The 235,535-nt window shown below is 40.4% G+C and overlaps 5 protein-coding genes across 7 annotated transcripts; 3 read left to right on the forward strand and 2 right to left on the reverse strand.

Annotated features, from left to right (window-relative positions):
* Positions 1–1,012: 1,012 nt before the first annotated feature.
* LOC142385464 (prepronociceptin-like) lies at positions 1,013–16,682 on the reverse strand. 2 transcript variants are annotated; one of them, XM_075472037.1, is made up of 3 exons: positions 16,594–16,682; positions 4,008–4,138; positions 1,013–2,596 (listed from the first exon to the last, which is right to left on the reverse strand). In XM_075472037.1, exons 2-3 carry the CDS (start codon positions 4,125–4,127, stop codon positions 1,982–1,984), a joined length of 735 nt encoding a protein of 244 aa, XP_075328152.1. In that variant the 5' UTR covers positions 4,128–4,138; positions 16,594–16,682; the 3' UTR covers positions 1,013–1,981. The 2 variants fall into 2 exon arrangements, with proteins under 2 accessions (XP_075328152.1, XP_075328141.1); XM_075472026.1 differs by having other exon boundaries at positions 4,008–4,141.
* Positions 16,683–46,773: 30,091 nt separating this feature from the next.
* On the forward strand, positions 46,774–89,798 carry LOC142380118 (kinesin-like protein KIF13B). Of its 2 annotated transcripts, none has more exons than XM_075465670.1 (39): positions 46,774–46,885; positions 47,125–47,458; positions 52,474–52,567; positions 61,470–61,482; positions 61,864–61,921; positions 62,052–62,144; positions 62,746–62,926; positions 63,966–64,053; positions 64,621–64,755; positions 69,358–69,470; positions 69,694–69,805; positions 69,926–70,138; positions 70,220–70,330; positions 70,431–70,565; positions 71,943–72,073; positions 72,287–72,373; positions 72,477–72,667; positions 72,754–73,033; positions 73,753–73,915; positions 74,021–74,176; positions 74,257–74,406; positions 74,699–74,824; positions 75,176–75,349; positions 75,490–75,647; positions 75,984–76,116; positions 76,239–76,391; positions 76,508–76,607; positions 76,742–76,868; positions 76,992–77,047; positions 77,126–77,250; positions 78,594–78,869; positions 78,955–79,107; positions 79,232–79,309; positions 79,398–79,448; positions 79,615–79,768; positions 80,513–80,643; positions 80,746–80,805; positions 82,818–83,400; positions 83,510–89,798. In XM_075465670.1, the coding sequence occupies exons 2-39, from the start codon at positions 47,389–47,391 to the stop codon at positions 83,713–83,715; spliced, it is 5,418 nt and encodes a 1,805-aa protein (XP_075321785.1). In that variant the 5' UTR covers positions 46,774–46,885; positions 47,125–47,388; the 3' UTR covers positions 83,716–89,798. The 2 variants fall into 2 exon arrangements, with proteins under 2 accessions (XP_075321785.1, XP_075321794.1); XM_075465679.1 differs by having other exon boundaries at positions 80,546–80,643.
* A 1,836-nt stretch (positions 89,799–91,634) lies between these two features.
* On the reverse strand, positions 91,635–100,085 carry LOC142380130 (ceroid-lipofuscinosis neuronal protein 6 homolog). The gene is made up of 7 exons (XM_075465692.1): positions 99,941–100,085; positions 97,954–98,074; positions 97,749–97,847; positions 95,666–95,854; positions 94,250–94,305; positions 92,480–92,602; positions 91,635–92,242 (listed from the first exon to the last, which is right to left on the reverse strand). The coding sequence occupies exons 1-7, from the start codon at positions 100,006–100,008 to the stop codon at positions 91,972–91,974; spliced, it is 927 nt and encodes a 308-aa protein (XP_075321807.1). The 5' UTR covers positions 100,009–100,085; the 3' UTR covers positions 91,635–91,971.
* Positions 100,086–104,582: 4,497 nt separating this feature from the next.
* On the forward strand, positions 104,583–130,166 carry LOC142380135 (neuronal acetylcholine receptor subunit alpha-7-like). The gene is made up of 10 exons (XM_075465704.1): positions 104,583–104,789; positions 111,383–111,522; positions 111,887–111,931; positions 116,432–116,541; positions 119,414–119,493; positions 121,338–121,505; positions 121,590–121,784; positions 126,753–126,839; positions 127,846–127,955; positions 128,814–130,166. The coding sequence occupies exons 1-10, from the start codon at positions 104,735–104,737 to the stop codon at positions 129,354–129,356; spliced, it is 1,533 nt and encodes a 510-aa protein (XP_075321819.1). The 5' UTR covers positions 104,583–104,734; the 3' UTR covers positions 129,357–130,166.
* Positions 130,167–133,293: 3,127 nt separating this feature from the next.
* Positions 133,294–234,982, forward strand: trip4 (thyroid hormone receptor interactor 4). The gene is made up of 13 exons (XM_075465717.1): positions 133,294–133,461; positions 137,890–138,077; positions 138,169–138,299; positions 139,471–139,689; positions 139,779–139,857; positions 139,952–140,057; positions 140,641–140,856; positions 140,953–141,082; positions 141,317–141,510; positions 141,602–141,726; positions 142,579–142,670; positions 176,027–176,129; positions 233,232–234,982. The coding sequence occupies exons 1-13, from the start codon at positions 133,382–133,384 to the stop codon at positions 233,294–233,296; spliced, it is 1,728 nt and encodes a 575-aa protein (XP_075321832.1). The 5' UTR covers positions 133,294–133,381; the 3' UTR covers positions 233,297–234,982.
* Positions 234,983–235,535: the final 553 nt, after the last annotated feature.

Genomic DNA, 235,535 nt, shown 5'->3' on the forward strand with positions numbered 1-235,535 from the left:
TGGAAAGATTTTGTGAATACAGGCACACCATCCTGTTTTAATGAATATTTTCAAAATTAAGAAAATCTTAAAATCTTGTCTGAAATGCTTCCCTGTGCTTGTCAAATGAAGGAGGAACTCCCACGGGTCCTGATTAGGCTGCCAGTCTATGTGACAGGGATAATAGAGGCTCACATACCAAGCAACTGCACTTGAAGATGTATTTTGTTTTTCTTCTGTGAGCCGGCCGATTGCAACTGATGGGGACAGGCTTTTTTCTATAATTATTTAAAAAAGGAGGAAAAATCTTTGTATGTTCTTTTATCAAAGTGGGTCAAATGTCCGTGTCAGTTTCCAAATAATTTACTTGAAGAAGTGCCAGTCAGGAAGAGTAACTTTGGTATGATCCTTATGAAATTGTACCTGTAACCAAGTGATTACTTAGTATTTGTTAGGAAGGGGGAGTCAGTTGCATCACATTTACTCTAATGAAACCGGATGGGGTGGTTGTCACAAAGTACAATAATATATTCCCCCCTTGTTAATAATATTTATTGTCCTTTCGGAAACACTGGTGTTACTGATATATGTAAAACAAACGTGTCTTTTTCTGTGTAAAGTATTAACAGGAGCTTATAGCTTTGTCTTCTAATTATTTGGCTTACTATTGCTTTTTTTTTCATTCACTTAACTGAGCATAACTGAACATTTTGTAATAGATGTCTTCATCCATTGAAAAAAAACACCTTCAATGGATGTTTGTAAGAAGCCAGTACTGCATATATATATTATCATGTACACCTGGAGACTTGATGGTTTATTGTAGAAAATCCAATGAGCACCTATTAATAGATGACCGGTATTTATAAGTACCTCATGACTTAGTGCAAAAGCCAGCCAAAATAATTTTACAAATAGATTAAGAAGCATAGTACTCCCATAAAATATAATTTAATGAAGTAACACAGCCATTATGACTGGCACTGTAAAGGACACCATGACTATTAAGAACAAAATACTAAAAGACACAGAATCAGTTGCTGCATGACAAGCCATGAAGGAAATAGTAAACTATATTTATTGACATGTTTAAATTCAGCTATTTACAAGTTCTCATGCTGTGCAACCAAAACACTTCACATCAGAACAGTTCAAAGACAGCTTGTTCACACAGGATTGTGACATCGAAACACAAGAGCCAGTCAAAGATTATGCTCACATGTACATGACATGACTAGTGTCATAAGTATGAATGACTGCTGCGTGCTGTCTAATCTTATAGTTAATCATTAATTTAAACTGCCTGAGTCACCCTGTCTCAGATATATTTTGGAACACATATAAACCAATACATTTTAACTGTGTTTTAATGCATCTTCCTTTATTTAACACAAATCACATACAGTATTACTGCTGACATTCTTCTAACCAGGATATAAAAAAAACACCAAAAAAAACAAAACACTGGTATTATCTTTTAATGAAGACTGGTGTTTGCACTTGGCCACTAGGTGGAGGAATAATAAAGATATATAAATGAAGACTTCCTTCAAAGCCCATGAGAGGTTTTGGTAGATTGTCATGACCTTCAATTATGGGCTTCATTTTCAGTAGAATCAAACTGGTATGTATCCCATTAGGGTCATGGAATGAGAAGCAGCGGGATCCAGAGCTGGATAGGGGCCATCAGAGATAGCAGTAAACACAGTTTCAGCTGGAGCAAATTTTCCAGAACTCTCCATAGAGCATCAAGCTGGATAGACATGTTTACAACAATGTCTGATGAATTGACTTAAATAAAAGGGATGAAAAATAGAAAAGGAAATCTTACATTGTGGGACAACAATGACTCCAATAGGAGTCTTAATTTTTGGGCTAAATTTTTGGTAAGTTACTTACAATAGATTCAATAGGTCAACTTTGATTTTACCACTTACAAAACAAGATCTGTGAAAACCCATCAGGTGATTCTTTTATGGCAGGCGCTCCGAGGTGTACTCTGCTAAACTTCATTCTGTTGGGAGAGGTCTGACATGCTGTTGAACTCGGTGGCCCGAGTGGTCATCCCAAGATACTGCTTCAGGAATTCACTGAAACGTTTTTGGTTGTTCCACTTGCGTGCTGACTTCCTAATACCGATGAAGCCGCCATACCTCTTCTGGTAGGACCTTCCTGGAGACATCAGTTTTCTGTAGCCGTGCCTTCCTTTGACAAAGCCGCCAAACCTCTTTGAGATGCTCAGCCCTGCATCACCCAGTCCTTTTGTTGCCACACCAGCATCCTCCCCTTCCCGCCCTGCCTCATCTTCGTCATACTCATTCTCAAGGGACAGGGCATTATGGGAATCATAGGCAGTGCTCAGCTGACTGGTCTTGCCACCCAAATCCCTCTCGTTCATGTCGAGTGCCCGGGCCACATGGTCGAACCTTTGCAGAGCAGGTAGTAACAGACCTTCATCCATCTGTTCCTCTTCCTCTGGAAAAATTGCTTCTGCCTCTTCTTGAGATCTCTTCCTTGTGGTGCCTTCTATGGAGGAAATGGGTGACGATAGAGCTTTACGGCATATGTCCCAGGAGAAGGAAGGGGACACTTTGCCTTCACATTCAATGAGACACACCTGGCAGAAACAAAGGCAAGAAATCATCCTCAATTTATTTTTGTAGACAGTTCAAGGATATCAAACCTATGTTCCAGAAAGAAATACTGGAATTTACCATAAATCAAGAAAATTAAAATTCTTCACACGAATTCTTGAGCACACCCATTGATAAATGGAAGGACCCCTATGTAGGAATAGAATCCCCCACTTGCCATTTTAATACTTCTCCATCATGTAGAGAATTACAATGGACAACATTGTAAATAGCTACATAAATAGCTAATGATTTGTGTGAGGAGGTATCCTATTAAAATAGCATTTTGAGCTTGAATATTTCAAATAAGGATTGTTTTCTTCTTTAAAAAAAAGACAAAAAGAAATTGGGAATCTGAACTAGGAATCAATTAGAATCAGAGAAGAAGAATCAAAAAGCTCCAGACTAACTTACTCCAGTGGTGGCAAATTTAGAAGCACCACTTTTCATAAATGCCAGACTTATCTTCAGTACATTGTGTATCAACCTAACTACAACAGACTTATGCTTGGTCAGGGAGTCCTTGTGCCACTGTGCGGCTACTTTCATGGCATCATTTTTCAACCTGCAAGGTATTTCCTTGCTGTTGGCCTAATTGTCAGGAAACATCTCTGAGCAACATGAAAAAATGTTTTCTGGAGTTAAAATGTTGTATTTTCATTTACTAACCATGATGTTTTCCTAACCTAACCAAGTACTTGCTAACACCACTGACCACACGGTGAGTTCCATGTCTTTTCAAACGAAAGTTTAATGCCGTTTTATGATTGTTTGCTTGAGTGGTCATTGACTCAATGCAAAGGTGGGGGGGCTGCAGCAGTGGATACCTAAATGCTCCGTTCAGCACCAAATGTCCAAATTGTGATCAGAACATCTATAATTCACCCCAGACTACCTAAAAACAGGGCTTAATGTGCAAAATGGCGAACTAACACTTTAAATGTCTTTCTAGTGTGCTGCCTGTAAAATGTCTGAGACCGAGAGAAACAACCACTGGTAAAAGACATCTGTCCCCAGACATCAATTATCCACAACAAATTAAAACTCAGATGCCAAGAGGGTAATTTGTTGAGTCAGTCAGGGAACCTTTGAGGCAGGGTGAGTACAAGAAGGTGGTGTTTCCAGTTATTTCATCATCAGACGAATCCCAGCAGAGAAAATGTTTTTGCATGACTAGATTTGTGCGTGCGCTGTGTAGTTATGTCTACATGAAATGTCTGCCAACCACAGTAATATTTCAGAGCACGGTCTGAAGTGATGAATAGCCTCCAGATTATTTTTTGTTTTCCTTGTTTGTCACTACTGAAGCCCACCTTTCAGACCTTGAATGGAGGCTTCGATCTGACAGTCCGCGATGAATATGTGTGTGTGCGTGAGCGTGTGTGTGTGGCTCACCGCAGTATTCAAACTGAGGGGTTTGGGCAGGACTTTGCTGCAGGACAGGCAGTCTGCCTGGCAGTCACTGTGTCCAGGATCACACAGACAGAGGAGCAGCAGAGCTATCAAGGTCTTCATGGTCCTGCCGTCTGCTGTACAAGAAAGCAAATACACACCTTCAGTCCTACAAAGTGGTACATGATGCCTTTTACACAAACTCTCCTAAACGCCTATTTGGTCTTACATTTTAGTGTTTGACTTGGCTTGTCTAACATTGTGAGTGTTGCTGCAAGAACAACTATTTGGCATTTATATGATTTCAGAAGCCTTCACATCTTTACATCTGTATTGTTTTTTTCTTGATACTAATTCTATTGATGGTCCGAATTTTTTGTGGTCCAACTGAAATTTGCTTTAACAGTATTATGTCACCATAAAATAAGGTTCTTCTGAACTACTGGAAGAAGCAACCTCTCTTTTTTGTGTCTGCATTGCAGGAAATGCAGATGATCATTGGGGTTTTTTTTGCCTTTCAACTTCTACAATGTAAGTGTACTGTAACTGGTCGAACTAATGGGCGCTTCACTGGACTCCATCATTGCAACTTGAAAACATTGGCAAGGTATTTTAAAATAACAGTTCTTTACGTTTCCTTTTAAAGAGTAGAATCAAATACTGAGGATTGGATGGATGGTAAAGCTCTGACAGTGAAGCCTAGGTTTTACTGAGCTGATATGCAGTGACAAAATTACAATGTCAATTTACTCATCAACCATCCTCCAGCTGCTTATTACAGCACTTTCTGTTGGCAGTGTTTATGCAACCAGATAAAAACTCTGCAATACAATAGGTAGGTACAATATGTTGTCTGCTAGAGAGCTTCCCAGTCGACATGACGCTCAACAAGCCTCTAAAACAGTTTGGTCTGAACACACCATTAATATACAGATAAGATTTATAAGTAAGAAGGTCATACTGGAAGAACGCAGAGAAAATTTAAAGAGATTGAAAAAAGACACAAATGAGGGAAAAGAACAAGAAGTGAGTAAAGGATACATAAACTGACAGTGAGCATAGCAACTGCAAATAGTGATAATAAGTAATAAGGAGGAAATTACAATGTTTGACCTTATTCTTGTAGGAGACGTTCAGTCTGGTGAGTCTGATGTCAGAAACACAACTAGAGTTTTCATCTCATTAAACAAACTCGTTAACTCGCTTAATTGATGCCTCAATTTATGCCTCTGGCAACAAACTGAGTCATTGTTTCTTGCTGACAAAAACACACACACAAACTCTCATGCAATCACTATACACAACACACACACTCAACATTCAAACGGCAAAAAAAACTAACAAACATTGAGATAAATGCACGTATTTTCACATGTATCCATAGGACATTGAAACAAGTACGACAACCTCTCCTTTAGCCGAAGTTTGTTATTATCTGTTAAACTTACGTGGAAGAAAGTAAAATTAATTTTGTCTTCAGTCAAACACTAATATGTCTTCTGACATGAAATTCATTAAGACTAATTAAAAACTGATAAAAAAATGTAATTGCACTATGGTTCATTCTTAATCCTTAACTACCCATAAAGAAGTAACTCTCCAAAATTAATCTGTGTTCTTGTGCGAAAACAATAAAAGTGTGTCCTAATTTGCTTTTGTCTGATAAGAAATTGGGCTTTGACAGTGAAGGACAAAAGAGCAACATAGCCAGACAGGAATATATGGGCGGGACAAAACTGGCAGATGGCACAGGATTCAGACAAACAGCTTGGATGTATTCAGCTGACTAGAACGCATCTCTTCCTCCATTGTCAACTCTGACTTCGGCTTCAGAAGTCAAGGGATAATGCATGAAAAACCTTCACATCTCCATATCTCTCGTTTCCGTTGAGGTGTGGCCAGAGGATGCAAATACAGGTTTGCCATCCATTTGTTTGCCAATGGGTGATGAAAAGTGAACGAACACATGTTCCCCCTCCAGTCTCCAAACATGAAGCCTTTCGCTCCCATTAAAGCCGATAATCACTCCTTTGATTACAGTTTCATGTATTCATGCATTGTGTTTATGTGCACAAAAATGTGGAGTGCGACCAAAATTTTCAGTCACCAAAAAGTACAGTTTTGACATCAGTGTGTCATAAACACACAGTCTGTTTAGGTGTAAGTTACCAATAATGTCTGTTGACATTTCTAGTACCTCCTGAACTCCAGACTCCAGAATGGTTTTGGCCTTTCACAGTAGAACAAATCACCTCAAAACCTCCCCAGAAATTTCATGTGGAACATGCAAAGAGCCCAAAGCATCCAAACTTCCCGCTCCCAATCTAATCAGGCCTCGGTGGGATACACTGCAGCAAGTCAGTTCAATGAAGGACCCATCCTGTAACCCTCAGGATTCAAAGGATCTGCTGTCAACAGCCCAATGCCAGATACAACAGGACACCCCCAGAGGTCCTGTGTTTACACCTCCTGATTGACTGATTATTGCTGATTAGAGCTGGCAATTTCCATCTGCCTGTTTTTCGAAAAAACAATGATAAATAAATAAATGAAAAAGGGCAAAGTCTGGCTCAATCACATTTTGAGGTGGTTTAAGACCAAAGAGATATGTACAGTCATAATTTCCTTAGAACGCTTTATTCGGAGATAATAACAAACATTAAATATGTTGTTTGTGTTTGAAAAGTATTCGGGTAGGTAACCATAAGTTTAGGTTTTCAAAGTGGAAAGCAGAAAACATCATGACTGCTAAAGTTGCTGAAGCTGTTAAAAAAAGCACACCTTGTCAACCATGGAATAAGTCCTGTTAAGCTTGAGGAAATGCTTAACCACTCTGCTAAGACTAATGGTCTCTTTGTCCAACAAGACAACAACAGCCCAGCACTCAGAAATTCTCAAACCAACTCACACTGTGTTATTAAGATTTTCGTCCCTTTTTTCCCCCCATTATTGTAATTTTCTCATTAAAAAAGGGGAAATATAAAATAAATGACTCCCAGGCCGAAGCAGGACTTAAAGCTGGATTATTCACGCGTGGCTGAACAGAGGAGCTGTGTGCATCTGTTCTGGAAAGTGTTTTTATTTTGAGTAGCTGGTCTGTAGGTTACAGCTCAGCCACGATACTCTCAAATTCACGTCAGTTCACAAAAACGGCCCCTCTGCTGAAATTTTACTTGTGTTTTCTCTATATTGCCCAACAAACTGTGGTTGTACCCTTGCAAGAGAAGAAAAATAAAATCCCTGACTGCTTGACTGAATAATGCAAGGCTGCGTTTTTCCCTGCTGTAGCCACCAAAAATAATTGTGGCATTAAACTATCTGACTATACTGGGTCTTACACTGCAGACAGAAAAGTTTTACAGGTGTGCTCCAACATGTATTTAAGCCTTATAAAACACTTACTGAAGAAAAGTTCAGATATCTTACATATTGGGATGATCTATTACTCTTTGGAAGATATGGCACAGACAGTAAATTCATAACCAACTGTCTTAATTTCTCCATATACCTCCATCATGTGGTCTCTAACGTATACCTATTTTACACACTTGGTTTTGACAGTCATTGTTTTATTTCTGTTACACAGTTCAATTCTTTTGAAATGTGTGAGGACACATTGGATTTATGTGAGAACAAGCATCTTAAATTGTCTAGACCAGATTATGTTAAATTATGCAGCTCTCTGCAGCACTTGTGCCTGTCACAAATTTCTCCTCAGGGTCAAAGACATAAATTTTGAAAATTATGATTGATATTATGATTAAGGTCATCTATGTTTTCGTACTAGATGTGCATGTTTGCTGTTATTGTTATTACACCAATCTAAGTCCATAGTTATTGAAAGATTACCTTAAATTCATCATTTTAAAACGGCCCTATTTAGTGTTGATTTAAACTTGTTAAACAATGGCTCCCAGCTTCTTAAGCAGAGAGGACAGGCGTTTTAAAGCTAAATAATGAACTACTGAATAATTAAAGCATATTCTTGATGTTAGCATTGTTAGTAGATGAGTCACTTTGACAGGTAATTAAATGTTATTTAGTCTTCTTTCAGCAGCCATCTGTTAGAAAAGTCACTTTGAGTGACAACTCTTTCCAGGCCCACTCAAAATACATTGTTTTCTTTGTTGTGATATTGATGTCTACCTGGCAAATTAGCGGAGTGGTTATTGATTTGACACATTTCACGACAGCAGGATCCATGCTACCAGTCAAAAGGATTAGAAGTACATAACCTGCATTTGAAACCTCCCTATATACATATGCTACATACTTACAGTACATATTTTATATGTCATCACTCCTCTTTTTCCTCAAAGACAAAAATAGCTTATTATAGTTTCTCACTTTCACTCTTTTTAAGTCACATAAAAAAGGACAAAAATCCAAGAATCCATCCGGAAAGATCCTCAAGGTCAGAAATTTCCCAATATTTTTGGGAAATAAAAAAAGGAAATAGAAAAACAACCATTAAATCTTATTTATGAACTATAAGAAGCTGTTTTACACCTTTCTACATGAGAGAGAGAGAGAGAGAGACAGAGAAAGAATTAATAAAGAAATGAAAAATCAGACCACACAGTAAGAATATACTGCTGATGCAGTTTCTGGTCACTCCAGCTGCACAGAAGCCTACAGATGTTTCTGCTGAGTCAGGTCACTTGACTTTATTTATGAGACCCTGTGGGTGTTCTCATAAAATGTTACCTCTCAATCAGACTTTGGAGAGGCAGTTGAAGCCATTAGAGACAGACATACTAACCCAAGTCGATTTTCCTTCTCAATGCATCTAATCACCTCAGGTTGATTGATGGTTGAGAGGTTGCTAACACATATTTACAGCAGGGTCTCAGACTCATTTCTTATTGATTTTTGTTTATGTTTTGAGATCATGGTTTACTGTAATGTCTTACCTTTCATTTCCACTTGAACCAATTTGAACATTATTTTCCATTTCCACTACCATTTCCTGTTTGACTCCCTGGTTATTGAAGTTATAACTATGTAGCTAAACACACAGTGTTAAAATATTAACAGGTGTTTATATATATATATATATATATATAGTTTTTGGTGTCTATTAACTTTTCTACAAACTTTTGTGATCTTGATGAGACAAAAGATTGATGTATAATGTCAGAATGTTGTGAGGCATCCCAATAAGCTGCTGATGGCTGCTTACAACAATAGACAAAATGATCAGCTGTCATTATGCTCATGTTTGACCATAATCTTTTAGGTTACAAACATCATGGCTTTCCTCTGCTGTTGGTTTAATTTCTATTACACAATAATATTGTTGCACTTGGCACGGAACAGAAAATCTGAAAATCTATTAGCTGTTGTTTTACATCCATTCATTTCTTGAAAAGTTGCTCATAGAACCTATGGACCATTATTTTAAGAGGTTAAATGTATTATTCCAAGGGGGTTACCACCAATATTGGTCTTTACTTTTATTATGTTGCTTATGTGGAGTGCTTAATTCTTCCTTAATCTAGACATACATAAATGATCAAATGACCCGATTTGTAATGATTGAACAAATACTGATTGATGCTTTGAGATTTTTTTTTTTTTCTTGTGGCCTGAACTGTAGAACATAGACTAAAATAATCATGACTTCAGTCTTGCTTTTCAAAAGTCTTGCTTTAATTAGACTAACAGCGATGTTGATTTTTTTCTGACACCATGTGAATGGTCAGTCTACAGTGTGTGGGGTTTTGAATTTACCTGTGTCGTTTTTACACCCAAGTAACAAAAAATAGGACAAATACATGTTCTGTCATCGTCAGATAGATCTTTTACATAGATTTCACATATGGTCTAGAATGGTCTGATATGGACAACTTGTCTTTTTTTTTTGCATCTTCTTGGGATTTCTGGTGGTTTTTTCTTTGACGACAGATTTTTGAAGTATTGTTCTGCACTGGTTTGGATGCTGTGCTGCTGAGATGATTTTTGCTGGTAACGCTCGCTCTTTTTCACATAACGGCAACAGAAAAGTTGTTTGCATGGGAGAGCAGCTGATTGAGCTTTCCAAAGCCTAGTAACCCCCAGAATAAGACCCCAAATGCAGAGGAGCTGAATACAAGACATCCAGGAGGTAGAGCACGCACAAAACTGAGACTTTAAACCATTTCTTCCTTTGATAGTAATGGGAAATATGAGATCACTAGCAGATAAAATGGATGAGCTTGGAACTCTTACAAGGATACAGCAGGAATATCAGGAAGACAGTATTATCTTATAAGACCTCCCTACTTTAAGACTATATGGGCAGAGAGAGTGGTATGAGTGAAAGAGGAGAGATTACAGGGCTTGTTAACAATGGATGATGTAATCTTACATACGTCACTGAGATGGAGGGTCTCTGCACTGAACTGTTGGCTGTGTGTTGACTGTCAAATTAAGTTGTTGTCAAGCTAAGAAAATAAAAAAATTCAATTAATTTGTGGTGATCTTTGAAGAGTTCTACTACACCTCAGCCTGCAGGAGGAAGTCTAGAATCCTTCCTATGGTAGTCGGTTTCTGTAAGATTTTGTCTGCTGTTATAGCTATGTATAGCTATGAAAAGCAACAGCGATCAGGTTTGCATTTTGCCTTTACCGTTTGCAAGGTTGACTCAACACACCTTGTCCAGCTCTTATTATAGCTACATCCTTGTGTGAAGACAAAGTGATGACATGGGAATAGAAAATCTTTTCTAAAAGACACCAGTCCCTACTACCAGTTTGGGACTTTTGCTCAATCAAAAACATTTGTCAGGATGCAGTTCTCTTATGTTATAGAAACATGAGGGAAAAGAGGAGCACCGGAGGCAGCAAACAGACATAGAGAAAGATCTGTGAAATCCTTGCAGCACAAATGGGTGGAAAGGGACCCCACTGCGTAAGGAACATTGTATCCTTGGATTAACTCCACATGTTCACAGCCAAATCAGTGAGGCTGTTAGGACTGTTTGCAACAGCACAATATGAGGTGCATCCCGTGATCCAGCACTCCATGTCCTCATTCCATTTTCCCCATATAGCATTGGAGTCAAAATGGTTTGCAAGGGTCAAGGAAGTATGTCCATAAAGATAATGAGGTGTACCATGTTGTAGAGGGAATCAACAAATTCAGCAATACTGAAGATAGATTAAAAAGGATTTTTGGGGCCATAGACTGGGGAGGTGGAGTTGCTACTAAGTGTAATACTTGGTGTATTTGCCATTTATTTTCTTGGTGTTTTGTTGAGCTATAGGTTAATGTTGGAAGTGATACAACATTTTGTGTCTTTTTTCTTGGATTTTCATTGTTTTTACACAGACTGGACCTTTATTTCTTACTTCTTGTGTAGTACACATAGTTCTTCATCAATTTGCCTCAAACAGACCAACCGTATTTAGATGACAATTATCTCAATTTTTAAATTTTAAGTTCATAAAGCAGAAGACATGATATTCTTTTCTCTTCTCAATATACTTATTTTTCTGAGATCTTATCTCTCTCTCTCTCATTCCATCGTGTCACATGTGTACATTTTAATGCACAGCAATATTCCAATATCAAACCGATTAAGACTTCAGTCTAAATAAGACACTGCCATGTAAATGCCATTTTCTGACCGCCTCGATAAGGTAGTTTTTCTGAGTAGGTAATAATCAAATGAAGCTTTGTGGAGCATGCTGATCTTGGCAGCATTTTGTAGCTATGTGTACATTTTTGTGGCACTATTACATCCTACCAGAGTTTCAGCAGCTGCTACTTTGCAATATAGTAGGTATTATCAGCTTTTTCTTTCTCACTAACTTTCTTTTTCTTTCTTGGTAAGAGTTTACTTTTGCAAATCAAAGCGTCTTTATTTCTCTCAAGGTGAAGTAAAAAGTGCGCCCAAGGCTAAACACAAACATTAGGTTGATTATTCCCACGCTAAAGTTAGTTCCTGACCTCATGAAGGTTTCCTGGCAGAATGAAATAAGAGCACACATTTATTAGTAATGAGTTTCAAAAGTACATGCCTGAAGGCAAAAACAGAGTACTATTAATTGAGCTGTTTCAGAAATACAGTTGTCTGATATTCTGACTGTTGCTACAGCCACATGTAAAAGTTGTATTATCAGCACAGCTCATCAGTCTTGGGGACAACGCATTACAAAGTAATGTCTTAGAATTGTTAGATTTACCTTTGACATAATTAATGCTTTTGTTGTAGTTTTGCATGCAATTGGTTAGCTTTTCAAAAGAGCAGTCTTTTCCAGTAAAACGTGACTAAGTGTCCCTGCTCATTTTATTAGCATTAAACAAAACAAATCTCGGGTGCATTCCCATTATTCGTCTTTTGCTCTTTGGCAGTAGCTGCTCACGAGCGCAGGTCTTTTTACTGGCAGGGGGTCACATAGATTCCAATGGTTGTGTCAGCAGATTTTATTACAAGACGTCACAGTGGACAGGTTTATTCAGACTTTTCTTAATTTTGTCCTCCATAACAAAACTGTGCGTTGACTTTCCTTTAAGAACTCTTTCTGTGGTGCAAACATGTTCAATGAATTATGGAGCCACTTCACGTAGTATTAAGGAAGTCATGATCTATCTGTGTGAGACCAGGCTGTACGCAGTGCACATTCAAAGGTCGTTTGGAACAGCCGCTGCTTTTCCACAACGGAAGATTAATTCACATAGTGTACGAATCAATGTATAGAAAATCACTTTATGTTTTAAAGAATATCAGGCTTAGAATGAAAAATGCTTTTTTTCCCTTTATTTTTAATAGAAACCAAAATACACAACACCAATATATAATATCTGTCTTTCTGCATCTGTTTAAAACGTTTAACAATGAAAATAATTAGCAACTGATTAAAGCAATCTGCCTCAGGAGGAATGGGATGGTTTCAAATACACTGCTAATTTTGGGCTGATATATTAAATTGACTAAATAATTTTTTTAATCTTATGTGCTTAAGGAAACATTTAATTAAACTTTTGATAGTTTGCCCTATGATTATATTGTTTATCATTCCTAATTGGGTGCATTTAATAAATGAATGAAATATTCACTTTTTCAATAAATATGCAAACAATAATAACTCTTTTCCAAATAAAGTCTTAAGAAATCTCATTAGAGAAACAAACACAGTCGAAATTATTGATAAACTTAGATTTCCAGGACCTAGAACCGTCTAGAACCGTGGGAGTCATTTTTTTTATGCTAGTTAACTTATTCTGTCGATATTATGAAACTATATTGATGATGCACAGAATAATACTGTGAAAGTGCAAAAAGGTGAAAAAAAATCAATTGTACTTATTAAAAACTTGTTTGTACACATTTAGTGAAGGGCAGTACACATTTTACCCCAGTCTGCTGAAAAATGAGTAATTGGTGAGGTTTGAAAAGAATCTCAAAAATATAGCTAAGGTGGCCAAATCTCACGTTCATAGAAGGAGAATTTGGAGAGGAGCTTTAGGATTTTTGCAAGATTTCACGGACTTAATAGAGCCGAAAATTTATGTAAAAACTTCTAAAGAAAATCCGTGACTTGAGGGTTATGTGACTTGGCATGAAATTATCCATCTTTTCAGTCCAAAAAAGCCTTTAGTGTTTTTCTGGATTCCCCTTAACATAAAGAAGCACTCCTCATTTTCATTTCAGCTGAAATGCATTGTATCTAACATTTAGGGTGATTCAGAGTTTCATCACATTAGAGTGATTAATTAATATTCAAATTGATTATATCCATATATCCATTCATTTACATTGAGTCACCATTCCTTGGGATTTTTTTGTGTGCACTGTAGTTCTTATTATGAGCTGTAAATATAATAATTAAGGGTAGGGAAGGGCACAAATGCTGACACATTTGGAAGGCAGATCTTAAGAAATTTAAAAAAATAAATAAAGAGAGAACTTCAATAAAATCTAATGATGAACAAGGGCCTTGTTAAAACAGAGTCAGGTTATCAAAAGATCAGAAACAAACAAAAATCCTGAAAAAACAATAGGGCTGGTGAAGTGGTGAGGAAAACAAACTGACGGATACCAGGAGGATGGAGAGACAAGGCAGTATTCACACAGAGCACACAAGAACCTATAATGAAAGAATTAAAAGGTTGGGATAAAAAGGCAGAAAAACTAGACAGAACTCAAACTTGATCTGTCCTAACATGAAAGGGGAAAGCTAGGTGGTATTCAAGTGATTGCAATTTTAGGTTTATACTTCTAAATCTCACTACAGCTTACATAGTTAACCTTTAAATTTGGCTGTGGTTAAGTGACTAAGCCCTCGTGGCTTTACTTGTCAAAGTCATCGTTGGTCACCCAGCAAAACAACATTCATCTTCAACATATAATAAGTATATGAACTACAACAAGCAATGCTCACTTTGATAGTGATTAGTATAACAGCTTTTTAAAGGTTTTCTGCAAAGTTCTGTAATATAATGCCAGCACGTTACTTTATTAACATCTGTCCACATCACAGTGTTTTTCTTTCTTTAGTGTTTGATGCATACATGACATCCTGATATCACAAAGCCCCCAAGACATGACAAATCCCATCCTAACTTCTTGATCTAAGTCCTGCTAGAGCTGTATCTATACATACCTTAACACCTGGCAAGGTAGTGAGAGCGTAAAAGAAAACTACTTTTTTCCAAAAAATAAGAATAATAATTAATACTAAACTTCCTTGGTTCCTCAACAACAACTTTGTTGCCAGGATCAGCAGTTGTCAAAAAACACCTGGAGACACATATAGCTACTTCATATATTAGTTGGATAAATTCTGATTTGTCAAATTGTCATTTTTAACTATTTATTAAAAAACTAAACTAAACAAAAAATGTATTTCAGTCACACAGCTTTGCCTCATTAGCCCAGTTCTAAAATGGTTCGGACACATAAAGAGCACATTGTTGCTGATGTGCCCCATCAGATGTAATCAATAAAATCGATTTGTGGGACTCCTTTTAACCTTTTTGCTCCCTCATGAACCTGGCATTCTTTTTCCAGTGAATGGGCAGGTGCCGAAAGTCGACAACAAAAAGTACCAGAAATGTATTCAAATGCTTTTCCAGTAAAATTCTAGATTTTAGCATCACTACATCTAAAAATAGCTCAACTTTTAGATTCCAACATCAGTGGTTTAAATGGAAACTGCGGGTATCTACTGTATGAAAGTAATACTGCTTATAAGATTCACAAGCTGTTTCATAGTAACATAAGATAATTTTTAGTAATGAACAACTTGGCAGGGAATTGTCATAGAAAACACAGGAATCTTCTTCTGAAAGTCTAAATATAATCCACTGATGAAATGAGTTGTGCAAAATCTTACCCAAATAGCCTTTTATTACTCTGTCTTGAGCGGCAGTGTTAGTGCAAAGAAGATATTTCAGTGAAAACTCCCCGTTCATTCATAGAACCCACTAGAGTGCAGCAGTAAATCAGACGTTAACAACTATGACTAATCAGGACCAGCAATTTATGACCTTTTCCTTCCTCTTTCTGAAATACCACTGCCTCCTCACCTCTGTTGTGTACATTATTTCTGCCTTTTAACCCACTCAGACTGACATGACTTAAGCGTAGACATCATAGTGATGCACTGATTCAATCAAACTCAGACTCTGCAGCATGAGGGATTGTTTCAACTTAATTTTCAACTTAATCTCTGTCATTAAGCCACCTGTTTGTCGCTGCACTTACCACCAGGGTAGGTTAAACCCTTTAAACTCTCAGCCTTTTCTTGAAACTTACACCTAAAGAACATACCTAAATTCTGTCAGTGACAACACCACAACTATAAGAACAACAGAACAGAGCAGCACCAGCCTCTATGGATAGCTGACAGCTCAGAGATTTCTGAAATTATGTATGTTCTTAATTCTTATTACCAAGCCAGATAAAAAATTGGAAAACCCTCTCATCAAATGAAATAGTCATTAGAGAAAAATTAGAGTTAACTGTCTGATAACAATGTTTTAAGGATACTGATGTTACCGAAATTGTTTCCAGCTGCAGGTCTATCAGAAAACGAAGCCCGACAAATGCTACCTCAGGTTTAGTCATGGTAACACAAGGCAGTTTCGATCAATATGCTGTGCTTGTAATCTTAGATACGATGCTGTAAGTTTTTTAAATGAAAGATTAAGTCAATATTTCTTTGATCAGTGTCCAAAATATCTCAAGTTTCAGAAGGTCACAGCATTTCAATGTTACAACAGGTGTGGACAAATAACAAATGAAGGAGAAAAAGACTGATTTGGAATAATCAAGTATGACTCTCAACAAGGCTCATAAAAGCAAAAAAAGAACATCTTTTGTTTTCCTTTCTCCCTCCGTGTCCCATTGTTTCTGTTAAATTTAGAAACACCACAACACCACCTCTGTTAAAGCCGGCTAAAGGGATGCAAAATGATCTATTCTACACTAAAAGAAGCATTGCTTCCTAAAATAATCTAAACCAATGTAGCAACAAATCTGTGATTAGTGAAAATAATCTATAAAAATGCAAAAGTAAAAGGTTTTGTATCAGAGGTCAAAGGTCATGCTGTTTCTTTTCCTCTTCCACAATCTCCCCCCTTCTCACCAGGATCCTCTTACCTGTGTCGGGTGTGAGATTGTGTGTGCCTATGTGGGGTCCGTGCAGATTTGTCAGAGTATGTTTCCTTCCTTCTGTCTCAGCGTGGTTTCTCTGGCTACGTGGAGGTTGGAGGCAGCTGCTCTTATAGAGACCCACCCCTTCACTTCTACCTCCTCCTCTGATTCTCTCTCCCTCTCTTTCAAAAGTCCTTCTTTCATTGCAGAGATGGGGAGAGGAATGAAAAACATAGAGAGAGTGAGGAAGTAAAAGATGGGGGGCAAGGGGTGAAGGAGATGGGAGGGACACAGCAAGAAGAGAAAGATGGGATGAAGAGAAAAATGAATGGAGAGAGGGGATAAGGAAGATGGAAAAATTAAGAGATGAAAAAGAAAGAACGAGGGAGGGCACTAAAGAAAAGAGAGGACTGAAGAGAAAGGTCAGATAAAGGATTTCACATTAGATGTTATATTATCTAAAAATATTTGAGATTTTTTTAGTTTTTCTGGTTGAATCACATGGTCAAAACAGCGTTACTAATTCTCAAACTATTCTCAATCTCAAAAAGGAAAGCTAAGATGACCTGTTTACCACTATTAAGATGATGTCCCATTTCACAGAAAAGTCCTTCCTGTTGTTATTTCCTCATAATACTTGTATAATTTGCATTCTATATACAATTTGCCATCCATCCATCCATCATCTTCCGCTGGTCCGGGGATCGGGTCGCGGGGGCAGCAGCTTGAGCAAAGAGACCCAGACGTCCCTGTCCCCGGCCACTTCCTCCAGCTCTTCTGGGGGGACCCCGAGGCGTTCCCAGGCCAGCCGAGAGACATAGTCTCTCCAACGTGTCCTGGGTCTTCCCAGTGGGACGGGCCCGGAACACCTCACCGGGGAGGCGTCCAGGAGGCATTCTCACCAGATGCCCGAGCCACCTCATCTGACTCCTCTCGATGCGGAGGAGCAGCGGTTCTACTCCGAGCCCCTCCCGGATGACCGAGCTTCTCACCCTATCTCTAAGGGAGAGCCCAGACACCCTGCGGAGGAAACTCATTTTGGCCGCTTGTATTCGGGATCTCGTTTTTTCGGTCACTACCCACAGCTCGTGACCATAGGTGAGGGTAGGAACATAGATTGACCGGTGAATCGAGAGCTTCGCCTTCTGGCTCAGCTCCTTCTTCCCCACGACGGGCCGGTGCAGAGCCCGCATCACTGCAGACGCCGCACCGATCCGCCTGTCAATCTCCTGTTCCATTCGTCCCTCACTCGTGAACAAGACCCCGAGATACTTGAACTCCTCCACTTGGGGAAGGATCTCGTTCCCGACCCGGAGAGAGCATTCCACCCTTTTCCGGCCGAAGACCATGGTCTCAGATTTGGAGGTGCTGATGGTCATCCCAGCCGCTTCACACTCGGCTGCGAACCGCTCCAGTGAGAGCTGAAGGTCATGGTCTGACGACGCCAACAGAACCAAATCGTCCGCAAAAAGCAGAGACCCGATTCTGAGGTCGCCAAACGGACCCCCTCAACGCTCTGGCTGTGCCTAGAAATTCTGTCCATAAAAATTATGAACAGAATCGGTGACAGAGGGCAGCCCTGACGGAGTCCAACCCTCACAGGAAACATGTCCGACTTACTGCCGGCAATGCGGACCAAACTCTGACACCGGTCATACAGAGACCGAACAGCCCATATCAAGGAGTCCGGCACTCCATACTCCCGGAGCACCCCCCACAAGAGTCCCAAAGGGACACGGTCGAACGCCTTCTCCAAGTCCACAAAACACATGTAGACCGGTTGGGCGAACTCCCATGCTCCCTCCAGGATCCTGCGGAGGGTATAGAGCTGGTCCACTGTTCCACGGCCAGGACGAAAACCACACTGCACCTCCTGAATCCGAGATTCGACTATCCTCCTCTCCATAACCCCCGAATAGACCTTACCAGGGAGGCTGAGGAGTGTGATCCCCCTATAGTTGGAACACACCCTCCGGTCCCCCGTTTTAAAGAGGGGGACCACCACCCCAATCTGCCAGTCCAGAGGCACTGCCCCCGATGTCCACGCGATGCTGCAGAGGCGTGTCAACCAAGACAGCCCCACAACATCCAGAGCCTTGAGGAACTCAGGACGGACCTCATCCGCCCCTGGGGCCTTGCCACCGAGGAGTTTTTTGACCACCTCGGCAACCTCAGCCCCAGAAATGGGAGGCCCCAAGTCCGAGCCCCCCAGCTCTGCTTCCTCATCGGAAGGCGTGTCGGTAGGATTGAGGAGGCCCTCGAAGTATTCCCCCCACCGACTCACGACGTCCCTAGTTGAAGTCAGCAGAGCCCCGCCCTCACCATACACGGTGTTGACGGTGCACCGCTTCCCCCCTCCCTGAGCCTCCAGATGGTGGACCAGAAACTCCTCGAGGCCGTCCAGAAGTCGTTCTCCATGGCCTCCCCAAACTCCTCCCAAGCCCGAGTTTTTGCCTCAGCAACCGCCGAGGCCGCGTTCCGCTTGGCCTGTCGGTACCCATCAGCTGCTTCCAGAGTCCCACTGGCCAAAAAGGCCCGATAGGACTCCTTCTTCAGCTTGACGACCTCCCTCACCACTGGTGTCCACCAGCGGGTTCGGGGATTGCCGCCACGACAGGCACCGACCACCTTACGGCCACAGCTCCGGTCGGCCGCCTCAACAATGGAGGCACGGAACATGGCCCATTCGGGCTCAATGTCCCCCACCTCCCCCGGGAAATGGTTGAAGCTCTGCCGGAGGTGGGAGTTGAAACTCCTCCTTACAGGGGATTCCACCAGCCATCTATAATCACAAATCAAAACAATTTTTAATGAATACTTAAAGGTAGGGCAGGAGATCCTGGATTTTGAGTCCAGCGAAGCTGCATTTTGAAAATACACCGGTAAAAAGTCCCAACCCTTTTCTTCACTTTCCCCCCGAAGGCACGCCTCTAGAGTACATGAACGCGCACGAGCACGAAGGTGCACGAGCGCTGTTCTGACAGCAAGCATCGATCGTTGCCGTATTTAGTATTTAGTATTTAGTATTTAGTTTATGCTAACTATACGTTTAATAATGCTAGGTGCTAGCCAAGCTGGCTCTAGTTTAGCTTCCTGCCAAGCTTCTGGACGCGTAATTCGTTCACGGAGCAGGGTACGCGCACGGGGGGGAGGAGCAGATTGCAGTTTGATAGACGGTCTGTTTTTCCTAGATTGTACGTTCTAGAGGCCACTAAAACTTTTCATATTTGTGTCAAAACTTTCAATTAATTGGTTGCAATGGGGGTGTGAAGAGTATTTCAAGCAATATGTAAAAAAATGTTCCAGAAAAAGATCCCCTACCCCGCCTTTAATTAACACAGACCTAAAGTTCGTATCATGGCAGTGATTAAACCACAAAAGTCATTGTCTGCCTTTAAACTTTAAAAATGAAAACAATTAGTTTGCATTAAAATGGTTTAGATTTATAACTCTAAATCGTTGCCTGATTGAGTGGGAGAATATCTATGAATATGCAAAGTGACTGCCTTGATCTCCACCACTTGCTGGCAGCACAGCAAAACTACTCAAGTAGCCAGGCACCCGACCTCACCTGTGTGCAGCAGCAGCCTATGTCTCTTTGCTGCTTCTGAGCTGAAAAGCCCATGAGTATTGCACTCAATGCATGTAAGTTAGCAGCTGTCATGTCCTCCTAATATAAGCTAGCAAACACCAGCTGATTGTAAATTGTAAAGCGAAATGTTCATATCATCTCTATGGCAGGATTCACACGGACACAATGCTTTAATACGCAACAGTGGGCGGATCCAATGCTTTAAATTGGAGCCACAATCTGTCGCAGGATCAGACACATGATTTGTAAGGTGATTTGATTTGCTGGCAAAAAGTTGAACAATTACATTTTTCACCGCAAGCTAGTGAATTCAAATTGCCAATGATATCAAATCAGCATCAGTCTCCATTCAAAGAGAATAAGAATACCGATACCGATGCCAGACACACATCCATGTGAATTTGGCCGTACTGTTACATTTCTAGTATCGAAAGGCACAGAAATTATAATACATTATACTTCCATCTGTCTGTAACCGTTTGTAATTTAGGGTCCTGTTCTTGAGAAGAGCTCTCTAGTTCAAACTTATGGTTAAATTACCTAAATATTAGACCTGGCACTTGCACTGCATAGCAGAGTCCAATGAGACAGGGCAGGTAGTTTCATCTGCTGGTGTGCCGAGATGAGGGCAAGGTCAGATTAGCATATTTATATTTATAGTCATATCCAAGCCAATTGAAGGCCATGGAAGGTTTTTCTCATTGCTAAATATTGAAAATCTACAAGTTTGAGGAACACAGATGAGTTTTAATGGTGCTGGTGGACTTGAATCTGATGAAACCGACACTGAAATGGACCTAGAAATGGATTTGGCGTCCCAAAGTGTAGTTGAAGAAAAGGTATTATGTTAGTGACCGATTACAGCAACAAGATAAAACTTATCTGAACTTATATTTACATTGCTTTTAATCTTCAGTCCAAAGAACCTTTTATGTGTTTTTTTTATTTTATGCAGATTGTAGAATAGTTTGTGACAAGATTATCATTTCATTGTTTACTAATGTGTATGAAGCGTCAAAGCTTTGTACGTTTCCCCAATACAAAAACATTGTCATTTCTTCATAAGTAGCCTACACAAACAATCATAATTCCCCATATTACTATTCTCTGAGAATGGGTACTGTACTGTTTCCACCTTATAAATACATGTCACATTCAATGTTTTGAGAAGTCCTCCAGCTTCTCCTCCAACATGTGGGAGTGACAGTCAGATATCCTCCAACCTCTCATCAGGCAGTGGCAGGACTGTATTACTGTCACTATCCTTCAAAAACAAAAATCAGTGCTGGGAACAAAAGAATCACGACAAGCATTTATTCAAGAGTTTTTTATTATGTCTCTGTCTGGCCTTCATTATCAGGAGGATGTGTGTCTATCTCTGATCACTACGTTTATTCTGGACATGTGTCTGCCTGTCCATGCAGGATGAGATGTGATGAAACACACAAGTGACTGTTACAATCACGAAACGAATTGGGAGTGTGATTATGTGTTCCCTGTCTGGTTTGTGTCCATACAAACACCCTCACTGTTGGCATCAGAAATCATAAACTTCAACTAACATCAGCTAGCACAACTGTGAACTGTGAGCCAGCCTGTGGACCTTTGCGACACATTCTCCACTCTTTTAAATAAAGGCTACTAGAGCCTACATATACATAGATAACATGTTTTTATTATATGAGAATATATATATATATATATTTGACATATTCTATATATTTTTCAAGCCAAAATATTTTACCTAAGTTCTGCTTTACAAAAATGAATTTGAGATATTGTTCATTGCCTCATACACAACTATGAAGTTGTATTTTCATTTGACTTTCACTGATCAGTTTTCTATTTTCTGTTAATTAAAGTTCTGTTTCTGTGATGAAACTGTTTTTCTTTCAGGGAAGAAAGCTTTGTGCGTTATTTTGTTCAGTGATTCAGTTTCTGCAAAGCATTTTAAGGTGCCATGGACAGAACCTTCAGAAAGTCAAGCCATAAACTGAGTAAAAGAAAAATGCGCCGCTTTGTTTATGAGAATACAAATTTGACTCTAGATACATTCTCTTTGTTCTGCTGCAATGATTCTACAATCCCAATGCTTTTATAGTGAAATTAGGCTGTTAGAAATAACAGCATTGGGATTTTAGGTGAACAGCTGCAAAATTTACCAGAACATGTATCTGACAAATCAATTAAGTCCACTGGACATACTGAAAGAAAGAACCTTTAAAGATCAAATTAAACAAATCCTGATGGTATTTGTGGTCTATAAGCCCTTTCACACAGTGGTTATGCCTTAATGTCCCAAAATCAAGACAAGGCAAGTTTATTTGTAGAGCACAATTCGTACACAAAGCAATTCAAAATGCAAAATCAAACAGAACAGACACCAGCAGCTACTAAACACACAGACTAAGGGCTTGAACATGGTTCTGCAGCCACTCAAACGCACGTCCACTATTTATTATAGTTTCGGCCACTTAGGGGCAGTCTCAGAAATATGTGCTGCAGTTTCAACAATGCAATAAACAATAAAATAACAAGCCAAATGTTTAACATGCACTCAAATGACACGCGTAAAAGTGCAGAGAGTGGCCTGCTAATTAAATGTATAGCCATGCAATCATTTTAGAAATTGAGGTTGAAATTGAAAACTTCAGCCTCCAGTTTAGCAGAAATCCCATATTGGAGTTGTGTTGGTGTGCCACTGTCGGTCTTTTAGGTTTGTTTGGCTGAGAGGTAAGATCTGCTTGAGTGAAACTAAATTCATATTGTCCAGTGCAACCTTTTTTTCTTTGCTTTTCATCCATGCTTCTTCGTTTTTTTTAATCAATTTTCATACTCTGTCCTCTTTGTGAAACTGTTTTTTCATGGCTCCTTCTTGGCTTAAGCTAACTTTCAATTCAGTCAGCATTCAACTTACGTTTGGATGTCTGCAAGCAAACGCATTATTCTTGGCTGAATACCCAAATACTTCACTCTGCGTGGAGTTAAATAGTCTGTACTTGTACTTTTAAATTTAGCTAGGTTCTACAAAGCACAATTAACTGTGTTTCTCACTCACCCCTTTACAACACATTCAGACAGTACTGACTTTGTACAAGCTGTCCATACACTCACACCAATAGGTACATCAGGGGCAATGTGAGCTACTCTGTTTTTATACATAGTATATTTTGACATGTTAATGAGCTAAGGATTGTCTTCTGAATGATCATCATATGTTTCCATTTCCTTTTCCTTTCATCATGCCATGGCTACTGAAGATTTTTTTTTTTTTTTTTTTTTGCATGTGTTGTCCTTAATCTGGAGGTCAATAAAAGCAAGAGTGTATATGTATTTAACATTCTCAAATAGCCAGGAGATGCCAAGCAGGGTTCCTCAAATGTCATTTAATCACATGATGGCATTCGGTTGATGCCTCCATTTGAAAAAGAACTGGATTTCTAAACCACGACAATCCAGAAAGGTTTTTACTCAAGTAGTCACTCCTCATGAGAATTCATGTCAATGTGGTGAGTAAGGTTTACTATTTCTAGAGCATTTCCTGCCTCAGGTTGCATCCATCATGTTTGGTTTTCTTAAGTCAACAGAGGCTCTTTGAGATGGGATTTAAAAACTGCCAAATTCAGTCCCTGCACACATACACATTCACCAATGCACAAGGTTTGCTTTTCTGATATATTGTTCTTAAAAAAGAACATTTTCTTACTCACAAAAGTGGGGAGCAAAAAAATCAATGTAGCATAAAGAATGCCCACAGATAGAAGCAGTTAGCCTTTGTGAGAGAAAATTTAAAAAAAAAAAAACAGTCTTATCACCAATGAACATGGTATATCTTATTTTTTCATCAAAATCAAGTTTTGCAATATCATATTTAGTTGCTGTAAGGTCATTTGAGAACTAGAAGAAAATCCAAGAAGAAACTGCTCCCTACTAAGATATAGTCCTGTTCTAAAAAACAATGACTAAGGTTGGTTTTTAGTATGGATAAAACTAATGTCATGTAATGTATTCCTTTGACTTGGATGGTATGCAAACATGCATCTTTGAACGGTGCTGTCACTTGGCTATGATGAACAATCTGACATATGAGTAGTACCTCTGTTCCCATCTAACTCTCGGGGAGAGAAAGCAATTAAGAGTGTTTAAGAAATAAGGCAAATCAATCTTCTGGGTTGTTGAGAATGGGTAATTGAAAAAAAAGATAAGAAAGAAAATGAAATGGAAAAACGGAAATTTAATTCTTGGGTTTTACATCAAGATATAATAATAAATCATCTGGTCCTTACTGGGTCATAATAAAGACAAGCTCAGAAACAACACGACATATTACAAAATGTCATAATTTATTAAACCTAAAATCTATTAAATAAATACAATTTATTTGTGTTAGAAAGTCCATCCTTACTGCTTCCAGAAGAATTAAGAGGTTAAGAGGCAGCCAGTTTCTCTTTACCAACGTATTCTAAAGTTAAATGTGAGACAAGCCAAAGCTTGGCTGAAACAGGCTCATGCAACAGGACAGTGATCCCAGCAGAATGTCTGAAAAAGAAAAAAAATCAAGGTGTTGCAATGGACCAGTCAAAGTCCAGACCTCAACCTGACTTATATGCTGTGGAGGAACCTTAAAAGAGCTGCACAACCAAATGTGGACCAAAGTTCCTCCACAATGATGTGAGAGATTGATGATGCTATACAGAAACCATGACTACCAATTTGTTGCTGTCAGTCATGGTTCTACAAGCTGTTGAATCATGAACTTTGTTTTTCACACACTGCTTCTGCATTTGGCTTAGTTTTAGTTAAATAAACAAATGACATAGTATAAAATGTCATGTGCTGTTGGTTATCTGAGGTTGTATTTACCTATTTCTTTGCCCTGGTAAGGACCAGATCATTTTTCTTATGGGAATAATGATGATAGATTAATCGTCAATTAAGGATCATATTAATCTGAAATTCTTTTTGCATTACAGCAGCTCCGTTTAAAAAAGGGCATAGTTTCTTTTTAACATGACTGTAATTGTTCAGGTTGCGGGTCACTGCTCAAGTCTCTGATCTGTGAAATGTAGTCTAAGTTGTTGCTTCCACCAAACCAACAAGCATTTGTTCAGTAATTGGTTGAGGTCAACGGACTATTATTGTGTTTGTCTCCTGTACCCCATGGTTTATAAGTAGATAGCCATCAAAAGAAAGACAGCAGCCAAGACCAAGTTGTCACAGGTTCGCTGCTCTCTCAACTTTTCTGCCCACTATCACATATTCATTAAATTCATACCAGACATTGGTAAAACATCAGAATAATTTAAACTTGAAATTTTCATTCCATTCATTTCTAAAAGAAAATTGAATTGTTTGTGGAGAGCAGCCTTATAAATCGTGATTACCTAAAGTTAACCGTGGATTAGTGGCATGATTGTAGTTGTTAGTACCTTTTTCACAAGATTTTTCCTAGATTGTCTTAAAAAGAAGATATAATTAACACTGACAGGCAGTGATGGCAGCTCGTTCACCAGAATAAGGCCAGAAATAATTAAATTATTTGATGTGATTCAACTCATCCAAGCTTGGCTCAAACTGACTCATATGGAATCAGCTCACACACAAATAAGATTAACAAGAGGGCAGCTAGTATGCAATAAGGAGAGCAGATACAGAGTCATCAGATGCATATCTCCTTCAGTTCAAAGTTACACGCTCTTCCATCTTCAGACTAAACTAAACAGGGGAAAATAAACCTCAGAAGCAGCCACACAGTAATGATGGTCTAAAATACTGACTTATTTGCCTTGCCTCATTGACTTCCCAACCCTGATTACGCTCTCTGCTGTTTTGTCGGCAATCTGAAAAGAGACACAAAATGCAAAATGAGCAATTAGGCTACACTGTGAAGGCGACTGCATCTGAGATCAACATCACTAATTGAACCAAACAGCACTGGACACCTAACAAGACATGGGTTTGTTTGAAAGTAGTTGGAAGAATTCTGCACACATTTGAAAGAATAAAGTGTGTGGACAACACCATGTGGCAGGAACTGAGAAACAATGAGGTTCTTTGCTGTATCTGATCTCAGTGTCTGATCCGCAAGGCAGATTTTCCTTCATCAAGTAAATCAGTGTCATTTATTAAATACTCGTTAAGGCTTTTCCTGTGGGAAATGGCCAATGGTTGAATAGTAAATTAGACAGAACCACATCAGATGTCAGTTTTAGCCTGATTCAAACCAACAAGAAGAAAGAGAAAACATACTTTATAGCACAAGATTGTAGCTTAGATTTGAGACATCAAGTCCTACTTGTTATGATCTAAATTATTCTACTTATAGAATTATTGTTATTCTGCATATTGGCTGAATCTAAAACGTCCCAGTTGCCAACATTTCAGTTCAGGCAGCATTGGTCATTTGTTAAATGATCACTTTAACCTTTAGACCACCCCTGTCTTCCAAACTACATTCATGCATGACTATTCCAACATTATTTATATTTTTTTTAAAATGATCAATTACCATTGATAATCTTGCTACAGTACAGTGTTCTGCAGTTAAACCTTGGTTTGTAGCATTCAAGTTGATATTATTTGGACACATACTGGACACCGAACATCCTAATAGGGGCAGCCAACCAAAACAAGGGGAATATTCAAGTAACACAACAAAAAGACATAGATGAAATAATGAATGTGAGAATAATCCTGAAACAACGGTCCCATACTGTTACACACATTGACACACGTTTCCCTGGCTTGCTATCCTCGATGCTAGTGGGAAAAGTTGTGGTCGCTAACCAGAAATTAAACTTAAAAGAAAGTTCTCTCTCTTTTAATTCTGAGGTTTTACATGTCAGGACTTAATCAAAATCATCCAGTCCTTAAATGAACAGAAACACATGACATATTATTCTGTGTGCCATTATTTATTCAACATAAACCATGCCTAAGCACACCCTTTCTGCAACTGAGAGAACTTTTCAGCCAGATGCTGCTAATTAAACACACTTAATTATTTGATCGTTGGCATGCAAGGTGCGTGCTAACGATGCCAAGGAGGGATAGACATTATTGATCTGAAAGAAGCTGTTGCAGCAGCTGCTGCCAATCAATCTGGAAGGATTATGAGGATTATACGGTCATTTCCATTTTGCAATGACAAAAACTATTCATAAATGGAACTTATTTAAGCCAGTTGCCAATTTACAAGAAGTTGACATCCCATCAAAGTCACCCCAATGCTGAACCACATAATTATGAATATTGTGAAAACAAAACAAACAAACAAAAAAAACCCTGAAGAACTACATCTCAGACAACAGGCCTCAGATAGCATGTCAAATGTTTAAATTATTGACAGTATAATCAGAAAAACACCTAAGGATGGCTTGTTTTTGAAGAGTTGCAGGAAAAAAAACCTCTTTTCTCAAAAACGAACATTGCAACACAGTTCAAGTTTATAAAGTTACATCTGAACAAACCACAAGACTTCTGGAACAATGTGTCTGGACAAATTAAATTAAATTGGAGATGTTTGGCTATAATGCACAACCCCATATTTGGAGAAAACCAAACACAGCACATTAACACAAACACATCATATGCACTGTCAAGCACGTCGATGGAGGGGTAATGATTTGGGCTTGTTTTGCAGTGACAGGACCTGGGCATCATACAGTCTTTGAGCCGATCATGAAAGCTTCTGAACATCAAAATATTCCAGAGTCAAAAGTGAGGCCATCTGCCTGACAGCTAAAGCTCGGCTAAAACTACGTCTGGAACAGGAACATATTTCCAAGCACAGCAGCAAATTTACAATAGAATGTCAAAAAAAGAAGAATCAAAGTGTTTCAATGGCTCAGCCAAAGTTTAGACCTCAACCCAGCTAAGATGGTGTGGCAGGATCCTAAAAGATCTGGAAATAAACAATGTTAGAGAGTTAATATACTGAAGCAGCATTGGAATAAAGAATGGGCCAAAATTCCTCTAGCCATGTGAGAGACTGATAACGTCATACAGAAAACAAAGAACAACAAAGAAAACTAAGCTTCTGGCTTAGAAAGTGATATATATATATAGATATATATCTATATATATATATATCGCTTAGAAAGTTATATATATATATATAGATATATATATATATCTATATATATATATACACATAATGTATATTTTTTTATGCTTTTTAAAATGACTATATTACTCTTTTATTTAACTGTGTTTCGGGAATTCTGGAGCATTTTACATATTCTATCATATTTGAACATATCTGATATTTGGTCAATTTTTGAAATATCAACCATTTTATGTTTTTAATATTGATTTCTTTTTTTCTTTTTTCTGTCTTTTGTCTCTTTTCATTCTCTTTTCCATGTCCTCCCGTCTAGTGAAAGGGAGGTCGGTGAGAGGTTGCAGATTTGTTGAAGAGAGATAACGGGCCTTATCTTCTCCCAGCCAGACGCTGAAAGACCCGATCCAATCAAGACCTGGTTAAAACAATTCATTGACTTTTAAACCTAAGCCCAATAAGAAATAGGTGGGGTAAGGACCCGAGATGGTGGATTTGTTTGGAATCTTTGTTAAAATCCACATCTTGAAAAAGCCGTTCACATTTTAAAAAGATCTCAACTCTTGAGAGCCCTTTCTTTGTGTTGGCATGTTTCCTTGAAACTGAATTTCTCTCTGACTTCACTCTCACGAGGCAGCTCCCTGGCACTTAACTTAATACCCTAATTCATACATTAGATATCAAAGCACATATAAGAATGGGTTGCTTGGGTTACTGTTTGTTAAACTTAGAAAAAAAGTGTTGTCTTAATTGCAGCAACGGTATATTTTCTGTAAAAATACACCGTTGCTCTACTTATCACACTTCTCCTTTGACACAGCCTGCTCAGGTGACTGCCGTATCTTGAGTGATGAAATGTCAAGTGACATGTTAAAATTCATGTGAACACACACAGAGCCTCATGTGGAAATTAAAAATTTGTCAAGCCAGAATACACAAAAAAAAGCCTGGCTATTTCAAACCTGCTTCTTTTTTGTTGTGCTTTTGGTTTTGTTGTTCTCTGCATAGTTATTGAGTATTTCACCCTTATTATTCTAAATGCTTGGAGAGTTGAACATTCTTCCATCCTCAAAAATCTTGAACTTTTCTTTTCCATATAATGCTTTTGTTTAGTTGCTTGTCCCTGTGAAAGTGTCTGTGCACAAAATGTCACAGATGTGATTCATGCATTAAAGCGTCAGACCTAGTCATTTTCCTTCCATCCAGCATCTTAAAAGGTGACTGTGACAGCCCTTTTCCTCTCTGCTGCTGACTGCTGCCATTCTCTCCCACCTAATCGAGACCAGTCTGTAAAGACTTAGACACACAGCCACTACTTTTGTCATGTCAGATCAAGTATTTGTTTACGGGAAAGACTAAAGTTTTGCTGTAAATTGTTTTTAGCATACTTTTAAATTTTAGCTTAGAAAAAATCCATCTTGTAGAGTTTTAAATGTCATTCTCTATCTTGATAAATATGCAAGGATGAAAAGTCTAGTGTGCATTTATATAGCAAAAAAATGATGTCATAACAGACCCTCCAAGCAAATATTTGGCTTTAATTACTCATGTGCTTCTTTATATCAAGATGTCTACCAGATGCACAAAATGAATACACCTCTGTAGCTCTCTGTTCACATACAGTCAATGTATATTCAACAATGAAGATTTACCTTTCAAATTTCTCCAGCTGAGTTGTAGTCAGTCTGTATACTATATCATCAACTACTATGGGCTAAATTCAAGATAACAGATCATTGAAGGGTAGCTTTGACAGCTGGGATAGTCTTTACTTTGTGATAACACCACTGCTTCTGTGGAGACTGGAGATCATTCAGAGAATTGCAAAACTTTATCATTATTATTCTTATTATTTATCTTAATTTACTTTATTTAGTTATTTTTCCGTTTTGTCCTCTCTATAACAGAGAACAAAAAAAAATATAAAGCAAAATTATACTTTATGGAAAGAGAAAAGGAAATCTAATGGAACTACAAATCAAAAGATCCACAAAGGTCTTATATATGTTCTACACAAGTAACTAAACTTGTATAATATTTAGACAAAATATCGTTATAGTTTGCAAATTGTCAAATAATGTCTGTCTGCTTTTGGGTCAACTGAACACACAATTCTGTTTCATAGAGAAATGTGAAATAGTCACAAAAACTTGTGATTAAATCTATTGATTTGTGTCCACTCCACAGGCACAATTTGAACTGTTTCTCTCTTGCTAGCAGACACAAATATAGTTACACAGAGAAAGGTATGTCACTGCAATTTGTGAAACTATCACAAAACTATTGTTACAATGTATTTGACTGGCAACACTGTCTGCATTTGTAAAACCGCAGTTGAAAGTGGCTGTCAGGTAATGCTTTTGAGTAACTTTACTTTGAAATTTTTTTTTATAATTCAGTCGTTGTTTCATTACGCCCTGGACATGTCGGCAGTCTATCCAAGGCCCAACACAGACACAAGTGAGAAAAACGACCATTAAAGCTCACAATAACTCCTGGGGTCGATTTAGAATCATCAGTTAACTGAATATGAAAGTTTTTGGACTGTGGGAACCCACGCATGCACGAGGAGAACATGCAAACTCCATAGTTTTGAACCAGGAACCTTCTTGCTGTGAGGTGACTGTGCAAACCACTTACTCAGATACAAGTTTGACAGGTAGATACAACCAATTGTACAACCAACTCTAAAGGGATCTCTGTTTTCACAAACTATTGAGTGGACAAAGGCTACCAAAAATTGTATTGGTGCACTTGTTGGTTTTAAAAATAACATTAATTCTGTATGCAAGTAAGTTGAGTAGCCTGACAAATGACCAACATCTTTGCATGCATTCTCAGATCCTGATTAAATCACCTGTTCAGTTGGTGACAACAGAGAAACATCACACGGCAGAATGTGTTGAACCTCATCTCAAGGCTATAGCATTTTTCACATTTCAGTTGAGCCTTATCTCAGAGAAAAAGCCATATCTGTGAACACATTTCACAGTTTTTCTTTGGTAATTCACTTACAAAGGAGGATGAGACCTGCATCAGTATGTGCTTTTACACCCATTAAACCGGCAGCGGTGCTTAATCCACAACTTCAGCTGAGTGAGTCGGTTAGAGCGGCACGTTCTGCAATACCAGCTGTACCTTACACAAATAGCCTGTTTCGTCTGTATGATTTCCTCCCTTGCTGGTTCAGAAGAGCATCAGTGGTGGGTCAACTTGGACTCCTGATTTGACTCTGTGTACATGACACAGATGGGCAACAAAGATGCATCAGTCCTGGCTTAAAAAGTCAAATGTCGAAACCCCTTTGATTGATGCTTATTGTGATGGCAGTAGCGACCACTGCTAGTTTTTATTGCAATAGTCTCAATCACCAGCTTCATTTAGCTTAGGAAATTGAGGATGGAACCAATTAGACTTCAATTCTACCTTCCACCACACTGACTGATTTATCAGCCTCTAAAAGCCACACTGGGATGGCCACATCAGCTTGAATTCATGACAAAATGATTGAGTAAATATATTTTTCAATCACTGTCTTGTCATGGCTCATTGCATCTAGTGGATTTAATGATGACAGAAAGCTGAAATTGCACCGTAAATCTGAGGCAATGCCCGTAATTCTTATCAAGAAGTAATGTGCTGGCCAATGGTCACAGTGTTTGTAATGTAGCTAATGGTTGTTTAGTAGAATGTGGATTAAGAAAACAAGCCGAACAAAAGAAGGAGAAGGCTTATGCAAAAATAGAGATGGAACTAAACACAATCATCAGTTCAAAGATAAACTGACAGGAGAATACAACTAAGATTTCTATCTAAAATATTGAAATGTGTTCTCTCTCCAAAGCAGATAACCCAGAGAGTTCCTCTTCTGGATGGAGTAGTAGCATAGCTGAAAGTCTTCATTAACAGGCTGAGGTGGAGGCACAGCAGTAACAGTTTTTTCAATCAGGGTGAAAGACTGTCACGGTCATGTTTATGCCTGGCTGTGGTGTTTTGGTGGTTTGGGTTGTAGGTTGGGTTTAGCAGGCAGTAGAGCTTTCCTGGGAGGAGTCGGGCCGGCTCCTGTTTCCACACCTGCGTCCCATCTAATCTCATCATGAACCCTTCTTAGGGACTTGCAGTCTTCGCTAGATTGTCTACTTCTTCTGTGTGGTAATCAGGTCACCGCCAAGATAATTCTGAGATGTGTTTCAGAAGATACTTACCTCTGTCTCCTTGTGTTCCTCAGCTTCTTCTTTTCAGGCTTATAGCCATGCGAAGCCGTAATGTTTCATGATGATCAAACCTGGCCTCTCCTCCCTGACTCTGCCAGCGGGATTCTTCAAATACTATGCAGGGGCACAAGTTGCAGAACAAAGCGGTAAATTTAGAAAAATAAGATATTATTTCCCTTGCGATTCACAGCAGTCATGTTCTAAAGATCATGAGAACACACCCACATATATATCCACATGTAGATGACAAATCCAGTGTTACATAAAAGACTTATAATTTCCTATAATTTTCATTTTAAACATTAATGCAAGATTTGAGGCAGTTTTCCTCCATTATCAGTTCAAACAAGTCAGCTGGTGAGCTCAAGTTAAAAATAAAGCTAGTTAACTGAAAATCTCTCAGCATTATTGGAACATTGGTAATTTGTTTCAATACCCGTTCAGATTTACTGACCCTTGTACAAAACAAACTCACAAAACTGAACCTAACTACAGGATTCAATGTGATGGATTGAACTTTTTGCTGAGAGCTTCATTATCTTTCTTCTGTGAGCTGATAATAGTTGTTTTGTTTAATCTGTCCAACGGTTTCCTCACCAAAAGCATTGACAAGTGTTTCAGCAAACTCGTTTTCTGTGTTTAACTTTCAGAGATGGAGTACTTTTGGTTCATCTCCATGGAGCCAACTGTAATTCAGAACGCCTCTCACAATGCCACCAGCCACTGATGTAGCTGCCTTGATCTTGGGGTTCAGCTTGTTCTTTGTTTTCAAAGTTTTGATTCTTTTTCCACCATTCAGTCCATGACTCGATCAACCTGGGGTCAGTTTTCCTCTTGAGGCCAGATCCTGGTAAATTGGCTACAGTTCCATGAACCTTAAACTTCCGAATAGTATCAGAAACACAAGACTACTCAGAAATGGTTTTGCAGCCTTCATCTTAGCCATGCTTTGCAATTATTTTCTCTAGCTATTTACTTTTTTCTCTCTTGTCCATGTTTTGTAAGCACACAATGACACAAAGAAAAAGCACAAATAGTGCTTCATTTCTTTATGCTGTATCACAGATCATCAGGTTAAAAGGGAATTGCTTCCACACAATAATAAGGCCCTTTTAAGAATGAGACATGCGACTGACCTCACCCTTTGCAGGAAAAAAAAAATGACCTGATTACAATATCCATGCTCTAACGTAAATTATTAGTCAAATTTTATAATTCTGTAACTTGGTTATTTCTAGTGGGGTTGTGTAAAGTACTTATAAGCACTTATAAGCACTTATAAGCACAGTGGTCAATGTCTCACCTGCAATAGACAGCTGTTGGCACGCTCTCTGCTTGGAGAATCAGTAAAGATACGCTAACAGCAACACACAAGGGGGCCACAAAAGAGCTCATTTGTGCTTTGTGAAACGGATCAAAATTTAAACGTTCTTCACGAAGACAGTTGTTCACGAAGAACATCTGTGTGCTTTTGTGCCATTGCATGCATGGGGGCTACCCTACACATCACTACAGATCAGCTTCGTCTGTCAGGTGTTGTGTCAGAGTTGTTGGATTCCTCACTGCTGGGCATCACTTTTTCAAAGATTTTAAACGATTTAAAAGTATTTGTGCTTCTCCAGGCTTGTTTTTCTTTTTCTTTTTTTTTTTTTTTTTACTAATTTGAACTGTCTCATGTTTATTACTTTAGACTAGCAAACTTTGTAGTCACAGCTGAACGCAGATGTCTTCGGTTGGGGAAATTAGTACCAAAAACAACAGGCAGATGCAAAAGTAATGTGTAAAGTTAACTATACAAGTAGTGTTTAGATTAATTTGCTTTAATTTTTTTAGGTTTGAGTCTTTTTAGATGTAAAAAGATTTGCTCTTCTGTTACCCCACCCTGAGTAGCTATTTGCTCGACTTCCCAGTCAGAATTCTTCCCTGGTTCTCTAAACTGAGAGCGCTCTGACCGCTGTCATACATACCTAACACAACTCTAGTTAAAAAGATATACATATTCATGTGTTTTTTCAAGCAATACCATTTTCCCACACAGCAGTACATCAGATCAATGGCGGATAGTCTATTTACATATATGGCTTCATGCTCACTAAAATACATTCACATGCTCGAAACCCAGATTCAAATTGTAAATGTTTTTTGTTTTTTTATTGCTGCTCAGATTACAGGGCAGAGTCCCAATACTGTACATGGAGTCTCTGGTAGCATCATTCAGACATTAAAAGCACTCTGCAGCCCCGGTTAAGTCAAGACAGCCTTGTGATTTTACATCTTAATTTGACTGTGGTGGAAGAAGTACTCCCATACTCCTACACTAATACATTTGTATCATATTATGCATGTAATGGTGTAGATATAATGAAAAAAATCTCAATGTAATAGATGGAGGAGGACCACATTATTTTTAATACTAATAATTGTTAAATAATTGTCTTTCAGTTGACTGGTTCACAGTTTCACTATGAGATTAATGAAGTAAGGTAAAGTGTACATTCAGATTAATGGTTGAAGGAATTATGGTAGGGCTGCACGCTGGTGTGGTGGTTAGCACCGTCACCTCAAAGCAAGAAGGTTCCAGGTTCAACTCCTGTGTGGAGTTTGTATGTTCTCCCTGTGTATGTGTGGGTTCTCTCCAGGTACTCCGGCTTCCTCCCACTGTCCCCATTCTCAGGGATAATGACCCTGGCCATCTCTAGCTTATTCAGTTTAACAAATTTTTGCTCCTTACTTTACTTCAACCATCAGCTACCACTGCATCAGATGTGCATTTACAGCTATACCATGCCACAAAGCACCAGAGTGCAGCAAACATCAAACAGATAATGATGTAAAAAGTAAAGGGATTTTACTATTATGTGCATTTTTGGGGTTATTTTACTGGAACCTTTGACAAACGAGAAGATTAAGCTGAACCCTCATTTAAAGAAGCATCATCCTAGTCTATGCTTTCTAAACAGACTATGTGCTCTTTTTCAGATGTTGCAAAAATAAGGGTCAGTGATATCATTCCTGAAAAGGAAGAAAAGAATCATTTAAGAAGCAGAGGCTGCTCACATCAGAACAGGAGGAAAGCCATACGTGGAGGAGGATGGTAGAAGTGAGACTGACGGAAAGGGGCAGTAATAGAGGTCAGAACTATTGGCTAAGAAATCTGGATGCTGGCTGCAGGCTAAAGCATCGGGGACTGAGAGATGCTTAACCCAGTGGTTTGTAGGTTTTTTACCTTCAGAGGGTCAGCCAAACTCAAAATGAGAAACGTGACTCAAGGACAGCTGGATCAGCAATACTGTAGAAATTTTTCAAACCAGGCTTTTAAAACAGTAAATGGTTCTTTGTCACGCATCCTCGCATAGACTTAAAAGCACACATATACATACACTCACTGGTCTGTTTTCGTTCCTCTTTGCTTTATCTGAAGTTGAAGTGATTGGTATTCAGTAGAGCAGAGAGCAGAAACACTTCATTATCTACCAGAGTTCCCTGGATGCTTCACTTGTGCCGCCTTGTCTCTGTCTAACACACACACATGCAAGGCATTCACTTTCTTACAATCATGCACAGAAGCAAGCACATACACTGCTAAAAACACAATTACAGCTGTCTGAATTTGTAGAGAGGCACAAAGCGCTTTATTTACGGATGAATTCTTTTAAATTGCACAAATAGTCTAAAATGTAGAACAGGGTCATATTGCTTGGTTGAAATAATATAGAGAGTAATTTGAATAAAAATCCTCAACTGAAATGTTCTTCCTTAAAATGTCACATTTCATCAGACTCTAAAGACAGAAATAATTGCTGCCTCAGCAGCTGATATTATGTGATATGTGCTGGTGGGATAGAAAAGACAGAAAATGTGAAAAGAAGAATTGTGAAATTGAAAAAGACTTGGGGAACATTTAAGTCTATGCATAGTGCATATATGGATCTACTTTAGGATAAAAACCAATGCATGTAAATGTAGAGATCTACTTAGATTCATTTATATCAAGCACTGACATTTAATGGAAGAGATGGTAGGAGAATCAAATGTGGATTATTAGGCGATATGGACTGTGGATTTAACCTCCAGTGTCCAAAATGAAAAGGATGATTTCTAATGTAACTAGTGATGAGGCAATGATGGAGTCTGTGGCCTCTGGAGTATAGAATTCAGGGGAACACAAATTGTGGATTTTTAGTGCAGTAAGTTGTTTGTTCTTCGACATATCCAACTGACTTTGAAAAGCAAATGACATTTGTCATGGCTTCATTATGTTGCTTTAAATTCCATTTTAAAAGGGAGTTCCCCACACATTTCCTGTCTTATTTTGAAAAGGTTTTTGTCCTTGTGCATTCAAGTCAGTTTAATTCCACAGCAGCTTAGAGCTATTTGATTACTCCACACCTGTGTTCACTTGCCATCTCTCCGTGTGTTGGTTTAAACTATTTTAGTTTTACTTCTTGGTTGCTGGATTTTCCGAGTTATATTGTGTCTAGCTTTCCAGACATTTTGTTTTTTTTTTCTGTAATCTGACTCATGTTTTTGATCATTTCCTGTTTGGGTGACATGGAGTTTTACATTGCTTTATACCTATGAAGATTGCGCTGTTTCACGAACGCCTTTGGACTGTATGTGAATTCAGCCTATTTGCTTACTTCCTGATGGATCTTTCCTCTGCCCACTGACTTCCTGTGATTGACCTCAGCTTGTTGAAAACTCTCTTTTTCCTTTTACCTGTATTCTGCATCTGACTCCAATCCGTCTCCACCCGGCTTTTAAGTTGTTAACAGGTAGTGTAATTCACGTCTGGGAATGAAACATGACAGTAACAGTTTTTTATCTGTTAGCTGAGAGTTTACATATTATCTACATTATTCTTGTAGTGGTGTATCCCTGCACTGCTGCCGACACGGTCTGATGTCATCAGCTCAGTCGTTGCCAGGTTACAAACGCATCACTCCAATGTACTCATGACGATCTCGGGAGATTCTAAACCATGTCTCCTTCTTTGCTAAACTTCCAGCTTTCCAATAGTTCGTCAACTTCTCCACCAGAGATGATAAAATGTTTGATTTATTCTATTGTAAATGCATTGAGAAGATTATGTTTTATGTATTTGGTAGACTCCGGCTTCCTCTGGTAAGGCAAGACCCCCTTACCTTACTCACAGGTAGGGTAAGGGGGTCTTGCCTTAGGACCCCTACTGGAGGTAGTATCTTTCATGCAGGATATTTGAACCCAGGTCACCTACATGAAAGGTGGCAATGTTACCACTACACTATCCAGTCTCTATCCAGATTAATGACTGGATGTGCCACAACTTTCTCCAGCTAAACAAAACTGCTGAATGCAAAACAGTTATCTGTGTACATTATCTTTTAGCACATTATCTTGGGTAAAGACTCAATATGCACAATTGAAAACAAAGATACTGAGGGGAAACTAACATGAGATGAATGTGGAAGCATGGAAAGTAGCAGTAGAGTATGAATCATTCCATGATAGAAATGTGAACTTGCGCCTTAGCCTCACCACCACAAGCCTATTCCCTAAGCTCCAGACCACTGTGTACCAGCAAACCCTGGGCTTAAAATAACCCTGTCAGTAGTTGATGTGTGAGACGAACCAAACAAGCTCCTGCAGCTCTCTATTGAACACCACAGACCCAGGAAGCACCAGGCTGGTGAGTCGATGCAGGAATAGTCGATGCTGCTGCTGCTGTTTTTCATCACTGTCTGCCCGACACTGTCTGTTGGTTGGCATCCACACTAAACACACATGCTTCTAAATATTCATACTGCAGAGGCAAAGAGACAATCATGGCTGATAGCTATTGTCAATCAAATCTATATTATATGCTAAAAGATAAATCTTACCGAAATCTTCTTTTAATCATTACAAAAAAAAATTAGCGTTGAACTTCAAACAAGTACAGTATAAACACAAGATAACAACAACATAGGTAATAATTTTAATAATTTATATAATAATAGTTCTAGTACCCTGCATCTCGCCCAATGACAGCTGGGATAGGCACTCAACAGGTCACTTCAATTAGTTCAATTACTGGATCTGGTTAATCGCCACATAACAGACATACGAAAAAGTTTTAAAAAAAAACGATGACCAATTTGGCAAGAGACTTTCCTGGCACAGCTGCTGCAGAACGAATTTCATCACCTTTCATCTCTCTTTCTAAGTATGATTTAAATCCTGAGAATAGATCTATTCAAAATGACAGGATGAAATTCAGTATGTTTGTCCAATTCTTTAAAAGAATATATTGAAACGAAGGTAAGTATGAATTGAAAAATACACCAAAATTGTCGCAAGATATTCAGGTGGCTTTTGATGATTTTTTTAGTAAGTTTTATAAGTTAAATGTTCCATACAAAACAGAAACCACCATATAATCTGAGCTGCTTAGGGAAAACCCTTGCGTCCATTTTCAACAACAAACAGTTTGCTATGTCCATGATCGCTTGTGCAGCTGTTGATTAGATTGGCCTGTCTAAGTAATAAGCTCATGCCCATAAAACTGCTAAAGCCATTAACCTAATAGAGCTTGCTGTAATGGAGGGCCATATTCTGGCAAAGACCTCCGCTCCCAAGGCTATAAAGAGCAATCTCCACCGTCTCCTGACCAGGGCTCGGCTTTTCGTCTCATACCTCCACCCACCGCTCATGCACATACAGCACTAACTGCAGCCCTAGCCCCCACCATGCCCTCCACTGGCAATAAGCAATAAAGACAATCATATTATGCAACCATTTGAGATCCCATTAGGATTTGGTTGGCTGGAGTTTTTTGGTTTGAGTTTGGGAGATGTGGGAGATTTGATGCATCGCTTCACTTCTTGTAAATGACAGGAAGACATCACGTGTCCCAGGTCGTGACTATTTCCTGAGATTGACTTATTTCAGGCCATGACCAGTCCAGATGTTAAACATCAATGAATGATCTCTCCCAGGTTGGTTAAGACAGGCAACGCTGGTGTATGTCAAACAAATTGAGAGTTACACCTTCTCTGACGTGATGTCCGAAGGCTGTTTTTTAAAATCCCCCAATGGTTCATGTAAACATCACTTTCTATACAGTGGAGACTTAATAGTTTAATTGATAATAGCAAAGAACTGAGATTGTTGGTTGAAAGCAGTGTGGTTTGTCAAAATGCTTACTTGTTTATCATTTTTAAAATGCCCTAAAGAAAAGGCACTTCCAATTAATTGTATACTTAATTGTCAGGAATAAACCTGAGATATCCTACAGACACCAATCATCGTCATGACCTTTGTGTCCTTATGTACTGCTGTTGAAATGCTCAGTGGTTAAGTAGGACATAACACTGGCACATCTTTCACTAAAAAAGGGAATATCTTTTGATTCATGATGAAATATTTGAAGGTGTTACATTGTGAGTGAATTTACACATGCATAATTTGGAAATTGAAACAAATAGGTAGTAAACATGGAGTGATTTCGGACTCGGCTTGAATCTCACACTGTCTTGTTTTCTTCTTCAGACTGAGTGAAGGCAGGTAAAGAGGAGAGACAACCTTGGGGTTAAAAGTACAAGTTGTTTCCAGAAGAAGACATAATTATCAAAAAAAAGTTCTGGAAAGCGTGTGTGTTTGTATGTGTAGCACACAGCCGGAGGGAGCATCACTCAATGACATCCCCATCCCACCTGGATATCCTCAGGTCTTTTGGGAGTTCAACCGAGCAGCACTCCCCAGCTGGCTCCTGTAACCTGTTGCGACTGTTGGCTGTGTGCTGCAGGCAGAGCAGGAAACAAGAAAAGCTGGTTAATGTCCATCTGTACGTGGACCATTTAATATATCACATTATCGCTCTTGGCACAGGGGGAAAACGAAAAATCTGCAGCATTTGTCAACACAAATAATACAATATTTTCTGTATTCTGTCAAGTTTGCTGAGACTTTAATGTGTTTGGATACAAATGGAAAAAGTGATAAAAATAACAAAGAAAGAAAAAAAACCTTTTGAGGTTTTTTTAACCAATTTACAAGTGTGGTATTACTCAATAAATCACAGAAAGCCCCAATATATTTATGCACACAACAAGAAATCATGAAGCTTTGACCAGAATCCCCAACACCAATCTTTCAGTTAATCATCACAAAAAGCAGGTATACACACACACACACACACACACACACACACACACACACACACAAACACACACACACACACACAAACACTTACACCATCTCCTGCACTGGTCTGATTAGTAGCCGGAACAATTACTGTAATCGTGTCATCTTAACAAAGGAACAGATAAGAAGTCAGACCTTCCCCTCCACCCTTATCACTCAATCACCACACCCACACAACAAAAACACACACTTACACACAAAGCCAAAGAAATACACAATAGAACTAAACCTCTTTTCTTAATCATGTTCATTATCATTTTCACTTTAACTCAGGACACATACATGCAACATGTTTATACATTTCTTTAAAGAGAAATAGAGAAATTGAAAGAATAACGGAGTTTGGTAACTAAATGTGAGAAGACTTAATAATGCAGCTCATGACTCACAGTATACATTCAGGGAATGGATGCGTATTTTATTTCTCTTAAAAGATAGAAAGAGGAATTATCCCAATCAGGTCACTACTTCCTAAGAGCTGAAATATCTCAATATCCTTTGGATTGCTGAAGGTTTGCAAAAACAATCATGGGGTGTGGTCGGTAGTTCTTTTCCACTATTATTGTTACAGTATGGCTGTACTTACTCCTTCCCCCATTAATCTTGTGATGTTTTCCTAATTACAGGGACTATTGGACGATACCCATAATTGACAAATTATTTTTTCATGTTAACAACTGTTTGTTAGACTGATGTGAAATCTAGCTGGGACATGCATATCCTTTTCAGCAAGAAACGTGTTGACTTTATCTTTCTAACCAGTGCACTCGTCACTTACAATTCTTTTTATTGATCATTTAAGTCAAGTGTTTGTGTTTAACATCTATTATAAAACTGTGTTCAGATGCTAACTCTGTAAGACAACGAAAAGAAAGTATATCATTTGGTGGCATTAGCATTCAGCTCAGAGCAAAGTGAGAGAATGTGACAAGCTTGGATCTTTTTAAAAAAAATCCTGGGCAATGTCAGCATGGAGTGAGGTGAAATGCTGCTCTAAATGTGAAGCTTCAAAATGCAACAGTTATGTTATGACCCATTATTGGGTTTCCTATTTCGTCCCACAAACAGTTTTGCTTTTTAAATTCAGGTAAAAACATTCTGGGGTCCAGCTAGCTCGTTTACTTTTACATATGGGCTTTGTTATGTTTGGGCTGATTGCCTGCAGATTCCCGCAGTCACGTGACTTTTCTTTTTTAACATTTTGTAGGCCACATTATGGAATATTATTCATATTTTGAATTAGAAAACTAGTTCTTAACTGTATAAGCTCTCACTGAAGATTACCACAGACAAACCACCTGCTAGCCACACAAAGAGTCGCAGATTTTACACACCTGACTTCAACCCTTATTAATTTATTTTTTTTTTTCTTCCAATCACAAAAAAGAGAACGGTGCCAGGAGGGTTCCCACACTAGCCTAGTTTATTTGTAAACTCCTTTTTAAATAATGACCAACTCAAAGATTATCTTTTGGCTTTCACTTAAAAGCTAATAGTTGAGGGTTGTGAAGTGCAAAAAGGTTTCCTGCCCAAATCAAATAATGGACATTATGGATTATAGATTGCTGCTGACTTTTCAGTGAACTCTCTTTCAGGCTTTACCTCTACTGTTGTTTAAATAATTTGCTTAAATGTAAACTTATCTCATCGTTTTTGATGAGGAATTTTTATCCACATCAGTAATTGTAAGAAAACAATTGTAATAGCCTGCAATATATTTTCTTGCTCCGTGTGCTTCAATCCTCATTGCTTCATACTTCTGACCTCTCATTTAAACAGGTGTATACTCTATGCATCTGTGTGAAGGAGATAAGAAGAGGTTAATTCCTCATTAGCCTAACTGGACCAAATTCATTGAAACTGAATAACATTAATAGACGGAGAGTTCTTAATATTCTCCCAAGTCTGTGCCCTTTGCGAAGGAAAACCCCTCAAGAGTCTTAATCACTCTTGGACCATCAGGCTTACTTCTGTGGTGGAAAACAAACGTTTGCTTTGATTAAACCAGCATCAAATAGAGTAAACTTAAAAGTGGGTTTTAACTTGACTTTGTCTTAAATACGGACACTTTACTTTCTTCTACCCCTGTACCCTGTCACCCTTGCCCACTTCTGTTTAAATCTGCTATTTCAAGCACTACTAGGCTACGTATGAGAGGAATGGTGTGTTTCAGTAATCATTTGAAATCCCCTTATTCACCTCTGCTCAGCACTTACGTATTTAAATACGTCATGTGAGTGGTCACTGCAGAGTGAAGGGGTGGGGTGGGTGAGCAGAAGACTGAAAAGGAAACGCGTGAGGCCTTAAACAGACATTTTAATTGAGAAAAGTAATGACGATGATGTAAAGTAAAATAGCAGATAGGATTCTGTAAATAGGTACTTGCACCATATTTTTCTCTCACAATCATTTATGGACTAGTTTTGTTCGGACATCAAAATTATAAAGGGTCACAAATTATTACAAATTATGAGCCTTTTGAGCAGGAGTGGGTTACCGTAGGACAGCTTTTTCACCTAAGATTAGGAATGAATACAAAAAAAAGTGAAAAAACAAATAAAATTTAAATTGTTACCAAGTGATGCAGAAAAAGAAAAAGTTTAGACACTTATTTAACATTTGCAACTTGCAGGTCTTTCCCTGTCTGCTAAGCTCTTTCCCCAACGCCCCTCTCATTGGTGGAGATGGCCATTCAAGTGCAAGCCAGTAACCACAGTAATTGTAGAAGTGGCATTGACTGATGTATAGAGACCCCTCCTGGCTCTGGTGGTTTTCACACAGGCACAGAGGATCCTTGAATTGCACATTGGAAGTACAAGGAGGAGCTGAAGGAACCTGATATTTCCACAAATTGCCCGTTTCATGTATCATTGTCAGGGCACAATCAGGCAAATGTGGCAAACATATTTTTATTCAAGTTACTTAATTATCTCTGTGTTCCTGGTCCTCTTGAGGTACATATTTGTGATCAAGAATGGTAAAAGAATATATTTAGTGATTAAAAACATTAAATCTATGAAAAATTATATTTTCACTGTATTCAGGGAGCTTGTGTCTTATTAGGAGCACTCAAACTAAAAAGGCTTGCCTATCTGGTTGTTTTTGTGCATTTACAAGATACTTGCTGAAATCCCCCCTGGTGCAGTCTGAAGACATTCCCAGGTTATTTATGTATTTGACTGCAGCATGGTTTAAACAGATTAAATATGGTGCTGAAGTTATAGCATTACACAACAAGATAGGGTGATATCCATATCAGCTGTCGCAGAATGTAGTAATCTTTGTAGTTGTCTTAATGCTTTGGGATCCTGGGAGTTTGGGTATCAGACACATGCTTCTCAGCTGTAGGACTGCTATCTACTGGACGGAGACCTGACATGTTGAACCCAGAATCTGCTGTAGCCACTTTTCCACTCTGGAAGTCACTGCCCTTCTGGCCCTCCTCTCCCTGACAACTTTTGCAACAAAAGTTCTTTTTTCCTAATGCGGTAAGGACCTTTGGACACTTTGGATTTCACGTATCACATCCTTTACCTGGTACTTCTCATGCTCCTTCTTCCTGATGTTACCGTCAGCAGTGTTGGTAAGGATTGCCACATTCATCACAACTGTTATGGCCTGCTCCTCGTCTGTTGAAGTCTCTCTGGAGCTTGAAATCCCACAAGATCTTAGTTTTGATGCTCTCAACTACTTTTGGAACTTGTCCCAGTTGGACTTTGGTGACTTTTGTTCATGTTGTCTACCAAGAGAGCTCATCTGTGTTGCCTGCTGACACTGTGTGTGACATTATCAGCAAGTTGTTTCAATGCTACAAAGACAACGCCCCATTGTGTTGTTCTATTCATCGTGATCTCTGAACATTTCAGCCATGTCTCTCTCACTCTCTCTCTCTCTCTCTGCTAACGTCCAGCTTTTCAAGCTTCCAAGTTTGTCAACCAACTTTTATTTTATTTTGTTTTTATTTTTATTGTTATCTAGTGCAACAACACACAATAATTTATACAGCAACTATATAATTTCCCTTCAGTAATTGATAAAGTATTATTGAATTGTCGTACTTGACACAGACGGCCCTGTCCTCTATCCCAGCCACTCCGTAATACCCTTCAGTGTACGTAGTACAGTGTAACAGTAAAGCATCTCACACCTTACTATATGCCATGTACAGCTTGAGCGGCGTCTTCGCACAGTTTGCACCTTTGGTCTCATCGGCTGGGGTCAGATCCTGTTTATTTGCTGCCACAATCAGAGCCTCTGTGCAAGGAGGGCCTTTTACAAAACCAGCTGTTCTCAAGGTAGAATCTATCTTGCACTTCAGTTTGGCGTCAGCTGGGATGCTTTGTTTTGCTACTGCACAGCATCCTCTAGTGGTCTGAGCTGCCCAACTAAACGCATACCATCACAGCCAGTAACTCTTGCTAAGGAGCTCTCAAACAAAAATAAAAAAGACCCCTTTTGAACGGACAAAATCCCGAAGCCCTTAATCTGGGACAGATTTACATGCAGTCTTTTTTAAGGAGCAGTGAAGACAGTTCCCTCTTAAACTTCTGTGCTTTTCCAATAAGGTAGACATATAAATTACGTGAAACAATTAGAGAGACAGTCTTGTGAATTAAAGGCCCTCTCAAGGGGGTTTAAATCCTGGGGTATTTAACTGTTTAGCCCTCACTCTCGCTGATTTACTCTAGCACTCTACTTGTTCTCATTTTGGACCCCTAACATAATGAGAAACTTCCTTACATTGTTGGTGGGAGGAAATTTACTTGAAATGGTTTCAACCTTTGAACCCCAAGTTCCACACCTGTTTGCCCAGTTGTGCTTTCAGTTTCCCGGTGTACATAGGATCACAATTGTGTCACAGTATTTCATAATTTGACAAAATTAGCCTATATTATAACAACTAAGCCATTTTGTAGGACATGGTATAAGCTTCACTCTAAGGCCACATACGATATCACTTTTTGTGAACGCACCAACCCAATCTGACATTTTGTGTGTAGTTCAGATTTTTTTCCAGCAGGTGTCAGAAACTGTTAATTGTTGAGGCCCACAACTACAGCATGGTCAAAATCGAACATGACGACCTTTTGTTTCACTGAATGATATGTTTGTACTTCCGGGATCTTTAATTTGTGGCATATTTTGCATGTATTAACTAAAGTAACACAAAACAGAAAGTAATCATTTAAACATGTTTTTGATCAAAAATAGTGCAAAAGAAGTATCGCAAATATTGTAAACAGAAGATGTTTGTTGGATATATATGCACAGTTCGAAGTATTCTCTAAATTTATCGCCTTGTTGTATGCTTAAATTTCCATAATGTTGCATACGTTTTGAGTGGGTGACAGGTGTGGACGGGAGCCTTTTATTACATTCAGACTGTGGTTGTCTTTGGCCAATCCATCCCTAAAAAGGATGTCGTCTGGTTAGCAGGTTTATATAATTCAGCTTTTCCAGATGTTGACTCATCAGTCTTTATTTTGAAAACTATGGGAAGTGTTAAGGATGTCCTTTTTTTTTTAATGTGGCGGTAGTCAACGGAAGTGTCGCGTGACTTTCTGGGGTCTCGACCACATTTGGTAACAAACTTCTCGTTCTCCAAAAAAGTGTGGCGTTACTTGTTATTCGCTTTACTTTTCCTGGACAGAATTTAAAATGACAAACTAATATTTTAATCTAAACGGTTTTCTTTTTTTTTGACCCGAAACTATTTCCATTCTCTAATCTGCCGCTAACGGTTCCCGGCTGGGCTCGTGGTCTGACGTTCCCGGCGGAAACAGGTTGTTGCTAAAATAGAGCCAAACTAAACTTTTAAACTTTTAAAGGTAAAACATGAAACGCGAAGGCATTCAACAGCGTATCAAACACAGTTGGATAAGTAATTTGATGAACACGGATTTGTCTGTAAATCAGCAGAGGTTAGACAACACGAGTGTCAGTGTTTGATTTCAGTTACTGAGATTACGAACATATAATATCCCAGTTTATGGAAAAGAAATGTTCCCGTGTGTTTTTGTTGAATTCGTAAAGACTGAATATTTTAAACTGAATACATTTTTTGACAGCCGTGTGTTAAATGGGCTATTAATTTGAAGGGGAAATATTCTGGGCGGAAGGCGGATGCTGCTAACAGCTTTGAGCTCGACAGAGAGGGAGGACGTTGAATTCCGTTGGGAAGCAGTAGATCATCGTCAGGTTGTTCCCTGTGGCTCTCTCGCTGTTGTTTTTGTAGGTTAACGGTGTCACCTCTAGGATGAATCCACTTGGGTATGTTGCTCGATGATTTGGGGCGGTCTGGGAATGTTATGCTGTGAAATGTTCAGAAATGGGCAAAAACCTGCTCCCTTCCTGCCGCTGCTCCACCTCAGTTTGTCTGGCAAATTAGCTGGCTAGCCCGTTTTTTGTTTTTTGTTTTTTTTGCCTTGTAGATAGCATATGTTTGCTCATTCACAAACCCCGGCTGCTGCGATGTCTGATCTAATTTACATTTCTAATTTCCCTTCCAGCTCCCTCGCCCCTTTGGATTTAAATAAGCCTGAAATGTGAAGAGGGGCAAAAAATAAGCATCGGCGACTGGCTTCCTACAGGATTCTGCCCAGGCTTTTTGTTTTTCCGTGGACATGCCTGGTCTATGGAGCAAAGCTACGAGGGGCTAGCTGGCCGACAGTCCGGCTAGCGCAACATTTCCAGGCTTTTAGATGATTGTTCAGCCGAGGAGCTGACTTATTTTGGACCAGCGCTGCTTTCCCTTCCTGGAGTAAGGAGTCAGCATGGGAGAGCGCAGCCTGGACGACGCCAATGTCAAGGTGGCTGTGCGTGTACGGCCCATGAACAGGAGAGGTGAGGGGGTTCCAGTCTGCTCAGATACTGCATGTGATGCTGTTTTACTTTCACTCAGAAACAAATCCTGTGCTCCCCGAGTCAAGGTTTTAAATCCACCTTAATGTTGATACGTGGTGGATCGGGATTGAATTTGGTGATGGCCTCGACTGCCTCAGTTTACAACCAAACTGCAACTCATAAAGACATTGTCTACAGGAGACTGGCCTGACTTAAGCACTCCTTGTTTAATTTCCTGGGAAAGGGATGGCAGTCAGACATCATTACCCATTAGTGAAATGAGATGCTGCCGATTTTAAAAGAAAGAAGAAGAAAAAAAAAAAAAAAAGCTGTAGCCTGGCTGGTCTGGATGGCACATGTTTACAGTGCTGCCACAGAGTTTCCCTCATGGCTCCCCGCCATCTAGCTAGATTTAAAGCCAAGCTGCTGTGTGAGCTGATTTATCTTCTTTGCTGGCTGATAGAGGTGATGGCAGCTTCTTGATTTCATATGTCACTTGCTGAAGGCATTGGCTGGCTTTGGCTCCTGTTACTTTAAAAATGATATTGGGGTGTCTGAAAAGAACTTTAGCCCAAAAGTAGGTTGGAGCATCAGTGCTCTCGGGGTCATTTGCTACAAATTAAGTTGCTCGCTTGTCCTTTCATGACAGAGGCTTTCTTTTGCTCCTGTTGTCACTTTCTCAAACACCACCATGCCGCTCGTGCTTCCACTCATCTTCCCAAGGCTGCTGCTTATTGTTATATTCGGCTACGTTTTTATACCCTTTTATGTGTCTGGAAAACAAATGTTCAAATGCTCATGTCTAATTTAAAAAAAGCTCGAATAACAAAGGCAGTGTCACACAAATCTTCATTCACGCTTCAGTGCCCCACTTCATTATATAGCAGATTTTCAGAGCAGCATAGCAAGGCAGAGATGACATTTCCTGGTTGACTGCCAAGTCGTGTTTGTGCCGTGGGATACCATGTGTCCCATGAAAGGAGGAGGAGGAGGAGGCAGCAGAGTGGTTGACCGACAACTGGCAGAATTAATCGCATGTGCGCGCCCACCCCACACTCCCCTTCTCTCCTTTCCCTGAGCTGGAGATCTCAGTCACAAGATCAAGGCAGTGGTTCACCACAATGTTCCCATAGGCAGGGATTTACCATTAGTACTAATGTAGAGAAACTCTGTTCTCAGAGAGACTGTTTAAGTCATGACGCTGCAAAATTGGACATTCATTTTATTCAAGTAAAAAAACTATGGTATTTGTGTTTGTTTACATTGTTGTTTTTGATGGAAAATGATTGAGTAGATGTCTAAAGGGAGCATATACAGCAAAATTCTTCAGATTAGGTACATTTTGATTGATATTTACTGTTTATCCAAAACCCTGCTACATCCTGTTTATGTATTTGGATTGTGGTCTTTCAGCCTTGACCTGATGGGCACAATTTGATGGCAAAGTAATTGTGATTTGTTTGTTTGTTTTTTTATTAGCATTTAAAAGATTAGAACAAGAAAAGATGAATGGAAAAGGTGATGTTTCAAAGAGGACTTGATGTCCAATAGTAGGACTGGAAACAACTTTGCGAACCACATCCTACCTGGAAAAGGTTAAAATGATGTGACTTGCCAGCTGTTTCCGGTCTGAGGTGGCAGACCATAAACTCACATCACCGACCGGCATTTTGCCAGATATGATGTAATAATCATGATATTTCATAAGATGAAAGAAATATCTCTCCTCATTTTCCTCTTGTGGATGTCCACCGCAGTTGTTGTTTTTTTTTCTTCCTCGATATTTGGTTCTGGTTAAGAAAACTACTTCTACTGAATTACATCGACAAGCAATGTAGCCTACCCTCCACCGTCTGGCAATACTACACAGCCCAGTTTATATGGTTCAAACCAGCCAAATCCCAAAAAAACGGCTGTTGGCAGGGAATTGGCGTGGAAATTTATGTCTCACTTAAAACAGACGGAACCAGTGGTGCCACGTTTTCACTACTGCCTCCCTGGTCATTTCTATGTGAATACTCCTTCTGTCCACTCAGTGCTTGAGTGGGATAGAAGCTTTCTATCATGTCACTACAGAAGGCATTCACATAAAAATATCTCTCTCTGCTCTTTGCTAGTCACAGTCAATCCGAGCTCCTCGCATCTTTTTGCTGTCCTCTTCAACCACAGCCCTTCTTCTGTTTTCTACCGGCAGACAGCTGCTTCAGGACACAGCGGCTGCTGTTGAGGGAGTGCTCTTTATTCATTCGCTTTTCCCCAGCAGTGCAGTGATTTAGGTCTGTACTGAGCAGGCATCTATAACCTCGAGGCCACTGTCCCCGTGTATCCCAGGTTGAGGAGGAGAGGTGGTGCTGCTGCCTGGCTGAACAAAGGCAGGAAGGGAGGGAGTCTGAATGAGTATTTGCTAACATTGCATAATGCTCCAAGTTCCCATGGCTGTGGCCTTCGAAGAACAGAGCAACCTCAGGCGTAGCAACGGCAGCACCACAGCCAGTGAGCTTCCTGGCTGATGTCAGGGCTGTTGTGTCAAACCTAAACGCGGTCGGAAGCTCGGGGAAGGTCCAGAGAAAAGGCCAGTGGAAAGTGGGAACTGGTTATGGAGCAACGAGAGGCCGATAACAATGGGTACATTTATCCTCCAAACGGCATCACACTTTCCCTTCTGCTCAGAAGAAAGTACAGTAGGGGCACATTGGTATTGTAGAAACGAACAGGGGAAGAGAAAACATCTTCTTTCTAAAGCCATCTATGTCTTCCTTTCTTTCTTTTTGTCATTCTTTGTTGGCTCACCTCAACTTTTTTTGCCTTCTACTACCCTTGGCAGCAGAAGAATTGGAGGGGGACTCCGATCCTCTAACCTTTGACCTCAAGTTTCCATGGCTTTACCCGTGGAAACTTCCTCCTCTTTAGACAGTTTCGTCTGAAAAACTCAATGTTTCTGGTTTTATAGTAACAGCTCGCCTCCATCACATGTGGCGCTGCTTCAGTTTGGAATCCCCTCTGTGTCTCAGGAGGGGAAGTGATAGTGGATCCTGACTGTGGCTTATAAGCTACACTTGTCAGCTGCAGCCACCTTTTAGAAAAGTAATAAGCATGGGCCAGCCAAATACAGTGGATATTTTTATGTGCCAGGAAAGGAAGAAGAGGATAATAATTGGTTATTAAAAGTCAAACAAAGGCCGCCAACGCCCTGCACAGCAGTTTGAAACACTCTTGGCTGGATTTGGTATCGTGGAGCAACAAGTAGTCTTCTGATGAAAAGTTGCATTATGAGGGGAGGTGTTATTGAAATAGCTGACTTCTATACACTGCAATCCACCCTGGATTGTGCATGGTTTGTTCACAAGCCTGCACCATTAGCACATGGTAAGCAGCTGTGAGCTTCGCCCTGAGTCGTGGATTATGCTGTACATGTGCATTACCGCTCTACAGTAGTAGCACCTCAGTCATAAAAACTGCACTTGTGTAATACAGACTTCTTGGAGTAGCAAGGAATTAAAACTACTGACACTTTCCTGTCCTAACACATTTGGTAGTGATCAACATCCTTGCATGCACTTGCAAGCTTACTGCAAGATGGCAAATGTGTTCATTCGCTCATCTTTTTTTTTTATTTAATTTTTTTTTATCATATCATAGTATCAGTCTGTGTCTAAACAGTTGATGAATATGCCTGGAAACAAACATATAGCACTCTGTATGTGTAATGAAAATGGTAATAGTAATACATGGTTTGCTTGTACAGGAAAATGTGATTTTATTTTATTTTATTTTTATTTTTTTAAAGGTTTCTGTTGGTCAGGTTGGATGCATGAACCAGATCCTGTGGTTGAAGAGCAGCATTTATTGTCTGTACGTGTCCTTGAGCAAAGGCTGATTACTGAAGGAGTGCAATTCTAGCAATTCTTTTGCACTGGAAAAATAGATGAGAGGATATCCTCCTCACCAAGGGGAGCACATGGGTGCAAAGAATCCTCTTCCCATCTTTATCTTATCATTCAGGTTAGATATCAAGAATTTGGCATTGAGTTTTGCCTGGGCTTACATACAAGCTTCCTGATGGTGCTGCTGGTCTTTCACCGTGTTACTGATTTATCTAATCCTAATTATTACTGTCTTGCAGCTCTTCTGGCTTTCATGACCGCTTTCAGTCTTGTGAATGAAAACGCTATTCTTCATCAGTCAAGTTCCAACTTTCTCTTTCTGCAGTTGACAGATCAGTTTTGTGGATGGAGCCTTTTTGTTGCCATTTTATTTATTTTTTTCTTTATTTCCACTTTAAGTTTGAACTCTAACATTCAAGTTAGAATTCAGAAGAACTTCAGAAAAAAACTGGAAGTTCGGTAAAAGTCTATATTTAGCCAGTGTTACATCACCTGTTGATCTTATAAAGAAAGAGAGAAGAGTAGGAAACTCCACGTATAGTCTGGTTGGGAAGAGGTCCAACACACGTGTCTATTTACATGTTTGTTTAATGAATGACATATGATGTGTAAACTGTAACTAAGAAGTGGCCACTACAATGACTTTATTGGTATTCAACACTAAAGTGGTGAGTATTTTATTCCTTTTGAGCCAAATACCTGAGTGGACAATGCATTAGGACCACTCCTTTTGCTGAGCTGGAATTGATGAGTTGGTGTTCTGAAGGCCAAGTGTTACATCATGAACAAACAGGGTCGTGTGTGTGTGAGCGAGAAAGAGAAAGAGCCTGGACTGCTCCTGTTTTATTGATTTGTCCAATGCTTACTCCAAGGTGAAAGGTCATTTTCAGATTGTGTGTCTCACAGTTTGCTCTCTCAGATATTTGAACTTGATGCTCAACGTGTCGTGAAGCTGTTTAACTCCTGCTCAAACCCTAATGCAGATGTGTCCACAAATCAAAGCGAAAGTTAAATATTTTGGGCGTTTACAAAAGATCCGGTTTGCCTGTAAATTCCTGTGATGATTTGTACGTGTTTCATCTGAGTTTTTTTTAGTATCGATAACCAGACTGTGTGTTGTTTGATCAACAGAAAAGGAATTAAACACAAAATGTGTGGTGGAAATGGTGAAGAACCAGACGATCCTCCATCCCGCTGGAGGAAACCTGGGAAAAGGAGACTCCAGGTAAGGATATCAGTTGCATGTCTAAGCTGTTTCAACTGCACTGATTTCTTTTCTTCGGTCACACCCAATTCAGCTAAAACGGTCCAATTCCTGGAGGACTAAAGCATAAAATCCTTGGAGGTGTTTAATGCTGCAGTTTAGGGTTTTCCTGTTGATTTATTACCTACTTCTTTGTCACAAATCATGAGGATAGACTTGTACATTCTGAAGAAATATCCATAAACATACATTCATACAATCTAATCACAATCACAAAAAAAATGCTGGATGTCATAACTCCAGAGCTAACGTGAGAGACTAACATTTGTTCTTCTGAGATGTATGAGAGAGAAATGTCTTACAGTTATAGTCCCACTCCCACATGCTGCCTGTGTGTGATTGTTGTTTATTTTTTGTTCAAGAATGGTTCTTTAGAAAACACCTCTGGCAGAAACTTGATCCATAATTTTGCAGCAAGCATTCAAAAGTTGACTAAAAGTGCTGTGTTCTCCATATATGTCCCACAGATGGACGTTGGTTGTCCCCCACATACCCTCTAGCTGGCTACTTTCCCTCCTTGATAGTCGTTGTTACTCCTCAGTGGGAGTATTCATTATATTTCCATAAAACAGTTTTCTGTAAAAGGACACAAAATATACCAGATATGTAATAATATACTCAGGCCAGTGTGAACACTGGGCATTGCAGAGGCTAATAGAAAACAACGGTGTGGGGTGTTGAAGGGGTCACAAGCACTGAGACAAACCTTGAATTTCATTCCCGTAGCCACAGACCTACAGCTGCTTATGAGCCTCTAGAGGCCCACTTTGTTTTCGTCAGATATTTTTAAGGCAGATTTACAGCTGTGCTCATTCCCTCATACTGAGGGAGATGCAGAGCCCTGAAATTACTCACATCTTAAAGTCTTGTCTCAGATTTGTTTGGAATGTTCCTTTTTGCTCCTGATAGTTTTTGGCTGGAAGTGATCTTAACCACCTGTTGGGCCTCCTCTAGACAGGTGGATTTCAGCTCGCGTCACTTGTCACTTGCTCCCCCCTCTCTATGCTCTCGCTCTGTCTCATTATTATCATCATCATCATCATCATCACCACCTGTTGTTTTTGAGTCGAGCTAAAAAAGAGGTATTAAAATGTATTAGACTTGGTTGCGAGGCAGGGTGGGAATGTGTGTGTGCATGTTGTTGACTGTGTCTGTGTAGAAATTAGACCTAACGCACTGTTGGAGAAATAATTCTGGAGGGGCAGTTCACCATCTGACCTGTATGGTTCACTGATATGATGGTTCAGAATCAGCTATGAGGCCATCCATGACTACTGAACGGTCATTTTGGAGGAAGAAAGATCCCCTTGTGACTGTTAGAGCAGACTGCAGTTTGCCTGATCAGAATCGGTTTAAAAAAAAAAAAAGAAAGAAAGAAAAGAAATGTTGGATTTAAGATGGAGCGAGGAACAGACAACAGCAACAGTTTGTGTGTTGGAGGTGTGTGGAAAAAAATTACAGCATTGAGACAGAGTGTCAGACCAAGACAATTGTGCATAAAAAGACAGACTCCACTCCACTCTGCTTTTTTCTTTCCTCATTCCATTGGCTCGTAACTTCCCACTCCTTGGCTTCCTCCTTTTTTTCTCAACTCTTCCATTTCCATGGCAACTCAGTGGGAGGTTAACTCCGGGTCGCTGCTGGTGACCGTGAAGCCCCTTCCTCGTGCGAGGAGGAGATGGAAGAGGGGGAAGAAGCCTCATTTTACTCGAGCATCTGTCGACCATAAACTTTCCTCGGTGACGTTTATGGAGGACTGAACAAGAGCGGTGCTGGAGTTTCCCTCTCGGTCTCTCGGTGACAAAGGAGCGAGGAAGCGACAGGAGGGTTGACCGACTGCTGCTCACAGTGTGCAGATGCCGTTTTAATTCTGTTTGTTTGGGTCCAGCTTATGTTGACACAGTGCGTTACATGGTTGTTGGAAGAGAGAGACACGAGTGAGTGCATAGAAGAAGTAAGAGGTAACGTTAGGGTCTAGCAGGTGCATGTTGTTTGTTTAAGCTAAGCTAAGTTACCAGGATTGCCTTTGTTTGAATACGGTAAGACACATATCTGTAGGAGTGTGTTTTTAAAAAAAGAACGGTTTCATTACTGAATCCAAACTGCAAAAACTGATCTTTAGCAATTCTAACACATTTTTTTTAAGGATTCCAAATTACAATTTTAATTTAATTTGGTTAATTAAAGCTGTCTCATACCAACTTGAATTATGCTTTCAGAGCACGTTGGGAGGTCGGGATATATTTAAAGTTTTGAATCCATTATGCTGTGCATATACCATACTTATTTTTTGCTGTTTGACTCCAATGTCTTCAGCTGATATTCATTTCTTAGATTGCCAACATCAGATAATTACATCCTCCCTCAGCTCTGTTATTCTTCTCTTGAGATTTCATTGCACATCATCAGTGATCGCTCCTTATTTATTCTATTACGTAATTTTCTAAAACATGGATATGAATTTGATTGAGCATTAAACCACCACAGTGAAACACTTAAACTGAGTTTTTGAAGCATAGTGTGGAACAAAAGGCTGGCCTGAATATTTGGCCGCACATTTCCCTGCTACACAAATGAGCTCCAGCAAGGATATCCTGTTTCAGAGGACAAGTGACATGTGGCCTTACCAATTACACAAAAGCTGTACATATGTTCTCTGTGGAGCTTTACACTTCACTGAAAGCTATGCCTTTATTGCATGACTCATTAAAATCATTTTAAGCCCATATGTTGCAGCTCAAAGGCGGTTGCTGTTCCCTGTAGAGATACAGATTTGGAAAACGGGAACACAGTGGACACGGTGAGCTTCTAAAACCGACTGTCTTTATCTGCACGAGTCAAACTAGCCCACAGTTGATTAGCAAAACCATTTGAGTGCAGTCATGTTTGCCTGCGTCCACTTCAGAGCTGAACAAAGAGTACACAATAAAAGGTTGTACTGTACCGGACCATGGAATGGAAAAAGGCAGTTATTTGGAATTGTTTACTCCAGCTGTGTGGAAGGGCTCCTTATGCAGGGTTGCCCAACAAAGCTGAAGCACATTCGAGTCAAGGAACCTTTGCATCAAGTTTCTCAAATCTGGTAGTTTAATAGATGATAAGAAATAACTGCCACAGGGATAACTTCCTGTCTTTGAGCGAAACAGCCTCTACAAGTGCTGCTCCCAGCCTGACTGCTGTGTTTCAGCTCAGTTCATCATCGGCCATGGAATGTGTGTGCTCTTGGAATGTCTATATTAATTCTCCGCTACACTATACTCCTGTTCCCTGCAGTCAGACACTGTTTTCACAAACAGCACTGGTGTTTTTGTGTCGACTTGTTGCTGAAGCTCAGGATTAGTTCTGCTTGGACACAAATAAAGGACTGTCCCCTACTTTTTGGTCTGTTGGAAACCATTTTCTGTGCTGTTAGATTTGGAAATTCACTGCCAAATATCTGCGTTTGATGTCGGATTTCTACATGTAGTTTAGAGGAGGAACTTCCATTTCAAAGAGTTCTCGCTCTCTGCTGTAAAACTCATTCTTTGTTTCAGTGCAACAGAGCTTTTAACTAAATCTGGCTGAATGCCCTACTACTTCTAATACCTTCGCACCCATCTGTTGTTTTAGTTTTGGACATTGTAGCGCAGTGTCAGTCTGGGAAAATGTGACATTGAGTATTTGTATAGTCACAGTTTACAGTGTAAACTAAAACTTGACACACAGGACAGCTGAAGCAGCTATTTTCTCGCTGCCCACAATTATTTAATTGTAGTTGACAATTAAATGTAACACAAATGATTTTTCTTTCTGTTTATTTTTCTGCCACTACTAAAGTGTGAGCCTACAAATGATTCATGTAACCCTTGTGCAGAACAGGCATTTATTAGAAACTAGTACTGGCAATTAAATACCAGTAGGCTTTCCTGTCAAGAACTGCACATGGTGAATATGCTCTGTTTGCAGCAGGATATGGGGATAACAGCTAGAAGATGTCATTAAACGGACATCAACTCTGTCTGTCAGTCCATAAAATGATGGAAACGATGTAAAAATATGCCATTTTTGTTCGTTTCACCCAGCTGTTTGCAGACAGGTGATTAGTAGTATATAAGAATTACCTATTTACAAAAAAAAGGAAAGGGAGTTTGAGTGGACAAATGTTGGTAGACAAGTCATCATTTATACACAATATCAACAGCAAATGACTGTTTCAAATTGGCTGCCCTTAATTTTGAAGCATGCCCATATTGTCGTCAAAACAGTATTTGGTATGATACTTGGACGTGGGGTGCTTCTTCTCTGTACCTCTATGTGAAAAGGGCCTGAAAATACAGGAAATTTGGCAAATTATTAAGTATTAATGCTGTGTGAGTAACATTGCTGTGTGTGTTGTTCAGTCTTTCACATTCTATGATGTAGCGGCCATTCATGGACTTCGATGTGAGTCTATTTCCTGTGGTCTGTATTATTGGCAGAATCTCCCAAATCACCTCCATCCCCCCCAAAACAAAACATAATTTGAAATGACCTTTAAAGATCAACATCTGGCCTTCTTGAGATAGAGAGACATACTGATGAGCTCTAACTTGGTTCTGTTTTTCCTTTTGCTGCCATTTGTGATACTGCAGCCATTTCTCTTACAAAGACAGAAGTAAAATCCCCTTTATTTAGCTGATCAGCTATACTTATAATACCTCATTGAAAACGTTGGGAAAGACCTGACTCTGTGGCCATTTTCTTTTCTTTTTTTCTTCCTTCTCCTTTTTCTAATAGTTGGCTGTGAAATGTGGGTTCTGCTTCTGGTTCAGTTTTTCCACCAGCAGGACCCACCAGGCAGACCAGACTTTAGTTGCTCACCATGCCCCACTCGGTGACTCATAGCAGTGGCGGGTGTTTGCTTCCTATTAGAATTAGAAATGATGATGGTGAAACTACCATAAATGTTCTTACCTCCAGAATGGGACCCACAGGGTCGGGGCATTCTGTACTGGTCTGTCTGATAAGCAGACAGCTAACCACCCCACAGCTGTATGCCCAGATGCATGACCTAAGGCCGTTTTGCCTTGGCCCAGTGAAGCTGGATGCTGACACACTCTGACAAAGATCCAACTCCTGTCACATGTCAGCGATACAAACACAAGCAGCTTGGTGTCCGAGATGATAGACAAAAGAGGCTTTGTCGCCTTGTATCTTGAATTGATGTGGTATGTTTTGTGTGTGCGCATCAGCATATGTCCTTAAACAGTCAGCTAATATAAAGCGTGATTCATTCACAGGCCACACTCCTTTATTTCCTCCATGGTCTGTCAACAGCTTGACCCAAGCTTAGTGTAGTCTGAGATGATTCCAGTTCTTCTACACCGAGTCAGACTCAGACAATTGATCCTACTGAGTTAACATCCACGTCGGAAATTTGATTGGTTGTTGCTGAGCTTTTTTTTTTTTTTTTTTTTTTAGCTGCATTGAGGAAATACGCAGTGAATCATCACTGAATAACTGTGTTTCAGAAATCTGCACTGCACTGGTAATACCAGTCTTGTCATGTAATTTGTGGCATTTGACTGATTGTAACACTTGTTGGCTGCTAGAAAACATTTACTGTAAATGTGGAATATGGGCTTTCCATGAGGGAGAGCCTCTGAGCACCTGCAGACTGATATGCACAGGCAGTCTATATAATCATTTACACAGTATAATGCCCTGCTGTCCTGTATCCTTGCAGTCTTTGTGGACTGTACTTAAGCATCAAGCTCATACATGTCCTGTTGTCATGTGTCATCAGTCTGTGCTTTGTTGCTCTAATGACCTTTGTACTTGAGCTTAAAATTCCAGTCTCAGGCCAGCCTCTCTTCTCCCTAAACCCCCTGGCTACCTTCAGCCTTTTTTCCATCCTCGGCTCCCTCTTTCTTCCTGCACGGCCATGGATGGTACGGTGCAAGAGAGGGGGGAAAAAGAATCCAAGAACAGTAGGAAAAGAGGAAGGGGGGAGGAATCAACCATGCATTAAGTTATTTTTTTAAATGACGGCGACAAGCTAAAGAGAGGAGGGACAAATTGGATTGTTTTAGGACAGAGGGAGGCGGGTTCACCACTCTCCTGACTGCCTCAGTCTCCCCTCTCATTGGTCGGGGGGGGGGGGGGCCCTACTTCGATAATGGGTGTTTGAGCGCAATACGTGGGTGACCCTTCTCTCCTATAGCCTCTGAAGCAACCATGACAGCTGTCATCATTATGTATGTCAAAACCTGCCATCCTAATCTTATCCCTTAAGCAGAGATACGACTGCAGGAGATACGAGGCATGCAGGATGCCTAGAGGCCCCTGAGAGGAGCTTTCGAACAAGAAACAAGAATATTTTGAAAATCATGGTGTCACAAACAATTGAGTGTCCCAAAGCTTTAAATATGCGGGTGATGGAATTTAGTTTGACAAATCTGCAACACATCTGGTAATTTTGTGCAGTCAGAGAATCGGCCCGTTTCAGTCTTTCTGAATGCCCCTAGTCAATGCTGAACTTTTTGACACTAAACACCCTCTCAAATAGTGATTGCTGTGAGAAAAGAGGGCAGTGGAAAGAAGGTGTTAATTATATCGTTATTTGTAAAGTAACTGGAATCAATTAAACTGCAGATTTGAGTAACTGTGTGTGTGTGTGTGTGTGTGCGTGTGTGTGTGTGTGTGTGTGTGTATCTGATCTAAGTGCAGCACATCAGCAATGGAACGTCAGTGAAATATGAAGTGTTACAGATTGTTGGCTGGTTTGTCTAAGAACTGCAGCTTTGGTGGCTTACAAAGAATGTGCATGGGTAAAAGGAAACAGGTGTGTGGGGGCTTTTGTTGTTGGTGTGTTCTCTCGTGCTGTTATCTTAACAAGACCCACTATGAGTTGTTAATGATTACACTGAAGGTATTTTGAGAATTAGTAACGGTCTGTCACAATAATCACCTCTATATTGTATTAAAGCTTAATTATTGTGACGGTTGATTAATATATTGAATGTTGTTTCGATAAGTCAAAATCCTCTGAAGAGGAAACATTTTGAATTAATGCTAAATGAGAAAGGAGAACGTATTAATGTGGATTAATTACTCTGTGACCGTTGTTCAATATTTAAGTGCATCTCTTGTTTGCTGAGACTGTTCTGTTTTTAATTTATTGTGAAATTTTCCAGAAACTTTATTTCTGAGAATTGTTATGTAGGCGCATAAAATGAAGGTAATCGCAATGATTTCTGCAACGAGGTGTTGCAGTTAACATGACAGTTGTAATAAACCTGTGGGCGAGGCCAGGTCAGGATGAGTAGAACAGAAGAAAGACAAATTAATTACCTCTTAGCCTGTGGAGTTTTTATAGAAATTGGCCCAAATCGCCACCCCTCCACCTCCATTCTTGACAGTTGGTATGAGGTGTTGGTGCTGCCCTGCTGTTCACATATTCTTCAACTCGCTGGCTTATATAATAGGAGCAGAAGTGGAATGCAGTCCTCATGATTACACCTGAGATCAGCACCACATATTGAAGTATTCATATATCAAAAGTCATATTGTCGTCCCAATAATCAACAATTATATCGCAAGTTTTCCTAAGATCTTGCATTCCTAATGGGCAACAACAGTTGCTTCTCTAAAATCTTCTCTGATATCGTTCCTCCTTGGCATTGTGTTAACACACACCTGAATGCTCCAGAGCAGCACACTGACAAAATATCTACTTTTATGGAGTTGCTCACATCTGCTGATGATCAGTTATTCAAATGCATTTGATTAGCTGCACCTTGAAGCTACTTGCTACTTGCCTCTTGGTTCCTGTGGAAGCCGTTCGGTCGGACTTAGTTTTTCCCACCCTGTTTCTGCATTTTGCCTCACGGCTGCTCATACATCAAGCTGACGGTAAGCCATTTGGCATCGTTATGCAGACGATACACAACTTTGTTGCTGAAATATGTCAATATTTGCTGTTCTCACATCAACAAATGTGTCTTCATGGTATTGCAGTTGTCAAAGTAGAGTAACGTGCAGCATACTTTGTAGCTGTAGGTTTATTATCTATAAATTAAGGTTAGTGGTTTCTAATCAGATGCTTGGAGCTCATTTTCTTATCCCTTTACAATGAAATTAGGCTGGTTTTGCTGCTTTGATGTTTCCTCATATGCAGAAAACCAGATGAAGTTGACCACCAGTGTGTACTTCTTAAAGGTTATGGCTATTGGCTGTATTCTATATACTATGATGTTTACATGTGTGAGCCTGCCAGCATATGTTGTCTTAGTTTTTCTGTAAAAGATCACAAAGATATTGGGGGCAGCCATCCCACCTCTTTGTAAATGTCATTGTGTGTTTTATTTAATTATTTTTGTCTTTTTAACTTTCATCGGAGGCATTGTCCCCGACATGTTTGCCAATTTTTTTGTTTGACCTCAGCCCAGTAACCTTTCCATGCCGTCATCTGATTCCATCACCCATTATCTCAACCTCGTGCCAACCTTAGCAACTCTCCACACACACTCTCCCAGAACAATTCACCAAGCTCTCAGAGATGAACACCGTGTGTGCTCTGACACCCACAGACACACCCTTACGAAATCCCCCGAGCTTGTTTTTGACACGTGACAAATGAGATTAAAACATGCCCACAAGGATTAAAGGTTTGTCGGTTGTGCCTTCAGGTGACTCATCAAAACAAGGACGGGCTTAAGGCAGGCGCGTTAATGTAGTTAATGCTCTGTCCATACATGTTTACATTTTCTTCTCTGACTCATTTAGGCTCAGAACATGTTATTATAAAAGCAAAATGCTATACTTATAACTTATTAATGTGCTCTAAATGTCATCTATCTTTTCCACATGCTTCTGTGGTCCTTGATCCTCCCAACATCATCAGGAATCAGTCCAAGGTAACAGCACACACACACACACACACGCACATACACACACACACACACACACACACACACACAGACACAGACATTTTCAGCACTGAACTAATTCCATGGTTGTGAATCATCTCTGTGTAATACAAAGACACCGCTGTATTTCTGCAACCCTGTTTCAGAACTGTGTGCAACCATACAGGCAACGACACAAAGTAATGATTTATAAAGCTGTGAATAGTCAAGAGTCTTTTTTGAAGTTGCTAATTTTAAACCTTTGAGTAGAACATGTACCTTTGAAACGTTTTCAGTGGGTTTTTTGGCCAGCTCACTGTTCTGCACGTCAGTATTTCCAATAGTCTCGTACTCTACTTATGCTCCTGCTGTTCTGTGTATTTTCTCCAGGTTTTTGCCTACGATTATTGCTTCTGGTCCATGGATGAGACTGATAAGGACTTTGCAGGTCAGTTCATGAAAAGAGATCTTATTCTAGAAAATACAACATCACTGTACGATCTGGTTGATTAAAGAATATAACTGCATGGGCAGTGCACAGTTGTATAAAATGATGTCTGTGTATGTCTTCCCTGCAGGTCAGGAGGTGGTGTTCCAGTGCCTTGGGGAAAGTCTTCTCCACAATGCCTTTCAGGGCTACAATGCCTGTATCTTTGCCTATGGACAAACTGGTAATTGACAGTTGAACACCTCACTGTTCTGTGGTCAATATAAACTGCAGCTGTTGGACAGAGTGTGTTAAGAAGTTTCATCTACTTTTTCTCTTTTAGAGTAATATCATTGTGGATTAGTTGTGGCAGGAGATGTGTCACTATTTTCCTCAGCACAAACAAAATATCAAATTGGGAATACTGGCTTCTGTTCCATCAGACAGACTGAATCCTGAAGGAAAGGACTTAAGTGTTTACAGAGTATAACAGGATTATATTTGATTTGCTTACAATATTGACTCAGACATTAACCCAAGTTACAGCTGAAGTCAGTTCAGTTTATTTATTTTACAGTCCTCTAAAGACAGTTTACAGAGAAAGTACAATTATTACATGAATGAATCCAGGGTCTGGAACAATGACTTGAACAGAATGAGTTTTTTCTCTTATGATCTTTTCAAACCTGTAAAAGGATAAAATTCTAAATTTACAAATGCTATACAAAAGAATAAATATTATGTTACGATTGTTATTTTGCATCAGCTGTAAGAAATAGCATTCTTATTTTTGAGTTAAGTTGAACTGTCCCCTTAATGTTTTGTGTGTGTGTTGATGTTTTCAGGTTCTGGAAAGTCGTACACCATGATGGGTTCCGGGGACCAGCCCGGGCTGATTCCTCGCCTGTGCAGTGCTTTGTTTGATCGAACTCAGATGGAACAGCGGGAGCAGGAGAGCTTCACTGTTGAGGTGTCCTACATGGAGATCTACAACGAGAAGGTCCGAGATCTGCTGGACCCCAAAGGGTATGTCCTCAACCTAACCTAATTTATCTATTTGAACTCTGTTGGAAAAGAAGGTTTCTGTTAAATCCCAAAGATGAAAAAACAACACTTTCACTCATGCATTTGTTCGTTTTCTGCTCCTCAGCCAAAAGGAAATCGATAGAATATTGATTTTACAGAATGTGCTGGTTCCTTAGTGCTGTTGATATCCTTTTCATCCAGCTTTTGTCTTCACAATGACTGTATCCTGTTAATGCCGATCCAGCCTCTTGCTGCTGATTTACAGTAAAATCCTTCAACCAAATGGATGGCCTTGAAGCAGCAGGAGGAAATGTTGAGTTATGCTAGCTTAATTTCCTAATGCAAATCTACTTGGTGAGCAATGAAGGCCCCAAACAAAACAAACAAAAAAAAAACTAGGACATTAACTTAATTATGTTCTGTAGGTTTGAGAATGTTCTGCTCATCTTCTTTTATAATGTTGTGAATACATGTTTTACAGAAAGCTCTTAATGTGTACTTATTAAAGTTAGCAGCTAACTTAGCTTAGCTCTAACATGGACTCAAGTCAGCCAGTAAATCAGAGAGGGTCGTGGTGGGTTGTGCTAGCCGTTGTGGTGTAGCAGTGGTCAGTAGAGAAAAAGATTAGCGGCCTGACTGTCAGCCACCGATTGAGGCCAGCTAATGTCCAGCAGGTCAGCAGTAAATCAGAACTGCAGGCCTCCGTCTGCTGCCCCAGACACCACAACCTTTGACTCTCACTCAGTGCATGACCTTTAACCTCTGTAAAAGCGGCCAAAGAGAAGAGCACCATCTGACAGCCATATGCGCTCCTGCTGTGGATCCGCTAATGATGGAGTTCTGTTCTAGAGTCAGTTAGAATCAGGGTCAGAGAGCCAAGTGATAATAAAGTCTGTGTGAGATGTCTTCATTGGTCACCAGAATGAGCCAGGCCTGTATTTTCACTCCTGCTAAAACACAGGATACAAAGCGATTTGCTAATAGTGACCATTTTGTTGTGTTCTAAAGATCTTTTTTTATTATTTTGATTTGTGTCCAGGGGTAGGCAAGCTCTGAGGGTGAGGGAGCATAAAGTTTTGGGTCCCTATGTGGATGGTTTGTCTCGACTAGCAGTGGCCAGCTACAAGGTAAGATGTTCATCTTTTTGACTTTACGGAATGTGCTGTCAGTTTCGTTTAGTTTACAACTACAACAACAAAGCAGTACGAGACAATGAAATATAAAAACACAATACATGGGAATACAATACAACAGCAGGTGTCTTACTCTTCTCGAGTTAAAAGCCAAGGAGGATTCAGCAGTGATTTGAATATGTTAAAATCTGAGTGGTGTGTGTATGGAGAGGCTATTCTATAAATCCAGGGCATCCTACATTCCAAAAGCAAGTTGATGTTGGGCCTGACAGTCAGTTCAGTGGGCAGCAGAATGAAGAAAGGAGCAGGACAGCTGACAAGGATGTGAATCTGAGTGAAAGAGAAGAGAAAAAAAAAAGGAATTTTTTTTTTGTTGTTGCTTCTAATGTAATTCCATTATAATGAACAATTACTTAACATATTGGCTAAAAGTACTGATCATTCCTCCCACCGGACCACCACAAGTACATTCTGTTTCTGTAGGAATCACCAACGTATATTCTTGATATGCTGTAGTATTAATATTATTAATTTCGTCCTATTTTGTTTTATTTTTGTCAGGATATCGAGTTGCTGATGTCGGAGGGGAATAAGTCTCGCACTGTCGCTGCTACCAACATGAATGAGGAGAGCAGTCGGTCACATGCTGTCTTCAATATCATCCTCACTCACACACTCAAAGATTTGAAGTCCGGGGTAAGATATTACCACACACACACAGCTGAACAAAGTAAGACTTCAACTCAGCACACGGGAATCCTTTTTGAAAGAAAAGCTTGAAAAGTAAGATTTGCAAATGTCTGTGTGAGATTGTTGGAAAGTAAACAAGAAGTGGAAGGAAATGGAGAGAACATTCAGTGAAAAAGTATGGCTGAAGACAGCAGGTGTTCCTGGTGGTGTTTATGGTTGTAGAAGAGATCTGATGTACGATTGCTTACACCAGGTTTTTGTCATTCAGGAGACTGTTAACCCAGTCATTATCTTCAGTAATGACTGGGTCAGTAGTCCCCACTTAGCGTTGGGGATTTGCTCAAAAATCATATGACGGATCTTTTGGGGTAGAAACATAGTGTGTGATCTGAATTCTTCCCACAGATTTAGTTGAGCTCATGTAATCTCATGATTTGTTGTGCACACGGCTGCTTTGATACTTTTCTTCCGCAAAGCTTCTATCACACAGAACAGAACAGACACCAGTCATGCTTTTTCTTACTTCATGTGGAGTTGTACAGGACACTTATTTGTATCATGACTCAATCAGTACAGTTCTTCCGGTAAGCAGATCATGCGGCATGCCCACCTCCAACTCTACACCATAAATCTGCTGCAGAATCCGTCTCTTTCTATGTGCATCCAGCTGATCAGGCACAGTAAGCAGGAGAAATTTCTATTGAAAAAGCCATCTGATATCATCTGACTGTGGAGAAATGATGATAAGATGGTAAAGTGATACCTTTGTCATATTTTTTTACTCTTTAAGAGTTTATTCTGTATATTCTAGGTGTCTATTTTTGCTTTCTATCTTTTTTTTGATCAGTCGGCCTCTCCCATCAGGGAGTGAGAGGATAGTTGCTGAATAGGATGATGTCAGCTCAGCTGTGTGACCACACACTCTAAGAAAAGATCTGGGTAACTAATTCCTTATCCTCTCTGCCCCACTTTACCTTCCCCACTCCTTGCTCTTATTTCTTGCTACCAATAGATCCTGTTAATAATTCACAGGCGTGACTGTGAGGTTGTCAGCTGATCCAGCCCGCTCCGTTTTCAGAGTTAGTCACTAAGTCGGTCAGTCAGTAAGCTCATCAGGCTCAACAATCAAACGAATAATGCCGAATTGTGTCATCAGTAAGTGAATCACGTTTATATCCTGTTTGTTATACTTGATAAGAAGAAGAATTCAAACATCAAATTGACAGCCTCTGTTGGTTTGTATTGTCAGATAAAACTCTTTTTTGACCCACTGGAATTCTTTCCAGGCACAATTTCTGTCCATTTCAGTGCAATTCGAGCAACTTTGTTTCCACTCTGTGTGCACGAATGGAGAAGCACAGATCAGGGATGTCGGTCTTCATGCCAGAAGACAAATGACTGCTGTGTTAAAACCACAGACTGTGTGGTAGTTTTTTCAGGCCAACAGAAACAGAGTTTACCACAGTTAATCACATGATTAGTCACATGATTATAAATTGCGTTTGATCTTTCTAAAGTCTTATTGTGAGATCGTGTCCAGCACCAGAGATGTAGTTGCTGTTGCTAAATACATCAGAGCTCATCTGTGCCCCCTATTGGTGCAGCCAGTGTTGGTAGCAGAGGACCAGTGATGGAGGGACACGTTAAACAAAGTAACCTTTGACAGGTAGTAAAATCACCGACAGCTGGATGAGTCACAGTGACACTCAGAAGCTCTTCACAGGAATCTTTCAGTAGCCTGCCCTGCTCTGACTTTTTATCTCAACGCTCCACTTGGGGCTCACTCAGTTTGCACTGGCCTTGTTTGCAGTCAGTCCTCCGTTGTTGGCTGCTCAATACTTTTAACACTATTCTTTGTAAAGCAGAGTATAAAAAGAACATTTCCGCATATTTTTTTATTTTTTCTCCAATGGTGGCATTCACTTGATTACGTACTGACCATATGTAGCTGTGTGTTGATGCCTCGGCAATTCTTCTGTACCCTTTGAAGCTGCTGCCAAGTAGGTTGCCACGCTGCATATCCTGCCTGCTGATCTGCTTACTGACTCAGATGTTAACAATTCTGATCAGAGTCCTTTATTTCGTAAGAAAAATGCCTCATTGGCTGGTGGAACTACAACTCAGCTGTTTGTTTAGAACTGAATAAGACTAACACGAGGCTGAGCCTCTGTAATTCTGCTATTACCACAGAACAGATGCTGCTAATGTATGTTTCAGTTCTGGCATTAAGGTAGGAAGCAGGTATTATTGAATAACAATAAATTAAGTCTCTTCAGAAGAGAAAAGCTACCCAAAATTTCCTTCTGGGTGAGTAAAGTAACTATCCATCTATATTTACATGTTGTCTTTGTTTAACTCCGATTGGATGAAAGTTGTTTGAGGATGGTCTGTATCACTCCTGCCTGCGGTCGGTCTTTCTTACAACTCTTCCCTGTGTGTTTTCAGGGGTCAAATTTTGGGCTCGCTCCACATGTGATTTGTTTATTTCTTTCTTCTTTGATAACGTGTGAGATGTAATGTTTCAGAAGTTTATGCAAATTTGCATTTTCAACGCGATCCCTTTTACAATACAAGGTCACCTTTGTCTACAAAACACAATGGAACCCCCCCCACCCACCCACCCCGCAAACATTCACAAATTCTCTGGTTACAGTGACGCATGCACAAAGTCTATTTTTTGTCACTCCACTGCAGAGTGTGATATGAAAATGACAACAGGATCTAACATTTCTGATTTATTTTTTTTTATTTTTTTTTCTTTTCTTTTCGATTGCTTTTTAATTTTTGTAGCACCATATCTTTAAGGCCATTTGTTTCCTGTAACAATGACGCTACCGAGAAAGAATGCAACCTGGTGAAAAATACCAAATATAGAGTGAGATTTTTAGAGGTGCTATTTTTTTATAAGAAGTAGGGATCCCACACTTAATTCGTAAAGATATGAGGGCTTAAACCTATTCGACTACAAGGGCAGTGTTATAACTGCTGGATGTGTGTAGAGTCTCAGACCCCTCATTGAAAAACAGTTTCAATTGAACATCTCAGTGGTAGATGGTCAATAAACCCGACATCTTACCCCGAGTGGGATTTTCAGCTCTTGGTGTGTGCATGATATTCTGCTGTGCTGGGTCGATCCTCTACAGAGAGAAAGAGAACTACACCTGCTGATGTTAAATACTTTGCAGCGGTGTTGATCAGGTGTTAGATTCACCCTTGTCAGCAGCATACTGATAGGGATGCTATATCCTCCTCAACAGGCCTCAGAAAGCCATAGAGGGAAGCTATCAGCAAGAGTGAGCCAAGGCATCTAGCTCAATCATGCTGGAGGTTTGAATAAGACATAAAATCTGTTTGCATTTTACACTCGATGGAAAATACATCCCAAACTTAGGTGTGGCTGCAAGGCCCCAGCTGGAGCTGCATCGTGGAAGCAGTTCTGTGGTTCTTTTTTTTTTTTTTTTCATTCCTAAGAAACAGGAATGTATGAAACAAAAACAACTGTCTCAACTCAGTGCTCTCTTCTCCGTTTATCTTAATGTCCCAACAAGTGTTCCCCAAGTTTGGCTTTTAGGACCCACTTGCTTCAATATGTACATTCACATCGTGGGCCAGAATATTACTGATGCATTTTTACATCTTTATACTGATGACACAGTTGTTTATGGTACAAACACCTTTGGGCTGGCTTTTGATCGTCTGCAGCCTGCATTTGATACTATTCAGTCACATTTATTTAATATTGAATTTGTACTTAACGCTAATAAAACAAAAGGTGTACTCAACTAAAAGAAAGTAACTCCCTTCTTTTAACTCTACGCAAGGCACTCCTGTCGATTTTGAGAAAATGAAAAGAAGAATCTAAAGATACTTTATTAATCCCAAAGAGAATCTATAATGCTTCTTATAAATACCTCCTTTAAGCCTAATATTAGACATATTTTCAAGAAACTGAAAGTAAATCAGGGATTTTTTCCTTAAAGAATAAATCCTGAGTTTGATTTAATGCCAGGAACCTGTCTGATGCTGCCACCCTCTCACCTCTTATTGATTATGGTGTCACTGTTGCAGGTGTTGGATGCTGTTTATCATGGAGCACCAAGGTCATAACGGGCTGTAAACCCCTGACTCACTGGCACATTTTGTACTCTCTGGTCAACTGGTCATCATAATCTATACGCTGACTTTGGCATTGGTATAACTTTATTTACAAATGCATCCATGTCAACAAATTGTCATGTTCGCTTCCAGTCCTTTGTTACCTTCGCTGGTCCTTCTGCCCCTTTGACTTGGAAAATGCTACAACAGGATCTGAGACTGTGCAGTTTGATCCCACCAAGTGAATTTCAACTTATTTTTAAGGATAGTGGAAAAGGATCCTTGGAAATGTGCTCCCATTTCCCTGCTTTCCCTTAGTTCTTGTACTTAAACATTTTATGTTTTGCACTGGCAATTATGTCTGTCTGTAATTATCTCTGCTCGCAACGGGTCTCTTTCAGGAATGAGACCCCCATGTCTCAATGAGATTATCTGTAAAAACAAAGGTTAAAAAATAAGCAAAATATTTAGCCTTTTTTTACCATTTTCCTCCGTCTTTGTTTTTGTCTTTAGACGAGCGGTGAGAAAGTGAGTCGGCTGAGTCTGGTGGACTTGGCTGGAAGTGAGCGAGCAGCAAAAACTGGAGCAGCAGGAGAGCGACTGAAGGAGGGGAGCAACATCAACAAGTAAGCAGATGAGTATCATCCTCTCAATCATGGGACTGTTTTAAAAAAAAAAAAATGTTTTAGCTTGAAACTAAATGTCAAGAAAAGCATATAAACACTGCGCTTGTTTGATTCGAATGAATTTTGTGCTGTGGTTCATTTGATATCAGTGTTGTTGACCTACATGAAAAACATAAACAGACTATGCTGAGTGTTTGGGTATTTGTGTGTGATTGTTTATTAGGTCCCTAACTACACTAGGTCTGGTGATCTCTGCGCTGGCTGAACAGGGAACTGCCAAGAACAAGAACAAGTTTGTCCCCTACAGAGACTCCGTTCTAACATGGCTGCTAAAGGTAAGTGTAAACATCTCCCACTTTTGTGACTGCTGAGTGCATCTTCTCTGTTTTCTGATGCAGTAAACGGTTATCTCATAGTCAGAGGCCCTACATCTACTTTTATCTCCCTGTCTCCAGGACTGCCTGGGGGGCAACAGCCGCACAGCCATGGTCGCGACTGTGAGTCCATCAGCTGACAACTACGAGGAGACCCTGTCCACGCTGCGCTATGCCGACCGAGCAAAGAACATAGTTAACCATGCTGTCGTCAACGAAGACCCCAACGCTCGCATCATCAGGGAGCTCCGGGAGGAAGTAGAGAAACTACGTGTGCAGCTGACCCAGGCGGAGGTGAAATATCATCACAGCTTTGGATGTCGCAATGTTTAAATGTCTGTTTTTTCCCTGCGCTTACCTGCTGCCTGTTTATAGTCTTTGAAAGCTCCTGAACTGAAAGACCGTCTGGAAGAGTCCGAAAAGTTAATCCAAGAGATGACCTACACCTGGGAGGAGAAGCTTCGCAAAACTGAGGAAATTGCACAAGTAAATATGTTGAGCTGCTTTTTCAAATCACTCGCTTTTTGATTTTTGATGGAATAAAACTCTAAAACTGCTGTTTTGTTTTTGTTTTGTGTGCTTATAGGAGCGTCAGAAGCAATTGGAGAGTTTGGGTATTTCTCTGCAGTCTTCAGGGATCAAAGTTGGAGATGACAAGAGTTTTCTTGTCAACCTTAATGCTGATCCTGCCCTTAATGAGCTGCTCGTGTACTACCTGAAGGTACAAACACATACATACACTTACCTCGTGCTTTAAGAGTGCCGGTCTCTATTGTACAGCTAATTTCATTATCAATCTTTGTTTCATCTTACATCTCTACAGAGCACTCTCCTTTAATAAATCTTTACACATTTCGATCATGAAGGGTCATGTTTTTAGCTTTCAGGGTTCCTACGCAATCTTAAAAAGTTAGAAAAGTATGGAATTTGTTTTTAGTATTTTTTTTCCAGGTCTGGATAGATGTACATATTCTGTATACTAAAAGAACAAAATAAGATTGTTTTTAAAATAAATTGATGAAACAATCAGGGTGCCTCTCCATAAAGAGGCACCCTTCGGACAAGATACTGACAAGCACCTGTGTGTCAGGATGATTTAGATGCAAAGTGAGGTGCTTTGTGAACACACCTGTAGTTAAAACGCACATCATAGATGCAGACAATTTCTCATTTCTACTGTACATACTGTGCTGTAAACCGTATATATAGTATATACTGATGTCTTTTATATAGTGTACTGTGCTTAAGCAACTTTTCAGTCACAACTCAGCAGCTGAACATTCTGGTTTTACTAGAACCCGCCGAACAGAAATGAATCAAAATTGTTGTCATTTTTGGTATTTTGTTTTGGCAAAAATATTCTTCATTAATTGGGTTCCAGCTAGCTCTTTTATTTTTTATTTAAAATTATTAGTATTTTGATTCTTTATGCTACTAAATTATTTCCCATTTTGTGATTTAATAGAAATCATTCAATTGAATTTTTTTATTCTTATTTACACCTTTATTTGAATTAAATATATGGTGGAAACAATATGGTTGTCTGTTATGTTAAGGGGAGGTAACAGAAGAATATGCTGCACAGGTTAGCTTATCCCCTCTTTGGACAGTGATTCGTTGTTGGTAATTGATTTGTTTGAGCTGCAGCATCAGCTATCCTCTGAGCAGAATAGTGGCATATATAGTCAGAATATAACATTCATGTTTCCCTCTACATTTCAAAACCATGTATCAAACCCCTGGATTGCTGTCCTTGGATCAAAAATGGAAACGAATGGGGGGAAAAAAATATATAAAAATGAAAGAAATGTTCTCATTTTAAGGCTTGAAGAGTATGGATTATTTTAATGGACAACAAGTAGGAACCCTGTATTTGCTGAATTAGTCGGCTGTCATCTGACTTACCGTGACGCTTAAGTGGAAAACCGTTAAGTTTGAAGTACAAAATGGCTTTGATGAAAAATTGATAACATTTAGAGCTTGTCGAGTTAAAGCTGAGGTCAGCTGTGGTGCTTTTATAAAAACTGGATGCATCCTACAAACTACATGGCTCTGCAGTACGTTCATCGATTGTATCCTCTCGAATTCCATCTCTCAGGAACACACCAAAGTGGGCTCCGTGGACTCCCAGGACATCCAGCTGTGTGGGATGGGTATCCAGGCGGAGCACTGTGTCATTGACATCACGGCAGAGGCGGGTGTCATCCTAACCCCCTACCCCAATGCTCGGTAAGGAACATCAACGTTACAAAGCCACAGATTGATCATGAATAAGCTAATTGCAGCGAGCTCTGTGGCCGGCAGGTGGGATCAGTCTTATCTGGATTCAAAGTTGGTTTCTTATTGCAGATATTGTTGTAATTGTACAAATCCTCCTTCTGCTCCAGACATTAAAGGATTAAAGCCACCCTTAGCGAACTACTTTGTTTTCTGGTGTTACAGGACCTGTGTTAATGGGTCTCCAGTAACCAGCGGTTTGCAACTTCACCATGGTGACCGAATCCTGTGGGGAAACAACCACTTCTTTAGGTAATCCTCTTTTCAGCCTGTGTTTGTAGTGCTCACTGTTATGAGATTTTGAAGCTACATTATATATTACAGAGTGAGTGACTCGTGTTTATCTCACTTCAAGGATCAATCTGCCAAAGCGACGGTCTCGGACAGCGGAGGATGAGGAGGGTGAGGGTGGTGTGATGAAGAACAGTGGCAGCAGTGAGCAGCTGGATGCAGACGGCGACACAGCCAGCGAGGTGTCCAGTGAGGTCAGCTTCTCCTATGAGTTTGCACAGACAGAGGTCATGATGAAGGCCCTGGGCAACAATGGTGAGAGGAGTGAAAAGTGATGTGATGTTGATTTAATGTGAGGCAGAGCATCAGTTTTGTGACTTACCTGCATCGTGTCCGGTCAGACCCGATGCAGGCGGTCCTCCAGTCTCTGGAGAGGCAGCATGAAGAGGAAAAGCGCTCTGCTCTGGAGCGACAGAGGCAGATGTACGAGCAAGAGCTCCAGCAGCTTCGCAAGAAGCTCAACCCGGACCGTCTGTCCACAGGCCAGTCAGGAGGACAGACGTCTGTCCAGCAAGGACCAGCACAACAGTCTCACTACCGCAGCCTGGAGAGACTCAGCATGGGAGGGATGAGCCATTCAACCAGCGCTCAGAGCAGACTGAGGCAGTGGAGTGAGGACAGGTACTCACCTGTGTCTATGTATGTATGTATGTATGTATGTATGTATGTATGTGTGAGTGTGTGTGCAGTACAGTCCCTCAGTTCTTTATATTTTTATTCCAAGGAGTAAGACTTTCCTGACTAAGGTCGGGGATGAACCACTCTTGTGTCCACACAGAACTGACGGCTTTGCAAATTACCATTTTGAAATTCTAGCTTTCGGCACTTTTATACTAGCAGCATCAAGCCAGTCACAAAGACACACCATATCTAGGAAACAATATCAAAGATGGTGTTTGACGAGCCAAAAGTAGTATTTTTGCTTCATCGAGCTGATTCCCAAAGAGCTATTAGAAGAAAACTTTATATATATCTCAGCATGGTGTGCAGCGTATCCTTACAGAAGAAGCTGGACAAAAGAAGTGTCAAGCGTAGAAAGAAAGACTATCTACAGCAGATGTAAGAAGAGTTTTGGAAAGTCCTTCAAGAAGCCTGGAAAATCATTTCTGAAGACAACTTAAAGGAAAACACAAGTAATCTTGTCTTAGAGGATCCAGGCTGTCTTAAACACTTGATAAATAAATTGCTGCACCTATTTCCTGGCAGCGTTTAAAGAAACGAGGGACAGTTTAAGACACGTACTGGTCGCATTGTGTACGCATGTTGTGCAAGCTTGATATTTTCGTCCTCCCTCCTTTTCTCCGTCTCCCCCTTGATATCCACCACCTCCTGTCCCGCAGGGAGGCGGTGTTGGTGAGGAGTCTTCGGAGGCTGAGGGAGCAGATAGTGAGAGCAAACCTCCTGGTGCAAGAAGCCTGTTTCATCTCTGATGAGCTGGAACGTCACACAGAGTACAGAGTGACCCTGCAGATCCCGGCAGACAACCTCAATGCAAACCGCAAGGTCTCACACACGAAAATGAGCGCCTCATATGTCAGTGTTGTCATCTGTCATTCTAGCAACCCTAAATCTAAATGCGCGTGTGTGTGTGTGTGTGTGTGTGTGTAGAGGGATGCAGTGCTCAGTGAACCAGCGATTCAGGTCCGACGACGGTGTCGAGGGAAGCAGATCTGGAGTTTGGAGAAGATGGAGAACCGTCTGGTGGACATGAGAGAACTTTACCAGGAGTGGCAGGACTATGACCTCCATCATCAGGACAACCCTGTAAGAACTGCTCAGCTCACAGAATCCACAAGGAGTACTTTGGACACCTACTTGTTATTAAAACTCGCCTCCCTCTCCAGGTTATGCGCTCATATTTTCGTCGAGCCGACCCGTTCTTTGATGAGCAAGAAAACCACAGTCTGATCGGCGTTGCCAACGTCTTCCTCTCCTGTCTGTTCTACGACGTTAAGCTGCAGTATGCCGTTCCCATCATCAACCAAAAGGGAGAGGTAGAGTCACAGTCGTTAACAGTTCTGCTCTTCGTTTTTCATTTTTTCATCCCTGGCCGAAGGTACACAAATTAAAAATAAGAATAAAGAAGATATTAGAGGAGCAACGGAGTCTCTAGACTTCAATATAATATTTAGATGAGAATTGTGTTTCTGCAATACCTGAATTATGATGTAAAATTGGAAAGAAAAAGTACAAATTGCTTTAAACTGGATAGAACTCCATAAGGTGAATAGACAGCCGTTGAGCAGACTTCCACCCAGATAAATTTTTTATCTTCCCTGTGGTCAGGTTGCCGGACGCCTGCATGTGGAGGTGGTGAGGGTCGCAGGGGGCCTGGAGGACAACATGGCAGGAGGGGATGAACTGGACAACAACCAGGACTCTGAAGTTGAGGATCGCAAACTGGTCTGCATGGTGAGTTGTGGTTTGAGATCATTCTCAGATGCTCTGTATATTACATTGTAGAGTACTCACTATGTCATTTTAACGCTCCTGAATTTATATGAAAATGACCTTTGACCTGAGGTGGTCTGTGGCGTAGTGGGTACAGCAGGCGCCCCATGCCCAAGAAGCTATAGTCCTCGCTGCAGCTGGACCCGGTTCGAGTCCCTCATCGGACGGCCCTTTGCTGCATGTTGTTCCCCCTCTCTCTCTGCCCCCTGCTTCCTGTCTCTCTACACTGTCCTATCTAATAAAGGCATAAAAAGCCCCAAAAAATAATAATAATAAAATAAAAATGACCTTTGACCTCCGTTTCCTCTGCAGATAAAGATCTTGCAAGCCACTGGTCTACCTCAGTACCTTTCCAACTTCGTCTTCTGCCAGTATTCTTTCTGGGACCAGTCTGAGCCCTTCATCGTGGCTCCTGAAGTTGACACCTCGTCTACATCGTCCAGCTCCAAAGACCCTCATTGCATGGTGGTGTTTGACAGCTGCAAGGTGAACACAGGGGAGGGGATCTGTTAGCTTTCATAGTCTGTGCGTGAATATTCGAGTACAATTATTTACCCAACCATAGACGGGGTATTCATCACTTTTAAAAGTAGCTGATGTGACACCCGTCTCTTTGGGTGCTGTAGGAGCTTGCAGTGTCCGTAAGCGAGGATTTCATCGAGTACCTCACAGAAGGAGCAGTCGCCATAGAAGTGTACGGACACAGACAGGCTGATGCAGGGAGAAACCCGGCCCTGTGGGACCTCAGCATTATCCAGGCAAAGACGCGCACGCTACGAGACAGGTAGACACACACACTCAGTCACCTCTGACAATGTTTAAATCCAGGCTGAAAACAGTTCTATTTAGCTGTGCATACGACACCTGAAAGTATTTTATCTGCACTCTTCACTTTTAAATGAATTATTTAATGATTTTTTTATTTTTTTATTTATTTTTTTTTCTAAATGTATTTATTTATTTTAATGATTTTTTTTGCCTTCTTGTGATTTTATGTAGCTGTAAAGCACTTTGAATTAACTTGTGTACGAATTGTGCTCTACAAATAAAATTGCCTTGCCTTTTACCCTTATTCTGCAAGATGTATCGTGAACAATATGAGACATGTTGTTTTTCGCAGGTGGAGTGAGGTCACACGTCGCTTGGAGCTTTGGATCCAAATCCTGGAGATAAATGAGAATGGAGACTTTGTCCCAGTGGAAGTGGTTCCGGCTAGAGATGTGCGGACTGGTGGGATCTTCCAGCTTCGGCAGGTAGGGACCAGCTTCTACATAACCACAGGGGACCTGTGTACCTGTGTACAGCTGGGAAGCAGCTCATTTAATATTCTGCACTGACTCATTCTGCATCACCTTCTCTCCCTCTACATCTCCAGGGTCAGTCGAGGCGAATCCAGATTGACGTGCGCTCAGTTCAGGACTCGGGCACTATGCCTCTCATCGCAGAGATCGTGCTTGCAGTATCAGTGGGTTGTGTGGAGATCAGGAACACGACTGCAAACCAGGAAGATGAGATGGACAGTTATCAGGTACAGAAGCTAAATGCATCTGATCCTGTTTTCTTATGTCATGAAGTTTTATCTTTATTAATATTGCAGCAGTAGAAACGGGTATTTACTGAGAGTTTTTTTTTTTTTTTGAGTAGGAGAGAGATCTGGAACGTTTGCGGCGGCAGTGGTTAGCTGCTCTCACCAAGAGACAGGAATACCTGGACCAACACCTGCAGAGCCTGGTTAGCAAAGCAGGTAACACAAATGCTTTAAACCATAAATCTCTGTCACTGTTAGGGAGAGGAGTGCTGTAGGGTCTGCAGAATGAGGCCAGCTATTTTTAGTTTGTTTCAAGTGTAGGAGGTGTTTACTGTGGGTGTTGTGTACAGAAAAGACAGAGGATGACATGGAGAGGGAGGCCCAGCTGCTGGAGTGGCGCTTGACTCTGACAGAGGAGCGAAACGCTGTCATGGTGCCCTCTGCTGGCAGCGGCATTCCTGGAGCGCCTGCAGAATGGTACAGCTCACATTTCATTGAACAGAATGTTTCATTTGAATTTTTTTGTCCAAACTTTAAAGCTGGGAGGTACAAAGATGCAAACATATACCAACTTTTTAAACAGTATGTGTCTATTCACAGGGTTCCCCTGCCGGGCATGGAGACGCACACTCCTGTCCTCTTCCTGGACCTCAAACGTAAGGAAACCTTCCTTTTGCTGAGTGATGTAAGCGCACATGTTCTTTTTCCTCTAATGTATTTTGTTGCTTCCTCAGCTGATGACCTTAGCTCTCAAGATCAGTTTGAGGTGCCTGAGGCTGGAGGTTGGGATGCCATCTTGAGTGAAGAAGACGAGGACGATTTCTTTGACCTGCAAATTGTCAAACACTACGATGGAGAGGTGAGAATAGGCCTGCCGGAGCTCCTTTTGAGACACCCCTGGAGCCCTGTGGGGGAAACCTTTCTCACCAAGTAGCTTTGTACAAAGGTTTTCATTCAGGGGCTAAGGGCCTCCCTCAGACAAAGCAAGGAATGAAGTTCTCCCTCCTTATCTAGCTCCTTTCCGAGATGCTTGTTTTATTCTCTTAAATACTCACTCAGTAAACCAAATATTTCACTTCACAATACACTTCAGAGTACACTAACAATTAAAAAGGCATTCATTAGTTGTTTTTTTTAATACTCATTTTGAGGTGCTGTTTATACATACCCGGGTATTTTGATAAACGAAGACCTTTCCCTTCGTTTGTGCCTTTCGTTTATACACAAACAGAGTTTTTTCCTCCGAAAACGAGGCATAAAAAAAACTCCGGCAAAAGTGGAGATTTTTTAAAAACTCCGTTTAGCGTTTGTGTATAAACTGGTTGAAAGAGACAAAAACGGAGTTTTGGGCAATATCTGCGGTAAAAGACCAACGTCCATTGTTTATCTGGCAAGCATGGAGGTACAAGTAATGGCAGCATTTCTGTTTTTAAGAGCTATAGTCGCTTGTGTGCTTTTGAAAATTAAAGTCGTACAGTGTATTGACCAACAAAGACGCGTTAGGGCTCGGAGGGCAGCAATTGCGGAGCTTCTTTTGGCAGACAGAGCCCGGCCATACCACCGCCAGCGACGGCGATTCTGGGTTAGACCCGGACGGACTGCTATGTGGTGGGAACATTTTGAAAATGGCCTTGTTGTCCCGGAGGAATGGAGGGAAAATTTCAGGATGTCACGATTCTCACTCCTTTCCCTAGCAGAAATGTTCTCTATTAGGCTTCTGATTGGCTTGTGTGGAATTCTCATTGTTCTAACACTGCCACCGTCAGGCTTGGCGTAATTTAACAGCTCTTGATAGCGTATTTATGCTGATCAATATAGACGTGGGTTTTTTTTTTAAACCGGGGCTGTGTGCACCTAGTTATTTTTGCAAACGAAGGTTTGAAAATATGCGTTTATCAAAATACCCGGGTATGTATAAACAGCACCTGAGTCACTTTAGATGGCTTTTTTCTTTTTTTTTTTCTCGTCTGCCTTTGAGGTCCTTTTGAGTGCTTTTTGGTCTCCTTTGATGTCTCTTTGGTGTCTTAGTGATTGTTTGTTTCTTGTTAGTTGTTCTGAGTCTTTTGTTTTTTCTTTTTGATTTTTGGTATATGTTTTAATTTTTTTTTTTATTGTGATAATCTTTGTTTTTGTGGCCCTTTTAGTGTGTTATTTGTTGTTTGTTTGACAGTCGTTGTGGTTATTTTGACTGTTGACGTGCAGGTGAAAGCAGAGGCTTCATGGGACTCCACAGTCCATGAGTGTCCCCAGCTCAGTCGCGGGGGAACGTGGCCAGAGCAGCGCGTCTACCTGACGATTCGGGTGGTGGTTCAGCTCAGCCACCCCGCTGACATGCAGCTGGTGCTGAGGAAGAGGATCTGTGTAAATGTTAACCCGGGCCGCCAGGGCTTTGCCCACAACTTTCTCAAAAGGATGTCGACCCGCAGCACCATACCCGGCTGTGGCGTCACCTTTGAGGTGGTCTCCAACATCCCTGAGGTACGCTGGACATCACCTGACATTTAGTCTCGCTTAGCATGCCGAACTGTTAAACCCATGTTTTTCTAATGCTATGTCACAACAGGACGCTCCAGGCTCAGAGGACAGAGAGATGCTGGCCCGGCTTGCTGCCAGCGCACACAACAGCCAGTCGGGTGACGACGAGGCCGCCATTGAGAAATACCTCCGCAGCGTAATGAGTCTGGAGAACATCCTGACTCTGGATAGACTCAGACAGGTAGATGAAGAAAGTTCATGACCTGTGGAGTATGTTAGATAGAACTCGGCTGCACTGATCAGCAATAACACGAAAGTTTTAGACTCGTTATCCGATTTTTAAAAAGTGCTGTGTGTGGGTTCAGGAAGTGGCAGTGAAGGAGCAGCTAGCAGGCAGAGGGAGGAGTAACAGACGGAGTTTAAGCTCTCCTTCTGTCCACAGGGTAAGACATAAACGCTTCTATGTCTTACCATGAGATGATATTGCAATACACTAAGATATTTATACTCGCTGCTTGTTCCATCTCTCAGCTGTCGGGAAGTAGACAGGACCTGTCCACAACTTGCCTGCTGGATGATAAGGTAACTCGTCACTTTGAAAAGACTCTTGCTTATCTCTGGATCTTCTTACAGAGTCACAGAGTGGCTTGAAATGAGTCAAACGTGTGAGGTGTTACATCAGCATGTAAAACCTGACGAGTCACTGCTACATACAAAGTGCCGTCATCTCTCTGTTTGTCTGCCTCAGGGTCGATGGGAGAGCCAGCAGGACATCTTCGTGCCCTCTCAGTTTCATCGCACCCTCCCGCGCCCGGCCTCCTCCCCATCCACCTACTCCACCTCGCCCTCTTCTTCCCCTTCTCCTTTTGCCACCACCCCCCCACAGCAGGAGCCAGAACAAGGTAAATCTTCCTCCACACCATCTTTGCTCCACCATCACACTCTCCTATTTATCCTTCTTTACTCCCCTTCTTTTTTCTTCTTTGGGTTCATCCATTACAGCAACTCTTCTTTCTTCTTACCTCCTCTGCCTTTGAATATCCTCTTTTGTAAGATGTTCCGAAACACAACTTTGGCCACATCATTTCATTTTTCATATTATTAAACTGTGCCTGGACTCTTCTACCACCTTTTACAGCAGATGTGTAAAACCTCTCCACCCTTTCTTTCTTTAAGTCGCATCCATCCATTCTGCTTTCTTTTACTCTGGAAGTGTGTGTCTCTTCATCTCGATGACCAAAGTTTTACAATGTCTTGTGTGATCATTGTGAAAATTCTGTCAGGTAGCTGATTCATAGTGATTTCTTGTTCTCGTCACTGGGACGTCCTTTAAATTCATTTTGTTTCAGAAGCAAACAAAATGAATAATCTTGTTTAATAATCATGGTTTTTAATTCAGATCATAATTGCTCATTCAGGCATCTCTGTGTTGGTGTGTTTAGCTTCTTCTGTCAGTGTGTCACTGGGTTGGGATTTTTGCCATTTTCTGGACTCGCTTTCAACTTCCTGTCCTAATCTTTCACACCTCCTCTACCTCCCGGACCTCCTCTTGTTTCCTCGCTTCCTTCCTCTCCTCTGCCTCCTCCTATTGTTTTTTTCCTCGCCTCGCCTTCCTCCCTCCCCCCCCTCCCCCTTCCTCCCCCCAGGTCGTTCAGGACTTGCTGCCTCTTATCTTTCAGTTAAGGCGCTGGTTCCTCAGATGCCCAAACTGCTCAAGTCTCTGTTTCCAGCGCGAGACGACAAGAAGGAGCTCAGGCCTTCGCCGCACAACCAGCAGGTCAGCAGACATGAACCCGTCACTGCAGTGTGTTGTTTGATTGAGGGGAATTTTCCATGAATTCAGACGCATATATGTGCTCTTATTCTTGTCACCTGGCAGCATGTGCCACGCATCGTGACATCATCGGGAGGGGACGACAACAAAGTCAAGCCTGAGACGGTGAGATTACACCTCACCTTCCTTCCCCGCAGACCTCTTTATTGTTTATGATTTAATCATTCATGTTCATTTGGTCGAGAATTGTTTACGTTGTCATTACGATTTCTTTTCTATCAATTCAAATGTCTTGAATTATTATTATTTGTAATTACTGAAATTCTACAAAGTGTGTGTGTGTGTGTGTGTGTGTGTGTGTGTGTGTGTGTGTGTGTGTGTGTGTGTGTGTGAACAACAGCAGAGAAAGTCTAGACGTAACTATTCAAACCCTCTCCTGAACATCTCCCCAAATGGCTTTTTACCTCCTGAATTGCTTCAGTTGCTTAGAAATGGGTGTTATGAAGTAGGCTTAAAATAACCAGAGTTGAACTAAGTGCTTTACTCAGTTAAGGGATAGTTCAGGAGTGGAGAAGCAGAGAGGCGAGGCATTTAAAAGAACAGCATTAAGCAGCATAAAAAAAATAGAATAAAAATTAAAACACACAGTTAAAAGCAATCAAAGAAGAGGGAGAAAAATATAAAACAATTGAGAGGATTTATAGCATTATGCTTTAAAATGATTTGAAGGAACTCAACCATAAGCACACCGAAAGAGAAATGTTTTTAACCTGGATTTAAAAGTGCTTACAGTCTAATTTGAACTCTGGGCTCCACTATCTGACCTGAGTCAGCAGAACTCAGAGCTCTGCTGGGTTTATACTCTACTAGCATGTCATTCATGTATTCTGGACCTAAACCATTCTGTGATTTGTAGACGAATAGCAGAGCTTTAAAATCTATTCTGTATCTGACCGGTAGCCGATGTAAAGACTTCAGAACTGGGGTGATGTGATCTGATCTCTTTGTTCTGGTTAAAACTCGGGCTGCAGCGTTCTGAATGAGCTGCAGCTGTTTGAGACTCTTTTGGGGGAGTCCAGTCAGAAGACCGTTACAGTAGTCAAGTCTGCTGGAGATGAAAGCATGAATCAGCATCACCTGATCTGTTTGGGACATGAAACCCTTAATTCTGGATATGTTCTTAAGTTGAGAGAGGAATTCTGCTGGTAGGGTAAGTACGTCACACAACTCCAAATCAAAAAACCCGGAACTATCCCTTTAAGGCACAACCATATCTAAACCAAGAAGAAAGAACTGAAGCAATGGCAATAAAAATAAATTCAAAGTTAAAACCCGAGGTGCAAATACAAATGGAACGGTTTTATATTGCGAGTGTCCAAAAAGAAATGAATAGAAAACTTAAAATGCTGAAGAATTAGACTGCGGTTAAAGACCATGGAGAACATTTACATCTTTAGATGTCTCGGGTGTTTCCGTGGACATGGGCACGTGTTGGAGTGGCCACGGCGAATGCGCAATCTTCCTCGCTGACTAATCTCAAATCAAAGAATTGTTAGAATGAAAGTTGTCTGAGAATCTAAGAAGTGAAAGAGTAAGGCCAGAGAAGCTCATAAATGTAAATGGAGGAGACCCCAGAATGTAATTCTCTTCTTTTTTTTTTGGTCCCATATCACTTATAGTTCAGCACAGAAAATGAATCTGTGAGGGAGAACAAATGACCCATCCAGGAAGCTTTTAATGTAAATCTGTACAAATCAGTATGGTTTACATTCTTCAACATGATCGGTTGAATTCTGGGCTCATTTTTTAAACAGCGGTTCCACTTTGCTTCCTGATCCGATTGCTTTCAGATTTTATAAAGTGTGGTTTAAAGGTTTATTATTTTTTTGAATAATCTCATTAACTAATTAAGTATTTCTACAGTCGGTCGTTACGGAGCAGCCGGTGACAAAACCGATGTTTATTGGTCTTAAAGGTAAAACTAAGCGAGCGAGTGTATGAATGAATACAAGAAACGCATAAGAAACCACAAACTTCTCCCCGTTAGCTCAGAATGTGTTTGTAAACTTTTTGGTATGTTGATTTTTATTGTTTGTTGTGTTGTTGTTTTTTTGCCTTGTCTCTGCATGCTCTCGTCTGTCCCTCTGCTCCTGTGGCAACCACCGGTCCCCTTGTAGGCTGCTATCCTACGGCCGCCGGCCAAAGACAGACGGACAGAGTTGCCAGAAGTCCCTCCTCTTCCTGTGCATGACCCGCATGACACCACCCCCCTCAGCCCCCTCAGCCAGTCGTCAAGCGGTTATTTCTCCGCTAGCGTTTCTACGGTTACCCTGTCTGACGTCCTCCAACCCTCCTCCTCGTCCTCCTCCCTCCTGGGTTCTGAGACTGCGCTCCCCACAAACCCTCAGCAGCAGGGCGCTGATAGGAGCGATGTTGTGACCTCTCCTCCTCAGTGTGGCGCGCAGACGGCGGTCCTGGCTCCACCTGCGTCGCATGGCTCGGCCAATCACAACAACGTCACCGCAGAGCGCCCCTTCTCTGACCAGAAGCTGGTTAACTCAGGAGGTTGTGAAGGCTTCGAGAGGCTGGAGATCTTGGTTGATGATGAAGAGCGTAGTCGTGACGACGTACTGCCCGATTGGCTAACAGAAGGGGCGTATGTCACAATAGGAAGCAATAAGGCGGGGACAGTGCGCTATGTGGGAGCGACACAGTTTGCTGGAGGAGTGTGGGTGGGAGTGGAGCTGGATACTCCTGTAGGTACGTATCCAGTTAGAAGGTAGGAGACACTTGACCAAGCAGCCTCAGTAATGATGCCAGTCACTGATGGAACCATGTTGTTACTTATTTATTCCCCCCCCCCCTGCAGGTAAGAACGACGGTTCAGTGGGAGGACATCGATATTTCCAATGTAAACCAGGTTACGGGGTGCTCGTCCGCCCGGATCGGCTGTCCAGCCGCGATCGGACCAGTCGGCAGACGGGAGAGTTTCCTCCTCCCGCCCACGTCCCCGTCCTGCGAGGAGAAGCCATCGTGGCGCGTCGGGGGGAGAACCGCAAGTCCTGGAGCAGCTGAGACAGGAAAGCAGGAGCTGGATGGGACAGATGAACTCCCCACAGTCCTCGACCTCCTCCTCCTCCTCCTCCTCCTCCTCCTCTTCCCAGCTATGCAACAGGCTCACACATCAGAACTGACCTACTGCCTGACAACTAACAGTTAGAAACTACACATCCTGCATTCATTCACAGAAAATGGATGAAAGCAGAGAACAGACAGTGGAGAGACTTTTCCAAGAGGTCGTGAGATTCCGCAGAGTTTATATAAGTCCAAGGAAGGACAGTTTATCATGTGGGAAGATGATGCTAAGCAACAAGCAGTCAGTGAGAAAGATGGTAAGAGTGAATGAAAGAAGATTTGGGAATATATTCGGACCTGTGGCTTTGGATTAGTCTCTCCTTCAGAGATGCTTTCTGAGTTGATACGCAGGGATGCAAATCCAAGCCTTCTTGAGGTCCCTGCTGAGCATTTGGTTTGCCTTCTGACAAATTCAAAGTGGGGAAAACTTTTTAAAACGTTTCTGTCTTCCTGTTCTTTGCAAGTGAGAAAAGAGAAGTGGATCCAAATCACAATAAAAACCTGGTGTCAGAGTGACTAAAGCTTGCCAACGTGACAGCAGAGTTTTCACTCGAGGTGGGTTTGCATCCCTGCATCATCTGAGACTCCATGTCCCAGAATTCACTGCGACTGCCACTCTCCTGAACTCACTTTGACTCGTGGTTTGAGACTCGTCTCTCCCTCCCGGACTCCTTTTCTTTTGAAGATAGATCCTCCCAGAATGTGCCTTCACCACGGCCTGGTTGGCGTTTATTTCTCTGTATGTTTGATTTCTGTTCGCTGTGTTTGTGTCGAAGAGAATGCCTTGTGCTAAGTGTGAGGTGATCTCAGGGGCTGCAGAGGGGAGAGGATAAGGTGGGGTGTGCGTGTCTGTCTGTGTGTTTGTACATGTACAGTTTTGCCCCGTGTGCACAAGTAAATTCATATTGATGTGGTCGTGCAGTGTAGTGCAGGAAGAGTCGTGTTGTGAAAAGTCGGGCAAAGCCACTAAATGCTCAAACTGAGAGGCTTTAAAAGTAGATTTTGCACTGGAGATGTTGGATAAGAGGCGTCTGGATGTGAACAGAACGGGACTTTGGGTAGAAGGTGGCGAGAAGGAGGGCTGCTCCCTCGAACCAGCTGAGGCCACGTTGATGGTTTCTTCCCCATCTGTGGCATCGTTTTTACGTCCTCGTGAGTAAACTCTGTGTAAACGACTGATGACAGTCGGCCACCAGGAGGCGCTCTCTCGGCTGCATGTCGACGGAAAGGCAGGAGTACGTGTCGAGGAAGAGTGAGATGAGTTTCTGCTGGATATGAAGCTTGAGGAGATGATTAATTTTATTCTATGCATTTGATCTTTTTAAAGAGAACTTAGTTTTTAGTCTGTTTCTAAATACTGACACGACTGGGAGAACAAGCTCCGAGTGCATTTTGGGAGAACGTGAAACTGAAAGGCAGTTCTGACTGACTAAACATTCCTGACACACCCGGGACAGCGTGGAAGACTTTGGGAGATTTTGAATGAGTTTTTCTTTTAATTAAACATTCCAGAGTGTCTGCAACACTTTTACTGACCTTAGTTGTGAACGTTTGTTCACGGAGACCTTTTCAGTTCACCACAGCACCTTTTAGTTACGATACGTTTTCAAGAAAAGTTCTATGGATGGCAATATGTGTGTAGGCAGTATTTTTACACGAGATAAAGGGCAGCTCCGGTGAATTTCAGTTTACTGCAGCAGGTTCCCTCCACAATCAGCCTGTGAAACCCTGATGATGTCATCAGGGAATGGCGTCATCATGGTTACTGCTGTACAAATTTACAAAAAGCCCATCGCGGGGGGGAGAGAATCCAACAAAAGCTGCCACCGAGTGGCATTATGGGAAATGCAGGATCCAACAGTTAAGGAGTTGGAGAGGAAGTACAGCTCTGTGTGAAAATCTTCAGCAACCCCCCCCACTTCTTTATGTGATGTCAGGATAAAGGGAAATCGGTGGAGTGGTTTATTGAAACATGTTCAAACATAAATGGGAAATGGAGTTTGTGCAGTTCTAATGAGCTTGAAAGTCAAGATTTGGTGTGAGCCCCTTTTTTTTTTTTTTTTTTTTTTTTCTCCAACACAGTCTGAACCCTCTCAGACGAGCTTTCTGTCCTTTCTTTAAGGAGTCTTCAGGAATAGTTCTCCAGGCTTCTTGAAGGACATCACAAAGCTCTTCTTTGGATGTCGGCTGCCTTTGGTTCCGTTCTGCACGAAGATGATCCCACTCTGCTTCAGTGATGTTGAGCTCCGGGCTCTGGGGAGGATTCATCCCTCCATAACACCTGCTGCCACCGAGTTTAGGTCTTGTGTCTTTTGGCGTACCTCAGCCTTTCCTCCCCGTTTCCCTTCCCTATGAATGGCAGCCATAAGGACAGCCACCTTTCCATGGAGACCATTTCTGATGAGGCTTCGGTGAACAGTAGATGGATCAGCTGAAGGTTCAGAAGCGTCTCTCAGGTCCTGTGTCAGGTCTTTGCTGGATTTTTTTTTTTCCACTTCTCCAGTTTCCTCAACCTTTTTTAAGGGCATCCTGCAAACTACTCTGAGATATGCCAAGATTTCAGCTAACAGCTTTTGGGGAATCTCCTGGCTGATGCACTATTTTATATCTGTCTAACAGTGTTATCTTTGGTGTTTTTCATAGATGTAACTAAAGAAATGGGAACAAACCATTTGTCTTTGTGACAGGCTGCTTGTCACAAAGTGCCACAAGATTCTGAATTTGAAATTGGTTCTTTGCTTTGTTGTCTTATGTGTGCAGACGACACTGGTTCATCCCTTTTTTAATTGGGTGCCTTTTTTTGTAATTGAACCGTTCCTCAACACCGTTGCACAGTACTGAAAAAGTTTGGATTTCTCTGCTTCTGCTGCTTTAAACTGGAATTGCCATACTAAAATACTAAATATCTGAGGAGTCGCCCGTTATGAGCGAGACTGAGGTGAGTGGAAAAGAGTCGAAGTCGAAGCCGTGCTGTCTCACCAAGTGAGCCAAAAGCACGGGCTGACTGGTTGAGTTAAAGGTGGAAGGTAAATCTTTCATCTTTTAGCACTGTGTGTGTCATTAGCAGCAGCCAGCTCAGCTCACACCCTGATGACAGCAGAACTGGGTAGGTTTGTTTTTGGTGTGGCTGAGACTGGGTTTGCTGTCTGTAACTGTTGCTATGGCGACATCCAGTTTATCCATGTATACTAAGGAATCTATACAGATTGATCATGTTGATATTATATGATGCTTTTAGTTTGAATAATCTGGGGCGCTCTGTGTGTCTGGATACCACCTGCCTTTCATTTATTTTATCATGCATCTTCTTAATTTGAGGGGTGTGAAGTTAGTATTTATAATGCTCGTACACATGCCTTTACTGCATGGAAATTTAAAGCCTTTTTATTTGAATGAATATTGCACAAATGATTTCATGAAAATTGCTGCTTTTATCATTGTAAATTTACTTGTAATGGATGGATTGATTTCTCTGTCTGCTCGCAGTCTCTTACTGTACGCTACATCGGATTTGAATGGTTTGTTTTTGAATCCCAGACGAGTTGGACAAAGCTGATGGTGGCGCATTTAGTTCAGTGGCCAATATATTTTAAAACTAATATTGTGGCACTTTGGGAGTGATTAAAAGGACTCAGTTTCTGGCTGAGAAATCACTCCGGTGTTGATTTCTGAAGAAAAATTAGTTTTTTTTTTTTTTGTTTTTTTTTTAAATATTGAAGTTGCAATGCAGGATGAGACGACAGTATATCACCATAGTCTTGTTTAATATCTGTGTATTTATTATCAGGCCTTAAAGCCCCAACACCTTGGAGTCCTCTGATTGGCTGCTGGCTGCCTGGTGACGTGTTTTTTAATGGCAGGTTGTAGTTTGAGCTGTTGTGGGAGTAGTTTGGTTGTTTTTGTAACTGTGGTTCATAACAGTTAGGTGTTGATGAAGGAAGGCGGTAAAGTTTTCTAGTGTGTGGTTGTGTGGTGTACATATATATATATGTGTGTGTGTGTGTGTGTGTGTGTGTGTGTGTGTGTGTGTGTGAGTGGACCTGACTCTGAATCAGATGGGAACTAATCACCAGCTGCCACTTCACCCACTTCCTCTGTGGCTGCGTGACTTTCCCATCCTGCTCAGAAACTGTTCCGGGGGGTCTGAGATCACTTCAGGCTTCTGGTTGTTCTTTTGTGTTGTTGTACCTCAGAAAACCACGTGACCGTGTATCTTCCACCCACTGCTTTCATATCAACACTTCAGCTCATTTGCACAGAGGCGGCGGCGACATGTTCTCTTTATCTCAGAAGAAAACACTGTTAGGATTTCTCACTCTCTGCTTTACCTACTTTAAGTAAAAGGAACAGCCTGGACTCGTTGTAACAGAGTATTTTACTTTATATGCCGCAGTTATGCTCAACACTTTGGTTATTGCGTGACCACATTGTGATGCCAACGCGGCGCCTTAATGCTCCGTTTAAGCTCCAGAATTGATGTCACGATAGCTAGCGAGCTGGGTGCTCAATCAGGCTCACCTCGAATTATTATTATTCTATTTTAATTTTAATCTTTTTTCTGTTCAACCCATCAAAACCCAAAGTTGGTCCATTTAGTGCAGATGTCACAGCATAATTATTTCTGGCTGGTTAAACCATCAGAGATACAGTTTATTCTTCTGATCTGGATCCAAGCGTATGCGGCTCCATGTTTTGTTTGTTTGTTTTTAAGCTGCTTTTTTTCCTTTTTTTTGTTGCTCTGAATGCTTTCCATATCTTTGTGTCGTCGGCGGCTTCTCCTGCAGCTCTGTGCTGAGTGTGGCTTCACTGGTCTGGAGCAACCCCCGCCTTAACGTGGCCTTCAACCTGGAGCCAGACCGGCTTTTGCTCTTCACTTTAAACATGTCGTTACTACAGTAAACCCTCAGCATGATGTTTTACACTGAAGGGTCAGTTTAAAAAAACTAAATAAAAGGAAAAACAACAACAACAAAAAACCAGACTCCCACTTTGGTTCAATTTCTAAAAGAGTTTTTGTGAGGAATTTGTTCTCAGGAGCTGTCGGGCTCATTACTGCCTGTTCCAACAGAAGGAATGCTAAAATGTCGCCCCCTGGTGGCATTGGCAAACCTCAGCACACAGGGAATTTTATATACAACCAGAAAATGATCAAACTTACAACCCACCACTGCCCTGCAGCAGCGTGCTTCCTAACAGCTACCCGGGAACAAATATGATCGTCGAATACTAGTCTGTGGATCAGTGTTTGGCCAGTTTTCCTGCCCTGGTAGCAAGTTTTCACCTTCTAACTACCTCGTCGTCCGCTTTGGCCATCTAGATTGTTCTGCCTGTCTTTTTTTTTTTTTCTTCTTCCCCTCCCAGTTCCTGTTTCTGTGGGTCGTCAAAAGCTGAAATGAACCACATAAAAAAAGCAATACGCGGCCATGGGGCGGTGCAACGGAATCTGTTTGCGGGTGCATGTTTTTCCAGAGTCTGCTCTCCAGGAAAATTCGGGCACAGCTTGAAAAAAGCCTGGTGCGTTTTTAAAGGCAGTCGGTATGAATTTTCTTCTTCTCCAAGGTACCAGCAGCCATATTTAATGACGGGAAGGTTAGTGAGAGCTGAGGGAGGAAAGGGTTCGGTGCTTGTTAAGTCAGGGAGGTTTATTTCTGCTGTTCCTCCTGCAAAAAAAAAAAAAAGCTCCTCCAGTCCTGTAACTTTTCACATGTAGCTGAGGAAAAAGATGCTCAAACTTTTGTTTAATGTGGCCTTGGCCTGGTCAGCAGTATTACTTATCTATGATAATTGTAACTAATCACCATCAGTCCCTGCTGCTGTTGATTCTGTGGAGCAGGTTTGTCTAGATGTGTCATCTGTATGTGTGAGAGTGCCACCGGAGTGGGTGCTCTCTGTATGTATGTGTATATATGCGCATATTAAGACTTATAAAAAGAAAAATCTGAGCACAAGTTTGGGTTTTGATTAATTTAATTGTTTTATGTAATTTTATGCTGCAATCCAAAGAATAAACATGTATTATAATATTCACTATTTATCAGTTTTTTAATCTGAACCACAGGATGTGGGAAGTTATATCGAGGGATGTGCTTCTCTGGGATTAAAGGACTTTTGGGCACAAGAGGCTTCAAGTGCACAATAAGATAAGATGGTTCATGATCAAGGTTAGTAATTCAGAAATGTGTCCCAAGTTATTCACATGATTCCCTGAATGTCGGGACAGAATCATTTCATGGGCCAGTGTCACCTTTACTAGAGGGGATAATAAAGGCTGTTTTTTTCAGTTGGCACCCAGATCCAGTGACCTTTTCCACTTTACCATCAAGGTTTAATCAGTGAAAAAGGTATATTCAGTTGTCAAAATGATGGATCTGTCTGCAGGTTTTTGTAGTTTCATCACTTGCCATCCCAAAACTGTGGGTCTTCAATCATAAATGCTTATTTCAGTGAAGAAGGTCGATGATAAAACTCACTGAATTATTTTAATGTCACAGGAGGAGCGATAAAACTGAAACACTAAGGATGCAAACTTTAGTTACAGCCCATCTTAAAGCCCGCCTTTGAGTTCAGACAGAACGTCTAAAGACACAAAGAATGCTCATTTAAACTTCCTCGGGTCCACACCGGTGCACCCGGCAGGTGAGCTGGAAGAAATCAGATGCAGAGAACAGAAACGCTCAAGACAAACGGAGACTCTGTCACTGATGCACAGGACTGGGAACCAAAACACTCAACACCAGGTGAAACAAAATGTCGATTCTTATCATTTCCAAAGTGCATCAGTGGAGGAGTCCTGACAGAGAGCTGTGTAGGTTTTAGAATACATACATCTGCAACATCTGTTCTATGAATTAATAACCTATGTTGTCCTGAGGCGTGGCTCTCTGGGTGGAGCAACGGTGTTCAACAGGTGGTTGCTGTCTGCATGCAGCAGAGACTGTTGAAGATGAATCGCTCTGTCCAATCCCAGTGGATCCAGGAACTCCAACAGAGTGAGTTTTATTAAAGTAAAACAATTAGCTGATTGGTAATAGTAATTTACATTTTAAAATCTCCCCTTTTTTTTTTTCAAGTTGAGTTGACACATGTAGAGAATCTACTTTTAGGTTGTCACTCAGGATATTTGGTGTCTGCTGCGAGGAAATATGAGAAACGAGTAGGCAGAATCTGTCACTTTTTCAAGGTGGAAATTGTGCTTGAACATCTTCTCTGAGCCAGATCCACATGTTGGACCCCACAAACCTTAACATGTGGCGGGCAGACTGAAACCAGAAGACGGGAGGCTGTTAAAGCTCCACGTTCATGCACATGGTTTCAGTCAAACATGAAAACAACTGATTGTGTACTCTTCGTCATGTTGTGTGCACTCACACAGATGCACAGCCAGTGTCTCATAACATTTATTTATGGTGCTTGATTTTAAAAAAAAAAAAACTGTTCTGTCAAGTTAAACTCTGAGGTTTGCTCTTACTTTTTGCTTTAGACGTTATGATTTTTATATTTGTGTCGCTTAAGTTGTGAAGATATTTCTTAAAGCTGTCGGGGATTACGTAATTTAGCTTCTTGTAAGCCAGTAAGAAGCAGCTGTGCCACATTTTATTAAAAAAAATTATATATATACCAGAGCATTTAGTCATTGTTTGAACAGATTCTTTGAGGTTGAAGTTTTTCGAGTTAATATGCTTTTCATTATATAAATGGAGACATTTCAAATATCTGTATTTCTATAACTTACTCCTTATTCAAAGTATCTCTAACTTCACATGCAACAGTGGGTTGGTACAACTGGTTTGTTTCTGGGTTAAACTGATTGGTGAAACATGTTTAATGGACCAAATGCTCAAAAAGAACAAGTCGCACAATTGCTCAGCAACATTTAAGAAGGTACTCATCAAATGTGCCTCTTCTCTCAAAGACAAGAAACTACAAATTACATGGCCTCAAACCTCATGTCCCAAGATAAAGACGGCTTTTCGAGTCTGACCCCACGTTTAAAGTCAGACGACTAAAGCAACACTCGACAAGCCTCAGTCCAGAAATATAGAGAAGTAAAATTCCCCTCTGAAGCCAGCAGATCTTTGTGTTTTACATTGAAGTTGATGCTCAAGTTTCAGCCGTTCCCTCCCGTCCCAGGTGTTTGCATCGGTCAGCTCATGAAAACAGTAACTTATGGCTTTAAAAACGCAGAGCACACACGGTTCAGTGGCTCTTCTTGATATGTAAGGTGTAGTAGGACCAGGGTTCTGGAACATAAAAGAGCCCGGGGTACTTGTTGCGTAGCGCCGGGTCGTTCCACAGATGGGCCACCCACAGAGCCACCAGCAGCACAGTGACACTGAAACTATAGAAAAGAAACAGCCCGTTGCCGTCTGGACGGAGGCCTTTACTGCGCTGAAAAGTCACCACAGCTGCCATGGCAACATAAGTGAGCAGGAAGAGTTCAGTGATTTGTCCTTCGGTGACCAAGTACCTTGAAGACAAGAACATACAGAATATGCTGTGAATTTTAAAGAAAATGGCATCAAAGTTGTACAATGCGAGTGTTGGGACATCAAAATGGCCGTGGTCGAAGAAGCGAGCGATCCAAGACGGTCGATGGTCTCTTTTACACAGAACTTGCTGGTGTGAACATGCAGTGTATGTTTTCTATTGTATGTAGTGCCAAGAGAAACATGCTTGAGAATTTCAAAGATGGCAGATGACTGACCAATAGTAGAGGGCGCTGGGTCCGAGCAACAGCCAACCACTGATGGGAATCTTCCTCTGTTCCTCGGCGTGGGAGAAGCAGCCAGAGAAGTAGATGAACAGGATGATGAAGAAGGGAATATACCTGGACAAAGCAAAACGGTCCGACTCGTATGTGTCAGTTCCTCAGAGCTCTTAAAGACGGCTCAAGGACGGACGCAGCGAGGCCCAGCAGGCCAACAGCTGACTCAAACCCACAAAGAATGAGAAACATTACTTTTTATCTCAGTGTGATGAAATGTTGTGACCAGAGAAGAAAGAACTAAGATGCATTTGTGAACTTTTTAGTTTAGTTTTTCTTTTATTCTGTTTTCTTATTATTTTGGAGTTCTTGCTTTATATTAGGATTTATTCTCTGTCTATTCTTGATTTTAAAGTTCCTCTCATGGTTTCTTTGTCGGTATTCTTGCTTTTGTGTGCTAGTTTGTTTTAATCTTGCCTCAGTTCTGTACTCCTGGTCTCAGTTTAGCTTCTGCTTTACTCTGTTTCACATCCTGACAGTAGTTGTCCTCAGCTCCACACTCAGCTGTTGTCGATCAGTCGCCCACTCATCAGCTCCGCACAGTATTTATGCTCCTGGGTTTGTCTGTCAGATCCTCGCTGTTATTACCTTCTTGGTTGTTCCCTGTCGTTTGTTTCATTGCTCGTCTGGTCTCCCTGTAATTCAGTTTTATGATTTCACAGCTCTGCTGCGTCTTTGGCTTAATTTTTGTTAATAAACCAGGTAAGTTTCCACCAGCCTCCGGTTTGCATTTGGGTCTTACGTGTCAGTATGTGTTTCTAAAACGAAACGTCTGCAAGAATTGCCTCTAAATTCACTGAAATTTCTGTTTTAAAGGATTGTATGGAACTGCAGGTGGAATTAACACTCACTGAAGCAAATGAGACTAATCTTGGATTACACATCTCATCCCATCTCCCTAAACATTTAAATTGTATCATTACAAAACACAATCTGGCAGTTACTAAAACGTAAGTTCAATTCAACTAATTTTTATTTATATAGCGCCAAATACAACAAATGTCATCTCAAGGCACTTAAATAATAAAGTCCAATTCAAGCCAATTGGAATTCAATTCATTGTAATCATAATTATTTATAAAATAATCCAATTCATTCATATAGAGCCAAATAAAAAACAGTACCCTTATATCTTATTAAACTATTTGTATTCCTGTGAACTCCATGAATGTTATGACCCTCAAAGTTGGGTCTCTCACGCTCCTTTCAACTCCATTATTTGATTGTTTTTTTTTTATTCAATGTTTCTCATCTTATGGTTTCCTGGAAAAAGATCAATATGATAGATCTCTCATTTATAAAGATATATCCCCTTAAAGTGAAGCCTTAGAAGTTGAAAGGTATGCAGGAAGCATCTCAGCCCTTGTTACGAGTACGAAAAGCAATTAAGAGTCTTAACAGAGGAAAAAAGTTGGAAAGACCAACAGGCTGGAAGAATAGTCTTTAAGTTCTGAGTGACATTGAGTTGATGAACCCCATCAGATCACATCGTGCAGGGATGATCTTTGTGGTCAGCGTTATTTAAAGCTGAGGTCTCATCTCCCACCCAAACAAGAACTAACTATGGATTTACATGCTAACCAATGTCGCTACGTATTTAGACTCATTAATGACTGTGGAAAGTGGAGTCAACATACATTTCAGCAATGGAGAAGGACTCATTTCTTGCCTCTCTGCGTGTACATTATGTATGTAATTATCAGCACATACCACATCAAATGTCCCAGCTGTTCATCATAGTAATACAGCAGCTCAAAGGAGTCGATCTGTGAAGAGAAGACCAAAAGACTGAATTACTGCCAAGAACTTTGCAGGTATGTTCTGTTGGCGCCGTGTTTTAGTCTGCCTGGAATATTCTGCAACAGCGCCGCCTACTGTTCCTGTACCATTACACTTACAAATCACATTTACTGGGAGAAGGGGAAAACCTTAAACGCCTGAAGAAACCACAACAAATGCACATATTTGCATACTGGATTGGATTCATTAGTATTAAAGGATGTAACGAATCACAGGATATGGCCCTTGGTTATCAGATTTGAAGGGGAAAACCTGTAAGAGTGACATGTTAAACAGCGCTGTCCACCACCATCAACAAAACATCAAATGAGGGATTATTGGATGTCTTCCTGGTCCCTGAGGCTCAGCCCCTCCTCTCTGGCCTGCAACAGATCTCAAAGCAGACCCCGCCACCACACAGATGTCTGAGAGATTAAGGTGATAGATTTCTGAAGGAGACCTCGGTGTGGTGCTGAACTTCCCAGTTTCTAACAAGGTTTCTCCATGTTCAGATGTATAACAAAGACTGAGCGCAGGGAGGGTGTCTGCAGAGTGAGGCGATGAAAGGATTATTTTAAAATCAATTTTAAACAAGTGTCGGAGACTGAGCCAAAATACAAATAGGTAGAAATAATTCTGTTGTGATTCTGACAACAAATGAAAACAGAATAATAAATCATACATAACGATGCTGTTATGAAAACCAAAAACAGTTTTGTGTGTCCCTAAAAAGATTTCTTGCTGTATAAGATCTCATCACCACGTGTAACTTTTGGCTTTTGTCATTTTTCCAGTGAACATACACTGACCTTTGATAATAGGTCATAACACGCCATTATTTGGATAAGAGTGTCTACTTAATGAATTTAATGTCTAAAAAAAGGCCTTATAAGCCCACTTTGATCATATATTTGATACAAACACGCCAGGGTTATGTTAATGCCAAGCAAGATGGGCTGTCTGGCTGAATAAAGCCTGAATCTGCTAATTATGTTCCAAGCTGTGCATTAACGAGCAGGTAATTACTGGTGGGATTTTTTCCTTTGTGACACCTTTATCTTGTCAACGATTAAAGACACGATAAACCTTCATCACTCTGACGGATCATCAGCTGACACCGACTCCCGCCTGCCAAAGCCTGTCTCTCCTTTTAAGAGATGTGCTCCAAGAAAAGCTCGTCTGAACTCCCTCAGAAGAGTCATGACATGTAATATGAGTTTTAGCATTTTGACAAGCGATAAACTATGTGCCCGATATGTGTCACAGATAAAATACCAACACTGAAAACTGACAGGCAAACATTCACAATCTCCTCAGTGCAGTCATGCAGGAGGTATGGACTCTTACCAGCGAAGCCGGTTTGAGGTCTTTGATGATGGGGTTTTCTCTGACAGACAGGTGGAGCTGGTAGCCACTCAGGATGAGCCGGTGGTTGATGGAGTCTCCAACGAGGTGGATGCTGGCGCCCATGACAAAAGTGATGATGCAGAGGTAGACAGCTGTGCGAGACAAAGCCCTGGGACTGCGCTCGATGAGCTGAGGGGAGCAACAACACGTGTGTTCTTCTTATGATCACATCTGTATGCTAAAAGAAACCGTCATTTCGGTCACATGTTGAGGACAACAGCTTCAGGTCTCTGAAGGCACAATTCCTGCCTTTATATCGAGTGGTTTCTGCTGCTACTGCCAGCTGACTGGTTCTTTTTTTTTATTTGAAACAACTGTCTGCTGTAAATGTAATGAAGGAAACATTACAAAGAGGGAGTGTTTTTTTATTTAAAAACAAAATCTCACACAGGTCCTCCATGCCATAAAAAGAAAAATAAAGTAACTTGCTTCATTTGAGACATTTTACACTGTTTTCTTCTCATTTCTCTTTGTTCTGCAGACACCAATGATTTTCGAGCTGGCGCGCATTAATCTAACCCATCCACACTGAAATACAAGTCAGTCACTAACTTATTACTATTCTTATAGTGTCATTTTACCATGAGGAAAATCAGCAACACAAATTTAATTCAAGCAATTCTGGTTTCTGCAACGGAGGAACATATAAAACCAAATCGACCATAACTCTCTAAAAGCTGATAATGAATTAACTCCATTAATCTTCTGTTCTACCATCCAGCAGAATTGTGATCATGTACCCATGAAAAGATTCAACAAAATCAGTAATTACTCTCCAGTTACATGCAGCGCTGAAAGAACAAGAGACAGAGCTGCTGAGCATCAAAGCGAAATTAGCTGCTTGCAGGAACAAAAAAGAAAGAATTAATCAAATATAACAGAAACTAGAGGCCAGTCAGCTAATTGATTGGTCTATTTACGCCACTGAGAGCCACAAGGGGCGAACATGCACGTTTTCTTTGCCTAAAGATGGTCAAATCTTATGGAGAAGAGAAGAGAAGATAAAGACAGGCAGGCCGGGATTGATGTGCCTTCATTGTGCATTATGTCATGTACGGAAGCACAGAGGCAGAACGAGAGCAGAGGTCGAAGTCAATCCGCCGCTGATGCGCCTGAGCTGGCAAGGGAGGCAGTAAAAGAGGCGAAAAGACTCGACTGTGCTTCCACGCATTAAAGGGATAGTTCGCCTCTTTTGACATGAAGCTGTATGACATCCCATATTAGCCATATCATTTATGAACATTTTCTTACCCCCCGCTGTGTCCTGTGAGCCGAGTTCCGGCCTCGTTTTGGCGTTGATGAAGGTAGTCCGGCTAGTTGGCTGGGGTCAGAAAAATAAAGCGTTTTGCTTCTCAAAACAATATGCGTTCAAAAGAGTAATACATTTACATCACAAAATCGTTCATCCAGAAAAAGTCAGACCTCACAATCGCTTGGCGCTATTTTCTCTCTACAGACCAAAGTGCAGACCGAGCAGCAAACACCGTAACAGGCGCGGCTGTCGGCAGGCGGCAATCACGCAGTGATACAAGGGAGAGAAAATAGCACCCAACCAGTTGTGAGGTCTGACTTTTTCCTGCACAACGATTTTGTGATGCAAATGTATCACTCTTTTTGAACGCATATTGTTTTGAGAAGCAAAATGCTTTATTTTTGTGGCCCCAGCCAACTAACCGGACTACCTTTATCAACGCCAAAACGAGGCTGGAACTCGGCTCACAGGACGCAGCAGGGGGTAAGAAAATGTTCATAAATAATATTGCTAATACGGGATGTCATACAGCTTCGTATCAAAAGAGGCGAACTATCCCTTTAAACCGGCATCGCAGAAAGCGCCACTCTAACCAAAGATGCTGACGTCAGCTGATTCCATGATGTGTGTAAGGACACACAAATACTTCTGTTTCTTATGTGTGAATTACGAGGAAGAACAGCGACTGCTTAACAAACGGTTTTGGGGTCTTTTTTTGCCTAAAAATGTGAAATGTAAAAGAGGCAGACATGTGAAGATGTGAAGATTTACCTTGAGCATTAGGAAAGGTGTGATGACATTGTAGGCCATATGGAAATAGTCTCCAGCGCTGGGCTTATTAAGGGGAAACCACTCCAGAGGAAGGATGATCTAATGCACACGATAAAGAAAACATTTCGTATTCATTGATGCATAAATTGGGAGAGCAACAGCTCAACCACGTCAGGTACAGCTTAAGTGAATCGCGCCTCCTTACCATGACAATAGGCCTTCCAAAGTCAAGAATCCAGTTCTGCACGGTCAGACAGAACCACAGGTCCAAGTGGAAGGGCTGCACTTTCCTCCGTGGCACATTCTCCTCAGAAACCCCAGGAGTGCTGTCAGTACACATTTGTAGCAACAGTAAGTCGTTGTAATAAACTGAGGCTCAACAGGCGTGTGGGGAATACGGCATTAAAATGAGCTTCACTGCAGCATTTACTAGTGCTGTAGATTCAGGTTAAAACACATTGTTGCTCTAAGTGCTCTCGACTAATAAACTGGGGTCAACAAGTTGAAAACTAACCAAAATGATGTTAGACTGATATATATGTACATCCCAAACTAAATAAATCTACAAAACACACTAAAACTGTCTTTCAGCTTTATGCAGGGCATCTTGTTTTGAGTAAAAATAAAACAATAACCATCAAAAGACACATCAGGGTTACCCCAACACTCATTACTGCACTAATGTACATGCAGGGGAATTGTTTGACAATCTGACTGCTGCCTCACTTTCAATGCAGTTAAAGTGATTAAAGAGGAAATCTAATAGATCTGAATCTGAGCTGAGGACAATCCCTTCAGTGCCTTTAGATGCATTAAAGAAGGTTATGTGCTGTCAGGTCTTGATTCTGCTTTTTGTGTGCTCATTCTTTCTTTCCTCAGCTCATCGGGTGCCACTTACGCACCACCTGCACAAAGGGATCAGGCACAGGTGTTCTGTCTAAAACGTGTGACGTCTAAAACGAGCAGGGCAGTGGGTCCTGAGATGTTAACCTGGCCATTATAGAGATAAATATGGCCAACGAACCAATTTCTAACAGGATTTCCTTGTTTCTGAAGACAAACCTGTATATGAGACACTCAAATATTCTGCTTTAATTACTGAGTGTGCGTGTGTGTGTGTGTGTGTGTGTGTGTGTGTGTGTGCATGAATAAGGCTACTGTGCTGCTGGAATAACTTCTGATGGCACTGTTTAACATCTGTTAAGGAACCACGCCAACAATAAAGTTATTTGCATGAAGTCGCAGCTGATAGAGCTCTTCAAAGACAAAGAGATGCCTGGAGTGAGAATCCAAACAAGTTAAAATGATAATTCAGGACTCCTGTGATTGTAAGTGGCTTAAAACTGAGAGAAAAGAAGTTCTTCCCCTAGTCATTTTGAAAAATCAGAGCTGACTGGCAGATAAAATTGATGAGTTTGGAGCCCTGACAAGGATGCAGCATATCATTTATTTCACTGAGACATGGCTCCAGGAACAACTCAGACCACACTGCAGATTAAATACTGCAGACAGACATGTTGAACAGTTGGCTCTGAGTTCTGGTTCATGTTGTCTACTAAGAGTTCACCTGAGTTACCCATCAACACTGAATAGCATCAGAAACTGGAAGATGGAGCTGAAGACTCAACACCCCCCACATCCATTCATCACTCTCTGTGATGATTTCAACCTCACCCATCTTGTTGCTACACTTTAAAACTTTCCGATGACTGACTGCTTTTTTATTTTCATTATTTAGTTTACTGCAGCCGTTCAATTTCCCTGCAGGAATGAATAAAGTATAGCCTAACTGAACTGAATGTAGGCATGTTGCAGTCTGTAACCATGGGAACAGACCTAGTAACCAACCACATCCCTGATTCCGAACCAAACTTCAATTATGAATGAGGGACGCAGCTACAAAGGAAGCGGGCTTTTCTAGGGGTAATTACAAAACCAGGCGGCAAACGGACCAAATACTGACAGAACAGCCTGGCAGGAAGGCAAGCTTGGGGTAACTATGACCAGTAGCGTGGTTTCTACCAAAACAAAAAATGGTTATAATTTGTCTTGAAACAAATAGGCGGGACATACTCATAAGCATTTATTGCCGCCTCATTTCTTTCTATTTGAAGTTTCTGAATCGACTGCATCTCCCTGAAAAATTAAAACAGCGACTCAAAGGATACAGTTTGATAAACACGAGTACAAACCTGTGTAAATCTTTGCCTCGGCGTTTTCGTACATTCTCCATTGTAAATTCTCCTTGTTTGTTTAACATGTATCTCACAAAGTTGTGTAGCGTTAACGGGACTCAACAAGACTAATAATCTAGTCACGAGCGCGTTCACTTCCTTGTTTTCCTTCGAAACCCCGCCCATCAAAGTAATCCACCAATCAAACGGCAGTATTTGATGACCAATGCAGTGAGCTCAATTAACCCCGGGTGGCTACTTGAAGGCAAACTCTTGCAAACTAAATTACATAAAGACAATGTTATATGATGGATGGATCAAATATGGTATATTGCGCTTATAAAGTTGAGAAGATTATCTACATTTCAGTTTAAATTCTAACTGCATAAAAAGTGTACTTTTGCATTTGTACATTTTAATAATTAAGTAATTAAATCATTTCCATCCAGTTGTGCGAACTGTGGTTCATATGGATAATTCTGAGAACAGGTTCATGAGTATGAGTAGCCTGTGCCAACACAATATATATTTTTGTTTGCCTAAGGCCTTTAGAACTTTTCCTTAACCCCATTACGTTTTTCGCAAGGTTAAGAGCTTGGGAAAAGATGTTGTTGTTTTTTTCTATTCAACTGAACCTTTGAATTTAAGTGTTTTTTGTTACTCTGGCAGGTCAGACTTCCCCCATTGTCAACAGAGCTGTGCTATGTGGTAAATACTTAACACCTTTATAAAGGTTTAAGTTACTCCATTGTAACAGATTCAACAGTAAAAGGAAGATGTCAATGAAATTGTGTATATAGTGTCCTCAGAAGGCCGCATCTGCCAGGCCTTTGACATTTATAATTTGATTGTTAAAATGAATGTGAAAGTGTTATTCTGGGATCTGCTACTGGCTGCATCCACTCTGAATAAATTAATATTTGTATGCTGGAACAAAAAGAGTGGCATTGTTGACAACTCTATTGTGTAGAAGTCTCAGTAAACTGCAAAACTTTGACTGTGACACCTATATTCAAAGGAAAAACCTTTTTAACAAAACATTTGGCAATTAAAGTGTTAAATCTACCTGATAAGATTTCCTAAGAATGCATGTTAGTTCCTAACAACGAGCCAAAGTACCCCATATGCCAGTGAAATCATACCATTTATTTAATTTGTTTTTCTTCTTTAAATTCAATCCTCTAATTAGAGGGTGGAATTAGTCCTTTGCGATGGTACCTCGTGTTGTGGGGAATGTTTTCAGTAATGTTCGCTGTGTGTATTTCAGTTTAAAGCAGACGTATGAAGGGATTTCTGGTCTCCAAGGTGTTCAAACGGGACCAAAAGCCTTTTGTTTTCATCTTCTGTTTCGGTTCATATGTGCAAAAGCAGCTTTTAATTAGGGCAGCATAATGTATTGTAAATGTATAATTATGCAATTTCAACGTGCACAATATGAATACTTATTAATATTCATTTTGACTTGAAATAGGACAAGCACATATGTGTTAATGAGGGCTGCATCCAGTTTAGAAAAAGTTTACTTTTAATCCAGTTGGTGTGCATTCATTAGTTAACATAATCATTATCCAAATACTGGACTCTAAATTAGCACATGTTCATGTCAGCCAGAGAACAACTTCTCATACCTAATCATCTCTGTTTTGGTTGGTGTGGCTCACACTTGAGCACATGTTTGGTGTCCAGTGAGGGGAGGAAGCAATATGGTAATATACTGATCATACAGGGGCTAAATGGCTGTGTGTCAGCAAGAAGAGCAAAATTAATGTGTGTAAGCTATCGGCTTTCTTGAAAGTTTCCGTAGATTTCCCAAGTCCCACTTTCAGTGAGTCGTAGGAAACAAGACTTTGCTGCTCACAACTCATGGAACACATGAATCTCATGCTGTTTCTGAAGTACAGAAGACAAAACTAGCACAATTAGCAAGAAGTTCTTGTATTTGTCGTGAAGTGCAGCACACAAACAGAACATTTAGAGCAGAAAGAACAAGAAACTCACTTAAGTAGATCAGTCTTTCTCAGTGTGGAAGTTACAATCTACGAGCCTCTTGACATGCCAGAGAAAACTCGGTATACTAAATTTTCCATAGATTCAGAGACCGGCTGTTGAACCAAAAACAGCTCCTTATAAGGACTTAAACTCTCAGGATATGGCCTCTCTTTGACCTCTGTATAGTGTTGCTTAGCACACACACCAGACTTGTAGTAGTGGTTAAGATTCAATGTATAGGCATGATCCAGTCACTAAAAGTTTAATTCATACATAAGCAAACCATTATGAATGAATTATAAACTTCAGTTTACAACTGGATTTGCTTTTCAACACATGCTGTGATTAATTTAACTTGTGAAATGCTGCAGTCTCACACCTGCCCTGAATGTATGCAAAGTCATTTATCACCATGTATGTTGCTCACAGTGGCGTGATGAACTGTGTTTACATTAAATCTGGGAGCATTTTAGCTGTCAGTGCTTATTCAGACTTTCTGTAAGTCCGATAAAACTATTGTTGCGTGTGATTATCCCGTGGCAACAATCCATCATGGTCACAAGATGATGAAATATGTATTGTTTTATATACAGATTGCATTCAGCTCAACTATTGTCCCATTAAGTCACCTTCTTTTTATCCGATTATGGTAGAATATAAAGTAGGCAAGGCAAGGCAATTTTCTCTATTAGCGCAATTCGTACACAAGGTAGTTCAAAGTGCTTTACAGCTACATAAAATCACAAGAAGGCAATAAAATCATTAAAAAAAAATAATAAATAAAATAATTTAAAAAAAAACATTAAAAATAATCATTAATTAATTAATTTAAAAGTGAAGAGTGCAGATAAAATACTTTCAGGTGTCATATCCACAGCTAAACAGAACTGTTTTCAGCCTGGATTTAAACATTGTCAGAGTTGAGGCCTGTCTCACATCTTCTGGAAGACTGTTCCAGATTTTAGGAGCATAAAACCGAAACGCAGCCTCACCTTGTTTAGTCCTGACTCTGGGCACCAGCAGGAGACCCCTCCCTGAGGTTCTCAGAGCCCGAGTTGGTTCATATGGCTCTAACATGTCAGAGATGTACTTTGGCGCTTGACCATGAAGAGACTTGTACACAAGCAGAGCTGTTTTAAAGTCTATTCTCTGAGCGACAGGAAGCCAGTGCAGAGACCTGAGCACTGGACTAATATGGTCGTATTTCCTGGTTCTAGTCAGGACTCGAGCAGCAGCGTTCTGGATGTACTGCAGCTGTCTTACAGCCCGTTTAGAGAGCCCAGTGAGCAGGCCGTTACAGTAGTCTAACCTGCTGGAGACAAACACATGGATCAGTCTCTCTAAGTCTGGTTTAGACACTATTCCTTTGATTCTGGCAATGTTTTTTAGATGGTAAAAAGCTGCTGATGTTACAGATTTAATGTGGCTGTTAAAGTTCAGGTCTGAGTCCAATATTACCCCGACATTTCTAACTTGATTATTAGGTTTTAGAGAGAGAGTCTCAAGGTGACTGATAACACTTTCTCTTTGTTTCTGTGGGCCACAGACAATGATTTCAGTTTTGTCTGAGTTTAGCTGGAGAAAATTGTTTTGCATCCACACACTGATCTGTTCGATGCAGCGACACAATGCATCTACTGATAAAAAGAAGTAGGTTTGATTGGCAGCAGTAAAAGAAAACTAAGTGAAGATTCAACATCTATGTTGGTATTTACCTTGAAATTGGTGCTTATCAGAGGCTAAAGCGATCATTTATTTAAAATGGTACCGGCTCAGTATGTCTGCTATGCAGTACCTATATGACAAACCCTTCATTTTGTTCATGTTGTGAAGATGGACAGAGAGATGTGTATGTGATATGAAACACACGCAACACAAGCGTCGAAGTTGAGAGTTGAACATCGATTTTTCCTTTATAGTCGTAGCCATTTGCCTTTAACAGAAAACCCAACAATGACAAAGATTCTTAAATAAACCGGAAAACAGAAAGTGTCACCACTGTAGTGGGAAAGGTTCTGTCTTGCAGCCTAAGATAATTCCCAGCTTTGTCTGATGCGTTGTTTACATCTAGGATATAGGATGAAGCCATTAATATATTTGCACATGTTAAAGAAAATGAGAGGGGGGGGACAAAAAAAAAAACAAATACATGTGCAGAATTAGGCACAAAAAGTGCAGAAAAACAATACTTTGCTCCTACGCTTAACTGCACAACTGAACTGTAATGACGCTCAGTAACCAGCAGATGTCCTCATATTTAACAAACAAGGGTTTGTTGTTGGTCAGACGGGACTGCACAACTTTTTCATCATCCATTGGAACCACATATATATTTTTTAAATAGACAAGCTGTTGTATGAGTACACCTTAAGTGTTTTTTTTTGTGTGTTTTTTTAAGTATACTGTATTGTATATGTATTGCAGCATTTGGTGTTTATGTCCTGCATTAGATGATATTTAGTGATGAAATTAATATTTTTCACGGTGTTCAAAGACGAAAATAAAAAAATGTCGCATGCTTTTTTTTTAGTTATGAAGCCAAAAATAATCCTTTAAATGTAACGCAATTGTTCTCAATAAAAACACAACGTCCATTAACCTTCATTAAAGGTTTGTAGTCAAAGTCCTGTGAGCGGACAGTTTGGATACAGCAACCCTCATCCATGTCCTGTCAAGCGTCTGCTGTTCATTAGGAGGAGGGGTTATTTAACTCCGCTGCCCCCGCCGGTACCTCCCCGCCATCCTGATCATCTCTCCTGCACCGCACCAGAGCTGGTGATTATCAGTGGGACCGCTCCTCTCGCACTTCTCACTCGGTTCAAAATGGACTTGCTGAATTCTCTGCTGTTTGTTGCAGTTGCCGCCTGCACAGTGGAAGGTAGGCAGTCTGGGCTTCAGTCGCTAATTAACTCTCAGAGGAAGACAGGCTGATGGGGAGGATTTTTATTAGGAGTCAAGGGATCACCCTCTGCTCAAGTTTATGCGTTTCATGTGTATGAAATCCTGCTGGATTGATTTGCAAGCTCTCCTAATTGGAAACATACCTGTTGTGCCGAACACGAATCATTGGTAGTGTCAGTCTTTAAGAATATTTTAATCACCCTGCTTTACTTGTTAATGTGGAATAAAAGAAACAATGAGTTATTTGAATGTCTTAACATGTTTTTCACGCCTTTTTTGATCCAATAGACTCTCCCCTGTTAATGCGTAGTATAGTAAAATCTATAAAACTCTATTTGCAAGGATGCCAAAGGCTAAATGTGAATGACTATACTTGCATTTGCTGTTGACGTAACCATGCAAACATAATATATATGTTGTTCTATATGTGGAAATGCAGTACTGTGCAAAAGTCTTGAGCCACCCTTCATTTCTTGACATATTGCTTGAAAAATGGGAAATAAAGACATAGGATTTTTTTAAAGGCTTCAATTGTTCTTAAATAACAACAAAAGAAAACACATTCCTCTGAAGATGCTCAGGTCTGAACAACTGGACTGAAATTAAGTCATAGGCAAAATATTTGAAACACCTTCAAAAAGCCTGGAAAACTATTGCTGAATGCCACTTTAAAAGATCTCAATAAAGTTTGTCTCCTTGAGAGCAAAATGTGAAGAAATGAGGGGTGGATTTAGACTTTTGCACACAAGCATGAGATCCAACTTGCAGTTGACAATAATTCCACAATCACGATTTCATGTTCTGTCATGTGAAGACATCAAATTGTGTCATACGTGAGCGATTCGTCTGTCAGCATTGAACTTCTTGCAACTTCTACCGATACTCTGTGAGGTTGATTTAAGTGGAGACTTGCAGACAAGTATACTAATGAGAAATCCAGACTGTAAGCACAGCATTTCCTTGGCGGCGCAGTATATTCTGGCTGACATAAAGATTGATGCAAACAGACTGAATCTCAGCTTGAAAACATTCTTCCTGCAAAGACCTTTGTCGCATGACTGAACAACAGTTTCTATGTAATATCCAGAGCAGGACTGTTGCCCTTGTGCCTTTCACACTATGTCGCAACATCTGTGGAGACCATATACTGTTTTTGTCTAAAAGGACACAGGTCAACCTATTTAAATTCCAAGAAATCTTCAGCTCCAATCTTGAAATGATGATTAGTTCTCGAGATGTTTGAGACGTTTTCATTGGTTTTACTAAAATCAGCTCTGAATTTGAATAGTTTGATCGAGGCAATTCGTTAATTTATTGGTAATCACTCACTGAGACTCTTCAGTCTGCACTTTACCGGCACTCGTTAATGCGCTTCCCTCAGAGTGAAGCGTAGAGGCAGGTGGAGAGAAATCTTGTGAGTGTGTGCACATACCTTCACATATAAATGTCTGAGCACATGTTGAGGGGTAATTAAAGCCCTTGTTCATCTCGCTGACTACTAACGCTGTTGAATTTGATCAAGGGGTTGAAAAATTTTGCTGCTTTCTTTTATGGCTCTGAGACATTTTCGGACAATAACGTACATTAATGTCATTATGCTGATCCTCATGGTGAAATTTGATTATGGCGGGATCAGGATGGAGGACATCCACAGAGGATTCGGTTACGGACAAAGACGGGCTTTCAGCTAATCTTTTCTCGTGAAAGAACTGAATGCAGTAGAGAACAGAGAGGCGAGGAGATGCCTGCAGACAGCATGGTCTCTGCCAAATCATCAGGATAATGTGCTTCTCATAGGTGGGTTTGCTTTGGGCATTAGTGAAGTGAATGAATGCTGCCAAAAACACTCCATAACTCAAGAGAGGAAGAAAGAGTGTTACAATGAGGATCAGGTCTGATTTGAGATTGATGTTATGGCTGCAATCTGGATATATGACATGAAATAGTTCATTTTGAATTAAGAGCTTATAGAGCAGACTGTGAACTGCAGGAGGATCAGCAGCATCAGAGACTCCCCCAGAAAGCAATAGGGGTACTGGTGGGTTCTGCCTGCAAGTCTAGTCTCTTTCCTGAGCTTAAATTTCTGTTTAATTTAGTAAAGGTTTTCTCAGACTGTCTCTCCAGTCCAGACACAAATAACTACTACTGCCTTTTGTGATCCCCAGTGTTTTCTCTCGTGTCACCGTTAGATTGTCATTGTCTCCTCTACTGTCGAGCTTAACATTCCTAAATGATATATGCTCCTGACAAATGGTAACTATTGTTTTATGGCACATACGTACAGGCCCAGCTGTATTTTATGTTTAGTGTGAAATGATCACAATCTGGTAACGATTGACATCATCAGGTGAAACCAGATAGAAGAATGAGAGTGGCCAAAGAAAAAGGCCAGTTTCTAAACATTTTGCAATTATAGTAGAATTTACCTCAACAAGAAATAAGTAGTTCATAAACAGGCTAGATTTAAAAAAAAAAAAAAAAACTCCGGTTCTATTTGGTGGAGTGTGGGAGTAAAAACGATCCCTGCAGCAGATCTGGACGACCTAATCGTTAACCTGTTTGGATCCATTCGTGGGTTCATACTAACCTACAACAAAAAGATGTAATAGTGTTTGGTTCAACTGAAATATTTGATAACATGTTTTGACATTTAAAAAAGTTTTTTTTTACATTTTATGGTTCCCAATGTTGAAAAAAATGCCATGAGACGCCACAGAACACAAAACTGAAATGAAGTTGGCCTCTGATTTGGCAGATAAGGGTAATGATGGAAACATAGCACATCTTGAATTTGACGGCAGTGTGTTTCAGAAAAGTGTTTCAGGTGCTTGATCTTTGGGAGAGGAATTGTCTCATAGTCTGATATGAGATTCTAGCTCCTCAACAGTAATAGGTCTTCTTTGCCATATTTTGCATTTCATGATGCTACAAATGTTTTCAACTGGTGAAAGATTTGATTCCAGGCAGGTCAGTCCAGCACCCGGACTCTTCGACTACAGAGCCATGCTGTTGTAATAGCTGCAGTATGTGGTTCAGCTTTGTCTTGCTGAAAAATGCAAGACCTGAAAAAGGCGTCCAGGTGGGATCATATGTTGCTCTAAAACCTGTATATACTTGTCAGCATTGATGGAGCCTCTCCAGATGTGCAAGTTACCAGTTCCACAGGCCTTTATGCACCCTCATACCATCAGATATGCAGACTTTTCAAATGAGTGCTAATGACGAGCTGGATGGTCCTTCTCCTTTTTGGTCCAGAGGACACAGTGTCCATTATTTCCAAAAAGAAGTTTTGATTCGTCTGGCCACAAAACAGTTTTCCATTTTGGCCTCTGTCAGTTTCAAATGAGCTTTGGCCCAGAAGAAGACAGCGCTAGTTTTGGATCATGATCACTTCTGGCTTCTTCTTTCCATTATAGAGCTTTTACCTGCATTTGTGGATGGCACGATGAACCGTGTTCACAGACTATGATTTCTGGAAGCGTTCCTGAGATTTCCAGGACAGAATCAGGTCCGTTTTTAATGCTGCCTGAGGATCACAGGCATCCAGTACTGATTTTCAGCTGTGTCCTTGCACACAGAGATTTCTCCTGATTTTCTGAATTTTTTTGATGATGTACTGTAGATGATGCAATATGAAAGTCTTCTCATTTTACAATGTTTGCATTTTTGCAAATAATTGCTCTCTGCTTTTATTTACATTTGACACTATGCCCAAAACATATTTGGAATTAAGCTGTAAACCACCTTAAAACAGGGGCCTGTACTGTGATCTTATGGTAATCTGATTTATTGACCTCAGCAATGGAGATCATTTATACTATTTATACAAATCGCTCACGTATGATTAGTGCCATTTATACTAATCTGTTTCTATATCGTTTCTATCGCAGACGCCGGAGCCCACGTAAGCATTCGCATACGATGCTGATTTTAGCAGTTGTAAACGGGGAGAAACGAGGATCCGCAGTGCTGAGCTCTAGCTAATCGGCTTTTATAATGAGAACCCAGCCACTGCAGCAACGCAAGCCGTACATGGAGCGCCGCTTTTGGGTTAGACCGGGAAGAAGCAGCGCATGGTGGGACAATTTCGTGGACCAAGTTGTTGTCGCCGAAGAATGGCGCGAGAACTTTCGAATGTCCAGAGCAGCCCTGATAAATCTGTTAATATGAAGCAGTTGCTCATGCTCCAGATGCAAGGGCGATCATGTGATGTGATGGCTGATTAGTCATGTGACTAGCGAATCAGCCGATCCCCGTTACAGTGTAAATGTAAATAGTTTGCAAGACGCCGACACGAAGAAATGGTGAAATGAATTAATGTAAACAGAGCCTAAGCTGTAATCCAATGCTTATTATTAATTGGTAAACCAGCCCATGTTTTCTGACCCTGCATATGTGCGTGTAAATCTATAAAAACTATAGCTGGAATCAAATTACCAATCACAATTGTATATTTCTAGTTGATTGAAAACAAGCACAGCTGCTGCAGTCAAAGCAGGAAAAAAAAACTGACTTAAAATAATAGAACTAAAAAAAAAAGAAGGCAGACTGTATGAATGCATCGATTAATAATAAATTATCCGATCAATATGACTGCCACATCATTAAAGCACAGGTAGATCTGGAGATTCTGTGTTTAATAATATTAATTTGCAGCATATATATCATTGCAGCATGATAATAATATAGTTGCTCTTTTCACTAACTGAAGAACAGCCATAAAATCTGTCACACCCATGGACTCACGTTTTTAGTTTCATGTTTTAGGTTATGTTTGTGTCACTCCATGTTTAGTTTTTGCCATTTTAGTTTCACTCACTTCACCTGTGTTTTTTCCCTCAGCTGCACTCACTCCCCAATCACTCTCACTCCCTATTTAGTTTCCTGCCTCCCCTTTCAGTTTTGCCGGATCTTTGTTGAAAGTCAAGTTAGTAACCCATGCCATGCTACCATGTTCCACGTCGTTCTTTCAAGCTAAGTATTTATCCATGCCGTGTTAAGTTCTTTGTTTTGTTTTTGTCCACAGCTACGTTTTTTCCGGCTCAGCCGCGTTTTATGTTGGTACTTTGTTTTTGTTTAATAAATTTACCTTGTTCTTTTGAAAAGTCCGCATCCGTGTCCTCCCTCCACACCCACAACCTGACAAAATCAGTTTAAAGTAGTCTGTGGACTTATTGTAAATGTCTAAATTATCTGTTATCCAGGCTCTAAAATGCTATTAGTTTTGTGAGTTTAATACACTGTATGTTCATACATGGAAAAAAAGCTATCTTAATTGATAAAGATTAGTCAAATTTGCTTCAAATCTTTGTCACCAGCGACAAGCATTCAGAATATAAGCATTCCCCTCTGATGAGATGTCTACCATGAAGTGTTGTTGGTCATTGACTCCGAGAGAGTCGGAAAGACACTTTTTCTGTAAATGTGCTGACGTCTGTTTCTTTTTCTGCTTCAGGGCAGCTTTTGGAAAAATAAATATATGTTTAAAAGAAAAATAGATAAGATAATCAGTAATATATGATTAAGTCAATTAACTAAATTTAGAATTGAATTAATACGGGTATTAGTACAAAATATGATTATTACATTTAGCAGAAATACGACCATATTTCACAGTCTATATTTTGTCATTGCAAGATTTTTTTTTCTTTTTATTGTAATGATATTTATTATTAGTATTTATCAATACAGTTATCCAGATATCCATTTTTTTTTTACCTGCTTAATCCAATTCAGAGTCGAAGGGGGGCTGGAGCCTATAATAGATGTCATTGGGCGAGATGCAGGGCACACCCCAAACACATTGCCAGTCCATCACAGAATACATTTAAGGAGTCTTTTGTATATTTCCACATTTGTGGCGGATTGTGGCAGTTTCTGTCCAAGAAACCTCATTCCTGCTGTGTAAATACCACACAGTTAAAAACTGAGAAGTTTCATTTCCGGTATTAAAGGGTTCCATCCTGCGACTGCCTCCTCTTTTCTCTTTGCTGTTGATGAAGTTTGAGCTATACTTTTGTTAATATCTGTTCATGTTTAGTTCATGCTCATGTAAGCTTGTGCATTTACTCTGTACTTTCACACAAAGAAACTTGGATGACACAAAGAGAAGATTTGCGTAATTTATTTCATGCTGCTCATGCAGCTGTTGAAGTCTGACCCTCACTGTTTTTATATACATGTTAGTATCCCGGTTTTGATCACATTTTTACTATGAAGTTCACATTAGCCATTAGAAATCCTGTCTGTCATATTCCTGTGTACATGTTGATTAAGTATCCAGATTTCTGACCATGTGTGTACACTTAAAGCCACTCATATCTTTACCTGCATGACCGTTCAGAAAAGGTCTTTTCATGCCCCAATACCCTGGTTTATTTTGGTGGTAACACCTTTCTAAAACCAGAATGAGACCTTATCCAAGCTTTTTAAAGCAGAATAAAATGATTTGAGGGACACAGAACCAGGACACTCCAATAATTCAGTCATAGACAGGATGTTTGTGCGCATCTAAACGCACTCAGAGATACTGAAAATTAAATGATATAATTGAATGTCTATCTTCTGTAGTCTCGCATCAAGGGCCAAACCAGCGAAGACTTTACAACGACCTGATGTCATCCTACAACCCACTGGAGAGACCAGTTTACAATGACTCTCAGAGTCTCACTGTTCACTTTGGGCTCAGCCTCATGCAGATCATGGACGTGGTGCGTAAATAATCAGTTACCTTGAACTCTGAGAAACTCTATCACTGGCTTCTCATGTAACAGCTGGATTTAGTTAGAATGGAAAAGGATATTGGCTTATTCCATTATGGAATTAAAGTGAATACCAGCGTATTTGATTTGATTTGAATTGTTCATCTTTGTGAACATAAATGCAGTTTGATCATTCATATGTGGTTTTTCTTTGTCTAACAGCCTAAGCTTTTATAACCAGTCAGTAGGAGAATAAACTGAAAGTATCTACAAGTAATTGCTTCTGCTTTTTCTATTACCACAGCCTTGAGAGAAGAGACTACTGTAACAAAATTAAACCTGAATAATTGTATTAATTTTTTTTTCCTTATAGGATGAGAAGAACCAGGTTTTAACAACCAACATCTGGCTACAGCTGGTAAGACAGTTTCTTCTATAATTTATGTAAAGTCTCAGAAAAGATAAGTTGCATAACTTAATGGTTTCAGTCACACACATACATTGTAAGAGTAAATCCACCGTTTTTCTTCATATTTTTGTCCTGTTTGTGGTCACAAATTGCTGAGTATCTGAGTAAAAACGGGGTGAGTGAAAGGCTGCACTCTGCTTAGTTTTGTGGGATTATTTGCTGGATGTTTCATATAATGCTAACAAATTATTTAATTCTTCTTCTTTAAGGGTTTTACAGATACTGGCATCCATTAAATTGCATTTCAACAAATAATTGTTTTTACAGTTCCATTTAAAGCAGTTATAACAGAGAAAACAGTGTGTCTGTTTGCACATCGGAATAAATTTAACAACAGAATGCCCATGCTTAATTGTGTAATTCACATCTAGTAGTGACACCAGCCTTTTGCCTTTTCATCTCCCTCATAAGCAACATACCCTTTTCTCCTCCATGCAGTGAGATGAAGTGTATGCACATGGATGCTTTATTACAGCTTGTTCATTTTGTGACACTTGCTCCCTGCTGCTGCGTCGTCAGCAAGCTCTACCAAGGCTGTTTGGCCTGTTTTAAATCACGCCGTGGAACCACAGCAGCAGTCTCACACACACACACACACACACATAAACGCACAGGCACCCACAAGGTCCACCATCTGTTTGCACTTGTCCAACACTCATTGGCTCGATGTGGAATCCGAGAAAATAAGTTTTAATGTCCCAAGGAAGCACTCTTTGTTGAAAGCCACAGTGAAATACTGAAGATCGTTCCGCAACATCACAAGATGAGTCTTTCTCCTGAGTGAAAATGTTTGCATGTAAATGTAAATGTAAATGTAGTTTATTTATACAGCCCTTTACAGACAATCCTTACGGTGTACCAAAGTGCTTTACAGCAGGTAATAAATAAAGAGAAGAATAAGTAAAAACTAATAAAATCAATAAAAGAACAGTGAAAGCAATACAATACAACTAAATCGAATAAAATAAGATAAAAGTGTCATCATCCTAAATAAGTAGGTTTTTAGCCTAGATCTGAAGAGGCACAGGTCAGAAATAAGACGCAGCTAGACGGGGAGCTTATTCCAGAGCCTGGGGGCAGCGACAGAAAAGGCTCGGTCACCCCAGGGTTTGTATTCTGACCTGGGCACTTCCAGCAAAAATTGATTTGTTGACCTCAGAGCTCTACCAGGATTGCGGACTGTTAAAAGCTCAGATAAATATGATGGGGCAAGGCTGTTAAGAGCTTTAAAAACAAACATTAAAAGTTTAAAATCAATTCTATAAAGGACAGGAAGCCAATGGAGGGAGTTAAGAACAGGAGTAATGTGCACACGTCTGTTGGTGTTGGTTAAAAGACGGGCAGCAGCGTTCTGCACCAGCTGAAGGCGACTGAGAGAAGACTGGGACACGCCAACATAAAGTGCATTGTAATAGTCTAACCTTGAACTTATTAGGGCATGGATGGCTTTTTCAAGGTCATGACGACTTAAAAACATTTTAACTTTGGCCAGGAGACGCACCTGGAAAAAACTAGTCCTGACAACATTGGTAATTTGTTTGTCCAACCTCAAATGACTGTCAAAGGTCACTCCAAGATTTCTGACGGTTGAACTAAGCTTTGAAGACAAGGTGCCAAAGCCGGCCGTCACAGTATCCCCAAACACAATACATTCAGTTTTGTCATCATTTAAATGAAGAAAATTTTGGGCCGACCACTGCTTGATATCAGCAATACAATTAAACAAAGAACTGTTCTGTTCTGCATGAACAGAAAATGAATGCTTGTTTGACTACAATGAGAAACTATTGTGTTGTGGTTCAGATTCGGTAATGCCTAAAAACGGATGGAAATATTAGAATTTGAGATCGAGTTTCTGTGAGCTCTTTATTCGGAAATTACCATGTGTCCTGCACAGGTGATTCTACCGCTCTCCCTGCTGCTGAGAGCCATTGTTTGAGCACGATGCTTAGACTTAATTAAAAGTGAATTACAGGGCTGATTCGAAAAATCCTCTTGAAAAGCCTCTTAATCGAGATATCATGTTTTAGCCATTTCAACCAGCTGTGCCATTTTTCTATATTGAGCTATAAATCAGCCAGAGTCCTCCACACATCTGCTGTTAATCTGTGTAGTTTTTCCAGAGACGACATATATATTCAACTTACATGAGTCGTTCTTAAAACAGAACTTGATCCCTTGTGAAGTAACCAAGTAACTGTGAAAGTGTCAATAACTGACTTTGTTAGAACAACTTTCATACCGGAGATTTTCACTCGCGCTCTGTGAATTAGTGGAAATCACTTGCAAAGTAGGAGTAACTCGAGAAACCAGACTATCCTCCTCTCTAAAATGTCCCCATTTGGCGCTTGTTACGACCCTGCTCAACCAGGGGAAGTAGCATTAAACCAGATGGTGTAGGCATACAGTAAAGTCATTTATTGTTTAGTGAGAAAAAATATTAAGTGCACAATAACGAAGGAAAAACTGCAACTGAAATCTAAAGCCTGCGGGTGTTAAACCAAAGAAATCAGCAAAACAGAATGGCTACTAACCAGTAAAAATTTATTTCTACTAAAACCAAATAGCAAATCAAAAACTAAGCAACCCACTTTAACATAAGTAGAAGAATTAACACCCCTGGTCCTATCATCATTATGGACTATTTCATGCAATATAGTCACGGCCATTTGAATAACACAGAGACAAACACCGCCCACTGGCAAGCTGCTCACAACAAATCACAGCTGCACCAAAAGTAAATAGCACAGAACAGAGCTGAGGTGCCACCGGGATTGATGGAGCAGCCCAAAGAACAGTCCATTCAGTGGTGCGAGATACAAAGGGGAAAGGAGTCAACACTATTCAACCATTCATGGACAGGGAATGGCACTTAAGCCAGCAAATCAGCACTCAGCAAACACACACAATCTGTATACCAGAACAGGCCTGGGACTGTACCATCCATGCAGGCAGATTTGAACAGTTGATGCAAAAAAAAAAGGAAAGAAGCAACTTCTAGTGATCATGAAAGCAACTGCATTTAAATTGTAAAAGTGGCGTCTGACATGGTGATGGTTGTGCTGTATTTAGCCCTAACCAGGATTGCTTTCTATTCCTGCGCTAGTAATGTGGATTACTAACCCTAACCAAGTAATGTTACCACCTAAAGATTATGTCTGTAACCGTGTGTAACCAGGGAAACCACCAAAATTGCGTTCCATGAAAGCGATGGTTGCAATGTGAACATAACGTATTTTATCAATAATCGTGATTGTTTTTTTTATAACCCTAGTGAAGGAATTATGTTGTTTAAACCCAACCAGGAAGTGTTAAGTCTTTTCTTGTTGTTGGTCTTGATCTCATCTCTCAGGGGTAGTACTTTACAGGTGGCCTTATAAGCTATGTTGAGGGGTGTGAACAAATTACCTATATGGCAGTGTCTGTTTTCCACAGACAGTCTGTCTCATGTTTTACTGTTGGAGCATAGCGACAGCAGCTGTGAAAAAAGTCATCTTATTCTTTTATTAGCTTTGATTTAAATCACTAAATCCTAGTGTGGAGGGAAAGACAGTCAAACAGTGTTTTTGACAAAATGCTGCTCTTCTTGTCATGTTTTTGTGCCTTCACATTTTATTTCCTTCTTTCCTTTATAACTAAGGCATGACTCCTTTTAATTTGCAATCACTTGCAGAGTTTTAGGCAACATGACTGTTTGTTGTAGCTGTCACCAGCTGCATCATGGCCTTTATGGATGGAAATGCCAAAGGATTCATCCTCCACTTTAGTCCAAACTGAAAATCTCACCATTGGCCAAATGGATCGCTGTCACATCGATCATTAGGTTTTTCTAAAAGAAAAGAAAAATTCAGCCCAATCTCCCAAGAAAACATTTGAGAAAAATGTTTTTCCACATTCAGCAGCCACAATATAGGAACAGAAATGGTGACATGGTAAAGTTTTTCATTGCCTGTTGTTCTGAAAAGCATTCAGGCAACACAATGTGAACTTTAAAGGCCTAATTGAGTGGTGTTTTTATCACCCCTCACCCTTATGACATTTTATGAATATCCTAAACCTAACCATGTATTTTCCAAGCCAAACCCAATCTTAACTGTGACTGACTTCACTAAGTTGAAAAAGGAAAAGTCCTTGAACTTTTTTCTCTTAAGCCATTATTCCAAATTTTAAAAAGCTCAGTATCCTACATGATGACAAATATAATTTCATCCTCACATGCTGCTCACACTCAGTTCAGTGATTAAACTAAATTCTTGTAGCTTGTGACTGCATGGATTTAACTGCAGCTGCTGTCAGAGACGTGCATTTTCCCCTGCTATAGTAATTGTCACTGCAACGTCACAAGGTGTCCTAAGTCCCTGGCTTATAAAAGTGGAGCCCAAAACAGGGAATGTTAAAGAAGTTTGTATGTGAAACATGACAAGTACATTATGATTTTATTACTCACAGAACTGGAATGATCATTACCTCCAATGGAACTCATCGGACTATCCGGGTGTGACCAACGTGAGATTTCCCGACAATCTAATTTGGAAGCCAGACATTCTGCTCTATAACAGGTAGGCGTTGAAAGGACAGATCTGCTGGTTGTTTCTCTGGAACTGGAATTAGACTCTGCATGATAATTTGGAGGGATTTCAGGGGGAGGATCTCTTTTTGGATTTTTGTGCTGCAGAGATGAATCGAAGCTGCTCCGTCGTTACTCACTGTGACACTTTAAACAGCACAGACTAGACTTTTGTGAAACAAAAAGAAAGCCTGTGTTTTTCCACCGCGTGTTTGCAGCCTGTGCAAGATTCATACCACTGTGATATTCAGTCTCAAGTGGCATGTACAAGAGATTCAAGAGAATTTCTAACATTCTCTCTGGTATGAACAAAATGTTAATAGAGATGAAAACTCGATTGACTTCAGCGCTCAGTGACTTGTGAATGAACTCAGATTTGAATGACTACTAAATTGAACAAGAATATAAATGAGGATGATAAAAGTTTCAACTTGAGAACCCTCCATTTTTAAGGGCCTCTTTGCATGACATTTTGTTTTTGGCCTCCAAATTCCTGTCTTCTTAAGGACCATTTTAGAAACATTTTCAACTTCTCCTTTCTGACTTAAACCTTTGAATTCTTTTAATGAATGCCCTCTTCAACAGTTAAATAGAATGGGTGGCAAGAGCAGGTGGCATTATTTAGTATAAACAAAGATTTGTCATTTTTGTGTTATTATGAATCTGACTTATGACGTGCACAACTCAATCAATAGATGCAAAATACAAGAAGCTCAGGACAAACAGAGAAAATGTTCCTGCACGAAGCTGATTGTAACAACCTTTTTGTAAAAGATGTGGTTGTACGTCATTACTCCACCACTGCAACATCCAAAAATATCTTCTATACACCTTGTAGTTGTAGCAAAATGATGGCACACACGGCAACAATACTTCCCCTTAAAGGTGCGATGTGTGGTAATATGTTGCAAAAATTCACCAAAAACTATCTCCAACAGTTTGATTGTTGCTCTTATAAAGATGATGGAAAGGTTTGTCACATGTTCCTGAATGAGCAAATGAGCACAACCCAGAGAGGAAAAGTCTGTGTCTAATGTTGGTGTTCCGAGGGTTTCTCCGGGGAGCTGCAGTACCAAGAGGCAAAGTAACAAGGAGGCTGGAATCAACGCAGCTGGAGACTATCGTCTTCAGTGGAGACTATTCTTTAATACTGTGCACAGGGTCATACAGCCTGCATGCCAAAGATGCAAGACAAAGAACAAAGAAGTTTCAAGGCTTTCTAGAGCCAAGCTGACATATATAGATATAAGATCAATACCACAGTGTGAGACCCCATATGTCTTTATGATATGGTACAAAGCTTAAATGTGTCCAGCTTCTCCGAGCACGCTATCTGTTGGTAACTGGTTACATTTTGCCTTATCTGGCTAAATGTTTTCCTGAACAATTTAACCTCATGTTTGAGGCAGTCCCCTTTATGAGTCATTTGTCCTTCTATTTGAATTTTTTTTATCTAACTGAATTTGATTAAATTATTGTTGATAAAGAACATCTTCAAATACAATATATTTAAGTCTTGGAATAGCTGTCAGTGCACATTGACTATATATAAGAATTGTAGAGCTGAAAGTTTGCATGAAGTGTGAAAATAAACATCAGCTGTGGGGAGAATAAATTCTCACATATACACATATAGTGAGTATATATATTTGGCTACAGTACAGACGTATTTACTCGTTTTTTCTGTTGTCTTTTCCGGCCTCCAGAGTCAGAGCGCGAGCTGTTAATTTCCTCAAAACAATTAAAATTCTACATAGATGTTTTTCCACATTCTGTGAAACTACTTTAGAATGAGCATTATTCCAAACAACATCCTATAAAATAAATCCAATAGAACTAAGAAAAATGCCTGAATAAGACAAATATAATGAGGTAGCTTCATGTCAGGCTCTGTTCAGGCTCCTGCTCTTGCTTCTTGAGGTCAGAACAGCATCAACCTGCGTGTTTGTGCAAGACTTATTTAGAATATGTTGCTGAGACTCAAACTGAAAATGATAGGTAACCCCCTCCAAACAGACGTAGTTTTCTTCCATCGGGCGTGTACCTGTTCTGTGACTAGATTGTTTCTGTTAAAGAAATGCAGACAGCGCGACTTTTCCTTCACTCCACAGGCCGCCTACATAGCACTGCTTCGCTTTATTTTTTTGGCATTAAATTTTATATAGCTACAGTTGAGAATGTTTTGCAGCTTTGCAACAAAGTTTCAGCTTTCAGTCATTTTCCACCTTTATGCTACCTATCTTGTTAGGTTAGCTGTTATTTAGACAAGGACATTACTTCAAGGTTAGCTGGGCTCTGCTCTTTAAATTTATGCTGCACAGTCTAGATCCTCTCTTTAGAGTAATACATCATTTAGACAAATGAATCAACTTCTATAGAAAAGATAGGAGAAATTTCTTTTATTATATGTCCCTAATGGAAAGTGCCACGGAGATCACCATTAATCAATCTTTAAAGGTTCTGAACAAACCACATTAAAGGCACTCCACTCTCCAATCCACTAATGAGAGAAAGGGTTTTGTATTTCATTTGTCACTGTCCTACTGAGAAAATCCCTGATTTCAGATTCTGAAAGAAATAGTTATTATTCTCAGCATGAGCTCCACCCTGCCCCGATCTCAGGGGAATTCATTTAGAAGGAGTGAAATGCAGGTGGCATGGGAGAATGAGGGTAACTGTTAAATAACCATCATCAGTGCTGCATCTGATGCGAGTTCCTGTGTGTCTTTTGCTGCAGTATTACTGCTTGGAGAAATATATGTATTTTCCGTCCACATCCGTTCCATTCCCTGTTTGTTTGCTTCACAAATGTCTCTGGTTAGATAGAACTCTGCAGTAAACACACATTTAATTGTTGTGTTCAGTGCAGATGAAAGGTTCGATGCAACGTTCCACACCAACATTTTGGTCGACCCTTCGGGCTCCTGTTCCTACTTACCTCCAGGTAAGAATTTGAATCCCATTTTTCTGTTACATTTGAAAAACTGTTATTGCTGCCTTAATCTCTTCACACTCAAATTGAAATAATTTCATGAAGTTTTATTGAAATGTCAAAAAACAAACACAGAGAGGCACTACAGCAGTGTCTTTTTCTTCCATCAATTTGGAAAGGAGGCTCCAACCGATTGTTGAACATCAGATTCAGGAGGCACACTATGGTTTTAACTCAGGTGACAGTGGACCAGATCTTCACCCTTGCAGAGTTACTGAGGGGTTCACGGGAATTTGACGATCCAGTCTATGTGTGTTTTGTGGATTTGGAGAAGGTTCATGACCATGTTCCCCAAGAGATTCTGTAGGGGGTGCTGCAGGAGTACAGGGAACCAGATCACTTTGGTGGGCTATTCTGCCCCAGTATAACCAAAGCAATAACTCTTGGTACAAAGTCGAACTTGTTTACAGTGTGTGCTGGACTCAGGGCTGCCCCTTGTCACTGATCCTGTGTGTGGTTTTCATGGACATGATCTGGGAGGGGAGGTTGCATCTGTGCGTTTTGAAGATGATGTAGTTCTCAGAGCACGTGCATAAGCAAAAATCTTCGAGTCCTCTCTCGTGTTGCATGGCCATGTACTGGACATATATCTGATGTAGGACTGCATACTGAAGTGACTTAAAATTGGATTTGAAAATCGTAAATTATATTATACACAGCCTTGGAACATTCAGATATGAGTCACATCTAAGAAAAAAAAACAGACTTGAGTCACATTAGCTTGGTAATATGAATTTAAGAGATGTAAACCAACAAGTGTATTTCCTTGAAAAGTCGATTTCTTTTTGTCTGTAAATCCTGTTTGTCTTACGATGGTCTCATCCCAGTTACATCAAATTAATATCAAATCTTCCCAACACCTATATCCATCACTAATACACTCGCATTGAAAATTCGTCCAGACTCTGCAGTCGTATAAAATACATGACAACTTCTGTAAAACCATCAACACACACAGATGCGTGCATGCACCAGGAATAAGAAAGCCTTTCTGTCACAGCTAGTGATTCCTGCTCCCTCTGGCAGCCTCCTCTTCCCCTTTTATCCCTTACCATGCAAAAGCTCTGGCCACCTTTCCCATAGCATATTAATCAATACCAACATAAATAGCACCATCACTGAAGTTCTACTGGATTGATTGCCTTTGCTTCAAGCAATTTGCCTCTCTACTTGTTCCAAATTAACTCTCATGAAATACCATATTGTCACAAAATAGCAGCGTATGAGCTGCATTAAATGTGTAAAATGTATGCAGATGTGACCTCGATGGACCAGTCATTTGAATTTCTTGACATTTGTTTTTATCACAGAGCTTCATTACTGTAAATAGGAGCCATTCTGTTTGTTTGCTCTCCATCTCCATTCATTTCCTCTTCATCTTCATCATTTTCACAGCAGTGGGTGAGAGGAGAGACCTTGTTTACTGCCTACATCTCATATCTTTCTTGAATATGGATGGAAATTAGTTTGGCGCTGCCTCTCCTGAAGAAATACCCCCCACTTTCATCCCATTGTCATATTGGATTTTTTGCTCTCAGTGGGATGGATGGAACACTGACTCTGTATTTCTTCAGAATAAAACCTCTCATACTTCCGCTTCAGTTGTTGGGCACAGGCATGTAATTTATCAATTTTCCTGTGCATCTGGATTAGCCAAATAGCTTCTATATCGGAGCATAAAACACCCGTCCAAGACCCAAGGAGATGATCAATGTTTTTCACTTGACCTGTCAGTGGTTTTAAAGTTGGGGGATATATTGTTGTCATTCATCTTTTAATGTTTCTCACTACAACAGGGATCTTTAAGAGCACCTGTCATATCGACGTGCGCTGGTTCCCTTTTGATGTCCAGAGATGTGACCTGAAGTTTGGCTCCTGGACATATGGAGGCTGGTCTCTGGACTTAAAGATGCTGGAGGCAGATATCACCGGCTACATCGCAAATGGAGAGTGGGATCTCGTCGGTAAAAGAGGACTGGTGTCCTGTGGATTGGACTGATCCAAATATGCATATATTTCACCAGAACAGATTGTGTTTTGTCTTGCAGAGGTTCCAGGAAGAAAAAACGAGCGCCTTTACGAATGCTGTGAGGAGCCCTACCCTGATATCACTTTCACTGTGGTGATGCGCAGAAGGACACTCTACTACGGTCTCAATCTGCTCATCCCGTGTGTCCTGATCTCCACTCTGGCTCTGCTGGTCTTCCTCCTGCCTGCTGACTCTGGGGAAAAGATCTCACTGGGTTTGGAAAACTGAAACACACACATTGACATACAGTAGAGTGCTTTATTGAAGAAGGTTTAAGATAATTTAGTCTAAATGCTTCATGTTTTGGGGAATAAGGCTGACACATTGAACATGTCATCCATCATCATTCCCTGATGCTTTTTTCCAGTTGGAATTTAATTGGCTCTCATTTACTTTTTTGTGTTTTGACCGTCGATGACTGAAAGTTTCAGCCCACAGAGAATGCGAGGGCATTTTTAAAAAAATTCAACCAAATGAAAATAAATTCAATACAACTCCAACACAAATCGCAAAGGTCCATCTACTGCAATTTGTTGGAAGAAATGTGATAATATGGGCCAAAATAGATATAGATGTATAGATTATGAACATTACACAATATAAGTACGATGTATAATGCCTAAGTATGATATTGTATGATTAGATTTTAAGAGTTTTTTCTGACAAACAAAAAAGAAAAGTACACATGAACAAAGTCGAGGGCCATTTGAACAATAACAGCATCCTTTTTTCTCATTTGAGAGATTGTAGGTGAAACATGGAAATATGTTACAACAGACTAGATGTGAAGCAACGTCCTTTGTAGTTGCTAGAAAAGTGTGTGAGAATGTGAACATTCTGGTGGAATTCAGGGGTAATATTTCTGTGCGCTCGCCTTTCTTTGAGCGTTTAGTAACCTGGGTTTGTGCACAGTTTGCAGAACAAATTTATTTTCCAACTATATTTATCCTACGTGTTTGTCAGGTGTGTTAGCTTTGCCATTAAGCTGATGTTAGCCATGAGCTCAATGTACAGGGCAAAACTGTTTTGGTATCAATAAGGTACCTGGATGTAAAACTGCAGTTACAGTCAAACACTGGGATGTCAGTGTAAAAGTCACTTCAAAATTAAATGGATTATGTTTTGTCCAGTAGAAGGATCATTGTGTCCACTCATCCATATACCACAGAACTTTTGAGCTGTCTAAACATTTGAAGTCAATTTGTTTCTACGGCACGATGTTTCAGAACATTCCTCCAAATATATTTTAACAGCCCCACAGAATGATCAGAGTTATAAAATGAGTCATTCTGAACCTTTTGGACCTGCGGTGCTACCATTTCTTTGGCAGGAAACATCTAGTTCAGTTTATCTAAACTCTTCGTATTATGCGGTCATGGCTTATTTCTGGTTGCTCACTTTGCTCATCGGTTAAAGTTGCAGATTTTCTTGAAACAAGAACGCAAGTTTTATGTTACAGTGATCATAAAAATAACACAAGCCTTGATGTCCTGCATGCTGCAAAATGTTATGATTCTGTATCAAAAGGTTCACGCCTTTCTAGAGGCCTCCTGCTGGGGTTGATATGACTGTGACATCTGTGTTGTGTGCTGTTAAAAATGACTGTTTAATCAAAGGAAGCCCTTAACCGCCCAAGTGATTCTGACACACAGCCAACCCTTTTATTATCCTCCAGTTTTTATCCGTCTAGTTTTAATATCCGATTCCACTTGTCTCCTGAGTAATCAGCCATTCTATGAAAAACACTGGTTTGTTATCAACCCCTTCCTCTGTGGCCTTGTGATCTGAGCAGACAATCAATGCTCACTGTCTCTCTAATTGTCAAAGGATAAGGAAAACGCTTTAATCTCATCTCAGTTGTCACAGTCGACTTCAACGTGTGATGCATGAATTATTGAGGCTTTATGAAAACACTATCTGCGGGCGGGTTTTGGTAGCGGGATGTGTGTGTGAACTGTTTGTGGGGACAGGAAGGTGTTGATTTATGCAGTTAGGGCTTTCCTCAAATGTGCTGCAGCTGGACTCTTTCATCAACTGTGCTGCAGAGCCAGATGTGTGAGCTTACGTGTGTGTGTTTGCACACGTGCGCTCTCTCAGACGCGTTGATCGTGCGTTGATGGATAGAGGAAATTCAAAGGAGAACTGCCCATGTGAAGTTAATGATATTCTGTTATGCAGATTATACTTGAAAGTTTTTATATAATGTAGGCCACAGCACAAATCAGGCATATGTAATGAGTTATGGTTTGTGCTTCACTCGTGTGCGTGTGCGTGCTGACACGTGTTCACGAATCTACTGCACATGAAGTCCATGCATCAACCTGCCCGCTCTCTGTCATTTTAATGATAGAACGGTAAAACACTCATTGAGAAATTAGTTTTTATGGCAGCATGTATTCTCACAGTTGGGTTAAAATTCAAAATGGGTCAGCTGGAACAACCTTTGTATTTTGCATAAATGTACTGAAAATGTTAAAACTGCTTATTTATGCGACTGCGTGCTCAATCTGGTCATGTAAAACTTAAAGAGATCTTCTTTTTTTTTGCCAAGTAGGTCTGTGTGAAGTGTCTTACGTGCAGTTAACAGCAGTCAGACCACTCTCAGTTTGGAGAATCAGGGAGGATCAAACAATTACTCAGAGCAGGGATAGCAGAAGAGTGAATTTTAAAACAACTCAAACCAATTTCACAGTGATTCCTGTGTGCCCAATATGTCGCTAATTTCTCTCTTGCATCAAACTGTCATTTACTTTGTCCCTATCTTCTCAACCAAAGAGGGTCCATGGCAGCTACCCAAAGTAGTCTGCCCCAGAACTATGAGTCATAGTTCGGTTGGTCTGATCTTAAAATACCCAACTGTAAGACGGCAACAAAAAAAAAACCAAAATCTTTTAAATCTTTACACAGCCATGCTAAATGCAATGAGCAGCAACACAATTCTTCAGTACAGAAAATAGTGATCACTGACTAAAAAAGAAGCTGATTGATGTCGTGTACGCATCAACCATGCGTAATTATTCTGTTCTCTGTAGATTTTACAGCAATTTAAAGAATCACTATAGAATTTGGCTATATTTTGCTCTTTGGTCTCTTCTACACTCGGGGGGATATAAAGCATTCTTCTGTCAGAGACCTGCACTTGCTCAGCTATACATGTGAATTTGTTGTAATGCTTCAGAGGCCGATACCTCCAGAAGCCACCAAATGTCAAGAGACCAGGTAGAGTAATGTTACTGAACCTAAAAAGAATAAGACTCCATATTTTTAATATGCGATATATGAGATGAAACTAAATATATCGCATGAAATGAAATGAAAGACTGAACAAAAAATGAAATGTTCTTTTTCATCTGTAATATAATTTTTCTTTTTTTCTGATTCCATTTTTTAATTTTCATGTGTGAAATCCAAACATGTGCAACATATTTAGCATTTTATATATATTACAGTGTCATGTACTGCAACAGAGAACCTTTTGAATGGCAGCATATTTCAAGACTTAAGTGTGAAGTTTGCTAAAACTGACCAAACAATTTCACATGAGAACTTATTTTCATGTTGAAACAGAACTGACAACTAACTGTGGCTTCATCTGTGAGGCAGAGATGATAATGATAAGTTAACAACTTGCATTTCAATCTGATGAATAACATAACACTTACAAACAATCTGCTGCTGTAATGTTGTGTATTTCCCATGAGTCATGATCCAGAATACTAAAGTAAATGTTTGGATTGTATACAAATATTTTAGTAGTTTTATCACAGGAAACAGCTTCAATCTCCTCTGATTTACAGCCGACACAGCAGAGGGAGAAATGATCATAATCGTATTCTTTTTCACGATTCTAGTTGACACATAATCTTAATGGACAGATTTTCAATCACAACATCTGATGCATTCAATTGTCTTCGATTTGCTGAAATTGTCTGACAAAAGAAACAGAAAAATATGTGAATGAGAGCGGCCAACTTGTTGCTTTTACAAAGAAATGCAAAAAGTTGCATCTTTAGAGCATGTCTGGAATGTACGGGTCGGTTTACGTCTAGTTGAGCGTATACATTCAGGGATAAATCCAGCTGCAACCACATCATCTGGGTGTGTTAGTCACCTTTTCAGAAGTTCAATGTCACAACTCTGTGAAAAGAGTAAGTCTCTTACTAAATCAAAAGCTGCTTCCTAAATTAACATTAACATGATCCAATGCAAAAGGGGACTGTTTTTTGAAGACCAGTGCACATGACTGTTCGAAATAAAGTTAATCAGTGTAGCTGTGAAATGTGGATTGTTGCTCCTTACTTAAAGTTACTCCAGCCTTCAATCTGGATCGATTTAGCCCACTTTGCTGCATAGTTGTTGTTTGGGGGACTTTTTTTCTTTTTAAGACTTAAGACTTTAAAAATAGTTACCTTAGTAATTCAGGCTAATATTTAGCTTAATAATTTGCTTGTTTTGGCTGCACGGTGGTGTGGTGGTTAGCACTGTCACCTCACAGCAAGATGGTTCCAGGTTCAATTCCCATCCTTTCTGTGTTGAGTTTGCATGTTCTCCCTGTGTATGCGCGGGTTCTCTCTGGGTACTCTGACTTCCTCCCACCCTCCAAAAACATGCACATTAGGTTAATTGGTGACTCTAAAGTGACCCTAGGAGTGAGTGTGTGTGGTTGTGTGTCTCTGAAGCGGGTATAGAAGATGGATGGATTTGCTTGTTTTGCTTTTTTTTTACAATGTAAATCACCAACATGTTACATTTTAGTATAACAAATTGACACCTGGATAAATTGGCTTTGATGTAGCAGCCTGGTATTCTAAAAGTTTATTTTCATGAGCCAAAAAGAGCTTTTAAAGAAAATGAGTGCGTATCACTCCAAAATGTCATGGTCACATGACAAAGAAAGTGCATGGTTGCCAAGTTACAGGAGATGGGTCGACTTACCCTGCTGTTTAGAACTTTCTTTGTCCTCTAAGAGGAATTTAAATGCTCTTCCACAGTCTAAAGATGTAACAACCAACTATAGCAGCTGTCATCACAATGTTCAGTGGTGTTTTTTGTGTGTGTTTTTAATTACACAGGTTATCACGTCTGCTTTGTGTGAAACGAGACACCCTATGAGACGTGATAACCTCTCACATGTGGGCATTTTTAATACTTTTTCACTAACTGAGATTTTGTTTCCTGCCAGGCATTACAGTCCTGCTCTCTCTTACCGTCTTCATGCTGCTAGTAGCAGAGATTATGCCTGCCACATCAGACTCAGTGCCTTTAATAGGTAAGCCTGGATTAAGTTAAAAGTAGTTGCTATGCTTGTCAAACACTATCAGAAGAAAATCACTGATGATAGTTCCTGCTGTCATTTCACTTTACTTGTTCTCTAATGTTACAGTGCAGCTAAGTTTAAGCAGCCATTTAGTATTAACCCTTTTTTATTCAGATATCTCAGTCATCCTGTCTTAATTACAGTAGTAGAATGACAACAACAACAAAAACGTCACATACACAGTCCTGGAATGTAGAAATCTTCAGAAATCAGTGCAATGAACCAATTATTATAATCATAATGTTTGATTAAAATGTCCAAAAAATTTACAACATTTGGCAAACTTGACAGCCTCTGAATATTTCTGTATTTGAGCAAAAATAAGTATGTTTTTATTACCTTAAAATAAGTCATTCATATCTGAAAAGGTGTTTAGGAGGGGTAGGGGGGTGATGTCAGAGAGGGAGGGGCGACCTGCTCCACTGTCTTAATGTCTTCTTACCACAAAGTCCTGCAGGAATCTCAACAGATGTATTACGGATGATTGCTTTGAAGTTTCATAGCAGCATTTCTGATACTCTCAGACAGCTATTTTCTCTTCAATTCTATGAAAAAGATAATTGAAACTATGCAGTAAAACCATTGATTTGTTTTTTCAGGTCATGTGAACACTGAAAATTAAACATAGATGAGCTCACTTGTTTTCATTGTTTGGGAATCAAATTTAGATCTAGTTTTTACTATATGAAAGCCTTTTGTTGTTGCTTAAGAACTGTGGACGTTCAATCAAAAATATTTTGAATTGACTAAATTGGTTCATTCGCATTTTTTTCTGAAGATTTTCTAGATTCTGTTCAGACACTACAGAGGTACTATCATCACTGTGATTTCTCTCTGTTCCGTTTGCCCTTTTTCTTGTAAAAAAAATCTTTGTGAAGTCATTTTACTTCTGTATGCTTCACTGTCTGACAAAACTTTGTGCGTTCATTCTGAATTGCTTCTCATTATCTTTACCCAGCTGAGTACTTTGCCACTACCATGGTCATTGTTGGCCTCTCAGTAATTGCTACTGTGCTGGTGCTGCAGTATCACCACCATGACCCTGATGGAGGCAAGATGCCAAAGTGGGTAAGTGTTGTTTCATATTTCACTTTTACTTTTGAGTAATTACATGGTATTATTCCTCTGGTAATCTGTCTTTTAGCCTCAAGCCAGAGCTGCGAAGGACATTGTGTTTGAATGTGGAAATATGCTTTGCTTCTGCATTTTGCTTCTAAACCTAGCCAGTATTTGCTGCACAATGAGGTCTCCTTATATGATAACACAATGAGAAAATTCAAGGTCATGTTTATTATTGTTTGTTCCTGAGAGGCAATTTGGTCTGCAGCACAGTCAACCCTATCAGGTGTGAAATGTGACATCGGAATCAATAAAAAGCATTAAAAAAACAGAGAGTAAATAAAATGCCATGAATTGCAAAAAAAATAGAGTTGAGTAGTGATCTGAGGTCTATACTAAAGGTTTCAACGAGTCACTGCACACAATCCAATAAACACCTGAGGACCAATTAGACACAGTATATCAAGCTTTTTATTCCAGTTGGCTGACAATTTGAGCAACTCTCTGAAGCAGAAAATCATGTAACCCAAGCAGATCAGACTTTCCTTCCATACTAATTTTTCAAAAGTTAAATGTTGGGGTAGATTCTCTGTAATCCAGGTCATGGTAGTCCTAAGAGCTCGAACAAAGGCGACTGGACTTCACTTATTGATTCTTGAAGATGTTTCACCTCTCATCCGAAAGCTTTCCTCAGTTCTAATCAGCTGAATCCAAGTTGTGAATGGTTGTAAAAAAAGAGGTGAGTCAAGGCTGTTCTAAGTTCTGGGTGGGAGATACCGGAGGCTTTAGGTACCAAGAAGAGGGGTCCGGTTGCCTTGGTTCTCTTAGGGTTAAATCTAACTTCTTCATTATTCTTTCACCCTAAAGACCCGTGTTATCCTGCTGAACTGGTGCGCCTGGTTCCTGCGCATGAAGCGCCCAGGTGAGGAGCGAGTGCGTTCTGCCTGTCACAACAAGACTCGACGGAGCAGCCTGACAACCATGGAGCTCAACGCTAGCACCTCAGCTTCCCAGTCCACCAACGGTAACATGCTCTACGTTGGAGTCCGGGGCCTGGAGAGCATTCACAGCTCCACTGCCGCCACATCTCCTGACTCCGGGGTCCTTTGTGGACGGCTGCTTGGACGAGTAGGTGAGGATGAGTTGCTGCTGCCTCCAAGTCAGAGCTCCTCAGCGATACACATGGAACTAGAGCTCGCCAAGATCCTCGATGAGGTGCAATACATTGCCAAACGCTTTCGTGACCAAGATGAGGATGAGAGCCTGTGCAACGAGTGGAAATTTGCTGCGTCCGTTATCGACAGGCTTTGTCTCATGGCTTTCTCGGTCTTCACTATCCTCTGCACTATCGGGATCCTCATGTCAGCACCCAATTTTGTAGAAGCCATTTCCAAAGACTTTTTCACTTGAAGTTACGATCAAGAAGTAAAGGGCAACGTGTCAGTGAAAATTAAAGGTTAAACCAACCTCTCTTCTCATAGAGAAACCATGTGTAAATTTCATCCTTTTGTACAGTTTGATTATGAAACTAAATCTAATGACGCATTGTTTCAGCAGTGTAACTTGCTAACCTGCAAAGAATACAACTGCGGTTTGTTGTGTAGTGTATTATTGTTAGCTACAATGTGTGTGTCCTCACAGAAAACTCACAAAATGTATCTAAACATGTAGCAGCTGCAGTATCCTGTATTGAAATGTATCATATGAATACTCGTATATGTAAAACAAATAAGGGATGTTGTAATATAACTTTCTATAAACACAAATTGTTGTTAAGTATTATGATAAGCATAACCAAACTTCTCAATTTAATAACATTCTGACTTGGTCTGACTTACTTTTATTATAACATTTTGTGATAATCAAAATAGTCCATGTTTATGTCAGTAAATTCAACCTGTTTCGTTTTGCTGTTGTGATGTTTAACAGATAAAATGTATCGTTTCTTTTTGAAAATGGGGCGCTACATTGAAATGTGCTTTGCGTTTTATTACAGCTGCTCAGAAGCTGCACCCACATTTTTCCATTTCAACCATAAATGACAACATCCAACCTTTTGTCCATTTCCATGGGCGATAAAATTGAAACAGACAACTTGCAGACAGAGAACAGGCTCTTTCACTGTAAGTCAGCACAAGCCACAAACTGCCCTGCAACTCCTATGGATAAATGTGAAGGAAATTACCTACAAGAGTGAAAAATGAGAATGTTATTCCTAAAAATGTATTTTATTTCTGCTTTATTCCTGTTATCCATTTGAAGCAACAAATGTAAAAATGATAGATGTGACATTTAAAGTTTGAAGTTCTTTAGACTAAACCTTATTTCATACTTACAAGGATATCTCTGATTGAACAAGGACAGCTTTGTCGGCACCAAAAACTTTAAAAATGTCAAGACACATCATGGCATTAACTGTTAAATCAGACGTGCAACAAATTTCAGAATGACGTCCAAGATATCGATACATAAATGAGCAAGTAAAAGAAAATATCAAGTCAGTACAAGAAGGAAACTTTGCTAAACAAAAGAAAGCAGAGGGGCGCAGGCCAAGGTCTGGTTGAGATTTTATATTTAGACGAAAAGCTCACAAAACACAATTTACTGCAATATTAAACAATTGTTCTGATGTTTTACATCTCAACAAATGAGACATTTTTCCTTTTAACTTCTGAGAAAATACAATTGACACGACTATTAGAGGCGGAAAGACTAAACTAATAAATATTTCACAAAAAAGATGAAAGAAAAGTTTGAAAATTTAAAACATTTTTAAACTGCATTCTGAAGGGTCTGGACTCAAAGTTTAAAGATATTCAGGAGATCTATATATTCAGAGTGATAATGGCATTTTTATATATATATATATATATATATATATATATAAATAAAAAAGAGAACGAAATCTTTCATTTATATGTTAAAGATCTGAGAACATTTTGTTATAACAGCCTGTGGGAAAAAAAGACAAACTCACAATGAAGGCAGCCCCGCGGAACTATTAAATGAAAAATATAAAACTTTAAAGCAGTGGAAACCAAATTTAATACCAATCTCCAGAAGCTTAAGTTTTCATTTTAATCTCTTGGGTCAAAACCTTTAAATAAAGCCTCCTTGAAATAGTGTCTCATCTACTGGGGGTTACAAGTTACAGACGCTTATGTGCAAACCCAGTTTCAAAAAGTTGAGACGTGTAAAATGTAAAGAAATATACATCTAAAAATAAACAATATCTTATTCGTAATAGAACATATAAATCATGAAGTGTTGAAAGTGAAAAAATTTACTATTTAATGAAAGTGGCAGCAACACATCTCAAAGAAATTGGAGCAGGGCCATTTTTACCATTGTGCAGCATCCCTGAAACAGTCTGTACATTTCTGGGAAGAGAGCAGACCAGTTGCTGGAGTGTTGGGAGGCGAATGTTGTCACATTGTTGCAGAGGTGGAAAGAGTACTGAAAAGTACTGTTACATTGCTTAAATTTTACTCAATTACAAGTAAAGGTACTAGTGTTACAAAAATTCTTAAGTAAACTTAAGCTAGTGCCAGCCGCTAGTACCGGGTTATTGTGCTTTAATTTGCTTTTTATTTTTGCTTCAAAACTAAAGCACCTAGGGGTCCTAGGGGTCTCAAAATGAACTGAAATTTAATGTGTGCGTACGCTCTATACGCACGTTCTATAAATGTTCTAAATATTCTATAAATATGTCAAAGACAGTGAAACTGCCTTGTTGATGTGAGTGGTCAGAGGAGAATGGGCAGACTGGTAGTTTTTTTAGGTTAGACGTTGAAGTCTTGTAAACTGAAATCACCGTGGAGCTCAAACAAAGTTTGCACTGCATCCCAGCCAGCATATGGGTTTCAAAGTGCAACTTGAAGGGTTAGGGGTTAGAGTTACCCTAAGCCTTAAATTACAGAGGCAATACAGATAAAACACATCACACAAAGTAAAAGAATGTTCACATTAAAATTGGCTAAATGCAAAGTCCAAGTAAAGCCACACAGCAACTTGAAACCCATATGGGCAAACACAGGTGGGGCCACGTGGAAACTGCGGACAAACCCACGTGGGACCCTTATCTGCAGCCCAAATTTAAACCTTATGGGCCCCACATGGACATGCTGATCTGGACGCTGTCTCCTCAGTCCACTCTCTATTCCGCTGTGTAGGTACGTTACCTCCAGAAACCTAGTGCCTGCAGCAGCCGTGCAGTTTGCCTTTCCTTACATTATGTCTTAGATTATTTGGCCCGGGCGCGATCTGACGGACAATAAGGATTTGCATTGGGAAAAAAATTAAATAAAATCTCACGGTTTTTATATTAATTCAAATTGTGGGCGTTCTCTGTAGCGACTTTTGATTTACTACTAGCTACTTTTGAAGTAGATTACATGGTGTAAATTGTACTCAAGTATGGGTAAAATACAAAGAAAAAAATACTCAGAAAAGTACAAGTACCCAAAAATCAATTTAATTACAGTAAAGTGAGTATTTGTAATTTGTTACTTCCACCCCTGCATTGTTGTCTGATATGGAATTCTAGCTGCTCTGTTGGTGAAAGATCCTGACTGCATTTGGTCAGTCCAGCACCCATGAAACTTCGACTACAAAGCCATGCTGTTGTAGTCGATGCAAACATGTGGTTTAGTATAAAACCTGTATACATCTTTCAGCTATGATGGGGCCTTTCCTGAAACAAGTTTCCATTTCCATAGGCACCAAAGCACCCCATGGGACTGTATATCCCAACAAACATAACCTTGTAGCACCCAATTTTAGACATCAAATGCATATTAAACATAAATTGTTGGAAGTGTAACAGAGATGTTACAGCTTCGTGTCAAAAAAGGCAGCTGTTTCCCCCATACAAAGAAAATAGCATCAAAACCCCAACAAAAGTAAACAAATCTTTTTTTTTAAAGGGATAAACAATTTAAAAGTACAGAACATCTGTACCACAGCTGCATCAACCTATAGCATCCAAAAATTGGCTGGCTTGTCATAGAATATTGCTGGAATAATCTGGGCGGAGTTGGAGTGAAATATCTGCATTTTAAAAAGGTCAGCTGAGGCCGCGTTTTATTCAAATGTATTACAAAAGTGCCCTCTAGTGACCGAACACAACATGCAAGCTACAGTGATGACAGAATCGGGTTCTTCATAAACAACTGAGTCTCTTTAAAGAGATCAGTATTTGTTCTATTCCTGACAAACAACGTCTGTTTATTTGTTTGTTTGTTGTTTTTGTGCCTGACCTCGCATCAAGTGGGGGGAACCTTTAAACCAGTTGTTTTTTTCAGGAAGCGATTCGGTGCTTCCGTGTGCGTCTTTCTTATCTCGCCGACTAGAAACACGTTCACGCTAAGTTTGAGCTTGACACGACTCACCGGTATTTTTCAGCTGGCAGCATAAAAGTGGTTGAGTTGGTAAAAATGTCGGTGGCCTTGTTGCAGTGGTGTGTTGACCAGTTACACCACAAGTTTGGCTTGGAGGCGTGTGAAGACATCGTCCAGTAAGTAATGCTAGATCTTCCTGTTTGGACTGTCTGTCACCAAGCGAGTTTACGAGATAAAACAGTGAGCTAGTTAGCATGGTACAGCTTTACTGTCAGGTACTGTCATTTAAATAAGTTGTGTGCGTGCGTGCGTGTGTGTGTGAGAAAATAGCGTAATGTAACGCTGTGTTAACTATACTCTCTTTTATTCTTTTTTTATTATTATTCATTATTATTATTATTATTATTATTATTATTACCTGTCAGCTAACGATTGCAGTGTCCCCATCCTGTAACTTGACATCATTAAAAATAAATCCAATAACCGGTTAGTAGTGTCGGCCTTTAAAGTCATAAAATGCATGTAATTTTTGCAACTGCCAGGTTTCGTTCATTCCATGTGCCACAGAAAAATTAAAGTCCGACTGCTCGGTCCTGACTTGCTCCTATGCCATTTCTCAACATCAAATTGTTTTCAGATATAAGTGAAAGTGTGAGCATACCCAATGTAGTTGGTAAAAATTTAAGTAAAAGCAGAACGTAATGATCTACAAATCAAATCAAATCAAATCAAATCAAATCAAATCAAATTTATTTGTATAGCACATTTCATGTACAAACAGTTCAAAGTGCTTTACATAAAATAAAAGCATTGCAGCAGGGAGTGCAAGAAGCATTAAAAATACATAAAATAATATAAAGAGAAACAAATAAAATCATTTAAATGAATTTAAAATCAGGCAACAGTCTAGATAAGTTAAAAGATATTTCATGCATAGACACATGAGAAAAGAAATGTTTTTAACCTGGATTTAAAAATGTCTACATTTGGTGAAAGTTTAATCTCCACTGGCAGTTTGTTCCACTTATTTGCAGCATAACAGCTAAATGCTGCTTCTCCATGTTTAGTCTGGACTCTGGACTGGACCAGCTGACCTGAGTCCTTGGATCTAAGAGCTCTGCTGGGTTTATATTCTCTGAACATATCACAGATGTATTTTGGGCCTAAACCATTCTGGGATTTGTAAACCATCAGCAGGCTTTTAAAATCTATTCTATGACTGACTGGAAGCCAGTGTAAAGATTTTAAAACTGGTGTGATGTGTTCAGATCTCTTAGTCCGGGTTAAAACTCTAGCAGCAGCGTTCTGGATGAGCTGCAGATGTTTAATGCTCTTTTTGGGAAGTCCAGTTAAAAGAGCGTTACAGTAATCGAGTCTACTGGAGATGAATGCATGGATGAGTTTCTCCTGGTCTTTTTGGGAGAGGAAACCTTTAATTCTGTTGATATTTCTGAGGTGGTAAAAAGCTGCCTTGGTGACAGCTTTGATGTGGCTGCTGAAAGTCAGATCTGAGTCTATCAACACTCCGAGGTTACGAACTTGGTCAGTGATTATAAGGTCCCGAGTCTCAAGATATGTACCAACGCTGACCCTCTTCTCTTTGCTCCCAAACAGAATGATCTCAGTTTTGTCTTCATTTAATTGTAGAAAATTCTCTCTCATCCAGGTGTTTACTTCCTCCAGACACTGACACAGAACGTCAGCTGGGCTGCAGTCGTCCGGTGACAGAGACACATAAAGTTGTGTATCGTCTGCATAACTGTGATAATTGATGTTAAAATTCTGCAATATCTGACCCAAAGGGAGCATATACAAGTTAAACAGAAGAGGTCCAAGAATTGACCCCTGGGGGACTCCACAAGTCATGGCCACTCGCTCAGATTCATAGCTGCCAATAGTAACAAAATAACTCCGGCCTTCTAAGTAGGACCTGAACCAGTTAAGGACCGCTCCAGAAAGTCCAACCCAGTTTTCCAGCCTGTGCAACAGGATTCTGTGATCTACAGTATCAAACGCAGCGCTGAGGTCCAACAGAACCAGGACTGAAACATTACCAGAATCAGTATTCAACCTAATGTCGTTTAACACTTTGACCAGAGCTGTTTCAGTGCTGTGATGACGTCTGAAGCCTGATTGAAACTTATCAAGACTTCCACTTTCATTCAGAAAGTCGTTGAGCTGGTTAAATACAACTTTCTCAATAATCTTGGATATAAAAGAGAGGTTAGAGACAGGTCTGTAGTTGTTCATCATAGAGGCATCTAGAGTTCTCTTCTTTAGGAGTGGCTTAATGGCAGCTGTCTTTAGTGACTTGGGAAAAATGCCTGATGCCAGTGAGCTGTTAACTATTCGTAGGAGATCACTTTCTACTGAGGTAAAAACAGTTTTTAAAAAGTCGGATGGTATTATGTCCAGAGAACAAGTTGTTGATTTAAGATGCCGAACTGTTTCCTCTAGGATTTTTAAATCAACATTATTAAATTGTGACATAACGTCAGAGTTATTTCTAGGTTTTAGACACAGATTAGTTTTCTTGTTTGTCTGTGTTGCGTGAATGTTTTGTCTAATTGTTTTGATTTTTTGGCTAAAAAAGTTGGCAAATTCGTTGCATTTCTCTGTGGAGAGGAGGTCTGGGTTTGACTGTTTAGGAGGATTTGTGAGTTTTTCAACCATAGCAAACAGAGTTCGAGAATTTACAAGTGTAAATAGTACAAAGCAAACCTATAAGACATGGAAGCTGATGTGATTTAAGTTCATTTTGAATATCCAGTAACAGAATCCAGAAAAGTTGGGACACGTGTCAATAGAAAAAAATAAAACAAAACATTTCCTCTAGTCTCATAACTTTGGCTCAATTATGGGGGGGGGGGGGTCATATCTAATCATCAGTTCCTGCAGTATCCACAGGTTTAAATGAATCGCCATCCGTGGGTTACAGAAAAGGATGCAGCCTCAAAGATATTCTAGTAAATGCTAATATATAAGAGGCATTGTTGAGATAAATGGATGCTGTGAGTACTGAGAATGTGCCCAGTACAGTAAAGGTGAATACTTACTTCAAATTCAGGTAGGGCAAAACTATTACATCAATGATGTCATCACATGTTTCATTATTGGTGTTGTTTACTAGAGCAAATGTCCTTGTGTATTTACTTTATGTTAGTAAAGTGTCACACAAACTGAATAAACACAAGAATTCCACAAAGAGGAATGACAGGAATTAATTCAGATATCTCATCATTTAAGTTTCAGGTTATTGAAAAAGTGAAATGGCTGAAAAGAGGGGGGGGCAACGATGAAATAATCTTCACCAGAAGAGAAGTTCATCGGATCTTTCATTTACATATTTTAGCCCGGAAATGTTCTAATGATGGGATCCCATAAGGAATATTATTCTCCAAGGAGCCTGATGGATTTTTCAGCCATGATACATCTTGGAAGGAATTTCACATGATTGCATGATTATGGATAATTTATGCAAGCTAGAATGAAAAAGTTTTCATTCATTAGAAATGTGATTTTTGTAAATGAGGTTGTAAATGGACAGGGTTAGGATTTGTGATGTGTTTTTATCTTAGACTTTTGATGTTGTGTTTTAAGTGGATTGAAAATCTGTGCACATCTGAAGGTGTGATTGTAAACTGTTGAAAGGCATTCCCCTGGGATGATAGTAGCCTCAAACCTGCGCACAAAAGTAATGGGTTAGCACTAAACACGTCTCTTTTCCCAGTACTCTGATGAAGGCAAGAGGAGGGCGATAAGATAGTATGATTTATTAGTTCATTAGATTTCTTAAGTAGTGATTCTGAGCAAGAGCAGTGTTAACAATTTTCTCTTTGGTTCAAAACTTTCAAAAGCTTCGGGACAGAAATTTGTACGAAATTACCTTTTTTAACAACATTCCTTTGACATTTCACGATAACAAAGTGCTTTAGTTTTTAAAGTTAAATGGGATTCTTGTTTTGCTTGACATAGAAGTTAGCACCTGGACTCATTTACTACACGGCCATGTTACTGTGTTACGTGCTGAATGGGGTTTGACTTTGTCGTGCAAAAACAAGCATGTCATTTGTTTCGAAGTCAGCATACGTTGGTCCAAAGTTTGTACAGGATTATTGGCTCTTTAACAGAAGTCACCCTTGAACAATAGTGCATCATCACAAATCCTGGCTTTTTAATTGTGTGCTGATAACAAGCTGGATGGTCCCACTCCTCTTTAGCCTCCAGGACATTCATTATTTCCAAAACGGATTTTACGTTTTTATTTGTAAGGCAGCAGTTCAGTCCAAGTTAAATGAGCTTTGGCACAAAGGGACCTTTTTCTGAGTTTCAGAATGTTTTTTTTTTTTTTTTTGTGCTATCCTTAATTAATTATAGCATTCAACATGCCAGTGTTCTTTGGAGGAAAATAGACTTTAAGGCTCTTTATGGAAAAAATAATGATAGAACTGTTTAGTTGGCAGATATATTCTCGATTAATAAATGAGTAACCCATGAGCAGACGGTGTAGCATTGTTCAAACTCTCAGGAATACAAAAGCAGAATGTTGGAATTTTTGTTCTTTGTTTATTTGGATTCATTTTATGTTCCATCCTGTTGTGTAGGTACATTCTATCCATTGAAAGAGCTGAAGAGATTGAGGAGTACGTGGGTGACCTCTTGCAGGGCACCGATGGAAGAAAAGGACTTTTTATAGACGAGCTCCTTAGTAGATGGAGAAAGACTCAAAGACAGAGCACAGACAGAGCGGGCCTTTTCCTTGTCAAAGAATCTGTGTCATCTGTCTCACCAGGTAGGGGAATCCTCAACTGATGTTTTAAGCTCTCATCAAACAACTCACTGTGAAACAATTTTACTGAAAGTGGTTTACTTTGCTAACCCAGATATACAAGATGCGACCAAAGATACCCAAAAGAAGTCTAAACGCAAAGGTCGAAACAAACTGGAGGCGATGACTGTGAACGTAAAAGAGCCCGAGCCGGAGGCAGTCAAAACCCCCATCGATCTGATGAGGGTAAGCATACACTGACGCCGCGTATCTGTGTTCTCCTGCACTTTAGTTGGATAATTCAGTGGTAATTGTGTGAAGAACACATACAGAACTTAAAAAAAAGTTTAGACACAACTCATTCGTCATTTTGACTTTTTTCTAGAGAGTAGAGCAAACTTGCAGATGTGAAAAAATTAAAATATTTGTACAATAATCCCAAGTGTTTTAAATGTAACATTGTTCACATTGTTATTTCTCTTTGATAATAACTTTTTACACTTTATTAACTCGAGCTTCGTGAGGCTGTGCCCTGCTTAAGGAAGCATCACATTTGCTGAGAACTTGTCAGCTGCTTTTCTTTCGTTTTGCAGTCCCGCCACTTCAGATCCTCTCAGTAGGCCATGGGTAGGATGAATTTGGAAGTCAGACCGTCTGATGTGACCATTTTGGCTCATTTTTGCTGTTGAAAAGACATTCACATGCACATCTGCGCAGCCCCTCATTCACACCTAACAAAGAGATTCACACATACAAACACCATCTCCAGCACCTTCTTTTGAATCTCACAAAGACACTTGAGTTAAGGCCAAAGTGCATATTTCCACAAATCTAATTTCCATACTTTGTGTGTCTTGGACCATGCAGTTCTCCTCTTTGTGTTTGTCTCCCTCTGTGGTGTTTTTTTTGTTTTCAGAACCTCAACCATGAAGGCTGATTTACTCTCCGTCCTCCCAACAGTTAATGTTGAGATGTTTGAACTACTTGAACTTTGTAAAGCACTGATGTGCTAATCTCAGATGTGTTGATTTCTGAGGCTCTTAATGAGATTCTTCTCGGCAGCAGAGCCAACTTTTGATCCTCATTAGACTAATTCTACAGAAATGCTTGAGTTATTGTAGTTTCTCTCTGACAAACTTTTCTGAACCATTCTGACCTTTATGTTGTGTTGGATTTTTCTTTAACAAGTTTAGCTGTTCTTGTCATCACATGGATTGTTAGAATAAAATGGCAGCTCTTTGATCTCAAATGCTGGAGGTTCACCGCTTTAATTTGTCTTATCTCTAAGTTTTACTGTTTGAAACTGCAGAAAACAGTACAGACTCTGAAAATCCCACGGCAGACTAGTTGTGTTCAAACTTTTGGGTGCTACTTCCTATCTGTTGATTTTTCCTCTCTTCTTTCCCCACTGCTTCAGGCCCAAGAAAACAGTATTACCTCTTCAGCAAAGAAGAAAACTAAGTTTGTCAATCTCTATGCTCAAGAGGGCCAGGACAAACTGGCTGTTTTGCTTCCAGGGCGACACGCTTGCGATTGCCTTGCCCAAAAGCACAAACTTATTAACAACTGCGTCAGCTGTGGGCGTATTGTGTGTGAGCAAGAGGGCTCAGGTCCCTGCCTTTTCTGCGGAAACCTGGTACGCAACTTTATTTCAGTCTACTTAAGGTAATAACATTTCTCATTGTCTATATAAGTGTCATTTACTCACCTTCTTTTCTGATTTAGGTTTGCACAAAAGAGGAGCAGGAGATTCTTCAACGAGACTCCAACAAAAGCCAGAAACTAAGAAAGAAGCTGATGGGAGGTGAGTTTAAAAATACCCAGAACTATGCAACATAAATACAGAGTAATGATGGGGTGGTATACAATGCATTTGTTTGTTTGTTTTTTGGTAACAGATTGTGGGGAAAGAGAGCTCCTCCCACACCAAGAGGCCAAAATGAAGGCCGGGTTGGAGAAAGCAGTTCAGCACAAAGAGAAACTGCTGGAATATGACAAAAACAGGTATAAAAAACACACACAGAAAGGATTAGGTTTACTGCTTGCCATTAGAGCAATTTTATCGATACTGCGATATATATCGATATTTCGTTTCCCGATAAAGTATCGATTTTTCAGCCGCAAGTATTTTTTTTTTTTAAAGCAAACTTTATTGAAAAGTCAGAAGTTACTATTAGTGAAAACACAGAACATTAAGGTAATATAATACAATGCCAGGGGGTCACATTATACAAAAACAGTGATAAATTAGTTCATAAAAATGTTGTATAAAGTGCATAGCTCTCACGTTTGTGACATGTTCGTTTGTTTGTCTGGCTGTGTTGTCCTTCCGGTTCAAAGGTTGGACCACCAGTCCAATCAGCGACGATTCATGTCAAATCACACTGTCCCTTTTTTCCCCCCAGAAAATGATGTTAGTGTATTGTATCGTATCGTATCGTATCGTGAGATTAGTGTATTGCTACAGCCCTACTCTCCATGCAGTGTCAACACTTAAACTGGACATTTCAATTACTCTGGAAGGTTGCAACAACGCTCTGTAGACTAAGAACTTAATTGTCAAATCTACTGCTCCCTTCAACTCCAGTGTCAGGAGAACACAGGTTCTGGATGATGAATCGGATTACTTTGCCACTGATTCCAATCAGTGGCTGTCCCCCGGTGAGAGGGAAAAGCTGAGGAAAAAAGAAGAAGAGCTGAGAGAACTTCGCCACGCCTCTCGCAAGGACCGGAAGATCACGCTCGACTTTGCTGGCAGACAAGTGGTTGATGAGGGAAGCGACCTGAACGAGTACCACAAAAAGTAAGGCCATCTGATGATGCTGGAATTAAAGCAGGCTGATACTGAGTAGGCGTGCCAAACATCTTTACATTCTTAAATTATTGCTATAATTTGCAGGTTGGATGAGACCCTCAAAGTTATGAACAACGAGTCAAAGTCCCAGTCACCAGGATATTCTGACAGAAAAGGTGGAAAGCAGAACCTCAGAGAGCTGGTCAACCCAAGCATTATGCAGCCAGCACCAGAGGTAAGTTCAAGTATGGTGTGAACCTGAAGCAGGGCTGTGTGCTATATTTTCAGTATATTTTCAGTACATTTCAGAGCATTAATGTCTCTTCTTCAGGACAGACTGAGTCGTTTGGCTAACGGCCATTTCTGTCACGTATACATGATAGTTTGAATGATTAAATTTTTAATCTGTGTGAAATGGATGTTCACACAGCTTCTACTTTTGCTAATCGCAGTGAATATGCTTTTGTAGTGGGTGAGTGTCGGAGGCAGTGAAAGGCACAAGAAACCTGTAGAGCAGGGCAAAGGTTTGGGGGAGCACAAGGGAGACGAAGAGCGTCACAGGTTGAGACTCCAAGACAAAGAGCTCCAGGAAATGTCTGACGGAGGCTGGTGCCTCAGCATGCATCAGCCGTGGGCCTCACTGCTGGTCAAAGGCATCAAGAGGTAAGGATTACACAAAATCAGGGCGAAAGTTTTCAGACGGACAGAGGTGCTCAGGTAGTCGCTCTCTGGTGACGTTTGGTTTTGTGTGTAGGGTAGAAGGACGGTCCTGGTACACGTCACATCGGGGCCGACTTTGGATTGCTGCTGCAGCTAAGAAACCCACACCTCAGGAGAACGCTGAGGTGGAAGCCATGTACCGCCACATCTACAAGAAAGGTATGCAAACTGTGCTCAGGAAATAACTCCGTCAGTGATTTATTACCATTAACCGGTTTGCATGCAATGCTTCTGAGGTTGCAGCATCTTGTAAACTGCTGTCACAAAATTGGATAAGATCTCTTACTAAGGATTTATTAGCAGTATGCAAAGATTTTAAACAACTATGGTGCACTCTGGTGCTTGTACTTTGTACTTTGCTTTAGTATTTTACATTTTATGTTGTTTTGTGTTTTGTTCAGTTACATTTCAAAGGGAAACTTGGCACCTTCTGTTCCACCACATTTGTTTTAGAGCTTCAGTTACTACTTGTTTGGCATCACATTTCAGATGACTATAAACGCACATTTAAATGCACATTACATTGTTGTTGATGACTGTTTATTGTCACAACCTGGCTCGTGGGTTTCTGACAAAAGGGGCAAAGGACACCAAAAAGCCAATTAAAAGTAATTTATTAAAGCAACAAAATCACATGAAACCTAAATTGTACGGGTGTGTCAGGTCAGGGAAATGTGTTGTGCTCAATAATACCGAAGCAAACAAAAACCCAAAAGGAACGGAGCCCTGGTGGAAGAGGGTAAAGACAGAGAACGCTACATGGGATGCAGGAACTTACATCCTCTGCTCTAAGACTCCAGGTGCTCCAAATCTGGATGGAGGGTGCAGTTAACCCATCAAATCAGGTCCTGCAATAGCTCACAAAGATGGATACTACTACTATACAGCACACAGGATATGCCTGTCACATTATATTGATGCTGAACAAGGGTGGTGTGTGGTTGCAAGTGCTGGTGATGTCTGGAGTTTTACATGTCAGTAAATCAGCCATCGCTCTCTTTATCTTTCCAGAGCCCAGGTTTCCTAAAGACTATCCCACTGGCTGCCTTTTGGGTTGTGTCAACATGACTGACTGCCTCTCCCAGGAGCAGTTTGGAGAACAGGTTGGTGATTTATATATGTTTTATTGTCAGTTTCATTTAAAGAGATTTGACCGTAATGCCACACTCTTTAGTCGGTGTTTCACAAATAAATTTAAAAAAAAGTTTCCATCCTCCTCCTCTGAGCTTCCCAGTTCATGAGACTGGAGAGGCAGTGCTTAAATAAAGTGTCAGCTGGTATGACACCACAAAAGCACATCTAACTTCATACATTCATACACATAAGTCTCTTACGTCTTATCATGTCTCGAGCAGCTTTAAAACATCCAGGAAAGCCTTTAAACTCACAGACCTCTTGCTCTGCCTCCTCAAGAAAGGTCAGATAAGAAATTTTGATGTGTAAGAAAGACTATACCATTTTAGTGAAAACGGCAATACTACTTCGCTGAGTTGACCATGTTGTGAAGATGCATAAGGTTGATGCAGTGCCATTACTTACCAGCAGAGGTCGGGCTGCACCTTGAAACCAGCCAATCCTTAACAGCTGACGGTATGCTCCACTGGAGGCAGTGTGCACCACAGGAATAAGCACATATACAGCTTTTTATTGTACTGTTAAACTACTGCTACCAGTCACTTATGTTTCACTCAGAATATCTTCATATGAAATAAAAATAACTGGACCTGAAGTGAAACCCACCATTAACCAGATGGACTCGGAGTGTGTGCTGTGGCAGAATGTGGCTCAGCTCCATTGGCAGTGAGGCCACTGCTGCCCTCTAAGTCTTATAAACTGTTTACTTGAGCTGTTACACCCATTTAGTCTAATTAACTGCACTTTTACCAAGTATAAACTGGAAAATACACCCCACTCTCCATAAAATCATTAGGTGGATACAGAGTTCCTCTCCCATTCATTGTCAGTTCAACACATTTAAAACTGATTTAATAACATTTCTCATCTGGCTTTGGGTGACACTGCTCTTCTGAGGTTGACTTTTCTCTTTGTTTTACAGTTATTCTTTGCATAGATTGTATGTTGTCACTTGGGCTAAAACAGTTCTTCAATTAGTGGGTCACCAGAAAATTAACTTTTATAATATTCTATTAAAAGCTATAACTTTGAGATAAAAAAAGGTTGCCTTTTTTATTATTATTTATTACCATTATTTGCAGTGATAATTAAGTAATGCTAGGCATTAAAGGTTCAATATGTGACGTTTTTAAACCAACGATCAAGATCTATCAAAATAAAACAGGAAATGACAAAAACTAAGAAACAATAAGTCTGAGTATAGCCAAATCAGAAAAACACGTGATCATGGCACATAAATCTTAATGATATATTTTTCTATTTGTCTTTCTGACCGAACAGTCATAAATTTAAATGAAAAAGTGAAATTTGAATCTCGTCTTCAGTTTTTTGATATAGCAGCAGTAACTGTTTGTTCAAGCTCAAGCTGTGTAATTATAATCTCATGAGACTGCGCAATCACTCTCCCTCTGTGTGTGTTTTAATCCAAGCTGTTTTGTTTAAGGTTGTGGTAGCTGGTCTGTGGTAGCAACACTGAGCAATTACACTTCCAAGTTCCCCCCACAATAAACCGTGCTCGTTTGCCTTAATGCCTCCCAGAGAGAGAACAGTAGGACCAGACTCCGCATTGCTCTGGTTTTCTGTGATGATGGAGTCTACAATTTGCTTGAAGAGCTCCAAATGGGGTTTCACCTTTTGTTCCGGACTGAGGTTGTTTTGGTGTAATGTGACACTGAGTGGTTTTCTAAGGTCATTCAACTATTAACAGGTTTTGTTTTTGTTAATTTGTTGGTTCTTCGATTTTTGACGACAATGATGCAATCAGTCAGCAGTCTGATTTAAATAAATAAAAAAATAATAAATATGTATCCTATTCAGTATTATTACTATTCAAGGTTTCTGGTACTTATTAGTAGTCTTTTGTCCTATGTACTCATTAGAGGTGTGGTGATATACAGTGATAAATGTGACATTAACAGATGAAATATCAATATTGTTTTGTGCATACACATATGTTGATATCATGAATTGGCTTCAGTTAATAAAATCTAATGATTATTAAATGCAAGTCAGGTTTAGGTTCGGTTAACTGTCCCAAAAAGAGACGAAATAGAATGAAAGCAGCATTTAGCATTTAAAACATTTTTTTTTTAATGACATCGGGACTAACCCTAACCCTACAAATGGAACAGTCTACTATCAAACTCTACAGGCCGGGGATTTACTACAACTCTTTCCACTGCCCAAACATGCCCCAAACCCTGCAAAGCTACAAGCCCTCATGCAGATGTTTGCACACACATGTTTACCATCTTTGAGATACTGAAAGAGATCACATGTGGAAATTTCACAGTCTTCTGTTGCAATTAAATAAACAGACTTGCGGAAAAAGAAGTGCTTCTCTTTTGGGATGCTGTGCTTGTGTTTCCGTGCATCTCTACACCCATTCTCCCACACGCCTATCTTTCCTCTTCCAGCCAGTTGTCTTCCTTCTGAAAAGCTTTGAAAACGTGTCCTGCTACATGGTTGCATTCTGACTGCTGGGACCCGTAAATTTAAGGGCTTTCCCCTTTTGTGCTCTGTCCTCATTCTCTCCTCCACCACTCATTCCACCCAAGGCTGTAAAATCATGTTTGCGGGCTGTGTGACTGCCCTTTCATCCTCTGAAAGAGAGTGTGTGTGCGTGCATGTGTGTTTGTCTGTGTGTCCACTTGCACAGAGCAGCCATAAATAACACCCCCACCCCACACGAGGCCCCTTAGAAAAAAAGAAAGCAAGGCAGATGTAGAAAATAGTGAAGCAACCAGAGAGGAATAACAGTACTAAATACCTTGTGATTGTGCTGAACAGTTGGAGCCTATTTCTGTTACAGTTTTAGAAAAAAAAGGGTGTCTATTAGCCGTTTAGCCTTTTAGCCTTTTAATCTAGCTTCCTTTCGTGTTAGAAAGCGGCATGTTGTGTTAGTGCATAGTAGCAAATAGCTGCGCTGCTGGGCAGGGCGAATGAGTAGGATTTACTGTCCTGTGCTGGCAGCTGTGGGTGGACAGCCATTATTCTTCAGGCTCTTTTAAATCAGTCCCAACTGAGGTTTGAAATATTCAGAGAAAGTGGGTAGATCAAAAAAACATAAGAGAAGCTCTAAAACATAAAAAAAAAAATGCAGTAAATATTGTTACCACTTAAATAGAATCGACCTGGTGTCATAGCAGCCTTTCTCCTGTCGGGGCGCTGTTGCACAAATCAGCCGCCCAGGCCTGATGCAATGCTGACAGACGGTGCAGAACGACCACCTAAGGCAGAGCAGGATTTTCACCTGCTTGGCTTGGACCAATTCTTTCCCTCATTAGAAACTGACTGCTTTATTGATTAAATCTCCCCATAATCTCACATTCCTTCCAACTCCCCAGCCCCCCTTTCCACTGATAATTGGCCAACCATTATGATCTGTGCTCTGTCTCTCCACTCCTACCCCCCAGTGCTCACTCAGCAGTGGTTGTTGATGTGAGCCTGACCTGCCTGCTCTAAAGCTAGGAAGGGGGGATAAAAGATGCTTACATTACGGCACACTGGAATGGAAATGTTTTGTTGAAAGAGAATGGTTGAAATAATTAGAGAGGATGAGCAGAAAGCCAAACTAAGGCAGGTTGCTGGCATTCATTTACATAATACAGTCAAACAGCTTTCATAATCGTGTACACAACATTCATCTGCACATGCACAGGGCAGGCATGATTTTTTTTTTTTTTTTTTCGGTGTTCAAATGGGTTCACAGCATCAGTAAAGGCACATCACACCACATACAGAGCTTGAATTGCACCATCAACTGTACTTCTGTGGTGAAAAAATTGATTGGGTCAATCCACAGTCTCACTGCGTCTGATTCCCTACCCTGTTCCAAAGACCACATCACCAGCTGCAGAGCTGAATGTCTTAGCGAATACAGGTCAAGGGAGTTAAATCTTTTGGACAGCTGTGCCACGAGCATAGCAGTCACATGTCCTCAAACTATGATGACAAGGAGGCAAAGTGGGCTTTTTTTTGTGTGTGTGTGACGTGTGCTTGTATTATCTAATCGAAAGGCCCAAAGAATTTTATTAGGATGAATGTTGACATAGTGAGGCAATGTGTAAGTTGCATCATTCACAGCAGTTTTTAATAGTAAAATGGTGTGTGGTATGTAATGTTTCACAGATAAGCTTATGTTATTAACCTCAGCTCTGCTGAAGCCTGACATGTAACAGGTCCACTCGCGCTCGAGTTTGTCAGATGGAAACATATTTGAGACATTACTTAAACTAGATGGTTTATAGCAGTCAGTCCCAACTGCTGTGGACTCAGGTTTCACATCTCTCCATCATCACTTGGAAAACATAGGCTAAACCAAGTCACTTTTATTTCACAGAATGGAGACATTTGCAAAGGGAGAGATTTTAATGTGTCCACAAGGCACGCACATGTTTAAATAATCATGAATCATGGCTGCATTCCATTGAGCTGCTTCAGTTTCAGAGTCTTGTTATCTCAAATGCTGACTAATGCTATTTTTCCATTGTGCGGCTCATGTGCAAAAACATGAGCCGCACAATGGAAAAACGGCATTTTGGTTTTCCATTGTAGGTAGTACAGTGTAGCTAAAACTATCTTGATAGTTTCCTTTGTTTGGTACTACCTAAGACGATGTTCCAAGCGAGCCGAGACGATACTATACTTTGACGTGGAAACGCTGCAGAGACCTGATTGGTCAGAAAATAACGGCTCTCCACAACAGTGCTCACACCTACGCGCGTCCTTGTTCCATGAGGTCGTTTGAAAGTCCGGTAGACAAAGATATTTGTGCATGACTACTGAATACATGAGCGTGTTTATTAACCCTGAGTGTGGAATCACAGATACATTTTTGTTTATTCGCCGACCAGAGCTGAGATCTTTTGTGCTCAGTCGTTATTTCTTCCTAAAGATATTTACAACCTTCCGAACTAAAAGACTGTCGCAGACTCATTCGGTGCAATAAAATACTCTGTACTCCTCTCTTGTAAGCTGCTTCAGATAAAAGCAGTATAATGTGATAAACACACACACAGCAGAGGTTTGTGTGCCTGTGAGTCCGCAGCTTCACACACACTGCGATGATAAAAAGCTGATCTTGCCCACAGTGAGGGGACACTGTCTGTAATGGAAAATGAAGCACAGTAGAGCCATGGACGAGTCGAGCTGTTCTCTACTGTACCGTACCATGTAATGAAAAAACGACGTAATTGTCAGCCAGTGGAAACCCTTGAATTAGTCCCATTGAACAGTACCATTCACTGAGAATGTCTGCTGGGATCTGAGCGTGTCTGCGTCATGTCTGAACGAGCGTTCTGGTGCTTGTGATGGGAATCTTTCATTCCTTTACACTTGAAATGTGTCTTTGAAAGCGACAACATTCATTCATCTTTCACTAAGTTAATATTCCTCGTGGTTTCATTCAGACCTCACTCTAACGGAGTGCGTGATGTTAGCTGTTTGCATGAGGTTGGACAGTTAATCAAGTGTACTTATATCAATATAGAGTCCCAGTTTTCTCACAACAAATCATATCACCATAAAACATAGTGACTGTGGACGGAGGCGGTTGAAAGTATCTCTTTTGTGGGGTTGTGTGACGCACTTATGAGTAGTTTAGTACCTTAGCGGCAGTAGACGGCGGTCAGAGCGCGCCGTGTTTGGAGAAGCAGGGAGGAATTCTCATGTATCCAGACGCTCATCAGCTTAGTCTGCCAGAAGTTGTATCAGACTTGCTGGATGTCTTCCTACTTCTGTAAAGATTTACGAGATGGTACGTGTTTGTGGGTTTTTTTTTCCAGGTTGTTCCTATAAAGTGTTATTCTGGTCCCCATATAGATTACGAAATCGCTCAGTCTCGGCTGTCCAGGGGCAGGATATTCTAGGCAGCTGCAGTGCAGGCAGTGATGGGAAGCAACATGGACGTTGTTTGGTTAAGAGGACAGTGACCAAGTAAGCAGCAGTCAGATGCAATGTAGCGTTTCGCTGAGCCGCTATGAAATTTATGAGGTTTGAGTTGCTTTAGATTAAGAAAATTTGCTCATCTTTTGTCCCTGCTCTCAGTAGCTGTTAGCTTGGCTCATCCACGGGAATTCCTTCCTGCTTCTCCAAACAGAGAATGCTCTGACTGCTGCCAATTTGCAGGTATGGTTCGAATTACTCATAAGGACGTCACAAAACCCCACTTCAAAAAATCCCTTTAAAAGAACAGTCGCGGTTATATTCCTGAGAGTTAAGTTTCACCACAGTGACGAGCGTAGTTGTTACGAACTTGTGAAAAATGTTAATCTTTTACATCACCTGAAGACACTGTCAGGCCTGCGTGTGCGTGTGTGAGATGAGTAACTCCAACACCAAGTCCTTATGGAGTTATTTTAATTATTTATTCATTTTGCCCCGAAAATTCCTAAACCTCAATCGATGAATTGCCCAACAACGTGTGGATGAAAAATAACACTCCTGCATCCTGACAAATTCTTATCAGTTTTCAGGGTAAAGCACCAGTCAAATGCTTGGACACACCCGTTCATTTCAATGATTATGTGCACTATATGTTTGGATGAAGCAGTGGGAAACGTTAGCATAAATTAATGCTGTCCCTTTTTAAGAGACTGATTAAGAATCTTGTTTATTTTTTTCATTATTATATTATTGTACAGTGATATTGACTCTAAAACATTTGCCAAATCTAGAGCCTCAAAACTCTACCAAAGAATATAAATATGTCTTCAGTCTGTGCCTCACTTGTAAGAATTTTTTAATGGGAGCATCTGCTAAATGAATAAATAGCACAGACGGCTTTTCTGATGTAGGCTGCCCCAGTATTGTTTGATTGTCTATACTTCAGATTCCTGCTTTCAGTCTTTCGATAGCGATGATGACTTTTTTAAACTCGTGGTCAAAAATAGTTTCTTTACACTGAGGCTTATCCGTGCTTTAATCACATCACTAGAGTGTTGTAATGCTTAATATGTTGGTGTTGGCCAGACCTCCCTCTCAAGTTTATAGCTCGTCTGTTAACATAAACATGCAAGCGTGAGCTCACCTCTCCGGTCCTGGCTTCCTTTCACTGGCTCCCCGTATGTTTTTTGGATTGATTAGTCTTTTTTTTTTTTTTTTTTTTTTTTTTGGTGACTTATAAGGTCCTACCTCCATTGTGTCTTTCTTACCTGTTACAACCATATGTGCTTTCTGGATCGCTCGAATCTACTGAGCCTACATGTTTGGGTGTTGTATTTAGCTTTCATAAAGCACATGCATATATTTAAGTACCTGTGTCATTTGCATTTATTCATAGCCTGTAACTGTACGGGTGTCGTCCCCAGAATATACATCGACTTCCTGATCACTAAATGTAAAAGTAGTGGAACTTCAGGTGACCCCAGTGAAAAAAGCGAGGAGATCATTTCTCATTCATTCATGTTTTACTTAACTGCCTTAAGAAGCAGTAATTACATAAGAACATACATGAGCTGGTATTGAAATAATCCTCTCAAACGTTCAGATATAGTGTGGCAAACGCAAAACAACCAATCGAATCGATATTTGGTGTTATTGCTCTTTATGCAGATTGCATGTTTACAACCAGCTCAGTACTTCTGTGGATTGTAGCTGTCTCGTTGTCTTCTGTCTTTTCAGTTAATCCCAGTTTGTCTCAGTGTTGATGAGGTCAGGGATTTGCTTGGGTCCAGACCATCTGTTGCAAGGCTCCTTGTTCTTTTCACTGAAGAAGGTTGTGCGACGGTGTGATGGGTCAGAATCTCCTCTTCCAAACTGACAGTTTTGCCCAGCACAAATGATCGGATGCACAATTTATTGTGGATTTAATGTATTAATTCACAACAGGTTACTAATCAGACAATCATTTTACCATTAAGATTAAGGCCCGACCGATTATCGGCCCTACCAATATATCGGGCCGATATTTAGCATTTTGGGGATATCGGCATCGGCCATACTTTCCATAAATTTCCAACGATAAGTTTGTTTAATTTTCACAACCAATTTTGCAGCCGTTTCGTTCTGAACGCGTCTTCTGCTCTCGCCACTTTGAGTTCATGAGCATTGCCCCACTCGCATTGCGGTGCGAGTGGGGCCGCGGTGGTGGCAGTACTACTTGAAGCAGAGAGAACAAACTCCCTTCAAGGTAAGCATATACGAAGCCTTATCCCCTGCAATAAGTCACAAACACACCAACGTTGCAAAAGCACGGCACCACAACGTCTTTATTAGTGTATACAACTAGTGAAAATGGTCCATTTGATCTGTGTAACGACGCAAACCTTTAGCTCACGTAAGGATAACCAGAATGACGGCGAATACTCCTCACTGAAACGGCTGTTCATAAAGCAGTTTCAGCATAGTGTACAGTGATTTTTAAATCCCCACATGGAAACATGAACGTGTCTGTAGTTCTACACGAAAGGTGGACTGAAAGCCATGGTCAATGAAGACCAAATAAAACGTGTTTGTCTTTGTTCCTGAGACTAACCATTTCTTAGTGCAAGCCTGCTAGCTACTTGGTAGCCTCCTGGTGTGAGAGCCCATCTTGTTCCGTAACAACTACCCAGCACGTTAGAATACTTGATTTTTGGTTCTCAGTCAGTTCATTTTCTATTACTTCTTAATATAAAAATAGCATATATTCAAGTATTCTCATAGCAGGGAGTGATTTATTTTTTTATTAATAATTATGTATTTATATTATTATTTTATTTCCCGTTTTATTATAAGTTATGTTTGGCTTTATTTTACAAATGCTGCTGGCAGCTCCCTGCACTTTTCATTTTTACAATTAAAAAGACTTAATGGATATGAAAGTTTGTGTCAGTGTGTGCTATTTTTAATTTATCGTGAATAATGTTTCTATTTATCGGTTGCACATATCGGTTATCGGCCTCCCATTGGCCCCCCCATCGGTCGGGCCCTAATTAAGATGATTAGAGTGACTCTGTATCTGCCTCTTCAGCTGCATCAGCACTCGATGGCTTATGTTGTTATTTTGATCTTTTTGACATTCGGTTGATAAAACAAGGCTTTAAATCAATCCTCCTCATAGCTGTATATTAATCCCATTCAAGCACAATACGTATATAGACTGCAGCTTAGTAGATGTATGCACGCTGGCACATGTCAGATAACTGAAACCAGGCTTTTTCCACATCACACAGCTCCAACCCCATAACCACTTATCTGTTAAAAGAAGTACTGGTTCCTGTGGAATTCCATTTGTGTAAGCTCTCCCTCTGACCTCCAGAGTGGAGCTCCCGTACTTGTTAGGCAGGCTGGAAGTTCCAACTGATGCCTGAGTTTCCTTGTGTGGTAATGTGATATTTATATGCTGAAAGCCTTCCTGCCAGCATGCCGCACACACAAACACACTCTCACACAGGATATATTGGATGCATTCCAGAGGACGGGAAGTCAGGCAGCGCTATTTTTTTTTCTCCCTTCTTTTTCTCTGTAACATTTTGTGTGAATCCTCAGCAGAGGCTGTTCGTCTCTCTTCCTGCTCCCCTCCCCCTCTATCACTATCCTCACATTTTCCCCACTTTCTCTCTCGCATTGTGTTTTACAGGCCAGTGCTGTAAAATGTACAATGTTGCAGAGAATTCGGTTCATGCTTTCTGAGCAGACGTGGGCATTTATCAAGCATCTCTCAGTCTCTCCGTCTCTTTCTGCACAACCTCAGTCACACACCAACACACTGACATTCCTCCCCTTCCTCCCTCTTCCTTGCTGGGCAGTTTGCCATGGCAGAGAGGTCAGACATCATGTGATTCTGCAGTGGTGTGTAGAATGCATTCAGCTCGGGGCCCCCAGGCGCTGGACGACAACCAACCTAACCTCAGTCACAGGTTTTCCACTGCATGAAAAATACATAGAACCATCTGCCAGACTTGAAATGGCCTGCTACTGCTGTCCACAGACCACTTCATTAAATGTCACACAGTCTCTGCTGTTGGGGAAGCTCACAGTCAAGCACCCTTTATTCTCTCTACTTCTCCTTTATTTTGTTCTGCTCATTTAATGGTGCTCGTTCCTCTCTCTGTATGCTGATCACACGAGCTTGGAACAATGAAAGAGGCAACAAGAGACACATTTCAGACAGTTTTCTTTGATGGTGCGAAAGATGGCTCACTTGATGAAAATAAGTCTGAATCAAAGCGAGGTAACTGAATACCAATCTGCACGAGCTGGTACACTGAATGCTAAACAGGCTCAAATTCCTCCTTTCTTTTCAGTCGCGTTATTGCCCTTTCAAACGTTTTTTCTGAGCTGTAACACTGTCTTCTGTCTCGTTTCTGAACTGGACAAATAGTCCTGAGGTCATAGTCATTATGTAGTCATTACTCCAGTGCAGTCCTTGAGAATATAAACAGGAAAGCCTCCAGGGTGCATTCGTGCTATTGCAGTGTTGACTAATATTATTGACTGTGACAGGAGTCGAGGGATAAGAAATGAAACCGTGAGTTGGCCACTTCTTGTTTCGTGCTACAAGCAAATGTTACAACTAATCACAGGGAAATTAATACGTATTTTCCGGTGTCATGATGGGAAAACTTATCGTTGACAATTAGTCTTTGAGCTCATTTTATTTTTATATTGTTACAGGTAGCCGTCACCCTGTATTTTTATGTAATGTGGCTGAAATGATGTTACTGGTTATGATGGGTGTTGTAGTACTCATTATTGAATCTGTAGATGGATGAAGTTTCTAAGCCTGTAAGGATCTTTGCTGCCTTAGTAGTCTATATGCCACATGTAAACGCTTTGTAAAAACAAAAGGAATAATTCTAACATATCAACAGTAACTATAGCTGATGGAGTTCTGGTCATTTTTCATGTCATCATAGAATAAGGGTCCCACTCAAATTTTTCTAACATGGCTTTCCAGTCGGTTTCCCTGCTACACAAGCCATAATAGTTAATTTTTTTTTTCCATGTTTGGCTGCTTATGTGAAAAGTGGGTCAGCATATGTCTGATGAATTAGGACCCCTCTTAAATATCACCAGCTGGACTGAGTAAGTGGTTGTATCGAGATCAATTCAAATTTTTTCAAAAATTATTCTATTCTAAAAAATGAACCCGTACCACTGAGAAGTAGAGAAAAAAGGGTGCAGGCTAAAAAACATTTTGAAATGGTCTTCAATAGATTGGAGATAGTAGATAATCATCACAGAAAAGAACTGTATAATGTTGAAAATGGTGCTTTATGTGCTACTACATAGACGACATATAAAAAAAATACTCACAGGTGCAATGCAGTCATGCAACCAATGACCATCCACTGTTAAAAGCACTAATACATATTAGTCACAGAACATTATCCTATTAACTAAAATGAACCTGGAAAGCAGCTTTTTAACCTGGCAGAATGTTCCATGCTCATTCAGACAGATTTCCACCAAACATTTGTTTACATAACCAAAATGGCTCCCGCTGATATGTAGTGGTTTCATGTTTTCAAATGCACCTATCACCTCCCTTTTGCCTGGAAACAGAACTTCGACATCCACACCGCTCTGCTCATGAGGAATGGTTGGGACACACTGTGGTATGAATCATGAACAGAAGTTTTATTTTCTCTGCAGCAGTGAACACAAAGCACTAACAGTATTATGTTGCAACCTGAGCTCATCTGGACACTTTCACACCGACTATTATACCTCACGGCCTACAGCATGTCCTTTGCTTTGTGATAGCTCTTCTCTAACACACTCGAAGGAGATCGGCTTCCCACAGCACTCAGTAACCTACATCGCATCCACACGGGTTACCTACAGTGGATTTACTTTTGTTTTTAGTATTTATATTGAATTAATTCTATGTTTTTTACGTAACGTTTTTAACTAATGGGGATGTAACAGAGTAGTGGAAACCAAACGGATCGCTGCCAGTAGAGGTTTGGACACGAACGCCACGTTAATGGACTGGTATCTTTGTCAGTGTTAAAATCCAGCGACCTCGTTTTTATTTTTAGTCGTTGCAGTATTTGAATAGTTGTGTTTGCATTTCAGACGGATGGATATTTAGGTCCCCGCTGGAGCCGAGGCAGCCGTTTTTTTTTTTTTTTTTTTTTTTTTTTTTTTTGGTTCATGAAACAGTCTTCTGCTCCTCAGTATGTGCTTTCTGTGAAATAAAAACTCCAACTGTGTTAAAAAATGTTTGCATGAAACAAGACTTCCATAGATGTCGTTGCTGTGAACTATTTAATGCTTTGCCACAGGCACACTCTGCCCTCCAGCCCCTCCCCACGACGAGCTTTAATGAAGCAGAGAATCAATATGTTTGACATTTATCTCCCGTCTTCACATCTGGTGTTTGTTGATGATGCCCCAAAATGGCTCCTCGTGAGGCCAGTGTTTGTGCCAGTTTTTTGTTTTGGAATGAGGAAATGAATGAAGGTTGTGTGGCGTAGTAGGTAAGCCCTTTGCACAAAGTCAGCAGGCAGATGTGCTTTCCTGCTATGATATTATCAAAAACTGGAAAGCTCTCTGTTTAATCATCCTTTATGCTAGTTCCTATCCAAATGTGAGAACAGACATTACCTCTCGTGACTTCGATCTGATTTTGACTGTTTTTGGCAGCGTTCCCCAGGCATGTCTATGCAGTTGCTTAATGTCACTTATGCCCATGTGTGTTCACCGGAGAAGTATGCTTACCCAGCCAAGCTCCAGCCCAGCAGCAGTATTACTACAACAATGTCTTCTCGAGAGGGAGAACCAGAGAGACAGAGAGCAAGAGACTCTCTGCCACTGCGGGTCAGAGATTACAAACTCAATTGTACTCTGCTGGGTGACATGTCTGCTCAGCAACTTCCTGCCAGTGACAGCAAAAGAGAGGAGAGTATGAAGAAAGGGGGAGCCAAGGGAGGACATCCATGCCTCCAGTGCCGTTAATCTTTTTCTTATTGTGTGCAGCAAGCTTGTAGCAAAACACAACTTCCTCTTGTCTGTCAAGCCAGTGAATCTCACTGGGGAAAAAAAAGTTTTGTAAGTTATAAATGACTTCTTATTTTCATTACATCTAGTCTGTACAATCTCAGTGCATCCACCGATATTTATCACATTTAGAAGGATGGTCCAGTCAAGCTTACAAGGGTTAATATTGATCCTTTTTTGCGCTGATCTGGTTGACCCATCGTCGATCATTCATCATTTGGTTCCGCAATTGAATGCTTTTGCACAGAATGCGTCCATATAAAAAGCCGGAAGTGATGCGTCCTACTTGCGAATCGTGCCATGTGTGAAAGTACAGAGGCGAAACGGATCCACCGCTGATACGCCTCTGAGCCAGCCAGGGAGGTAGTTACAGGCGAAACAATACACGCACCGAGTCGGCATTGTGAAAGTCACCACTCTGTCACTCAGCTGATCCTGCGACACCATGATGTGTGTGCAGACTCAACGATGCAGGGCCGACATGCCTCTGGTTGGCTTGTGTGAATAACAAGGAGGAGCAGCACCGGGTTTAAGTGCCAGTAATGCAGAAACCCATGTGTGAAAGAGGCTAAAATCTTTTCCACATTTCTGTGACCCAGTTTGTTTCAATTGTTGGATTAATTCTCACGTACATGTAAATGGACTGATTTCCAATGTGAAGTTGAGCAAATGCATATGTATAATCCCCAGAGGGTTTGAAGTTGATCATCATAGAGCAGCTTGAGTTTTCAGATAATTAAAAAAAAAAAAAAAAGTATTTCAAATGTCCACTGATCCTCTGTCTGTTGGGGTTTATCAAAAGGAACCCTGGCTAATATATCATGTACAGTTCATTACTTTAATGTTCGATAAGACTACATACACTCAATGTCGAAAAAAAAGTCCCAAACTAATATTATGTTCGACCGCCTTTAGCTTTCCTGTTTCAACAAGTTAATGCAGTGTCACAACTTTTATCAACCATCCAGAGTAGCAATAATTCTTTACTGCCTTAAAGTCTTCTCCATCACAACACAAAGATTCTCAGTGGAGTTAAAGTCTGAGCCTTTGGAGGCCAATTCATGTGAAAAAAGAAACGTATTAACTTATTGACAACAGTAATGTCATTTATACATGAAGACTAAAGAGAGCAGAGTGAAGAGAGGCGCATCTGTTGTACTTTTGCCTTTTTAGTTGGTTAAATCCAAGTTTTGGCCTTTTTTCTTAATGGTCGGACAGTATAGAGATCATATTTGGGGACAAAAAAAAGAAATAACTAAATCCAGGTAGCTTTGTTTTAATCATCTTCCTCCGTCTGCAGGTGGCCACTGTTATTTACTTTGGAATACATTCCAGCCAGCGACATAAATGGTGGTTCTGTTGTGTTTGAACATTGATTGTTTTGGTTTCCAGGTTGCGGTTGCTGAGAATAATCTGGGCTGTGTCTAATGGTAAATATACTAATCTGATCTGGGCTCTGTATACATAGCAGTGTAAAATTATAATGGATTATAATACAACACAGACATTCTGTTTGTTTCTGTTGTTATAGGAGAAAATATAAGTAAGTATAAGTGTTTAGTTTTTGTCTTCTTATAACACACAGAACCTGCGAGCTGTTTTGATTCATGAGATATATCCTGTGTATCAGGGGAGAAATGGCAAGAACACAACAGCGATCTTAAGGAAGCTGTTGGCTTTCTTAGAAAAAAAACCCCCCAGAGGCTTAGATTTATTTGGAAAACCAAAGATTTTACTTTCCTTGTTGCCTCTTACCTGGATACTACAACTCGAAGCAGCACATACTGTAGTTGCAGTGTACTGTTCTGAAGGCGGATGGCACATGTTGTAACCTTGTAACCTGAAATGGCAACAGTTGAGCAGATGCACATCATACCAACTGGCATCATAATGGTGGCCCCTGTGGTTTGTAACAATGTGATCAACTGTTGGGGTAATTAAACCTTATGAAGGCCTTTATTTCTTTTTAGCAGGAGTTCCTTTTCTGCAGTGTCTCTGAAATAAGTGTTTGTCAGTGAGTCATACAAAAATTGCATCTTTCTTATTAATGTGTGTGTATGATGGTTTGTTTTTGGTGTGTAACATCTATCAGCTTCACTTAGTTTAAGTCCTCTTTCTACAAGACAGGGAATTGTGTGTTGATTCAAGCTTCCATGTCTTTAAATGGCAGGAGGAGCGTTATTATTATTTTCAGTGAGGCTCCAGTGGATGCAGTATATTCTGTGGGAGGCAGGGAGCTAACAGTCTGGCCTATCAACCACCAGGTACCACTGTGTATGTGTGTGTTATCAAGTAGAATTTCTGTCAGATATCATATGCCTTCACGCTCGACTCACCCAGAGCTGGCGGGTTGGAAAGTGAAACTACATAAAGTGTCAGGAGCATCCACAGAGATCCTAGCATGACATGCAGTTTTCTCTAATGTCACAATGAAACTTTTGCATTTAAAAATCACATCATCACTCATTACACTACAAGGGGGGCTAACTTACATCCACTGATCAACCGCAACATTAAAACTACCTGTACATTATTGTTTACTTCCCTGCCGTGCTGCCAAAATGGATTGGGTCATGGGTAGAGGACCACCGGGGCCCATCCTTTGGTGTCTGGGACTAGGATGTTGGGAGTAGATCTTTTGGTTCTGTGGGTTAGAGGCTCTGTAAATCGGGCTTGTCCCTGAGCGTCCTGCCCGATGCTTGTGTGCTCTTTGAGCTTTTCCAGAGAAATTCTTGAAAGAATGGTGGGGATCGGTAAGCAGAATATTATGCGGTTGACAGAAAACAATGTGCATATTTTCCATTCAACCTATTAAAGGGATAGTTCGCCTCTTTTGACCTGAAGCTGTATGACATCCCATATTAGCAATATCATTTATTAAATTCGACTTACCCCCTGCTGCGTCCTGTGAGCCGAGTTCCAGCTGAGTTTTGGCGTTGACGAAGGTAGTCCGGCTAGTTGGCTGGGGCCAGAAAAATAAAGCGTTTTGCTTCTCAAAACAATATGCGTTCAAAAGAGTAATACATTTGCATCAGAAAATCGTTCATCCAGAAAAAGTCAGACCTCACAATCGCTTGGCGCTATTTTCTCTCTACATTCGTATCACTACGGGCTGTGTAGACCTTGCAGACCGAGCAGTCCCCCTATCGGCAGGTGGCTGCACGCATTGATATGAAGGTAGAGAGAAAATAGCGCAAGGATGCAGCAGGGGGTAAGTCAAATTTAATAAATGATACTGCTAGTATGGGATGTCATACAGCTTCATGTCAAAAGAGGCGAACTATCCCTTTAAGACTCTAAACATGGAAACTGGTGTAACCATAGTTTGCATCACATCCTAATGAGTAAATGCGCTCTATATGGCAGGAGCTGTTTTGTAAGTAAATGAAGGGGAATTTGTTGATCCTGATGACTGTTTGTCACACATTGCCGTCTTATCTGGGATCAATCGGGGGGGGGGGGGGCTTTTAACCTTTGTTGCAAAGGCACGCTCATAGAATTCACCTAACTACATTTCCTTCGCTTGAGTCAGCTTCAAATGAAACAACGTTTCTCTGTAGTTCAATCAGATGTGGCATTGTGCAGACATGTGAGAAAGAACTCATTGTGGGATCCTTTTATAGCTTAGCGCCACACATTTTTTAGGAGTGTGCAAAGGGTTTTTTCAACTGACTTAAGGAGTGAGCGGCTCAGCTCGGAAGAAAATTCTGATTGTTTTCTGTTGCAAATCGGTGGAGCTACATGGAAGAAATGAAGATGAATATTTCTCAGACTTTCTCCGTCTTTGAGTAAAAACATTAGTATTAGAAATTGTATGTTAAAGTTTGTTGACCTTTCCACACAAAGCCATCATTGTCGTATGCATTTCTTTTTTAGTCTAACAAATGTCATCCAACAAAAATCGTTGCAAACAGAAAGCTTGAACACACTAATCGGACACATTTTATCCATCTATTTATTGCGTATATTCGAAACACAAATATTTTAATATTTCATCGAGGACACTGGTTACATAAATCTGGCTCCCTATCCACTTAACTCCCGCTCCTCCGGCCTGTTGAGCACGTATCTGTCCCACTGATTACGTCACATTTTCTTCAAGGTTTTACCTGACCTCATACATAATGAGAGAAAAAAATAGCCATTGATTAGTTTCCTAAAACAAAATCCCTTCTGTGTAAGCTGTTCTGTAATAATCTGCCTTTAAATTCCATGTCCCTGTATTCCTTACATTGTTTGTCACAAAGTGCTTTGACACAGAGTGAATCAGGCATATGTGGTGGCTCTGAGTGGTCAAACCACTCTCAAAATACATTGGACTGATGTGAAATGACACAGAAAATCTATTCTAAAAACTTCAATGACGGATGAAAGCTTAGGAGTCGTGTGCAATTGCAATAACTTGCAAAAATATTGGATAACAAAAATAGACTTGGTGTCCAAGGGACTGATGTTAACCGAACATTTCCTTTTTTTGTGTTGCCATGTCTTGAAAGGCTTTGTGAAATGGGTCTAAGTTGTCCATAAAGGAGACTTAAGAGTACCAATAAAAAGTTTGATTTGTACTGTATGTTTCTCTATTTTTGTATTAATTCCAAACATGATTTCATGAAGCTGGGAGTATATAGAGATGACCAAAAAAAATGGTTGCCAGGCTTTAGTCTGGGTCTGCTGCGTTCCAATGTATTACACACTGAGAGCATACAAACTGAGTTGTTATTGTTGTTAAAATTGGTCTTACCCCCTTCACTGCCACCTTCAGCTGTTTCACTCTTGTCTCTCTGCCATATTTCGTGAATATTCTTGGACCTCTAGAGGACAGCCCCTCTCTGCCATGCTTCACTGGGCAAATATGACAAGAATTGCAGGCTCTGTGTGTGAAGAAGAGTATTGATTTACAAGCAAACTTCTGATGGTCAGTGCAGGACGAATAAGACTCCATACGCTTTTGCTTTGTGTTTGGAAACATGTGCATGTTGTCATCACGGAGGAACAGATGTTTTTTTGTTTTCCATTAAAATGAAGAGCTTTTGTCTCAGAGCTATTTCCTCAGTCATTTTGAGTCCAGATGTCTCTGTAATGACGTTGGAATTTCCAGAAAAGCAATTGAGTCGTTCTCTTCTCTGACTTTGAATCCAACCTGTTCATGTATGTATCTGTTTATGTGGACCATCTGAGAAGTTATTGAGCGTTTGACAGTGAGTTAGGTGAAACAAAATAAAGTAATTCATCCCACTAGCGTCATTGATATATTCTCATTTAAATGTTTATGTAGTAAAACAGCACATTATAGGGCAAATATGCAGAGGAGTTTAAGACGATTGGAGCAAGTGTATAGAGAGATCACCTTGGTGCAAATTTACTATCCTGGTCAAATTAGCTTGTGGTAGCAGATAGTAAGCGGCTCCTATGGGAGAGTCCAGTTCTGTGGTCGACCTCCTAAAACTGCACTGATCTGCAAACGCAGGCACAACCAGTTCATTTCAGTAATGACCATCACGAGCAGTGTAAAATCACAAAAAAACAACTCCTGTTGATGATTAGGAGCCTGTGATTTACCAGCGATGCAGACACTTCAAATAATCATGAATCGGATTACCGTTTCAGTTAAAATAATTAATTGACCTTTTACTCGGATTAAAAAAAAAAAAAAAAAAAGAGGCTGTTTCTTGGGTGCACTTTGATAGATAATTCCTCCTTCAGATTAACTACCCTCAATTTAGATTGGTGTGGTTCAGGATCAGACAGCACTCATAGATGAGGAAGAGTCATTAAATGTAACCTTTATGGTGTTAAGGAATAAACCTGAGAGCTATCACCACAGCCTACTGTTCAACCCTGGGATATTTTTAAACCGTTATCATTCCAGACGATGACAGCATGTGAATAAAAATCCGCCTCCTCACCATTTGGTAACGTTATTCCTCTGCACTCGGGGACAAAGCTGGGCAAAAATGTGGATGATGTCAAATCTCCAGACGTTATGGTGCAGAAGGTATTTCATGACTCCTTCTAGGTGGATACTCCAGGCTGTCTTATGTTTCCTGTATTGAGGTAAGAATAAGATTTATTATTAGTTGTTACGGTAACCTCTTCTCGCATTACATATAAATTCACATGGATACAGAATGTCCGCCGTCACTCATACTCTCCTCTTGCTGATGATGTGAATGAACAGCCACATTCATGTTGAGCCCGTAAATTGAAGACGTGCTTTTCTTGTAAATGACAGCGCAATCAGCAGTGAAATGCACGCGTAAAGGGTAATTAATTGCTTCATCTTTCATTTTGGGCTCTGAAGGAGAATCGGGGGGCCAGGTGCAACATTAGCTCCTCCCCTTTTAGGCGCCAGCAGCACCTCGTCAGTAAATACTGATGGCAACGTGTTAATGTCAGAAGAGTGTTGTAACTCTAGAAAACCACAAGCGAAGCATGAGCAGAAAGTATTTAAACAGTGATTTACACAAAAATATTTAAAATATATATATACAGTCCATCTTGGTATTGTTGTCTAAATTAACATTACATTTAAGCAGTTATCCAGCGTAATCACACCTTGAGGCAGGAGGGTTGCTGTGATTTAGATGTTGTCAATGGTGCGTTAATTAAAGAGGTTCTTGACGCAGGTTTCATTTAATCATTTAATCTCCAAGTTGTGTCCAATCTGCAAAGTATTAGCTAATTAGTATTGCAGCTCATTTGAAAATAGAAAAAGTTTAAATTGCAAAAGGCAGTACGAGCTCTTATACAGCACCTAATTCAACAGTTCACTCGGTTTGTCCTTGGAGCATATCTCACAGATCACCTTGTCTATTCTAAGCTGTAGTACAAAACCCATGGACTCAGGGAAACCTAAAACTTTCCTTTGATAAGAGTCGGCCCCTGTGTGCCTCTCGCTCAAACCCTGCATGTTGCTTGCTTCCATAAGGAGGGACAGTTGTTTCCCACAGAGGCTGAGTGAACCCAGATGGAGAGGGCTGCACCCCGAAGCCAGAATTTCAAAGCAAATATTCACCTTAAGAGACAGACATCTTCATAAATTGTCCCGTCCTCCTCAATTTCCACATTATGAAATCAAATGCCCACTGTGAGGGGGTTTGTTACTTTGCTTAACATCCAATCCTCTTTGCTGACAGCACCTGTGTTAAAGAGAGCTGGATTTGTGGCACCGATAAAAGAGATTGTGGTGGAAAATAAGAAGTTTTAATGCCTTAGATTCCCTGAGATTTTTCTTTGAAGTCCAGGTTTGAAGGCAGACATACTAATTGTCTCCAGGGGTTCTTGCGGTATGAGTGTGTGTGTGTCTGTGCGCGCGTCTGTGTGTGTTTTATAGAAAGAACTACATGGTGGGGTTTGCAGAGCTGTTAAAATGACGTCCACTTATTTCTTTGTGTTTTGAGTGACTTTTGAGTGTGTTTGAGCCCTGCATCTTTACCCACTGTCCGTGTTATAATAATTGTCAGTTTCTCAAAACCCCATTTTCTGCCACATAAAAAAGCTGTTTATTTTTCAGCCCTGCACTCGTCAAACAGAAGCTTAACTGTGAGTAAAAGAGAGGACCCTTTTCCTCGGAAAGTTCCAGCAGCTAGCTTGTTGAGTCTAAAAGGCTCTGACTGTTGTGAGGCAGTCTTGTTTTCTTCTTGCCAGAGGGCCACCGCAGGAGGTGAAGTCATAAACATGGCTGGGAAAGTGGAACTGGCCTAAGTGAGGAAGTCTGTGTGAATTCCCCTGCAAAAACACATGACTTCACTACACCTGTCAGCAGGAATACAGGCTAATGTGTGGCTTGCTCTTTGCTAACATTACTTTTGCAGAGCTGAATTGTTATGCTTATGTAGCATAAGTGTAGAAAAATAAATTCAGATACCTCCCGCTCCTGTCATACAGGGAATTTGTTAAGGATTGATGGTTGGCTGTTGACAACTTGAGGTCATTTTGCATGAGGACGAAAATGAATCCACTGTTGCTGACTTGCAGATTGGTTCTTGAACCAAAGAACATAAAAAAGTTAATTTTGTGAATCCTGCCCACATTCCTCACTTGTAAGTTCAGTGTATTTGTCACAAAACAGTACTATTAAGAAGGAGTTCATTTTTCACGGACAGACGTGCACATGTTGTAACCTTTCTATCAGTTGCCACTGAGAGCTTTTTCGAGGCTCAGGAAATGTGCTTTTGCTTTTGAGCTTTTGACTCACACGGAGTCGGTAATTGGAAAATTGTGGCCTTGGTGCTGAGCTTCTAATAATGAGACATGTCTCTTGTTGTGTTGAGGATATTAATAATGTAAAAAATTCAGGAGCCGGTGTTGGACACTCCTGGATAATTAATGTTCACTCTCCAACTTGACACCAGTTGATTCTGTAGGTGAAGGAGAGCGTTACATTTTTAATCATCGCCATGCAGCTCAGTGTCTGAGCTCCACCGAAACAGACAAAGTGAGTTGCATAAGCTGCTTGTCTTGGATGGAAAGGTTATTACTGGTTTTGGTTACTATATGACCACATGGCTCATCCCTGCCAGCTGAGGGTAAATGCATTTGCACTTTTTTGTTTCCAGTTTGAAAAGATCCGTAAAAAGCATTTAAGAACCAATCAGTAATGAGATGGTGCTGCGGAGAGATCAAAACTTAAAGGGGAAGTTCGTTTTTTTAAACTTAGACCTTATTTCTGGCATAAAATCATCATCATCTACTCACCGATAACGGTTTGGTGAAAAGAAAAAACAAACTTCCCCTTTAATACAGTAAATAACGGTAAGGTGGTCTTTTAGTAGTTCATAAACGGGCTCTTGGAACATCAAAAGCATCAAAGGGTGTGTGTTACTCCTATATGTTCATAGATTTGTAAACTAGTCAAATAAAAAATCAACCTTTAAAAAGTCAGATTAATAAAGCCCAAATTGCCTTGTAATATCATCCAATCAGCAATGTAAAATCTGTAGATAGTTAGTTAGCTAACTGTCACATTAGAGAAAATAGGTGAATCCTTCAAATTTAGAGGCTAAAAGCAGAGCACACTGCAAAAGGTCAGCTTTCAAAACCATGAGAAAAAAAAATCTGTAAGACTGGATGCATTCCTTAAAAACTTTAATAACTTTCTTGTTTGTTGTGTCAAGCATGAACTTACTTATAACCTGTAGCTTATTCTCAGTAACACGTTAGAATATCTTTTTAAGATCACGAGAAGAAATATCTTGTCAGACAAAAAACAAACCTATGCTGCCTTAATTAAAAACATTTCATATTGCTTATATTTCCATTGTTGCCATGTGTTTAGCAGCAGTAAACTACTCTGTTTCCTGCTAAACGTTTTAATGAGTATTGATAGTTAGTCTCCTCTCTGTACTGCAGACACTGTATTTAGAGACATAGAAAAGGTTTTCTCATTAGTAGTTATTAATCCCTTGGTTCTTATTTAGATTAAACATAACTTTCCTGAATTTCCCTCACTATGCAAAGAAAAATGACATTCTATGAATGCCAGAAGATTCATGTTTTGTGGTTGATTTACAAAGAGGTATACACTGTTCAGACTGACAGTCAAAGAGACAACTGAGATCATTTAAGCCACCGGCTACATTTACATGCATGATGTAATCTGGCTTTGTGCCATACGACAGTAGAGATCTTGTTTGCATTTAACTGTTTACTTGAACCCTCTTTGTTAACATGAATAAACCACTTAACAAATATTCTTATCGATGTGAGCTGTTGAACTAAGAAACTATGCATCTGGATCTATAGATCTGTTGAGACAGCCACCACAGATGTTGTAAAGTTGTGACTTAGCAGTCATATTTGGCTCTATTGAAAGCAACGGCAAACACATTGGTTGAACTAGCCGCAATACAAATATATGTGTGCAAGTAAAAGTGTTGCTATAAAAAGCAACTTTAAAGATAGGAAAATAAGGGGAAGATGCATGTACTTTCATGGTGATCATAGCAAGTGTCTTTTTATATATTTCACACCATGATTGTCGATAAGTGCAACAGCACAGTCCCAACCATACATACTTACTGATGTGTTGTTGTTTTTTCTTGTTAGAAGTGACAGAAGGGCTGTTTTCACTCACTGCTTTTCTGTGCTTTCATCATTTCAAGTTGCTCCTAATGAAACGTAACAGTTTCTGCACATGTTCCACAGTAAATGTGACGTGAAAAGATTATTTCTGCCGAATCTGAATAGCTGGGGGGCTTTTAACACAAAACAGATGCAGGGGGGGGAATCTGCATTAACAGCAGTGGTCATATGGGAGTAAATCAGAAAACATGCAAGATTCCTCTTTAAATATGGGATTCATTTTCATTAATACTTGAGCCTCTTAAAGCTTTTAATGGCAGCCTGTGTGAAATAAAGGCTTCATCCTGTCCAAAAATAATGTACTGTGGACAACAGCTGTCTTGCATCACCTTTAATGGTGCAGACTTACTGCTGTAACTGAATATTTAGTCTTCTCACATTCAGAGAAAAACAAACTCTTTGTTACGTCCACTTGGTGACCCAGTCAGCAGTCAATAACACGACAACCATAAAATCAAATAAGTCTGTGGAAGTGAACAACGCAGTTTATTAAAACAAAAAGACACACTGAAGTGGGAGAGGATGGGATAAAGTGATTGTGCCAAAACAAATTGAATTAATTTAACAAAAGGAGGCCTACCTAAACTACCTCTGAAGAAAATAAAGTGCAAACAAAATGTATAACTGGCTTCTCTAGCAAAAGAACATCTCAAAACAGTACAGGAGTGGCACAACCAATAAACCTAGTGAGGTAACAATTTTCACCTACATGTATGCAAAAATGTAAAGAGTACCCCAACTTACCTAGACCCAAAACCTCCCACCACATACAGTCCAAATTACAAGTCAGAGACACCACTAAGCCAGACGAGGACAGCAATAGCACAAGCAAAAACCAAAAAGGGACAAAAGGTCTGGGATTTCCTTCATTTTAAGGCCTCTCCCTTGTCACCATAGGCCAGCTCGGGAGGTAGAGAGCCAATGAGCAGCCGAGCCTGCTTGCACAGGTGAGCAGCGTTTCTGCTGCAAGCACCTAAAAGACACACACAGGGGAGGGGGGAGAGACACAGACACACACACACACACACACACACACATACATGCCTGGCATGTAATACTCTTGATGACCCGTTCACATTTAAACTTTGCAGTTACTCGACTTGCTGTGTGCGACCCACTGATATTCGTACAGTTCATACATATGAACTGAGATCAGTACGTTTCTATGCACAGTGAAGCTGAGCTACGGTTGCGACTCGAACTAGCAATCTGATTAGATGTTTGTCCTTGTCCATTTGTCCCAATCAAGTTGTGTACTGATGTATGTCTGACGCTGCGATGCTGTGTGAAAATGTTCAAGACATTTCTGACTTTCTCTGTGGGAGATGAGTGCACATGGAAGTATAACTGAATTCACTGCGCAGACATGGTCTTTAACCTACTTGAATCTTTATTTTTTTCAGATGGCGCTATGGTTGTAAAGTCAGGATTTTATTGGAGCAGAGTGACTGGAAGAGCTTTAAGTGACTAAGAGTTGACACATGGGCTCTTAATGGGCTGATTTGATCACCTTTGTCTCCGTCTCCTTTGTCGTCTTCTTCTTCTTCTCCTGTTTCATCTTCTTTTTAGTCTTCTTCGCCTTCTTCGTTCTGTTCTCTTTCTTCTTCTCTTGTGAACTGGACGGGAGCTATCGACCATGCATAAAGTTCATAAGCCAGTTTGAGTCTGGTTGAGCATTCACATGCAGGAGTGATTCAAGTCTCAACCGAATAATTAGGATGTGTTAGCCTGACTTTTGAGAGCTTTAATTTCTAAGACTTTGATCTGACCGACATGCATTTTTTAATGTTTTAGTTAGAGTAATACAATAATAACATGTATGTGTTGACTGAACGTACTGCATATGAGTCTGAAAAACATTTGGGTGGGAGTATTTTGGCTTTAGATGGAAACCCTGCTAAGAAAGACTAAGTTTGTAAAAAGCAGCTAGTTAATGAATCAGCCACTACAAACCTGAGAGCCCACCTGTCCCTTTAGTTGAACTCCATCAACTGCACAGCCTCATCTGGCTGCCAGTTTTTCACCCCACTCATCCTCAAGCCTCTTGCCAGAGGCTTGTGAAAAAGCCATTACTGATAAGATAGCAAGATTTATAGGCAGTGATATGCTACTCATGGGTCACACTTGAGAGGAAGCCACGTTATGAGGAGCGCTGTGGTGCAGCTGATTGACACAACACTGGAAAATATTAAGTCTAAACTGATGGATAAGACACTCTTAGTGGCCACTGATGAATGAAAACATTACCACTTATGGTTTACTTTTTCATAAATTTTATCAAGTTACATGTTTACGAATGATTTAAGTCAGTTTCGTGAATGGATGGAAGAATAAATATTGATAAATCCCGAGGGGAGGTGGTGTAAATCATCTTAAACAAGTAAAGACTATAAGTGAACAATTGTAAACCAACACATTCTGAGCTGGATTCTACACGTCGTCATATGTGTGTACAGTTTGTTGTGTCTGCATGCCTGTGCTGTGTGTGTGTGTGTGTGTATGTGTGTGTGTGTGTGCTCTGTTCCTTTGTTGGAGATGGAAAAACAAATAATGCACTAAATCTGTTACAGTACGAATTTCCTCGGGGCAGCGGTGTTTGTTTGAGGGTTAATGAATGCCAGAAACGGGGTTGTTTTGTTTGGGGAACATGATAAATTAAAGAACGATTGGCGAACGGTTACTGTTGCATACATTTCCCAACAACACCCTTTCACCTCCCACATGTAGCCCATAGCTCATAGACAACCCATCTGTTTCTCCATTCCCGGGGTGAAACCAGCCTTGACAGAGCTGGTTAGGCAGTATTTCAAAAGTGTCCTCTGTGGGAAGACACAGTTGGTTTTGTGTAGTTCTTTATCTGTCAGAATCTCCGTCTCTCCTTGTCTCGCCCTCACCTAAGACTCTTATTATCCGTCTTTCGTGCTGAATCGAATTCCTAATTTTTATTCTGTCGCCCGCTGCATCTCTGGCTCCCTTCGCTGTGTTCCTCCCTCCCCCTTATTCCACCCTCCTCATTTTTAAAAGCCACATGCTCCCAGCCCGTCTGGCTCAGTTGCACCCTGCCAATGAAGGGCTTTTTATTGGGCTGAGATTGAGTGCAGCCAAGCAGGGCCTGGCTATGGGGCTGAGGCTGGGGCCAGCCTCACAGTCCCCCAACCCCCCCACTCCTGACTGCACAGCCCACTCCACATGCCTGTTCTGGTCTGGCCTTGTCGCCCAGAAGGAGATTACTTGTCTCTGCTGCCTTTAATTGCCGACAGTAGCAGAAAAGAGCCAGAGAGTGGGAGGGATATTGTATAGAGAGATGAGGGAACAGTGTTGGTTTGTTGTGCTGTTACTTGACAGGCTTGAACTCAAAGGTTTGTGTTCTTGCTGGCAAATCCTGCCTCTGGTTTTGTTGGGTTTTGTTACGATGGATGTTGTTTTCCTCTGATCTTAGCTCTCAGTATTTAGACTAAATACTGTATGTAAAAATAGTAAAGTATGTAGAACGTGGGGAATGTGCTGAAAAGTAGAAACATTATATTATTGTAAAAAGATCAGGTGGGTCATTTTTCTATCTCCTTGCCCTCAAAGCCATTGTTATATTTCACAGCCAAAGGCGCCCTTTCAGCAGCCTGTGCCCTGTCACCCCTGTTTCCTTTTTCCAATGAACCTGTGAATTTCATGGTATTACAGTTAGTTATTGTTAAATCGCCTCTGGCTTGATCCCAGCAAATTAAATAGTAGGCAGTTTATTGAATTGACAGTCTTTGAAGAGGCTCTGATGCAGTATAATTTTGTAATCCTTTCTCTGTTATTTATTTTTTATGCTGTTTTCATTCAGCTGGACTCCTGTTAAATGTTCACAATCCCTATTTGCACCACATTGCCTGCTTAACGCCCACGCATCCTGCTATTACATTTATTTTCAAACCTTCACTGTATGTCTAGCCTGCAAATTAAAACAAGCTTCAATTAAAATTGCCTTACCTACCACATAGCAGGAGAAAATGAAAGATTGAACTGCAGTTCTTGTGTCCCAGTTTTAAAACACAAACATCACATTTTGCTAACGGACACCTCTCTGACGAATGCATGGTACATCTAAAGCAAGGCCAGTTCACGGCTTCTGTGTCTGTATGTAGTGCATGACCACATTGGTGTGCTTTGTAAATGTCTTTAAACATGTACATTTCAGTCGTGGGTAGGTGTGCTTTTGTAAAGCATCCTTTCTGCTCTTGATTTGCATGTCCATGCTGAACGTTTGTGCATACAGTTTGCATGTTGTTTTCTCTTGGCTGTGTGGATGTTCTGTGGGCAGACAGAAACCTCTCATCCTTACAGAAAACATGAATTGCCCTTTCAAGAGACCAGAGCAACCTGACCCCCCCTCGCCCGCCCCTTACCATTCTTTAAACTAAGTTAATTTGCTGCTGTCAGTAGCTTCAAATTTACCGAACACATGTGGTCGTGGTATTATTCTTCTGATCTCCCTGTTGGCAAGAAACCTAATGAGCACATTTCCCAAAATGTCAAACTAAAACAAATGTTAAAATACACTTCTGTTGAAACGCATGACTGATGAGTGCATTTATCATCAGTTGGCATGCTGGCAAGGTTAAGGTTATTTGTATCTACTCACTGAAAGCAGTTTGGAAGCCAGCCATGCGGTAGACATGCATTTCCGTGTTGAACATGAGCCAAATGTCAGTCATGTTTATGAGCAAGTAGAAGCTTTTTGTCTCGCAGTTGTCCGGCTTCAAACGGAAAGTGACTTGGGAGCATTTAACTTGCAAAGCGCAACTCACACTGAGGCATTTTAATGCAGCTGACTCCAATCTCCTCCTATGTTGAACACATTAGTTCCTTTACCCAGAAGGCCCTAAGGCTGTAAGCATGACCGACCATATTAACAAACTGCCACACCAACAACGAGTGCGCCAGGGTGATGTCACATGACAGTTATTGTCACCCACAGTGTTTGTATATAAATTACCTCACAAATTTCTTAATTCAACACCTGTGTTGCATAACAAGCTCAAATTGGATTGCATTTGTAAACAGGTCCACTCCGACTGCATTAGATCCTTCCTGATGAATATGGAAGGATTTAGAAAACCTCTTTGTCACACAGCCACAATGTTTGGTGCCCTTTTGATTAACGTGGAATGGAAACAATTAGGTGGGGTGGGTGGGGGGGTGGGGGGTAGTGAGGCAAAGCAGCACATTCAACAGCTTTAAATGCTAATTAGCTAATGGAGGATGAAAGAGCAGGCAACTGGCAGGGTCTCACATGAGCACACTCGAGCTCTGGTTGCAGCCATGCCCGTTTCATCTGAATTCAGCAAGACCACCACCATTTTGTTTCCTTGAGTACCACTAACAATACAGCCATCTTGTGTAACGAGAGATTCCTTTTTTTTTTTTCTTTTTAATGATCACAAACGATGCAGATAGTTTCAGGAGGGGCCTCGTGTCGACTCGTCTATGACGAGCAGTTTTAAATATCAACTTCAGTCTCTCACTAATGTTTTTTTTTCCAAGCACCTCCTGTGTAATCAGTCTGAGAGGTTACTTAGTCATGTACTTTCAGGCACGCCAAATATACAAGAATTTGAGCCCTTTTAAGACATGAAATATGTGACATTATTCATCAAGCTGTTACAGTGGCGTCCTTCTGTCAGGTATCTCTTATATTAATGTTCCTCGGGCTTTCACTCAGACGTGACAGCAGATTTTCACAAAGAGCAGCAGGCTTGCGCGATATTTCTCATCTGGTGTCTATGAGAAAGAAAGAAAGAAAGAAAGAAAGACTCAGTGGTGTGTTAATACATTATGATAGCAAGGAGGAGGATTTGTTGTTTTTTCTGTGTTCCTGCAGGAGTTGATAGATTTTAAAACTTGTTTTGACTGCAGTGGAAGCTTTACCTCCCCTGCTAGGCGATTATGCACGAGCACAGAACAACAGCGCATGAAATTAGGCCTTATGTTTAATTCTTAATGTGCCGCATAATATGTGTGCTAGATCTTTATGATCAACATAAATGACTTATGAGTATGTGGAGAGGGTGTGCCGTTTATAAGTGGGCTGTGTTTTTACATCGCAAAGGAAAAGATAATTGTGTTTTTTGAATGATTTATTTTATTGATGAAAAGACAGTGAGCTTCACAGATTAAAATTTGGTCACGTTTTAGATCAGCATTTTATTCAGCAAAAGTCTTGAGCCAATCTTAGTTTTTTTTTTTAGATATTTTTTTAAAGTGTTCTCCAGACAATATCTGTCAATGTTTTTTCTTTGAAGGATAACTTCTTCCAACCTCATTTTCTGTTCAGATCTTGTACTTGTGCAGATCTTGAGCTTTTTTTTTTAGTTTGTCTGTTAAACCACTTCACACTGACCCTTTGAATCATGCAAGCATAAAAAAGGCACCGAACTCAAATAGTTTGCTGTGTGTCTACACATAACAGACAAGTTGGCCAATAATCCATTTGCAGCAGCTAGTTGCAAAGACACAGGATTTGTTGTAATTTCTTTATTTGCCAACGATCACACAGTCTGACGGGTGTAAAAATGTATTTCTGCATCGACGAGGTGATTTCTGAAGAGCTATTAGCTGAAAACTTGGCATATCACGGCATGGTGTGCCGTGTGGAGGACAAAAGAAGAAGATCTAAAGCAGCTGAACAGCATCTGAAAGTGATGCCTTTCAGAAATGAGAGAAAACAATTCATCAAAGACTTAAAACAGGACCTGAAAATGAGTGACAATGAGTCTTATGGATCCTCCCCAGAGCCCGGACCTCAACGTTACTGAAGCAGTGTGGGATCATCTTAACAGAGAACAGAAAACAAAAGGCAGCCAACATCCAAAGAAGAGCTTTGGGATGTCCTTCAACAAGCCTGGAGAACAGCTATTCCTGAAGACTACCTTAAAAAAAGATTAGAAAGTTTGTCTCAGAGGGTTAAAGCTGTGATATTGTGTTTTTCACTTTATGTTGCACTGATTTAAACACAAAGCTTATTTGCACACAAATGTTTTGTGTAAGATTTAGTAATCAAAGTATTGAATTTGTCGGAGCCAAAATGAGGCAAACTGTTTCTCCTCCCTCATGTTTAACTCTTCTGTAATGCTTTGGCTTTTATGTTGGCTGGGCGGCATTTAATTCGGCGCAATATGAAAATGTAACAAGGTTGAACCCACAGTTGTAAGATTGTAATTAGGACTGTAAATGTCACTGAATAATAAGTATCTGGGGCTGAGCTTTTGGGTTTGTTGTACAATTACTTGTCGCCTCTTTGCTGATGTGTGTCCAAAGTCTGATTAGAAAGCTGTTGGTTAACCCTGGCGCTAAAAGTGGGATATTTCTCTGCACTCAACCAATGTTTGCATTGAGGTCGTTTGGAAATGAGTCCTGGATTTATTTGGCGGCTGTTAAAACAACTTTCTGAAGCGGCAAATGAAAGTTTTTGAACACTTGAAGTCTTTCTAATTTAACATAAATGACACCAGAAAACGATCTGATTTTCACACAATTTCTAAAAGTAGATGCTAAGAAGCTAATTAACCAGTAAGACAAAAAAAAATATTATACCTGCATATTTATTCTTAGTGGAAAATTATACAAATCTATGTGTGGCCAAAATTGGTGAATCCACTTCCATTAGCAGCTCATTTAAATGTGAAGGTTAAGTCAAATGTTTTTTCAGTCAGTGATTTTGCCTTGCTTCATGTTAAAGGGATAGTTCGCCTCTTTTGAAAGCTGTATGACATCCCATATTAGCAATATCATTTATTAAATTTGACTTACCCCCCGCTGCGTCCAAAATCGTTGTGCATGAAAAAGTCAGACCTCACATCGCTTGGCGCTATTTTTGCCTCCCTTGATATCAATGCGTCCAATGTAAACTGTGCAGACCGAAGTGCAGACCGAGCAGTAAACACCGTAACAGGTGCAGCTATCGCTAGGTGGCTGGACGCATTGATATGAAGGGAGGCAAAAATAGCACCAAGCGATGTGAGGTCTGACTTTTTCATGCACAACGATTTTGTAATGCAAATGTATTACTCTTTTGAACGCATATTGTTTTGAGAAGCAAGACGCTTTATGTGTTTAGCCCCAGCCAACTAGCCGGACTACTTTTGTCAGCGCCAAAACTCGTCTGGAACTCGGCTCACAGGACACAGCGGGGGGTAAGTCAATGTTCATAAATGATATGGCTAATATGGGATGTCATACAGCTTCATGTCAAAAGAGGCGAACTATCCCTTTAAGGACAAGGATCTGTCAAAGTCTAGTCTTCATATCGCAGCTTGCTGGGTGTGTATCCTGCAAGAGCAAAGGAAATCTATCAAATGTTGATTCTCGTTAGGCTGGAAAAGGTTAGGAAACCATCTCTTAAGAGTCTGGACTCCAGCAGTCCACAATTAGACAGGTTCGTTATCTTTGACTTACTTCAACAGGGATTTTGTCAGATGACAGGGTGGTTATAAAATCAGGATTTTATTAGAGCAGGAGATACCTAAAGTGACGGGTCTTTGATACATAGCCCTAATGAGCTGATTTTCAGTCCCAGTTTCTGACGTGTTTAATCATCTGACAAAAGTAACGGAATAACAACATGATGGAGAACAGCTTTATTGAATTTAGCTGTAAAAAGATTCATTTAGACTTTACTGTGTTTATAAAAAGATTAAAAAAGTTGGAACTTCGAGCTTGTGCGTAGCATCATGTTACAGATCGATCGATCCCCAATGACATTATCTGGCTGTGAGTTTTTAACTTTCTTTTACTTTTTAAGCTAAAGGGTGAAGAAACATTTGGGCGTAATTTTCCATTCCAGCCAAACGTTTATCTTTTTATTTCATGTTTCTGTCTGTGTCTCAGTCAATTTTGACAATTAAAACAGATAAAATGAGCAAAAAAACCCAAAAAGAATTGGGTTTTAGAATCCTATTTAAAAGGGCATCTTAGGTTTTTGGAGGTTAACATTGTGGCTCTCTGATTTATTTTTTTTTATCGACTGTTTCACAACAAAGGAGACCTCTTTCACTCCTAAAGCTTCTATCTTTTTTTGGACCCACAGCCTTCACGTTCTTTAACTCCCTCTTCATCATTGATAATTTTGTTCAAGGACAGTCTGGGGAATTTTCTACCCGGGAAACCTAATTTAATTTGAATTGCTGTTTCATTTGAGGTAGAAGGGAATAATCAAGGGTTCTTCTCGAATCCCCCACAACGTCTAATGACTCTTTGAGTGTTTACATATTTTATCACTCAGTGGCGTATGTGACTCAAGTCAACATGGACTTTAATCTGAAACGAGCATCTCCTTCATGACTCCCCAGTTTGTCAGGGAACATACAGATGGGTAGCAGACTGTTGATTTCTTTTAAAATCCCCAAATTTGTCACAACCTTCAGTGCTCCTTCGAGGGAGATAAAGTGGCTGTGAATAAGAGGTGGGGGGGGGGGAGGAAAAAGCATGCTGTCATGAAAAGAGCCGCTTCCTGGCTGGCTAGATGCAATCAGGGGTACTATCTGATAGCACTGGAGGAAATTGGATGAGCCGAGAGCCGTTGGCTGCTCGTGATGGGAAAGATGACTCCTTTGTCACTGTGTCAGTCAATTCCGTACTCTCACCTGAGAGACCAATCAATAACACAAGGATAGAGAGGTTTTTCTCTTGTCTCTGGGCTTCTGTGTGCTATGGGCTCCTGTCAATTATAGGCTGTAAAACACCATCTTATTCACAGGAATGCAGGATGGGATGTTATATGGTATGCATGAATATGTTCCAGATGTTGTGTGTTTCTGTTTTTTAAATGTGGGTTTAAATGAATTTCGGTATCTTTTCAAGTAAACAATTTCACATCTAAATGTCAGATGAACACGTAAACGTCCTAACCGGTTTCATAAATGGGATTCAGAAGCCTACTGTCTGTTCGACAGCGCGCAGATACACAAGACTACATCTGAGAAAAGTCCGTAGTCCGTGTCAGATTTGATGCTGCTAGTTATATATTTTGTGTCATCTTTACAGCTCACAAGTGCCATGGCTGCCCTCATTAGCAGCTACATCATTAGTTGTGCAATTATGGAGCATAAGACCCAGAGAGACTCATAACTATCAGTTGCTGTCAGGCATGTAGTATTACATCAGGCATGAAAGACATCTAGCACGATGTAGGCGTATAAACAGACACTCACTGAATGATTCATAATCGTTATACCATCCTGAGCTTCAATATATTTTCTGTGTACAATATCTGGACATGCTCGTTCTGTGTAATGTGAAGCAAAACTTTTCTTTTCATCATCCCCGCCTGCAGTTCCCTGATACCTGTGAGGAGTCTGCCTCTCCATTCGTCTTCATCTGCACCAACCCACAGGAGCTGCTGGTGAAATTCCCCATGAAAGGGAAGCACAAGATCTGTAAGTTCTCATTCTTTCATGTCAGGGGAAATGGAGTGGCTGAAATTAGCCTGAGCCAACTAAGGATTCCTTTATTTCTATATTTATTTCTATTTCGGCACTCTCTTCTGTACTTATATGCAGACATAAATAGTCATATGAAAGCTTGATAATCCTAAGCACGGTTTGTGATTACTACATTTTTATGAGTAAAACAACAAACCGCTCTCACATAAACGCACTCCTACAGATCCCCTCCGCACGCCATCTGTAAAGGCAGGATTTTGCTGTCAGGTTGCCTGGGGGAACAAGCCAGGTCTGGATGTGCAGTGTTGTTGCTGTATTTTGTGATTTATAGCAGGATTCAACCACATTTTCCCTCTGCTGCCATAGCAGCTACTGTAAAATGATGTACCTGCAAGCTTTTTTGTTAATATTTCAAAACCCTCTAAAGACTTGGAAGGATTGTTTATGCAGCTGTGCCTCTTTCAGATCGATGGAAAATACTTTTTAAAGGCTCAAGGTAAAATGTAGCAGGCGCTGGACTAAGCTAGTTGTAATGGCCATGTCTCTTATCTTTGTGAATATCATCCACAGCGAAGCATTATTTAAAGGTGTGAATAAGGTTCGAGTTAAGTATAATGTTGGCAGGTATTGAAAAAAATGATTGACTGATAACTAAAGTCTTTATCTCTAGCTCTTTTAGTCCTCAGACTGTTGCTTGCTGCTGCTAAATGACTTCAGAAATGAATAAACAAGCCACCAGTGTGAACGTGGAATTTTATTTTCACATAAGATGGTGTCAAATTGATGATCTTGATTTAAAAGGCTAGACTTGATAGAATTTGCCGACACATTGTTGTAGGCTTGGCTTGCTGTCGTGGGCGCAGATCACTGTGGTCAAATCTGTGCCTGCATAATTTAAACTGGCAGCAGCCTGTGGTTTATGAATTGGCCATTTCTTTTTATTGGTGGATGAATAAATGTGTTTTAAGTTTCCCAAAGTAAACTGTTATCTCCAAATAGATTTTATGTTTATTTTCAGTTCATGCTGCCTGCTTCTTTTCCAGTAAAATGTTTTTTTTAGGCGCATTTACATCATGTTGAAAATAACAAAGATAAAAATGACAATAACACTTTTTCTGGCAAGTTGACTCACCTGATGTTATTCGTGCAGCCTTGTCACTGAATCTCTTGGCACTTGTGCTGCTCGTAGCTAGTCTCAACATATAGGTCAGTTTTCCTTGTAAGAAGATGTCAACAACTGCTATATATTGGCTTGTTGTTAAGCCACCATCTTCCCTCAATGTCAGGAGATTTAGATTTGGATTCTATTCTCAGTTTTCAAGTCAAGGGTTATACTTGCTGCATATTTGAGCACGTAAGGGGCCAGCTGACATAAATGTTGTCATTAGAGGAGCATTTGCAAGCGTGGGGATGCCTTTGTACTCCATGGCCATCAACTTCTGTACAATTCTGTATGTAAAGAACAATCATATAATTGAATATGTATTAACTTGAAAAGGTGCCCAGGTTTTTGGAAAAGAAGGGAATTTGTGTTTACAGATGCCAGTTTACCTTCTTTTTTTTAATGGAAGACGGCCTTAAATCATAGTCTTACACTTTCTTTAAAAAGTGGAAAAAGGCGTTCATGTAATTCAAACTCATATTGTTGCTGGTCTGAAAAATGGATGAAGACTGCCTCGTACAAAAGAAGAAGCACTGAAATAAGCCTCGACTGTGTGGTTTAGCTTTTTTATGAATTTACATGTCAGAAGGTTAACTTTAATCTGCATCAGTGGCATTTTACAGGAGAAAAGGAGCACCCTGTACAGTTTGGGCACCTCGAGACATTTTCCAGAGAACTTAAGGTTTTAGAAGTTAATTGGCTTGATAAGCTGAGGTGATGCAACCTTCAAAGCATTACGAATGTTCAAAATTTGGTAATAAGCTCCTTTACTCGGTCTATTACAGCAATTCATACCCACCATCAAGACATAGCAAAACTAACATTAAAACTAACTAACATTTTCCTTATGTCCTATTATAATAAAGACATGGCAGCTTTCAGGTTCCGTTAAGATAAAAGTTGAGGTCTGAAAATGCAAAAAGATTCAAATAAGTAAATAAAATAAACAAAATGAAACTCAAAGGACTGTTGGAAAGGCAAATCAAGCATTGCATTTGGACTATAAAACACTATGACCATGACTATGGACCATCCCTCCAGAGTCTGAGGAGGTTGTGCACTGTTGTGCTTTGCAGCGGTACCACAAATTTGCAAATCAACATCTGGACAAGCTTGAAGTGAATTTCTGATGTTAAAATGTGTGGGTTTTTTTTGTCCAGCTTAGGCTTATTTTCCAGCCAACATTTCCAGCGGAACATTTAAGTGGTATGGGTTGAATAGACGGAATTACTTATCAGCAAACTTTTAAAAAACTGAAGGTGAAAAGGGAATTGCTTCCGACAGGCTAATCATCCAAAACACATCTCAAAATCCACAATGTGATCTCAAGAAGCGCAAGCTGAAGGGTTTGGCGTAGCCTTCAAAGTCTCTGAACATAAACATCATGAAACATCTAAGCATACACATCTGATGAGCCCAGCATGAAAGAATCTCACAGAACCAAGAGACTTTATCTGGAAGAATGGATGGAAATCCTCCAAACAAGGAGAGCAAAATTAGGCAAACTAGCCAAAGGGGGTTTTACTCACTACTGACTTTGAGGGCTGCCCACAGCTTTGCTCCAGGCCCTTTTTCTTCTTCAATTTAAAACATTAAATCATGCAAATTAGAGGAAAAAATATATTTTCTTCAAATTTAAAAAGAAAGTATTATCTTTTCATCACTGAATTAAAGAGAACTTGGTCAATAGTGCTGAAATGATTGAATGGCACTCTAAGTCTACACTCTGCATGTGTTTTGAATATCTTCTCATGTTATGAGGCGTGCTTTGATGGTGACAAACTCCCAGCAGCGCACGTTAGCTTGGATTTGGGATTAGCTTTTCTGACCTACACAGACCTGCTCAGTCCAGTCAGTCTCATTCTTCTGTCACCAGCTTGCTTTTCACTATCTCACTCTTTTGCTCTCTCGGCCTCTCTTCCACCTCAATTCCCACTGCATCTCACGGGTCAAGGCATTACCGCTCATCTTACTCAGGGGGGCTTAGTGCGAGTATTTTTTGCTCCTCCAGCAGCTTACATTGACAAGATCCACTTGTGTCTGGCATTGGCAAACATCTCATGCCTCATCACAGTGTGCTAGAGAAGAGATGAACAGCGACGTGCTTTTCCATTTTCTTTCAGCAGAGTCATCGCTTTGTTACACAATGATAACAATTGTTGTTGGGGTTTTTTTTTGTCATTGGGGTGTGAATCTTTCATGTGTTGGTAGGGCATTTTGCAATATGTGGAATTACACTGCGTTGCTGCTGAGATTAATTGTTTCATTAGGCAAATTGTGCACTCATGTTGTGGGAAATGGGACTGGGAGCCATGATGAATATTAGCTGGTACCTAACTCACAGCAGCAAGCCTTCTTGCCACAGACTGTCAAGCATTAACTGCCAAGAATTCCTCCAGCGTTTTTGTGGTTTCCTGTTAGAATTGACATATAATGCTTATATCACATTATAATTACCTCAAAATTCAACATATGTATGCAAAACATTTAGTAGAAAACCAACCTGTAAGCCTGTAAGTCTTAATCAGAGCGAAGCATTTCAGCTGATCTGTACAGTTGTGTGCTTTTTTTTTTTTTTTTTTTTTTTTTTTTTTTTGTAGCAAAAGCAAACGTTCTGAAGAGATGTTTTTTATTACTGCTGAAAGCTTGAAACCATGGAATAGAAAGCCTTGCACACTCACATACAGATTAGCATTATTGGATGTGTTTGGCTGTTATCAGATAATCTAATTCAGGCTTTCCCTCCTTCTCTCTTTCTTGCCTGTTGGCTGTATAGATAGATGCTACTGCGAACTCGGGTTGATCAGTCATTAGCCTGCAGTGGAGTCTGTGACATTTAAAATGTCTGTAAGAAGGGAACTGGTTTATGGTCACATCCTGTGAATATTTCTATCTGTGTGTGTGTGTGTGTGTGTGTGTGTACTTCTTTGTAAGCTGAAGGTCAGGCTGGGTGTTGAAAGCTAATTGGCGCGATGCCACGAACGCACATTTTCTTTTACTGTTACTTATTGCTTCACTTCCCCCATGTTTTAACAGCCTGATATTATCTGTGTGAAGTGACTCTGTATTAAAAGATGAAATACGAGCTGTATACCAATACACCCAAAGCGTTTTAACATTCAGTGTTTGGTAACTGTTACTGAATGTAAAAGATGCAAATAATCCTCAGAAGGCCAAAAATACGAACTATTCATCCACATGATGAAAAATTAGGAATAGTCACATTTAATTATCTTGTTACATCCAGACTGAAAGGTCCGGACCCCCTACTAAACCTCAAACCAGTTAGACATGGCCACAGTTTGCCACTTCACTGCCAACTACAGTGATATTTGGTCAAAAGATCCTGTAATTGTCCTGTAAAGATCTAAGCGTAATTTGTGAAAACAGTGAGACACATTGCCACATACTTAACCTAACTCGGGTTAATTGGTGCTGTAGAAGTGCAGATCCATTTAAATTGACAGATAAAGACATCATGCGGGTACTGGTGTTGAGCCTGAAGCTGCTACTTAATGTTTTGGATGATAAAGAACTGAGAATTATGTTTGACCTTCTTTTTTATGATACCTCGATGGAATTGAAATCCTTTTCCTTTCAGGCACGAAGAGTGCATATGCAGCGTAATGTTCCATGAGCGAATCGGATGGCTTTAAGCCTCGGAATGGTCAACCAGCAAGAAAAACTTCATACTCTTCTGAACAACCACTTCTGCATTCATCTTACAGCAGTGGCTTGGTGAAAGAAATGCAACAGTAGACTGCAATCAGACCAAGGATTTCAGAATATGATTTGTTAGCTGAAGCCAGTCGGTGCCTTTTGTTCCATCTTGTAGCCATTTGTTGGCATCAAAGAAGTGCTGGCTGATTGTACAGAAAATGATTCCATGATTTAAGCCATCAGTTCTGTGGCTTGTGTTTGTTCCATAGGAAATCATGTTCTTTTATATCATCCTAAAAGGACCAAGGAATATGTTTGCACTTGAACTAAACATGGAAATGATCTGAATAATTACACGCAATACTCGTAACGGAAAGTACAGACGGGAGATAAGTGTTTGAAAATCAAAACACAAAGTTCTTCGCCAGCTTTTAAAGGAAAGACTCATTGCTAGCTCTTCACTTGTGGCCAAATTTATGACTCTTGTAAACACATGAAGTCAGTGAGTGCTTTGTGCCTCACTGCCTTATCTCTCCCTGTTAAGATTAGTCACACCGATGGCTCTTTAGCAGATACAAAAGTGCTCTCTTTTGTTGAGGTGTCTGTCTTACAAGAAAGGAAGTCATGGGTGTAATTACTGCGATGAGAAATTCAGCTTTGGCAGCAGGTCGCAAAGGGGTCATTTTATCTTTGGTGTTGGTCAAATCTCAAAATCGCAGCAGGCTTGACAGAGTAGTTTCAGTGACAACACTATTCAGGCACTTAAACATTTAATTATGGAAAATTGTTTTTGCAATATTTCAGCTATTAGGCCTTTTGTACCTGTGAATATCCCGGACATAAAAACAGCCAGTAGTAAAGCTCAGAGAAAACAATGGGCTGAGTAATTATTGACCAAAAGTCTCAGTTTACCACTGTCAAAATGGATGCCATTGTTTATTGCTTTTCTCGCATTTTTTGAAAGGCAGATGCAGCGAGCGAGCCCCGGCTGTCTGATGTGAGTTCACCACATGTGAATTGCGTGTTTGCATTGGGAGATTTTTGCTTTGCACGTCTGCGGAACATCGTCGTTGCTCTCAGCCCCCCACAGAGGAACATCTTTCATATGGGCTGTCCTCCAAAAAAGCTAACAGCCCGTTGACTTCTGAGATGACACTATGCGAAGATGAACCGCCGATCGCCTGAAAGATAGCTTGGGCCGGGAGAGGCTAACCACCAGTTTCATAACAGAGAGCGCCTACACGACACATAGCGAAGAAGCACAGGTGAAAAGCACAGAAAGCAGACAATTTCAATTAATCTAAGTTAGTTCCACTCCTCCACAATTCAGATGTATAACCCCTTTGCTTGTCCAAAGCAGGGCAAAGCTCAAGGACCAGCAACTCACAGCTCACATTGTTCCACATATTTATGAGACTGCCTCCAAGTGTTGATAAAAATGTCATCTAGATGCGCACGTTCGAAGCCCCAACACAGAGACTCCACAGAAGTGCATTTAGGCCTTTAAAAGGTGTAGATTGTGTAATCCTACAGACGATTTATCTTGCAAAGCAAGTGGTTTTTTGGAATTTTTGAGATTGCAGTCATAGCTAAAATCTATCTTGGCAGGCTCCAAACTATCCAAACCAGTCGGCATCCAATAACTGGAACCTATGGGAGCGTTTTAGCTGTGATGACAAACAACATTAGCATCTCTTAGTCATTTACAAGTTGTGTAACTCTGAGTTCATCTGATTGAAGTTTGATGACTTTGGTAGTCAGATGCTTCATCCAGTCAACTGTTAAATATCTTCTGAAAGTGCCTGCTACTTAAAAACTGTTTCACAGATAGTTCTGTGAATTAAAGCTGATCATACATCAAGTTAACGCATTATAGGGTGAGGCGAGCGCATATTCATGCAATTTGAACGCTTCAGACTTATTTCTTAGCCGATCCATACACGAAAATTAGACCGTCTTATAAGTTTCTTTTTGCGAGTGGCCTCTTTGAAAAATTTATTGAACATTTTTCATCCATTAATCCTGGTTGTCAAATTCACTGTATTATCAGTTTAATTTTGTATTTTTGAAGCAGAAGCAGTAGGAACGGCTTGATTTACATATAATTTAATAGTATAGTTCCATTACAGTATACGTCAGATAGAATGTGAAATAAAGATACATTAAATGCTAATAATGCTAACTCTAACTTAAAGATTATACTTCCAGGCACTTTTCTACTGCTCCTAATAAAATGTTGGATTATCTTATCACTCTGTCCTCCGGTAGTGTGTGAATGGCACTGAGATTGCTGTGTATATGTGAACACAGACGGCTTATAAAACAGACATTCATTGAAACTTATTAACCAGGCATTTTATGCTCGTCTTATCTTTTGCTCTCAGTGTTCTGTTTAAAATACAGGCCACTGAAATCCGGTAGAGAACACCTCAACCTCACTTAGGTAATTGCTTAAAGCAAAGAAATCTATATTTACCTGTTCCTGTGTAACAGCAACAAGCCCAGGGACTAGTGAGTATACATCACAAATGGATGATTCTCTTTATTTGTTTGCTTTGCATTCAGCATCATATCCGTTGTACACATACCACTTCCAGCTCTCTACCAGCAGTGTAATTTGCATTTCCCACGCATACATTATTGAGCCCTTGCAACACACACGGCTTTTATGCCTCAGGTTGCACTGCATATGGAAATAACACAATATATATTCCCTGCTAAATTTTGTTCCACTAACCATCAGCTGTGCTGTTACCTTGTGATTACCCCTTTCTTTTTATGTGTAAAATTACCCCGTCGTGGGATGGTAAGTACAGAAAGCCAATTACCTAACAAATGTCCATCTTTTCTTCGGAGGTGGTTGTGTTTTTCCTCTCATTTCTCCACTGTGCTTTACTGTCATCCACTGCTGGGAGACAGAAAGAGGTTAGAGCAACGGAAGTCCTCTTTTTTTTTGGGGGGGTTATTTATTCATAGATTTTCCATTTAATATTCATGCCTTTTCTCAGGACTATCTGGGTGCAGCAGAGAATTTGCTGCCTCAGAGGCGGCAGAGGCCAAAAATCGTGTTTCAGCTCCAATGAGTCCAGTGGATGAAGGGAAAAGGAGGAGATGGAGAGGGAATGAGAGACTGGGGTTTCATGTGTTCTCTAGTAAATGAGAGGCAGGCCTTGAAGGTGACAGGCTGTGTTTATTACTGATCTGTCAGCCGGTTAATGGGGAGAAGAGAAGAGGGAGGAGAGAGCTGAGCTGTTGAGCAAAGTCTAAAGCACACAGGCATGGGAGCCCGAGAGAGCCCAAGGCAATAAACCTTACCATACAAGACCTGCTAGTCCTTACAGCTTCGGTGACTGCTCTCCTGCATGCTAAATTAGCAGCCGTAAAAATAACACAGTATTTTGTTGTGGCGTTGTAAAATGAGTCTTGTTCAAAGAACAAAGACCGATGGAGTGCTGTTTTCACACTCCACTTTCTTAAGCTCAAATATTTCTTTGCACCCTCACACGGTGAATGTGTACTCCATTTAGTCATCTTTATTTTATTTGTGTCTACTTAACCTTTTATTTATACAGGTAATCTCACTGAGACATGTCTCGTTCTCAAGAGAGACCCGTTTCGAACCAGCTACAGCATAACAAACTGGTTTCAAACAGATATGATTATTAGTACAGTACATGTGCATCAGGTGAAAGCACTTTATGCGCATTTTAAAGCATCTCTTAAAGAAAAAAAACTGAAGTGGCTACATTAAAAAACAAAAAAAAAACTTCCTCTATACTGCCTTTGCATAAAGAGAGATGGGAGTTCCTTTGTCTCTTATATTAGCATATTTAACTCACTTGAATCATTACATAAAAATCTGCTATTTCAGCCTATTTTCTGCCTATTTTAGAGAAGAATAGAATAGCCAATAGAAGCCAATAGAAGCTGATCGAAAAGAAGAGTTGTAGCATATCCAGACGGAAGGAAGACCTCTTAATTTTTATGTCTTTTACAAACGCCAACCAGACTCCCTGTTCTTTAAGATTTTGTTTCTGGTTAGTGACCTTTACACCTTCTACTCTTAATTACTGCCATGCACCTAGCATATGCTGCCACTTTTAGATAACGGATATGTGAATAAATCACTTTTTTATGTTTGTTTTTGACTCCACACTTTTTTTGGAAACTGGTTAGTGTTTTTCAAAAACAACCAGGACACAGCAGGCGTCCCAACAAGCTGAGTTTTGGCCGATACTGACGTTAGAACCGTATAGCTGAGCAAAGAATAAATGACTTATAGAAAGCTGAGGCGACTGGGTTGTTTGTCCCCTTTGTCTTTGAGATCCAAGACTGTGATGGCAGCACACAAAAGCTCACCTGTGGATGAATCTAAATGAATTTTAGGTTCATTATTACAGCCTGTCGCTTTGCAGATGTTGAGTCTGAGTGGTAGGAAAAACTGTTAGAAACTGACTGAGATGATCTGGTCTGCATGAGTGATATGTGGCTGGTTGGGAATCGTGATCTTGATTAGCGGGGTTGTTTGATCGGTTGCCCCTCATTCACAAAATCAACTGACACGTTTTTAGAACTGAAAAGATGTCGTAAGGTTGACTATTCTTGTGCTTGTGTCACGAGTTGAATGGGAAAACAAGAAAATGTCCGGCAGTAGCCAGCCACTTGATGCAGATTTAAAGAATTTCAGTCATTTTTATAAATAGCATTTTCAGCATTGTGTAGCCTTGACAGAGACATGCTTTGTCTGAGAGGTTTTTAGCGTTTGATTGCATTTGAGCTCAGAGGTTTTATCAGCTGCCCTTGGTAATGAAGCCTCCCAGCTTTCTGTCTCTCGAAAGGTTGAAAAGGCTGTGTAGAGAAATTGCTCTGTGTTGTAGCAATAGATTTGTCTTTCCTTATCTTAACCGAGCATTGTTGCCTTTATCGGCGGCCATTACGAAATCCATATCAATCAGCATTTGACGTGCCACTGCTGGTCACGTTTACTGCACAAATGGCATTCTTTTTGAATAAAGTGGGCACATTTGTCATGATTTGATATCATTCTGTCGTTATCTTGTTCTAAAATGAAATGGCAATAACTGGTGAAAATGCATCTAGTTTAAGCTCCTCGTGGCTTTAAAACGAGCCATAGGAGTATGAGTGTCCTTTGCTGAGATATACACGATATGCTGATGTTTATTGTAGCATGACCCAGTCTTTTTTCTTCCCTTCTGATTATGCCTGATGCGCTGATTCAAAGTCAAGGCATTCATCTGCTCATTTCTTTCCCAAAGCAGCAATTTCACTACAGTTCCTTGATTCAAGAGGTACATTTTACACAGACTGTAACTTGCACTTCTGTTTGGGTGTTTTATAAATGTGCAACTCTCTAATACAGATGATGTCTGTGCTACAAAAGCAGATGTTAACACATCTGGCCCTGCCTTTGCATTGACTGGAGCGTTCTGTTGTGTGCCCCGCGCTTTGTTTTCATTACCACGTCGTCTTTGTTTTTGCGTCTTTTCTCTCCTTTAGTCTTTGTCTCCGTCCTAAAGCTTGTCAGAGTAATCAATCTGTGTCTGCACCGGGGCGGGCGTGTGCAGACAGATGCGCTTTGCATCGTGATCAATGTTCCTTGATTAGTGATTACTCCCATCTTTGTGCATGTGTGTGTCCAACTGATCGGCAGACGTCTGCTCGTTTGCACGAATGCGTTAAGGCTGCAGCCTTGATTTGGTTAATTTGTCAGGTTAGGGATCTTCGGATCAATAGGTGGCTTATTCTCACAGTTCAAGTGGCTGATCGAGGTGAGGGTATTAAACTAGACAAGGCCAATGAGTCACTTGTGGTATTTTTATAAAGGTTGAGTGGATGTTCTCCCACTCACCTGCCAACTGAATGTTGCACTCAAGTTTGAAATGTCACAAAAAGTGGGCTCATCGCATGTCTGGTTAGATACTCTCATTTTCACCAGTACATCGAAGACTTACTACTGTTGTGTGTTTTTGTTACATAAGAATTAGAACTGAATATAACCATGTTCATACAAGGAAAATTAATTACATTTTGGATGTTCGTGTCCCTTAAACAGTTTTTGGCTGGTCGATTTCATCATAATGATACATTTTGATAAACTTGAGCTTTTGATTAGCTTTTGTCATCCAACATGTAATTTCAGGCAATTTACCTACTGTTTAAAAATGTTTTTCACTTAATTTTGTTGTTTGTTCATCTCTGTATTTCAAAATTACTAAATTAAATTACACTTAAGTTGTTGTTTTTTAGCCCCACGTGTCTTTAATCTTTTTAAAGCATATTATGTAACATTTCTACATTATAATGTGTAAGAACGACTGGACCACAGTGATTTATTTAGCTACCATAGATGGTAAGAAGAGTAAAAAGTCTATTTTACTGTCAAAGTCACCTACATTAGGAGAGAAATCTGTGTCCATTTTGGTTGCAGTTGTGTCATACTCCCTTCCCCCATCTCATCACTGAATGTTGTCACTAAGAACAAATACAGCCTTTTTCATCGTCCAGGCGTAATGATGGTTTTGAAGAACTGTAAGCCACTTTGCAACACATTTATAGATTAAAGAGCTAAGTGGTTGTTGTTAAAATTGATGTACGACGACCAGGATGAAGCTAACCTGTGTAACCCTAATGTTATATTGTTACAACATTCAAAGCTCTCATAAATTGAAGTTTTATCCCCACTTTATCTAATAACTTGAGTACATCATCTCGTCATTTCATTCCAGAATTTCAAATAAACTAAAATGGATGGAGATCCTTGGATTAGCAGTGGTGTCGGCAAACTAAATGCAGAAAACACTGAATGATTTAAATGATTAATTTAATTCAATTGCCTATTGCCAGTAATATAGTGTTTACCCTCAGTGCTCAGGGGGCTGCATGAACTCAGAACCAGTCCAGTAGCTTCCACTACTTGCCTGGGGACAAGCCTGAAACTACATTATGATGAAGGGATGACATTATGCAGTGTCCTGGAGGCAGCGTTGAGCCACAGTTTCTGACACAGCTGTCTTACAGACAGTCAAAATTGATCAATCTCGTCTTTTTTATCAGTGAATTGTTGCTGTAGGTTCGTCACAGCAATTAAGCATATTTTTCATTGAAAGGACCGCGTTCTCATCACTGCCAATCAGAGCTGGAGCTGATAAATATCTGCAACTGCTGCACTGTTAATCAGAGACTAAGAGCTAACAGAAACTAGAAAAAGTCTGATTAAAAGTTAGATGCTAGTGAGTTTTTTTATTTTTTTATTTACTCATGTGAAAAGAGCTTCTGTCAGGCCAGATAGTTTTAGATAGCGGTAATAAAGACCTGCCAGTATCCCACTTTACTTCACTACATCATCAAACCTTCTTTTCTTATTGCTTTTATTGAGAAATCCCAAGCAGCAGAAATTGTGCACAGCTCTGTCGCTGTGTGTAAAGTAATAACGGTGAAAAGAGCCATCTGAGACAAGCACAGCTCTATTGGTATAAACACTGACACCCTGCTAACGTGAGGCCATCAACATTTCTCTCAGAATAAAAAGTAATCATCTTACTCCACTTGTGAGAAAAATCAACTGTGGTAATTCCCCTCTGAGGCAGTTTGTCAGCTTTCCATCAGCTGTCCGTGTTTTCACAGCATTTGATTCTTGTAGTTTTCCTCTCCCTCTGAAAAGAAGCAGACAGATGTAATAGCCATTAGCCTCGGGGAGAGACAGCACAGATGTGTCAACAAGGCTTGACTTTTACTGTCCAAGTGAAGTCTGAGTAAACAGTGGCTGTGTAGAGCTCTGTGTGGTTGAGCAGTGATCCAGGGACACGGTCGCACGGCGTTGCCCCGGGACTCCAAACAGACCGTGACTCCAGCTCTCATTACAGGAGTGGGTCAGACCACCCCAATACGGAAAATAAATAATGCAGAGGAAAGCCTGAGTGCTGTCACCTCACTGACAACATCCACACAACCTTGTCCTTCGTGAAGAGGTGAATCAATCATTTATATATTCCTCCTGGAAGCTGTATATTTTGTACTCGTAGTGAGTTATATTGTTATTATTTCAACTATGATTTCACTTGCTTTTTTTCTCTCTCTAGACTAATATTTTTGGTTTATTAATTGTCACCAAAGTAGAAAAATTACATTTTGCACGAGCCCTTGTTGAAGTCAGATTTTAAGTACAGAGCCAGGAAAATAAATGTGTATAGACCTTAATGATGGATCAATAATGGGACTAGCAGATTTTTATTTTGCACTAATTGTTTAAACCCCATTGTCTGTTTGTCTGCATATTAACAAATCTAAATGTGTCATTTTACGTAAATTCCGACTTTCCTTGACCAAATACCTCCTCATCGCCTCTGAAAATCTTCATCTAATCGGGCTCTCTATCTTAATTTGATCTCAGTTTCCTGTTGCAGTCGCAATAGAAAGTCCAAGATGAAAGAGTTGAAATTCTAATTGAGCTGTGATGGCAGCAGCGCGGTGATATTTTTCCTCACTTTACATTTCTTCCTAGTCGACCCTGTCCCTGCTTGTATGTTTAGCTTGATCTCTTCAAATTTATTTCCTGCTTTGTAACCAGAGGCAAGAGCCCTTGACTTGCTGCCCCCACAGCCACAGCCAAGGCAGCTATTTAGGTTGTGATTAAAAATTAATGGTTGAGTGAGAGGCAGCAGAGAAGGAACAAGGGAGAGCAGAGAAAGAAAGAGGCAATGATCGAACACGAGGACGGGCTTTTGAGAGGGGAGCTAGCTGCAGCTGCTCCCTCGTAGAGGGTTGCAAGGTCTTCTCACAACTCTGCTGTGTTTAACTGCTCTGCTCACACCCCACCATGAATATTGCATTACCGCACCATAGGGTTCCTTGTGTTACCCCCACTGTGCGCTGAGCAGAGCTGCAGCCACAGTGCAGAAGCATCCAAGTCGAGCCTGCCCCCACTGTGACAGGGGGGGGCGTCCACATTCAGGTCGCACAAACCAGACCAGCTTTCACGCCACATAATGGGCAGACCCATTCAGAGAGAGCCCTGCGTCATTATATGTCACCAGTAATTATAATAAGTGCAGCCACAAAATGGAACAATACTGTTGGGATTGCAAGCCATTGTGTTTTTCTTTGGCTTTGGATCTTTAATGAAGCTGTTTAAATGGTCCTTTCAGCGCTTTGTAATGAAATGATTTCTAGTTAAGTTGCCAAAGAAAGGACGTAAATTATTTTTATTTATACCAGCCTACATTTGTTTCTAGTGTTTTTTATCTTAGAGTAGCTCTCTATTAAATCAAATCATTCAGAACATGACTAGTGGAATAAATGGGCTATCAGTGCAGGCGTTGTCAGGCTTCCTCTATGCGCCACTCTTCTATTTCTAAAAGCTAACCAGCAATATCACGAGAGCTCACAAGGTCGTGACCTTGACTTTACCAGATGACGAGCAGTTGCACTTAAATCACAACCTTCTTCTGGCCTCATTCTCTTTACTGTTTCATTACAACATTTCTCAGAGTCCATTACCCACTGAAACATGCTCTCATTTCAGTACTAGCAACAAAGCTCTTCTGTGGTATTTCTTTAATAATTTAAGAGTATAGCTCTTGGTGCTTTTAGTGGAATTGCTTGGTTCCACATACGAAAATACAACTGATTACAGATTTATATTTTTTTGTATTTGCATTCCTAGTTAGTGTCTGAGTCTTCATGTAAGTTTTGTTACATAGAATGAATTACGTGATAGTAAGCAAGTTCACATGACACAAGAAAAAAGCTGATTACATATCCAGACTTTTAAAATGCACGTCGACATGCTTGTCCAACCGTACGAAATTGAACACACCCAGATAACGTCGTATACACTCAACTTGACTCAAATGGGCATTTTGTGCACTTCTTTATGCATTTTTCGCTGAAACTTCTTTTGTCAGATGGCTAAATGTGTCAAAAACTGACTGAAAAATCAGTGATTAAGACTATGTCTGAACAGAGTCATTGAAAGCATTTCCAGTGTGTCGCTCTGCTCTAATAAAATCCTACTTTTACAACGTAAGTCTCATCAAACAAAATTGCAAGGTTATAGACAACTTGTCTATACTTACATGTACGATGACCTCCAACGGAGGAAGTTAGGAGCAGCAGAATGTCGGGAACATTTTTTCATACGCTCCCGTGGGACAGGGGCCAATTATCTGGCCAAGTCGACCTGTAACTATAGCTGGGCTCAACGATGCTCGTGCTGACCGTCATTAACCAAATCATGAACTAAAACAGGTTGCTAACAAATCTCCTGTTTAACCTTTCAGTCTTAGACCTCTTCAGACAATGGACTACTTAATGTCGCTGGCTTCATCGATCTGCTCATGACAGAATTGTCAATCAGACAAAGGTCACCTATGTGTTCCTCTCGTTTTCCTTCAGGCTTGACAGTGATGGAGAATGGCATGATGCTTGCGCTGTATTTGCCATACACATGAAAAATTGACATATATTGCACGTTTTATTATTAGAACAATGTAACGTTGTGTCAATTGCCATGTCATGCTGCCATGATGACTGACATTAGCCAAAGGAGCGTGCTGTTGTTCTGTGAATTCTACAAGCAGTGAAGAGCAGTTCAGAATGTTTCTCTTTCTGCTGTGAAATGATAAAAGAGCTTTCCTTGGCTGCTGTGCACTCAGTGACACAAGCCGTTGTTCTCAACTTGAGGCAAAGTCAGTTCATCCGTGGTTTCTGTTTCCTCAATGTGACCGAGCCGTGTTACAGGTCAGCTAATGTGTTTTTTTTGTTTGTTTTTTTTTCTTTCCTCCAGAAAATAAAAACACTAACTTTTGCTGCCAATAATGACATGAGAAACTATGGAGTAGGAAAGTTTGCACTATGCTGCGTATTTATATGTTCAATAAGACGATCTGTTGGATTTCTCTGAAGAGAAAACTAGATTGATACCATGTTTTATGTTTGTACACCAACTGTGGTGATAGCACCAGGATTGAATGATTCAAGCTTGGACTAAAGGTTGTAAGAAAAGTGAAGAAGCTGGTTTCTTTCCAAAATCAGTTTTAAGCTAACTAGTGAACATGTTTGATCATGTTTATTGAACACTTCCATGCTAACACCTAAGCTCTTCATGCTAAGCTATGCTAACGCTCATTAGCTCTTTATGCTAAGCTATGCTAACGCTCATTAGCTCCATCATCTAACGCCAGAAAAAGAGGCTTAAGTCAATTTAAACATCTTTTTCTCTCTCGTGGCAGGACTAAATGTTAACCTTCTCAAATGATTGTTGTTTTTGGTTGTTGCTTTATAAAGTTGTGCAAACAAAAAGTAATGAATGGGGCAGTTTTGGTAAGAAGTTCCTTAATCAAAACTGCTACAATTTGCCCTGATTGCCTCATTGCACTCCTGTCTGTGTAACAAAGAGTGTCACTTAGCTGCATACTGTATGTCTTAAAAGAAGCTGTTAGATGCCAGTAGTTAATTCACATAATTTTGCTTTAAGTAATGAAGCTGAAAAACACTGTAGAGAACTTAATGACTGACATCTGAAATGCATAACACGAGTGCACTTGAAGATTTCGATTAGAGGCATTAAGTGGGATGGCAGTGCCACGTTTTAATGGATGTTATTCAGTGCTAAGCTTGAAAACGCAAACCTGTAGTTCTTTTTTAGATCGAAACTACAGGCTGATTTGAGCCGAGGCGATTCATCTGAATATGTGTGGCGTAGTCTAATGGCTGCTTGAGTTTTACTGCTTGATCTTTGTGATTGATACATAGACATTTTTCATGTGTTTCTTGAAAAAGAAAACTCTGTCTTTGATGTTGTTTTTTGTCCCTTTTGGAGAATCAACTGCTCATTTACTCCTTGGTTTTTCAAAGATGGCGACAACCTTCAATTGTATGAAAATACAAAAAGGGGAAAATCATTGAAGATGTATTCATCTAAGAAAGTGCTGCAGTGAAAAAACACTCACGATGTGACACTTGTTCAAAAGCTTGCGTTTCAATTCTTGTTTATTCTTAAACACTCAGATATCAGATATTGTCTCGGTGATTTTGTGATGCATCTGTAAATTCTGGATCCTCTTTTTGTCAGTGAGAAATGAACTGTGCACAAACTGTATCTAATCTTATCAACGGAAAGGTACGGCATGAACAGAAATAGCTGTCATCTAGGACTGTCACATTAAAGGTGTAATCAGATTTGTAATATGCTCTCGCCACCTCCTCCTTATCACCCACCTCCTTGTTGCTACGCTCTGTTCCTTCCGTCCTTTACACGCTACTTGCATAATTTGTTAATTCTGTCCTATTTCCTTTTTCATGACTGCTGCCATCGCTGCTCTTGCTTTAGGTGTTATTTGCAATCCTAATGAGGAAAGGCAGCATGTGAAGGTTTGTGAAGGAGGGAGGGGGTGCCTGGAAAGATGGTGTCATGGTAGTATGAGTCTCTCTGATACACGGACAATGTTCTTGGACATGACATTATCATTGTCTAAATTTGACCAGCTCTTATGACCACAATCAAATACACTTAGAGATGACCCTGTAATGCAGCCACACTTTGAAATGATGTGTGTTCAAGAAGTCATTGTGTAGAGTAGTTTTTCTTTTCTGTCAAAGGCAGCAGTAAGTAATACTGACTCGACACAACCGGGAAACGCACCACACATCGTAAAACTCAGCTGTAAATACTGACTTCTCACTCCAAAAGTGGTGATAATGCATTCAGGAAGACAGGAGGATGTTGCCTGTCTCTAATGTGAGGAAACCTGCACTGTCACCTTGGCTCTAGTCAAGAGTAAGAGTCAAAACTGAGTAGTACATGATTTAATCATTCCAGTGGCAAATCCGTGATCTTGTGCACTTTTTATCTAAAAAGAAATGTAAAGTGAGACTCGTATCTTCCCCGTTCTTCCTCCCATCTGCTCGTGGACCAGATGATTCATGGCGAAGGCAACAAGCAAGGAGCCATTACTCCATTTCAACCCATGACACATTGTGCAGCTTTCAGTAGGCCGCTCCCCTTATCTCCCTCCTGTCTGTGTGATTGAAATTACAGTCACGGCAATAGCAAATGCAAGTAAATGGATTATTGACCAACTGTAAGTGGCTTGCTCCACAGAGCTGGCTGGGTGTGCTCTCACTTGCCAGACACTAAAAAAATCTAACAATAGCAATGTACTGTGTGTTCCTCAGAGGAGCAGAATAGTTATTCATTTTATCTTGTTGTTGTTGTACATAAGGATTTCATACCTCTTTGTTCACAGCTGATTTGTGTATTTTCTTTTCTTCTCTTTTTGGGAGGTAAATATGTGGATACATTTACAATTTGCTTTCTGAACCATTCTTCTAACCTGAAATTTAGATTTTACTGTAAAATGTCATCCTCAAGTTGAAAATGGTTGATCAGAGCTAAAACTCTGGAAAAATCCCCTTTTCCTCTATTTAAATGTTAAATGCATATTTATGCCTCTAAGAGGACACATTATTAATTATTTTGCTGACTTTAAAAGAGAACCATTAGGGTTTTTTTTCTTGTTTTCTGTCTTAAAGTGATACTGTATGACAATATGGGATATTTGGGTTAAATATTGCCAAAGCTTGACATAGTCGGGTATGTAAAAATGATCCATCAGTCAAATTATACAGATTTATTGGTATTTAATGTGGTATAATAGTACAAATGAAGAACAGTGCAGTCAGTCATTTGGTATCAGCAGAAGGATTTTTATACGATCAATGTAAGAAATTTGGTATTTCCTAACATTGTCCTCTTAAGCACATGTTAGCACATTTCCTGTTCTTCCATCTATTAACAGAATGTTTATATCTGGAAAAGGTTTAAGTAATACTAAATCCACCATTATGTCCCATAGGAAAGAAACACAAACGTTGTGCAATAATCTTTGTTACTGGGGATGTTCGTGATGTCTAAAATCATATTCTGGATCAGACATTTGAATTCATTTTTATTCTTTAGTTTAGAAACTTCCACCCTGATAAGAGGATGAGGTGGTGCTCACATGCCTCCCAAATTCAGATGAAAGGGCAGACAGTGAAGAAACGTGAGTCTGTGTCAGAAAGTTAATGAACCAAGGAGCTGTGTAAGAGACGGGTTTGATTAAAGAAGGATAAATACTCCATGGGAGTCCCAGAATTATTAAAAAGTAATAGATAGATAAATACCTTTAAAAAAAGGAAATAAGTATCACATGCCACCCTTTCTATAAGCCTTTCATCAAACTCTGGTAGTTTAGTTCACAAAATGCTAATGATTTAATTAACAGTGTGACTCTTACTTCATGTTACACATTTTCAGCAGACTTCAGTCGTCCATCGAAAGATTTTGGGAAAGAACGTTACAAACCCCACAGATCTCAAAGTCTCGCTGGGATTGTTTCTTTTCATGAGCAAACGGAAAAAGTCCAGTTTTAAAATCACACTTTCTAATAAATGCTTTAGTTATGTGTAAAGTGGAAAGCAGAACTTAAGATTAATGATTATTTGATTTAAGGAGAACATTACAAAACATTTGACGAGTAGTTTCATTATCAAAAACTCTCATTTACATGAATCTACAATGAGGCAATCAGTCCTCAGACATAATAGATGAGCACCGTTTTTTGTTTTCTAAAGCTAATCATTTCTTTGACATGATATGGATGCAACATGTAATTTGAGTCCTTTTGTGTTCAAATTACTTCACGAAATTTAAAGAGATGTTTTCTCAAGTGTCCAATTAGAGCAATGGTAGCCGATCATCTCTGAAGACCCTATTACACCCATCTGCTGGACGATCTCTGGTGTTTTATTATTTTATAACATATTCAGAACAACGTGTAGTTTGCCTTTTGTAGTTTTTATTGTTGTTGGTTTTTTTTTTTTTTTCCCCACAAATTAATGGTCTTAGGAACAGTGCTCCTTCTTGGCAAACAGCAACAGATTCTCCGTGTTGATCCGACCAAACAGCCTCTCATCCCACTTTTTTTTTTCTTTTTATTTCAGTCCAGAGATTACAAACAAAAGATGGAGTGAAGTGGGTATTTTAGTTGGAATAGCTCGTGCATCTACAGAGGGGAGGAAGTGACACGGGTGAGGGGGGGGGGGGGGCTAGTTAGGGTATGAATGTGCATGCTTGTTTCAGCGGCAGCCACTGGATTATGATGTGTATGATCATGGATTGCATGTATGGGAAGGATTAATCTTACTCTTTGTTGTAGAGTAACACGATTAATGGTTCTGATTGAATTTGCCTTTAGATGTTTAATAATTTGTTGACTCACTGAGTTTGAGATGCGTTCATTTTGCCCCATTGTTCACCACAGAGTATTGTCGGTTGTGACTAATATTTTTTTTTTCCTGAATTTGCATTAGATAAGTAATGTTTTTCATTGATGTGCTTTAAAAAAAGTGCTCATTGATTGTTAGAAATAAGACCTACAGACCACATGCAGATCAACAACAACAGCTTTGTTGTTGATTTGTTTTTGCCGGACAGGTCTTAAAAAGGCATCCTAATGTAGGGAGAAACTGTGCTTATATACAGATGAAACCGCACCACTGCACATTTGGTGATGAGATTCTCTTCTCCTGGCAAATATAGGCAATCTCTGTACTCTAATTTGGGTCTCAACCAACTCCTAGGGGGAAATATTTCGCTGTTTTGTAATGAGTTGCTCCACTATGTTAACTAGCCTGTCTGTTTATCAGCCGTTTCATGCCAAACAGGAGGCATACAGTGGCTGTAAAGGCTTTTTTTTTTTTAGTTGAAAGCGTTGCTGTGTTAGTCGCAAGAGTGAACCAAAATGGTAAAATTGCTCACTGGAAAGCTAAACAATGAGCTGTAACCTGCTTTAAAGCTCAGCATACTCAGTGCAGACAACCTATTACAGACTGTTCAATTGTTTTAACGTTTTCATCTGGCGCATTAAGCTTTACAAACTGAATTATTATGTATTAAATTCTTCATATGTGTAGCTTTCCAAATATATTAATATGAGTTAGTATAGAGTTGAGCAGCTTCCTGGGATAAATGCAGTGGCTGTAGCTGTTAACATTGCACACGAGGGATGTCGTTTCCATCAAGGCTGCAAGCTGTAAGTGCCGAGGTTATCCTCGTGTGCCGTCTCTGAGTCGACAACACACAAAGCTGTCAGATGTGAAATGTAGATTATGGGATTATACTTCAGTGTTTGAATGTAGCAGATAAGTGACAAAAAATGCACGCATTTGTACAGATGATATTCCTGTTCATGGTGCATGCCTTGATTCTTCTTGGCTGGTGCTCAAAACTATTGAGTCATGAAAAAGCTCAGAATTTTAAAAGGACTGGACGAGGCTTGAAAGAAAATTGCTCCAGTAATTTGTTTTTCTATCCTTTGAACTCAAGAAATGTTTATTTCATTGAAGTGTTTTGAATTGTTTCGCCGCAGGTAAATTTCTTCATTTGCTTGAGTGAAATTGTTTGACTATTTTCACATTTTTGCAACCTTTATTGCTTTGTTTACCTGTCCAAACCTACCACAAAATCAACACAATGTTTTGACAGAGCAGACTTTTTAACCTGTGGGGAAGCGAGTTGCAATAATTCTGTGATTATCAGTCAATGACATCATTTTAAAGCAAAATATCAGGTTCCTTAAAGTGAAAGTTACGTGCCGTTACATTTGTGCTTTGACACTTGATGCCCATGGTATCGTAATGTACATTCTTTATTAAAATCCCAGGTTGCATACACTGATTGCTTACAATGTTAAAAAAAAAACCTGCCTGATATGTCGTAAATTTCTTTGACGTTGCTAAACAGACCAATAATAATGACTGACATTAGAGGTGTGGTATCACACGGATGTTGGGAGGAGATCTTTTGGGTATGTTATTTGTGGCACAGAGCATTCGTGGGTCGGGTATGTTCAGCTGCTGACACCTGAGCGCGTTGGGTTCTGAGGGGTTTGAAAGTCTTTGTCATGTTCCTAAAACCATTGCTGAACTGTTTTTGTTCTGTACCGGGCTGTATTGTCTTGCTAGAGGAAGCTGCTTGCAGTTTACAGTTTCCATGAGTGGATGTGCTTTCTGCAGCAATGTTTAGGGAGATGATATTTGTAAAACTAACATTCTCATTAAATGTTTCCCAGCAGAAAGTTACACTAGTTTACACCAAATGATAGAAGTAATGATAAAACTATCAGCCTAGTAAGCATACTAATGTATCATAAACCAGTGTTTGCACTGACATTGACAAACATTCCTCCGTGGTTTAGTGGTTTAGATGGTTACAATCCGCCTTAAAAGGCTGTAATATTGCTGAAAATAGCCATCTGAAAATGGATTACCTGGGCAGAAAGGAAGAATGGTTCCATGCTCTCCTTTTTTTTTTTTTTTTACAGCAAATTCTCATGGCAATATTTTGTCGCAATAAAAAAATAAGACTCCTCAGACCAGATGTTTTTCTGCAACACCATTGCCTTCCATTGCCCAATTTGGTAAATCCATGGACTAAAGCCTCAGATTCATGTCCTTAGCTGATAAAAGTTGTGTGTTATCTGGTTGTAAGGACTGGTGAAATGAGTTACTTCTGCTTTTGTATCAGCTCTAACCACTCTGGCCATTCTTCTCTGACCTCTGCTGTCAATAAAACATTCCCGTCGAGAGAAACGTCACTTACTGGGTGTTTTTTCTTTTAGGGATCATTCTCTGTGAACTCTAGAGATGGTCGTGTGTGAATATCTTAGCAGATCAGCAGTTTCTGAACTGAAACACTCAAACCAGCCAGTTTGACACGAACATGACTCAAAGTTCTTTTGATCATAGATTTGCTTTAAAGAGCAGCTGAATCGGTGTACCTATTGAAGTTGGTGGTGAGTGTATGTTGATTGCTGATTTATTTTTCCGTTGAGCATTTAGATGTGATTGTAAGTGAAAATTTCAGGTTGTAAGTACTTTTTTCACTGCATGTAGGGATTTAAAGTAGCACATCAACACGGTTGACCAGAACCCTGCCAAAAGAACGTTGGATTGTTGGAGCAAAGGTCAAGTTTAGCTCAGCATAATTCAATGCTCAGCTGATCAGACTCAGATAATCTGTCTGACACTCAGGTCAGAGTCATTAAGCCGACTTAAAGAGTTGACCAACTGTCAAACATGTTCTTTTACTCTATTTCAAAGACACCAAACGAGAAAGAATTATAAAAAGCTTTGGATAATTTGCATTTGTTGGGCTCCTGATAGCAGCCAGTGGTCTTTTTTTTTTTTTTTTTTTTTACCATTGGCTGTTTTTTTTCAACACTTATTTTATGATGAAATCTTTGTATTTGAGTCATGTGCCACTTAAAAGGGCCTTTCACATGAGACTGCCTGCTCCCAACGGCATTGTGCACTGAAGCTTCAGCAAACAAACAGTAAGACAAAATGAAAAGACTACTTATACTAGTAGCGATGTAATTTAAAAAAAAATAATGTTTGCAGTATGATGACTGGACTAATGAGTATTACATGCCTCACCTGACAGTGCAACAATCCACCTAACAATTATTTGAACTGTTGAATAATCTTATGATCACTATATCATTGATTTTGGAGTACATAAAATGTTAGAAAAAACTGATAACTGATCAACTGCCTTGATGATAACCTAAAGCATCTTCACACGTCACTAAAGTCCTTTAAAGTTTACTTGATTAAAATCCAAGACCAAGAACTGCAAAACAGGAATTTGCTGTGCACTGTCAGTGGAAAACCAATAAACCTTATATTAGTATTGTGGAGGCAAAACATGCTGCAGGAAAAGTAAAGATGGATGATGTGACACTTGAATTGACTCTCTGAAGAAACAGAAGCAGTGAGGTCTTATACTGAGCTTATACTGAGTAAGGATAGAAGTAACAGCGACTTTTCCCTCTCGCCTCAGCTCACTCCGCAGCCTTTCACCATATGAGCTCTTAAGTCTTTATCTCTCTTTTTCTGTCGGCCTCATATAACCCTCCCTACGCTTCGCATGAGAGCACACGAGCTTTCAGGAAAGGGTGCGTATATATATATATATATATATACAGCAAACATAGACAAGAAAAGACACACACCATCTCCAGCTGAGCCCCCCTGCTTACAGCGGTGTTACGAATGCATCTCTCTTCTTCAGCTGTGGAAATAGCCTGATTACTGATGGCTTGGAATGGATTTTCCAACCATGAGATTTTCAACAGGAAAAAAACAGTCCATATAATATTTCTTAACCTTTCTATGAGAGACTAAAAATTAGCTACAGAGAGCTTTGTATTAGCGAGTATGTTTCCATCTATCCATCCATCTATTGTCTTCCACTTATCCAAGGTCGGAGTGTCCCCAGCAACACTCTCCTGCCCGCCCTGAGGGATCCCAAGGTTTCCCAGGCCAGAAGGAAAATATAATCCCTCTGGGTGAGTTCTAGGTCAGCCCTGGGGCCTCCTCCCAGTTAGAGGTGCTCGAGAAACTACTAAAGGAAGGTGACTAGGAGGCATAACTCGATGTCCAAAACCACCTTCACTCTTTTCGATGTTGAGGAGCACCGGTTCTACCAATGGTTCTGGTCGAGCTCCACACCCTATCCCTTAGTACGACCCCAGCCACTCTCAGAAGGAAACCCATTGCAGAGTTTCATCCCGGCCACTTCACACTCAGCTGCAATCCGTTCCAGTGCACACTGACGGTTTTAACTTGAGGAAGCCAACAGAACCACATCATCTGCAAAAAGTAGAAATGTGACCCTGAGGTTCCCAAACCAGATGTCCTCATCTCCCCAACTACACCTCGAGATCCTGTTCATGAAAATCACAAACAGAATTGGTGAAGATGGATAGCCCTGGCAGAGTCCAACACGTCAAGAATGCGGACACATCTCTTGCTTTGTTTATTCAGGGACTGAATGGCTTGCAAAAGCGACTCCGGTACACCATACTCTCACAGCACGCCCTACAGAATCCCTTGGGGAACACTGTTGTAAGCTTTCTCCATGTCCGGAAACACATAGTCAAACTCCCATAACCCGCTCAATAATTCTGCAAGGGTCCACTGTTTCGACGACATGGGAAAAAACAACAATGCTCCTTTGAATCAAAGGTGGACAATGAGGTGAATTTTCCTCTGGAGGCTGAGTAGTGTTTTCCCCCTTTAGTTGCTGCTCGTTCCCTTTTGGTCTGTCACTCCACAGGCGTTGTTTCAGACCTCCATGCAACATTGAAGACACGGCAGCCCCTCGATGTCCAGAGCTTTCAGCATCTCGGGGAATCTAGTCTACCCCCAGTGCTTTACCACCAGCAAACTTTTTAAGTACCTCAGCTAGCTGTGCCAAGGGGATGGGAAAGTCTTCCCCCCGAGTCCTCAGACTTTCCTCCTCAGAGGAGGGCCTGCTTGTCGGATAGAGGAGATCCTCAAAGTGCTCCTTCCATTGTCTGACAATACCCCTAGTTTGGGTCATCAGTTTTCCATCCAGGCCAAGCACAACCTCGGACAGACCCTGCTTTACCTTTCACCAAATGGTTTGCTAAATCATTGAGGCCAATCGAAAGTCCTTCTCCATGACCTCGCCAAATTCCACTCATGCCAGAGTTTTTGCTTCAGCAACCACCAACGCCGCAGCCCACTCTGTACCTGTCAGCTGCTTCAGGTGACCCCCGTGACAACCAAGCTCCAAAGCTTCCTTCTTCAGCTTCATGGTTTCCCCCACTGCTAGTGTCCACCAATGGGTCCTCCAGTTACCGACAGGCACCAACAACCGATAAGGTGGTGATCAGTTGACAGCTCCCGCCCCTTTCTTCACCCGAGTGTCCAAGACATAAAGCCACAGGTCTGTTGATACAACTACAAAGTTAATCATCGTTCGTGGCCGAAGGTGACCTGGTACCAGATACACTTATGAACCACCTTATGCTCAAACATGGTGTTTGTAATGGACAATCCATGACTTGCACAGAAGTCTGGAAACCCGACCCAGAGATGCCAAAAAGGCTGGGTAATCTGAGCTGCTGTTTGGTGCATATGTACAAACAACAGTCAAAACCTTTCTTCCTGCAACTTGAAGTGTCAAGAGGTGACCATCTTGCTCACCAGTGAGGACTCCAACACTTAGCCAATTTGCCATGGGAGACCCGACCAGGGTCTAACGCCCCTCACAGCACAGCTCTCAGGATCATGGGGATTCTCAAACTCCTCCACCACGTTAAAGTGGTGATTCTACAGAAGGCTGATATGTTTCCATTGGTAAGTTAGGGCACAACCATCTAGCCATTATTGCATAACCTGAATAAAGTCATCATCTTGCGTTTAGCAAAAGCATGTCTTGGACTATTGAAATTAGGGCTGCAGCTATCGAATATTTTGGTAATCAAGTATTCTATCGAATATTCCATCGATTATTCCATCGATTAATCGAGTAATCCGATAAAACATACTTTTGCTTGATTAAAGCCCAATTATAAATATACAATAGAAAGCATTGAAGTCGTGCTGTTATGCTACGCCAGCTCCATCGTGCAATATACATACACCGCGATGTATTCCGTCTAAACCACGGAGGAATGTTTGTCAATGTCAGTGCAAACACTGGTTTATGATGCATTAGTATGCTTACTAGGCTGATACTTTTATCATTACTTCTGTCATTTGGTGTAAACTAGTGTAACTTTCTGCTGGGAAACATTTAATAAGAATGTTAGTTTTACAAATTTTTATTTAAAATGGTCCCACACCTTCGACATCTTCTATCTCATCCTCTTATTACTTTTGCTTTGCTGCGTTTGCTCATTTTCGCTATTTTCGGTCCCGGCGTCAGCCATTCTGTACATTAACACTGTCCACACACGTTACCACAAGCTTTCTTTCGTCTTCTTAACCCTGTGCAGGGAACGCATAGCCTGTAAAGGCTGATTTATGGTCGGTGACGCAAGACGCAACGCAAGCCCTTGCGCGATTGCGTGTGTCAACTCAATTTTCTAAACTTCCCGCAAGACGCGAGCACAAGCCACTATCTACATCACATCCGGCGGCGTGTTCATCTTTCGGTTTCATCCCCTAATAAAAGACCGCTGTTTTCAACCGCCAAGGTAGAAAGCGAAGAAGAAGAAGCATGAATCCACTCGAAGAGAGACTTGCCGAAGAGGTCCTGGCGGTGAATTTCCTTTCATCGTAGTAGGCTTGTCATTGAAAAACCCCGCTGCTCCACCTACTGTCCTGGCGGTGAATCGCCACGCAGCACACGCAACCGCTGACAAAGCAAAATGAAGCATAAACGTCTCGAGCCATTAACGCAAGCGCAAGGGCAGTTAAAAGAGGTATAAGTCAGGCTTAACGCAGGCCTCTTCAAATGGTGGGCCGCATGCAACCCAGAACCAACTTCCAAATAAATAAACTTTGGTTATTTTTCAAAACATAAATTTGTTTTCTATTATCTATAGATTTATTCGAGTTGTAACTGCTACTTACTGGTCAAAGACAATTTCTGGTCTCGTTAAATTTTTTGGTTCAGAAAAAAAAAAATCTGGCCCACCTGAATTTGCAATTGAGTAGCCCTGCTGCAACGTAAGCACTTTGTGTCACACTAAAAAAGATCTGTGCGGAACATGAGCTTTAAGTTTAATTAAACGAGGCTTCGAGGCAGAGGAAATTCCTCGATCATTTTTTGTAATCAAGTTACTCGAGGAATCGTTGCAGCCCTAGTTGAAATGTTTTTTTACTGTAAGCCAAAAAACTAGGAAAACCCAGCTAATTCAGACAAAGACCTCGGTTTACAGAATACAAAGACAATAACCAAAGTAGAAATAAAAAATATTCTCTCTCAAACTGTTTTTTTTCTGTCTGTGACCCATATGTTAATACCACATTTGATCAAAAAATAATCATTAAAGTAGCAAAATACATTTTTCATATCAGCACAGCCGTAGAGAAAATATCTTTGACTGAAATGATGTGGTTTTTAAATTCCTTTGGTTGAATCTTACTAGTCCAGCCTCACACCCACTCATTCTCTCATCTGTGCTCCAGCTCTTCCTGCTCCCCCGCTCTCTCAAACATGCCTTCCTCTTCTTCCTAATTACCATGTGTGCTGCCTTATTCCTCTAGCAGCTTGTTAAGCTCTCCAGGAGCACAGTTGACCCACTTTACATGCAGACCTGTAGGCTAAAACCTTACTGATGGCTCCTTTTTTCCCTCTTTTTAGAGAGCCCCATAACACTATATATATATATATATATATATATATATATATATATATATATATGTGTGTTTGTGTGTTTAGTAAACAGCCTGAATCTGAGAAACAGATACACACAGAACAGCCAAAGAGAAAAGGTCTAAAACAGTTGTGTAGCGGAGTTGTTTACAACAGAGAGCATATCCATTTTAGTGTTTTTCAGTTTGTGCTTTCATACAGAACCGTCTCATTACAGACATTACAATCCTGTGTATGTAGTTACATGAGAATATGCAAGAATAACCCAATTTAAAAGGAATCCTTCCTCCTGGAATGTTTTCGTACTTCTTATTGACAACAGCTAATCCACTGTTGCCATAAACAGTGACAAATACAAGTTATCAGTTTACTGTCAGACCACACTTTTAAACACTTTTAACGTTTCAGGTGATTTATCCAATAATGTTGCCCCTCGCTGCAGATTCACACAGTCAAATTTGACAAATGCTGTAGAGGTTTTTATAATCTGTTACAACAAATGATGCTAAAGACCCACTGTAGTATACCTTCATATATAATTTTAGTCTGTTACTTTTGCCTGTCATGTACAAATGAGTGTTAACAGCGAGAAACCCAATTAGATGTTATTAATGTGGAATATTTCAATTAGTCTTAATAAATTCATAGTTATATGCAATTATCTTCCCCCTTCTTGTTTAATGTTTGAAAATACGTTTTGCTGAAAATGCATTGAACTGTGATTGCTGTGCAGCACTACAAACCCTACTGGGTACTCATTTCAAGCATGGTATGTTTGCGCACCATTGGTCCCGTTTTCAGTTGCCTTTGGGTCCTGTTCTTGTTGTCAAACAGTCACCATAATGTTATCACGTGTGAAAGTGTAGAATGTGTCTGCGTACCAGTGATTATAGTGTGAACAGCCTCTACATCCATCCTGTAAACACAAGTGTTTTAACAGCTCGGTCCAGTTCAACCCTGGCCTAAAGAAAGAGGGAAACTATTTTAACTCTCAGTGCCTGAACTTCAGACCAGGGAAATGGAAGTATCTGAGAAATAATTCATCATGGTTTATGTGTTTATGTTACTTTTTGAGGGTTTTTTATTGTAGTCACACGATTACTTTGTTAAATTAATGCTGCTAACCTCGCCAAAGGGCGGGGTTGAGCACTTGCTGAAAATAAGGGCTCAAAATAGGGCAAAGACGAGACACACTGTGCTTAAACCAACAAGTATTTTGACTAAATCCGCTTCAAACATATCAACAAGACCTCAGAAAATTGTGTCAAATTGTTAGAAATGCATAATACTGTATGACACCTTTTAAATGTCAAGAAGATCAGCGGTGTGTACAATGTGTAAATGTAGAAGCTAGTCTTTGAGAGCATTTACTGCCAGTGAGTAAGTGTGCATGCTGCTCAGAGTTAACCGCTTTCAGCTTTTTTTCTGCTGGCCTATATGTAGCTTTCCACTTGCTCATCGAAAGAGTACACATCAGTAAGCATTATTGTAAATGCACCAGATATAGCCTTTTGGGTATCTGTAGTCCTTGGAGAGGTTTTCCAAAATCCCCATAAAAACAGAATGTAGAATGACAACGGATCAAATAGTGTTGGGATAGACAGGAGATGGGACACAAATATTAGCAAGATAATCACAGATGGCCGTGAGCGTCCGGTTCTGTGATCGCCGACGGCATTTAGTTCCAGTCTAGTGCATATTTAGCAGAGAATTCAGACTGAGCTAAAGAACTTTTCCTGAGTGGGATAACACAGTCTCCCTCTCCCAGCCCTTGTAAGCCGATATGCAGCTACTATACTCCCAACAAACTGTCAACACACCAAGTCACCAAGGAGCCTCGTCCACCTTTCTTTACATGCAGTGAGAGGAAACATGCATGATTCCAAAGCATGATTTATTTTTTTACACCATTTCCTTGTGCGGTCGAAACAGGCGCCCCTAACACCCCTACTTATTGTTGCCATTACGAGTAGTGATTATTTTATGACAAATAAGAACATTTTCATAATGGCAGGTAAACCTCTCTCCCAGAGCACATTTGTGGCTGCCGTTTTCTTCCCATTTTAGTTGTTATACCCTGATGTGATTTTGAAAGAACCCTCTGTTTTTCTTTTATAAAATGCCAGTGATGAAGATTGCTGGCAAACCATCTCCAGTTCTTTTTTTTCTTTTTTTTTAGCTGTCCAAATATATGGGCTTTTGTCCAACTTTATTACAGAGGTGCGTGCACAATTAGAGGGCTAAACGCAGCACTCATCTTGGTTTGTTGGGCAGGGACAGGCGCCTAAACAGAGATGATGGGGACGTCAACGGTACCAATAACAAAATAGGATGGTTGGAAATTGTTCACTGGGATCGCATCCCTTTGTTAAGAGCATAAGATGATTGTGTATCCAGACCAGAAAAAGGACTAAATGACAGGGGCCCAGTGAGTCCCAAAGGAAGAAAAGCCTCTGCAGTGCCCGCTTTGTGTCTTAGAATACAAAAATCTGATCGAGAGTCATAAGAGTTTATCTCTTGTAATGCATGCAGATTTTCCTTTGCACAAACACTGGTCTCCTCGGCAACATATGTCTATCTGACCATGCGGTTACTGGCTTGTAAATGTCTCCACAGCAGTGTCAGAATCTGGTCATTTCTCAGGATATTTGATAATGATGATATAATTGGTGCAAACATTCTAATCAGTTCCAGCCGCCGTCCCAGAGTAAGCTAGCTGTCGCTGTCATTTCTGGTGAATGTGCTCATTTGTAAAGTAGCCTCGACGTGAAGGTTATTACTTATTGAGCCTCGTAGAATCAACTTTTCCACCATCGCTGATGTTGTCATACATGGAGAGCAGAAACACACAACCAACATCAATAACCAGGAAGGATCACTCAGAAATATTGTCAGCTTACATTTTCCGCAAGTTTATATTGATCTCTGGTTCAGATATTTCATTACCGAATGAACAAGAATTTACAAACCATTTAAATCTACATTTGTTAAAGAAGTTATTTATAATGCCAACTGCCAACTATTTTTTGCTTCTTGGCTGCATCCAGTATTGTTTGGATACGAGAAACCCGTCTATACATCCACACACATTGGAGTAACATAAAATAAACAAATAAGTGATTTGCCCAACATGTATCAAATGTATTATTCTAAGATCTAATTGGATTTAGAAAATGTTGAAGAATTCTTTGTTATATCACGTGGAGTTCCTTTGAATGTGGGCTGATGGTCAGTATTTGCACATTAAAGTAAACAGAGACAACAGAGCTTTTTATTAGCACTGTGGAGTAATTATCAGTGCCACTGTCACACTCGGCTTACACGGCATTGGAATAACCAGCACTCATCGGGAAATGACTTGTCCTCCTGCGGCTGCCTGAAGCCCTGCCTCAGTGCCTCCTTCTCTCTGAAGGTTACACCTTGTCCACCTGAACTCTATAATTCATCAGACTGAGGTCCCCATTATTGCAGCTCCCTGTAAAAGCATCAAGTCGTTTAGAAAATTTCTATCATAAGCTGTTCCTCTTCACAGTCTCCCCACCCCCACTCCTCAAGAAAATCAATAGCATCTGCTGCCTCACAGTTAAGCCTGCCGTACTGCTGAGGGAGACAAACTTGGGGGGGGGGGCTAAATTGATTAAGTATCTGTCTATTTTTAGGGATGATGAGTCCTAAGTTTGTCCATATTGATGAAACCGTGAAATAGAATTAGAGCTATTGAATCCATTTGCAGGAGAATCATCATTTGCTGCATCTTTATGTTAAAATGAACGCCCTCGTGAAGCCACGACTGCCACAGTTGTTGTTTTTTTGTTTTTGTTTTTTTGAATTATGATTTTTACACGGTTATTGTTGCTCCCTGAGCATTGGTCACATGCCTGCAGTGGTTTTTGGTAAGCAGCATGTGACACAGAACTCTGCTAAGCTCACAGACGACGCACGTATCAGAGCTAATTGCATGTTGAGGCATATTTACTGCAATTAGCAGCCCCACCCACCTCCATAGCCACCCACATAGCCATCCATGTTGGACTTTCAAAGTGTTATCACAATACACATGACAGCAAACTGTTAATCAGGAAAGGGCTTTACTTCCTTCACCCCGTGTCTCCTTCCCACAGCTGCCTCTGTTTATTTGCTCTGCATCTGTTTGAAGTGTTTCTTTGCCTGAAAAACAGAGGAACACACTGCTGGAGGAAATGTTTGTATATCAACATTAATGTTCAAATAACCCCGTAGGTTTCCCTGACCTGTCAGGAGATGATGTGGTCATAATATCAGTGAATCGTATACATGTGCAAGCTTTTAGTCTGCTTAATTCTGGCAAGCCATTTATTTTTTTGGATGAATTCATCTGTGTGTTAGCCTGAGCACATTAGAATAGCGTAGCTCAATTTCCATTTTTATGAACAATCCAGTTACCTCTGTCGGGGAGACTCATGGAGGGAGGTCTGCTGGATCAATGTCATCGTGCCCATAGCATGCCAAGGAGCCCGTCCACTGTGATACTGTTTCTGCTGCTTTCATCCAGCGCACCTCCCCCCACACACTAGCACAAATACACACAGTAGCACAGACAAGCACATGCGTGGACTCTTTCACACCAGTTCACATTCTTCACTGAGTTTTCCTCACTCCTCTGTGGAGAGGATACATTCTGACATTTGACAGACCCATCAGCAGTTTTTCTGCTCGAAGAGACTCAGCCATAACCTTGAGCTAACACACCCTTCAGCTAAATGATCTACTTAACAGGACCCAAGGGATCCCTGATATTTGCTGGTCATGATGTCCGCTACGGGTGCTCAAACGTCCGAGCAAGAACCTTCAAATGAGCACAAATTTAATACCAAGGCAGTAGGAAAATATGGTTGACAAGGCTGGGTCTACTTTAAAGCCCAAACTGTTGTATTATTTTTTTTAGCCAGAGTCGCTCCACTCACCCACAAAAACACGTAAACACACCAGTTGGTGCAGGCTTTTAGTCATAAGCATTAAGAATTATGTGCAGTGGGAGATGAGGCAGTAACCCTGGCAGTGTTTGTACTCTTCAATCCCGACTGAGCTGTACAGCACCACATGGAGCACCCAAACAAATAAATCCTCAAGCAGATTAATCAGAAATGACGGTGTTAGACAATGTCAGACAAGTAAAATGTGTTCCCCTGCTTCTGGCTGATGGCAGTGCAAGAACACAACCTGAGGGAAACCTGACTGTCGAAAGGAGAATTTTTACCATTACATGTTGTGTCTTACTCACCCACTTAGGATCTTAAATATTTCAAAGATGCGCAGCATGCCGAAAGGAGCTTCATCCTACTTTTATGTAGATTTCGTGTAATCCTCTGAGACGGGCCGTACCGATGCTAAGCATGTTATTGAAAAGCTGGAAAATATTGAGTTGGAAAAATAGACTTAATGCAATGTGCTTTAACGTGTAAACTTGTAATGAAAATCTAGATTAGTGGTTCTGTCTTTCTTTTTCATCTTTGCCTGTTGTTGCTCTCCGTCGCTGCATTTGATCAATCCCAGTTATTCTGAAAAGGAGTTGAAGCTCGAAGGCCATACTGTGAACATCTTCAGTGTTTGATAAAGTGTTTGAATGTTTGATCATTGTTTCCTCAGAGTGCGAAGCACCAAAACATAGTTTTTCAAGGAATATTTCAGCATTTTATGGAAATGTGATTATAGTTTTTTGGGGGTTTTGCCAGCAATAAGTTCTGCAAATCAATACTGTTTTTTAATTTGTTGTTTTTTTTGTTTTTTTACCCTGGAAATATAAAAGCTGGAGCTGGAGACCCATTAGTGTAGTTTGCATAAAGACTGGCAGGGGAAATGAGCCAGCCTGGTTCTGTCCAAAGGGAACAAATTCCCCCTACTAGTGCCTCCAAGGCGTGCTAATTAACACATTATTACTCAGAATTATTGCTCTCGGGTCTCGTGACTTCCTGGAGTCAGTCCTGAGGTTGACGGGCACCCTGCAGAGACCCCCAACAAAAGTCACAACATCAGGGCTACATCTGGCTAAGAAATGGCCATAAAGGACATTCTAAAATACGTTTTACATATAGAATAAAGTTAACATTTTATAAATGTAGAGCTGTAAAAGAACTGGCTTGCTGTTTCCCCTCAACCACCCTGGCTTCTGGTTTTTATTTAAAGGTAACTTAAGGTAACTGCTCTCTTTAGCACAATGATTTCTTTTTTTTTTTTTTTAATCATCTAAATTTCGGCCAAAAAAAAAACAACAAATCGCCATGCCTTCAAATATGGAGCTTCAAACAGCTTATGAAAAATCATGTTTTTGTACGTTTGTATGCTTGTTTTTAGTTTTCCCAATATACAGCTGCATGTGCAATCTTGTTTTAAGCCCCAATGAAATCTAATTCATCATTTAGTGTTTTTTATATAAAACTCATTGGACTCTCCATCAACTACAGTATTAAAAATGTTTTGGTAAGGTTGGTAAGTTGTGAAAATATCAGTGATTCCTGGACTGTGAGGCGTATGCTAACCATGCGGCCAATGAAAGTGGTCCGCCAGTCTCTCAGCTGTTGCAGATTGGTGCACGATGTCGGGAGCGAAGTGGCCTCTCTAGCTTCTGTTACCTGGAAATGCAAATATGTGGGAGACAGAAGCAATGAGCTGTTCATTTCATGGGGACTTTAAGGTTTGAAGTGTTACATTTAGGCTTAAAGTTGCTGGAGGTTCTTGGGTTTTCTTCAGCGGCTTATTGCTTTGCCAGTTATTTCCATATATTTTCCTTTAATATTAGGTTTACATTCAAAAATATAACCTTCTTCTTCTTCTTCTCAGTCGGCTTTTTAAATTGATTTGAAAAAGAAAGAATTTCAAGTGTAAATGTGTGGTTAAAGATTAATGTTGAACTGCCAGTATGAATCAAAGGGATACGTAAAAGGAGAAAAATATCATCTTTACTTCTGCTTGCTATAATATAGTTTCCTTTTAAAATCTACCATGCACTGATACAATATTACCCTCAAATACTCTTCTACACAGGATTGAATAGTTGGGTGTCTGAGTGGCAGCAGTGAATGGCCTGCCTCGCTGGATCCTTCCCCCAGAGATGAGTCTTGTTCTTGAGCTGACTGTTAAACAACAAGCACTACCATACATCACTGTGCAGGAACAAAGCAATGCACAAAGCCTCCCATCTCCTGACCTTAAATCTAGTCTGTTTGTGTGTGTCTTTGTGTTAGTGTGCACAGCCGTGCACGCCTCCCTCTGTGAGTGTGGGTTTTTGTGAGGGTGCTCCTTCCACCATGTAGCTGAGTATGTGAGGAGAGAGTGCTTGCAGGGGTGTCAGCGCAGGTTTAAGATATTCAGCTTGCTGTCAGCACCGACACATTTCTCCCTCTGCACCACTGCACGGATATGCAAATCCAGCCTCCTCCGAATGCAGAGCGCCAGATCAGCTTCAATTTATTCCATTCTGCACTCTCCTCTCGATGTACTCGCCCTCCCTCCCTTCCTCTCTGTTCTCTCTGCTCTCCCCCTCTCCTCCTCTTTCAGCTGTCTCCTTTCTGTCTTTGGTTTTCTGTTTGGTCTTAGCTGCTGTGTTCATGGCATATGCCCTCAATGTGGAATCATACCGAGGTGGGAGGATTTCTTCTGGAGCAGCTTGAAGCCTAAGCTTAGTGCAAAGAAAGCGCATCGTTCTTTCAATCTCGTGAAAGTACAGGAAGCGAAAGATTGCCTGAGTGTGTGCATTTTACTCTTACCTTTTATGTGTTTTATGCTGTCTCACATTGTCTGCATTGTACTTGTCTTTCTTTAGTTAATTACCAGCAATAGAACGTCAGCAAGTGGTGAAACACAATTAGTCAGTTGCCAAGCTGCTCTCTAAAAGGCTATCTCACCAACACACAGTGTCATCAGTAATCTAGTCTCAGCATAATCTAAATGCCAATGTCTATCCTCTGTGATCCATCCCCAACACACAACCACATTTACATTCTAATTAGATGTGGCCAAGGCCGCTTTAGGCTGTAAGGACCCTCTTTAATAACATGGCTGTATTCACCTTTGCAGAGTCCCATTGCGGCTGTAGCAAAGTAGGCTACACTTTATATTTTGTCCCTTTGACATTGTGGCTACTGAGGATTTGAGTGGGTTTTTAAAGCCCTCAGCACCAGAGTGTGTGAAGCCTGACAAGAGGTTTTCATGTCTCTAGAGGGTGAATTATAAATGAGGAAATGGAGATGCCGTGTCAAAGCAAGAATGAAATGCTAAGACTACACATATCACACCCAATTTGGTGATACTTAGGCATAAAGGACATTTAGATCTGTAAGGTTATTTATACTATTTATTTTCATGTTTTAACTGCAGTTACATTACAGTTAAATTAGCTGAGATTGGACAGCTGTTTAAACAACACGCATCAGCTGGGCTTTTAGACTGTTTTTCTAACAAAAGGATGCGACAAAAGCTAATGTTAAAAGAATAAAGCATCTTCTGGGTCACTGCCTCAGCAGTGGTGAGAAGTCTAAATGGGATTCTACATTTTCTTATTTGTATGATTTCTGTTTCAAATGAGCAGTGAGTGTTTTTTAGCAGCTCAGACGAGACCAGCAGAATAACCTATTCAAGTCGTGCGTGTTGACTATAACAAACCAAATGTCTATCTGATGTGCCCCCTTATATCAGAAGACTTAAACTTAAGCAACTGTACCAAATCACTGTTGGTTTCTTTTGGCTTTGACACAAGGGGGCTTGGTGATGATCGACTGTGAGAAGCCGGGTTTCCATTCGCTAACGAGGCCAGTCTGTAATGATCTTTGGAAAAGCCACAAAGAGGAAATGTCACACATGTTTCTTCTGACTGGTCTGAAGCAAATAAAAAATAAAAAAAAAAGCTGTGTAGCGTTGTCAGAGGGTGGTAGTAAAGACTAAGTTACCGGTAGTCATAATTCAGTAGAAGTAGTTTTTGTCCTAACCAGAAACAAACCTTCAGGAGGGAAAAAAGAAGAAGTAACAACAACTGCTCCACAAGATGGAAAAGGAAAGAGCTCTTTAGGAGTTAATTTTCTGGGAATATCTGGAATACTGTGTCGTATCTGGGAAGATGCTTGTCAGTCGTGAGTTCATTGTTTAGCTGGAAACAGCTGGTGAGTCACGGCATTTTAAGCTTTGGTGGGTCAGACACCACTTGTTGTTTCCATCTTTCCTAAAGCACATCAAGTCTTCTTAGAAGTCGGCACTGCAAGCAAGTGTATCAACTTTTTGGTTCATTCGTTTTTCAAAATTTTTAGTTTAATTTCACCTTTTCTTATTCACATTTTCTAAATGTTAATCAAAACCGCCAGTGGTACATGTTAGCCAACCGTCTCCAGCAAACATGGGCAAGATGCGGCTCGGGGGCCAGGAGAGGCCTTTGGATCATCTCCAACCGGCTCTCAGCGGCCTCAAATGAAAACAAAACAACTTTTAAAAATTTATAAATGACATGATTTAGATAAAGGTGCTCTTTGTAACAAAAAACAAGAAGGTTCAACAACAGATATCAACAGTTTTGGAAAAAGTAATACCTATGACATGTATATCTGGAACCCAGCGAACAAAGTACAGAGGCGAGCAGTATTTAATGAAAAGCACTGTAATTAAAACAAAAATGGAATCTCCTGGCAAGCAAAGATTAGCATCACCACCACCTCCTCCAATGAAGATAAAAGCGTTCAGCCACAAATGTGTACGAAATGACAGAAAAAGAGCCAAAAAAAGGGGGAAAATTGGTGTTGATGATGACATAATTCGGCTTTCTCTATGTATTAATGTCTCTGTTTGGTATGTGTGAATTATCAAAGAGGAACACATCATCAGCAGTAAGAACAAAATCAAGGTATGCTCGTCTTATTATAAGATATTATTTTGTCCTATTAGCTTGTTATCTTTCTGTAGGATTAGTAAAAACAATACAGACTTATTCTAAATAAATAAATGAATCTTGTTTCTTGAATATAAATGGAAACCTACACCCCTTCCGGTGTTTTTTCTTTTGGTTTTTTTTTAACCGAGCGAACTTGCGATGCTTTAAACTTGTTATTGTTGGAGCAGGAAAGAAAAGCCCTGAAACTGTCCAACGTAGCTGCCAGGCAGAATATTTTTTACAAAGCAGTCAATTGTCCACCGATCGCAAAAGAGGAAAATTAGCAGCATGCTGTCGTACATCCAAAAAGAGGAAGCCTTTCTCTGAAAGACTATGATAGATGCGGATAGTGTACTGTGCCCATATTTCAGTTTAATTCAACATGTAGCCCTTTGGTTGCTCAGTATCTCAGCCCCTTGGTGAGTGATGCTGCCCACCCCCTTTCTGTGAGCTACAGGAGAAAAACCGCCCCGAGTTTCCCACAGAATACTCTGATCATAAGATCATGCTAATTCCTTCTTTGCTCCCAGCGGATATAACTTCTGCGGGTGCTTCATGGCTTTGTGTCTTCACAGTATACGCGTGTCCGATCTGGGCCTTTGTGGTTGATAAAGACGGCCTCTTTCTTCTCTACTGAAATTCTAATTATACATGATCAAACATTTTTATTTTCCGAAATGAGATGCATGATGTTCTGAAAGAGCATCTTTTAGTTTAACATGGAATAAAGTATGTTTGCCATCCTTTGTGTATTCCAACCTGACAAAGCTGTTTTTCATTACGATGAAGTCTCGGTCAAAGAAATTAACCTTTAGCTATTGAAACAACTTGAAAATTAATATAAACCTTGCAATAACTGATATTTTGTCGGGATTCTCATGAGTTCAGCTTGGCTAAAACTAGCCTTTAATCTGTCCGGCGTGGCTTCTGAGTTCCTCTTTGTGGTCTGATATGTGCCTTCATGGTTAATAGATAATGGAGTATAGGGATATGGAGGCAGTGAAAACTGGAAATGCAAAACAGAGGGTTGTTATCGCCGAGTTCATTATTACGCATGGCCACACCTAACCAATGGTATCGTCTTTATTAGCTGGTTGTTCTGTTATTTCTGTCAATGTAGGTTTAATCACGTTAGCAACTGAATTAAACTTGGATAAAAAAATGTATTTATTGAAGATATATGCCTGTTATTGTATTTAAGGTATGTTACTTTCTGTATTTGTCTTTTAAAAGGCTGTTAAATATGAAAGTCTTGGAAGTATGATGATTTAGGTAAAATGTCTAACTGTGTCTTGGTCTAATTAAATGTCAGATCTCAGGAGTCTTTAAATTCTGCCGGTTCTTTGTCCCAAAAAGCATTAGAGCTTCGGCACATTTCTGTAGGGGAAAGCTTAATAGACCCATAAACACGGGGAGTTCCTGCACATGATCTCTGAGTGTGTTCATAGTTGAAACAAGATGTGACAGCAGCGTGCTCTGCATTCAGTTAATTTTCATCTGTCTTTTCTGTGAATGAAAATCAGAACCCGGTGGCCCCTGGTGATCAGTCCACTTTAAAGGACAGATAATGAAACCATGTGCTTCTTTTCACACCACATAAAACCTCCACAGACTCTCTGCCGAAGGGGCAACAGGAAGGGATGAAAAACCCCAAAGTGATAAAATGAAATCATTTTTAAACATAGTAAGCTTTTATTGTGTAATTCAGAGCTGTGTTTACAAGATATCTGCTGCTGATTAGAATAAATATGTTCCAATATGTGGAGTAATTCTCTTGGCCTTTGATCAGCTCCGTTGAGCTCCATCCTTCTCCATAAATAACTCTCTCCGCAGAAGTCGGCATCTTTTTGTAGCTGCACATAAGACCGAGTGATTGATAATCTGTGAAGCTCTGATCGTGTTTTCCAGAATCACTTGTGCCGCGGGGGAAACTCGCTCTCTGTTAGGGCGCATTAGCGCAGTTCCCAGTTACTGTTAAACCTTCTTGATCAGGCTTCCCAGTAACTGTGCGCGAACAACCGGTCCCAGTGTTTCTTTGAATCTGGTGGTGTTTAACTGAGTGCGCTCTCCAATAGAAAGAGTCCGGCATCAGTGGTGCTACGACAGAGTAGGACACGGCCTGGAGATGCTAGATCCCATCTCCTATTCATCTTTCTATCAGTAGGAGCTGGTATGTGAGCACATTTCAAGCAAAGCTGTCAATGTTTTTAGCACGATACAGAAAACCAAATGGTATTGGCATTGGTTTGGATGCAGTAAATAGATAAATGGTAAGTTGAACATAGGCACACATTACGAGTGGCATATAGCCCATTGATGTATTACAGGAAGTGACAGTACTTTTAAGCAAGCACATTAGTTTGGAGTGTTTCAGGCTTTTTTCATTACAGTTTGCTTGTCTGTATTCATCAGAACTGCACACACACACACACACACACACACACACACACACACACACACACACACACACACACACACACAAAGCTCTTCAACATCATAAATCTTAGATTGTTTGAGGGCTATTTTTCTTCTCTGTCTCTCATACTGCATCTAATACAATACATATTGCATCACCTCCCAGTAATGTCTACAAATGTTACTCAAAATATATGGAGGGTGTTTAGATGATTGTCTGAATCTATACCCACTGACGAGCTATTTGTTGTGTTTGAGATTACTGGATGTGATGTGTGGGTTTAGTAGCATGTCGAGGCCGGGAAGTGCGATCTGATGACACACAGTGGGTCTACATGGTGAGATTAATTCGATTATAGGTTATGGTTGTGCTCCTTATTTGAACAAGGGTAATTATCCTTAGATATATGGCGGTGAATCAATCGAATCATAGGCACAAAGCATGTTATACCCCGATACGATAGGTGGCACTGTACCTATTTCAACTATTGCTCATAGAGCCACTTCCGGTTGACCGCTTCACCACCACGAATTATAAACTCAGGCATTCGAGAAAGATGGCGAACGAAGAGCAAGATGAACCCACGTCCCTCTACATTTCGTTTGTGATGATCTTATTGCACAAAGTGATGCACAACGGCGCATTCTCCATCGCGTTGTTTGTTTCTTTCCGACGGCGGCGACAACAGTCAGTGGGGTTACATGGCACTGAAAGGATCGGATTATTGGCTTAATTACAATAAGAATGAGTTGAGCAAAGGTAATTATCCTCGGATATATGGCGGTGAATGAATCGGATCAGAGGCACAAAGCGTGTCATACTCCGATACGATAGGTGGCGCTGTACCCATTTCAACTATTGCTAATAGAGCCACTTCCGGTTGTACCCCTTCAACACGAAACTCAGGCATTCGACAAAATGGCGAATGAAGAGCAAGATGAAGCTACGTCCCTCTATATTTAGTTTGTGATGAGCTGCTTATTGCACAAACGCGATGCACAACAGCGCATTCTCCATCGCTGTGTTTTTCTTTCTGACGGCGACTACAACAGTAAAATCGTCTCTTCCAACTTCCAGGTCACGACCCCGGGAAAAAATCTCGAGCATGCGCAGAACGCAACGTCTAATTCACCACGTGCTTCACCGTCTACAAGCACGTTGATTTTGACTTTCAACTGAGTTATCCCGGGGTCTTAATCCGATCGCGAGTAACTCGATTCGATCCAATTTCTTGTCCGATTCAGGTGTCTACATGCACTTAATAACTCATTCTTATTGTAATTTAGCTAATTATCTGATCCTTTCAGTGCCATGTAACCTCACTGACTGTCTCTGAAGAAACATTGTTATGGTCCCCACATTGTAACATATTTGTTTAGCATTTGTGTATTTAAGCTCATGGATGAATATGCAGTGTAACTGCTGGCACTTGAGGGCAAAGTTAAATAAGGTGTTTATGGTGATCTTTGACTGTCTTTCTGAAGCCAATTGTTTTAAGCAGTAAGAGGTGAGCCACTGTTGGTGAGATGGTGGACTAGATGAGGGATTCCCTAACTGTGTGGAGTGAGAACAAAGCAAGCAGATTTGAATTCATGCTCATCAAATTACCTAAAAGCTGCTCTCTTGTGATCAGATCACTTCGGACCGATGTTAAAGCCACACCTTTACACATTTAAACCCTCTATGATAACTGTTTTTCTTTCAAAACAGACAGAAATAATGACATCATTACAGCATTATCAACCTTATTTGGTCCTCTGCAAATCACAGTATAGCAAGTAAAGCCATAATTTATAACCTTTAACATGATATGTTGTCCTGGTTGTATGCGTTAAGCTGGAAAAGTAGATATGAACATTATCAAAGACTGCAGCTGTACCACCGAAGAGAGACTCAATGGGAATATACAAGTGTTAATTATTATTTCTATTCCTTTTGCTAAATTGAATGAGCTCTGTTTTGCTTACAGTAAAGGGTAATTTATTACTTTTGTATGATTCTACCTTCATTGCATTTTGTAGGATGTGCTGGTAATAAATCTCAATAAGTGATGGTCTGAATAAAATTCTGGAAGAATTCCCCACAGTTTTATGTACAGTATGAAGTGGTTTGGTCCTAAATTGATCCCCGAGAGACCCAATTGTACTGTGATTTTACATTTTTTTCCTAACAATGATCTGTTTTTGTTTCCTGCAAAGTTGCCGGTAAATGTTAAATGTGCTGTTGAAAGAGCCTCTGAAAAGATTCCACAAGCTGGTAAACACAATGGACCCTCAGCACGATGTACAGATGAAAGATACTGAAGAGTGTGCTCAGTCAGAGGATGCTTCTGCTCCACCCAAATACACTGCAACAACTTGATGACACTCCTTTTATGTCAGCTGCTGCTGCTCATGTGAGATGATAGATATGTTCTAAAACAAGACTTCTTAAAGCCACAAATCTCTCTCTCTTTTTTTCTCTCTCTCTCTCTCTCTCTCTCTCTCTCTCTCTCTCTCTCTCTCTCTCTCTATTTTTTTTTTTTTTAAACACTGGTTCAGCTGTTTCCACCTGAGTAAGTTGATTGTTCAAACCCCTGAGCAAGCTCAAGTGAATGGGTTTATGTTTTATAGCTTGTGAGTTCAGCTTTTAAAGTGCAAGAGAGTGAAAACACCGTCTCACCTTTCAAAGGTTACATAGTCTCGTCTGCAACCCACGTTTGGTCTGTGAGCAGCTTGTTTCATTATGACTTGAGTCTTATGTGCAGTAGTTTCAGGCAGCCACAAAGCTTTAGACGTTTAAATGATGTATTCGGACTGCTTTTATATCGCCTCGGGGGCAGTAACACCAGTGAAATTTAGTAAGAGCTGAAAAAAAAACAACACAAAATGCAGTGAATGTTAATTTCTTGAATTGACAAAACTGAGCTCCAAGCAATTTTTGAAACATTCATTAGTGATTTGCAGAGGACTGAACAGATGCAATGAACTTTCACAGTTTACACACGTCTCCTTTTGACAGTCCATTAATGTGAGGCGTTGTTTGGCAGACAGACTTTGAACTGTTCAAACATGAGCTGAGCTCTCCTGGTTGTCTGGCTCTACAGGAAATTAAGCTACTGTTGGCAAGTTCTTTATCATGTATGTTTGCAGTGTGAATGTGGGCCAAGAGCGAAGAAAAAAATGATTACTGGAGCCACATGATCACGGGAGGGGGGAGAGAGGAGAGTCATAGTTACGAACTCAGCAGTGAGTATGTAACTATATTATGACCGTAATTTGTCAAAATGCTTAAGCCCGGAAGTTCTAAATTCACCATCGTCCTCTTTAGTGTTTATTTTGACACACCCAATAGCCTCCAGCATCCAATCAGTAGATATACTGAGTGACACCATTGTCTAACTCTCACTTCCAGCTGATACAATTAGATTGATTACTGCCAACAGGCCTGTTACCCTCCAAATAATGACAGTCTGTGTGTTGTCAGGCTCTGAGCTGTAAGAACTCCCAGTCGTTACGCTCCAGGAGACATTTTTTACTCCAAATGATTGTAGAGGCTCAACTTTTGCGGCTCATTTTTGCTGACTTTACAGTTGTAGTGGAAGATTAACAGGTCAACATTACAAAGAATTTTATTTTCTTTCATTTCCACCTGAAGTTTTATGGTGGTTGTAAATAAAGCCCTTGAACACTGTCGATTTTTAAGAATCAACCCACACAGATTTTTGCTGTTTATTTGCCGCCCAGCTGTCTGCTGTTTTAGTTTCTCAGAGGTGGTCTTCATCACTCAGTTTTGCAACTTTAACTAAATCCTAATCTGACAGCCATTGTTGCTTTCTGCTGCAGCTAGCCAAAAGTGTGTAGGAGTCAAATGGGCAGAGCTTCAACCTGAATTTTTTCTTCTGTTTTCCCTCTTCTCCTTCTTCTTCTTTTTTTGCATCACTGCTTTCACTGCTGGGCATTTAGATTGGTGAACGGCAACAGCTGCACCTTGGCTTGCAGAGAGTAGTTTAGCTTTCAGAGAAGAGACGGATGAAGTGAAGCTGAAACAAAATTACAGCAAAAAACCCGGAAACACATGCGGATTCCACCTTTTAACCTCAGTTCCAAATTTTTGTATTTTTGTATTTTACTGGAAAAAAAAAGAAGCTTGTTTTAAAGAGGCTTTCTAAGTGCAGGTACACCCACTAAAAACAAGACCGTTACATCCTTTCCCCATTCCCAGTAGCACCGTGTTTTTACCGTCAGTGCTTTGAGGACTGCAACATGCACAGAGCTGGAAGTAGCTCCAGTAACTGTTACCTTCCAGGGGACGAGCCTTTAAACTACAACAACAATGGCATTACGCTGTATCCCACAGGCTGTGTTGAACTATTTCTTATAGTCACAACTTTCTGAGATAATGGACCCGGAATGCGCTGTGAGCTTTTGTCTACGAGTTGTTGCTGTCAGTTTCACATTCTCCATGTGATACAGGTTCTGCTAAGAAAAAGTGAACTGCTCCCACTCTTGCAGGCTTGAGCACAGCACAAGAATTAGCTTGTGCACCCGGGTGTTGTGTTGCCATCAATGCCGATGATCGGAGCCGATAAAGACCCTTGAGTACTTGGAGTCTTTTCATCCTGGACTGAAGACCAATTAAAGACATTTCCATTGCTTGCAAAAGCCAAATATTTGCATTTTTTTTCCTTCTCTCTTTTTTTTTCATCAATGTGAAAAAGGGCTAGAGATAAACAGCTGGAGGTAAAAACCACTATGTGGAATACAGAAACCTTTGTGCTTCTATTAAATGCAACAAAAAAACCTCCTCTTACCTCGTTGTTGCACGCCTTTAGAGTTAGGAGCTCCAAAACTAACGTAAATGTCAGTTTCTTGAAGTTCTTCCAAGAAAACATTGCTAGTTTGAGGCTGCTGCCATCACAGGGTAGTTGGTTTTAATATAGCGACATGCTACATGCTAATACGTTTGCTTGAATGTAGATGACTAAGACTACTATGAAGTCATTAACAGGCAGCACCGTAAGTCATCTATTAACATTAACAGTTTATGATATACTTTACCATATCTGTAAGCAGGTATGAGAGTATTCTAAGTGCTTATTAATGTACAGTACTTGTCCACAGTTATTACGTCTCCTAGAAGCACAGTGATCTTTGACTGCATGTTCATTCCACATCATGATGCCATCTTATGGACCACCGTCCTTGTTATCAAAGTTATCAAATTCACTTAATGGACTTTGTCTCTAACGTACTTGAACAGTGATTTTGTCAGATGATGCCGTGGTTGTAGAATCAGGATTTAATTGGAGCTAAGCGACAGTCCGGCAATGCTTTAAGTGACCATGAGATGACGCGTGTTCTTAACGGGTTGATTTTCAGTCACAGTTTCTGACACATTTAGCTATTTGGTGAATATAAACTGCGTTGGAAATTCAACTGTATTGATATACACTTAAATTTCACTGTTTTACGATATGATTGATGGAGCTTTTGAACATGGAGAGACCACTTGAGTTTAGTTGAGCATTGATTTAATCCTCAACCACATTATATGGCTGTGTTTTTAGAAGCTTGGTCTAAAAACGATTACGGGCAGACTGAGCTTTTTACTTGTATTTTAAAAGTATTTGTTTAGGCAAACACTATCGTTCAGTTTTTTTCATGTCATGTAGACATACTTATTGATGTGTGTTTACTGCTTATGAATTCCAGAGAGGGTGTTGAAAGACTGACCTTACTGGTCGATTGTCGTGCCTCAACAGACATTTTAAATTCCATTTAATTATCAAAAATCCTCATTCGTCCAAGACTTAATCAGTCCGTGTGATTATACTACTTAACAAAACCTTTTATATGATAAGTGTGAACCGATAACAATTTAGAGGCTTTTGCAAACATCCCCACTGCTCCACATTCACCCACAAACCAGAATCACCTTTGCTGTCCCCCGACTTGTCAGACACTGTCTTTTCTGGCGAGTTGTGATGAACTGTCATGTGCGTGACTAAACCGGCTCAACGGTGCGCTGTTGGTTGGAGAAATCACTCAGCCATTACAGCCCCTTAGTGTCTGTGAAAACAGCTTCAGGCAGGGAGGTTTGGACAGACCCAGAGATGGAGAGACTGCTTTCTCTGCAGTGGGAAGCATGGTCGATGAGTCTCCCTAACCCCTTGGAAACAGCATGCCAGCACAACTCTCAAACAGCACCTTCTCTATCCACTTGTAAATTCACTAGCTCGGCAGCACAGGAAGGGAATGTAAATTAGGTGTGACTAACAGCAAGATGGGAATCCAGGCAGTTTTTTCCCCCTCCCCCCCCCCCCCCTCCCCTCCTGCTTTTCTCCCCTGGCTACTGGGGGTTTTGTACACATCCACTTTCCTGCAGTGCTCGAGGTCTAACAGCTTGGTTTCACATGCAGAATGACTTCAGCTGGAGGCGTATGCGCCAGGACAGAAAGGTAAAAGGAGAATAAAGAGCGGTGTTGCTGCGGTGAAGTCAGAATCAAGCCTTTAGAGAGAGAAAAAAAAGCCATTGGAGTTGTCATGAACCGCGAGCCCTTGCACTCCATTTTCAAGACCATTGCATGAGTATCAGGCTCACTGAAATATGGGAAATACTACTGCCACGTGTGATTTCTTTGAAACATTTTAGCTGTACTGACTTACCAACAAGCACTCACTGTGTGGCCAAAGACATATTGGACTTTCTCCTTTTCGCCATATGCTCCACTCACACTTGGTATTAATAACATTTGGTGATCTGATCTGAAGTGGAGAGCTCTAAGTACAGCAATTAGCACCTGGAATTTGACTGCATCTCCACATGCAAGTGATCACTTCCTCACTTTGTATGTAAATAAACACGCAGACTGCATCATATCTGCTTTCAAAGACCAGCTCGAGTCCTGCACAGGTCCAGTTTGGCAAATCTGCATCTGCACGCAATGCATTGGTCAGGAGACCAGAGGATAAGTTATTGTTACATCCCACAAGAGGCACATCAGTTAAATGTGGGTTATTCTTCAATTTGGACCAATCCTTATCTTAATAATTCTCAATGTGTCTTTATTACATTTATATTCATAAGTAAGGGATTTCGTTAGTAATCAAGGTTTCATGATAGTAGGAAAAAACAGCTAATTAAGAAAAAGTGATTATGAATTTATAGTTTATTTATTTGCATTGATAGTAAGGGCCAGTTTTATTACCTAGGATAAATTATGTGAAAGTAAACACGTTCACATAACACTAGAAAAAACACAATATATAACCAGACTTTAAGATTTGATGTGAACATGTCAGTCGGATCATAAAAAACTGAGCTTCTCAAACCGTACCAACACACTTGGATAATGAGGTATGCACTCGATTAGACTCAAATGGGCCTAAGCACCCTGTACATGCATCAAAGTTAGATTTTTTTTTTTTTCTATCTTTTTAAAAAAAACAGTAAAGTTTAAGTGTATATTGATGCAGCTGAATTCCCAATTAAGGTGCTTCATTCACCGCGTTTTATAACCACAGTGTCATCTTACAAAACCCCAATTCGAGTAGTTTAAAGATGTCCGTGCAGGGATTTCGGCTATACTTACGCGTACAATGATCTCCCACAGTCATAACTCGATTCTGCTCCGGTGCATGTATACAGTTACAAGGACAGGAATCCAGATAAATGGCCCACTGTAGCTCGACTCTAACTGTGCATCTAGCTGAGTGGTTTCAGTCACCAAGCGCTCATATTACTGCTACATGTGACCAGGGCCATAAAACTGTAAACATAAAACAATTACCCCAGTCGTCCGACCAAATCCAGACTTTTAAGACTGAAATCATCCCAAATCAAATTTCTCAAAGTCGGGCTACGACACCCAGCTAATGCAGTTTGAAGTCGTGTTACTACTGCATGTATATGCTGCAGTACATGGTGTTCTGTGTATGCTCCGCCATCCCCCCTCTGGTTTTGACCATGAAGTAACGGAAGAAACCAGTACCCAGAAGTTTGTACCAACAAAGCCAAAGCAGTGTTGCTCATATCAAATACTCAGCGCTGTAAAACTGTCCCATCAACTGCTCTGCACGGTACTAATTTACCACCAGCTAAATTGTTTGTCACTTGCTTTGGACAGTGACATAATAAATCAACCAGGAAAAGCCAAATTCTAACAAGCTGAAAGGAGGCATATCGCCGCCTATTGCTGTGAAGTCGGACGATAAACTGATTCCTCTGCCCGGCTTGATGCACCAACCAGGACAGTGGTTCATCTGTGCATGCAAAGGCACTGACTGACAGTCAGGGCTGTAGTTTATTTGGAGTTGTGATGCTGTGAATACTCACCAGTACATCACAGCTATTTAAATGACTCCCCATGAAACAACAGCACCCAGTGGGTGTTGCAGCTAATTAACCTTTGTGGCCACACAGGCGGTGGAACTGTCCACACCTGGATATCTCAGGAACTTTTACATGGATCCAGTTGTTGGGTTTTCAGTTGAATTTCACCACAGATGTCGGATGTATTGCTATAAAATTTGCATCAGACACACACTTATAAACACTGAAATAACATCTGCTCAGTTACATCGAACATCATCTCTTTGTATGAGTTACTTTCCTATAACTTTATTTCTAAATCCGGCAAGACTAAAGACATCCCAGTGTGTCCCCGACAGCTGTATAAGCCACAAGGTTGAGAAGAAAAACATAAATGATCCATTTAATTGGAAATCAATTATCTAAAAACCATTGAGAGTCTCCGTGTTGTGCTGTTTGTAAAGATAACTTCCATGTCATCACCTTGTGGTAGCTCCTTGGGTAATGTGAGCACTGGTACAATTGAAATCCTTTTTAACTGCAGCAGAAAGACAGCATGACATGGCAGCATGACATGGCCCCAATAGAGAAGAAGCTCTAACGTAGTGAACAGACGACCAAGTATACACAATGTGTTTAGTCAAATAAGTCGAGTAGAAAATGAAGGCAGACTTCATACTCCAGCTGGGACCCAGAGCCCAAATGTAGCCCAAATGGTTGGACTCATTTTCTTATCCCTTTGAAGCAACACTGGAGAGGTTTGTGAACCTTATAGCCATGTGCTTCTGCGCTGACTTTTGTTACGCACATACCCAGAGCTGAAGCTGCCCTGGAGTGCCGGGGGGGGGTTGCTGTACCGCACTTCATGACTTTGGTTTCCAGCCCTGCATCACAATGTTTTTGCTTTTTGGGTTTTTGATAGCATCTTCCTGGCCTCTTCAACATGACAAAGTGTACGGCTGTGTAGGTGCAGGGCTCACACACAGTTGTGTTACATCCCGCAGCTGCAGGGGGAACCAAAAAGCGAAAACAAGTTGTCTGGTGTTACTTTAAGTCTTGAATACAGATATTAAACTGCGATTCGAGCACTGATCTGAATTGTAGACTTTCCTTTGTGCCATCTGACAGTAGCTGAGCGTGAAAGTGTGCTCCAGTTGTTTAGAGCTTTCACAGAGTGTCTCATTAAAAATCTTCAGATAGACTGCACTTGTAATTGTTCATGTGCTAACAAGCTACTCCAAGATGGTAGAGCTGGTGAAGATTGAACCTAAATGTCAACATGTCAGCATTTGAGTGTTACCAGGAATCCACTTTAAAAGTGAGATGAGAGCGTTTCTCAGTGTTTCCTCCCACACCAAATTCAACCTCTTCGGTGCCTCTGTCCTCAGAACCAGCTTCTCACCGGCAGAAAGTGGAGTGGCCGAGCAAACTCTTGACCCGGATGACTGACGGCAGGAATTCTTCCGGAACAAAAACATTTTTACGTTCAGCTCGGCAGGAGGAAATGAACATTGTCATCTGTACGTTCAATGATACAAATGCGGCTTTGCTATAGAGCAGGCGAGTAGGAAAATCCTGCACACACAAACACGGGGAGATTTGTTTGATTTAAAACAGCTGGCTGCAGAGTTGAGGCTTCAGTCCGTTCACCAGAAGGAGAGTTGTACGTGTTGCGGAGCCGGTGGGGACCGAAAGACTTGATCAAATAGAGAAGTGTGTCGGTTTACTCAGAGCCGCGATCGATAGACATCAAATACACTTCTTCAAAGTTGTTGGATGGGTGTTTAGCCAAGTTGAAGAATTCCACCATACAGTTTTGGCCAGTTTATATGGATGTTTGGGCTTAGCGCTGAATGTAAGAAGGCAGACAAATGAGATTTGTTAACACAAGGAGAAAAGAAAACTCCGATTAACACCTCTCAGATTCTCAAAATAAGTGTTTGAACTTGATGGTTCGACTTTTCACTGTGAACGTCTTAATATCAGGCCAGTTTTCTTATGTAGTTACTGTTCAATCCCAGAGCTGGTGGGGCTTATTTTATTTTTCCGTTTCTGTGTCATCATATTTAGGCATGAAGTCATTTCCTCATGTCAGCGTGTGTCTTCAGAAGGTGCGTCAACATCTGCTTAAAGTGCAAACCGTATGCATAGCTGTTCTGGGTTTATTATTCAGGCGCTCTGAGAATTGTGTGTAATAAAGATTTGCAATAAGGATACAGGATTCATCCTTTTTAGTCCTCAGTGTTTGGGCGGTTACTCTCGCAGAAAGAGAAACGGCAACCAGCCAATTATTCCTCTGATTATTATTGCAAGGAGGCTGATGGACCTGCGTGTTATTGATGTCGGGGAGGATGTCAGCGGACCTCCATTTCAGTCTAATAAATACTCTTTGAACCGCTGGCCCTGGGTTTTCACGGGATTGTGCGCGAGCTCTTTCCATCATCAGCGAGCTGTGCTCTGCCATTACTTGTAATGGGAATAGTATGCATGCAGTCATATTTGTTAATGTGGAAGGATAGTTTCCAAGCTTGGTGAACGTATGAATGTCTGCGTGGCTCAGTGTGTGTTTTACGGTCTTGGTGATGGAGCTGGCCCTCTGCAGACAACCTGTGCTTATTTTATGGCCCTCTCCCCAGCTGCAGCGTGTGGGCAATAAACCTCTCTCCAGCAATCTCCAAACAGTGCAGCAATCAATGGGAAATTATCTCAGCCAATCGATGGTCCAGCCTTTCTGTTTCTCCCCCCCCCCTTCGTCTTTCGCTTGCATTCCCTCCAGCTCTCTCGACTCCACAGCGCCTATTTTCGAAATGCGACAGCTCAGCAGCTCCTGAGCCATTAACAAAAGTCGCTTTCACACATGGAATATTTAGCATTGCTGGACTGACTTTCCCGGTTCATATGTGTCTGACCCAGCTTCTGTGCTCCATGATGTCGTCCTTAGTTATCAGTTCCTTGTTGTTTTTTTTCCCGTGCTTTGCTTCATTGGTGTATTACAATAAGTTCTGACAATTACCCAAAGGACATTTCTTTAACGGGCTGCCTTTCATTTGATGAAAAAAGACAACATTTTCACCTTTCACATAGAGATCACGCTGTGAAGAAGGCCCCTCATTATGTGGCCGACGCTCACTTAAATAGCGCACCAGTTAATCAGAAAAGTGATCTGTGTGCTCCACTACACCAGCGCCCCCCCCATCAGATATATGTCAATTTTCCTGTGTGACAGCCTCTGAAATGAAACCTTTTTATAGTAACACAGCAACCATGTCTATGTTAAAGAGGCCACTCATAGTTGTGCATCCACAGGGACCAATTATCAGGGTTTGCAGCTCCTTTAAGACATTTTTATTTCATCCGATTGTCCAGCCTCAACTGTTTTGGTTCTCTCTCGCTGCTCTCATGGTGCCATTTTCAGCCACAGAAATGAACTCTGTTCTGGACAAAGTAAAGCTCTCTGCCACAGTTCCACCGCATGGGACAGCTTGACTCACCTGTCTTTTGTTGTTCCACCCTGGATAGCTCCTGGTACTTTATTTTTAGCACCTGCTCGACTGAGTTTCCATGCAAGCTGTGACAACACTAGAAGATGATTGGCCAGAGAGATTCATCATATGAATTGTATCTCCACAGCATCATCCAGACGTTGTTGCAGCCATAAGATTCCGATCTATCCGTCGAGGAGACAGAGACTCACGGAGACTGCAAGGGTTGTGATTGTTCGGCTAACAACATCAGTTCCGGAATCACTTTTCCAGTTTAGCGCCTTCCTCTCAGAGCAACAACACCGGCATTTTTGAAAGAGTTTACTGCGTGCCGGTCAACGTCGCGACATTGGGTCGTCTAGCGTAGCGACGCCCACTGATCGGGAGGTGAATTACTTTGTGTATCCGACATCCCGACGGAGAACTTTGAAAGGTTAAAGCCTGATTTATGGTCGTCTACGGACGGAGAGGAGACCCTCCCGGAGACGCTCTCCGTCGCTTGTGTGCGTCGGCCAAAATTCCTATCTAGCCGTCAAGACGACGGAGACCGCAAGGGTTGTGATTGGTCGGCTAAAAACATAATTTCCGGAATCACTTTTCCGGTTAGTTAGTTCCTTCCTCTCATAACAACAACACCGCCATTTTTGAAAGAGTTTACTGTATGCCGGTCAACATTTCAAAAAAAGAAATGGAGAAAATCTTTCTCTCTCGGTCGCCATCGTTCACTGTGAGGAGCGAAACGGAGCCGGAAGGTAAACAATCAATCAACGACTTTCACGATAGACGTCGCGAGATTGGGTCGTTTAACGTAGCGACGCCTACTGATCTGAAGGTGAATTGCCTTGCGTATCCGACATCCCGACGGAGAATTTCGAAAGGTTTAAAGCCTCTCCGTGACTACGGAGACGGATTTACGGATAGCGACGGAGAAGCATACTGAGGCCGAAAGAAAATAATTTTGGCCGACGCACGCAAGCGATGGAGAGCGTCTCCGGGAGGGTCTCCATCGCTCTCCATAGACGACCATAAATCAGGCTTAAGTGACCACGGAGTTGGATTGACGGATAGCAACGGAGAAGCATACCGAGGCCTTAACTCCCTGCAGAAGAACACAGCAGATAGAAGCATTTTGAAGTCGAGTAGCGCCTGCGATCCATTGGAAATGAGTTGAAAGTGACTAGCTATGATGTTTCCATGTATGAGCGGGACCTCACAGCCATGCACGTGGCTCTGTTCATATTAGAATTTGGGTCAGCTGCAGCCAAGCTTCCCACACATGGGCATGTCTACAGCACACTGTAAAGGTGTGACTGGCGGTACGTGTCTTTTGTTTGATTGATTTTAGGCACATATAGTGGCAGCGTTTACAAATATTTTAGCTGCGCGCAGCTGGCCACAGAAGGACCGAGTGGACTCTCACTGACTGGCGAAGATGGCGAAATTGAACTAAACACAGGCCTGCTGAGCAGCCAAGCGGAGCATGAAATGATTTTTCAGAGGCACTTAACTCAGGAGCTGGAGACACAAACAGAGTGACTGCTCAACTCGTGGTCACCAGGTGGCAATGACTTAATAAATGATAATGTTGCTCCTTGTCAGCTGGACATTTTCACCCTCCAACATGAAAATTTGATAAAGTGATCTGCCAATGTTCTGTTCTCAGCGTGTTATGTTGCTCCCCGGTGGGTCCTCTCTGAGTGGAGAAGTTATAGTGAACAGCAGTTCGAGAATCATGTAAAGATTTAACTTTGAATTGAATTCAAATTGAACATAGCAGAGTTTCTGCTCTTCCATGCTATCAGTCGCGTACCGCTGCTGATATCACTGCACGGCATTCTAACCTCTCCTCCCAGAAAACGGCTCGATAACTCTGTTCACACATCGCATTTTGATTACAGAGTCCTTCGCTGTCCTTGAAGCTGAATTTTTCCCTGTGATAGGTATTCATGAGGGGGTAACTGTGCTGACACCGGCGCTCATTCCCAGAGTGCTTGTTTTGACTCTGATAATAGTTTGTTTTCATGTATGCTGATACGCAGCTTTTCGCAGAAATGTCACTGAGTCCTGACAAGAAAAATTGCCACGGCAAATTTTCCACAGTATTGATTCCAGCTCTCAACTCGCACCGTGCTCCAAAGGAATCGAGAGAGGACGAAACCAGTTACTTCCCCGAGGAAAAAGTCTTGCTTATGCTGGCACAACACCACTGTGACTCTCCTGAGTACAGGTTCCCCCTCTGGGTTTTATGACACAGTTATTGGGCTCTTACCATCTAATATTTATTTTCCCCTTAAAATACACGCTACAATGGCTCTTCTCCCCTGGCATCGTCTGGTGAATGTTATAAAAAAAAAAGCCTTTTAAACTTATGCAATCCGGTTAGGGTGAACGCATAATTTTACTAATCTTGGATAAAACCTTTGGCAGCGTTCACCAAAAAATTCCACAGAGGTTTCCACGCCTAAGCAGCGCTCACTTCTGGCAGAACAGACACACACTGACAACCATTCAGAGAGGCCTGGAAATAGTGAGCAAACAACACTTCTGCTAAACACCTTGTTTATGCTGCTACTACCCACAGAGTTCAGCCATAATGTGACAACATGAAAAGATAGCGCAAGTGACAACCACAGCCCTTGCCTGTCACACTTGTATCATCCCCCCCCCCCCATCTCAACTATGGGGAAAACAGCCAGCTAATGCTGCGGCTTGACAAACTCGAGGCTGGTGTGTGTGGCTACTATTACACACACTACACTACTTGCTTTGCAGTTAAGCACAGGGTCGACACGGGTTATCGAAACCCAGCGGAGGTTGTTCTGCAGAAGAGGACAAAGCAGCCGAGCATAGTTTGTGAGGACGAACTCTAATGGAGAAATGTAATTAATATTGGTGAAGCTGCGTTGGCAGAGATGGGTTGCAGTGAGGGTAGATTAGGAGGTCAGCTCTGGTCGGTGGCTGCAGGGGGTTGTGTTGACACACCATAGCCACAAGCTTTTATATAAATAGCAACTTGCTAAAATCCCTCCTCTAGATTCTCAGCTGTTTAGTCTCTGCAAACATTCTCATCTGAGTCTCGCATGAATATGTTAGCATCAAGTTACTCATGGAAATGATGACAAGAGTGGGATTTTTCAGGCTTGAAAATGGCTGTCTGCTAATAAGCAAGTCTGTGCGGGAGCCGTTTCAACAACGAGATCCAACAGATTAATGAAAGAATCCATCACTGATTCATTCTCAGTGGACTTACAGACATGCACAGATATTAACATTCCTCAGATACGTCAGTAAAGATAAATGAGTGATAAATGTGTGTAATGCTTATTAGAAACTGCTCATGGCGCTTAGCATTTGCTGCTTCCCAGCAGCCTTCTTCTATTCTGGATGGTTGTATTCATTGTATTTCAGGCAGATTTGAGAGTGTTGCTGCAGATTAGTTCAAATGAAATTGGTTGTTATAATTATCGATTTGTTATTATCATTCATTTAAAGCTTTTTCTTAACTCTAGATATACAAAATGACATATATTTACTTCCCCAATTCTAAAAAAAAGATGTAAAATGTGAATAAAATAAAATCTAAAAAAAACTATTTTATTCACAATAGAACATAGCATCCCAACATTTTTGGAATTGGGGTTGTACAGTATAGATTTATAATTAAAGAGACATTAGTTTAGGTTACAGATTACAGATTAGTCTAATAGACAGGCAATGGTCATCAAGAGCCATAATTAAGGTGCTGATCACTGGATTCAGATGGATAAGTAAAGCTCTGGATGCAGTTTGCATTCATTCCTCCAGACCAACGTTTGCCCTTCAGTCTACAGCTGGTAAACTGTAACATGGTGATGGTGATTTAATTATTTTTCTGTACTTCTGCATAGACGTAAAGAAAACAATCGGAACAACCTCAACAGATCAGAATAAAAAAAAAAAACAAATACAGCCAATAAGTTTATCTCAAATAGACTAAAACTACCATGTCGAATACCACACATATTCTACCTTTGATGCTCAGTTAAACATCCATAAAATGTCCATTTCTAAAATATGAGACATATTACAGTTGTGTTTTCACTGCTGTCACTGGAAACCAAAACTAACGAGGTGTGCCGAAAAATGAGCGAAAAGCCGAAACTTTTGTTTTCAATTGTTTTTTCGTGTCGTAAAAAAAAAAAAGTTTTTTTTTATTTTTACTTGATAAAAGTGTTGAACGTGGACCAGTATCGCACCCTCATCTTACTCATTTCTGTACAAATGAATAGAAGTTCATTTCCAACTGAAATTTGCTCTCTTTTTACGCCGATGACGCCGTCTTGTCGTCCTCTGACTCTTGCAAACGAGGCTTTCCTCACATCACAATATGATCTCAAAAATAACGAGACCTAAACTCCAAACGCAACAATGTGCTTTCTGCCCTTCAGAAAAGCACAACGCTTCGATGCCGATACTCCAAACCACTCTGATTTACTGGAAATGTAACACAGTCCAGTGTTGGCTCCTTTCAAACCATTTTACAAGCCACTGTGCTACCTGCACTTGTTTACAGTGGTAGCATGTGTGCATCTGCCATCACCCTTGAAATAAAGGATGTTACTGCAGTTTTTTGTGAAGTCAGATGGGCTTATATATATTATAATGATCATTAGTATTGGTATCAGTGGTATTATTGTGCTCAACAGTGTATATTATCATTTTTTCCTTTGTTTTTGTTGACCTTTGATTGTACTGAATCTACATCTGTGTTGAATAACTTAACATGAAATACTACTGACAAAAGCTGTGGTCTAATCTCTTTTTGCTGTGGAATAAAAGGTCTCGTTGCTCTTTTACTTCATCATCTCGCTGTCTCTGTGCATCAACCCGAGGCCGCCTGTAATCAGCAGGCCTTGAGCTCTCAGAAAGGTCATTCTGTCCCTTTGATGGTGTTTTGATTCATCCTCTCCTCTTCTCTCCCCTCCCACCCTTCCCTTCCTCCCCCCTCTTGTCTCACAGGGAAGCTGGAGAGTCACTACCACCAGGGTGCCAAGAAGGGGCTGGTCCCATCAGCTGCAGAGTGACACTGGAGGAACATTATCTTCCCTAAAGAAGAGAAATTGGTCTCGATCTGTACTGGTGTTGGTCCAGTCTCCATTAAAAAGATAAATAGATGCTATAATCGCTTTGACACATATCTACAGCATTTCTTCTCCTTATGATTGTTTGCACAAAATTAAAAGAAACCTGAAGCTGATTTGATTTGTCGAAATGACTTGTATGGGGACACAGTAAATAGACGTCGTCTTTGTTTTTTTTTCTGATGAATGAACCCCATGAGGTTTTAATTTGGCTTTGTTTTTGGTCAGGGACTTAACAGCCGCAGGAGAAATGCTGTTCGACTCTCCTGCTCATTAGAGACAGGCCTGTCATTACCCTTCTCACACTTAAGGCCACATTTACACCGACAATAGCACTCTGTTAAAAAAAAAAAAAGGAAAAAAAAGCCTTGTCATTAATTTGAATGAGACTATTTCATTACAGCCGTTGGAAGGGGGGTGGCAGAAAGGGGAGGAAAATCCACGGTGAAAGTAGTTGAAACCGGCACAACACTGCAGTCCAACATCACCGAGCACCACACTGTCAGACTAATCAAACGCGTGCTTATTTCATGCCGTTCACTGTTAAACCATCACTGCTGCCGTGATATCTTTTCAGTTTTCAGTTGTAAAAATCTTCCTTTAAGCCTAAACCGCCGTCTGATAAGCCCTCAGACTTTTGGACTTACCTTGGGTGGAATTTCGTCTGCTCCCTCTGAGCATGTAGCAACATGCCGACACTAAGGATAACACTTGGACGCAGGGATATTTTCAGTCTAAACAGCATTTGTTATCTGGCTTGGGTGTGTGCTCCCTGCTCACCACCACAACACTTTAAACCCGTTTTCAGTTCTGAACCTACGTAGAAGTGAATGCCGGTGCCTTTCACTGCAGCTGATAGTTCTCTTTTCAAACCGTGTCTTAGTAAGTTTCATGTGCACATGTGCAGCTCTGTGGGCTCCTTTGTAAGAATGCTCTCAAATGTATGCTGGCACATGGTCCTGAGATGGTTTCCCACAGTGTGTGAGCAACATTAACCTTAATGCAGCTTCTAAAAATACAGGTTTTAACTCGGAGTTTATAAATAATAAATAAACTTAAATGGAATTAACCTGCTTCATGCTCTCTTAATGCGGCACAAATGAGTGGGTAAACAAACGTAGCCAAACCCACAGGGCAGAGAGACCCAACTGTGGCAGACATTTGCCTATAAGTAGAAAAAGGCCGCACATACAAAACAATTTTTTGTCACTTCCTCCTCTTACATTCTTCAAAAAGCAAAAGGTCATTACAGCATAAATGCTTGTGCATGTCAAACTGCGAATTCCCTTCATTACCAGCCAGAAAATCGCTTCCATCAAATCCAAACTCTCCCATCGATTCTTTGTAAAAACTACTGCTTGCAATGGCTCTTGTTTTCTTGCAGGAATGGTACAAAATAGACAAAATAGATTTAACATCAGTTGCAAAAAAGGGAGTCGGACAGTAAATATCATCTTTAGAAAAAAAAATGATGATTTTAGGTCCTAATTGTTGTATTATCTTAGGTTGACAAATGAAGTTTGTGTTCTGTACATTGGTGGTGTCTCCCACCTTTCAGTGTCTTCTGAACCAATAAAGAGGATGTTCTACAACGCTGTTTACTCACGCTGTAGACGTCTGCTTGGTGTATGTGGTCCCTTTTAATACAGCCTTTCAAAATTCTCTTCAGGTAGGATCACTCTGACGGGGGTGGGTTGGCCGTAGAATCGCTAAACGTATACGTACACTGTAGTTCATTTTAACCCTCCGTGCACCGACTGCACACACAAGCTCTTATTATGCTCTGTTGTGACTGGCTGCGTTTGATGAATTTCATGTGCCATGTAATTTTGTGTTTCAACATTTCACTTCTCCTTGCATTGCTGTGTTTATTCCCTCCAAATGTGTTGAGTGGCTCTTTGACTAAGCTCTTTCAAGCCTGAGGGCGTGTTTCACCATGCTTTGAAAAGCATAGCGTGATTCACCAGCACGCACGCACACACACACACACACACACCCATCCTGGGTTGTTATGTTTTTGCCTGTGCCTAGCATTGTAATTCACTGTTGATTAGCTTAGATTTACTCTTGTTTGAGTTGCAGATTAGCCACAACTCTGCTCCACTCCATTCAGCATGAGAACGCATAATTGCACCAGCCCTCTTGGTAATCTCCCAGCCAGTGAATGTAAGAGGACTCTTTT

The sequence above is a fragment of the Odontesthes bonariensis genome, chromosome 1 (assembly GCF_027942865.1).
Source record: "Odontesthes bonariensis isolate fOdoBon6 chromosome 1, fOdoBon6.hap1, whole genome shotgun sequence".
In the NCBI taxonomy this organism is placed as follows: domain Eukaryota; kingdom Metazoa; phylum Chordata; class Actinopteri; order Atheriniformes; family Atherinopsidae; genus Odontesthes; species Odontesthes bonariensis.

Bases quoted from the DNA above. Each gene is read 5' to 3' on its own strand.
- LOC142380130 (XM_075465692.1), bottom strand. From the start codon at position 100,008: ATGTTAAACAAACAAGGAGAATTTACAATGGAGAATGTACGAAAACGC. The intron at 98,075-99,940 runs GTTTGTACTCGT...GTGTACTGACAG, and splicing joins CGAGGCAAAGATTTACACAG to CACTCCTGGGGTTTCTGAGG. The intron at 94,306-95,665 runs GTAAGAGTCCAT...TTCTCTTCACAG, and splicing joins ACCTCAAACCGGCTTCGCTG to ATCGACTCCTTTGAGCTGCT.
- LOC142380135 (XM_075465704.1), top strand. From the start codon at position 104,735: ATGGACTTGCTGAATTCTCTGCTGTTTGTTGCAGTTGCCGCCTGCACA. The intron at 116,542-119,413 runs GTAGGCGTTGAA...TGTTGTGTTCAG, and splicing joins GACATTCTGCTCTATAACAG to TGCAGATGAAAGGTTCGATG. The intron at 119,494-121,337 runs GTAAGAATTTGA...TCACTACAACAG, and splicing joins CTGTTCCTACTTACCTCCAG to GGATCTTTAAGAGCACCTGT.
- LOC142380118 (XM_075465670.1), top strand. From the start codon at position 47,389: ATGGGAGAGCGCAGCCTGGACGACGCCAATGTCAAGGTGGCTGTGCGT. The intron at 62,145-62,745 runs GTAATTGACAGT...TGATGTTTTCAG, and splicing joins CTTTGCCTATGGACAAACTG to GTTCTGGAAAGTCGTACACC. The intron at 69,806-69,925 runs GTAAGTGTAAAC...CCCTGTCTCCAG, and splicing joins TTCTAACATGGCTGCTAAAG to GACTGCCTGGGGGGCAACAG.
- LOC142385464 (XM_075472037.1), bottom strand. From the start codon at position 4,127: ATGAAGACCTTGATAGCTCTGCTGCTCCTCTGTCTGTGTGATCCTGGA. The intron at 2,597-4,007 runs GTGAGCCACACA...TGTTTCTGCCAG, and splicing joins CCCTCAGTTTGAATACTGCG to GTGTGTCTCATTGAATGTGA.
- trip4 (XM_075465717.1), top strand. From the start codon at position 133,382: ATGTCGGTGGCCTTGTTGCAGTGGTGTGTTGACCAGTTACACCACAAG. The intron at 141,083-141,316 runs GTAAGTTCAAGT...ATGCTTTTGTAG, and splicing joins TTATGCAGCCAGCACCAGAG to TGGGTGAGTGTCGGAGGCAG. The intron at 141,511-141,601 runs GTAAGGATTACA...TTTTGTGTGTAG, and splicing joins CTGGTCAAAGGCATCAAGAG to GGTAGAAGGACGGTCCTGGT.